The following is a 283522-nucleotide window of genomic DNA, read 5'->3' on the forward strand; positions in this document are numbered from 1 at the left end:
CTCTCTCACACACACACACACACAAACACACTCCACACGCTCATGCATGCACGTCTAGAGAGCGTCTGGAGTTCAGCGTGATCAAGACCCAGCTTCCTGTGCCTCTGCGAAGGGCACTGCCCCCTCCTTTCCTTCCACCCCGCTAGCGGAGACCTGCGGGTTGTCCTTGTCTCTCTTCACCGGCAGTCTGTAACCAAGGTCTTCCCACTTTCACCTCCTATAACTTTCTCTGATCTCTGTCCACTTCTCACCACCATAGATCCGAAACCATTCCTGCCTGCTCCCCGCTGAACTGCTGTGATGGTGTCTTTAAGAGGCCCTTAGGTTTTCTCTCTTGGCAGCTGGGGGAGAGCTTATAGCACAGCACCGCGCACCCTTGACATAACTAACTCCATCTTAGAAAAAGACTTCATTTTATATTTCATAGGGTGCTTTGCCAACAAGGACAAGATGTTTTGTTTAATAAAAAAAAGAAGGTCAGGCTCTGTGGCTCATGCCTGTAATCCCAGCATGTTGGGAGGCTGTGGTGGGCGGATCACGAGGTCAGGAGTTCGAGACCAGCCTGGCCAATATAGTGAAACCCCGTGTCTACTAAAAATACAAAAATTAGCTGGGTGTGGTGGCACGGTGCCTATAATCTCAGCTGCTCGGGAGGCTGAGGCACAAGAATCGCTTGAATCCAGGAGGCATAGGTTGCAGTGAGCCAAAATCACACCACTGCACCCCAGCCTGGGCGACAGAGCAAGACTCCGTCTCAAAAAATAAAAAAATAAAATAAATAAAGACTGCATCCAACCAGATAAGGACACAAAGAAGCACACTGTTCCTCTATCATTTCTCACCAGAGCACTCTGTGACTACAAAACAGCAGCCCAGCAGCCTTAACTGACAACCATCCCGCAGCCATTCATGATAAGAACACTGCATCTGCCTCCCAAGGCTCTGCCCATCAAAGATTCTGCAAGACCCTCAAGCCCAGACCAGGATTCCTTTTGTCTTCCTTCCCCTGGAACTGGTTCCTTAACTCTTTCTCTTATCTCTTTTTCTCTTGATGTTAAATGCTACTTTGTTTGTTGTGGAATGTTTATAACATTTACATGTGGATTAAGTATACTATTATGTATGATTTGCTATATTGACTGACTTGTGGAGTAGCTTGAGCCTGTATGCTCACTACTGAGTGAATGGGAAGTACTAAGGAAAATTGGCTCCTTGGGTCTGGGCGCAGTGGCCCATGCCTATAATTCCAGCATTTTGGGAGGCTGAGGCAGGCAGATAACCTGAGGTCAGGAGTTCGAGACCAGCTTGGCCAACATGGCAAAAACCCATCTCCACTAAAAATACAAAAATTAGCTGGGCGTGGTGGCACAGGCCTGAAACCCCAGCTACTTGGGAGGGTGAGGTATGAGAATCGCTTGAACCCGGAAGGCAGAGGTTGCAGTGAGCCAAGATCACACCACTGCACTCCAGCTGCACTCCAGCCTGGGCAGCAGAATGAGACTCTGTATGAAAGAAAAAAAAAAAAAGAAGAAGAAGAAGCAAATTGGCTCCTTGGGACAGCTAGTGGCTTTTGTTTTTTTTTTTTACCCTTGGGTATAGCGTGAATAAAAATCTGACATTGTGGAAAGACACAAACATCTATGGACCTAGTTATCTCTTTTTTCTTTTTTGAGACAGAGTCTCGCTCTGTCACCCAGGCTGGAGTACAGTGGCATGATCTTGGCTCACTGCAACCTCCACCTCCCAGATTCAAGGGATTCTCATGCCTCAGTCTCCCAAGTAGCTGGGATTACAGGCCTGTGCCACCACACCCAGCTAATTTTTGCATTTTTAGTAGAGACAGGGTTTTGCCATGTTGGCCAGGCTGGTCTTGAAGTCCTGGCCTCCAGCAATCTTCCCGTCTTGGCCTCCCAAAGGTTTGGGATTGCAGGTGTGAGCCACTACACCTGGCCGGACCTGGTTATCTCTTGACCTTGTACCACTCATGACAATCACCAGTCATTGATCACTTCTGATGGCAGCCATGGCTCCAGACAACCTGCTGCTGTCATCACCCAGCCACAGCAGGGAGGCATGGCCTGGGCTGCACACTCCATGGAGCAGGTAGGAGTCCTGCTTTCCCAGGTGCAGCTGCAGCTACCCAAACTGCAGCTGCAGACTGGGGCCTCCTCCATGGGGCAGACAGGAGCCCTGGGACCCCGCTTCCCACAGCTACAGCTGCCCAAACCACAGCTGCAGGCTCAGGCATCCCTGTACTCTTAGGGGCCCAGGAAGGCCCCCGCCTGCCCTCCCAGGCTCAGAAGTGCCTTCTCCTGCTGCCTGGCTTCTTCCTACTGTGGACACCTGCTCTGATCTGGGAGCAAAGTTGGGGCAAGCCTGGGCTTCATGAATAGCAGCAGGAGGCAGATAGATTCCTGGGTGGAAGGAGGTGGGTCCCATTGAGGCCCCACCTTCAGGCCAGGGAGGGCCTGAAGCCTGGGGGCCAGGCTGCCAGTCCGACCGACCAGAGTGGGAACTTGTACTGCCTTTTCTGGCCCACCCATGGCTGCTCATAGATCAACTGGGCTCACACTTCCTCCACTCTGAGGCCCGTAAAAGCCCCAGTCTCAGCCAGAGCTGAGCAGAGGTTGGGAGGACCAGCTACAGAGAGGAGCCACACTCTCCAGGGCCTCCTCTCTGCTGAGAGCTGAACACTCAATGGGATGACCTCCCTACAGAGAAGAGCTACCCACTGTGGGTCTGCTCTGAGCTCTCTAACCCTCAGTAAACCTCCTTGTTGACTTGTTCCCCTCCACTTGTCTGTGTACCTCATTCTTCCTGCATGCAAGACAAGAACGCCGGCAAAGGTGCCACTGGCCACAGAGGTTTCCAACCAGAAAATTAACACCCCAAAGATCCTGTAACACTTCCATCTCCTCCCCACAAAGATAAACACACACACACACACACACACACACACACACACACACACACACACCCTTGGGAGCTTCCCATCCTGCACAGGGTCTTGGTATAGAAGGAAAATATAACTCCTTGCTGTGCTTCCCTCCCCTGCCTCTCCCATGGACCTCTTACAGTTCCTGGAACAAACCATGGTCCCTCCTGCCACAGAGCCATTGTCCATGCTGACCCCTCTACCCAGAATGCTTCTCTACCTTCTTCTGTAATTAACTCCTCCTTATTCTTCAGTGACTATAGTACAGTATTGCTTCCTCAGAGAAGCCTTTCTTGACATTCATTTCTTCATCCAATATCAGTGCCTAGGGTACAGAAGGCCCCAGCTTTTTCTGCTGCTGCTGGTGATGGTGGTGGAATAAACACTAAACATATCCAGAGAATCCTGAATAAGGTGTTCCTGGGAATAGATAACAGATGTCTGGCTGGTTGGGAGGACAGCCAGGAAGGGAGTGTCAAAGAAAGTACTGAGCCAAGGTGTTTGGGGGGAAGGGTGGGGGAAGATGGGGGGATCTGGTCAGAGAAGGGGCAGGGCTAGACTGGGAGGACCAGAACCTGGTGTTTGGATTTTACTGACAGTTCCCTAGGAGGAGGCCAGGTGAGGGTTCTAACAGAGAGAAATCTGGTTCCCATTGGTGTTATTAAAAACATGGCCCTGGGCCAGGCGCAGTGGCTCACGCCTGTAATCCCAGCCCTTTGGGAGGCCGAGGCGGGCTGATCACCTGAGGTCAGGAGTTGGAGACCAGCCTGGCCAACATGGTGAAACCCCGTCTCTACTAAAAACACAAAAAATTAGCCGGGTGTGGTGGTGCACCCTCTGTAGTTCTAGCTACTCAGGAGGCTAAGGCAGGAGAATTGCTTGAACCTGGGAGGCTGAGGTTGCAGTGAGCTGAGATCACGCCACTGCACTCCAGCCTGGGTGACAGAGGGAGACTCTGTCTCAAAAAAACAAACAAACAAACAAACAACAACAACAAAAAACCACACACACACACCCAAAAAGGATGGCTCTGAACTGCAACTCATTCATAAGAAGAAAACAACCCAATTTTTTTAATGGGCCAAAGATTTGAACAGACAATTCACTAAAAGACATATATGAATGTCCAATAAGCATGTAAAAAGATGCTCAACATCATGAGACATCTAGGAATGCAAATTAAAACCACAATGAGATACTACTGCACATCTACTGAAATGGCTTCAAAAGGGGGCACTACCAGCTGCTGGTGAGGATGTGGGGAGCTGGGGCACTTGTGCCTGTGGAGTCCTGGTTCAGTCTTTCTGACTTCGTTTTGTTTCCTAATCTTAAAAAAATCTGTAAAAGACACTTAGTTTTCTCCAGTTAATACTGGAAAAAAGACCACACTGATAGACATGGTTAAATTCCCTCATTTCTTTAGGGATGAACTAAATGGCTAGTATCATCATTTTAAAAAGTGTCTTGTGGGCCAGGCGTGGTGGTTCACACCTAATAGCACAGCACTTTGGGAGGCAGAAATGGGAGGATCACTTGAGCCCAAGAGTTCCAGGTTACAGTGATCTGTGATCTCCTCACTGCACTCCAGCCTGAGCAATAAAGTGAGCGAGTAAGACCTTGTCTCAACAAACAAACCAACAACAAACAAACAAAACCACAGTGAGATCATGTCTCCATGAAAAAAAAAAAAAGAAAGAAAAAGTGTCTTGACCTTGGTGGGGCTTATGTTGAGAAATAAAATTCATTTTTTAAAATTTTTATATTTTAATTCAATTTCCATGAACTTTTGGAGGTCCCCTTGCATTTTTTCTTTCTGTTTTTTGTTTTGTTTTGTTTTTTTGGACAGAGTCTCATTCTGTTGCTGAGGCTGAAGTGCGGTGGCAAGATCTCAGCTCAGTGCAACCTCTGCCTCCTGGGTTCAAGTGATTCTCATGCCTCAGCCTCCCAAGTAGTTGAGATTACAGGTGTGCACCACCAGAGCTGGCTAATTTTTTTTTGTGTGTGTGTGATTTTAGTAGAGGCAGGGTTTTGTCATGTTGCCCAGGCTGGTCTTGAACTCCTGGGCACAAACGATCTACCTGCCTTAGCCTCCCAAAGGGCTGGGATTACAGATGTGAGCCACTGTGTCCAGACTCTTATTTCTTTTCTTAATTTTTAATTTAGAGATGGGGTCTCAATATGTTGCCCTGGCTGGTCTTGAACTGTTGGGCTTAAAGGATCCTTCAGCCTCCCAAAGTGCTGGGATTATAGGTGTGAGTCACCCTGCCTGACCCCCTCATAATTTTTATAGCCTGAACTGGAAACCAAATGGCCATCAACAGGTGAAGGGATAAAGAAACTTCCATCCATACAATGGAATACTACTCAGCAAGAAAAAGGAAAGAACCATTGATAAACAAAGCAATGTGGATGTATTCTGCAGACAGCATGTTGAGGGAAGGAAGCCAGACTCAAAAGGTACATACTCCATGATTTCATTTTTATGAAATTCTAGAACAAGCAAAAGTAAGCTATAGTAACAGAAATCAGATCGGTGGTTGGCTGAGGTGGGGGCAGGAGAAAGCTTCCTGGAGTGCTAAGAAATGTTCTTCATTTTGATCGGGGTGGCGGTTACACAGGGACCTACATTTGTCAAAACACACAAACTGTATACTTACAATGGGTGCATTTTATTTCATGTAATTTATATCTCAATTTACAAAAAGGCTACCGAGAAAAAGCAAAATATGGCACTGAACTAGAGAAGCTGAAAGAGGAGAAGTGGGTGAGTGCCTGTATATAAGATAACTGCTCACTCATGATGTCACCATCCATCCTGCCACAGACTGTGAGCTCCTGAGGGGGTCTGTCATAGCCCAGCCCCAGCCCAGAGCCTGTCACATAGAATGACATCAGGAAATGTCTGCTATGGAATGAAGGCAGGGTGGCTCTATTTCCTCTACATGCCTCCGGTAAGGAAGAATTTTTTCTTCTTCATTTGTTTATTTAATTCTTTTTGTTATAATTAAAAACCATCATACTGGCCGGGCACAGTGGCTCACGCCTGTAATCCTAGCACTTTGAGAGGCTGAGGCAGGTGGATCACAAAGTCAGGAGTTAGAGACAAGCCTGGCCAACATGGTGAAACCCTGTCTCTACTAAAAAATACAAAAAAATTAACTGGGTCTGGTGGCGGGCGCCTATAATCTCAGCTACTCGGGAGGCTGAGGCAGGAGAATCGCTTGAACCCGGGAGGCGGAGGTTGCAGTGAGCCAAGATTGTGCCATTGCACTCCAGCCTGGGCGACAGAGCGAGACTCTGTCTCAAAAACAAACAAACAAACAAACAAAAAAACCCATCATACTTAATTTTGTTAGCTAAGTTGTTTCAATTTGGCCCCTAGGCCCCCTTCGTTAGGGACTTCATTCAGTATGTAAGTGAGATCCTGTGTACTTAACATGCCTCCCATCTCGCCCCGCCCCACTTCCTTATTTTATGACACCGTAAGATGCTCCAGGTTCATTTTGTATTCTCTGTGTCCCAGCTCTAGAATCACCCATTCCTCCAAAAAGTTCTGGTTCTTTTCATTGGAGAATGATATTTAGAAGCCAAGGTCTCTCTGGGCAGTTTGCATTAGAGAATTTGCATTTCTCTGGTTATGAGTAGATCAAGCATTTTTCACACGTGTAAGAGCCATTTGCATCTCCTTTTCTGAGAAGTGACTGTTCGCATCCTTTTTGGCTTTTCTTTTGAATTGTTGTTCTTTAAAAATTGATACATTAAAACACATAAGGCTGGGTGCAGTGGCTCGTGCCTGTAATCCCTGCACTTTGAGATGCTGAGGCAGGAGGATTGCTTGAGCCTGGAAGTTCAAGACCAGCCAGGGCAACATATGGAGACCCTGCCTCTACAAAACATTTTTAACAATTAGCTGGGCATGGTGGTGCACCCCTGTGGTCCCAGCTACTCAAGAGGCTGAAGTGGGAGGATTGCTTGAGTTCAGGAGTTCTAGGCTGCAGTGAGCTATGATTGCACCACTGTACTCCAGCTTGGGCTGAGAGTGTGAGTCCCTGTCTCACTAAAAAAAAAACAAAAACAGCAGACTGAATATTCTCTCTTAGTGGGTACAAAGTTTATCTGTATATCTACGACATACTTTGCTAATTGTGTAATTTAAACCCTCTGCATACTTTTTGTTTTTACTTGATGTATTAACTTATTAAAACAGGTATGTTAAAGCTGCTAACTAAAATTTTAGATTTATCCCTCTGTCCTTACATTTCTTTCTTTTTTGAGGGTGGAAACAGGGTTGCACTCTGTTGCCCAAGCTGGAGTGCAGTGGTGCAATCATGGTTCACTGCAGCCTTGACCTCCCAGGCTCAGGTGATCGTCCCACCTCAGCCTCCAGAATTGCTGGACCACAGGCACACATCACCATGTCCGGCTAATTTTTTTTTTTTTTTGAGATGGAGTTTCACTTTTTTTTGCCCAGGCTGGAGTGCGGTGGTGTGATCTTGGCTCACTGCAACCTCTGCTGCCTAAGTTCAAGCGATTCTCCTGCCTCAGCCTCCTGAGTAGCTGGGATTACAGGTGCCCACTACTGTGCCTGGCTAATTGTATTTTTAGTAGAGACGGGGTTTCACCATGTTGGTCAGGCTGGTCTCAAACTCCTGACCTCAGGCGATCCACCCGCCTCAGCCTCCCAAAGTGCTGGGATTACAGGCGTGAGCCACTGTGCCCAGCCTAATTTTTTGTATTTTTTGGAACAATGGGGTCTCACTAGGTTGCCCAGACTGGCTTCAAAGTCCTGGGCTCAAGCAGTCCACCTGCCTCGACCTCCCAAAGTGCTGGAATTATGGGATGAGCCACTGTGCCCAGGTTGTCCTTGCATTTCTAATAGGTTGCTGTTGTATATTTTTGCAGCTATTTTCCTTCCATTATTGATGTCTAGCTTTATTCTGTTGTAACTAGAGAAGATACTTTGTATAATGTTGATTTTTTTTTTTTTTCGAGATGGAGTTTCACTCTTGTCACCCAGGCTGGAGTGCAATGGCACGATCTTGGCTCACTGCAACCTCTGCCTCCCGGATTCAAGAGATTCTCATGCCTCAGCCTCCCGAGTAGCTGGGATTACAGGCGCCATGCCATCATGCCTGGCTAATTTTTATATTTTTAGTAGAGACGGGGTTTCGCAATGTTGGCCAGGCTGGTCTCGAACTCCTGACCTCAGGCAATCCACCTGCCTTGACCTCCCAAAGTGCTGGGATTACAGGTGTGAGCCCCTATGCCTAGCCCATAATGTTGATATTTTAAAACTTATTGAACTCGTTTTGTGTCCTAACATATGGTCTGTCCTAGAGAATGTTCCATGTGCACTTAAGAAGAATTTGGGGCTGGGCACGGTGGCTCATGCCTCTAATCCCAGCACTTTGAGAGGCTGAGGTGGGTGGATCACAAGGTCAGGAGGTTGAGACCATCCTCGCTAACACGGTGAAACCCCATCTCTACTAAAAATACAAAAAATTAGCCAGGCGTGGTGGCGGGTGCCTGTAGTCCCAGCTATTCGGAAGGTTGAGGCAGGAGAATCGCTTGAACTTGGGAGGTGGAGGTTGCAGTGAGCCAAGATCACGCCACTGCACTCCAGCCTGGGCGACAGAGCAAGCCTCCATCTCAATAAATAAATAAATAAATAAATAAATAAATAAGTAAGTAAAGTAAAAATAAAAAAGAAGAATGTGTATTCTGCTGTTGGGTGGAGTATTCAATGCACACCTCTTGGGTCTAGATGGCTTCTAGTGTTGTTCAGGTCCTCTGTATTCTTCTTCTGCTAGATAGCCTATCCCTTCTCTGCAGTACTGTTTGGATTTGTCGTTTGTGTGCCTGAGCGGCCAGTCTAGGATCTGAGTCCTAGTATACCCTGTAGTTTAGTTCTATGGGACTTTGCTATGCTGTCTAGGGTCAAATCCATGTATACACAGTTTGAGGGTGATCCCGGGGTTCATGGACAACTTGACAGGATCTCTTCTTTCAGCTCTCTCCTGTCCATGGCCTCCCTGACACTTTCAAGTTCCTAGGGGTCCCCTGTTTAGAAAGTGTGGGCTTTAATTTCTCCACTCTGTTTCACACTTCCTGACATTGCTTATGTTTTCAGCAGAGAGCAGTGAGAGGATAGAGAAAAACGCCAAGGGGATTTCCCCCCATACTCTTGGGATTACAGTTCTGCTCAGAGAGAAAGCTTCCCCTGCCTTGGACTTTCAAGTTCCTACTTTTTTTTTTTTTGAGATGAAGTCTCGCTCTGTCGCCCAGGCTGGAGTATAGTGGTGCGATCTTAGCTCACTGCAATCTCCACCTCCCTAGTTCAAGCAATTCTCTTGCCTCAGCCTCCCAAGTAGCTGGGACTACAGGTGCATGTCATCACACCTGGCTAATTTTTTTGTATTTTTAGTAGAGATGGGGTTTCACCATGTTGGCCAGGCTGGTCTCGAACTCCTGACCTCAGGCAATCTGCCTGCCTCAGCCTCCCAAAGTGCTGGGATACAGGTGTGAGCCACCGCGCCCCGCCAAGTTCCTGCTTGTTAAACTGTTGCCATCATTGCCATTGATACTGTCATATTGTCTAGGGGCTGGGGCTGGAGAGAATGATAAAAACAGACTATTTCCACCCACCCTCCCCACTCCCTGATCCGTAAGGGCTCTGCTTCTTGCTCCTTGGACTAGTGTATTTGTTAGCTCAGGCTTCCGTATCAAAATACCACAAACTGTATCACTTAAATGATAGAAAGGAATTGTTTCACAGTTCTGGAGGCTGGATATCCATGATCAAGGTGCTGGCAAATTCAGTTTCTGGTGAGGATCCTCTTCTCAGCTTGTAGTTGGCCTGTACCACTGTCTCCTCACATGGTCTTTCCTCTGTGCCATATTAGGGCTGGGGAGAACACACCCTGGTGTCTTTCCTTATGAGGACACTAATTCTATCAAATCAGGGCCCCATCCTTATTCCCTCACTTAACCTTAACTACTTCCTTAGAGACTCCATCTCCATACTAAAATGAGGGCTTCAGCATATGATTTTTTGGGAGGGGGACACATTCAGTCCATAAAAACTAGGAATAGAAGGTTTCTCTTGGAACTCTTTCTGTCCATACCCAATGTGTAGTTTTGGATTTGGATTACCTATGAGTCCGGGGCAGGAGACACCAAAGGGAAAAAAACCCCAGGAAATTTACTGCTGATTCAGTGGTACTTTACATTCTGGTCTCTTCCCCCAAACTACTTGCTACTATTTGCTTTTCAGAAGCACTAGAGAGCTGCTCCATGCACTCTGTCCAAGGCTTTTTGTTGCATTCATTGCTTTCAGCAGGAAAGATAGAATGTGGTATGCTTCCTCCATCTTCCTCAGAGCTGGCTTTTAAAAATAGTTGCATTTATAACTTTTATGAGTCATTTTGTTATAGGTGTATCTCTTACACAAATTGTGAAGTTAGATTTAGAAAACCTTAACAATCTGATAGTTTCTGTCTTTTATGTTGTTGTTTGTTTGTTTGAGATGGAGTCTCGCTCTGTTGCCAGGACGAAGTGCAGTGGCGGGATCTCAGCTCACTGCAACCTCCGCCTCCTGGGTTCGAGTGATTCTCCTGCCTCAGCCTCCCGAGTAGCTGGGATTATAGGCACGTGCCACCACGCCTGGCTAATTTTTGTATTTTTAGTAGAGATGGGGTTTCACCATGTTGGCCAGGATGGTCTCGATCTCCTGATCTTGTGATCTGCCTGCCTCGGCCTCCCAAAGTGCTGGGGTTACAGGTGTGAGCCACCACACCTAGCCTAAATCAATTTTTCTATTAAAAGACAGAAACTAGGCCACCTAACACTCCACTCGACAACAGAATATACATTCTTCTTAAGTGCATATGGAACATTCTCTGGAACAGACCATATGTTAGGACAAAAAACAAGTGCAGTAAGTTTTAAAATATCAACATTATGGGCTGGGCACAGTGGCTCACACCTGTAATCCCAGCACTTGGGGAGGCTGAGGTGGGTGGATCACTTGAGGTCAGGAAACCCCCTGGCAACAGAGTGAAACCCTGTCTCTTAAAAAGAAAAAGAAAAAGTGATACAGCCATACAATGGAATATTATTCAGCCATAAAAAATGAATGAAGTTATAGAAATGTTTTGGAACTAGATGGAAGTGGTGGTTGCACAACATTGTGAATGTGCTAAAAGCCACTTAAATTTTCTTTTTTTTTTTTGAGATGGAGTTTCGCTGTTGTCACCCAGGCCTGAGTGCAGTGGCACGATCTTGGCTCACTGCAACCTCCGCCTCCTGGATTCAAGCAATTCTCCTGCCTCAGCCTCCCAAGTAGTTGGGATTACAGACATGCGCCACCACGCTCGGCATGTGTATTTTGTAATAGAGACAGGGCTTTACCATATTAACCAGGCTGGTCTCGAACTCCTGACCTCGTGATCCACCCACCTTGGCCTCCCAAAGTGCTGGGATTACAGGCATGAGCCACTGTGCCCAGCCCAGCTCCATTGTTTTCTAATATCTGGAGTGGACTCTGATGTTTGGTTTTTCTCTTTTCAGTGTCATCTTTGTGTTCTCTCTCTCTCAGCTTTTAGGATTTTCTCTTAATCTTTAGAATTCTGATACTTCACCAAGAAATGTGTAGGCAGGTGAGGATGCTTTCCCAGTAAACCTCCTCAACACTTGGTGGGCCCTCTCCCTCCCTTCCCCCCCTCCCCTCCCCTCCCCTCCCCTCCCCTCCCCTCCCCTCCCTTTCCCTTCCCTTCCCTTTTTTCTCCCTTCCTTCCTTCTTCCCTCCCTCCCTCTCTCCCTTCCTCCTTCCTTCTTTCCTTCCTTCCTTCCTTCCTTCCTTCCTTCCTTCCTTCCTTCCTTCCTTCCTTCCTTTTTTCTTTCTCTCTCTTTCTTCTTCTTCTTCTTTTTTTTTTTTGAAACAGGGTCTTGCTTTGTCACCCAGGCTAGAGTGCAGTGGTGCAATCTTGGTTCACTGAAGCCTCGACCTCTCAGCCTTAAGTGATTGATTTTCCCACTTCAACCTCTGGAATAGCTGGGACTACAGGCACACACCAGTATGCCTGGCTATTTTTTTTGTTTTTTTGTAGAGACAGGGTTTCGCCATGTTGGCCAGGCTGATCTCTAACTCCTGAGCTCAAGAGATCCACCTGCCTCGGCTTCCCAAAGTGCTGGGATTACAGGCGTGAGCCACCACACCTGGCCTTGGTGGGTCCTTTCTATAAGATTTTAGTTTTAATTTAACTGAAAATTTTTTTCTGTTTATTTTCTTCTCTTCATTTTCTCACCTCCTGTGACTTCTTTGAGATGGTTGGTGGATAAATCCTCCTAGATTTGTCCTCTATGTCTTTCCTTTTTCCAAAAAAGAAAGTCTGCCTTTTTGTTTGATTTTCTAGATTTCCTTTATTTTTCAAATCATGAATTGGCATCTTAAATTATGTCTATTCTATTATTCAACCCCTCTGTTAAATTTTAAAATCTTGGCTGGATGCAGTGGCTCACGCCTGTAATCCCAGCATCTGGGAGGTTGAGGCGAGTGGATCGCTTGAGGTCAGGAGTTCAAAAACAGCCTGGACAACATGGTGAAACCCCGTTTCTACTAAAAAAAAAAAAAAAAATTAGCCAGGCAAGGTGGCAGGCGCCTGTAATCTCAGGTATTTGGGAGGCTGAGGCAGGACAATCGCCTTTTGAACCGGGGAGGTGGAGGTTGCAGTGAGCCGAGATCGCGCCACTGCATTCCAGCCTGGGCAACAGAATGAGACTCTGTCTCAACAACAACAACAAAAATTCAAAATCTTTGTTGTAGTTTCCCACACTCCTACCCCAAGAACTCTTGTTTGCTGGTTGCCCTTTTTGAGTCTCTTTTGTTTGACGGACACAGTATCCATTTTTATTCTGTGTGTATTAATTAGGCTTTTTGCTGAATCTGCATTTCAACCAGATGTGTAAGTGACATGCCCCACACCCAGGCATTCCCCGCTCCAGACAGGTACTTACCTGTTGTAGTTTTGTTCTGAAGGGGCATCTTCCTACAGCCCATGTCCCTGTCCTGGGGTCCTCTTCTTAGCACGACACCTGAAGTCTCGCTCAGTCCCAGCCCAGCCCCCACTTAATGCTCATTATATCCTGGGATTCGCAGAAACCCTGCCTGCTCACAAGTATCACCCCGGGAGTTGAGAGGAGTGACCAAATTCGTTTAGGAAAGTTCACACTTTTCCACAGGATTCTGAGCATAAGTCATATTTAGCTTCCTTTGTTAGGTAAAATTTATATACAACGAAATGCACAGATCTTAAGTATACTATTATTGAATGTTTTGACAAATGTGTACACCTGTGTGACCAGCTCCTCCAATAAAGAGATGAAATTTCTGGTACCCACAAAAGCTCCCTTATGTCTCTTTGGAGATGTAAAATGAAAATAAAATACTCAGGACCCCGATTCACTGTGCCAAAAGAAAAAAATTAAGCTGAGAGCTGAGTCATGCAAGAAGCCGCCTTTCCTTTTGTTCCTAAGCGGAGAGCTACAGATGAAAAGTGAAATATCCCCACAGGTAGCTGCTCTATGTTCATCTTATGTCAAATGCCAATTTACTGAGTGCCAGAAGACGACATCATTCACTCTTCCCCTACCTGCTCCTTTTCTCTCGCAACTTGTGGATTCAGTAACTTGACTATACCCTTTCTCTTTCCCTTTCAGCCCACTTTTCCCCTTTAAATGTTGAAGCCCTCAAAATCACATTTGCATGATTTGGAGAAAGGCACAGACCTGTTTCTGAGGCATTGTCCTTAACTGTGGCACATTTTTTTTTTTTTTTTGAGACAGAGTCTTGCTCTGTCGCCCAGGCTGGAGTGCAAGTGGCACAGTCTCAGCTCACTGCAACCTCCACCTCCCGGGTTAAAGCGATTCTTCTGCCTCAGCCCCCAGAGTAGCTGGGACTACAGGTGTGTGCCACCACGCCCGGTGAATTTTTGTATTTTTAGTAGAGACGGGGTTTCGCCTTGTTGTACAGTCTGGTCTCAAACTCCTGGGCCCAAGTAATCTGCCCACTTCGGCCTCCCAAAGTGCTGAGATTACAGGCATGAGCCACTGGACCTGGCCAAAATAAACTTCTAAATCATTTGTGGCCTGTGTCTGATACTTTTTGGGTTACATAATCAATCCCCAAGCAACCACTGTTTTCTTTCACTGTGTTTTTGCCTATTCTTGAGCTGCTTAGAAATAGAATCATATGGTATGTTTCTATAATGTGAAATCCTTCCTTGTTGTTGTATTCATAATTTTTTTTTTTTTTTTACTGCTGAGTAGCGCATTCCGTTTTCTGAATGTAGCACATTTACCTCCTTTTGAACATGTGGCTCTTTCTAGTTTTTGGCTGTTATGAACATTCTAGTATACCATTAATCTTGGCTAAATACACAGGAGAAGAATTCTGGGTCATGTGGCAGGATAGTGTGCATTTTCGAGTTTTTCTCTACAAAGCTAGAGGTAGGTGTGCCTCACACTGCCTGGCCTGCAGGGGGTGCTGTGAGGCTACAGAGGGCACAGTGGACTTGAAGGGTAGAGGAGCCTGGGGCCACCCCAAGTTCCAAGTCTTCACCCCTAGAGGCCGCCGGCTGCCCGTCTCCCCACCTGAAGGACCTGCAGGGGCCTCCTTCCTCCGGCACACCTTTGCGGCAGCAGCTAAGCACGTGGCCTTCTCACAGTCTTCAGTGATCCCCTTGGCCCAAGTCATGATCATGTCCCCAAGGCTCAGTGGACCCTCCCAGCTTGTCTCCCAGGCTGGGCTCGGGGCTCCACGCTTCCTCCTACAGACCCCCTTCCAGCTCCTCATGGATCAGTTTGGGGCCTGGCTTTCCTCTCATGGAGACAACCCTTCCCCTGCCAGGATGGCTGGACTGTCCAGTGAGAGTAGGGCCTTCTCTGGTGGAAAGATTTGCAAGGCCTACATGTGGGGACTCCAGGCCTTATGCTCAGGTCATCAGTGGAGGGAGACACTCCAGGTCCCAGAGGGAAACAGCCCCTAGGCTCCTTCTGTGCCCACCCTGCTCAGCCCATATGCCAGCCTGACTCAGGCCCTTGGAGGCCCTGAGCCCTGAGAAGTTGACACCCCCTGCCCTCCTCACTTCGACTGGAGTGAACCTCAGTGAGGATCAATACTAAATTGCAGGCCGGGCATGGTGGCTCACGCCTGTAATCCCGGCACCCTGGGAGGCTGAGGCGGGTGGATCACCTGAGGTCAGGAGTTCAAGACCAGCCTGGCCAACATGGTAAAGCCCCATCTCTACTAGAGATACAGAAAATTAGCCATGGTGGCAGATGCCTGCAATACCAGCTACTCCAGGAGGCTGAGGCAGGAGAATTGCTTGAACCTGGGAGGTGGAAGTTGCAGTGAGTCGAGATCGCGCCATTGCACTCCAGCCTGGGTAACAAGGGCGAAACTCTGTCTCACCAAAAAACAAAAACAAAAGAAAACAAAACAAACAAACAAAAAACTAACCTAAAAACTAAACTGCAAGGAAGGCCAACAAACTTATTTTTCTCATAACAATTGCTTGGATGCTTTTTTAAAAAAGTAAAATTAAAATAATCAGTGTGAACAAAATGATCCTTTTGTTTTCTAGTTTCTTGTCTTCCTCTGCCCCCCGCGCCCTGGCTCCCTGCCCCTGCCAGTTGGTTGGGGTCACTAGCCAGCAACACCTACACTTCTGGTCCCCCAGGCCCTTGGTGCCCAGTAGCCTGGGAGCACTTCAGGAGCCTTGGCTCCCAGGCCCTGCCCTGGCCTTGCCCTCTGCACCCAGTCAGTAACTTTTGCTGAATGAACAAAATAATGCTTACATCAACTTTAGGCTTTTAGAATCCATTAATCCATTCTTTTCCAAGCAAAGGTGGTAATGAAAATGGAAAAGAAAACCATTCTAGAAAGAAGGAAGAGAGTGGAAACGTAGTGCTGTAAAATACACTGCCGTTTCAGACACCAGGAGCCTCCTCCAAGTCATTTCTTTCCCTTTGCTGGCTCTGGTGGCTTGGCAGGTTCTGGTGGTTTGGCAGGTTCTGGTGGCTTGGCGGGTTCTGGTGACTTGGCGGGTTCTGGTCCCTTGCCCTGCTGGGGTCCTTTTTCCTTTCCTGGAGGAGGAACCAGCATATGCTTTTTGACCCTCTTGCCTTTGAAGTGGTTTCTTTGAAGACACACATCGATAAAAGCAAAAACTCCAGCTACACCAATAAGAATCTGGAAAACAAAACGGTCCTCATGACTTTTGCTTTTCATTCCAAAGGTGGTGAGTTTCCCTCCTGGTTTCTCATTCATCAGGGGGTGCTGTTTCACACGTCCCCCATGTCCCCTCAAATGTCAACCATCCCCTAGAGGCTAGGAGCGTGCCTACTCCCTCAGCCTCTGCCTTCTCCACTCCCCCATCCCGCCATCTCATCTCTGTTTCTTTTCTCTCTTGAAACCCAGCCAGAGTGGGACTGTTTGCTCTGGGGTCGGCAGCTACAGGAAGGAACTTGGGCTGGCTCCCCGGACATCATCTTTGTTTAAATGGTGGCTCCATTGGAAACATCTGTCTACTTTACTTTTTTTTTTCCTTTGAGACAAAGTCTCGCTCCGTCGTCTGGGGTGGAGTGCAGTGCTGCAATCTCTGCTCACTGCAAACTCTGCCTCCTGGATTTAAGTGATTCTCCTGCCTCAGCCTCCCAAGTTGCTGGGATTACAGGCATGTGCCACCATGCCAGGCTAATTTTTGTATTTTTAGTAGAAAATACATTTTCTACTAAATTTTGTAAATTTTGTATTTTTGTATTTCACCATGTTGGCCAGGCTGGTCTCAAACTCCTGACCTCAGGTGATCCACCCGCCTCGGCCTCCCAAAGTGCTGGGATTATAGGCATGAGCCACTGCGCCCGGCCTACTTAAATTTTAAACTTTGCTTTGATCCCAAGATTTTTGTGAAAAATAAAGAAGCCCTTTCCTTAAACAGAGGACAACACCCATCCTCCAAAAGAGGTGAATTCAGAGCAAATGCACGGCCCAGCATGGAAAGACTCACCACAGCAAGTAAGTAGTGAAGATTCATGGATCGCCGACTTCTCACAGCAAAGACCACGGCTCCCACAAGGAACCCACAGGCAAACAGGTCATTGAAGAGGTCCTGAAGGTGGAGAGGTGAGTCAGCCTCAGCCAAAGCCAGGGTCCCCATCAACAAACACTGCACCCTGGCTAGCTTCTTCCAAATGAATGATTTGCAAACTTCCACCTGATTTTAAAATGTATGCATAAAGATAAACACACCCCAGGCTAGGTGGACATATCTGTGGCCCTCCAGCTAGGCTTTTTAAATTGAAACCTAAAAAAGTCCAGGATGCTAAAATGCCCTCGTGCTGAAGCCTGTGAAGTCACCAGCCCCCTCTTCTACCATATCTCTGTGAAATCACACATTTGGTTTCTGCCTATGTCTCCTCCCACCAATACTCATTTATTATTTTTATTTTCTACTTTTTGAGACAGGGCCTTACTCTGATTATGCAGGCTGGAGTGTGGTGGCACAATTTCTCACTGCAGCCTCGACCTCCTCAGGCTCAGGTGATTCTCCCACCTCCGCCGCCTGGGCAGCTGCGACTACAGGTGTGTGCCACCAAGCCTGGCTAATTTTTTTTTTTTTTTTGTATTTTTAGTAGAGGCGGTGTTTTATCATGTCATCCAGGCTGGTCTTGAACTCCTGAGCTTAAGCAATCCTCCCCACCTCAGCCTCAGCTGGGACTATAGGCGCCTGCCACTGTGCAATTAAAAAAATTGTTTTTGTAAGCTGGGCGCAGTGGTGCACACCTGTAATTCCAGCACTTTGGGAGGCCAAGGCGGGCGGATCACCTGAGGTTGGGAGTTCAAGACCAGCCTGACCAACAGGGAGAAACCCTGTCTCTACTAAAAATACAAAATTAGCTGGGCGTGGTGTTGCATGCCTGTAATCCCAGCTACTCAGGAGGCTGAGGCAGGAGAATCACTTGAACCCGGGAGGCAGAGGTTGCGGTGAGCCAACATTGTGCCATTGCACTCCAGCCTGGGCAACAAGAGCAAAACTCCATCTGAAAAAAAAAAAAATTGTTTTTGTAGAGGCAGAGCTTCCCTATGTTGCCCAGGCTGGTCTCCAAGTCCTGGACTCCTGGACTCAAGTGATCCTCCTGCCTTGGCCTCCCAAAGTGTCGGGATTATAGGTGTGAGCCACTGTACCTGGCATATGATGTCTTCTGTTGAAGTTTTAATTTTAATGGGATACATAGCCTGTCTCTCTCCCTCCCTTCCTCTGTCCACAAATCCCAGGGACATTTATTGAATATCCTATTCAACTGTTTTATAATGCTACCTCCGTCATATACCAAGTTGCCATATGTTTGTAGATCTATTTCTGAATTCTCTTTTCTATTCCTGTATTAGTCTACTCAGGATGCCATAATAAAATATCCCAGACTGGGTGGCTTAAACAACAGACATTAACTTTCTTGCAGTTTTGGAGGCTGAAGTCCATGAGCAAGGTGCCAGGAAATTCAGTTTCTGGTGAGGGCTCTCTTCCTGGCTTGCAGATGGCTGTCTTCTCACTACGTTTTCACATGGCCTTTCTTTGATGCGTGTGTGTGTATGTGTGTGTGCATGTGTGCATGTGTGTGTGTGTAGAGAGAGCAAGACGGAGAGAGAATTCTCTGCTCTCTTCTTATAAAGATACTGGCTGGGCATGGTGGCTCACACCTGTAATCACAGCACTTTGGGAGGCCAAGGCAGGCAGATCACCTGAGGTCAGGAGTTCAAGACCAGCTAGGCCAACATGGCAAAACGCTGTCTCTAGTAAAAATACAAAATTAGCCGGGCGTAGTGGCCCATGCCTGTAATCCTAGCTACTCAGGAGGCTGAGGCAGGAGAATGCTTGAACCGGGAGGTGGAAGTTGCAGTGAGCTGAGATTGTGCCACTGCACTCTAGCCTGGGTGACAAGAGCAAAACTCTGTCTCAAAACAAACAAACAAAAGACACTTATTTGATCAGGGCCCCAATGTTCTGACCTCATTTAACCTTAATTACCTCCTTAGAGGCCCATCTTCAAGTACAGTACAGTGGGGGTTAGGGCCTCAGCATATGATTTTGCAGAGTGGGAGACACAAACATTCAATCTGTAACAATTTTGTTAGTCTTCTTGTCAATCCCTGAGCTAGTACCGAAGCTTTATGGTAAATCTGATATCTTGTTGGATAAGTCCATCCTTGTTAGTATTTTTTCTTCTTCCGTAAGAATTTTAGAATCACCTTGTAAAGTTCCATGAAAAACCCACGTTAGGTTGAAATTTTATTTAATTTATAGATTAATTCAGAATTGAATTGACATCTCTATGATAATAAGTTTTCATATTTGTGAATGTGGAATGTTTCTCTATTTACATTTTCCTTTGATGTCCATTAATAAAGTCTTATAATCTCTATGTAGCATCTTACATATTTTTCAGTAGGTTTATTCTTAGACACCTTGTAGTTTGTGTTGCTGTTTTAAGTGGTTTCTTTTAAAGAGCATTTTTTTTTTTTTTTTGACACAGTCTCGCTCTGTCACCCAGGCTGGAGTGCAGTGGCTCCATCTTGGCTCATGGCAACCTCTGCCTCCTGGGTTCTAGCGATTTTCATGCCTCAGCCTCTCGAGTAGCTGGGATTACAGGCATGCACCACCACGCCTGGTTAATTTTTGTATTTTTAGTACAGACGGTGTTTCACCATGTTGGCCAGGCTGGTCTGGAACTCCTGGCCTCAAGTGGTCCGCCCACCTCGGCCTCCCAAAGTGCTGGGAGTACAGGTGTGAGCCCCCGTGCCCAGCCAAAAAATCCTATGTTTCTCATTGTTCATTGTTGGTATTCAGGAACACTACTGCTTTTGTGTCTGGTAACCTTGTGGAACTCAATCAGTTCTAGTGATTTGACTGTAGATTCTCTTAGATTTTCTGTGTAGATAATTCTATTAGATTTTTCCTCTTCTCAATCTCTATACCTTTTGTTTTTCTTGTCATATTGAACTAAGGTCTCCATCACAATGTTGAATAGAAGAGAAGCTAGTAAGCATCTCTAAGGAAATGCTCCTGAAATGTCACCTAAAATACAGTTTGTGTAGGTTTGGATAGATGTCTATTTTATTTTATTTTATTTATTTATTTTTTGAGATGGAGTCTCACTCTGTCGCTCAGACTGGAGTGCAGTGGCGCGATCTCGGCTCACTGCAAGCTCTGCCTCCCGGGTTCACGCCATTCTCCTGCCTCAGCCTCCCGAGCAGCTGGGACTACAGGCACACATCACTGTGCCTGGCTTCTTGACACCTCTTTTATTATTTTTTAGACAGGGTCTCACTCTGTCACTCAGATTGGAGTGCAGTGGCACCATCAGAGCTCTCTGTAGCCTTGACCTCCTGGGTTCAAGCCATCCTTCCACCTCAGCCTCCTGAGTAGCTGGAACAACAGGCATGTGCCACCATGCTTGGCTAATTTTTAAATTTTTCTGTAGAGACAGGGTCTCCTTATGTTGCCCAGTCTGGTCTCAAACTCCTGGACCAAAGGGACCCATCCACCTCAGCCTCCCAAAGTGCTGGGATTACAGGTGTGAGCTACCACACCCAGCCTGACCACCCTTGATGGATGTTCTCACTCCATGTTCTGTCTCAATCTCTTTCTTATTTTCTCTCTCTCTGTGTGCTGTGTTCTGGGTAATTTCCCCATACCTTTCAGTTAACAGTTCCCTCTTCAGCTATGTCTGATCTGTTTTTGAATTCATCTATTGACATTTTTATTTCAATAACTATATTTTCTATTCTAGACACTGTACTTTTTAAAAATCTATTTTGTCCTCATAGTGTCTTACTCTTTTCTCAGGACTCTTATGTCTATAATCCCTTAAAATATATTATTATTTTCAGACAGCTCTTCTATTATCTCATATTCTCAGGATTCTAATCCATTTGTTGTGTTTGTTGATTCTTAGTAATGGGGATTTTTTAAAATCAGGTGTTTAGTAGTTTTGAATTATTAGTTCATTTTTGACAAGGTTTTCCCCCCACCCCCACTGTGAGAATCTCTTCATGCCTTGATTGTGATTTTGCATTTCTTTCTATCAGGAGTCCAAGGATATCATCAGGATGCCATCAGACTGGGATCATCCCAGGGATGAAGGTTTCTGGGCTGCATGAAGGTTTCTAGGCTGCAGGTAACAAAAATTCAAACTCCAGTCTGTACAAAGGGCAGGTTTAAGGTTTCTATTTCTCAAGGAAGACTTCCTTTCTGCCCACTCAAAGCTCAGGCAGAGATGAACATGTTTTCTTATTCCTCTGTGTTGGGAATAAGAAGGGTATGTGTCTCTGTCCATCTTTTCCCTAAGGAGGTAGTCTTTTCAGGGTGCTGGCTTTATACAGGGTTTTCAGTTCTAAATTCCCACTTTGCTTAGGATCAAGGCCTTATTTCCTGATTTGAGAGTGCATGAAAATCCATGCTCTAGGTTCCTGAGACAATACCTCATGGACCATTCCCACTCATACTTTGCAGCTTATGTGATCACTGCCCTGTTTTCCACTTCTGGCGCTTATGTATTTTCATTGCTTTTTTGCCAACTCATTCATTCAGTTAAAGCAATACTGGTTACATTTCCCCTGGTATTTTTAGGTAAGCACAGCAGGAAGATGTTCAGGGTTCATTGGTTTTTCATCTTGCTGGAACTAAAAATGTCTTCTCAGGCTCCTTGTTTAGGAGCTTGTCCTCTGCCTGTCCTTTTACCTTGTCCTCTGCTTGTCCCTTTTCTGAGAGTCCTTATTTGGCCCTCCTGTCCTTTCTCTCTGTATTGGAGGTCCTCATCTGCCTCACCAAGACCTCTGGATCCCTGGACCCTAATAGCTTTTAACAAGAAGGCAGGATGAAATGTACTCATAAAGCTAAGTTTGAAGCTTTTTTCTGCTACTTACCAGCTGAGTGACCTGGGGGCAAGTTACTTGGCCATTCTAAGCGAATTTCCTCATGTGTAACGTGAGTGAAACAGTGAACAAGAGGGCTCTGGAGGCAGGCTGTGAATGTGCAATGAACAAAGGGACTTGAGAATTGGGGTCTTCATTGACTGGCAAAGGGTTAGGTGGGTGTGCCCTGTGGTTACACAGGTGATGGGCAGGGATTCAATTCCATGAGTCCTCAGGCATGGTGTCAAGCAATTTACATTTAATCCTCAGGATTGAATGTCAATTCTGCAAGGAATATGACTGTCTCATGTTACAGATGAGGAAACAGGCTGGAAATGGTTTAGTAACTTGCCCAGTTCTGTCTCTTTCCGCTAGACGACTGCTTTGGGCTGAACATCCTTCTGATCTAAACATCCTTTATAGGGATATTCATTGGAGACCTAACGCTGCTTTAGAAGTGATTTTTTTAAAAAATTCCCATTTTGTTTTATTTTATTGACTTATGGGAGAGTAATTTTCTTCTTTGAATTTTGGGAATGGGGTCCTTCTGGGGTGATCTCCTGTCAAGGTGAGCTGGAACAAGAGTTCGGAGGAACAACTGGTTGCTACACCTCCCCTTCCCCTAAAGAGAACAAAGGCTCAGGCCCTCTTTGACCACCAGGTAGGTAAGAGTTCCCCACTCTCACTCCAACACACAAATGGGCTTTTTTGGAGCATTTTCTGCCTAGCTACCCCTCTTGTACCCAGCTGCCTCTGCCTGGGCCCCACTGATGTTCTGAGTCCCTGACCCAGGCACAGATATGGGAGGTGAGGTGTGTCTCTCTGTTTGGTGACTTTCCAGGTGCCAAGACACACCTGATCAGCATTCTGGATGCAGGCACTCCCCATCGCCCCTTACTTACAGAAATGGGCCACAGGATGAAGGGTATGTATCTATGAATGGCAAAGCTGTACAGTAAGATGAAGAAGCTGAAGATGGATATCTCCATGGTGATGATAAGCCTCAAGATGGGGTGCACGGTGAGTGAGGACAACAGTATCATTGCCGCTATTAGGCAGCCCTGCAGTGAGACATAGACACCTGAGCCAGCAGCAAGGGCCTCTCACCATCTCTCTGAGGACCCCTGGAGCCTACTCCTCCTTCCCCCCACCCTCGGCCAAGGCCCCCCACCCAGGGATACCAGTTTAGCTCACCAAACTCAGAATCTTCATCTCAGCGTGCCCCAAGAGCCAGAACTCTTTATTGCTGTCTTTTAATTCCCACCGGTAGCGGCGACACCCCTTCCTCGTGCCCACTTCGTGCTTGGGCTGCACCGCCTTTTGAGGTTTGTCCGATGGCTCCTTATCATCCTTCTTGTCTTCCTCGGGTTTGGCCCCGGGTGGAGGTGGAGCTGGCGCTGGCTCTGGCTTGGCCCCCTTTGCCGCCTTAGGTGCCATGACTGACTTGGTGCCCTTGGCTTCTCACAGCTGGCCTGTTTCTTCTCTCTCCTGCTGTTCTTGGGTAGGCCAGGCCTACTAGAGTGCCTGGTGTCCACCGAGCGGCTCAGAGGGCGCGCTCAGCTAACTGCCAGGACCACCGAATGCCAACTCCCGCCCCCTCTCCACGCGCGCCCGTCTCCTCGCGCAGCTCCCATCCGCCCGGCAGCGGCCGGATCCGCCCACCCTCCACGCGCCGGCCCCCGACGGGCCCCACCTCCGTTCCCAACCCGCCAGTCCCACCTCCGCGCGGAGCTGCCCTCGCGGTCCCATCCCGGCCTCTCCAGGTGGCCCCAGGTCTGTAAGCCGCCGCTCCGCTGCGGGGTCGGGGGGCTGCGAGCACCGGGTCACCGCCCTGAGCTCCGCGGGCGCAGTGCCAAGCGCAGGAAAATACAACGCAACTTTCACACAAGGCAAAGAGAGGAAGCAGGTGTTCTCGATAAAAGCAGCAGCCCTAATTTTATGGTCACATTTAGGCTGGAATGGGTGACAGCATGCGAGCTCGGGGGTGGGCTCGGAGGCAGCGATTCGACAGACACGTTCATCTGATAGGGCGCGGGGCTGGCTTCAGGCGGGCCTCTGCGGGGCGTCGGGGCCGGTTTCGGGGTAGGCGTCTTTGGCGGGGGAAAGCTTGCTTTCAAATTCGACTCCCAGGAATCTTTTCAAGTTAGTCCTCATCTTCTTGGTGACCACAAACGCATCGATGCAACACACGATTACCGCTGTGAGACACAGGGACTGTCAGATACAAGACCATATGCGGGAAGGAAAGACGGGGTTATTTTGCAGCTCGGTAGCAACCCCTCGAACCTACCCCTATCCAGGGTGGGCGCTGCGGGTGGCCTCCTGTCCCCTCTGACCCTTCACTACTTTCTTGGCGCCTGCCCAATTGGCTGCTGCAGGCAGATTCTGCCTTTCCCAGAAAAAGGGATTTTGGAAATGGGGGATTTTGTTGCCAGTAGTAGCCTCGCTTGATGTCTGAGGCACCAGGAAAGGACTAGGGAAGGGCAGTGGCTTCAGGTAGGGGTAGGTCCTGAGAAGGCCTCTCCGTGGAAAGACTTTTGGACTATGTTTGCAAAGGGCAGGAAGGAGTTCCTAAGGGGAGGAGGAGAACCCAGGCACTGAACTAAGGTCTGTAAGGAATCTGGTGTGGCCAGGACCTCCGGAGCCGCTGAGAAGGGGGCAGAGTTGAGGCTGGAGAGGTGCAGGATCTGGGACTCTATCAAGAGGTCAGGTGTGAGACTCAGAAAACCTACTTGCAGTGGCCATGAAGTGAATGGAAAGTGAACCAGGCTGGAGGCAGGAAGACCAGTGAGTGGTGGGGTGGGATGCTGCCATCCAGATAAGAAATGGAGACCTGGGGGTGGGAACCCCTGGCAGTAGAAGGAGTGATTGCGGAGTCAGCCGATGGGGACCAGGGGCTGATGGCACGGATATTCCCCTGTGTACTTCGGGACTCTTGACAACCTTGGATGTTTCTCTTTATGGTCACTTAATTCCTAGCTGCTTAATGAGCTTTTCCTAGGTATGTCTTGCGCCAGCGAATCTGTGAGCTTTCCCAAAGGGGAAGGGGCTCTATCCCCAGCACTGAGCTCATGTCTGGCACAATCAATGGGATTGACAGATATTTATTGATTATAGAATGAATTCAAATAAACTCTTTTTCTGCATTAATTTCTGTTCTCATTGTTTAACTTCTTGAACCAAAGCCCTACCTCCCCTCCCAACCCCCTGAATCTTCCAAGCATTTGATCTGCCATTTCTTTTGAGTCCCAGTTTGTCCCAGTCTTGTGACCCAGAGCAAGGTATTTAACCTCAGTTCCTATATCTGTACAAATGAGAGTTGTAAAGATTAAGTCAGAGTGTGCCCCCCTTGGTGCAGGGCATATACTGGGCACTTCAACATGTGGCAGGTTCCTTCCTTCCTTCCTTCCTTCCTTCCTTCCTTCCTTCCTTCCTGAATAGGCTGGATTACCCACTTTAGACAGTGCACTTTTTCCCCCTTACAATCTCTCTTATTATTTGTCTTTAAAATACAATTCTCTAGTCCAGAAAATCAAAGTCCTATTTATAGACAAAAAGATCTTGCTTAACATTTCAAAAATAGTGTCTACAATTCTCAAAAGGGGTTTAGCAGACTCTTGTTTTTGTACCTATTTGGAGAACACATGTTAGAATTAAGATTTTCATGAGCTCAGAGTTTGTGCAACTTCATATCACCTGAAGAAGTCAGTGCAAGAAGTATGTGGGTGGCAGTGGGGATTTTGCTTGGTTAATGATATAATGGGGTCTGCCAATTTCCCTTTTCAAAGTCTTGGAATACTGATCTTAAATGGAGTCATGAAGGCCTCTACTTACCCCCCCGACATAGAATAAATGCCTTCTTTTCTTTTCTTGCATGGCCAAGATGGCAACTACTGAAAGGAACACAGCTGTAATGATACTGTTGGTAAGATCCTGTAATAAAGAATTGAAAATTATCAAGTTTACACAAAAATATAATTTCACAAATATTTAAACTGGTCAATTACACATCTGAGAATAGATGCCTTTAAAAAACTTTCCATTTGATTAAGATGAGGAGGAAACCTCAGAGGCATAATTCTTACATCATCCAGAGACATGAGTTTATGTGATTTTAAGATCCTAGATATGACTTTGTCTGTAGAAATGGGTTTATTTTCATTAAAGAATACCATTAGAAAAAAAGCTGACAACTTTTTCCATAAAGGGAATAGGAAAGTGAGCATGAAAAAACCTGGTAGTCAAGGGGCCTAGCCCAAACTGGCCCTCCATAAATGAGATTTTTTTGGGAAGTCTTGTATTTTTTTTAATGTAAATTCTGCATTCTATTCCATAACTCATTTGTTTTAATATAAAAATAAAATTTTAGATGAGCACTTTAATTATTGGTTTACTTCTTCTCCCAAATCTGCAGGTAAAGCCAACGCTCTGGAAATTGGGCCACATTTATTCTGTGAGTTCATGTGTCCCAAGAGCATATGAACTCATCTGAGGAGCAGGCCTGATATTCTGGAGTGAATATTTTTTGCTCTTTCCTGAAACATGGCCAGAACTGGGTGTGCCCTGACATCTGCAGGCTCATTGTGCTCCTTCTTCTGGGTTTCAATTGGATTTCAGTCCTGAGTTTTTTTTTTTTTTTTGAGACACAGTTTCGCTCTTGTCGTCCAGGCTAGAGTGCAATGGTGCGATCTTGGCTCATTGCAACCTCCGCCTCCCAGGTTCAAGCAATTTTCCTGCCTCAGCCTCCCGAGTATGTGGGATTACAGGTGCCGGCCACCACGCCCAGCTAATTTTTGTGATTTTTAGTAGAGACGCGGTTTCTCCATGTTGGTCAGGGTGGTCATGAACTCCTGACCTCAAGTGATCCACCCGCCTCAGCCTCCCAAAGTGCTGGGATTATAGGCATGAGCCACCACGCCCGGCCAGTCCTGAGTTCTTTAACTGCTAGCCCAACCTGCTTCTTTGTGTGCTGAAATGAAGAGTGAGGATGAGTGGGTGGCAGTGCCCTCCTGGGTGAGCAGTGGCTGGGTTTCCTTAGCAAAATAATAATGGAAGAACGAGTACACAGTGTGTCAGTGGCAGCAGTGTATGGCTAGGGGCAAAAGCCTGGAGGACATAACCACAATATGGGCCAGACAGCTAATCTGAATAGCTTAAGTCTTTGAGTCTTGATGGTCTGCCTTGGTAAGGCAGCCTTTCTGGCACACTCGTCCAAACACATCAAGGAGCACTGCCATCCAGTGTATGGTATCATGGAATCCCACAATGGCTCCAATGGAACTCTTTGATGTGCCAAGCATTTCCCAGTCCATCATTTAACCTCATTTAACCCTCACAAAGCAGCCTCCAAAGTCAGAATTGCCATCATCCCCAGTTTACAGAGGACATGGTGGAGGCTTGGAGTTTTTCAATTGCCTAGGATTGAATAATGGGTGGAATCAGAACTCAACTCACTATTGCCTCCCATCAGGGACACCCAGATAAGGAGGAAATGAGCTATTCTCCTAGTCTGGAAGTGCAGCATCCAATCCATCTTTGGGATTTTCTGTGGAATGGGTCTGGAGGGTCAAAATGATACAGCACCAGTCAGTTGAGTATTTTTGTCAATGATCTCTTTTGGCCTGCCAATTCCTAGATTGGGCATATTTTATCACCCATCTGCCAACTTGCTAATTTGTAATATGGGGATAATGACTGAGGTTCATTGGGTCTGAGGATTAAATGGCATAATGAATCTGAAAGCATCTGATAACATGCCTGGCATCTAGTAGCTGGTAGGAGTGCATCAAAATGTAGGTTCATATCTGCCCTCAAAATGTTAACAGATAGTAAACTCTCTGCAAACTCCAGATGTTCTTCCTATTGGGGCTGGCGACCGAGGAGCCCTCTTGTGGAATGTGACTTGCCTCTTGAAAAGGCACTAATGCCTACTGTTTTGGTGCCTGGTAGTTAATGCTGGAACAGGGGTATGTAGCAGGGCTGGTGGAGGTTGGAAGTAAGTCCCAGCTGGGTTCTGCAGGCTGAGCGAGAGGTCTGCCCATAGTGGGCAGGCCTGACTGAGGCAGGTACAGTGGTTTGCAGCTTTGCAGGAAGCTTACACCTGAGGATTGTATAAACCAAGGTAGTAAAAGATGTGAACAAGGATTCTTACAACTGAGAAGCAGAGTATAAACTTCAAAAGTCAAATATTCTTTTTTAAAAACTGCTCTCTGTTGGCCAAAATATCTGTATAACCAGAGCTCAGTTTCTCTGACCACTAACCAGCTGTGGTCTTAGATTACAAGAATTTGAACAAAAGCACATCAATAATGATAATAATAAACCAACCACAGAGCAGGCCCAGCTAGTCTTTGACTTCCTGTCATAGTTTTCTCTCCTTGTTGGACTATGGACATTATAGTTTACTGTGGTCCTTACTTACAAAGAAGCGCTCTCCTGAATTGTCCGTTGGAGCTAAGGTTCGCCTTGCATCTAACATTTCTATTGTAGCTAGCTCACATTTATTGAGCACTTGCTGTGCCAATGTGTTAATATGTGATCTCATTTGATTCTCACAACAAACTCTCATTATCCCCAGTTTACAGATTCGTAAGCAACTTGCCCAGGGTTGTTCAGCCAGTAAGTGGCTATGACCTTGGGCAGTCTGATTTGAGTGCCTATGAGCCTTCTTCCTGCTAACCTCCTCCCTTTTGCCTTACACACAGACCCTCTTATTTGCCTCATCTGGGCAGAGAGACAGATATCCCTGATGGCTGTGTTAAAATTGCAGCTGAGCTTGGCCATGTGCGGGAGGACTTCCACTTTCCTCATAAATACCATCCTTACTTGTTATATTTTTCTTTCCCCACTAAATACCTTATTGACTCAAGTAGACTTCTCTGACTAAAATGAGAAATGTGTTTTTTCTTGACAATTTTTCCATAAAGCTTCCAAACTATTCTCTGAGATATTAAAATCATGTAGAATTATAAGTGGGAAAGAGAAAGATGCCTTAATGGTGAGTGCTTATTATTTAAAAAAAAAAAAACACTGAATATTAGGAAAAAAGTCAAACAGGCCAGGCACGGTGGCTCATGCATGTGATCCCAGCACTTTGGGAGGCTGAGGTGGGTGGATCACCTGAGGTCAGGAGTTCGAGCCCAGCCTGGCCAACATGGTGAAACCCTGTCTCTATCCAAAATATAAAAATTAGCCAAGCGTGGTGGCACATGTCTATAATCCCAGCTACTCAGGAGGCTGAGGCAGGAGAATGGCTTGAACCTGGGAGGTGGAGCTTGCAGTGAGCCGAGATCATGCCACTGCACTCCAGCCTGGGCAGCACAGTGAGACTCCATCTCAAAAAAAAAAAAAAAAGAGAAAAACATTAAACATGATTTGTTTCACAAAATGTAGTATTTGTAATAGGAATTTATAAACAATGAATATTATCTGGTATTCAACTAACTGCAACTCTCATTGGTTTCATTTTTTGTTTTGTTTTAGTTTAAAAGTTTTATTCCTTTTAAAAAATTGCTTTCTGTTGGCAAAAACATCTGTTTCACCAGAACTCAGTTTCTCTGACCATGCTGGATTCTATTCCTTATGATGTAGAAGTGTTTAAAATATGAGCTATTGGCCGGGCGCGGTGGCTCACGCCTGTAATCCCAGCACTTTGGGAGGCTGAGGTGGGCGGATCAGGAGGTCAGGAGAGCAAGACCATCCTGGCTAACACAGTGAAACCCCGTCTCTACTAAAAAAATAAATAAATAAAAAAAATTAAAATATGAGCTATTTAGAAGACAATAATTTGAATTCATAATTTCTTAGGATCTTGATACCTGACAGTAGACTAGAGTGGGGAGAGATGGTAAACCTAAAAATGAAGAGAATGTGTGGGGTGAGGAAAATTGTACTTTTCCTAGCTTTGATGCAGACTCATGCTGGTAAAAATGGGTTTAAATTTTAAATTAACTTTATTTACTGATTTAATTCCACTCTCAAGTCTGCAGGTAAAACCAGTGCTGTGGAAGCTGGCACATTTATTCTGTGAGTTCACATTAATCAAGAATGCCAAGAGCCCATCTGAGGAGACCTCATAGGCCCTAACATAGGTTAGGAGTTGAAAGCGGGACCTGTGCCTTCCCCATGGTGTCAGGGTCCCTCGCACACCCTTCACAGCTGCAACTCAGAGACTGAGTATGGGTCCATCCTTTGTCCAGAGGAGGAGGCCTTGACAAAATATGGTCCCAGAGCCCACAGATCTCAGCAGGTCACCTGTATCTGCAGTCAGTTCTCTTTGGGGCTTCCCTGCTGAGTCCAAGCCCTGATGTATCACAGTCTGTCTCCCTGGTGGAGAGTTTTACCCTCATCCCTTTGTCAAACAATAATCGGAATAGGGAAATAAGGAACTCTATCCTTTTATGAGCCTTTAAGTTAGAAATCGCCACTTAAAGTCAGTACTCCTTACCCTAATCTCATACCTCCTGGGACCCAAGCCTTCTTGCCTAGAGGGAAGGGCTGAAAGGAAGTGGTAGCTGCATGCTGGGCACTCTCAGCTGTGGGCAAGCCTCTGAAGCTGTGCAGAGCTCGACTCAAAACAGTTCTAGTATGAAATTGACCGTGTGTTCTGTGGCTTCCTGCACTGACCTTATCATAAGGTCCCAAGTGACTCCTGAAGCTTGATTCTAAGCCTGCATACCTTCTGAAATGCCAAGTCATCACCTCCTAGCACCAATACCCTTACGAAACTAGCACATTTCCTGCTGTGCCAAGGCCTCCCAGTGTAGCTACTTGCCCCTCTGAAAAATTGTGTAGATACACATCCTTCATCTCACAGAATCTGAAAGAGCGGATTTGGAAGGAAGGGACTGGATAGGAGAAGAGAACGCAATTTGGGTCCTGTTTTGATGAGTCTTTTTCAAAAATTTCCAAGTTAATTAAATCACTTACCATCTGACCAACCGTGTGGTTGCTCAGTATGTGTCCTGCTAGTGTGAGCTGAACATCAGAATAACTGGGCAACCATCTTGGTAACACAGAGTTTCCCCACCATGAAGCTCCTGGGAGCTCACAAGGCATATCCTGTGCTGTGCTAGGTCTGGCCCATGCTCTCGAGAATAGTAGCAGGAAAAGACAGGGGCTCCGAATCACCTCTGGGCTCCCACAGTCATCCCCAAAAAAGAGGATACTGTCACCTAAGACAGACACAGCAAGGGGGCCTGGCTTTATTGGAGTTGACCAAAGGCCTGTAACCCTACAAGAGCTGGGCTGAACTTCCTGTGACCACTGTGAGAACAGGTTCTCTCATAGGACACTCACGGTTCATGCTCAGGAGATCCTAGTTCTTACCTCTGTCTGGGATACTTCTTGGGCATTACCACTGGACCCTGCAGCAAAGTATGATGTCTCCTGGCCCTCTCCAGCTTTATGTGTGGACCCAGCCTGCATGAGTCCATTTCTCAGAGGGCTCTGGTCCTCCTGACCACAGCTGATGGTGCTGTGGAGCCATCAGTCACCCACCCCCAAGGGCCTGTGTACACCCACCAGGATAACCAATTCACCTTTGGTGCTGTATTTTAAGAAAATCATGAGGAAACAAGATACAGAGATAAAATTTAGAGAAGCTGAGGAGGACATAAAGACGTAGTTTCACTGAGTTTCTTACCTTAACGGAGAATGGAGATAGAAAACCATCACAAGATAATAGGTTGTAAAGTCTGGAAAGAGTCTGGGCTTTAGAGTCAGATAGACCCGGGTGCATATCTGAGTTTCTGGCACCTACATATGGCCATTGAATTGAATTCAGTTGGCAATTGAATGTCTTTAATCCAATTTTCTCATCTGTTAAATGGGGGGTGAGGGATTACCATAACCTCACTGGGTTGTTGTGAGGATTAAATAAGGTAACATGAAAAAGTATCTGGCACATGGTATATGCTCAAAAATGGTTACTTTACCTTCCCTTCTTGAAAACTTCCATGGACAGAGATTTGAGTTTCCCCTGAGAAACCTCTCCGTAACTAAAAGGGTCTTCCACATGTTCACTTAAAGTCGCTCATATTTGCTTTGTCTGCTTCCTGTACTCGGCATTCTGTGGGACAGAGAGAGCTCAGCAGCCTTTGCAGAAAATCTCTCACAGATTTGAAGACGAAGTTTGAGTTTTAGCTCAAAAGGAACATTCTGACTTTAAGGTTAAAAAAATGTTCTATAAGGAAGTGGGATGTGGAAGAGGCCTAAGCTCTGAATTAGGATTGTTCACAGCGCAAGACAGAATGGCAAACGCCACCCAGCTATCTGATGGGTCTGATGGGTGGCTGTTATTTTTGGACATTAGAATGTTTGCTTTGTGTCACATACTACGTTATTGGCTTTGCACACATTTGAATGTTTCAGGAACCCTATGAGGTAGTTATTATCACACTTTTCCTTCTCTGTACTTCTTAAATGGGAAAACTGAGGCTAAAGCTTACACAGCTAGTAAGGTGGCAGGGCCAGAATCCGGGCCTATGGCTGCCTCTGGACAAAACCGTACTGCCTCTCTAGTCTGACACCTGAGGGGTTAGCTTTAGCAATTGTTCAGTTGGCAAAGAATGTGAAAGGCTGGGAAAAGCTATTAAAGAAGGCTCTGTAATGTCTTTTTCTGGATAGTCTGGCACCTCTTTGTGATATGGACCCCAACACACACACACAGGTTGACTCTACAATCTTTAAGGGTATGCATAGCAATTTTCTACAATGCCATCATATCAACTTTTGCTTTTGGGGAGAATGTTTATAATCAGAGTGCTCTCTGCAAAGTAGATGCATGCACTGTTTTACAAGCAATGGCTGAGAAATGTGCTTACCTACTTTATGTATTAAGTAAATTTTTTTTTTTAGGACAAGCTGAAAAGTACCATGTGTCTAGTGCCATAATGAGGGGTTTTACACTCAGGGCTGGAGCAGGGGTGTGTTGGCTGTCCTGCAGGCACAAGGGTCCAAGGAATCCTTCTGGACCAGGGCAACACCCTAACTGTCACAGCCCAGCTATGTCCTTGTCTAGAGAGATAGCTCCGTTGTTTTCACTTAAGGAGAGCCCTTACTCTGGGGCTGAGGGCAAAGCTTGGATTTGAAGAATTGTAAAAATGAACACTTACAAGTAAGGGCCAATGTAAATAGGTCAGCAAGTGGTGAAGGGTTAGCACATATATTAGAATAAAAAAAACGACGATGCAGATTTCCAGACTTGTGATTGTTATAAATGACTCATTGGCTTGGGCGATGATGAAACAAGCTAATGCTCCTATGATAAGACTCTGCAATAAAAGAAACAGGATTTGTTTTAATGCATGATTTAAAAAAATCTACATTGTCAGAATGTAAATCTGATTATATCGCAGTACAGTGGCCTGTACTGTTTTGCACATACATTTTTAACATTTCTTACATTTTGAAGAAATGAAATACATGAAAATAATAAAAAAAGCACACAGTATAGAAGGATAAAATAATACCAATTTCTTTCTCTTCCCCCAACCCAACCTTAGTCTCTCTCCTTAAAAATAACCACTATTAACAGTTTATATTTCATACTAGAAAGAAGTCTGTATATATACTGGTAAAGTACATATACATTGATTTTGGTAGAAACAGTGAGGAAGAGCCTCAGTTTTCTTTCTTTCCAAACAGCTGCTGATTATCTCAACATCATTTATTGGGAAATGCCAGTATTATCCTCATTGATCTGAAATCTAACCTTTATTGTATACTAAATTCTCAGATGTAGTTTGGTCTCTTGAGACTGTTCTCTTCCGTTGAATTGCTGCTTCCTTCTCTAGTACTCTAAGTTATAGACAATTCACTCTATATTGAGTTATTGTTTGGCCTATTCTTCCTTTTCTTACTCATTCTCAGATGTTTATGTCTCCCATGTTTGTGTTGGTCAAGTTCCCCAGACTAAGCCTGTTGGCATTTTAGTTGGGATTTCTAAATGAAATACTTACTTATAATTTGGAAAAATTACAGAATTTAGTTTTTCTCAAGAACAAAGTATATCTTTCCAGTTATTTTAGTGGTTTTTAAAAACTATCTGTCATGAGAGTTTTAAAGTTTTCTTCGCATATGTGTATCACATTTCACTTATTTTTAGATATTTGATCATTTTGATTACTGTTGTAAAGAGAAATATTTTCTTATATTTTAAGTGGTTGTCTAGGAAAGCTTTTATTTATTAACACAATAATGAGTCACCTAACTAAATTATCTTGGTCTAAATTGTTTCCAGTTGATTTGTTTTTTTTCTAGATATGCAATCACAATAGCTGAAAGAAAGGAGATATATATATATATATATTATATATATATATATTTTTTTTTTTTTTTTTTTTTTTTTTTTTTTTTTTTTTTTTTTTTTTTTTTTTTTTTTTTTTTTTTTTTTTTTTTTTTTGAGACAGTCTTGCTCTGTCGCCCAGGCTGGAGTGCAGTGATGTGATCTCAGCTCACTGCAACCTCTGCTTCCTTGGTTCGAAAGACTCTCCTGCCGCAGCCTCCCAAGTAGCTGGGACTACAGGCGTGCATCATCAAGCCTGGCTAATTTTTGTATTTTTAGTAGAGACGGGGTTTCACTATATTGGCCAGGCTGGTCTTGAACTCCTGACTGAGGTGATCTGCCTACCTTGGCCTCCCAAAGTTCTGGGATTACAGATGTGAGCCACTGCGCCTGGCCACCTCTTTTCAAATATTATTTCCCCTTCCTAATTATGATGACTAGTGGTTTCAGAAAAAATTGACTCATAGTGTAGTAGGCATTGTTTTTCCCCTCATTTAATAAATAATACTTCTGATATTTAATTAAATATGCTGACTCTTAGTTTGAAATGTTTATTTTTACAATGTCAATGGAATATTTATATACTCCTATCTTACTAGTCTCCCTTCTTGGCAATCAGGGACAAATGTTGAATTTTGTCACCTGTTCTGTGACATAATCTCCTAATTTTTTATAATGTGATAGATATAATCTCATTTTCCCTTTTACTTACAATACAGTGAGTTATTTTAATAGAACCTTAATATTGAATCATCCTGTTTCTTTCTTGTGGTATTGTATTTTCAAAAAGTACTGATGAATATTATCTGCTAATATATTGATATTTTGTTCTGATGCAAGTGAGATCTCTACTTCGTTTTCTTTTTCTGAACTTGGTCAAGTTTTCCTATCAGTATTATACTGCTTGTTTAAATATAGTTCAGAAGTATTTCTTCTTTCTCTATTCTTTGACAAAGTTAGAGTAGTGTCAGAATTATATCCGATGAAGGCTTGAAAGAGTTAACTTGTAAAAAGGTCTGGGCCTGATACATTTTTGAAAGATACTCATTTGCTAAAATTCTCATTTTCTTCTATGTTTATATTGCCCTGTTTAGATTCTTCCCTATTCTGGGATCAGTTTTGGTAATTTACATTATTCTAGAAGATCAACCATTTCATCCAATTATTCACGTTTTGCAAGGTACTCCTGTAGATCCTTTCAGTTTTGCTGATGTTTGTGATTATTTTCCCCTTCTGGTTTCTAATTTTAAATATATGTCCTTTCTTCCCCCTTTTTTTCTTGGTTGGCCAATGGTTTATCAATTTAATAGGACTTTCAAATGACAGCTCTTGTATTGATTGATTCTATTATTTTTGTTTCCTAACTTATAAATTCCTATTATCTTCATTGCTTCCCTAATTTCCTTTGTGAGAGGAAACTGAACCAACCCAAATGTCCATCAGTGATAGACTGGATAAAGAAAATGTGGCACATATACACCATGGAATACTATGCAGCCATAAAAAAGGATGAGTTCATGTCTTTCGCAGGGACATGGATGAAGCTGGAAACCATTATTCTCAGCAAACTAATGCAAGAACAGAAAACCAAACACTGCAGGTTCTCACTCGTAAGTGGGAGTTGCACAATGAGAACACATGGACACAGGGAGGGGAACATCACAACCGGGGCCTGCAGGGAGTGGGGGACTAGGGGAGGGATAGCATTAGGAGAAATACCTAATGTAGGTGACGAGTTGATGGATGCAGCAAACCACCATGGCACGTGTATACCTATGTAACAAAACTGCACGTTCTGCACATGTACCCCATAAAGTATAATAAAAAAAAGAAAAAAAGAAAAAAAATAGGGAAAAAAAGAGGCAAGTTAAGTAAGAAAGGTTTAGTGTGTGGGGAGCAAGGGGCGGTGGGGAGGAAAGGTGAGGCAAAACAAATGTGAGTGGCAAAGTGAATTATGGAAGCTTTCTGGAGCTAGCACCCCGTGCGCATTTCCCCGAGGCCACTGCCGGCCACATCCGCTAGGTCTCACCAGCCCTCCGCTCACCATTCTCAGGATCTTCAACATTCCAGTGGGCGAGAAGGAGAAACGCTTGAGGCTGTCCCTGAATTTGTACGGGACTTTGGCTCGGCCCTGCGCACGCTCTTTGATGGCCGTCTCATTTAAGAGTTTGGATTCAGTGTGTGCAGAGGGCGTTGGGGGTGGGAGTGTGGGCTTTGGGGGTGGGCGTCTGGTGGCTTTCCTTGAGGGTGCGGTGCCCTCACTGCCTTGGGGACGTGCGGCGGCTGCGGACTGCGCACTGCGAATTGAGACTGCGGGGTGCTTCCGGGGTGCGGTCTTTGCTGAGATGTTGCGCTGTGCCTTGGGTACAGAACTCACTACGCTGCCGCTACTTGCCAGGGCTGCAGCAGTCTCTGGTTGTTTCAAGTTCCCTGAAGGTGCCTCGGACGACTCAGGTTTGGCGTCTTCAGGATCCATGGTGGTTCCCTAGGGCCTGGCCGTCTGAACCAGTGCCACCGCAGCGGCTGGCTCTCCCCTGGGAACCAGCGTCGCGTCCCAACGGCTGTTGGCTACCTCCCCGGCGCGTGCACCCGGCTTTTGCTGCCCCACCGACAAGCCGAGCCCTTGAGCCACCCTCATTGCCACAGGGAGTGCAATGCCACCGCCTAGCCTAAGAACTCAAAATCTCTGCAACCTCACACCTCTGAGCTGCCGGCCAGCCAGGCAGTAAAGAGATTCAAAGATCCCTGAGGCGGATCCCGGCACATTCTTCCCTGCCACCCAGGCCGGGGTGCCGGGAAAACCGATCCCGCTGCTCCCAGCGCTCCCTTGGAAGTTACAATAGTGCTCTGCGCGGGGCACAGAGTTCGGAAATCTCTTCCTCCAGCTCCTATACTGAGTTAAAATAACTGCAGAAAATATGTGGAAGAATACAGAAATATGTTTAATACTTAGTATCAAACTAAAAAGTAATATAAAATTACAAAACTTCTTTTTTTTCATGCACAGGCTTTTTCTGGTAAGGACCGCTGGGATTGAATAGAAGCTTCCGGTAAATAAGGGCCCCGTCGGCAAGACAGCATACTGCTGTCACAAGTGCAAACACCTGGAAAGAAAGACACGCGTCACTGCCCTAACCATGGTTCCCACTCTGTCATTCACACAAGTTTTAAGTGGTCTGCCCACTAGATTCCTCTCTTGCTAGGGTACTCGGATTGCTCCCTGTGCTTCATCTAATACCAACATGGAGAGACTTCAGAGATCATCTTATTCTCCTCATTGCTAAGTTTTCTAAATACTTGCCTATAGAAAGAGAAAAGATAATTTAAGTGAGCAGAAAAATAATGAAGCAGTGTGGGCTCTGAAATCCATACTTGTTTGCTTTTATCTCTTGACCTGCTCTTGCATGTATTCTTTTAAGCCCTACTGAGGATATTTAGTTATTAATATTTCTAACCCCAGTGTTCAACTCTGACTTCACTACTGACAAACTCTACAGAAGAAAAGGTCAAAGTTAACACCAGCTCAATATTAAATCATGGGGACTGTAGCTCCAGAAAACTGGAGTTAATAAGATGATCCAAAGTGAACTCTCAAAGGCTAGGCTACATCTGCTTAAGGGGTGAGATTCTAAATAGGCCTTAAGAAAGTAAAATTAGATAAAAACAATAAATAAGAACACATGGGGGCCTTCAGACACTCTGATGGCTATCTGAGAGCTTGTGCCGGGGGTGGGAGACGGAGATGTCATTCCTTGCATGGCGTTTGGTCAGCTTCTTCCAGTGGTCAGGAAGTTTGGCTTCCTGGCTCCAGACATGGCTCTCACAGTCTCCTTTTCCACCCAGAGTCTCAAGCCACTGCCTCCTAGGTTCTCACCACACTGAATACCTTCTACCAATCTTTTCATGACTAGTACTCTGTACAATATTGGCTCCTCTACCTGGAACCTTTTCCCTTTTTTCTCCTTTATTCTCAGCAAACAGCAATTCCACTGCCAGAGAGGTAGTTTCCTCTTTTCTGCACCCTGCAGCTCCCTGTCAACAGCTTATATACAGCAGTTTCCACTTGTGTCTCCTGTGTTAGGCTCTAAGCAACTTGAGGACGGGGCTCACACTCTAGTCAGTGCTGTCTGAAAGCAGCATAATGTGAGTCACCAATGTAACATAGCCACATAATTAAAGATTTTTTAACAGCCACATTATAAATGTAAAGAAAAAAATAAATCGGCCGGGCGCGGTGGCTCACACCTGTAATCCCAGCACTTTGGGAGACCGAGGCAGGCGGATCACGACGTTGGAAGATTGAGACCATCCTGGTTAACAAGGTGAAACTCCGTCTCTACTAAAAATACAAAAAATTAGCCAGGTGTGGTGGCGGGTGCCTGTAGTCCCAGCTACTTGGGAGGCTGAGGCAGGGGAATGGCGTGAACCCAGGAGGCGGAGCCTGCAGTGAGCTGAGATCGCACCACTGCATTCCATCCAGCCTGGGCGACAGAGAGAGACTCTGTCTCAGAAAAAAAAAAAAAAAAAAATAAGTCATAGATTTTAATATATTTAGCTCAGTATATCTAAAATATTATCATTTAACATGTAATCAACAAAGTTATTAACAAAATATTTTATATTCCTTGTTGGGGGTAATAAATCTTTGAAATTAAATGTGTATTTTTATACTTACAGCTGATCTTGATTCAGACTAGCCACATTTCCAGTGCTCAGTAGCCCCATGTGGCTAGCAACTATGGTTACTATACTGAATAGCACTCTGTATTTTGTCAGCCCCTGCCAAAGTACACTTAAGAAATGAGTAAATGAATGAATGAGTAAAAAAGTGAATGAAAGTAAATCCTATGCCTGGTCCTTCCTTCTTCATAGTAGAAAGATGAGTATTATCTTCAACAACAACTGGGGGAAATTGATACAGGGCTATCTCATTTCTAGAATAATTCTGACTCCTCATGAAGTTGCTCAGGGCTTAAGGGAGATGAAAATCATGGGTTCTGACATATATGGCTGAGAGTTCTCCTAAGTGACCCATACTATGAAAGAACATGGAAGTAGGAAGATTTATCTAAGAACTTTCTAATCCAATTCTCTAGGTCAGAACCTAGAAAAGCTAAATGATTTTGAACCTTGTATGAGAAATCTTAGAAGAATACAAGATAGAACTATAACTAAATTACTTGAGTCATATTCTGGATTGCTTTCTAGGATGAAGTCTGATGGAATTGATCTGCTTCTCTTCAAGTAGGGTTCAAAATGATCCTTTAGTTGCAAGGTGCCCTGCCAATGTTCTCTTACCGTAAGGACATCATCTATTATATTCTATCTGAAGGATCTGAACAAGAAATAACTGAGCTCAAAACAGTCTGTCTCATCTTAACGAATGGTATGTATCCTTTTCTATAAAAGGGAGAGCTATGAAACTCATCCATCTTTTTGTTTTGTTTTGCTTGACATCAGGTTTCTCAGAGCTAAGTGCTGTAACTGATTCCAGTAGCTTTTGTCAGTCTAGTCTAGCCCTATGTACCTATAAGAAATCTGTAGGAACCTCTTTATTGGGTTAATTCTGCTTCTAGTATAAAATCATACTCCTTTATGTTAATCAGGGCAAGCATTCACAGACAAAAATATTAAGCCACTAGGCACTGTATATTGGCCTAGGAACCTCAAGGATGAATATAGTACAGCTTTCTATTCTTACATCTGTTTTCCAAATAAATTTGCATTCTGATAAAACCTGAAGAAAGAAAGCAGAAAGACTTCCACTTACCCCTCCACCAACTGTCAATGTTGTGGTTTCTGGTATCAGTGCCAACACAGATACGATGAGCATGAATACTGTTGTTACCAGTGAGTTGATAATATCCTAAAAACACACAACAAAGCTGAGCCTTACATGAAGACTACCAAGCAATGCTAAAAAAAAAAAAAAAAAAAAAAAAAAAAAAGGCAGCAGGCGAAATGCACTGGCTCCCGCCTGTAATCCCAGCACTTTGGGAGGCGGACAGATCACCTGAAGCCTGGAGTTTGAGACCAGCCTGGCCGACATGGTGAAACCCTGTCTCTACTAAAAAAACCAAAAATTAGCTAGGCATGGTGGTGCATGCCTGTAATCCCAGCTACTTGGGAGGCTGAGGCACAAAAATTGCTTGAACCTGGGAGGCAGAGGTTGCAGTGAACTGAGATCACACCACTGCACTACAGCCCAGGCAACAGAGTGAGACTGTTTCAACAAAAGGAGTCAGCTTCCTAAATATTTTGAAAGTTTCATTTTATTAAACAAACTTATTTAGCATCTATCTTTCAGGAAACCAAAATGTCACTGTAAAATGATACCTAGATAGTATCTGGTCTATAATGACACCTAGTGGTTTTCTTTTACCTGTAATATGCCAATCATTTACTTAAAAAGCTTTTTATTTCTTTTTTACTTAACATAAATGTAGTTGAAGGGAAAACTCACCTGATTAGGAAATAAAGTAGATTATGCATTATGTAGAAAGTTTAAGGTAGAAGGGGTGCCATGGGAAGTAAAAATGCTCATTTTTAATAACATTAGAAAATGCAGAGTAGTCTACATTGTATATCAAACTTTAAGTTAGTAAATGCAATTAATGCTGGGCGCTGTGGTTCATGTCTGTAATCCCAGCACTTTGGGAGGCTGAGGCGGGTGGATCACCTGAGGTCATGAGTTCAAGACCAGCCTTGCCAACATGGTGAAACTCGGTCTTTATTAAAAATACAAAAATTAGCCAGGCATGGTGGTGAGCGCCTGCAGTCCCAGCTACTTGGGAGGCTGAGGCAGGAGAATTGCTTGAAGCCAGGTGATGGAGATTGCAGTGAGCCAAGATTGCACCACTGCATTCCAGCCTGGGTGACAGAGCGAGACTCCGTCTCAAAAAAAAAAAAAAAAAAAAAGGCAATTAATAAAACTTAAAATAGCACATACTTAAGAGAAAATGGTAATTTCAGGAAACCCCCACAGACATCTCTATGCAATGGATGACCAATTATGTTATTATTGCTGATGATATAGCTCATTCACTTAATACTTTTACAAAGTAAAAATTAGTTTCATTCTTAACTGTGACGTCAAGAAGTGCAATTTTACATTTTTAAAATGGATGTGTAGCATGGGAAAGGTAAACTGTCTAGTTGAGAAAGGTTTATGTATGTTTGCAGATAACCACAGGCAGGAAGGAATAACACAAATAGCAAACTGCAAAACCCTGGTAATTTAGAAAAGCAGTTATTAGAAAGAAAGTAGGAACAGGTTCAATGGGGGTAGGGCAAGATCAGATATACTTAGGAAGAAAAAAGTTCTCATTTGTAGGAGATACTGAGACAGCTATTCTAGGTTAACTCTCTTCTGTGTTGGATATTTGCTCTGCTTCAAAAGGCAACAGACCACACTCCTACTTCAGACAGGCAGCCTGCCTCCTGTGAGCAATCTGGGCAAGTGTTTATAGATGGCTTTGGATCAAAGCGGTGTTCTAGGGAGCGCAGAGAACCACAGGGGGAAAAAAAAGATATGCCTGCCCTGGAACACCAATGATCCTTAAGAGTAATTTAGACCATTTCTTTTATATTAAAAATGAAACATCTATATGCCACAGAGTAGAATGTAAACTTAATTACAAAAATAGGGATTTCAAAGGAATTCTGAGCCTATGCTTAGATACCTCCTCAAAGCCACGGGTTGACTGGTTTTTTGTGTTTTCTGTCATTTGGGGCTCTTGGGGGGAACAACCAGAGAAGGCCTGCTCTACAGACTGTTATCAGGACAACAACTTTGGGACAATTTGAATGGAGATGACCAAGCCCTCTCCTAGTTAGCAAAGGCAGTGGCTAGCAGATGGAAGTACTTATAAGTTACCTTTTCCCCACCTACAGATTAATTGGAACAGTCAGCCATCTCTGTGTCCTACACTTTAGGTAAGATCCCCAGGCAACTTCTCCACCTGTGCTCTGGCTCCAATTCCACTCTGCAGGGACCTCACTCTATTCATTACTTTTATTTGTCCCTGGCCATATTTCCTCAATTCAGAGATGACCCCTCTAGTTGTCTCCTTCCTTGCCTGCTCAGTCCCACAACTTTCCTGTCACTTGACCACTGGAGGCAAACTCCTCTGGAGAAGGTCACCACGGGGCAGAGAGAGAGAGAGAGAGAAAGTGTGTGTGTGTGTGTGTATACTTATCTTTCTGTTTAAATGTGTCCATTCTTCTTGAAATGTATTCCCGTCTTGGCTTTGGTGACACCAGTCACACTTTGGTGCTCTCCTGCCTTTTCTGGCCACTCCTCATCTCATATGTTGGCGTTTCCCAGTTTTACCTTCAACTCTCTCTACACTCTCTCTGAACTATTTTGGCCAGTCCGAGCTCAGTTAACATCACAAGGTGATGATTCCTAAAGCTGCAGCTCTAGCTCCTCTTAAGTTTCACACCATTTCTGAACATCTCCATATGAATATCCCATAAGTAACTAAAATCTAGTATTTATCAAGCTAAACTCATTACATACTGCTCTCCTGCACCCTTCCTTAAACATATTCTTCCTCTCTCAGTATCCTCTCAAGACATGGAGGCTGATCATCTGATCATGCCACTCTCCTATTTAAAAACCTCCAAAAACTCCCAATAGCTTTTGGGTTAAAGTCCAGAGCACACAAACCCTTGTATGCCCTGACCCTGTTGTCACAAACCTCACTCTTGCCCCGGCTGTTGTTCACAACTCAATACCCAACCATTCAGATACACCTGCAGGTCCTGGAGGGTCATGCTCTTTCTCCACCTAGACCCTCACATATGCTGCTGCTTTTCTAGCAGAAAAGCACTTTCCCTTCCCTGTATCAGTCATCTGCTAACTACGTTTCATCCTTTGGCCCTCAGTTTGGGCAGTTTTTCTTCACAGGCTACTGTGATTTGGTCCCTTTCCCTTGCTGGGTTGCATCCACGCCATCCTAGGTGTATATCTATCACAGCACCTATTCTCTGTGTTGCTTCCTGGGTGCATTTAAAGCTTCTGAGGTACAAGGTTTTTGTTTTGTCTTACAAAGAACCAATTACAGAATCTAGGATTAGCAAATACTTAACATTTGCTGAATAAATAATTTCAATAGATCAAGATCAGAAAGGATTCTGGGTTTCGTAACGGAGCAAAAACTTAGTTACCCATATAACACCCCATTTCTAAGAGATACAGTATCAGTAAAGTTTGATCCTTAGAGGTTTGGGGACTATTCCTTTCAGTGTGCTACATATAAGCTACTCTCTCTCAGTGTATTCTGTTACACTCCCGGCTCCAAGTTTATTACTGGGACATGTTAGAAACTCCAAGGAATTATGTTTGGAAAAAAAGAAAGGCTAAAATGTGTTAGTTTTATTAAACTCTAGAGAAGCAGAGTGTGAAGAGCAACTATACAAGAGGATGTGGACCAGTGTTCATTATCTTCTTGAAGAAATCTTTAGAACAATTTAGTTTAACCCTTTCTGCCACTAAATGAGGGCCAACTGAGGAAGACTTTGTAATCTCTTCTCCTAGACCTCCCTCCAACCAAGTCCAGCTCTGAAGTGTACATCAAGTAGTCTTGAGAGGAGAGGGGCTATGAAGATCCTATTTCCCAGCTTTTCCCTTTTAGGACTTTTAAAAAGCTTATGATTTGCCTGGAATGCTTGCCACTGGCCTTGAAGGTGGTTCCAGAAGGTACCATTTAAAGGCATGCTTATGGTTTAAGAATAGCTCTAAAGTCTTTTCTTGTTAATAGGAATTATCAGCTTGGATATTAGCACTGTGGCATCCAAGAGGATGAGACCAGTGCAGCTGAGGAAGACATGGCAGCAATCAGTCCAGCCAAAGAGGAGAAGGGCAGCAGGGGGATTTAGGAGGGAGACCTACGGAGACAGGATGCTGGGAATGAGACTTGCAAGAGGACAGAGGAGAAGTCACTCAGTTTTTCTTAGAATCAGCTTCTAGTCCAGGCTGAGGGGCTGCATACATCTTAAGGAATAACTTCAATCTGCCCAATTTGACAGTTTTCAGAACCATCTGGGCATTCCACTGGGCAGTTATTCCTAATGATATGAGTATGGCAGGTTGCAGTCTATATACTATGAAATATAAGAGGTGCTAACATTATTTAGTAATAACTACAGATATTTTCAAGTGAGATAACATTGTACTTTAGCCTCCCCAATTAGTTTGATTTTCCATTTAGTGACCAAGGATGTGCAAGGATAGACACTTGTGTATCTGTCTCCATCTCTATTCCAATTTTGAGGCCATATTAACATGCATTCAAATAGGTAATAAAGATTAAGAATGCACTATAATTTTATTAACATGGTCCTAAATTTAAATTTCTTTAGAAGATCTATCCAAGTGAATTCTAACAGAAGCGTCAGCCGCATCTACTGATAGATGGTGCACAGAGAACTTATGCTCTGTGGCTGCCCTGCATCCTTGAGACCCTCTCCCAAGGCAATACAGGGCACATTAGCAATGTGCAGAGCTCCTCCTTCCTAAGCCTAACAGAGATTACCTTAAAGGTTTAAGAGAAGCAAAAAACAGAGTTCATTAGAATATCTCACTATGGTAGGAAAAAGTAAAATTTAAGGATGAAACTGAACACTTACAAGCAAAGGCCAAAATAACCACTTCATTAATCGATCAAGTCTGAGTATATATAAAAGTATGAAAAATAAGATAACGGTGACTTCAAATCCAGTGATAACAATATATGGTTCAGGGGCTTGTGCGATGATAAAAAAGGTCATAGATGTCACAGTTAGTGCCTAGAAGAAAAAAACCCATGATTTATTCAGTGACAATTGAATACAAATTTAAACTGTAAAAATGACAATTTCTAAAATAATAGGCTGGGCACAGTGGGTCATGCCTGTAATCCCAGCATTTTGGGAGGCTGAGGTAGGAGGATCGCTTGAGGCTAGGAGTTCAGGACCAGCCTGGGCAACATAATGAGACCTCATCTCCAAATAAACAAAAATAACCAGATACTGGGGTTTCTACATATACACACACACATATAAAACAGCCATGGCTAAAGTGTATGGATATTGATTTCTCTTTGTCTTTTAGAGGACTGGGTATTCCTCTCTGTTTTAAGTCTAATTAATTATTCCTCTTGTGCTTCTGACACCATCACTTCCCACATCAGTGCTCTTGATCTTTTTCCACCAAGTACCTCTGTTCCCTCTTGTACTTTCAAACCGTCCTGTGCTAGCTCCTTTTCTCATCATCCTAGAAACATCTCAGTCGTCTTCTTTTAAATACACACACACATACTCCTTCCTTTTATCCTGCTCCCCACAGAAACCCTTGTTCTGTTTTCTACTGTTGTTACGCTTCTTCAAAAATCTGTATACTGGCTGTCTATAATTTCTTACCATCCATTTATCACTCCTTAATTCTTAACAATCTGGAGTCTACTGTCAGATTTAAACTTAGAATGTTGCCATGAAAAATACTGAGGAGCAAGTTTCATAACAAATTGTCAGGGCGGGCGCGGTGGCTCATGCCTGTAATCCCAGCACTTTGGGAGGCCAAGGCAGGCAGATCGCTTGAGGTCAGGAGTTTGAGACCAGCCTGGCCAACATGGTGAAACCTTGTCTCTACTAAAAATACAAAAATTATCCAGGTGTGGTAGCAGGCGCCTGTAATCCCAGCTACTCGGGTGGCTGAGGCAGGAGACTCGCTTGAACCCAGGATGCGGGGGTTGCAGTGAGCTGAGATTGCGCCACTGCACTCCAGCCTGGGTGACAGAGCCAGACCCTGTTTCAAAAACAAAAACAAAAAAAAATTGTCAAAGAAAAACAATTCTGATGTTTAATAGCTTTATTACCAAAGTACCGTATTTTATACACTTCCACCTAAACAATGCAATCAGAATCTATGCTATTTTAAGTGGAAAAAAAAAAAAACCAAAACTCTGAAATTTCTTCATTTCCAAATGAAGATACAGAACATGGCAATGTTAAGTGAAAAAAATAGCTGGTGGGTCCCAAGGGAGTTCTGTCAATGTTCTTAGGAAATAAAGTTCTCTCCAAAGCTCTGTGTTTTTGGTAAATGGTTTGGTCAAGAGTCTTCCCTGGCTAGACTTTTAAAATATCCTCTCAGCTGGTAACATATACATACTCATTTTAAGTCCATATAGGTTACTTATTCATAATTCTTCCAATTACTTTATTAGCATAAATATGCCCTTCTTTTAAACTTCTAAATTGGTCAGTTTGATTACAAATAACTAGTTACTAAGTAACTTCATTCTTTATAATATAATTACTATTAGCAACACATCATCTCAAACTACTCCGATTACTCTATTGGACCAAGGTCTTCAGCCCACAGATTATGAAATGAAAGGCCACTTTTTCAGTCCCTATCCTCTGTAACCTTTTTGCATCATGGTAATTTGCACTGGTGATTACTCCATTTCCTTAAACCTTTCTATGGTTTCTGTCAAACTGTGTTCTCCTGTGATTTATATTTACAGCTCTTACATCTTTCCTAAGCTCCTGGCCTTTGTTTCCAGTTATCTTTTACATATCTCACCAATAATATCTCAGACATTACCGCTCTATGGATATTGCTTTTGCTAACATCAGTGATTTCAGAAATACTAAATTTAATGAATGATTTTTGCTTTTTTTCCAGTACTTTGAGCTGCTGTTTTATAATGAATATTTTTCATTCCTTATCCTAGTAGACCCCTATGACGTTATTGCCATTGGCTATCTTTCCCCCTACTGTTTTCTTTTGGCTCCCATGTCACTTCTCCGAGATTTTAAACCTCTGCGACTGTTCTCTCTTGGTGGGTTCTTCTCCTTTTATTCTCCCCTGTAAAATGCTGTCATTCTCATTCCACTCAATGAGTCTGGGTCTCTAACCCAGGTCCATTCTCCACATTTCACACCAAGTAGCCATTTAGAATCCCTATCTGGATAACCTACAGGAATCTCAATTCACCATGTCTAAAACCGAAATCCTGCCCCTTCCTCCTGGATTCACAACCTCAACTGGTGGTAGCACAATCTACCTTATCACCCATGTCAGGAACCTAAGATCACTGTTCCTACCCATTCCTCAACTGATCAATAATCGGGTCCTACTGACTTAATGCCTAAACATTTTGGGCACTCCCTCCTCTTCATCCTTACAACTACTGCCTTTCAGCATCTTTTCCATGAACTATCATGACGAAATTTCTTTTTTTTTTTTTTTTTTTTTTTTTGAGACGGAGTCTCGCTCTGTCGCCCAGGCTGGAGTGCAGTGGCGTGATCTCGGCTCACTGCAAGCTCCGCCTCCCGGGTTCATGCCATTCTCCTGTCTCAGCCTCCGGAGTAGCTGGGACTACAGGCGCCCGCCACCGCGCCCGGCTAATTTTTTGTATTTTTAGTAGAGACGGGGTTTCACTGTGGTCTCGATCTCCTGACCTTGTGATCCACCCGCCTCGGCCTCCCAAAGTGCTAGGATTACAGGCGTGAGCCACCGCACCCGGCCCATGACGAAATTTCTAACATGCAAATTTGTTTACGCATTTCTTCATCTATTTACAATTCTTCAATGGCTCTCCAGGGTCTTTAGAGCCTGCTTCTCACCATGTTTGCAAGATCTTCCACAATTTGGCTCCTGTCTACTTCTTGAGAAAAGACTTGCTTCACAATTTATCCACATGAATCAAACTCCTGATCCTTTTTTCACATTTGCTTTATCAATAGGCTGTCTCATCTCAGTGGATGGCGACTCCATCCTTCCAGTTGCTTAGACCAAAAACTTTAGAAGCTGTCTTGGACTCCTCTTTCTTTTTCCCCACATCTGGCTCATTGGCAAATCTTGTTGGTGCTACTTTCAAAATATTATATCCCAAATGTGGCTACTTCTTATTACCTGCTCTGCTACCACCAGCCACCATCATCATCTCTTGCCCAGATTACTGCAATTGGTCTCCTTGGTTTTACCTTTGCCCCTGAAGCAATCCCCTTCTGTCCTTCCCTACCAATCTACTGTTAACATAGCAGCTAGTATATTTTTGTTTGTTTGTTTTTGAGACGGAGTCTCACTTTGTCACCCAGGCTGGAGTGCAGTGGGGTGATTTCGGCTTACCTCAACCCCTGTCTCCCTGGTTCCAGTGATTCTCCTGCCTTAGCCTCCCGAGTAGCTGAGATTACAGGCATGTGCCAACACGCCTGGCTAATTTTTTTTGTATTTTTAGTAGAGATGGGGTTTCACCATGTTGGTCAGGCTGCTGGAACTCCTGACTTCAAATGATCTGCCTGCCTTGGCCTCCTAAAGTGCTGGGATTACAGGGTGAGCCACCCGGCCTGGCCTAGTATACTTTTAAAATGTAAGTTAGATCATATACTTTACTTAAAACCTTCCTCATCTTCACTCACTCACCCCAGTCCAGTTATGCTGGTTTCCTTGCTCTTTCTTGATGCCTTCCCACACATTCCTGCCATAAGGCCACTGCACTGGATTTTCTCTGCTTCAAACACTCTTCTTCCAGGTATTCTCATAGCTAACTCCCTCATCTCACTCAAATCTTTGATCAGATGTCATCTCAACAAAGCCTAGAATTCTATTCATTACTGCAATTTTTCTCTGCAACTCCTTCCCCGCCTTACACTCCCTTACCTGGCTTTTACTTTTCTCTTGTTCCACTGCACATACCACCTTCTAGAATACTAAAATGTATTGTGTTTGCCTCCCCTGCCCTCCCATCCCAATATGTGTACTCCATGCAGGCAGGGATCTTTGTTTTTTTTTTCACTAGTATTTTTCAAGAGCCTGCAACAGTGCCTGGCACATGACAGGCATTACACAGATTATTTGTTGAATAAATGAGGTAACACTCAACTTCTTATATTTCTCTGCATCAATTGTGCTATTTTTTGCCTACATGCCTTTACTCAGGCGGCTCTTAGATCCAACCCTAGATTGCTCTAGGAAGAGTTTTTTTCTGACACCTCTCCTTGGTTAGACGCCTCACTTCTGTGTTCTATCTCCACCTTATCACATCTTAACTATCTGCTCATGTGTCTGTTTCATAATTAAACTGAAGAACTCCATGAGTCAGGGATTTTTGTCCTGGTTCATCTTTGCTGTTCCAGCTCCTAGCCCAGAGTTTGGACCATATTAAGTATTCAAATGGCTTGTTGAGGGAATTAATATGTCAAAAACTAACCATTCTCACAGAACATGGTTCCCCCTTCAGTGTTCAAGATCTTTCCTTTTTCAGTGTTCAAGATCCCAGACCTTCTGGTCACTTTTGCCCTGAGTATTTACTCCCAATCAAAAGTTATCTCTCCTTCCCTCAACTCCAGAGTGGTTTTCTAAACCTCTTATGTATCTCAACTTACATGATATGAAAGCTACTTCTCACAATCACAGACTTTTGGTGTGGGAAGGATCTTATATGCACTTTGTTCAACGCACTCACCTTAAGTTTGAGTCTCCTTTATAACATCCTCACCAAGTGCTCACTTATGCCTGGTACTTTTGTCTGGGAATGTACTGCCTTCCCAAGTGGCCATTTAGTTTTGGCAGCTCTCCCAATATAAGATTCCTCCTCACATTAATTGGAAATGTTTTCCTTGTAACTTTGAACTATCTCCATTTCGCCTCTCCCATGTCAACTCTTTAAAACTTAAAACGATTTATTTTTTTCCTTCCCTGTAAGGTTTCTCTGTGAATTCCTTCAATGATGAGTTTCTAGAATAGACTCCTTCAACTAGGATAGTTTCCACTTCTCTAACTAGCTAGGTCACTTCTCTCCAAATGATCAACTTTCTCCAAACCTGTTCAGAAGCGACTGCCTTGCTCCCGGTAGGAAGTCTGCTCCTAGAAACGAGGAGTTCTCTCCTTGTCCTGGTTCTGGGCTGTATCAGACTTGAACTCAGTCACATCAAACGTCTGTCTTACAGAAGTCCACACAACATTCACCGAAACCCCTGAGGCTTTTTTTTCTTTCAAATCTTGTGGGCTTCTGAGAGGTATAACTGCAGTTGTCTCGCCTGGTAACCTACGTACCCGGTTTGTGGGTCCAAATGTAGACCATTTGGGTAGATCTGATTTTTAATTAAAAAAAAAAGGTTTTTTTTTTTTTTTTTTTTTTTTTTAGAGGCAGGGCCTCTCTGTCGCATAGGCGTGTGTGCAGTGGTGCGATCACCGTTCACTGCAGCCTCAAACTCCTGGGCTCAAGCGATCCTCCCGTCCCAGCCTCCCAAAGTGATGGGACCACAGGTGTGCGCCACGGCGCCCCGCCCTCTCTGGTTTTCATGAATGAGTGTGTCCCTAAACCCTCCTACGGGGAGGACAGTGCCGTATCTCTCTCCTTCTTCCCCCACGAGGCCATGCCTTGCCTTTCAATCTTGATCAAAGCGAGGTTGAAAAGCAACCAGGGCGTTTAGCTTTGCACTTCATACCCACATCTCCCGCCCCCGAGCAGCTTCATCAGCCTCCCTCCCTCCGCGGCCCGGCCTCACCAGCCGCAGCATCTTCACGTGGCCTTTCACACTGAAGCAGAAGGGGCGATGTTTTATTTTCGGCTGCACGTTATCCATCGCGTCTGCAGACCCAGCAGCCGCACTTCCCTTCAACTCTTCTCAGCAGGCTGCCCGAGTAGGTTCTGCGAAGCGACAGCAACCGCCACCGCGGCGGAGCACCGCCCTCCTCGACTTCTCTCCCAGCTCGGCTTCCCGCTCTCTTGCGCGCATGCGCACGGCGCCGCGGTCGCTCTCGCGCATGCGCCCCCACGGGATCTTTCGGCCGTCCGTTCTGGCTTGTCCTCTCTTTCAGTTATCGCGTAGCGCATTAGCGGACCTAGAGCTGGGTACATATTAGCAGACCTAGAGGTGGGCACGCCGGCCAGCGATCTGTTAGCCCGCCGTGTTCTGGCCTGGCGTTAATGACGGCAGCACTCCAGCTCTCCTGAGAAGTCTTCCTGTCGGGAAGTCCTCCCAGAGTTGGGAGCAGAGGAGAGGGAGGGAGGTGTAGAAATGGCGGCCCCATCTCCCAACACCTTGGGCATTGTGAATATCACCTCCTTAAAGGGGATCTCTCTTGGTCATCCCGTCTAGAGCAGCCACCATCACTTCTCAGCGTTTATTGCTAGCTGATATATATAATAAAAATACAAATTCCACAAAAGCAGGGACTGGTCTGCTTCTCTCCCTGCAGGGCCCAGGTTCTGGCACGTAGTTGGTGCAGAATGTGTGCAGCCTCAGGTCCTATCCAAGCCCACAGGGCATCACAGTCTGGACTTGTTCTGCATATTTTTACTTTCGCCTCCCACTGGTACTTGTTCTTCCGTGGAACAGCCTGAGTCCCTTCAGATACTTCGATTCATGTTTTCTCAAGTGCTGCCATGAAGCCAGAGCTCCACCGTCTTGGGGCATTCCTTTTTAGGGATGGGAAGTATATGTCGCTCCTTTTATGTGATTTAAATTCTATCTTGGATAATTTGGCCATCACCCCAGTTCATTCAGATCTGTTTGGATCCTGCCCGTCTCAGCTTCAGTCCATTTCATTCCTTTAAATCTGATCGGCAGTTACCTCCAACAGCTTCATCACAAATCACTCACAAAAATGGCCTTAATCCTGAAGTTTATTTACGGAGAGCACACTTGCTAGGTGTGTGGCAGATATGCAGGAAGCACAAGATGATGCAACAGACCTAGAGGCAAATGACTTCCTTCCCCCTGCCTAGTGGTGACTGCCAGCATCATGCCTTCCCGGGAGAGGTGATAAATCCCTCCACGCAAGCACTGGAACCTTCAGAGTCAAGGTTGGCAACAGCTCCGGTTACTGGCCCTGGGCCTGCTGAATTCTAATACTCTGTGACTCCACATCTGGGCTGAATTTTTGCTGAGTATGATGGAATTTACATGCTTCCTCCCTAGCCCCTACTTGTCTGTACAGTCGGAATATTTGGTTGCATCCTCTGGAGGGATCTAGTACGTTTAGAGTCTAGACGCTGGAACTGTCAAAGTTCAGAGGAAAGAGTTCCAGCTGCAAAGCAAGAGAAATGGGCTGGAATTCTAGCTTCACCCGTTAATGAATGCTTCTGATTTTTTTTTTTTTTTTTTTTTTTTTGAGACATAGTCTCACTCTGTCGCCCAGGCTGGATTGCAGTGGCCATGATCTCAGCTCACTGCAACCTTCGCCTCCCACACTCAAGTGATTCTCGTGCCTCAGCCTCCTGAGTAGCTGGGATTACAGGCGTGTGCTACCACGCCCAGCTAATTTTTGTATTTTTAGTAGAGACAGTGTTTGGCCATGTTGGTCAGGCTGGTCTTGAACTCATGACCTCAAGTGATCTGCCCTCCTCGGCCTCCGAAAGTGCTGGGATTACAGGCCCGAGCCACCGCGCCCAGCCGCTTCTGATCATTAAAAAAAATTTTTTTTTTTTGGGGGGACAAAGTGTCCCTCTGTTGCTTAGGCTGGAGTGCAGTGCAGCGATCTCGGCTCATTGCAATCTCCGCCTCCCAGGTTCAAGCGATTTCCCTGCCTCAGCCTCCTGAGTAGCTGGGATTACAGGTGCCCCCCCACCACACCCAGCTAATTTTTGCATTTTTAGTAGAGATGGGGTTTCGCCACATTGGCCAAGGCTGGTCTCGAACTTCTGGCCTCAGGTGATCCGCCTTCCTCGGCCTCCCAAACTGCTGGGATTACAGGCGTGAGCCATCGTGCCTGGCCAAAAAATTTATGTTTTAAAAAGACTAGTCAAGTGCAGTAGTGAGAAGCGGGGAAAGAGTAGAGCAAGGAGTTGTATCTGTTGCTTCTGACCATTTTGAACAAGTTACCTAATTCTCTGAGGACAAGCTCGGAGAATGGGAGAGACAATATCTATTTCCAGGGTTGTTGGGAGGAATAAGTGACATCATGAGTGTGTGCCAGGTGTCTGATTACAGAAGGTGTTCAATTAAGTAATCTGCAATAATTAATTAACCCATCAGTCGCTGGTATTATTTGCCATCCATCCTCCGAGTGTTGCCAAGTTATGGGTGCGTTCTGCCAGCGTCCTAGCAGTGGGAAGGCTTCTGGCTGCCAGCGGGGAACCTCTCCCTTCGAGTATTTCTCCTCTCGCTGAGAAGATGAAATGCGACCAGGTCTCTTTAAGGGCCAGGAGCCGGGATCCAGGCGGCGCGCAAGGGCTGGACCAGCAGTCGCCCGCGCCGACTCGCACAGGAAGGAAGCTTTGGCCTCTGGATCCGCTCGCCCGGCTATGCTGCTGCGGCCGCTGCGGGGCTGGGCCGCCCGGGCGCTGCGCTGTTTTGGGCCGGGAAGCCCCGGGAGCCCGGCCTCAGGCCCCGGGCCGCGGAGGGTGCAGCGCGGGGCCTGGCCTCCGGGTAACGCGCGTCTTGGTCCCGCCTCCCAGGAGCCCCTATGCGCCCACCTACTCCGGGCCCCTCGGCACCCGGAACCCGCCCGAGCCCGAAGCGCCTCCTCCGAGACGCGGGATTTCCTCCCCGGCTGCGGCGGGGGCGGGGGCGGCCATCGGCCGTTACCCGGGAGCGAGACCGCAGCGAGCGCGGGGGGCGATGGGGTTCTGCGCCCGGCTTTTGTTATGGGATGGGGAGAGGGGCTTTAAAAAGCTGGACGGACACGCTCTGAACATTCCGGCCCAAACTCGGGTCCCCCGACCCATTTCCTGCCCCGATTATTTCGACCTTGGGGGCGACGGGGACTGAGAGCTGCCTTAAGCCGATTCTCCTCACACTGGTGCCAGCGTGGGGGAGGGGGTTACGCCCCCGGCGCTCTCCTGCCCTCCCTGGGAGTGGGGACCCACTCAGAAACGGGTCACTCTTATACCTGGGTTCTGGTGTCCGCCATATGGCTGTTGAGAGACGCCTCAGAACCACCTGTGGGGCGGATGGGCAGCGATGCCCGCCCTGGGCCTAGAGGAACACCTGGGTCCCAGGCCCAAACCCACGCCCGCCGCCCCCTCTTCCCCGTGCACCCCGAGTGGAGGCTGCTCTGCCTTTCCACTTGCTTAACATCCAGTCTGTGAAGATCTAAATAAATAACGTGGAAAATGCAAAGTATAATGTAGTAAGTGAAAGAACTCGAGCACACTGGGGGCCCACGCAGCCGCAGCTGCAGCCCAGGGTGGCATGTAGGCGAGACGGTGGTGCGCGCCTCCAACCTCGGAGGGCGCCCAAAATGGAAAATATTTTTAGGCCGGGAGTGAGCATAAACATTAGTGTTTTTGTGGTCATGTAGCAAATTAGGGCAGAGGAGAGTTATTTAAAAGTGAGTTTAAAAACTGATTTCCTTTCTTTTGTAGATAAAGAACAGGAAAAAGAGCAAAAATCAGTGGTAAGTCCCTCTTTTATGTGTACGCTCTAGGATAATTTTTATTTATTTTTTTGAAGAGGAGAGAGAAAAAAGCAGAGTAAAAAGCAAAAATACATTCCAGAGTAAAAGCAAAAATACAAGAGGATCTCCAGGGTGAAGGAAGTCTGTCACCCTCCCAGGAGGCCACTTCCGTTACCAATTTCTTGTATCTTTCCCCAGAGTCTGCACAGGTAGGAGCACACAAGTATTTGTATCCTTCAGGTAGATTTGGGCTGTTAAAGCTTAAGGGATGATTGTGAAAGGATTTGAAAGACGCTCATTGTGTTGTGGGGAAGGTCAGTTTCATCTTGGTTTGGGCAGCTCAGATGTGAGGGAAGCTCTGTCGACCACCACCCTTTCCCCCTAGTGCTGAGACTGGTGGGTGGGCAGGGGATCAGAGAGAAACCATGAGGGTTCACAGATGTGGGTTCAGTCATCAGGGTGGCTTCGAGATGCTGGCTCTGGACTGGGGCTGTGACTAGTGTGAGCTTGAAGGTCAAAGAAGGGTCAGGTTGGTGTCCATGAGGATGTTGGGTGCTTTAGTTGGCTGGGGTAGGGAGTGATATTTTGGTCACCAACCAAGGCTTAATTCCTTAAAAGAACTGGAAGTCCCTAGCTCCTGTGGCTGGGAAGGGGGTGGCTTGGCATGTGGTGGCAGGAGTACCATGGCTGGGATCTGCAGAGGGTAGACAGTGTGGGCAGGCCACCAGGGTACTCAGGGTGATGGAGGGCTTTTGGGAAGAAGTAGTGAAATCACATAGAGAGGATTGAAATGCTTGAGATTTGTGGAAGTTTGTTGAAATTAGGAGAAAGATATGCCAGCGGGTGCCATAGAAGGGGAGGGAAATGCAAAGTTGAGCTGGATGGTAATTAATGTATTATTGTTTGTTTATATATTTAAGAGACGGGGTCTTGCTGTGTTGCCCAGGCTGGCCTCCAACTCCTGGGCTCAAGTGATCCTCTGGCATCAGCCTCCTGAGTAGCTGTGATGACAAGTGTGAGCCACTGTGCCTGGATATTTATTAATTATTGAGCTAGAATTGATGTGAGCTGGGCCTGTTCTTTGTGCTTTTTGGGTGTGGTTTGGATGTGCCCCCAGACACATAGCTAGTTCATAGAAAGTGGTATGGAGCCTGCATTCAGGCTCAGGACTGTTTGTAACCATTCAAGTCCTGTGAGCTCCTGTGTGGGACGCACTGGGCTAGGACCTGGGCACCTGGCAATCAAACAGCCCTGACATTTGGGAGTCTGCGGTCTGTCTGATGGGGGAGGTCTGTCTGATGGGGGAGACAGCAGTAACTAGGAGAATGGTGGAACTAGAACAGCAGTGAGCATGGGGGCTGTGAGTAGGGGGGCTGATGACTGAGAGGAGCTTTGGGAAGCCTTATTGTCTGCTGGGAGATAGAGGAGAGTTTGAGGCAGGAGTGTTGGAACAGGTGCAAGTCACAGAAGAAAGAGAACCTGCAGGCCTGGGCTTGTGGCCAGTCCTTAGAGAGGCGGCTGGGGAGGGCTGGGGGATAGGTGTAGAGGGACTGCGAATAAGTCCTAAAACCCAGAGTCACTGAAGGGCTTCACTCCCACCCAGCACGATCTGGGTTGCCTCTCAGGGAGCGATGTGGGGGACCATGAGTGGAGGGCCCAGCTGGGCCAGACTGGAAGGGGAGAGACCTTAACTAAACTAGAGATGGCACAGAGCCCGCAGCTGAGTGGGAAAGCAGGGCCCAGTGGAGTTGCTGGTTGGTTGACTGGTGTTGGTGGATGAGGAGAGATGTCCAGAGCGTTAAAAGTGTCTGGGTGGATGGTGCAGCCATCACATGGCACAGTTTACAATATCAAATAATTGAGTATCACAACAAAATTTTTTAATAAAATAACTGGACAGTACTTAACATCCAACAGGGCCGTGCCTAATGGCTCATGCCTATAATCCCAGCATTTTGGGAGGCCAAGGTGGGAGGATTGCTTGAGCTCAGGAGTCTGAGACCAGCCTGGGCAACATGGCAAAATGCTGTTTCTACAAAAAATACAAAAAATTAGCTGGGCATGGTGGTATGCACCAGTAGTCCTAGCTACTTGGGAGGCTGAGGTGGGAGGGTTGGTTGAGCCTCGGAGGTCAAGGCTGCAGTGAGCTGTTACTGCATCGCTGCACTCCATCCTGGGCAACAGAACGAGACCCTGTCTCAAAAAAAAAAAAAAAATCAAATAGTAGGGAGTTCAATAAATTGTGACAGATCTTATATAATGGAATATGTAAAGCCATTAAAAACCATGTTTTTGAAAAATATTTAGTGACCTGGGAAGGCACTCGTTATGTAAAAGATGAAAAAAAAATAACAAAACCAACAAAAGATATGAAGTACGATCCCAAATGAAAAAAAAAACTGTCCTTAGGAAACAAACAGGAAAGAAATATTATTAATGCCGAAATTCTCAGTCTAGTTAAGAGATAGTTGTGGGGTTAACAAGGAGCACATAAGAGAGAGTTTGTGGTGTGTTGGGGTAAAAGTGTTTTCCCTTAGTTATTTGAATGTTAAATTCAGCTGGGTTCCTTTTTAAAACAGCTTTATTGTAATTTGCATACCACAAAATTCACCCATTTTAAATGTAAAATTCAATGATTTTTTAGTAAATTTACAGAGTAAACAGCACTACAGAGTAAACACTGCTACAATCTAATTTTATTTTATTTTATTTTTATTTTTTATTTTTTGAGACAAGGTCTGGCTCTGTTGTCCAGGCTGGAGGGCAGTGGCACAATCACGACTTACCACAGCCTCGACTTCCTGGGCTCGGGTGATCCTCCCATATCAGCCTCCCAAGTAGCTGGGACTACAGGCACATACCACCATGCCTGGCTAATTTTTGTATTTGTTGTAGAGATGGGATTTCTACATGTTGCCCAGGCTGTGCAATCTTATTTTATAACATTTCCATTACTCCAAAAAGAAACCTCGTGCCCATTTGCAGTCTCTTCTGGCCCCAGGTGACCACTAATCTACTTCCTGTCTCTCTAGGGATTTGCGTTTTCTGGACGTTTCATATAAAATGGAACATATAGCATGGGATCTTTTGTATCTGGCTTCTTTCACTTAGCACATTTTTTTTTCTTTTTTGAGATGGAGTCTCGCTCTGTTGCCCAGGCTGGAGTGCAATGGCATGATCTTGGCTCACTGCAACCTCCGCCACCAAGGTTCAAGCCATTTTCCTGCCTCAGCCTCCCAAGTAGCTGGGATTACAGTCATGTGCCACCACGTGCAGCTAATTTTTGTATTTTTAGTAGAGACAGGGTTTCACCACGTTGGCCCGGCTGATCTCGAACTCCTAACCTCAGGTGATCCGCCTGTCTAGGCCTCCCAAAGTGCTGGGATTAGAGGCGTGAGCCACCACTCCCGGTTGCTTAGCATAATGTTTTGACGTGCATCTGCCTTGTAGCAGGTATTAGTATGTCATTTTTTCCTATAGCTGAGTAGTATTCATGGCGTGGCTGTAGTGCTCTTTGTTTATCCACTTGCCAGTTGTTAGAGGTTTGGGCAAGTTTCTTTTGATTGCAGATTTCTCAGGGTCTTTGATAAGACAAGATACTTGGTTTCTTCCTGTGGAGGCTTTGGCACCCAAGCCAGTTTGCCTCTGGAACCCTGGGTTCTAATTAAACATCCAAATGACAATGATTGCTGGGATTTATGAGTGATTTTTATTTTCTTCTTTTAGAGATTGTGTAATATTCAAGGTTTGATCAGAGAAATCCAACTGATAAATACATATATGCATATTCATAAACATATACATATATTCATGCATACATACATTCTTGTGTGTGAGAATGTATTTCTTTTTTTTTTTTTTGGAGACAGGGTCTCACTCTGTCACCCAGACTGGAGTGCAGTGGTGTGATATCGGCTCACCACAACCTCTGCCTCCCAGCTCCCAGGCTCAAGCGACTCTCCTGCTTCAGCCTCCCCAGTAGCTGGGATTACAGGCATCTGCCACCAAGCCTGGCTAGTTTTTGTATTTTTAGTAGAGACGGGGTTTCACCATGTTGGCCAGGCTGGTCTTGATCTCCTGATCTCAAATGATCCCCTGCCTTGGCCTCCCAAAGTGCTAGGATTACAGGCCTGAGCCACTGCGTCTGGCCACTGAGAATGTATTCTTAGCACAAGAATGCTTAATTTCCATTTTTAGGAAAGATTAAATATTGTTACTTATAATAGGGATAGATGGCTCATCACAGTTTCAGTTATAATCATGGAAAATTGGACTCAAGGGCTCATAGCAGAGGAAAATGGAGATAAATTGTAGCGTAGTCACAGAGCGTTGGGCCAGGCTGGCCATGTGCTCCCACAGCGTGGGGACCATCTCCTTTTCACAGTTTCCTGTTGCTTTCCTCCACACACCCATGAGCTCTTTGGCTGTTGCAACGAGGTCCTGAGTACACAGTGCCTGGCACAGCATAGGCCTTCAATAAGCAGTTGAAACGTGCTCAAAGATGAGGACTGTATAGAAAATAATGTTTGGCATGAAATATGCTCACGTCATGGGGTTTATCTCTTAGTATTGGGATTATGGGTGATAGTTTCTCCTTTTTGATTTTCTGTATTTTCTTCAATGGGCATGCACTTCCCTTACAATATTTTTAGACATCACTTTAAAAAGAAATGTAAAGACTCCTTTTGCTTGCTTCCTGTTCCCCCTTCCATTTCAGGGGAACTTCGTGAGATTCTTCCTGCGTTGCCTGCTCTAAACCGGAGGGCAAATTGGCTGAGCTCATTCAGGGCCTAACATTCACCAACTCTTCAGGATTTCATGCTGGGAATAGGAACAAGTTTCTGGGAGAAGAGCTTATCTGAACAACCTGTTAAAATGCTTGCAATGAACAGGAAAGAAAAAAGGCTCTGTAGAATGATGTCTAGGTTGAGCTCTTTCTATATATCTAGGAAGAGGAAAAGTTTTCTTTAAAGAACAATAAAAAAATTAAATCCATTAGTGCCCTAATGGGGTCTTTTCATGCCCTTTTGTTCATTCCCTTGGGTTCATTTTGTAGTTTGGGGCTCTAAAGGAGTGGGCTGGGAGGGACCCAGGATGGGAGAGTGGCCTTGTGTCTCCTGGATACCCGTTAGGATCAAGGCAGGAGGAACCTTCTCCGCCAGCTGACAGAGTTCTAGTTGCTGGGGAGACTTTCGTGGGGTGGGGTGAGACGGCCCACTGTGACCTGGTGTTTATGTGAGGTGTGACTGAGGCTCCATCAGGAGTCGTGAGAAAGGGCCTGGATGTGAATTCTAATTCTGATTCTTCCCTAGCCAAGTCTGGCACTTGGGCAAGTTACCTGTGTTGCCCAGGTTTCTCTGGGTGCTTCCAGCACGAGTGCAAAGGAACAGACCTCTGTGCAGCAGGTCGGGCCCCTCTCTGTGTGTGCCCCTGGAGGATGTCTAACATGTGTTCTCAGGGGACAGTTTGTCTTCTTATGTATTGGAGCTGCCCGTTGCCTGTGGCCATCTGCTGGAGCCAGAGCCACTGGGCCTATGTCATCAGCAGTGCTTGGCTGAGGAGAGCTTGGTCAGAATCACTGGGCCACAGGTTCAAGGGCTCCAGCCTAGAGTCGGATTTAGAGGGTCTGGATGCTACCTGGTGCCACCTCATGTTTAACCAGCTCCTCTGGTGCATCTGAAGCAGGCATCTGTGGACTAGACATGGAGAAGCTCTGCTCCAGCCTCGTGGTGCCCAACCTTGCCTGCACATTGAAATTTCCTGGAGAGCTTTAAAAGTTACTGAGGCTTGGCCGGGCGCGGTGGCTCACACCTGTAATCCCAGCACTTTGGGAGGCTGAGGTGGGTGGATCACCTGAGGTCGGGAGTTTGAGACCAGCCTGGCCAACATAGTGAAACCATGTCTCTACTAAAAATACAAAAAATTAGCCAGGTGTGGTGGTGGGCACCTGTAATCCCAGCTACTCAGGAGGCTGAGGCAGGAGAATGGCTTGAACCCAGGAGGCGGAGGTTGCAGTGAGCTGAGATCACTCCGCTGTGCTCCAGCCTGGGCAACAAGAGTGAAACTTTGTCTCAAAGAAAAAAAACAAAAGTTACTGAAGCTTGAGTCTCACTCTCAGAGATTGTGGTGTAATTGGTCTGGGCTGTGGCATCCCTGTAGAGATTTTTAAAAGGTCCCAGGTGGTCCTAGCATATAGCCAGAGCTGAGAACCGCTGCCTGGAATACCTTCTCTCCCTAAGATGAGTTACTTCTAGGATGCTCCTTGATCTTTGGTATAGGTAGACCCCAGAAGGCTGTTTCTGGCCCCTCCCACTAGTGCCATGACCCCCTTTCCCTCCCAGGTGCAGTCAGTGTGAGCAGAGTCTAGGTTCAAGCTGTCCTTGCTTTATTGTCTTCGACAAGCCTCATTTTTCTTTTCTGTGAAAAATTTTAGGACTTACCCTTCCCAGGTGTCAGTGAGGTTACATGTGATAATGGTGTGTTACCTGTCTCAGGGCTTGGCCTGTGACAAGGTGCTTAACAAAGTCCTTGCTCTTTTTTTCTTCTCCCCTTTCCTAATAGTTTCCAGTCAGTGACCAAGTGCTTTTTTTTCTGTAAAGCAGTGAATTTGATTCTAGATAACATATATGTGTTTCCTAGCCTCAAAGCCATTGATTAAGCTCTCGTTAAGGAGTCAGGACACTTAGGCCTAAAATCTAATAGTCTGTGGGGTTGAACTAAGGAAGGGCAGAGCTGGGCTGGGCAGACAAGCTGTGTATGGTTTAGGAGTTGACGTAAAGGAGGGTCTGGTCTGGGGGAACCATATGAGCCTGCCACTTGGGGAGGATCGGCTTATCTGTTATTACTAACAATGGGACCTTGCCAGTTTCCCAAGGAGGGATTTTGGTTTACATGTGAAAGTCTTGGACTGAACCAATTATGCTGTTCACGTGAGCCTTTTCCCTAGCCATCATTCCCTGATGCCTCAAGTTCCCCTGGGTGCTTGAGTTCTGGCTCTAATGTGCATTTGTCTTTTGCCAGATCTGTGTCGAGGGCAATATTGCAAGTGGGAAGACGACATGCCTGGAATTCTTCTCCAACGCGACAGACGTTGAGGTACGGCCTCCATGCTAGGTTTGAAGGAAGCCGAGAAAGCTTGATGGGATAATTTATAGAGGGTGTGGACTAACCTTGTCCTATAGGACTATAATTTGAGCCACAGGTGCAAGCCACGGTGTAATTTAACATTTCTAATATCCTCATTAAAAAAACAAAAAGGGCTGGTGCAGTGGCTCAAGCCTGTAATCCTAGCACTTTGGGAGGCAGAAGCAGGTGGATTGCTTGAGCCCAGGAGTTCCAGACCAGCCTGGGCCGCATGGCGAGACCCCATCTCTACAAAAATATGCCAGGCATGGTGGTACGTGCCTGTAGCCCCAGCTACTTGGGAGGCTGAAGTGGGAGGATTGCTTAAGCCCAGGAGACGGAGGTTGCAGTGAGCTGAGATCATGCCATTGCACTGCATCCTGAGCAGCAGGAGTGAAACCCTGTCTCAAAAAAAGAAAAAAACCCACAAAAAATAAAAAGGACATTTTATTTCACATAACATATGCCAAATGTGGTCATGTCAACATTTAATCAATATAAAAATCATCAATGAGCTATTTTGCATTCTACCTTGTTATACTAAGTCTTTGGAATATGACACTGGTTGAGCATCCCTTATCTGAAATGCTTGAGACCAGAAGTGTTTTAGATTTCAGAATTTTTCAGATTTTGGAATATTTGCATAAATGTAATGAGATATCTTGGGAATGGGACCCAAGCTAAAACACGAAATTCATTTATGTTTCATGTATACATAGCCTGAAGGTAATTTTATACAATATTTTAAATAATTTTTTGAATGAAACAAGTTTGTGTTAAGTATTTACGTGTGGAATTTTTCATTTGAAGTGTCATATCGGTTTTCAGAAAGTTTCGGAGCATTTAGGATTTTGGATTTTTCAATTAGGGATGCACAAACTGTATTTGTAAAATAAGTGTAACTTATGGCATATCTTAATTTGGACTAGTCATATTTCAGGGTCTTAATAGTTGGCTGTGGCTCATGGCCACTGTATTGCACAGTGCAAGTGTTGACTGCCCCAAAGTCTGGTTAGGAAAAGAGTCTACATAGGTAAGAAGAAAGGACAGGCTATTGAGCAGGGCTAGAAGTGTGACATCTGAGATAGCAATGTCTGAGCAGTGGGTATTACTATGCATAGGCAATTAATTTAATTTCTAGTTCATTTAAAGCCTAGTCACTAAAACTAACCTCAGAGATGTTTAACAATCATCTCTACACTAAGACATTGACCTGTCTTCCTTGTTCTAGATTTTAGTGGTATAATCTTCCCTATTGATGGCTCTCTTTTGTTACTACAGAAGCTACAATTTCTATACTTTTATAGTCATTTTCTTTCCTTCCTCCCTTCCTTTCCTGTTTTTACTTCTGCTAGAAATATATGTATGGCCAGGTGTGGTGGCTCATGCCTGTGATCCCAGCACTTTAGGAGGCTGAAGGGCGAGGATCACCTGAGCCCAGTAGTTTGAGAGTAGCCTGGCCAACATGATGAAACCACATGTCTACAAAAAATACAAAACTTAGCTGGATGTGGTGGCACATGCCTGTAGTCCCAGCTGCTCAGGAGGCTGAGGTGGGAGGATTATTTGAGCCCAGGAGGTTGAGGCTGTGGTGAGCCAGGATTGTGCCATTGAACTCCAGCCTGGATGACAGAGTGAGGCCTTGTCTCAAAAAAAAAAAGAAAGAAAAATATATATAGTTTGATAAAAATAATAATAAACATTATATAGCCCTTGTCCTGCTGTGTTCATGTGCTGCTGTGCAGGAAAGAGTTAACATAGCAGACCTAAGACTGCTGCCCTTTAGAAATACCTGCTTGCAGGTCTTTGGCTGGCATCTGGGAACTTAGATCTTGGGAGTGCCCCCACCATTCCTAACTGATAACAGTGGCTCTCTGCCTAAATTGTTTCTGCAAACAGTATGGTTTATGCTGACACCTGCTTTCTTCCTGGGAGTCCAGAATTTTGGTACCTGTCAGGAAGTGGTTGCCTGCATGGCTGAGCACTGATGAAAACCCTGAACTCCCAGGTTCAGGCCAGCTTGCCTGCTAGACAACATTTCACATGTATTGTCACATCTTGTTGCCTGGGGAATTCAGTGTGTACTGTGCAGCTTCCCTGGGAGAGGACCCTTGGAAGCTTGTGCCTGGTTTCCTCCAGACTTTGCGCCCTGCCCTTTTTCCCTTTGCTGATCCTTTTTTCTTTCTTTGTTTTTTTTTCTGAGATGGAGTCTCGCTCTGTCACCCAGGCTGGAATGCAGTGGCATGATCTCGCCTCACTGCAACCTCTGCCTCCCGGGTTCAAGCAATTCTCCTGCCTCAGCCTCCCAAGTAGCTGGGATTATGGGCGCCCACCACCATGCCCGGCTAATTTTTTTGTATTTTTAGTAGAGATGGGGTTTCACCATGTTGGCCAGGCTGGTTTCGAACTCCTGACCTCAAGTGATCCACCCGCCTCAGCCTCCCAAAGTGCTGGGATTACAGGCGTGAGCCACCGCACCCGGTCCCCTTTCTGATCTTGTTTTTTGTCCTTTCAGTGTAATCCATCTTAGCTGTGAGTATGACTGCGTGCTGTGTCCTGTGAGTTCTCATGAATCATCAAACCTGGGAGGAGGGGGGTCCTGGGGACTCTTGACCCCTGTCCTGAGTGATATGACTCTTAATGGCACTTTAGAAGTGCTTATAATCTCACTGAAGACCTTGGAGCCGATTAACAACAATGATAATTAACATCCAATGAGTATACTGCTATTTGCCCAACACTGTGTTAAGGGTTCATCATAAATAATAAATGATCTCATCCTCACAAGAATAGTCCCTCTGAAGTAGGTGCCATTTTTGCCACAGTTTTAGATGAGGAAACCATGGCTCAGTGAGGTTAAGTGGCTTGTCCAGGGTCACTTGGCCAGTGTGTGATACAGCCAGATCCCAGCCTGGATACAGCCAGATCCCAGCCCAGGCTGTCTGGTTCCAGGGGCCACACCCTTGTTTGGTTCTTCTGTGGTACGAAGAGCTTTGTTGGCTTTAGGAAGACCACTCTCCTTTCAGATCTGAGCTTCGTGTCCCCTGACCTTCCCAGCAAGGTTATGCTTCCTGACGGAGGATCCCCTGGCCGCTCTGTACCTCTCTTTTATACCACTTCTTGGGGTTTGAAAAATGTTGGCTTCTGTGATTACCTGAGTAATGTCTGCTTCCCTTGGTAGGCTTAAGGTTCTGTGAAGGCAGAGGCTGGGCTGGTTTTGCTATTGTTGTATCCTCAGTGCCTAGCATGGATATCTGGCACACAGTGGGCACTCAATAAATGTTTGTTGGGTGACAGTGCTACGGATGGAGCACCCCTGAGCTGGGTTGGGGAGCAAGGCTGCCTGTGGCCCAGACTCTGGTGGGCTTGTGTGGTGCTGTGTATGCTACTTAGGGGCTAGGAAGAAGACCTATAAGAAGGAGAGGGGGTTTGAGAGGGGCCGGGAAGGTCATATTTGAACTGGATTTTGAAGGGTGTATAGGAGTTTTCCATGTGATGAAAGTTGATGTGAAGTGGAATGGGGTGGGAATGCTGGTCAGAAGAAACAATGTAAGCAAAGACACAGAATGTCTTGCTTGAGGGTGGATCACTTGAGGTCAGGAGTGAAGAGTGGGGGGTGATTACTTTTCTTTTCTTTTTAGAGACGGAGTCTTGTTCTGTCACCCAGGCTGGAGTGTAGTAGCGTGATCTTGGCTCACTGCAACCTTTGCCTCCTGGGTTCAAGTGATTCTCCTGCCTCAGCCTCCCGAGTATCTGGGATTACAGGCATGCGCCACTACATCCGGCTAATCTTTGTATTTTTAGTAGAGATGGGGTTTCACCATGTTGGCCAGGCTGGACTTGAAGTCCTGACCTCAAGTGATCTGCCTGCCTCGGCCTCCCAAAGTGCTGGGATTACAGGTGTGAGCCACTGCGCCCAGCCAGGGTGGCTACTTTTCAAGAGTTCCATGCATTGCCTGCCATTGGTCTTTTGTCACCTATGGCTCCTTCTCACATGTACTCTGAAAGTTCCCAGATGGATCCTGGCACTCTGAAGATCTTGGCCCCAAGAACACCATTTAAATCTTTTCTAGCACACACCTGCATACCCAGAAAGGCTCTAGCAGAGTCTGGAGTTGTCCCAGATTTGTGTGTCTAGACCACAGATGGAGTCTCTAGAAATGCCCAGCAGAGATCCTGATATGTGTCTGAAAACACACAGGAAATTGGAGAAGTTGGCAGTCATCCTAAAAGGTACAAACAGGACCAGAGGGAAAGAATGCCTCCAAACCAGTGAGACAGGAAGCGTACTAAAGAAACAGGGACTCTCAGCAGCCAGCACACCCAGTGCAGTGATCAGAGGCAGGAAACGGAGGCAGGTGGCCTGCCAAGGCCTAGCCCTGTCCAGTGTCCCTCCTGGCTTCTCCCACCCACCTGCCAGCTTGATGTGGTAGGCAGGCAGGGCTGGGATAGAATACACAGGAGAGGGATGGACAGAGCCAGCTCTGACCTTGGGGAGGCTACCAGGGCAATAGAGAGGTAGGATGTACCTATGCTTGGCACATTGGGAACAGGGATGGATAGAGTTATTCTCAGGACATTTCTGGAAGTAATGTGAGGAAGCCGTGTCTAGATAGAGTTGTGACCTCATGGGGGTTGTCAGCTATTTTGGCCTAACTTGGGCACTCAAATTTGGATAGTCTTTTTCTCTCTTTTTCCCTTCTCTCCTCGCTTTCCCCTCAACACTTACACACTTTTACAGGGTTCAGCACAGAGAAACAGTAGCTCTGATGTTTTCTTTTCTTCCAGGTGTTAACGGAGCCTGTGTCCAAGTGGAGAAATGTCCGTGGTCACAATCCTCTGGTGAGTGGGTTGTTGGTTGCATGAACCCCTGGCTTCCCCTTAAGCACCTGAGAATGTGGTGCCTCTGCCTGAGGCCGAGCCTGCCCAGGCATCCTCTGCGCTCTTAACTGAGTTGGAGAAGACCAGGGAGGGACAAGCAGAAAATGGTGGCATGTTGGTGTTCTGAGGTCAAGGATCTCTGAGGCCTGAGTGGCTGTGCACAGAGCCTAGGGACTTCCTGTCAACTATCCCATATTATTCCCAGTGGCTGAACCTTAGCCACTAGGGGTGTCCACTTCTTGTTGCTCATTCCAGCCTCCCCTCCCCTAGAAGAAACCTATCAGAACCCGGGACTTCTCAGGCCTAACCCCCCCAGGACCTATCTCTAAGTAACCAGGATCCTTGGTGGATCCCTGACTTGGGTTTACAACTTGGCCCTGTCTGGTAACAGGGGCCACCTCTGGCTTACCTGGAAGCCGCCAGCCTGCTTTCCCAAGGGTGAACCTAGCAACAGGGGCTGTAGTGTGCGGTGTCCCTTCCTTCACCTTCCCCAATTCGAGGTTCTGCTCTGGCTGCTTGAAAGAGATGGATAGAATCTGGGTCCTGCAAGAGAGCTTTAGAAGGGGATGTTAGTTCTGAGCTCCCATCCCGTGAGGTAGGGATGATTAGTCTCATTTTTCAGCTTAGGAAATTGCACTTAAATAAGTTGCCTGAGGTCACACAGCTAGTAAATGGACTTGGAAGCCTGTACTGCCACCTGATTTTTTTTTTTTTTTTTTGAGATGGAGTCTCAGTCTGTCTCTAGGCTGGAGTGCAGTGGCGTGATCTCGGCTCACTGCAACCTCTATCTCCCAGGTTCAAGCGATTCTCCTGCCTCACTCTCCTGACTAGTTGGGACTACAGGTGCGCACGACCATGCCCAGCTAATTTTTGTGTTTTTAGTAGAGACAGGGTTTCACCATGTTGGCCAGGATGGTCTCGATCTCCTGACCCTCGTGAGCCACCCACCTCAGCCTCCTAAAGTGCTGGGATTACGGGCGTGAGCCACTGTGCCCGGCCATGCCCCCTGATTTTTAGCAACACAATTGGCATCTCCTGTGTGGTTCATTAGACGCTGAGTTCTACTAGGAGCAGGGACTGTGTCTACTTTGTTCACTGTTATTTGCTAAAACCAAGGCGCACTGCCTAGCACTTAGTAGGGGCTTGTGCATTCATCCATTAATTCAACCAGTATTTAGTGCATGTCAGCCACGTGGCAGACACTGTTCTAGATGATATGGCAGTGATAAATTTAAAGCCCTTGCTCTCCTGCCCCTAATATTCCAGTGTGGGGAGGCGGAAGACAAACATGTAATCTGGTGGGTGGTGATAGGGCCTAGGAAGAAAACTAAAGCAGGTGAAAGGATGTTTCTTAAATAAGGCAAAACCTCTCAGTCTTTCAATGAAGAATCTTAAAGAGACATGAGAAGAATTTCTTTTCTGTGCATTCAGGAGAAGATGGAATACCAGTCATCTTTGGATAAAACAAAGAAACCTCTGTAACATTCATATTCTCTAGAAGCCAAGGATCAGTTATTAAGTAAGACAGCTAGAGTTGCAGGTGTTAGGGATCATAAGTGACATTTCACAGGACAGAATCACAGCCTCAGATGTCTTAGTGTCCTTGGTACAGATAGCCTTTTCAATGAGAGTTTCCTAATAAAAAATACAATAGAAGTAGCTATTTTTATATAAGTTTCCATTCTAGACCAAAAGAAAGATCGATACTTTTGTGAAAAATCTCAATTCATCACTTTATCTGAATTGGTTTTCTGATGCAGAAAGGTGACTGTTTCTGTGGCCATCAGGCAAGATGGAGTGTTTCTCCTAGCCTTTATGAGATTTTCTCTCAACTGCAGTCAGAGGAGTCTGCAGTTCTCAATGAAGAGCACTGGAGTTTCATTAGTTTGCACCAAGAGAAAAATGAAAAGCAAAAATGAGGAAAAGGCTGGATGTGGTGGCTCATGCCTATAATCCCAGCACTTTGGGAGGCCAAGGTCAGAGGATCGCTTGAAGCCAGGAGTTTGAGACCACCCTGGTCAACATAATGAGACCCCCATCTCTAAAAGAAAGAAAAGTAAATAAAATTAATTTAAAAATGAGGAAAATAGCAGAACAGGTTTCTTAGCAAGTACGCTGGAACATGAAGTGTTTTGCATCTAGAAGGGATGGAGAGTGATTGAGTAGGTGAGTTGGCTTCTGTTTTACATGAGATAACCAGGGAATGTGTCTATGATAAGGTGCTTAAACATGAGTGTGTGAGCACTGCAGATATCTGGATGAAGAGTATTTAGGCAGAAGGCGCTGCAGAGGCGAAGGCCCTGAGATGGGACGATGCTTGGTGTGTTTGAGGAATGCTAAGTAAGCTCACGTGGTTGGAAGACAACCAGGCCAGAGGGAGAGTGGTAGAAGATGAGAGAAGGCCTTGTGGGCCATGATAAGGGTTTGGATTTCATTCCGCATGCAATGGGAAGCCACTGGAAGGTTCTGAGCAGGGGAGTGGCAAGAACTGATTTAGGTTTCACAGACTCACTCTTGTGGCTGGATAGACAACAGACTACAGAGGGCTCAAAGACCATTCACTGAACGACTTGAACGCATGTTCCTTGGTGATATTATTTTATTTTTTGAATTTCCAAAGAAAAGTGATTTACTTTTTACAGTTAGGGCAGCTGAGAAGTCCAAGGTTGAAGGGGTGCATCTGGTGAGGGCTTTCTTGCTAGTGGGGACTCTTCAGAGTCCCCAGGTGGTGCAGGGTGTCACATGGTGAGGGAGTTGAGTGTGCTAGGTCAGGTCTCTCTCCCTTTTCTCGTAAAGCCACCAGTGTAAGATAACCCATTAATCTATTAATCCGTGAATAGATTAATCCATTCAAGAGGTCTCTGTACTCATGATCCAATAATTTCTTTTTTTTTTTTTTTTTGAGACAGAGTCTTACTCTGTCGCCCAGGCTGAGTGGCACGCTCTCAGCTCACTGCAAGCTCTGCCTCCCGGGTTCACGCCATTCTCCTGCCTCAGCCTCCCGAGTAGCTGGGACTACAGGTGCCCACCACCACGCCTGGCTAATTTTTTGTATTTTTTAGTAGAGACAGGATTTCACCCTGTTAGCCAGGTTGGTCTCGATCTCCTGACCTCGTGATCCGCCTACCTCGGCCTCCCAAAGTGCTGGGATTACAGGCGTGAGCCACTGTGCCCAGCCGATCCAGTCATTTCTTAAAGGCACCACCTGCTACATACTGCCACATGGGGGATTAAGTTTCCAACACATGAAATTTGGGGGATTCATTCAAACCAAAGTGTTATTTGTTAAAGATGATCTTAAAGAGCATAACTTTTTTTAAAATTTAAAACTTATTTATTTATTTATTTATTTTGGAGATAGGGTTTTGCTATATCACCCAGGCTGGAGTGCAGTGGCACAATTATAGCTCATTGTAACTTTTAACTCCTGGGCTCAAGTGATCCTCCTGCCTTGGGCTCCCAAAGTGCTGGGATTATAGGCATGAGCCACTGCACCTAGCTCTCTTTTCTTTATGCTAGAAACATTCAAATTATTCTCTTATAGCTTTTTTTTTTTTTTTGAGATGGAGTCTCGCTCTGTCGCCCAGGCTGGAGTACAGTGGCATGATCTGCCTGGCCAGCATGGTGAAACCCCGTCTCTACTAAAAATACAAAAAAATTTAGCTGGGTGTGGTGGTGCACACCTGTAATCCTAGCTACGTGGGAGGCTGAGGCAGGAGAACCGCTTGAACCCAGGAGGTGGAGGTTGCGGTGAGCTGAGATCATGCCACTGCACTTCAGTCTGGGTGACAGAGCAAGACTCTGTTTAAAAAAAAAATGACTTTTATCAAAAAGACAGGCGACAGGTGTGGAGAAAGGGGAACCCTCATACATAGTTGGTGGGAATGTAAATTAGTACAGCTACTATAGAGAACAGTATGAAGTCAGGCAGTGTGATGCCTCCAACTTTGTTTTTTTTGCTCAGGATTGCTTTGGCTATTTGGGGTATTTTGTGGTTTCATATCAATTTTAGGATTTTTTTTCCTATTTTTGCAAAGACTGTCATAGGTATTTTGATAGAGATTACACTGAATCTGTAAATTGCTTTGGGTAGTATTGTCATTTTAACAGTATTAGTTCTTCTGATCCATGAGTGTTGAATATCTCTTTTTTTGTGTGTGTTCTCTTCAATTTCTGTCATCAGTGTTTTATAGTTTTCCTTGTATAGATCTTTCACTTCTTTGGTTAAATAGATTCCTAGGTATTTTACTTTTATTTATTTATTTTTGAGACAGGGTCTCACTCTATCGTCCAACCTGGAGTACAGTGGTGCGATCTCGGCCCACTGCAGCCTCTGCCTCCTGGGTTCAAGCGATTCTCATGTCTCAGCCTCTAGAGTAGCTGGGATCACAGGTGCGTGCCACCACACCCAGCTAATTTTTTGTATTTTTAATAGAGACAGGATTTCGTCATGTTGGCCAGGCTGGTCTTGAACCCTTGGCCTCGAGTGATCTGCCTGCCTCAACCTCCCAAAGTGCTGGGATTACAGGCAAGAGCCACTGTGCCTGGCCGGTATTTTATATTCTTTGTAGCTATCGCAAATGGGATTCCTTTCTTGATTTCTTTCTCAGATTGTTCAGTGTTGGTGTATATATGTGCTACTGATTTTTGTATGTTGATTTGTATCCTGCAGTATTACTGAGTTCGTTCATCAGTTCTAACAGTTGTTTGGTGGAGTCTTTAAGTTTTTTTTTTTTTTTTGGTCATTTCAACTTTTATTTTACTTTTAGGGGGGTACATGTGCAGGTTTGTTACCTGGGTATATTTCGTAATGCTGAGGTTTAGAGTATGATGGATCCCATCACCTAGGTACTGAGCATAGTACCCAATAGGTGCTTTTTCAACCTTTGCCCCCACCCTTCCTCCCCACTCTAGGAGTCCCCACTGTCTATTGTTGCCATCTTTATGTCCATGAGTACCCGTTGTACCCACTTATAAATACCCACTTAAAGTGAGAACATGCAGTATTTGGTTTTCTGTTCCTGCATTAATTAGCTTAGGATAATGGCCTGAGTCTTTAATCTTTTCTAAGTGTAAGATCATGTTGTCTGTGAACAAGGTTAAGATGACTTCTTCCTTTCTAATTTGGATGCCCTTCATTTCTTTGTCTGGCCTAATTGCTCTGGTCCCTTGGAGAATTTCCATAGGCTCCTATTATAGCTGTTACCATACTGTCCTATAATTGTTTCAGTGTCTGCCTTTGTCCACCCTGCTGTCAGAGCCCTGTGATCATGCTGGGTTCATCTCCAGCCCCAGCCCTGCCTGTGTAGGTTTCTTGAGCTGTCTTTCAGTGACTTGTGAGACCAGGGTCCTCCTGCAGATGCCACTTTGATGGAAAGTGCTGTGTTTTCCCTTCTGCAGGGCCTAATGTACCACGATGCCTCTCGCTGGGGACTTACGCTACAGACTTATGTGCAGCTCACCATGCTGGACAGGCATACTCGTCCTCAGGTATGTTTCAGATGCTCAGTTTCAACCTTCTTAAACGTTTTCTTCAGACTTGGGGTATGTGATTGCCAGGAAGGGAAACTTCACAAGGAAGCCAGGCTAGGCCTTCAGTGCTGTGCAGGCCTCTCTGTGTGGGGCCAAGGTCTCTGGCTTCTGCGGTTCTCTTCTGACCAGCTTCTAGTGCCCCCACCCACAAACCTCAGCCAGCCAGATGGTGCCCCTGCCACCATTCTGAGCTCACATCTTTATGACCTGACCACTGCTGGGCTCAATGCCGTTTAACTCAGTTCTTCTCAAAGTGTGGTCCCTGGACCAGCAGCAGAAGCATCACCTGGAAACTTGTTAGAAATGCACATTTTCAGCTGAATGTGGTGAATCTCACCTGTAATCCCAGCACTTTGGGAGGCCGAGGTATGCGGATCACCTGAGGTCAGGAGTTCAAGACCAGCCTGGCCAACATGGTGAAACCCCATCTCTACTAAAAAATACAAAAATTAGTCTGGCGTGGTGGTGTGTGCCTATAATCCCAGCCACTTGGGAGGCTGAGGCAGGAGAATGGCTTGAACCCAGGAGGCGGAGGTTGCAGTGAGCTGAGATCATACCACTGCACTCCAGCCTGGGTGACAGAGTGAGACTCCATCTCAAAAAAAAAAAAAAAAGAAAAAGAAATGCAAATTTTCTAGTCACATCCCAGACCTGCTGAGTTAGAAATTCTAGGGATGAGGCCCAGCAATCTGTGTTTTATCAAGCCCTCCAGGTGACTTGAATGCATGCTTTGTTTGTTTTCACATTTGAGAACCACTAATTGAACCTTCATGGGATCTGGCTCTTAGTTCAAATTCTTGAGAAAAAGAATCTGATTGGTTCAGCTTTGGTCAGGTGTCCAGCCCTGGTTCAATCAGGTGTTGGGGACAGGACACCAAGGCACAAACATGGCTGCTTAGGCCTATTCCATCAGTGAGGATGCATCTAGAGACAGAGTCTCTTAGAAGAAAGGGGGCTGTGGAGGTCCTGATCAGCACCTATGTTTCAAAGCTGTAAGCACAACCTATGATGCCAGCTTTAAGGCTCTGCATGAAGGAGACAGACTATCCCTACAGCCAGTTAACATTGGCACAGCTGCTGGGCTGGACAGTTCAGTCCCAGTCTGGGTACCTGCAACAATAGCTACCGTATTCTTCTGTAAGTCTGTCTTTTAAAATTGAACGATGTGAGCGGGACCTTTTTGGTGAATAAGAATTTCCATCTCCCCAAATATCTGTCTTAATGACACAAATCCACAAATCGAAAGATCTGAGGTTAGTACATTTTGCCTTTGCTAATCGGCTTTTCCTGAGCAGGCACTCAGTTGCAAACCTAAGTTGTATCTAATGATATTTGAATAGGAAGGGATGTAAATGCGCTCCTCTATTTAAGGAAATCTACCTCAGGAGGCAGAGAGAGATGGACAGACCAGGAAGGATGAGCAGAAGGAGACCAGAGGGATGAATGGGAGCTAGGAAGTAAGGAAAGAGAGGATGGAAGAATGGAAAGGAAGATGGATGGGTAGAGGATGGATGGACAGAGGGACAGCAGGGAGAGGGAGGAAGTGCCTGGGTTATGGCTTTGAATCTGCCTTGGATTTGTTGGCCTAGGTCCCATGGGTGCTGTGGGCCATGGCCAAGTGACAGTAGTGTTTGTCTGCCTGGCATCAAGGCTCAGGGCACCTCTTGCTTCCCAGAGGAACACTGGACAAAGGGCAAGATCATCTGCAGAGGGTTTGAGCATCCTGGCAAAGAGGGGCACTGTCAGGCTGTCTTCCTCCCTCTTGGGCATGGTCCTTTCCAGTTTCCATGGGCAGAGCCCCCAGAACGTCACCCCCTTCCCGACACTTGTGGGGCTGTACCTCATGCATGTGGTCCCTCTGCTTAAGCAAAGTCACCCTATTTAGGTCTGTGATAGTCACCGCATGTTGCCTCAAGTGGACAGCTTTGGATAGTTTCTCCAGGGCTTGGCCGTGTTCTAGTTGAGACTCACCTCCCATCAAAGAGGCGGCTGCTGATGAGCCTTCAGCCTCGGCATTGCTGGGCCATGCATGCAGCTTTGGGGTGTGGGGCAGGTCAGGGTGGAAGGGGGACACAGCCTGAGCCTGGTGGCAGATGTGGCTTCTCCTCCTGGCAGGGGAGTGAGGAGGTCCTCCTGCTTCACTCTCTCCGCCACCTTGATTCTCATATTCAGCAAAGTCCCCAGGCAGGGGGAGTAACAGACATTTCTCAAGGCCTCCTGGCTGTCTCCTCTTCCCCTGAGTTAGTAAGTCTCTTTTTGTTTTCCTTTAGGTGTCATCTGTACGGTTGATGGAGAGATCGATTCACAGCGCAAGATACGTTTTTGTAGAAAACCTGTATAGAAGGTACTGTAGTTTGCATAATTGATAATTTATTAAACCACTAATTTTTCAAAATGAAATAGAAACTTGTTTATTCGATTGACAGATATGGAGTACCCGCTGTTGTATCAGTTATCCATTGCCATAGCAACGCGGTGTAGGTGTAACAAACAGCCACGAATCCTCATGGCAGACAGCTATCTGTATTTGTTGCCCAGTCAGCCAGGGTGGTCACCAGGCAGTTCTGCTTACCTTGGCTGGGCTCAATGAGATGTCTGGGGATCAGCCGATGTAGGATAGCCTAAGCAGGGGTGACTGGAGGTGGCTCATCTCTTTTCCTCATGCCTGTCACCCTCCTTCTGGGACCAGCAAACCAGCCCAGGTGTCCACTTCTCACAGTGACAGAGGTTAGAAGCAACAGCAGAGATGCAAGGACATATTTTCAGGCCTCTGCTCCAAGTTTGCTAACATGCCATTGGCCAAAGCAAGTCACATGGTCACATGAGCCCAGGGTGGAAAGGTGGGAGGGTACAGTGAGTTACACAGCATGGTGCAAGGCTAAAGGGAAGGGTGGAGAGTTGGGCGAGTCAGATGCACGGTGTGCGTCGCATTTGTTGTGTTTTTCGCTAAAAGCTTCCCTCATGAGAGCAGACTCTCTGATATATACCTAGTTAGGGGCTTCTGGTGGCCCGTCAGTGCCAAGGGCTCAGGCTTGGAGCCCTCCATCCCTGTGCTCAAAGACTGCTGATTTCTAGGGGTCTTGGGGAAATGGGTTGCAGACCCCACCTGTCCCTGCCGTGAGCTTGGGATACTGCTGTCCTTCCCTTGCAGAGCTGTTCGGATGTCAGCCCTGAAGGCCCTTCCTCCCACTCTCATCTGCAGCTGTCTTCCTAAATGCTGCCTTGTCTCCCAGCCCTCCCCGACCACCCTGTCTAGATAGGGCAAGCTCCTTGTTAGTCTTTGTTTCATTTTTGGTTTTGGTTTTTGTTTTTTGAGGCAGGGTCTGGCTCTATCACCCAAGTTGGAGTACGGTGGCACGATCTCAGCTCACTGCAACCTCTGTCCCCCAGGCTTGAACCGTCCTCCCGCCTCAGCCTCCCGAGTAGCTGGGACTACAGGCACACACCACCACACCTGGCTATTTTTTTTTGTATTTTTAGTAGAGACAGGATTTCGTCATGTTGCCCAGGTTGGTCTTGAACTCCTGGGCTCAAGTGATCCTCCTGCCTTGGCCTCCCAAAATGCTGGGATTACAGGTGTGAGCCACTGTGCCTGGTCCCCTTGTTATTCTTAAGGACTACTTTCTGTTAGTTTTCTTTGTAGTATTTAAGGCAATCATATGAAATCATTTAACCAATTATGACCTACAAAAATGGCAGTTTTGTATGGTTCAACTTAGTATGTGTCTAATTGTTTATTGCCCCCCGCCCCCCCCAGACCATAAGCTCCTAAGGGCAGGCACCAAGTTTGGTGTCCTTGCCTAGTGTGGACCCAGCACAGAGCAGGCTTCTCGTTGATACTTGTTAGCTATTGTTGGATGAGGGGACCTGTGGCTGTGCTTTGGTCTCCAGCCCAACTTGTTCCCCAGGCTCTGGTCCCCCACTGTTTTGCACCTTTCATTTGAGGGGCCACTAAAAAGGCTTCTCCTAGGAGCCCTGAGCTGCCATGGATCATGCCTTTGAGCCTGTGTCACCCCCCAAAATGAGAGCCTCTGCCCCAAATCCACCCAGAGCATCAGAGCAATGCTGTGGGCTCAGGGGCTGGCAGCCAAGGTGAGTCCTGGCTGTGGCTTTGCCCCCTGGCCTCAGACTTTTCTTGTGGGCTGCAGCTTGCCCTCTCAGAAGGTGGTATTTCTGACCTTAGAGCCCCATTTTCACCTGACAACCTGGGTTTCCAGGTGTCCACTGCTAGGTTTATCCAGCCCTCTGCCCTCCTCAGCTCCTGCTCCTTAGCACCTCAGCCAGAGGGAGGACAGGCAGGACAGAGAAGAGCGAGAGCAGACGGGAGCCCCTGTTATGTTTGTGTACTGCTCTGATTAGAACTGTAGCCCAAGGCGGAGGTTGCAATGAGCCGAGATTGTGCCACTGCACTCCAGCCTGGGCAACAGAGCGAGACTCTGTCTCAAAAAAACTGTAGCCTGAGGAACAGATCTTGGCGGTGGGGTGGGATTACCTATGAACCTCACAGAGTGGGGCTGTATCTGTGTTTTAATCACATTCAGCTTGGCTTGCTCTATGTGGGGTCAGTGGCTCTTGTTGCTTTTTTTATTTTTGAGATGGGCTTGTGCTCTGTCACCCAGACTGTAGTGCGGTGCCATGATCATGGCTCACTGCGGCCTCGATGTCCTGGGCTCAAAAGATCCTCCTACCTCAGCCTCCTGAATAGCTGGGCCTACAGCACATGTCACCACTTCTGGCTAATTTATTTCTTATTTTTTGTAGAGACAGTGTCTCCCTGTGTTGCCCAGGCTGGTCTCAAACTCCTGGGCTCAAGCGATCCTCCTGCCTCAGCTTCCCAAAGTACTGGGATTACAGGCATGAGCCTGATTACAGCTGTGCTCGGCCTCATGGCTCTTTTTGAAGCAAGTAATCTGGAATGGAATGACCAGAGGTTAAGGGGAGAGGATAGAGTGTGGCATTTGGTGGGCCTGGGTTCTATCCTGGCTCTGAAGTTTGCTCTGTTTGTGAGCAAGACCAAGTTTCTAAATTTCTCTGAGCCCGTCTCTCATCACTGATTCCTCTTGTCCATCTCTGAAGAGCCTTTGGACCTGCCACCTCCTTCGTGTCTTAGGACCCTTTTGTGGGTCCTTGCCCACCTTGGTCTTTATTAAATTTGTGAGTTCCCCAATCCTGCCCCCAAACCTGTAGGCCACCCAGCGCCAGGTAAATTTCCCCAGGAGCCATTTTTCTTTGTTTGGCCCATGTCACAGTTCCTGCTGATGGCCATGGGCTTTGGTAACTCACGCCCATGGTCCTGAGTCACCACATTTCTGATGCATCAGTTCTGTATCTCCCAATCTCTATGGTTATGGCATTGGTCCAGATGACGTGGGCCTCGCCTGGAGCTGTTTTGTGGGTAGTTTAGGAAGAGAATGTAGCTTTTAATTTTTTTAGCTCTTTTCCTGTCCTGATGACTTTATATTTATGTCTCTCCCTGGCCCTCCCAGAATGCGTGGCCTCTGTGGTTAGGATTTCTGTGGGACAATGAACCACAGAAGAAACTTACAGTGTCCTTCTTTCTGTTCTTGGGATCTAATTGTTTTTAGTTCATATGGCTTTCGGGGGGCTCAGATTCCCCTGAAGACCTTGTTGGGGCCTTGAGACCCATCACTGGGATCTCTTGAAGCCGTAGGCTGTCAGTGGGCATGTGGCCTTGGGCACTCCAGAGGCTGCTGGGAGCACTGTGGCTGCCTGGAGGGCCAGGGTATCCACCATGGTCTCCAGGGAGATGAGGAAAGGTGGTGTTCCTCGGACCCTTTCATCAGAATCCTCTGAAGGCAGAGGAAAGCTCCCCACAGCACTGCTTCCTCATCCTCCCAGCGCCTGTGGTCCAAAGCAGCCACCTGCCAACAACCCGGAAGTTTCTTGGAGTCTCCTGTTTTAACCTAGAATTCATTGGGATTTTGCATTTTCCTCCATAGTATGTTCCTAAGTTTGTATCTAAAAATAATAATTTACATACTTATCATTGAGGACAATGGATGCTCCTGTATTAAACACCATGCTTTGCATATGGCTTGGAATTCCCACTCCCTCAGCCACATACTCCAGAGTGCCTAAGTCCAGGAGGCAGAGAACCAAGGGGTAGGGGCATTCAAAACACCTTCCCAGGGCAAGTGATTCACTTGTGAACTGCACCTGCTTATGTGTTCCCTGGAAACTGGGGCATCTGCTCTCATGGTTAAGGAACAGGGCAGGGACCCATAGACAGGAGCTGCATTTATTGTCTGGTTGTTGACCCTATTGGGCAGATCAGGAACTGAGAAAGGATTACAAAGCCAGTGCTCCTTCCTGATCGGGCAGGAACTAACCACAGGAGGGGAAGGTGTTCTGAACCCTGCTGTGTGGGGGCAAGCAGCAAATGAGGAAGTGGCAGGAGGCACCTAGATTTCTCTTATCAAGGCCAAAGGCTTCAGGGCCCACTGGGGCCCCCAAACCTGAGAATCCTGAGGTACTAGCCCCAGGGGGAGACTCTGCCTCTTTCCAGACAGGGCTTACTCTAAGCTTCTCCCACAACCACCTGTGCATCTTGTTTACGGGCAGATTCCGCTTCAGTAGCACTGAGGTGGGGCCTGAGAGGCCACATTTCTAGCAGGTGCCCAGGTGGGACCATACTCCTACTGGTCAGGGATCACACTTTGAGGAATACGGGCTTCAGAAGAAGGTGGCAGGGCCGGGTGTAGTGGCTTATGCTTGTAATCCCAGCACTTTGGGAGGCAGAAGGGGAAGGATCACTTGAAGCCAGGTGTTCAAGACCAGCCTGGGCAACAAAATAAGACCCCCATCTCTACAAAAAAAATTAAAAAATTAGCTGGGCCTGGTGGTGCACATCTGTAGTCCCAGCTACTTAGGAGGCTGAGGCAGGAGGATTGTTTGAGCCTAGGAGGTCAGGGCTGCAGTGAGCCATGAGCATGCCACTGCACTCCAGCCCAAGTGACACAGTGGGACTTTGTCTCAAAAAATAAAAATAAAAAAAGCTGGTAGTCAGGTGGTCCACAGGGCGCCCTCCATCCCAATGCCGCGACCCTTTTCCCCTAGAGTTCTGACGGTGAGGTGGGCTTCCTTGGGGCTTCACTGGACCTTTGGGGGTCATAAGAGCAAGAGCCTCAGCCTGAGGGTTGCCTTCAGGGCCATGGTGAAAAGTTCTGCATGGTGCAGGATTTCCTGTTTCCTGCACCTGGCCTGTGGTTTCTTAATTTCACATTTGTTGCTTCATATTTGGGTTGCTGGGGGCTGTGCTGTGTTATCTTTGTTTTTAAGGTTTCTGGACTTATTCCTAGGCCAAGAATCAGGCAGTCATAGGGCAAAGTAAAAAGTATTTTTAGCCAGAGCCACAGAAGGGATGAAGGGAAGAAAAAGTAGAGCTTGGCCAATCTCCGGACAACTCCAGCTGCCCTCAATGCAGCGGTCATCCACAACGAAGTATTACTGAGAAAGTAGATGTGGGGTTTTTTGTTTTTTGTTTTCTGTTTTTTTGATTTTGAGACAGAATCTTGCTCTGTTGCTCAGGCTGGAGTGCAGTGGTGCGATCTCAGCTCACCGCAACCTCCGCTTCCCAGATTCAAGCAATTCTCCTGCCTCAGCCTCCCGAGTAGCTGGGATTACAGGCACCCACCACCATGCCCTGCTCATTTTTGTATTTTTAGTAGAGACGGGGTTTTACCATGTTGGCCAGGCTGGTCTCTAACTCCTGACCTCAAGTGATCTGCCCGCCTCAGCCTCCCAAAGTGTTGGGATTACAGGCGTGAGACACCATGCCTGGCCAAAGTAGATGTTTTTAGAGGTTTCTGCTCCTCCAAAATGCAGATTACTGTCATTGTGACTACCTATGCAAAATATAGCATAGAACTGAGTTTGGCTGGGTCCTTTGCCCATACCTAGAATAAAGTGTATTGGTTCCCACCTGCAGGGAGTTCAGCCAGGTACTGGGAACCACACGGTGGCATATGGGGCATCAGCTCCTGCCTGGGAGCTCGTGTTTTCTCATTTCCTGGGATGCTCTAGGAAAAGGCTTCCCAAAATGCCATGATGTGAGCCCTTCACAAGGTGGGAGGGCACATTACCACTGCCCCTTCTGTGCTCAGGTTGATCTTTTTCTCCCTCTCAGAAGCTCTTGCAACCTTGTTTTGGGATCTGTGGGGGCCTGGACAGAAGGGTGTATGGCAGGCTCAGGTCCCCAGAAAAGCCCACATATTGGAATCCTGCATCTCCTCGAAGTAAAATTTCTTGAAGGGCGTTCTTGCTCTTTGGGCTGTGAACAAATGAAGAGCTCGCCAGGGGAGAGACCCGCCTCTTCTGGCACTGTCTACCCCGGCGAGGTTGGGGTGTGCAGAATGTAAGTGCAGTTATGCCACCAGGGATTCGAGAGGGCTGTGTTAATTGCTGGAGAGGAAGATTCCAGTTACACAGTGTCCTTAAAGACAGGAACTTCTTTTTTTTTTTTTTGAGACAGAGTTTTGCTCTTATTGCCCAGGCTGGAGTGCAATGGTGCAATCTCGGCTCACTGCAGCCTCCACCTCCTGGGTTCAAGCGATTCTCCTGCCTCAGCCTCCCGAGTAGCTGGGATTAGTCATGTGCCACAACGCCCAGCTAATTTTGTATTTTTAGTTAGATGGGGTTTCTCCATGTTGGTCAGGCTAGTCTCGAACTCCCGCCTCAGGTGATCTGCCTGCCTCAGCCTGCCAAAGTACTGGGATTACAGGTGTGAGCCATTGCGTCTGGCCAAAGACAGGAACTTGTAAGGGGCAGACAGCTGGCTGGCATGAAAAGCTGAAGGTGGTGAGCAAGATTCATGTAGCTAAAGAGGCCACACAGGTGACTGTGTAGGCCGAGTAATGGGAAGCAAAGGTTTTACAAGATTGCCTAGTTGTCCTTTTCTAAGAACAGAAGTGAGGGCGTGGAGTGGGTCCCAGCTGGGGAAATGGCATGCTGACTCACCTGCGGCTGGTGGTTGGGGACACTGAGTAAGACCTGGTGTTTAGAACCACAGGCTGGGCCTCCTCCCCCGCTGATTGACCCAGGGGCTTAGGTTCTTCCCAGCTCCTGTCTAGACTGAAACCTCCTGGTCCGGGTCATGCGCCTAAGAGCTGTGGCCTTCCTGGAGCTCAGGCTAGAGAGACACTGGACTTGATCCGGGTCAGCTGACAGACTGGGGCGGGTGGGTGGTGCAATGGAGAGCATTTGGGTTTGGGGGTAGGGAGACCCAGGCTTGGACCCCTGCTCAGACAGAGTTGGCCTTCACTTTTCTGATCCTCAGGTTTCTTCTATAAACTGGGACTGAAGCCAGCCTCACAAGGTCTTGTGAAAACAAAAGGAAATAACGTATACAAGAGAGCTCTTCTAATCCATTCTGCACAGACTGGGGGGCTCTCTTGGCCTCAGGGAAGGATGCAAGAAATTGTACTGATGTAACAGCAGGATTCCTGTGGACCAAGACCTTGGTTTTGCCCCCTTGGGGTCAGGGGAGGGGTGAGACCCCCGTGCCCACTGTTGAGTCATGTGCTTGGATTTGCCAAGCTTGGATTTACTTGGTATTGCTCTCTGTGCATTCTGTAGAAATAAAGGCAGTGGCTTGTCTTGTCGGTGGTGTGGGGAGCCCCATGCTTGAGACAGACACAGGTGGAGCTGGGCAGAGTTCCTAGGAGGAAATATGGTTAGAACAGCACCCGCTGTGCCCCATGTCCCTCGGAGTCATGGAGATCAGGCTTCTGTTTCCTCACTCAGCTCAGCCACTGGTCGTTCAGTCCTCCTGGATCCCCCAGCCTCTTCTGGCACACGGTTCTAGTCATGGAAGGGTTTTCAATAGGTCTGGCCTACTGACCCTGCCCACGGGAGGCCACCCGACCAAGGACCCCTTCCAAGAGCATTGGGAAAGGAGAGGCTGCCCCTCAGTCTGCACCAACCCTGTGGGGGAAGCCTTTTGTTTGGCTGTGGTGGGGGTGGGAGTGGCAGGCCCCTGTGACTACCTGGAGCTGATTCCCAGGGGAGCTGTGGCAGGGGCAGAGCCACCAGAGTCTCTCAGTCCCAGAGTCCCCCACAGGTGTGACCCCCCTCCCCATGTCTCCATGTGCAGACCTCCGTGCACTGTGACTGTTTTGCAGTGGTGGTCGGTTTGGTTTTAGTTGACACTGCTTCATGTGTTCTGAGCTGTGGTTCAGTTCCATGGTCATATCTGTGGGCACCCTCCCAGCTCTGGGATTGGACAGAGTCTCCCTCGAGCTGTGCAGACGCATGAGGTACTCCGGTGGCTAGTCCAGCCTTGGACACTTGGGAGACTGTCCCATGGACAGCTCAGCTTCTCCCCAGTTGCTGCTAACTGGCCCCACCCCTTCGGTGCCACCTCTTCTGTGCCCTCAAGCCGTGAGTTTGCTGGAGTAGGGGAGAAGCTAATCAGCAGCTTCCTCATTGCACATCCTCATTTTCTTAGCGTCAGTTTTGTTCTCAGTCTTCTTTTTCCAGAAAAGGAAAATAAGAGAGAGTGGTTTGTTTTCTTGAACATCAAATATTCAGAGCTGAACTAACTGAAACCCAACTCAGGGTAGCCTGAACAATGAGTTGTCATCAACTCCCAACAGATGGCTTAATTTGGTGCCTCCGGCCTGGTTTCTCCACATTTTGCTACTCTGCATCCTGTTCGTGTCCTCAGTGCAGTTCTCTCAGGGTGACAATGTAGTCGTGGCAGCATTGGGCTTCTCACTCGCTGGTTGGAGTAAGGGCAGGTGTCTTGCTAGTGGCTCTTCCCTAAGTGTGCCGAAGTATCTTTTCTGTAAGCCCCTGCAAACCTCCCTCACACCTGCCTAATCCAAATCGGGCCCCTGGCCGGGGGAGGCCCTGCACTGATTGACTTAGCTTGGCTTTCTGAACCCATTGCTGGAACTAGGGGAGACTACTTCCCTTAGACCGATTGTGCCTACCCTAAAGCTTGGAAGCTTGGGGTGGGGTGAGGTTTCCCTGAAGCCCCTGGGTCTGTGGATGGACCCTGAATAAAGAATGGGTTACCAGTAAGGAGGTAAGTGGAGAGGAGGCAGGGAGGCAGCCTGTGGGCACAAAGTCGTCACCTGAACTTGTAGTGCCTGAGTTTTGTTGGCTGGGAGTCCCCTCTGCAATGCTGTGGGATTTCCTTCCCATTCCTCCCGCCTCCCCTCCCCCACGCAGCTTCCCCAGGTTTTCTGGGAGTGCTGGCAGTCGCACAGGTTGGTCTGCCCTGGCCTCTGTGCTGCAGTCTGCTCAGGCCCCGCTGCTGTTCTCTGTCCACTCTCCCGCTCCTCTGTCAAATACTCTTCTCGCTGAGGACGTGGGGGTGGTTTCAGAGACTAGGGGAGAATGTCCCTCTCCAGTTGGTGCCATGCCTTGCTGTTAGGGCCCCAAGACAGGGCTACTTGTGCCCTTGGCCTCTCGGAGTGCCTGCCTCACTTTTCCAGCCTCTTACTTCCTTCCATCCTCATCCCCTCGTGGGACTGGAGTCAGCCCCTCCCCAACCCCTCCCCACTGGGAGCCTCCCATTACACATGGCTCAGGTACGGCCACTCCCCCATGGCCAGTCTTGCCGAACCCAGCTCTGAGCCAGACCCACATGGAGCCACTAGTGGAATGGAGGATGTTAAAGGGAGAATTCCTCTGCTAGGCCTGTGAGGGTCCTCTGCCTGCTGATGGGCTTGTGCCCTCCAGCTGTGGCTGTTCCTGCTCTCTCTTTCCTGTTGATTTCCTCCCAGGGCACAGGAAACCCACAGGAATATCAGGAATAGATGCCAGATTTCTCCTTCACCCTGGCTCGTTCTTCCTTCCCACTTTCTTGCCTTCTTCTCTTTCTTTTAAAGTTAACATTTAAAATGTGTAGTAGGCCGGTGCAGTGGCTCATGCCTGTAATCCGAGCACTTTGGGAGGCTGAGGTGGGTGGATCATTTGAGGTCACGAATTCGAGACCAGCCTGGCCAACATAGTGAAACCCCATGTCTACTAAAAATACAAAAATTAGCCAGGCATGGTGGCGCACGCCTGTAGTCCCAGCTACTCAGAAGGCTGAGGCAGGAGAATTGCTTGAACCTAGGAGGCGGAGGTTGCAGTGAGCTGAGATCACGCCACTGCACTCCAGCCTAGGCAACAGAGTGAGACTCTGTCTTAAAAAAATAAAAAATAGACCATCCTGGCTAACACAATGAAACCCCGTCTCTACTAAAAATACAAAAAATTAGCCAGGCATGGTGGCAGGTACCTGTAGTCCCAGCTACTCAGGAGGCTGAGGCAGGAGAATGGTGTGAACCTGGGAGGCGGAGCTTGCAGTGAGTCAAGATCACGCCACTGCACTCCAGCCTGGGCGACAGAGCGAGACTCCGTCTCAAAAAATAAAAAATAAAAATAAATTAAAAAAATAAAAAATAAAATATGTAGTAATGCTCCCCAACCCCCACTGCTGATTTGAGAAGTAATGTGTTGTTAAAATTTGGAAAGTACAAAAAGGTATAAAGAAAAAAAGAAAAGTCTCATGTAGTCCTGCAGCTTGAGAAAAGCACTTTTTACATTTTGATATTTTTCTTTCCCTCCTTTCCAAGATGCATTGGTGAATACTTTTGGAAATGTAGTTGGGGTATACACAGTTTTAGATCCTGTTGCTTTCACTGAACATTAGATTTGAAATTTTTCCATGCCATTAAATATTATTTTACAATATCATCCTTCAGTTACTGCATGAATTTTCTGTTATATAGATTTGCCAAGATTTAGTTTTTTATTGGTTTAAACAGTGCCACAGTGAGCATCATGATTATTTTCACAAAATACATTTTTTGTTTTGTTTGATTCAGGGGTCTCACTCTGTTGCCCAGGCTGGAGTGCAGTGGCATGATCATGACCCACTACAGCCTTAAACCCCTGGGCTCAAGTGATCCTCCTGCCTTAGTTTCCCGAGTAGCTGGGACCATAGGCATGCGCCACCACCCCTAGCTAATTTTTTTGTAGTTTTTGTAGAGATGGGGTCTTTCCATGTTGCCCAGGCAGGTCTTGAACTTCCGGCCTCAAGCGATCCTCCCACCTCACCCTCCCAGAGTGCTGGGCATGAGCCACCACCCTGGTCCACAAAATAAATTTCTAGAAGTGAAATTGGTTTGCTGATTCACTGCCCAACCTGAGCACTGTCTCTGTTCTCAGGGTACAAGCTTTAATGTTCCTTTCTCTGCTTAGAGTTCCAATCCCAAGTGAATTCTCCCATCACTCCGTGCCATGGCCCTTGCAGCATTGTGCCATAAGCTGCTCCCAGGCAGCAGGAGGTCGGGAATGCTTAGGATCCTTGTTACTGCATGTCCAGTATTGCACAGATCACACTGTGCCCCGGTACCCTTGGTGGCTCCCTTTCAGTGAGAGCCATCTCCAGATCCTTTTGGGGGAATTGCATAGCCTAGAAGTTTTCTCTTAGGTGAATAAGCCCTTACAACTCTTATTGCAGTGGGAAGATGCCAGAAGTGGACTATGTAGTTCTGTCGGAATGGTTTGACTGGATCTTGAGGAACATGGACGTGTCTGTTGATTTGATAGGTGAGATGCACCCCTCCCACCTCCCTCTCTGGTCTCTCTCCTAGGTCCCTTGAGGATGTGCTTGGCTGGGCCCCAACCCTTGGGGGCAGTGGGTGAGGCACTTGCCCTCGGCAATTCCTTCCCCACGGGAATTCACTTTTCTCCCTGAGGGCAGACAGAAGTCGGGACTTCTGGTCTTTCATGGAGAAGAACCCTGGCCTTTGTTCTTTAAACTTCCCTCCCTGGCTCAGCTACTTTCAGACCGAAATCCACTGTGATCTGATGGGTTTTTCTAGTTTGCAAAGGAACAGGAAGGACAGAGCCTGAACATTCACTGAGACCTGCTGGGTGTGAGGCCTGTTTTGAGCTCTGTCTATGGACAGAATCCCATTCAGCCTCAAAACGACCCCACGGGGCCGCCGACATGGAAAGAGAATGAAAGTCAAGGCTGAGGGTCAGTGGTCAAGCCGAGAGCTGGCCCTCCCTGCCTCCTGCTCGAGCTGTGCAGACCTTCCTCCCGCCTTTGCCTGTGTGCCTGCTTTGCTTCCAAGCCATGAGCAGAGTCCTGAGAGCCACGTATTCTTTTAACTTCAGTTTACCTTCGGACCAATCCTGAGACCTGTTACCGGAGGTTAAAGAGGAGATGCAGGGAAGAGGAGAAGGTCATTCCGCTGGTAAGAGGCCTCTTTGACTTGGTTAAAGACAAACTGGGAAACCACCTCTGTCCAAGCCCAGCTTCCTCTCCCAGCCCCACCCCCATAAGATCATTGTGCCCTTGTCTGCAGAGAGAGAAACAGGAACCAAGTGTATCAGAGGGTGAACTCTGACTTCCTGTTTGGCCAGAGACCCACGTGGATGTCCAGATCTGCTTGGCTTCCTGTGGTCGCTGACTCATGGTTTGGCAACCCTCCTGCTTGAAGGCGTTCCCCTCCCCTCCCCACCTACCCCTCCCCATCCTGGCAGCACCAGGGCTTGTCTGTTCTGCCTCCTGAAGATTGCCTGGCCTTGTGCTCTCTGGGTCCTCCCTAGAATGCGAGTTCCAGGAGGGCAGGACCCAGCCCTCTTGTGCACTGCTGCATCCCTAGTGCTTAGCACAGTGCCCGGCACGGAGGTGGTGCTCATGCTTAGTGGTGTTTGCCCACTGGAGAGATGCCATGCCCTTCTGAGTTCTGCTCAGGCCACACTGACTCTCATGGGGACTCTGCCAGTATAGGCCCGGGCTGTGCATCTCGCCCTGGCCCTTCCCTCCTCGCATCTCCCTTCAAAATCTGGCCTCCAGGCTGCTGCACGGCTGAGATTTCCAATACTCATCACCACTTGTGCAGTTTCCCAGCCCAGAACACTTCAGTGCCTTGCTGCTGGCTAGAATGCAGTCCCCACTTTGTAATACGGCTTATGACCCGGCCCCAACGGCTTCTCTGGCGTTATCGTCCTCCATTCCCTACTTTCTATGCTCTGGCTATAAGGAACTAGTTGTGGCCACACACAAACATCCACACACACAGTGGAGGTATGCAAATGTGCCTTTGCACAGTCGTTTCCTTTGTCTTTAAAGTGTTACTCAGATGTCACCTCCTCCAGGAAGCCACCCCTGACCTTCCTTCCATTGTAACCCCCCCAAACCCACCCCCTGGCTTTCTGTGATCACGGGCCTTAGGACAGCATACTGACACTATTTGTTTATACCTTTGTTCCCCATCCCTCACTAATGTGAGCTTTTTAAGATTGGGTCTTATTCCCTCTGTGTCCTCTGCGTGTGCCTTGGGGCCTGGTGCCTAGTAGTTGCTCAGTTAGTATTGAACTGAATGTCCCATGTGAGAAGCTGCCACTGGAGGGAGACAGAGGCTGGGCAAGCATTCAGTGGGGTATCAGGGGCTCTGAGCTCAGGATAGGCTGGACTGGGGTCCTTGGGAAGCCTATCCAACTCCTGAAGCCCTGCTCAACCTTGTTTTTCCCTGGTGCCAGCACGATGCATTCCTGCCACGAAGGCCCAGGCCTCACTCTGGGCAGCTCCTTTGAAATCTTGGAGACAAAAATGCTAGGAAGATGGAATGTGGTGGAATGGGGCCAGGCTGGACCATGCTGTGATGGGCTCAGCAGCTCTGTGCAGTGACCCAGATGCTCCCCAAGCCTGGGGTCCCTCCAAGCCGTGATCCAAGCCATTGTCTTAAGGGTTTGATCAGGTCTATGGGACACATCTGGCTCCTGTTGCCAAAGGAGAGCTGGCAGGAGATGAAAACGCAGCTGCAGAGTTGACACGCGAGCCTCTGGGATGGCGAGTGGAATCCGTGTGAGGAGCCATCCCACTCTGTGCCTGGGAGAGCGCGAGTATCTGCTCTGCCCGGCATGCAGGCCCCATGGCTCGGGAGGGCCTGTGCCTCTTTTCCCTTGGGCTCTGCCGCATCAGGCTTTCTGCAGTTGGTGGTCTTTATAGTCTGGAGGGTCTATAGGTTACCAGTTGTTGAGGGGGTAGAAGGGCAACGGGTGAGGGTCACAGTCTTCTTGGTGGCAAGACAGAGGGGAGGGTTTAGAGGCTGCCCAGGGCTGGGCCCCTGCCTGAAGGAACTGAGGCCCTGCTGCTGCAGAAGTGGCAGTAAATGGGAGAAGCCAGGTATGGGTCCTGCCTTTTGCCTTGGCTTTGATTCAGGCGCCAGGGGAAGGGCCAGTGCTTGTGCCCACGAACCCCCAGTGGAGCAGAGCAGAAGTGTTTGAGCCCAAACAGGTGTTCCTATGGCCACGCACAAAAGCTCCTGCACAGCCCGGCCTCACATCCCATCAAACAATGTTCCTATAGCCATGCGCAAAAGCTTGCGCATGGCTGGCAAGCGGCTGGTGACACTTCTGCTGTTTTGCTCAGCCTGGCCCCCGAGTGTGTGGCTGTGTCTGCCGCTGTCCACCTGAGCCAGGTTTGCTCTTGCAGGGTTCCTTTGTCTGAGTCACTGCCCATGGTCATTGACTACTTTGCCCCCCTCTGCTTGAGACCCTTGGTGGGTGGGGTCTGCTCTGCCCACTCCCGACAGACTGCTTGTGTTTCCCTGGCAGGAATACCTGGAAGCAATTCACCATCTCCATGAGGAGTGGCTCATCAAAGGCAGCCTTTTCCCCGTGGCAGCCCCTGTTCTGGTAAGTAAGACTCCCCTGCAGGGTACGAGACTTCTAGAAAGAGGAGTGACCCGGGGAATGTCAGCCACTTTGCAGACAGGGGAGGGCACAGTCCTCTAGAGTTTGACAACTTGGAAGGAGGAAGGTGGGAAGGCTGGTCCTCTCTCTCCCAGTCCCTGTTTCTGGGCTGAGTCTCAGAGTGAGTTGGCCAGACCCTAGGGAAGGCAGTCTGTGCCAGTGCCATCACACCTGGCAGTTGTCACTGATCCAGCATCTTCAGCGAAGACTCTAGACCTGGGTTTCAGTTTTCACCATTTGGGATGGTAGTTCCTCTGATGTGACCTTCCTTCTTCCGTGGATGACACAGAGCTTCATTTCACCTTTGTTTGGTGACTCAGGTCATCAGAAGGAATGTCAGTGTCTGGTCTGGGCTGTCACACACTGATGCCCTTAGGAAGTGCTGAGGTGTGTGGAACTGTCTGCCCTGCCCACTAATGTCTCTGCGTTCCTGTGTTTACTTTTTACAGTAACCCTCCTTTCTCTTGCTGCCATGTGTCATTTCTGACTGATATTGATGTGTCTGCCCCCATCAGCATTTCCTCACTTCCCCATCTCCTTGTTTTCCAGTTTGCTGTTTCCAGATTTCTTTACTCAGGCAAACGTGCAGTGGCCCAGATGCTCCCAAGAAATGCGGAGTCTGGGGTCCCTCTGAGTCTTGATTGGAGGGAACCTAAGATGGTTACATATACAGCATGAGACTGGCTGTGAGGCAGGGTTGTGTGCAAGCTTTTGCGCATGGCTATAGGAACATTGTTTGATGGGATGTGAGGCCGGGCTGTGCATGAGCTTTTGTGCGTGGCCATAGGAACATCTGTTTGGGCTCAAACACTTCTGCGTATGGCTCTTGCAGGCAGTGAGGTTGCTGGAAAATGAGATATTACTGTAGTAGTTTTTTGTTTGTTTTTGAGACAGAGCCTCGCTCTGTTGCCCAGGCTGGAATGCAGTGACGCAATCTCGGCTCACTGCAACCTCTGCCTCCTGGGTTCAAATGATTCTCTTGCCTCAGCCTCCTGAGTAGCTGGGACTACAGGCGCATGCCATCATGCCTGGCTAATTTTTTATATTTTTCATAGAGATGGGATTTTGCCATGTTGGCCAGGCGGTCTCAAACTCCTGGCCTCAAGTGATCTGCCTGCCTCGGCCTCCCAAAATTCTGGGATTACAGGCGTGATTTGTAGTCGATTTTTAAATAAGTACAGCTTATTTTTCTCCCTCATTATGAAAAAAAAAAGGAGGGTAGAAAGTGATGAGGGAAAAAAACAAATCATTCATGAGCTTACAGGGTCTCACTGTGTTGCCCAGGCTGGTCTCAAACTCCTGGGCTCGTGTAATCTTCAGGTCTCAGCCTCCCAAAGTGCTTGGATAATAGACATGAGCCACCATACCTAGCTCTTGTAGTACATTCTTAAGTGAAAACCTCGTTGGAAATGTAGATTGCCCTAGAGCTGACAGCGATTTGGCTCTAACCTTCCTTTTTGTCTGCCTGCAACCTTCTGTGCCCCTCCCTGCCCCCTGCTGCCTGCTTCCATCTGTCTGTCTCCAGCTGTGAAAGGAGGATGCTGCTGAGGTCAGTGCAGCCCTGTGACTCATGTATCTAATTTCCAGGTGATTGAGGCTGACCACCACATGGAGAGGATGTTAGAACTCTTTGAACAAAATCGGGATCGAATATTAACTCCAGAGAATCGGAAGCATTGCCCATAGGAGGCAAAAGGTCTATGGCTCATGTCTGAAAAATGCCTGCTGCTGCCAAGTTAGCTATTGGGAGCAATCTGGAAAAACTTGCTCCCAGGAGGGCTTTGTGTCTGGCCAGCTTGATTTTCCTAATGGTCTCATCTCCTTTGCTAGTGTCTTTGTCATGCGTCTCTGGCCCTCGTGGGTAAATGACAAACGGGACCAATGGGTTTGCCAAGCCCTTTGCTGTTCACAGCCTCACATTCCCCCGGTGCCTCTCCCAGTGGCTTTGTGCTGCCGAGTCGCTCTCATGAAGCCCTTAGGGAGGGCACCTGTTGTGTGCCTGACAACACGCTGGAGCTGTGTACCAATCTTCTCAGCCTTCATTAGGAGGCCGAGGTAGAAGTCTTATATCCCAGGTGAGGAATTTGAAACTCAGAAAGGTTGAGGGGTTCTCCAGAGGTCACACAGCCCGTATGCAGTGGAGCTGGCACCATTCAGACTTTCAGCCGACTCCACAACTTTCCCTTGCCCTGGGCTGCCTCCTGAGAGCTGTTCCCCACCGCCCTGCCTATTCTGGTTGTAGGCTCTCATGTCTCTTTGGGGAGAGCTGGCAGTGTGCAGAGCCGATAACATTTTCCCAATATTGAGCAGTTCCCAAGGACAGTCAGCATTTCTAGACTTCCACAAAATTATGCTGCATTTGGCTGCAGCCCGGTGTTCAGTGGTTTCCCTGCCCAAGGCTGCTGCAGCCCCATCTACCACGTCTTCATGTGGACGTTGAGATTCACACGCTGGCTCCTGAAGAGTGCTCGGTCTCCTTGGTGATGAAGGTACTGCTTGAACTGCTGCCAACTCCATGTCAGGGAAGTCGCTTTTGGTGCCTGGCTGGTTTGCCCAGAGCCAAGCTGGGGCAAGGGGCAGCCAGCCCTGGCTTCCAAGGCTCCCGTACTGTCTGTGTCCTTGTATAAGGAGCTTTGCTTTTGGAATTACTGAAAGTGTGGCCCAAGAGAGAGACACAAGTGGCCTTAAGTCTTTTTGAAATATTATTTCATCCAGGGAAATGCCTCGAGCCATAGAGCCTGAAATCATCTTTGTTGGTTCAGAAAATTCCTTAGCTTCACTCAGCTGGAACTGCATTGAAGGCGAGGCTGTCCCTTGGATCAAGCAGAAAACAAGAGAAAGAACATTCCCTTTGGAGATAGTCTGGAAAGTTGGGATTTGCAAATAAAGGCTCTGGAAGCATTGCTGATCCTAAAGCTTTGGAGGTGGGCAGAGAGAGCTTCAAGGAGACTAGACACAAACCCTGGAAAGGATTAAGGCTCAACTCTGGAGAAACAGGCCACAGCCTCTCAGAGCAGTCGTTGGCCATAAATAGAGGTAGCAAGGCCACTCCCAGGCCCCTGTGAGTGTGGGCACCTGTACATGCGATGCTCCGACTCTGCAGAGGTGCCAAGTGCCCCTGCTGGGCCAGTCCCAGAGAGTTAGGAAGTCAAGGCCTCCAACTCCTGGTTCTTCGTGTTTGGACCAGTTCTTGTGCCATTGGCAGGATGAGAGGCAGCAGCCAGGCGGGAGCTGTGTCTAGCAGCACCTGTAGCCCACGTGCTGCTAATTAGCTGGAAAACTGGGGAAGGCAGAAACTTTGCTACCAGGAATCTTGACATGTGGGGTCTGTCTTTGAGAATTTGTAAATGAACAGTCCAATATTTCCTCTCGGCTCATTTTGCGCATCCATTTTGGGGGAAATGTGACTTCTCTCTCTCTCTCTCTCTCTCTTTTTTTTTGCCTAAGGCACAATCTCAAGAGGTCCCGAAAACATGTACCCATGATTTTTCTCTTGCTCTGTGATGCCCAATAACTCCTTCACCTAAGCCCTGTTGTTGATTTTGAAGTGCTTCCTAGGCCAATGATTTTAGCTTCTACCAGCTCCTTTTGCCAGTAGAGTAACGTGTTTTTATTTTTCAAACTCCGTGTTTCCTAACGTGGAGTGTATGGGTCTAAGAAGAGCCTGCTGTCCTCCCTGCCTTCTACCTTGGAGAGGAGGCTGGGCACATCAGCAGTGGCCAGGGCAGGTCACAAAAACCTCCCAGCCTAGAGACCACACCTGAAATGGCTGAAGCCAGCTTGCACAAGGGCTGCTGTCCCCCTGCGGCAGGCAGAGCTGGTGGGGACAGGGGTCACAGAGCAGTCATAGACACTGTGGACCAGGGCAGGAGAAGGGCAGATGGCACATGGGCACAACAGGGCCTCGTCCTTAGAGCACTGGGGGGGTCATGGCTGGGAGGGGCACGGCAGGGGCTGGCATAGAGCCAGAGGGGCCACCCAGGGAAGTGACATTCCAGATGTGTTGGGCTCACCTCATCCTTGCTGGGAGACTGGAGTTCCATGGGGACATGAAGTCAGTACACCCCAGAGCTGCTCAGCTGCTCTACTTCTTGCTGACTTTTTTGTTGCACATCATATACATTTTCTTTCAATTAGCATTTATTTCAGCTTTTATTTAAGCTTTTTGACTGTACATGTAAAATATATGATTATAACCATTTAAAAATATCATATGTATCTGTTTTTTTTTGGAAACTAGATAGAAATATATTTATCTTTTACATAAAAGAAGTGTGTAGTGGGGTGGTCCAGGGCTTTGTGGTGGCTTAGTGGCCATCGGGGTCCCAGGCTCTTCCCACCTTTCTCTTTTGGGTCCACCTCTTGGCTCCTGGCTTCCTTCCTCCGGGGCCTGACTGTCTAGGATGGCAGCTGGAGCTCCTGCTCTGGCCACGGTTGGCATCAGAGCCCACTGCTCCCCATCCACTCTTTAATCCAGATGCTGATAATGTCCCTTTCCAAGGCATAACTAAGATAAGCTGGAAGGTTCCTACAAGGCTTTGCTAGAGGCCCTGGGAGGTGGGGGAAAGGCAAGAGGGCAGTGCCCACCCGTAGACTGGGTCACATGACCTGGCATCAGCTCTGTGGGGTCCTTTGGGCTTCACCTCCCTCTCCCCTCTGCCCCCACGTCATCCCACCCTCATCCTCATCCTCACCCTCACCATTCCCATCCCGTACCGTAATGTCCCTTGCGAGGCCTAACTCTGTGAGGAATGAAACCACCTCATCCTTGTTCCGATGACATGAGTGACCGAATTTACAAACGAGTGAATGTGGACTTCTGGAAACATTACCCAGCTTGTTTTTACTTTTCACTTTCTCTTTCTGCCCCTTTCATTTCCATAGGAGCCCTTCACCTAGATGAGAAGTGTCCCCCTGCCTGGGGAATATATCAGTCAGAACAATCTTCCTGCAGACTTGCACCATTAGACCTGAGGGACGGTGGTGCCATTTAAATCTCAGAGCAGGTAAAAGGTGGTCCTGAAACCTGTCTACCCACAGGGTGCTATGAAATCTGAATCACTTCTTTTTTCCTAGAGCCCTGGGGTGGGGAGCGCCCTCAAGTGTTCACATGTGTGTGGAATGAGGAACACCCATCTCCTTGGCCCTCTCCACCCTGAAGAGTTAGTTATTAAAATAATTGACAAGCTCTTGCAAATGTCAGTCATCCATTGTTCAGAATGGAATAGCAATAATACATGCCTGGCTGCTCTGGGCTTGGCCAGGATTACTCACTGAAGGCCTCGGGGTTACTGGCACACACTTTCTTTTCCTAATAATCCCATCTCTTCAGCTTTCCTAAGGCTAGAGTGAATTTCGTGTTCCTGTAGTTTACATAAGATGGTAAACTTGGCAAAAGCTATCATTAAACAGAAGCTAAGAGAAAGCCTATGTCATGGAATCCAGAATGGGTATTGCCATTTACTGCTGTCCACAGAAGCTGTCTTGAATTTCTTTCTGTGTCTCTTCTTTTTTTTCTTTAAGACTGTTGTTTATCAGACTGGGCTCTGTGGAACACAGGTGTCCTGGGAGATGGTTAATCATTACAAAATGTTGGAAACAATCTAAAGATGCATACATAAGAGAGTGGTCAAATAAACCATTTTCCATTCACATGGTGGAGTACTATGCAGCTGTATAGAAGAATGAGGAAGATCTCTCTGAATAGATATGAAGTAATGTCTAGGACATAAAGTTATGTGAAAAAAGCAATGCCCAAACGAGTGTCTATAGTATGCTACCCTTTATATTAGAAAGAAGAGAGGCCAGGTGCAGTAGCTCACGCCTGTAATCCTAGCACTTTGGGAGGTGGGTGGATCACCTGAGGTCAGGAGTTCGAGACCAGCCTGCAACATGGTGGAACTCCATCTCTACCAAAAATACAAAAAAGTTAGCCAGGCGTGGTGGTGGGCACCTGTAATCCCAACTACTTGAGAGGCTGAGGCAAGAGAATCACTTGAACCCAGGAGTTGGAGGCTGCAGTGAGCCAAGAGTGCGCCATTGCACTCCAGTCTGGGCAGCAAGAATGAAACTCCATCTCGAAAAATAAAAAGAAAAGCAATAGAAGAAAATACACAGATGCAAAGGAAATATAGGAAGGACACCCAGAGACAAAATAGGTTGGTGGGAAAAGGCTAGAAAGAAGGGAAGGATGAGACTGGGCTACAGGGATGAGAAAGGAATGACACTTCTCTGAAATATCTTTTTATTTTATTTATTTATTTATTTATTTTTGAGACAGGATCTTGCCCTGCCGCCCAGGCTGGAGTGCAGTGGTGTGATCTTGCTCACTGCAACCTCCACCTCCTGGGCTCAAGTTATTCTTGTGCCTCAGCCTCCTGAGTAGCTGGGATTACAGGTGTGTGCCACTATGCCTAGCTAATTTTTGTACTTTTAGTAGAGACAGGGTTTCCCCAGGTTGGCCTGGCTGTTCTCAAGTGATATGCCCACCTTGGTCTCCCAAAGTACTGGGATTAGTGAACCGCTGCGCCCAGCCTGAAATGTCTTTTTCTATAACTGTGACTGTTACATACTGTGATGTAGCAATGTTTCACATACCCTTCATATATTGCCAAAATAAATAAGAGCAACCAGAATGTAGGTAAAACAGAAAACATAATTACAGATGAACTCCACCATACCACAGGTGAGTAACATAACCATACTGAACGGGGCAGGAAAGAACAGAACTAACAAATAACTGTGGAAAACAGTATCTTTACTGGATATGGTAAGAGTAAAGGCAAAAATTTCTGTACATAAAAGTTGTAGTGTAGTTATTAAAAATGTTTCTCGACCATGCGTGGTGGCTCACACCTGTAATCCCAGCACTTTGGGAGGCCAGGGTGGGTGGATCACCTGAGGTCAGGAGTTAGAGACCACCCTGGCCAACATGGTGAAACACTGTCTCTACTAAAAATACAAAAATTAGCCGGGTGTGGTGGTGCATGCCTTTAATCCCAGGTGTGTCAGAAGGCTGAGAATTGCTTGAACCCAGGAGGCAGAGGTTGCAATGGGCAAAAAGAAGTGTTTCTCACAGGAGTATAGGTTAGTGATTCTGAAACTATGTATACTAAAGTTGAACAAACAAGTAAATAGATTGTAGACTATGAGGGCTGGATTTCTTACTGTTAGTGAAAGAGGTTACAAATAATAGAAGTCTAGAAAAACCCTGTGGTGCTGGGTTAGAATAGGAGGTGTCAGTCTAAGGTCATGATTTTAAAATTTTAGGCACTGTTGGCTCACTCTTGTAATCCCAGCACTTCGGGAGGCCAAGGCAGGTGAATAGCTTGAGCCCAGGAGTTAGAGATCAGCCTGGGCAATGTGGCAAAACCCCATCTCTACAAAAAATACAAAAATTAGCCAGGTGTGATGGTGTGCGCCTGTAGTCCCAACTACTTGGGAGGCTGAGGTGTGAGACTAGATTGAGTCCAGGGGTTCAAGGCTGAAGAGAGCTGTGATTGTACCACTGCACTCCAGCCTGGGTAACAAAGGAAGACCCTGTCTCTAAATAAATAATAAATAAAATTATATATAGATGGATACAGAAATACAGATGTGTGTGTGTGTGTGTGTGTGTATTTATGTGTGCTTAGTATACATACCTATGTTTCCTAGCTCTGTCCTGAGTGGGTCTAGAAGCAATGGCACCCAGTAACAGTGAGCACTTGGCCTCCCAAAGTGCTGGGATTACAAGAGTGAGCCAACAGAGCCTAAACATGGTCTCTAAACATCATTCTCCTGTAAAAGGAACCAGGGCTCCTAGGAGATGTGGTTGATTCAAGGGATGCCACGGGAATGACAAGATGAGCCTGGAATATCTTGTGCTGGAAAGAAAGTGCAGGGGTGTTGGGGGATGATGGAGCCATGTCAAGGGAATTGAGGAGCTTGCCTGAAGTTCCTGATGTCCATAGCTGGAACAGTTTGAGGAACAAAATAAATTATGATAGTATTGGATTCTAACACATAGACTAAAACAAATATCCACGAATCCATGCTGATATAAACAGTTGAAGAAGTAAGTAAATAGGGAAGAAAGGGAGTGCTTTCTTATGATAGATTTCCAGTTAATACACATAAAAGGCAAGAGGGAAACAGAGACTTGCCATTACACAAACACCACAGTTAAAAAATCATAGACGGACCAGGCGCGGTGGCTCACACCTGTAATCCCAGCACTTTGGGAGGCCGAGGCAGGCGGATTACAAAGTCAGGAGAGCGAAACCATCCTGGCTAACACGGTGAAACCCTGTCTCTACTAAAAATACAAAAAATTAGCTGGGCGTGGTGGCAGGTGCCTGTAGTCCCAGCTACTCTGGAGGCTGAGGCAGGAGAATGGCATGAACCCAGGAGGTGGAGCTTGCAGTCAGCCGAGATCGTGCCACTGCACTCCAGCCTGGGTGACAGAGCAAGACTCTGTCTAGGAAAAAAAAAAAAAAAAAAAAAAAAAATATATATATATATATATATATATACACACACATATATATATATATATATATACACACATATATATATATATACGTATATATATATATAAAATCAGACAAGATTTACCTGTTGATTCTAAAATTAGTGGACAGAAGTTTGAGGAGAAACAAGATTTGCATAGTTTCTATTTCCCCCAATATACTTATCAAGTAAAAAGGGAAAGTAACTAATTTGACAGTGGAGATGGAAACCCCATAGACACCAGCTTAATAAGTGATCAAAGTAATAAGACGTAGTGACATCATGAAGCCTTTATGAAGATGTACTGAGGACAGCATCTTTTTTTTTTTTTTTTTTTTTTTGAGATGGGGTCTCACTCTGTCACCCAGGCTGGAATGCAATGGCGCAGTCACAGCTCACTGCAGCCTCGACCTCCTGGGCTCAGGTGATCCTCCTCAGCTTCCTAGGGAGCTGGGACTACAGGTGCGTGCCAACAGGCTGGCTAATTTTTTGTATTTTTTGTAGAGTAGGGCTTTTGTCATGTTGCCCAGGCTGGACTTGAACTCCTGAGCTCAAGCGATCTGCCTGCCTTGGCCTCTGAAAGTGCTGGGATTACAGTGTGAGCCATCGTGCCTGGCAGCATCATTTTTTTTTGGTGTGGGATCCTTGCCAGAAATGCATACTTGACTCCAGTAATAAGAAAGCACCAGACAAACCCAAATGGAGGGACATTCAACAAAATAAGTGATTGTAAAAAACTCTTTAAAAGCATCAAGGTCGTGTTAGACAAGGAAAAAACTGAAGAACTATTACAGACTGGAGGAGACAAAGGAAAACATACAAATGCAATGTGGGATCCTGGATAGGCTCCTGGAATAGAGAAAGGATATTAATAGAACACTAGGAAACTTAAATAATGTTTGTAGTATAGTTAATAACATTGTATCAATATTAATTTCCTGTTCTTGATCATTATATTATGGTTACATAAGATGTCAACTTCAGTGCAATGTGGGATCCTGTATATGCTCCTGGAATAGAGAAAGGATATTAAAGGAACACTGAGGAAACTTAAGGTTTGTAGTATAGTTAATAACATTGTATCAATATTAATTTCCTGTTCTTGATCATTATACTATGGTTACATAAGATGTCAACTTCAGGAGAAGCAGGGCCAGGAGTGGAAAGGAGTTCTTTGTACTATTTTGCAACTTTTCTCTCGGTCTAAAATTAGTTAGAATAATGCCCTTCATGGGAAATAAAGGCAGAGTACTACACTGTAAATATTACAATCCCAAATGTTTAATATATGCCTATATAGAAAAAAGACTGGGAGGAATTGCAGGAATGTGGTGACGTTGGGTATCTCTGAATGATGGAAATTATGGTAAGGTTTGCTTTCATTTTCATATTCATCTGTACTTTCTAAGTTTTCTACTCATTTGATGGTTTAATATGATGGATCCTTGGAAATAATGGTGAATGAGACAAGATGAAGTTTATCTCTCATGGAGCTTATCTTCTAATGGGGGGAAATGGAAAATGAATACATGAATTAAAATTTTTGTGCAGAAAATTAAGCTGATGTGATAGGTGGTTGGTCAGAGGGGGCCTCTCTGAGAAGGTGACATTTAAGGGGAGATGTGAATAACAAGGAAGAGAACATGGCAGGGTGGGGTAGGGAGACAGAGCGGAGGGAACAGTCTGTGCAGAGGCTGGGAATAGGGCCTGGCTCAGCATGTTCCAGAACCTTGAAGAAGCCAGGGTGGCTTTGGCTACAGTGGACAATGGGAAAGGGATCTGAGATGAGTTCAGAGGGAAAGTGAGGGGCTGAGCCTGGGACTTGATATGGCCTCGGGCACCCCTGGAGGGAACTGAACACATGAGAATCATGATCAAATGTAGGTGTTTTTTTTTTTTTTTTTTTAACATTTTTTATTTTATTATTATTTTTTAATATATAGAGACGGGGTCTTTCTATGTCACCCAGGCTGGTCCCAAACCCCTGGACTGAAGCAGTCCTCCCACCTCAGCTTTCCAAAGTGCTGGAATTACAGGCATGAGCCACCATACACAGCCCTAATGTAGGTTTAACAGAATCCTCTGGCATTCGGGTGGAGCACAGGCTGCAGAAGGCTGGCAGCCTCCAGGGACGTGAGTGAGACACGATGGTGAATTTGGTTACTGTGGAAGGAGGTGGGAAGGGGTTGGATTCAGACTCTGTTGTGAAAGAGAGGAGCTAGGAATTGGATAAAGGATGTCAGAGAGAGAGAGAGAGCCGGAGGAGGAGGAGAGAGAGAGGAGAGAGATATATGTTGGTCAAGGGTGATGTCTGCATTGGATTGGAGTGAGTGAGTGGATGGTGGACTCATTTACCCAGATGGGGAATGCGGGGGGGTAGGCTTAGCGGAGAGAGCAAAAGTTATGTTTTGGTTTGGAATAAGCATGCTTATTATGTTAATGGTCAGAAAAGAATGAATAAAAAAATAATAATTAGCTCGCCTTTCCTGCCCCTGGAATCCTTGGCTTAAGTTGCTCTCCCAGGTTCCTTTGCTGCAGGTCAGGTGCCCTGGGGGATATGCCTTGGAGTGGCTGTCGTGGTTCCAAGCTGATGCAGCCTCTTGCCTCATCCTTCTCCTGAGATTGCTGACCTATTCTGCCTCCAGATCAGCCTGTTCTTTTTTTTTCCATTTATTTATTTTAAGAGACAGGGTCTCACTCTGTCAGCCAGGCTGGAGTGCAGTGGTGTAATCACAGCTCAGTGCAGCCTTGAGCTCCTGGGCTTAATCAGTCCTCCCATCTCAGCCTCCTGAGTAGCTGGGACTACATGGCTGGCTAATTTTAATTTTCTTTTTAATTATACTTTAAGTTTTAGGGTACATGTGCACAATGTGCAGGTTAGTTACATATGTGTACATGTGCCATGTTGGTGTCCTGCACCCATTAACTCGTCATTTAACATTAGGTGTATCTCCTAATGCTATCCCTCCCCCCTCCCCCCACCCCACAACAGGCCCTGGTGTGTGATGTTCCCCTTCCTGTGTCCATGTGTTCTCATTGTTCAATTCCCACCTATGAGTGAGAACATGCGGTGTTTGGTTTTTTGTCCTTGCGATAGTTTGCTGAGAATGATGGTTTCCAGCTTCATCCATGTCCCTACAAAGGACATGAACTCATCATTTTTTATGGCTGCATAGTATTCCATGGTGTATATGTGCCACATTTTCTTAATCCAGTCTATCGTTGTTGTACATTTGGCTTGGTTCCAAGTCTTTGCTATTGTGAATAATGCTGCAATAAACATACGTGTGCATGTGTCTTTATAGCAGCATGATTTATAATCCTTTGGGTATATACCCAGTAATGGGATTGCTGGGTCAAATGGTATTTCTAGTTCTAGATCCCTGAGGAATCGCCACACTGACTTCCACAATGGCTGAACTAGTTTACAGTCCCACTAACAGTGTAAAAGTGTTCCTATTTCTCCACATCCTCTCCAGCACCTGTTGTTTCCTGACTTTTTAATGATCACCATTCTAACTGGTGTGAGATGGTATCTCATTGTGGTTTTGATTTGCATTTCTCTGATGGCCAGTTATGATGAGCATTTTTTCATGTATCTTTTGGCTGCATAAATGTCTTCTTTCGAGAAGTGTCTGTTCATGTCCTTTGCCCACTTTTTGATGGTGTTGTTTGTTTTTTTCTTGTAAATTTGTTTGAGTTCATTGTAGATTCTGGATATTAGCCCTTTGTCAGATGAGTAGATTGCAGAAATTTTCTCCCATTCTGTAGGTTGCCTGTTCACTCTGATGGTAGTTTCTTTTGCTGTGCAGAAGCTCTTTAGTTTAATTAGATCCCATTTGTCAATTTTGGCTTTTGTTGCCATTGCTTTTGGTGTTTTAGACATGAAGTCCTTGCCCTTGCCTATGTCCTGAATGGTATTGCCTAGGTTTTCTTCTAGTGTTTTTATGGTTTTAGGTCTAACATTTAAGTCTTTAATCCATCTTGAATTAATTTTTGTATAAGGTGTAAGGAAGGGATCCAGTTTCAGCTTTCTACATATGGCTAGCCAGTTTTCCCAGCACCATTTATTAAATAGGGAATCCTTTCCCCATTGCTTGTTTTTGTCAGGTTTGTCAAAGATCAGATGGTTGTAGATATGCGGCAATATTTCTGAGGGCTCTGTTCTGTTCCATTGGTCTATATCTCTGTTTTGGTACCAGTACCATGCTGTTTTGGTTACTGTAGCCTTGTAGTATAGTTTGAAGTCAGGTAGCATGATGCCTCCAGCTTTGTTCTTTTGGCTTAGGATTGACTTGGCGATGCGGGCTCTTTTTTGGTTCCATATGAACTTTAAAGTAGTTTTTTCCAATTCTGTGAAGAAAGTCATTGGTAGCTTGATGGGGATGGCATTGAATCTATAAATTACCTTGGGCAGTATGGCCATTTTCATGATATTGATTCTTCCTACCCATGAGCATGGAATGTTCTTCCATTTGTTTGTATCCTTTTTTATTTCATTGAGCAGTGGTTTGTAGTTCTCCTTGGAAGAGGTCCTTCACATCCCTTGTAAGTTGGATTCCTAGGTATTTTATTCTCTTTGAAGCAATTGTGAATGGGAGTTCACTCATGATTTGGCTCTCTGTTTGTCTGTTATTGGTGTATAAGAATGCTTGTGATTTTTGCACATTGATTTTGTATCCTGAGACTTTGCTGAAGTTGCTAATCAGCTTAAGGAGATTTTGGGCTGAGACAATGGGGTTTTCTAGATATACAATCATGTCATCTGCAAACAGGGACAATTTGACTTCCTCTTTTCCTAATTGAATACCCTTTATTTCCTTCTCCTGCCTGATTGCCCTGGCCAGAACTTCCAACACTATGTTGAATAGGAGTGGTGAGAGAGGGCATCCCTGTCTTGTGCCAGTTTTCAAAGGGAATGCTTCCAGTTTTTACCCATTCAGTATGATATTGGCTGTGGGTTTGTCATAGACAGCTGTTATTATTTTGAGATACATCCCATCAATACCTAATTTATTGAGAGTTTTTAGCATGAAGGTTGTTGAATTTTGTCAAAGGCCTTTTCTGCATCTATTGAGATAATCATATGGTTTTTGTCATTGGTTCTGTTTATATGCTGGATTACGTTTATTGATTTGCATATGTTGAACCAGCCTTGCATCCCAGGGATGAAGCCCACTTGATCATGGTGGATAAGCTTTTTGATGTGCTGCTGGATTCAGTTTGCCAGTATTTTATTGAGGATTTTTGCCTTGATGTTCATCAGGGATATTGGCCTAAAATTCTCTTTTTTTGTTGTGTCTCTGCCCGACTTTGGTATTGGGATGATGCTGGCCTCATAAAATGAGTTAGGGAGGATTCCCTCTTTTTCTATTGATTGGAATAGTTTCAGAAGGAATGGTACCAACTCCTCCTTGTACCTCTGGTAGAATTCGGCTGTGAATCCATCTGGTCCTGGACTTTTTTTGGTTGGTAAACTATTAATTATTGCCTTAATTTCAGAGCCTGTTATTGGTCTATTCAGAGATTCAACTTCTTCCTGATTTAATCTTGGGAGGGTGTGTGTGTCGAGGAATTTATCCATTTCTTCTAGATTTTCTAGTTTATTTGCGTAGAGGTGTTTATAGTATTCTCTGATGGTAGTTTGTATTTCTGTGGGATCAGTGGTGATGTCTCCTTTATCATTTTTTATTGCATCGATTTGATTCTTCTCTCTTCTTTATTAGTCTTGCTAGCAATCTATCAATTTTGTTGATCTTTTCAAAAAATCAGCTCCTGGATTCATTGATTTTTTGAAGGGTTTTTTGTGTCTCTATTTCCTTCAGTTCTGCTCTGATCTTAGTTATTTCTTGCCGCCTTCTAGCTTTTGAATGTGTTTGCTCTTGCTTCTCTAGTTCTTTTAATTGTGATGTTAGGGTATCAATTTTAGATCTTTCCTGCTTTCTCTTGTGGGCATTTAGTGCTATAAATTTCCCTCTACATACTGCTTTGAATGTGTCCCAGAGATTCTGGTATGTTGTGTCTTTGTTCTCGTTGGTTTCAAAGAACATCTTTATTTCTGCCTTCATTTCGTTATGTACCCAGTAGTCATTCAGGAGCAGGTTGTTCAGTTTCTATGTAGTTGAGCGGTTTCGAGTGAGTTTCTTGATGCTGAGTTCTAGTTTTACTGCACTGTGGTCTGGGAGACAGTTTGTTATAATTTCTGTTCTTTTACATTTGCTGAGGAGTGCTTTACTTCCAACTATGTGGTCAGTTTTGGAATAGGTGTGGTGTGGTGCTGAAAAGAATGTATATTCTGTTCATTTGGGGTGGAGAGTTCTGTAGATGTCTATTAGGTCCACTTGGTGCAGAGCTGAGTTCAATTCCTGGGTATCCTTGTTAACTTTCTGTCTCGTTGATCTGTCTAATGTTGACGGTGGGCTGTTAAAGTCTCCCATTATTATTGTGTGGGAATCTAAGTCTCTTTGTAAGTCTCTAAGGACTTGCTTTATGAATCTGGGTGCTCCTGTATTGGGTGCATATATATTTAGGATAGTTAGCTCTTCTTGTTGAATTGATCCCTTTACCATTATATAATGGCCTTCTTTGTCTTTTTTGATCTTTGTTGGTTTAAAGTCTTTTATCAGAGACTAGGATTGCAACCCCTGCCTTTTTTTGTTTTCCATTTGCTTGGTAGATCTTCCTCCATCCCTTGATTTTGAGCCTATGTGTGTCTCTGCATGTGAGATGGGTTTCCTGAATACAGCACACTGATGGGTCTTGACTCTTTATCCAATTTGCCAGTCTGTGTCTTTTAATTGGAGCATTTAGCCCAATTACATTTAAGGTTAATATTGTTATATGTGAATTTGATCCTTTCATTATGATGTTAGCTGGTTATTTTGCTCGTTAGTTGATGCAGTTTTTTCTTAGCCTCGATGGTCTTTACAATTTGGCATGTTTTTGCGGTGGCTGGTACCGGTTGTTCCTTTCCATGTTTAGTGCTTCCTTCAGGAGCTCTTTTAGGGCAGACCTGGTGGTGACAAAATCTCTCAGCATTTGCTTGCATGTAAAGTATTTTATTTCTCCTTCACTTATGAAGCTTAGTTTGGCTGGTTATGAAATTCTGGGTTGAAAATTCTTTTCTTTAAGAATGTTGAATATCAGCCCCCACTCTCTTCTGGCTTGTAGAGTTTCTGCCGACAAATCAGCTGTTAGTCTGATGGGCTTCCCTTTGTGGGTGACCCGACCTTTCTCTCTGGCTGCCCTTAACATTTTTTCCTTCATTTCAACTTTGGTGAATCTGATAATTATGTGTCTTGGAGTTGCTCTTCTCGAGGAGTATCTTGGTGGCGTTCTCTGTATTTCCTGAATTTGAATGTTGGCCTGCCTTGCTAGGTTGGGGAAGTTCTCCTGGATAATATCCTGCAGAGTGTTTTCCAACTTGGTTCCATTCTCCCCGTCACCTTCAGGTACACCAATCAAATGTAGATTTGGTCTTTTCACATAGTCTCATATTTCTTGGAGGCTTTGTTCGTTTCTTTTTATTCTTTTTTCTTTAAACTTCCCTTCTCGCTTCATTTCATTCATTTGATCTTACATCACTGATACCCTTTCTTCCAGTTGATCGAATCGGCTACTGAGGCTTGTGCATTCATTACGTAGTTCTCGTGCCTTGGTTTTCAGCTCCATCGGGTCCTTTAAGGACTTCTCTGCATTGGTTATTCTGGTTATCCATTCGTCTAATTTTTTTTTTTCAAGGTTTTAACTTCTTTGCCATGGGTTCAGACTTCCTCCTTTAGCTTGGAGTACTTTGATCGTCTGAAGCCTTCCTCTCTCAACTCATCAAAGTCATTCTCCGTCCATCTTTGTTCTGTTGCTGGCGAGGAGCTGCGTTCCTTTGGAAGAGGAGAGGTGCTCTGATTTTTAGAGTTTCCAGTTTTTCTGCTCTGTTTTTTCCCCATCTTTGTGGTTTTATCTACCTTTGGTCTTTGATGATGGTGACGTACAGATGCGGTTTTGGTGTGGATGTCCTTTCTGTTTGTTAGTTTTCCTTCTAACAGTCAGGACCCTCAGATGCAGGTCTGTTGGAGTTTGCCGGAGGTCCACTCCAGACCCTGTTTGCCTGGGTATCAGCAGCGGAGGCTGCAGAACAGCAGATATTGGTGAACAGCAAATGTTGCTGCCTGATCGTTCCTCTGGAAGTTTTGTCTCAGAGGAGTACCCGGCCGTGTGAGGTGTCAGTCTGCCCCTGCTAGGGGGTACCTCCCAGTTAGGCTACTCGGGGGTCAGGGACCCACTTGAGGAGGCAGTCTGTCCGTTCTCAGATCTCCAGCTGGATGCTGGGAGAACCACTACTCTCTTCAAAGCTGTCAGACAGGGACATTTAAGTCTGCAGAGGATTCTGCTGCCTTTTGCTTGGCTGTGCCCTTCCCCCAGAGGTCGAGTCTCCAGAGCTAGGCAGACCTCCTTGAGCTGTGGTGGGCTGTACCCAGTTTGAGCTTCCCAGCTGCTTTGTTTACCTACTCAAGCCTTGGCAATGGCCGGCGCCCCTCCCCAGCCTCGCTGCCACCTTGCAGTTTGACCTCAGACTGCTGTGCTAGCAATGAGCGAGGCTCTGTGGGCGTAGGACCCTCTGAGTCAGGTGCGGGATATAATCTCCTGGTGTGCCGTTTGCTAAGACCGTTGGAAAAGTGCAATATTAGAGTGGGAGTGACCTGATTTTCCAGGTGCCATCTGTCACCCCTTTCTTTGACTAGGAAAGGGAATTCCCTGACCCCTTGCGCTTCCCGGGTGAGGTGATGCCTCGCCCTGCTTTGGCTCATGCTCAGTGCGCTGCACCCACTGTCCTGCACCCACTTTCCGACACTCCCCAGTGAGATGAACCCGGTACCTCAGTTGGAAATGCAGAAATCACCCGTCTTCTGTGTCGCTCATGCTGGGAGCTGTAGACTGGAACTGTTCCTATTCGGCCATCTTGGCTCCACCCCCTAATTTTTTTTTTTATAGAGACAAGGTCTTGCTATGTTGTCCAGGCTGGTCTCAAACTCCTGGGCTCAAGTGATCCTCCCATCATGGCCTCCCAAAGTGCTGGGATTATAGGTATGAGCCACTGCACCTGGCCCCACTTGTTTTTGATTTTCCTGATGGAGGCTTGTGGCTGGGGTGTGTCTCCCTCACTTTCCCAATAATGCTCCACACCCTGATAGCTCTCCAGCTTGGCTGTGGGCTGCCAGTTGCTGTGCTAAGTGATTGGGATGGGTGGATGGATGGATGGATGGATGGATGGATGGATGGATGGATGGCTGAATGGCTGGATGGATAGAAGGATGGATGGAAGGAAGGAAGGTAGGTAGGTAGGTGGGAGGTGGGGATGGATGGATGGATGGAAGAATAGATGGATGGATGGATGGATGGTTGGCTGGAGGGAAGGAAGGAAAGAAGGAAGGAAGGAAGGATCAAGGGCAGGGGGGAGGGTGGGAGGCAGGGATGGATGGATGGTTGGATGGATGAGTGGATGATAACCAGTGTGCCCTGTGCTGCCCAGTGCATACTGCTTCCTGATTTGTGTCTCAAAAACCCTGTGTAGGGGCTGTCTTAGTGGACTGCTGTCTCTAACTTGGATGGAGGTGGAGCCAAAGCTTTTAAAATCCTTCCAGCCTGAGCACCACCCCCCGGTCTTAAGGACTGAAAGTGGTGTGGTTATATGCTCAGTTTTAGGGAGAGCAAAGGCAGGTACCAACAATTATTAAGCACCTGCTTTGCACCCTGAAGGGACCTTCACCTATTTAATTTTTCCCATTTCACAGATGGGAAGCCCGAGAGGCCGTCCCTGGGTTAGTGACACCTGCCACCACATAGAGAAGCCCCTGGTTGGAGGAGGATGCCCTCCGTTGGGATCCCAAAGAGGAATGACTAAGGGCGTGTGTATGGGCATGTGCCATGCCTGAATGTACCTACTTGCATGCACATGTGCATGTATATGTGTACATAAAGGGGCAGGAGATGGCAGGTGGAGGGGGTGCCCCCACTCCTGGATGGGGAGCAGGCATGAGAGTTGACCCTGAGCTCCCAACAAATTAGCCGAAAAAAAAGGGAGGGCAATAGTGGATCCTAGATGGATTAAGGGTATGCTACACATCCAGTTGTCTACACATCTCTGCCCTCTTTATTTGCACTGTGACAGGTGAAATGGGTCTGAAGGTTGCTGAGGGAAGCGGCTACTCAGAGCTGCAGGATGACTTATCCAGGGTCACACAACTGAGCTGGGACATGAAGGGGACAGAAAGCCTAAAGGGAGGGGTCCTTCTCTGGGTCGGTCTCTGATGGGCACTGAGCACACCTCACCTCGCTAACTCTTCCCAACCTCCTGGGAAGGAGGTCTGACCATAGTCACTTTACAGATGAGGAAAACGAGGCTCAGAGAGGTGGGGTGAGTTGCCCAAGGTCACATAAGCCATCGATGGCAGGGCTGGAATTCGAGACCTTTTGGGGTTAGCAGATGGGCTCCTATGCCTCACAAGCAAGCCATAGGTTTGGCCACTCTTCCCCCGTGCCCTGCTTCTCCTCCTGTGCCCTGATCCCAGGTCTAGCACCTCTCCCAGCAGTCACCTCGTGGTGGACATCACAGTGAGAGCGATTTGCTTATTCAGGGTGCCTGCCCTGTACCAGCGAGAGATTACTCCCTCAGCTATTGCTGGGATGGTGTCTTTGGGTGGGGACTGGTGCCACTGGCCCCCACTGGGGGGTCTAGTGGGTGCTGGGGGGCTCTCATCCATTCAGGGGAGCCTGGGTAGACCTCCAGAATGGAATGACTCCACTTTCTGGGCTGCCATCATCACCAGTTGGCTCTGGCCCCACAAGAGGCCCTAGTTGTCCATCTTCCTCCACCTCAGGGCGCGGGATGCCTCTAGGATGGCCTGCAGGAGTTGAGGGGCCAAGAAGGTGAGGGAGCACTCACAGAGCTCATTCCTCTCGGAAGAGGTGCTGGGAGGTGCGGCGTCTATTCTGGGGCTGGCCAGCTCCAGCTATGCTTCTGGCTTCCGGTCTAAGGACTGCCCTGGAGATTGGGGACCTGGTGTTGGGCAGAGCTGGCTGAGAATGGTGACTTCTCTGCTCTCAGGAACTGCACCCGAGACCAGGGGCTGCCCCCTGCTGCACCCTGAGGCAGTGACCACCTCACCCGATGAAGGGCCAGGGGCCAGGGCGGGGCCTGGGAGTTGGTTTCCCTTTAGGCTTCTCAGGAAAATGTCCTTGGGAAACCAGGGCATCCAGTGTAAGACAGGATCACTGAAGCAAGGCAGGACCTCCTCACTGTCCAGGCATGTGCTGCTGTGGCACTGGGGGCCCTAGAGGACTGGGGAGCCACTGGGGAGGCTGTTGGGGGCTGTTGAGACCTCAGATGGGCTCAGAGCCATGGGCAGAGATCTCTGGTCAGCAGTGCCCTCTGCCAGGGCCCTCTCGGACCCCACCCCTTCTGAGGGACCTTGCTGTGGTCCCCCGGAACCTGGGCCTGGCTGGACCCCCTCGAGGCAGCTGCAGGGCTTCACCAGCCTTTTCTCTGAGCTGTGCCTGCTGTGGGTCCCCGCGAGTTTCTCTGTGCCCGGCTCAAGCATCCATGTGCCCGTGGTTCTGACAACAGCTTCACATGAGACCCTCACCAGGAAGATCTCGAACACCATCTGCTTGACGTCCTCTTTGCTGATGGCCTGGACCAGTGAGAACTCAGACTCCAAGGTGGCTGTGTAGCCCAGCCTGCCCAGGATGGTGTCCAGTTTGTGTCTGGAAAGCACAGATTGCATCCAGTAGGTAAAGCTCCCAGTGTACATCTAGAACAGACAGGGAGCTTGTTAGGAGCGGGACAGGCCTCAGCAGAGTGGCTGAGAGGGTCCAGGCCAGGCAGGACTAAGGGCTGGTGCCGAGGGACACCAGGGGCTCCTGAGAAGCATGTGGCATTTGGCCAAAGGAAAGCCTGGCCCATGATCAGGGGTACACTGAGGCTCAAAGACAAAGCAGCATCTGTCCAAAGACACACAGAAAGTGGCTGGGTGTGGTGGCTCACGCCTGTAATCCCAGCACTTTGGGAGGCCAAGGAGGGCGGATCACCTGAGGTCAGGAGTTCGAGACCAGCCTGGCCAACATGGTGAAACCCCTCTCTACTAAAAATACAAAAAAATCAGCCAGGCATGGTGGCAGGCGCCTGTAATCCCAGCTACTTGGGAGGCTGAGGCAGGAGAATTGCTTGAACCCAGGAGGTGGAGGTCGCAGTGAGCACAGATTGCACCACTGCTCTCCAGCCTGGGCCACAGAGTGAGACTCCATCTCAAAAAAAAAAAAAAAAAAAAAAAAAATGCAAAAAGAGAGTGACTGAGCTGGGGTAAGGCTCTAGGTATCCCAGCTCCCAGTCTAGCAGTCAGGGCCTGGAGCAGGAAGAAATTAAAACTCTCTGGTAGGGGCCGAGTGTGATTGCTCACATCTGTTAACCCAGCACTTTGGGAGGGCGAGGCAGGCAGATCACTTCAGGTCAGGAGTTTTTTTTTTTTTTTTGAGACAGAGTCTCGCTCTGTCACCCAGGCTGGAGTTCAGTGGCGCAATCTCGGCTCACTGCAAGCTCCGCCTCCCGGGTTCACGCCATTCTCCTGCCTCAGCCTCTCCGAGTAGCTGGGACTACAGGCGCCCGCCACCACGCCCGGCTAATTTTTTATATTTTTTAGTAGAGACGGGGTTTCACCGTGGTCTCGATCTCCTGACCTCGTGATTCGCCCGCCTCGGCCTCCCAAAGTGCTGGGATTACAAGCGTGAGCCACCGCGCCCGGCCCAGGTCAGGAGTTTGAGACCAGCCTGGCCCACATGGTGAAACCCCATCTCTACTAAAAATAAAAAATTAGCCAGGTGTGGTGGTGGACACCTGTAATCCCAGCTACTCGGGGGGCTGAGGCAGGAGAATCGCTTGATCCTGAGAGGCAGAAGTTGCAGTGAGCCAGGATCGCGCCACTGTACTCCAGCCTGGGCGACAGAGCAAGACTCTGTCTCAAAAACAAAAAACGAAAAACAAAAAAACAAAACCTCTCGGTAGATCTCCAAAGCCCAACTCCTCCCCTTGTTTATTATGAGCTCCTTGGTTCATCTTTCCTCGGAGAGGCAGTACAGTCCAGTGCAGGAGTCCCCAACTCCCAGGCCTTGGACCAGTACTGGTCTATGGTCTGTTAGGAACCTGGCTGCACAGCAGGAGGTGAGTGGCGGGCAAGCAAGCATTACTACTTGAGCTCTGCCTCCTGTCACCATCAGCAGTGGCATTAGATTCTCATAGGAGTGGAACCCTATTGTGGACTGTGCATGAGAGGGATCTAGGTTGCACGCTCCTTATGAAAATCTAATGCCTGATAGTCTGAGGTGGAAGAGTTTCATCCCGAAACCAACCCCTGCCCCCATCCCTCCACCCTGTCTGTGGAAAAGTTGTCTTCTATGAAACTGGACCCTGGTGCCAAAAAGGTTGGGGACCGCTGGTCTCATGGTTAGAAGTAGTTGTACCACTTGCTAGCTGTTGACCATAGATAAGTTGCATCTGTCTCTTTAGCCCTCAATTTCTTAAACTGAAATGGGACTGAAGTCAATGGGTATGATGAGCATGCTGTTTCTCCCAAAGGCAGAGCCTCAACCCCTGGCTGAACCCCCCTTGCTTAGACATGTGGCAGTGCCTACCTTTAGGGACCTGATTTCCTTCCTCCAGGGAAACAGAAGCAGGTTGACAGAGATCAGCTCCAGGAACTCTAGTGCATGCACCAGCTCAGGGCTGACTTTTGGGACAGGGCTGGGATCCCCAGAACAGCAGCCACCCAGAGCAAGGGCCACTTCCTCTGGCAGACAGAGCCATGGAGGGGCCCTGCTGCCCAGGAGCCACCTGGCCCTGTGGGTGAGGGGGGTGAGGGCTGCTTGCCTGCAGACATCGAGCTGGCCCTCCCCTGCCCTCTCCTGGTAGTAGCTGATGATGTTGCCCAGGAGGGTCTCACCCAGAGCAGCTTCCCCTGGGCCTGGGGATTGGGACCTGCTCATGGTGGCTCCAGCGGGGCTGGATATGGAGGAAAGAGTCCTGTCCCAGGCCAGGCTCGGGCTGGGCACTTGGAGGAATGGATGGGTCCTGCCTCTCCTGCTCCAAAGCCCAATCCGGAAGCAAAGGAGGAAGTTATGCTAGCAAGAGATAAAGCTATGTGCAGCCAGGCCCTGCCACTGCTTGTCACTCTGAAAGGCTGAGATGGGAAGGTGACCAGGCCCCTCCCAGTGGAGCAGGGCCTAGGTCAGGATTTGTCCTTTCTTTGTCCCCCTGCACCACAAAAAATGAAGACCAGGCACATCAGCATCTGCATCTTTCCACAGTACCATCCCATCCAGATATTCCCAGTAATGCCTCATGCCTGAGTGCTCCTGGCTGCAGAGGCATACTCTGCTAGTGTGCGGGACAGGCTGGAAGCACCAGGAAGGTGGCCACCCTCAACTAACCAAGGGCCAGCGGGGTGAGAGTTACTGGATAGAAACCCCAGCTTCTTGCCCCTGGGTGGCCAATTCTTAGGTATGTTTTTGTAAACTGAAAAGTGTCGGAGGCAGATCTCAATCAATTTAGAGGTTTATTTTATTTTATTTTATTGAAACAGAGTCTCTCGCTTTGTTGCCCAGCTGGAGTGCAGTGATGTGATCTTGGCCCACTGCAACCTCCACCTTCTGAGTTCAAGCAATTCTCCTGCCTCAGCCTCCCAAGTAGTTGGGACTACATGCATGTGCCACTATGGCTGGCTAATTTTTGTATTTTTATTTTATTTTATTTTTTACTTTTTTAGTAGAGATGGGATTTCACCACATTGGCCAGGCTGATCTCAAACTCCTGACCTGAGGTGATCTGCCCACCTTGTCCTCCCAAAGTGCTGGGATTACAGGCATGAGCCACCGCGTCTGGCTGAGGACCTGGTTCTTGATCGTCATTTGCTTTCTATGAGACTCTGCTGGGCTCCTGCCTCTCCAGTCACCAGGAAGGACAGCCACCTCGGTGCTTGGTCTTGGAGCTGCCTCTGACCTGGGCTCACCACAGCTGGGATCTCTGCTTCCTGCTCCCAACTCCCCTGCCCCCTATAATGTTCTCTGAATGCAGTGACCAGGGCAGTTCATATCCCTTTGATTGAGAAACTGCATCCCAGTTGGAGTTCTACTCGAAAATAGATCCCCCTAGAGTAGCACTGTGATAGTTCAGCAGCACAACCCCTTTCTGTATGTAGCCCCCTCCAGCATGATCCTATAAAACTTCCCTCCAACCCCTGCCTCTGTGCAGACGGCCCTGTCTCTGCTGTGCTGCCCGTTGCAATCTTGCAATGTATTTTCTTTCTTTCCTACCTTCTCTAATAAATCTGCCTTTCTGTATCCACAACTGTCTTGGTAAATTCCTTTACCACCCACACCACTGGCTGCAGATAGTCACTACCCACAACACTGCGGGTGCTACTCATTCACACACATGAGCTCATCTGATCCTGAACATGAGAAATGTTAGGTCCAGGGTCACACCTGGCCACCCCTTGGCTTCCCTGTCTACCTCCCTCTGAAATGAAGACACAGGTAAGGCCCAGGGCAGGTTCATGTGAGAGAATGCTAAGAGTTGGCATGATCACAGCCTGGGGTCAAAGAGGGTTGGAGAGGCCTTTGCCCATCACTTGTCCAAATCTGCCTTCCTCTCATCTTATGAACCAAGAGATTGAGGCAGGGAGAGCAAGAGCTGGGATTGGAACCCAAGTGTATTCGTTTCCTATTGATGCTGCAGTGAATTTCTAGAGTTTAGTGGTTTAAAAGAAGAAGCATTTATTAACTTATACTTTTTTTTGTTTTTTTTTTGAGATGGAGTTTCGCTCTTCTTGCCCAGGCTGAAGTACAACAGCGCGGTCTCGGCTCACTGCTACCTCCACCTCCTGGGTTCAAGTGATTCTTCTGTCTCAGCCTCCCAAGTAGCTGGGATTATAGGTGCCTGCCACCACTCCCCGCTAGTTTTTGTATTTTTAGTAGAGATGGGGTTTCACCATATTGCCCAGGCTGGTCTCGAACTCCTGACCTCAGGCAATCTGCCTGCCTCGGCCTCCCAAAGTGCTGGGATTACAGGTGTGAGCCACCTTGCCTGGCCTATTTTATACTTTTAAAGGTCAGACCGAGGTCCAAAATCAGTCTCACTGGGCTTGTTCCTTTGGGGAGAATTCATTTCCTTGCTTTTTCCGGTTCCTAGAGGCCGCCTACATTCCTTGGCTCAGGGCCCCTTCCTCCATCTTAAAAGCCAGCAGTGTAGTTTTCTGTTTGTTCGCTTTTGTTTTTTGTTTTTTGAGATATGATCTCACTCTGTTGCCCAGGCTAGAGTGCAGTGGCACAATCATAGCTCACTGCAGCCTTGACCTCCTGGGCTCAAAATCCTCCTGCCCCAGCCTCCCCAGTAGCTGGGACTACAGGCACACCCCATAGCATCTGGCTAATTAAAACAATTTTTTTTTTGTAGTGATAAGGTCTCACTATGTTGCCCAGGCTGGTTTCCAACTCCTGGGCTCAAGCTGTCCTCCCACCTCTGCCTCCCAAAGTGCTGGGGTTATAGGTGTGAGCCACTACACCTGGCCTCCCTGAGTTGTGTTGAAGAGTATAGTCACCAGGCCAAGGTTCTCTCTTTTTCTCTCATTCTTGGACCCCAGGCAGTTTTGTTCCCTAGGGAGAGGCCTAGAATGGCCTTTGTTTTTTTCTTGCTAATAGCTAAAATTCCACAAATTGGTACATTCCAAGGCCTGCCTCCCCCCCACCCCCCGCCGCCCCACCACTATGATTCTTCTATTGCTTTTGGTTGCTTACTAACTACATTCATTCTGGACATCTTAATCCTCCGTTCCCCTCATGGGGAACCTGTCGTGCCTGTGAACTGCCAGCCACCCTCATCTTTCCCAGGGTGGCTGAGACAGTGAGGGTGAGAACGCTGGGCATGGTGCCTAAAATCACCCCTTCCCTGCCCTCTCATGCTGGAGTCAGCCTTGCTTCTCCCCATTGGCTCGCCGCAGCCTCCAACAGTTGGATTTGGTGTTAATTGCATTGTTCACATTTTCTGGGTCCTTGGGGGAGTGACTGACTTCGTGAGAACCTGCTCTCTCTGCCCGTCAGTGTGACTGGCTTTGGGAACAGTGCAGGAAGGGAGGGGAGGTGGAGGCATGGGAGATCTGCAGGGGCTGCTTTGGCCTAGGTGGGCTGCTGGGGCATGGGGGTCCTGAGGCCTGGTTCAAGTTCACATGGTGAGCTGATGACAGAAGCAGAGAAGCCAGACCTCTGGGTCTCCATACTCAGCCTTCACTCACAGCAGCTCCCAGGTTCCTTGCAGAGCTTAGGAGCTCAGAGGCCACAGGGTCTCTGGCTGGCTGAGCCTGAGTCATGTGCCCACTCTGCAGAGGGTGAGGAGGAGGAGCTGGATGGGGTGCTGGATGGGGATGCTGGCTGGGCAGAGGGTCTCAGGTCTGGAATTCGGCACTTAACTGTCATCAAGTCTGTGTGTGACTGGCAGGAAGCACCGTTTCTCTCATAATTGAGCTGGGAGTTCCTGCTGATTATCTACCCCATAAACCCTCCTGGGCTCTGTGCTGGGCCTGCCACCTGGACAGGAGTCAGCTTGGGCCACAATTCCAGGCCCCTAGTCTGGGAGGCATGACTCAGGCCCTTGGGGACAGCCCAGGAAGGGAAGGGCTGTAAGGAGGAGGAGAAGAGGCAGGAGCCCATGGTGAGATTGTTCTAGGGTGAAGTCAGTGCCTGGAGTGGAGTCTCAGGCCCAGTTGCATAGATTCATAGCTTGGCCTTTTGCCTGAATTTATGTTCCTCTTCAGGAACAAAACTGTGTAACCATACACTGTGGGTGAGTGTATTCCTTGGGAGAGTCTTGTAAGTCCACAAGTCACAGACTGCCCTCAGTGTGGAGCTCAGCTGGCTCCCTGCAGCTGGCTGGGGCCCCTCCCAGTGGGCAGTGGAGCTGGGCCTCTCTGGTCCAAGTCTCCTCCCTGCTACGGCAACCATGGGAAAGAGCTGGCACAGATTCAAGATGGTGTCCAGTGAGCCTGGAGCCCTTAGGCCTGGCTGGAGGCTGTTGCTCTTTCCTCCTTTCTTTGCCATGGGCCCTGCTTAGCAACCACTCTCTGCCTGACCCTGACCCAGCACCTGCCCTGACTCACTGCCCAGCTTATTGTCTATCTGTGGCTTGGGGTCATCGCTCAGACTGAGATCTGAGGGGTAGGGCTTGGCCCTGTCAAGGGAACATGGCAGAGGCTGTTCATCTGTGTGTCTCCAGTCCTCCCAGCTTCCTCCCTTCTTTTCTTTGCAAAACCCATTCCAGGAGAGATGAATGTGGCTCCTCCTCCTCACCCTCCACAGAGTGGCAGGCAGGGAGGGGAGATGGAGGCATGGGAGATGTGCAGGGGCTGCTTTGGCATGACCCAGGCTGTCAGCCAGAGACCCTAATTCCGGCTGGGCGCGGTGGCTCACACCTGTAATCCCAGCACTTTGGGTGGCCAAGGCTGGCAGATCACCTGAGGTCAGGAGTTCAAGACCAGCCTGGCCAACATGGTGAGACCCCTTCTCTACTAAAAATACAAAAATTTAGCTGGGCACAGTGACATGTGCCTGTAATCCCAGCTACTCAGGAGGCTGAGGCAGGATAATCGCTTGAACCTGGGAGATGGAGGTTGCAGTGAGCCGAGATCATGCCACTGCACTCCAGTGTGGGCGACAGGGTGAGACTTTGACTCAAAAACAAACAAACAAACAACAGAGACCCTAATCCCAGCCACAGCCATTCAGAGAGTCAGGGATGAGAACATGTCTGGGCCAGTTTTCTCTGAGACTTGGTATTTGCTCTCTGGGAGAGAGAGGATCTCTTTGTTTTGGATTATGAACCAACCAAAGTAGACTTGGGGCTTCCATACTTTTGTTCTGATGGGAGAATGAAGGCACTGTGGTGGACAGCAGAGTCCAGAGAGAGATGACATACCTGCCTATATTCCCGGACTTTCTGGATCCAGCCATGCCTGACTTGGACAATTCAGTAAGTATTCTTCCTTGCTTATGAAGATTCAAGTTGGGTTTCTGACTCTTGCAGTTGGATAATGAGGCTCAGAGTGGCAGGGTGTGGAGGGTCCTTTTCAAGGGATGCCCTTCTACTCCACCACACAGTTCAGGTGGTGCCAGCCTTGTGGTGGGCTGTGGACCAGGCAGCCACTGGCAGTGGAAGAGAGACAGGCAGCCCCAGGCCCCCAGGAGTCATGCTGGTGAGATGGTCAATGGTGGCATGGCTGAGGTGGGGACGGCAGGGCCTGAGGACCTGCAACCTTGGATTTCTTGGAGACATGTTGGGCTGGCACAACTGGGCTGCCACCCTGGGGGTAAAGATCTGCCCAGCCTCCAAGCCCAGAGTTACCCGGCCTGATCTAGGCAACCAGTCCTGGGCACCAGAGAGTTCCTCTGGCCCCGAGGAGGTGCAATATGGGGTGAAGCAAAGCAGAGACCAGGACAGAAATTCACTTCCTCAGGCGATGAAGCTTACTGTCTCTCCACCGCTCATGCCGAGAGCCTGTTTGGACATGCAGGTGGGCATGGATAGGAACAGCTGAGTGGGAGTGTCAGTGGCACTGGAGTATGCAATGCCAAGTGTGTATGTGCACAAGCTCTAAGTGAGAAGGGCACTAGTGTGTGTGCACCAAAGCTGTCTGAGCAAATGTCCACGAAACCACAGGAGGTGGAGCCGAGGGATGCTACATGTGAATGTGTGCCAAGGGTGTCTCTAGGAACTTGGTGGGAGGGGCCCCAGTGTGTGTACGTGCATGTGGGCTTGGCCAGTGTGACAATGGATGTTCCTCGTGGTGGCTGTGAACAGCCTTACTCTGTATCGACCCTCCTTCCACCCTCCTCTGGGCTATGCCTGTTGCTTGTGTGTGGCAGCAGCTGCTGGAGCCCTTTGCAGAGACCTGGGACCTCGCCATGCACATACATGGGGACCCAATGATGGCTCTTGTGGACTATCACGATGGCATCATCGCCAGCACGGTGACTCCCCTGCCTGAAGACTTTTTCTGGCCAGAGGAGCCCATTTGGCCTCCACAAGGGGCAGGAATGAACATTCTCCAAAGGGCAGCCTCCAAAAATGTCTGCTGAGCATCAGGGTACAAACAACCCATCTCCCCCAGCTGAGGGCGGGCGTCACTTCAAGGTGCATTCTACTCTGTCTCTCAGAGTCACCAGTGGGACTGCGCTCAGTGGCCTGCAGTGGTGACCTGTTTGGCGGCCCCCTCACTGGCTTCCTTGCCTTCCTTATTTCCTGCCTCACTCCATCTGGTATTCCTGGGATCACCTCCCTAACCAAACCCTCGCACCCACATCCTCATCCCAGGGTCTGGCCCTGGGGCCCCTGTCTCCACCATCCTGTGATGCAGCTTCACCTTCCATCTCCTTGGGCCTCTGATGAGCCCAGGTACCTGGGGTGTTCTCCTTGGCCCCTGGCACAGACAGGAGGCATCTCCTTAGGAATGTGCAAAGGACCTCGAATGTGGTGCCATATGTGACACACCACAGCATAGGGCATGTCGTGGATGGAGGAGCAGGAAAAGCCAAGAGCGTGACAGTCCCAAAGGCCTGTGGGATCCTAAGTCTTTGCGGTAGGAGCTGGGTGTCGGTGTGGGGTGGTTTAGGTTGGGGGTCAGCATGTGGCTGGACACCATCACTGTGGAAGTTTCTGCATTCATTCCCAGGAGGTGGAGTCCCAGAGCACTGCGGTGGCACCAGAGCCATGCTAGTGGTGTTCAGAACAGAGGGGTGATTATTTTGCATACAGAGAAGGGGACATAAATGTCAGGCTCTGTCCAGAGAGAGATGCTGGCGGGGCGGGGGTGAACCCCCAAAATGGAATACTTGAATGGGTTAAACCTCATAGAACATCTCAAGGGTGGAAGAAAAGCCCAGGATTAAAATAACGGGTTTTGTCTGCAATTATGAGTGTCAGTGGGTGGTGTGTTTCAAGGTGAGAGGAGGGGCTTCCTCATTCTTCAGGGCCTGACTTGTTCACTTTGAGCAGTGGCAGCAGCGAGCCGGCAGGTGGCAGTGTGGGCTCAGGGTGGGGGTGATGGGCGCGGCAGAGCCAGCTTTGGCCTGTCCAGCAGGGACGTGGGCTGGAGAACCAGAAGGATGAGCCTATCTCGCGGTCTTTCCCCCCACCGCACCCTCCTTCAGGATTGCACCCCACTTTCAAGGCACTTGGGGGCATCTAGGACTATGTTAGTGGGCTCTATTGGAGTTCTGGTGGGAGGGAAATGTGACAGAGGAAGGGACCCAGGCTCTGTCCGCTAAGAGATCAATAGCCCAAGCCATGGGGTTGTGGAGGGCATGAAAAGGAAGAGGGGAATTCCTGCAGAGGGCGAGACAACAGCTCATTTCAGGTTCGTTGCCATTTTCCTCTCTTTCCTGTAGTACAAACCATCAGGGTGCTACAAGCCAACTCCTGTTAGAGTAAAACGTGGAGTCTCTGAAGTTCCTAGAGTCAGGTCCTGAAGTTGATGGCCCATCCTCGTGACGTTACACCAGCTGTGTCTCAGAGAAATGATGCCAAGTTTCAGTGAGGTTTTTTTTAGAAAAGCAACTCCTGTAAGGCACTGACTATCCAAATATCCACATCAACAGGAAAATGACAAGGCTTCAATGGTGCTTAATCTTGAGAGGTAATGAATGTGTAGGGATTGCTAGCCGGAGGTGTATTTTCATTTTGTTGCTATTTAGTGTTTCCTTTCCTTACAAGTTTCAGAAGGTATAAACCCTACTCGGGAGGCTGAGGCGAGAGGATCGCTTGAGACCAGGAGTTTGAAACTAGCCTGGGCAATATAGTGAGACCCTGTCTTTACAAAAGTTAAAAAATTAGCCGGGTGTGGTGGTGCATGCCTGTAGTCCCAGCTGCTTGGGAGGCTGAGGTGGGAGGATCACTTGAGCCCAGGAGTTCAAGGCTACAGTAAGCTATGTTCATACCATTGCACTCCAGCCTAGGCAACTGAGTGAGACTCTGTCTAAAGAAAAAAAGAAAGAAAAAAAAAAGAACCCTTATGCACTCTCTCAAAGTGTTACTTCTTGCTACATTTTATTGATATGATGTATTTATTTTGAACACAGAAAAGATACATTGTTGCTTATTCATTGCCTAGTCCAGGAACAAGAAAAGCTATTCAGCTCCATCTTTCAAACACTGATGAGTAGGTAGGAATTTTTATCCCTTTTTTTCCCCCAGCATTCTCTGGAGTTGCAGAAGCAGGATGTGTTTCTTAAAAGAGTCTCATTCCTGGAGTGCATTTTAAAGGCTATACAGTACAACAGACAGATATTTTTTGCCTAGAAAACAGTACACCACTAAGGTGGTCAGAACTGCTTGTAAACAAGTCCCTCCCCCAGATGGAGTCTGGGGCTCCAGGAGGCTGCACGCAGGATGCTACAGAACTTCTGGGTGGATTCCTTTCAGCTCCGCACCAGAAGAAATGCTATCTCTACAGAAAATAAAATTCAAGATCGCCATCCTTGCCACTCCTCTGCTTAAGAAAGAGATTACTAAATCGTCTTAGCCCTTCATTGGAGGAACGGAAATGTGGGGAGGCAGGATAGGGTGCTGTTTTTTAACGATGGGGGACAAGAGGTGGGAGGGAGGCAGAGATGGCCGCTGGCGATGCTAGCAGGGACACTCCTCAAAGACGCTTGGCTGCCACCCTCGGTGGGCTGGGTCTTCAGGAATCACCTCCGTTACCTGCGTGGTCTTTGATGGAAATCGCTGGGGTTTCCCGGTCAAGAACTGAGCCAGCCTTTCTGCAGCCAGGCTGAGCCTGCAGATCCCCTTCTGTGGCAGCAAGGCCAAGTAGCCTTCTGGTCCTCTTGTGGTGGCAAGGTGGTGTTTATGGGGAGCATATCCCCTTCATTTTGTCCCTGCAAACACCCATATGGGCAAGGCCAGAACACAGCCACTCACCATCCCCAGCTATGAGCGGCCACCTAGGAGGACAGCACCAGCTCCGGGGTCTGGCTCTGACCCATTCATGTGCAGGCCACAGTGTTCGGCCAGGCAGGGACTGAGGGAGGGGCCACTTCTCTGTCTCAGAGAGGTGCCCAGGCAGCACTGCGGTGAAGCCACCTGGAGAAGGGCAATGGCCTCATCTTCCTTGAAGACGCTTAGTCCTGGGCAGTGGCTGGACTGATGAGGGAACCGCCGCTGCACACCCACGGAGGGCCCTGCCCATCTACCTGGGGCCTGCAGCGTCAGAGATAGCTCTACTAGCACCACCTGACTGAGGGTACTGGGGTCGGGAGGGGGCCTAGTGGGCTGTGAGGGCCTCCAGGTTGCGCCTGAGACCCCAGACCCGGGTCCCCCACCTTGTAAGTGGCAGGGTGGTGATGTTGTGGCTCATCTGCCCTGGAATCGAGAGATAGGCACAGCGCACAACAGAATCTCACTGGGGCCTGTCCCGCCTCCCAGGAGGACAAGCTGGCCCTGGGGTAGGGGTCAGGGCAGGCAGCTGACCTTGGATGGTCCAGCAGTTTCCAGAGGCAGAATAGAATTTGGGCGCAGCTTGCTGGGCGAGGGTAGGGGCAAACGGGTCCGGGAGAGGGAAGAGAAAGTCCCACTTCCTACTTCGCCTCTTTCCCCGCAGCGCTCTCTATAGAGGCACAACCAACAGGCCGGGAGGAGGGACGGGAGGCCAGGAGAGCTCCACGTTCCGTGAAACCTTTGCAGGTGGGTTTTGTGTTTGTGGTTGGCCTGTATGTGCACATGTTCACACACATGCGGAGCACGTCTAGATCTGTGTGTGTACATGGGGTGTGTCAGTGTAGATGTCTGTGTGTATACAAGTTTGGTCTGTGTGTGTGTATGAGTCACGTGTGCATCTCTGTGTGTGTGTGTGTGTGTGTGTGTGTGCATGCCTTTGTGTGCCTAAAGAATGCGGTTCAGCCCGTAGGGACCAGTAGGACCTGGCCGGCTGGTTCCCTCACACAATCCTCTCTGGGCCAGAGGCTGAGGCCCGGGTTGGGGTGGGTGAGCCCTGGGAGCCCCTTGGCCCTGGGCCTGGGCCCGGCAGTGGCAGCAGGCCTGATGGGGGGCCGGCCCCGCACACAGCCTCATAGGGCGGAAGGGTGTCCATGGAGACCGTGTGGAGGCCACCTTGGACCGGGGTCCTCTGCTCCTGCTGGTGTTGGCCAGGGCTGTGGCCGCTGCCTGAGTCGGAGGTGCCGTCCAGCATGGGGCAGGAATCAGTCAGCGAGTAGGGTGGTGGTGCGTCCGTGGGGACATACAGCTGAGTGGCTCCTGGCCCCACACACTCCTCGTAGCTACGAGAGAAGAGGCTCCCTCAGTGCCCCACCTAGGCCTTAGGGCTGGGTCTCTCCCAAAGGCCTGGGGGTCTATCTGTAGTGACAAGTGGACCAGGGTGGCTGTGGACCAGGGTGGGCCTTGTCCATGCTGGCTCCAGTGAAACCCTATTACTTCCCTCCAGCTCCAGAGGGGGACCTCAGAACCCCTGGGACCTGGATTCTGGACCTGACTCGGCCCTCATGTGCAGTGTGAGCTCAACGCGTGAACACTGAGCTGCCTGGGTCTGCGGTGCCTCGCAAGCCTCGCAACAGCAGTGGCCACTGTCTAGGGAGCATTTCCCCGCAGTGCACTGGGTGTGCAGAGGCTGGGTAGGACCAACCTCAGGGTACCAGACACCTTGGTCTCCAGCCACTCCAAAGTTCCCCTTCTCAGTTTAGGAAAGGGTCCCCTGGGCCCCTCTGAACCCACAGATGCAGAGCAAAAGAGCACCCATTGCCCCGGAAAGGACTGGCAGCACCACCCCTGCCTGAGCCCCTGGGGCAGGGGTGAAGGTGGAATGGCAAGGAGGAAGACACGGGCCATTCATCCAGGGCTAGAGGGGTCTCCTAGCAGGGAATGGTGGAGGCCCTGACCCTTTTCCCTCTTCGAGTACTGATGGGTGATCTGCCTGAGGGGGGCTGGCAGGAGAGGAACCAAGGCCCTCCAGAGAAGAGCTCCCCACAGGGAGGGGGCTGCTTGAGGGCCCTGAGGGCAGTTTGGACACAGCCACTCCTGTGGGCATGATCACAGGCACAGGGCCCTCCTGGCCACAAGCTCCACCTGTCCTTTCTCTTCCCACTGCCACTGTCTCTGGGGTCCCCAGGAGCTGAGGGCATAACTCCCTCCTTCCGGCTCCATGACCCCCCACTTCTCTGAGAGGAACCCGTCTTGATCCCTAAGGCCAGTCTCTGCCTCAGTGGCTGCAGGTGAGGCCACAGAGACCCCAGGCTCAGCCAGACCCTTGTTGCCTGGGAGGTCTCGGCAGGTGTGTGCGTGTGTGTGTTCGTGTGTGCCTGTGTGTATGTGTCTGTGTGTGTTTGGAGGGGGAATCACCCGTCTTCCTAGTCGTGCCCCCACCTTCCCCACCCCTCCCCATCCCTCCCCACCCCTGCCTCATGCCTGCCCAACCCTGTCCAGGCACTGGACCCAGCCAGCCTTGGGGATGCCTGACCACAATGCAGGCCTGCAGCTGGGGCGCCCCCTCGTGCCTGAGGCCAACCCAACCCTCTGCTCTGACTCAGGGAGAAGTCGGCTCCCAGGCACCCCCAGGGCATCTGTGCTCCTCCACCTCCATCAGAAGCAGCCCCACCTGTTCCTGTCCTTTAGATGAGCTGCACCGGGCAGAGGCGGCCTCCTTGGGGCCCAGATCCTGGTCTCTGGGGCCCAGCTGGCCCTTCCCCACACAGGCTAGAACCACTGACTCCTGGGGGTGGGGGAGGTGCCTGTGTCCTCAGGCTATGGCCTCAGGAGCCAAGGGCTCAGGTCTAACTCTGAGCGACATCCCCAGATACTCACAGTATCTTCCTTCCCAGGAAAACCCAGGAAGCACGGTTATTCATAAACAAAGAAATGGAGCCCCTGAGAGCCACAGTGACATGCCTGAGAGCATCAACCTGAGAGCATCAACCTGGGCGGCGTCCAGGATGGGCTCAAACCCAGGTGGGTCTGACTGGAAAGCCAGGGCAGGGGAAGGGGAGAGGTGGTCAAACCCCACTGTGCCCTCTGTAGCGTGGCACAGGTGTGCTCGCCTGCCTCTGGGCCTTTGCTCATCTGTGCCCTCTGCTGGTCACACCCTCCTCTGTATCTCTGAAGGTCCCAGTTCCTCCCAACCCAAGCACCACACACCCTTGACAAAGGCCGATTTCCCCGTGTCAGCCCATCCTCCCTGATCCCCTCCCCTCGTCCTCCTCAACATGGATAGTTTATCACCTGTGGCCTCGAAATAGTAACGACACCACTGGTGGGAAGAGCCAGTGCCTTGCTGAGCATTTTACTGGCACTTCTGTGTCATTTTCATGAGTATCCTCTGGGGCAGATATTATTATTTTATTATTATTTTTTTGAGACGAAATCTCGCTCTGTCGCCAAGTCTGGAGTGCAGTGGTGTGATCTCAGCTCACTGCAACCTCCGCCTCCCGGGTTCAAGCGATTCTCCTGCCTCAGCCTCCCAAGTAGCTGGGACTACAGGCGCCCACCACCACGCCCGGTGAATTTTTTGTATTTTTAGTAGAGATGGGGTTTCACGGTGTTAGCCAGGATGGTCTCGATCTCCTAACCTCATGATCCACCCACCTCAGCCTCCCAAAGTGCTGGGATTACAGGCGTGAGTCCCCGCGCCCGGCCGGGGCAGGTATTATTACATGGACATTTCAACAATGGAGAAGCAGGCACAGCGGGATTAAGTAACTTGCTCATGATCATACAAGAAAGAATTTCCAGAGCAAGTGCACCTGGGGCCATCAGATGTCAGCATATGGGCTTGTCCCCTCTTTACCTCCCAGTCCCTGGTGTTATTTATAGAAACACAATGCATTTTTTTTTCCCTAGGGGGAAGTTGATCCCGAGGCCACTGAAATAGCCAAATATTTCTCTGGCCTTCCCTGCCACCTCCAGGGAGACACCTGGAGGAGCAGATCCCCAGGGAATTCAGAACAGCTGCCACGGAACCTCCCCTGAAACTGCAAGCGCATTCCCGGCATGCCTGCTCAGCAACCTGAGGAGCTGGGCTTGTCTCTTCCTTTCCTAGCACTTCCAGGTGACATCTGCTAAGTCACACTGCCTCAGTGGGACCTACTTGGTCAGGAGTGGGGAGGAGGTGGCCATGCCCACTGAGCAGATGTTTTCTGCATTTATACTACGTGGAGAGGTGCCACTCTTTCCCATGATGGAGTTGGGGGGTCTTTGTGTCCAGAGCCCCATCCTCTGATGCCCCCTTCCCCACGAGGCCTCCTTACCCTGGTGGAGAATCTGGGTACAGCTCCCTGAGCACCGTGGCATCCATGTCCCCGTCAGAGCTGATGTCCAAGGGTGGGGGCCAGTCCTCTGAGGAGCTGCAGGCATAGCGCATCCTGTGGCTTGAGCGGCTGTATGTGTGCCCGTCCGACACTGCAGGGAACAGACCACCGGCCTGGGCCTCAGACCAGGATCCAGGGATGGTCCTCATGGGTCTATAGGTCTACCTGGGGCCATGGAGGCTCTGATTCCCCACCTGACCACTCCTCTCCTCACCAAGCGCAGCTGCCTTCAGCCATCAGTGACAGCTCCAGAATGTGGGTGCCATTGTCGTGTTGGGCATGGGGATACAGAGAGGAAGCAGAGCTGGCCTTGTCCTGGCCAGCTCCCAAGGTGGTGGCAGCCTGCCTTGGGGATAACTGGGCACTAGGCAGTATATCATGAGCTTTGGGTCCTACTGGGACTGTGGGAGTAAAGGCAGGCCTGACCAGTCTGGAAGTCAGGGAGGGCTTCCTGGAGGAGGGGCTGCTACAGCTGAGTCTTGTCTAGGATTTAACCAGGGGGAGAGAGGAAGGCCGGGAGGAGGGAACTGAATAGCTTTCCGAGGAGGGAGATAAGAAAGAAGAGTGTAGTGTGAACAGGGAGCTTTGAGCTGTGGAGTTGGGCTGGGCATGGAAAATGGGGAGGAGAGTAGCAAGGAACAAGGGCTGCAGAGAACTCTGGGATCAGCCCTCCCCCACCCCAACCACATTCAATTCCCTTTAGGTATCTTGGGGAAAAAAAGGAGCATCTATGATGAGTCTGGCAACTCCCCACACTGCATTCTCCTCTGCGTTTTTTACCATGCACCAGTACATCAAAGGCTCTGAAAAGTCCTGCAGCTAAGAAACACATTTAACTGTGCCTGTCCAGCATTCGACCTCAGAATCTTCCTTTCTTAGACCTAGTAACACTGCTTAGGAAATGCTGCTGGAGCACAATCCTCTCATTCCACAGCTGAGGTTCCGGGAGGCCCGGTGACTTGCTGGAGGACAACACACAGTGAGTGATTGGGCCGGAGGGCAGCTGGGTGTCTTGGCTCCTCCTTGCTAAGCTCTCTACAGCCCAGTTTCTGATAGGTCTAGTCCTGGATGGGAACAGTGGGAGCTGCAAGGGTGGCTGAGACACGAGGTCTCCCCAGTCCAGGGCTCCCAGGTGCCTCCTCCCCTCTGGGGGCGGGGCTTGGCATCAGGGGCGGAGCTATAACCTTTCTCTGCTGTGAGTGGCGCAGTTGCCATCCCCATTCTATAGACAAGGAAGCTGATGCTCAGGGTCACATACGTGGTGAAGCATGGAGTTGGAATTTATGCAGTCTGTATAACCCCAAAGACTGCTCTTCCCACTCCCCTAAACTCTTTTTCCCACTCTTCATATAATAGTGAGTGGAAAAATCTGGATATGAAACTCTATCCGCAGGTACAATTCCAATTCCAGGGTTATATACCGACACCGAGAAAGCTCTCAGAAGAAAATATTCCAAACACGTTGATGGTGGCCCTGTCCAGATGACAGAGGATCATACTCTTATTTCTTTTTCTTTTCTTTCTTTTTTTTTTTTTTTTGAGATGGAGTCTTTCACTGTTGCCCAGGCTGGAGTGCAGTGGCATGATGTCGGCTCACTGCAAGCTCCGCCTCCCGGGTCCACGCCATTCTCCTGCCTCAGCCTCCCGAGTAGCTGGGACTACAGGCGCCCCCCACCACGCCCGTACGGCTTATTTTTTGTATTTTTAGTAGAGATGGGGTTTCACCGTGTTAGCCAGGATGGTCTCGATCTCCTGACCTCGTGATTCGCCCGCCTCAGCCTCTCAAAGTGTTGGGATTACAGGCGTGAGCCACTGCGCCTGGCCTATTTCTTTCTTTATATTTCTTTTCTTATATGGTCTATATTTTTAAGGTTTTCTATAATGAACACACATTACTTTTCTACTAGGAGAAATGAAGTCAATAACATATGCTGTAAAAAAGGAGCTGACATGCGATTTGTTTCTCCTGTTCAGGGCACCAGCTGAGAGACAGAATTTTTGGAAGAACTTAGGGAAGAAACTAAGAAAAGACAACAGCACACAGCAACAAGGTGAGGCTGGAAGTTGAACCAGGGCTGCCGGGCTCGGGTGCCAGGTACCCCTTCCCCCCACCAGCCAGCATTGCCAGGGAAGGGTTTTTGGGTTCAGGGAGGGTTCCACCTGCAGGGCAGCAGGTGTGCCTGTCACACAGGGATCCCTGGGGAAAGTCAGGGCTGCTTCCTGGACCTGAGAGGAGTGACTGGGTGGGCAGCGCTGAGAGCTGTTAGGGCTGAAGCAAACTGCTATCTACTGTTTCTTCTTGGGCTGCTTTTTCTTGGACTTCCCAGAGTGGAGCATCTTGGGAAAACTGAGGCTGCCCTGAGGTGCTAAGACCCCAAACCTGAGACATCCAGCTGGGCAGAGCTCCTGAGAGACAGCACCCTCCACCCCCATTTGAACTTCTCAGATCCCTTCTTTTCCCTTCTCTCCTGACTTCCCTGTCAGCACAGACCCAAATAGTCCAGGACTCCGGAAGCCCTGCTTCCCACTTCACATAAGGTGAAACCTCCTCTTTACCCCAATACCTTGGTTCATTATTTAACATCACTCCAAGTTCACTGCCCCTTGACAGGCTCTGGGAGAGGGAGGAAGAGGAACTGGCACTCATGAGCACCTGCTGTGCTCAATCTCTATGATCTCATCTACCTCACACCCCACTGTGGGAGGAGAGCAGAGGTTACCCCTTCCACCAGATGAAGAGACCGAGAGTGAAGTCACTTGCTCTAAACCTGCAGAAGTGACAGGAGACAGAGTCAGCCACCAGATTTCTCTTAAAGCTTGAGACAGAACAGAATTACAGAATTTTCTTTTTCTTTCTTTTCTTCTCTCTCTTTTCTTTCTTCTTTCTCTTTCTTTCCTTTTTCTTTTTCCTTTTCCTTTCTCTTTCTCTCTCTCTTCTTTCTTCTCTTTTCTTCTTTATTTCTTTCTCTCTTTCTTCTCTTTTTCTCCTTCCTTCCTTCCTTCCTTCCTTCCTTCCTTCCTTCCTTCCTTCTTTCCTTCCTCCCTCCCTCCCTCCCTCCTTCTTCTTCCTCCTCCACCTCCATCTCATTCTCAAACATTTGTGGTTCCTCTCTGTGTCTGGCTAGACTACAGAAAGGCTCTGTGGGCAGGCAGAGGGCCAACTCTGTCCTGAGGGCGATGGAGAGCCATTGGGAAGTGGTCACAGTCCTGTCACTTTGGTTGCCTTGTGGAGAATGCCTTGGAGGTGCCAGGCTGGCGACTGGGAGGCAGGTACAGCTGACATTAGTGCAGTGGCCTGGGAGCAGGTTTTCTTGGAGAAAGAGATGATGAAAATAGCTCACATTTATTGAGCATGTATTTATCCATTAGCCAGGTGCTGTGCTAATTTAGTCCTCACAATAACTGTTTGAGGTGGATCCTCCTGTACCAGTTTTATAGACAACCCGCTTGAGGCAAAGAGAGTTTTGGCAACTTTCCTGAGGATGCGCACAGGAAGTAGGAAATCAGGCCTCTGTGGACACCTGGAGCCTGAGGTGCCTGTGGGGCTTCACGGGGTGATGTCCAGGGGACTTCCGGGCACGCAGTTCTGGAGCTGACCTGAGGGCTGGAGCCAGGCAAGGGAGGATGATGGATGGTGTATGAGATGGAGCAGGGAGTGGGTGTAGAGAGAGGACCAGGACCAAGGCATGGGATCTGAGGGACCTTGACCTATAAAGGGACAGAGGAGAGGAATCTGCAGCCAGAGGGGTGGGAGAGAGGCCAGGAGGGCTTCAGTCACCACAGCTGGGGGGCTGTGGGTGTGTCTGACAGGTGGAAAGGGCCCAGTGCCAAAGGTTGGGGCTGGCTGGTGCACTGCCCCTTCCTCTTTTTTTTATTTATTTTTTATTTATTTTTTATTTTTTTAGAGACAGGGTCTTGCTCTGTTGCTCAGGCTGGAGTGCAGTGGTGTGATCATAGCTCACTGCAGCCTCAAACTCCTGAGCTCAAGCTATCCTCCCACCTTGGCCTCCCAAAGTGCTGGGATTACAGGTGTGAGGCACCGCGCCTGGCGGTGCTGCTTTCATGTTCTCCCACAGCTGCTCACAGTGCGTTTCCCTCTTACCTGACACCCTCCCAAGGCTCCCAGCAGCCCCTGCGCACCCTCCAGAAGGCAGGGGAAGGTATGGGGCAACAGCACCTCTGGGCTCCCTGCCGAGGCCCCAGGAGGTGCCAAAGCTGGAGCCGAGAGCAGAAGTGGGGCAGGGAGGTGGGAACCCCACAGGGGTCACCACCACCACAGGCTGCAGTGGGGAAGCCAAGGCCTGACCCCGCTTGGCAGAGCTGTGACCTCAGTCATCCCACCCACCCCAGGGACAGAGCCGAGGCCTCATTCATTGGCACCAGTCCCGAGGCCACCACAGGCTACAGAGCGGCTGGCCTGCCCCCACGCCCATCTCTTTCCTCTGCGCCAAGGCTGACCCCTCAGCCCTCTCAGCTTGGGAACTACTGTGGGCCCCTAGTGTGCGCTCCAACATAAGTAATTGAACAAGTTGCTTCTTTGTGCCTCAGTTTCCCAGTCTTAATTTTTTTCTTATTTTTTTAGAGACAGGGTCTCTCTGCTGTCACCCAGGCTGGCATGCAGTGGTGAGATCATAGCTCACTGAAGCCTTGACCTGGGCTCAAGGGACCCTCCCGACTCAGCCTCCTGAGTAGCTGGGACTACAGGCATGTGCCACCACACCTGGATAATTTTTACATTTTTTTTGTAGAGATAGGGTCTTGCTGTGTTGCCCAGGCTGGTCTCAAACTCCTGGTCTGAAGTGATCCTCCCACCTTGGCCTCCCAAAGTGTTGAAATTACGGGTGTGAGCCATAGCACCCAGCCCAGTTTCCTATTCTTTATTTATTTTTTATTTTTTTGAGACAGAGGCTCGCTCTGTCACCCAGGCTGGAGTGCAGTGGCATGATCTCAGCTCACTGTAACCTCTGCCTCCCAGGTTCAAGCGATTCTTGTGCCTCAGCCTCCCGAGTAGCTGGGATTAGAGGCACGTGCCACCATGCCTGGCTAATTTTTGTATTTTTAGTAGAGACAAGGTTTTGCCATGTTGGCCAGGCTGGTCTTGAACTCCTGACCTCAGATGATCTGTCCGCCTCAGCCTCCCAAAGTGCTAGGATTACAGGCATGAGCCACCGCACCTGACTAGTTTCCTAGTCTTTAAAGGGGGCAACTACATCTTTTGCCTTGAGGATAAAATATGGTGGCTCCTACCTTGCCCATGGAGTGCTTCCTCCAGGCCCCAGCCTGTGTGGGGGCGAGTCACGTGTGGGCCCTGCTCTCATGGCTGCAGCACAATCACCCCATGACTGAGACACTGAGGGAGGCATGGGTGCAAATGCCGAGGAGGTACAGAGGAGGGGGACACCCATCCACCTCTGCCTGGTAGGTGCGAGGAGAGGCCAGATAAGCTCCCATAAGGAGGCAGCCTTTGAGCGGGACCTGGAAGGCTTTTTTCGGTTGGAGAAGCCCAGGGAATGGCAGTCAGGGCAGAGGGAAGAGCCCAGGCAAAGGGCAGAGGCTGGAAGGAGCATGGACAGGGGATTGGAGAGGAGTGGGAGGAGCTGGGCAAGGGCCAGGCTGTGCGAGGGGCAGGTGGCAGACTGACCATCCTGGGTCTGCTCGGCACCCTCCAGGGCTTGGGGTCCTGGGTTTCTCTTGCAGGGGACGGGCATGCTCTGGGCAGGAGCCCTGGACTCTCCAGGCTCAGGTTGGTGATGCAGGGGTGGGACAGGCCTGTCCTGGCCTGGGAGTGCTCCTAGCTTGTCTCCTTGGGGAATCCCTGGCTTCTGGGGAGACTTGCGGAGACTGGATGGGCTGAGCTTTCCACATCTGTTTTATTCATGCTGAACTTTCTCTTTGATCCTCATTGTTGGACAGTGAGAACAGTCCACTAGCCTGCTGTGTCTTACCTCAACTGTGGCCACTTGTCCCGACTTATCCTGGGATGTCCCTCTGTGTCTTACATAAATAAGGTCCAGCCTCCTGCTCTTCTGGTTCTCCTAACAGCTTTCCCAGGGGAGCGACATCCAGGACTGAGTGACACCCACTGTGGCCATGTACATGTCTGCCGGACACTGCCTTGAGCCCACGGGGTGGCTCCCGGGGGTGTCTCCCCGGCACCTCCAGCTCCCTTCCTGGGCAGTGCTGTGCAGCGGGCAGCCTGTGGGTGCAAGGTCAGGCTGCCTGGGCTCAAGTCTGGCATCCACCACTTGCTGGCTGGGTGATCCTGCCCAGTTACTTAATCACTTCAGCCTCAACTTTTCGATCTGTCAATTGGAATGATGATAAAAGGTAGGACTTTTATCATCTCATTAGGACTATGGTGAGGATTTTGCAGTGAGATTATGTGCACAAACAGCGCCAGGCACCCAGCAAGCACTCCTTACTCACTGGCCATTACTACCAGGCTCCTATTCACCAACTCCAGCTACCCATCAGTCCCCTCCTTAACCAGTTAACTCTGGAAAAGGACAGGAAATACCCCAAACCTGGCTAATCAGGGTGTGTCTGGGAGGGGGAGGAGGGGCCCCAAAGGCCAGGGCTGATCAGATCCAATTCAATCTATTTTAAAAATATTTCCTATCTTTCTTTTCCCCAAGCTTTTCCTGCCTTGGAGGGGGAAACACCTCAGGTCTGGCCATGGCTCTGGCTCCTAGGAGGTTGGCATCACTTCACCCTGCAGTGTGAAGGGTGCCTACTGCTGTTAAGCACCTCCAAGGTCCTGCTTTTCTTTTCTCTATCTGGTGGCCTTGGACCTAGGCAGAGGCCCCTGAAGGCCTGTGGATGGTGATTTGGGAAGGAAGAGTCTGGCTTTTTCCTGCCATTGAAAATCGTCTGAGAATGGAATGCAATTGAATTGTTTCCTGCTGCCTTAGACAGCTGGCCCCTTCCAGGAGTGACACAGTCAGGTGGCTGCTTTCTGTAAAAAGTTCAGGCATTCTGGCCACATGCACAGATTTGGGACTGGTCACCCAAGAATTAGCCACCAACTCTGTTTAAGGGTGATCCCAACAACTGGGAAGTCCTCAGATCAGTTCTATTTGCACTCTGCTGACTCTCACCAGGGATAGTTTTATTCGCTCATCATTCATTCTGTAAATTCACCCATTCACTTATTCATATATTCACCCCCATCAACCCATCCCGCTGCCCACCTATTTATCTTTCCATTTGTCCACTCAACCCTCCCTTCCATCCCTCCACTCAGGCATAACACTCAATCCACCCATCTATCCATTCCTCCACTTTCTCATTCATCCATCCTTTCATCTACCCATTTATCCATTCATACTGTCCACCCATCCATCTCTCCACCTATCCACTGACTCTTCCACTCAACCTCCATCTATCCATCACCTCACCCCTCACCCAGCCATTTTCCTATGAGTCCTTCTCCCTTCTCACCCATCCATTCCCCTCTTCATTCATCTACTCATCTCTCCATCCATCCATCCATCCATCCATCCATCCATCCAGATGCCAGCTGGACCAGCCCTTGGTGCAGCCTGGACCAACAGTGGCAGGGGAGGTGTGACACACTCTCCCTCTGACCTTCAGCCTCACTCTGAGTTTCTCTCTTAGCAGTCACCCGGGCCTCTCATGTCACCGAGAACATTATGGTGGGCACCTGTGAGCTCTTCCTGACCGCCTGACTTCTGAGATGTTTTCCCGACCACCCTGCTTCACCCAGGGCAGATTTGCCAACTCCTTGATGCCTCCTGTGTTGCAATCACAATCAGATGAGGTCCCAGGGCCCCAGGGTGGGCAGCAGCTCACCGTAGCCGTGCTCGTACTCTCGGTGTCGACGCCGGTGGTGGTGATGGTGGTGGTGGTGGTGGCGGTGGTGGCGGTGGCGGTGCCGCTGAAGCCGGGCCTGCCTGTCCCTGCGGATGCTGCCCACAATGATGGTGATGCAGGAGAGGATGATGACCACACCTATGACGGCACTCGCCACCAGCACGGGGGACACGAGCAGATGGCTGTGCTCCGAGCTCTCTGAGAATGTGGGGTAGAAGTAGCTGGTGCGGTTGTATCGTGCTACTGTGGACAGAGAGAGAGGACACTGAGCTGGAGCCCAGGCCTGCCACACCCCTTCCTTCTCTGCCCCTGCTGCCCGGTAAGCTGTTGCTCCCTGAATAAATGGAGGAGGGTCTGGGCTCAGGCCCATGGACTCTATCCTGGCTGCTTCTGGGAGGGAGAAGGAGAGCAGCACCTCACTCCACTGCCTGCAGGAGCCTCTGGTAGTGAGGGCTGACTGTGCCTCCTCTCCGCTGAAGCCTCTGCGCACAAGCTGAACTACCTCACAGATAGGAAACGGGAAGCTCAGAGAGGGCAGTGGACTTGCCCAAGGTCACCCAGCAAATTAGTGGTAGAGCTGAGGCTTGAATCCAAGACTCTTAGAGCTAGACAAGTTGAAAGGTCAACATGATTTTACCAATGTCTTAGGAAGCGGTGGGGGATGCACAGGGGGACAGAGTATGAGGAACAATTCTGCCGGCTTCAGGCAGGCCTGGGGCTGTGGGCTGAAATTGACCCAGATGCGTCAGGGGGTTAGATCAGATGAGAGAAGGTTTCCCAGAAGAGGTAAGGCCAAGGTGATCTTGGAGGGTGAGGATGAGTTAGCTCAGGGAAGACAGGGAGAGGCATTCCAGGAGGGACAAAGGCACAGAGGGGTGGAGGGGACTTCCAGGGAGGATGTGGTGTGGTGGGAGCAAGGGGAGAGTGCAGGAACCTCCTCCAGGACTAACAGCTGGATCCTTGAGAGTCCTACGGAAAGAAGCTCCTGGGGACGGGTGACTTAGTCCTCCCACCGGAAAAAGATGCTGGGGCCTTGGGAGCTGGGGTCCTGGGGAGGGGTCAGAGTCAGCTAGGGGCAGCCATGGGCACCCACTGCCTCACTTGGACAGTCAGCTCCTCATTAGTGAGTGTCTTGGAGTGTCACTGAATTCCCTCCAACTCAGCCCTGCAACTCAGGATGCAACTTTCTCCTTTCACAGATGGGTGGACTGAGACTCAGCGCTGGTAAGTGACTGGCCCATGGTCGCTCAGTTACTCCACAGCAGAGCTAAGCTAGAACCCAGATCTGGCTTCAAAGTCCAGTGCTTGCTCTCTTGCCCTCAGTGCCTCTCCTGCTCTCACTGCAAACCCTTCCTGAGGCTGCCAGCCAGATCTCTGAACAGCAGTAGGGAACCAGCTTCAGACATTCAATGAACCACAGGGTCACGGGCAAGCACCATGAAGGTCAGATCTTTCCTAGGCTCTGTTCTGAGAGGGGTCACCTTGCACGTTTTCCCAGAGCCCATGTTCAAGCCCCAGCTTTACATTTGTTACATATGATCATGTCTGGTTTCCAGGGCTTGTGTTTGATCACTGTCTGTGTCCTCAAACTCAACAGTGGGGCTGGGCACTCCAAAGTTTCCTAATGCATGTATTGAGTGAGTAGCTCCAGTCTTGAGACCAGATGGGGAAATGGCAGGGAGGCCTTGCGATGCCTCATGAGAGCGAGGCCTCTGTCTTGGGTGGTAATCAAGGAGAGCGTGGGTGGCCACCTGCCTGAGTAGCTGTAGGAGGGCTTTTTTCCCAGGTGAAGGCCTGGCCATTTACCAATCAGAGGCTTGACACTCAGCTGTGATTGTTTCTCCTTCCCATACCTTTCTAGCACTGACCCCAAAAGCCTCAACCACACTCAACCTAGGACAGGAACAGGTGGTAAGGCACAAACTCGGGACCTTAGCTGGGGCTAGAAACATGCCCTTGGGGCAGGTGTGGCCCATGCTGGTGGCTCTTGCAGCCTACTGGCCTTTATCAGGAGGGAGTGAGATGGAGGCCCTAGTGTCTGGGCCAGTATGTCATCTCACTCTTGAGAACCAAGCTTTGCTGAAGTTCACTGTAAGACACTCCCCTAGAGAGGCATGCACTGGAGTGAGGGAGCGCCCTAAGGCTTTGGTTGGACATGCATGCTTCCTGACTCTCCGATGTGAGAATTCGGGGTGTGGAGACAGGAGGGACTCCATCTTGGATGCTGATATAGTTTGGCTCTGTGTGCCCATCCAAATCTCACCTTTAATTGTAATCCCTATAATCCCCACGTGTTAAGGGCAGGACCAGGTGGAGGTAATTGAATTTTGGGGGCAGTTTCTCCCATGCTGTTCTCGTGATAATGAGTGAGTTTCATGAGATCTGATGGTTTTATAAGTGTCTGGCATTTCCCCTGCTTGCACTCATTCTCTCTCCTACTGCCCTGTGAAGAGGTGCCTTCCGCCGTGATTGTGTGTTCCTTGAGGCCTCTCCAACCATGCGGAACTGTGAGTCAATTACACCTCTTTTCTTTATAAATTATCCAGCCTCAGGTATTTCTTCATAGCAATGTGAGAATGGACTAATACAGTTGCTAATCTGCCATGTTGACTTCTGATTAGCCCTGGTCCTGTGAAAACCTCCTGATTCTCACTTTATTTACTGTCTTTAGCATAAGAACATGTCAGCCTTGATGTTATTGCACAAATTATAGGTTATGACGCATGTAGCATTCTTGCCTGTTCTGGAGGGCTGCCTTTAATTGTCTTGCACAGAGCATGTATACCCTTTCCCTATGATATATAAGCCCTGGGTCTGGGGAGCAACAGTGTGGAGATCTACCTGTTTTGCTGCTCTCCAAGACTACACTTCCATCCTTCAGTTCCCCACATAAATCACTCTGTACTGACAAATTGGATTTGTCTGCCTCACTTTGTGGCTTCTTGGCTACTTCTGCATTTGGGGGTGGCTTTGCATATATGGCCTTTTAAAGAACAATGGGGTATAAAAATTCCTGGAATTCTTTGAGGGTCAAACCCAGGCCACTGTTTTCAGAGCTCCTACTATGTGTAGTATAAGTGATAAGAGTTCATTTCATTCTTGGAGCTATTTCATCCAATTCTCCCCATTTTACAGGTGAGGACACTGAAGCTCAAAGAATTTTAAGTGACTCATCTGTGGTCAGACAGCCAGTACATAGCCAAGCCAGACTCTCTCTGGGCCTTGGTCTCCCCAGTAAATCATAAGGAGCTGGATAAGAAGTTCTTTGATATATAAGAAAAATAGCAGAAAAAGGGGGATGAGGGAATACAGTTATATAGGAGTAACTGGAGTAACTTAATTCTCATTGGAATGAAGTTAGTATAAATATTAAGTAGATTCTGATGAGTTCAGATGTATATGGCAAGCCCTAGAGCAACCACTAAGGACATAACTCAAATATAGTGAAAAAATCATTAAAGAAATTAAAATATTACATTATAAAATATTCACTTGAAGCAAAAAGGAGAAAAAGAAACAAAAAAGACATGAGACATATACAAGACAAAAAACAAAATGGCACATGTAAATCCAACTGTATGAAAAGCATTAAATATGATTGATTAAATAATCCCATCAAAAGGAAGAGATTGTCAGAATGGGTAAAAAACAGAATCCAACTATATACTGTCTATAAGAGTCTCATTTGTGAACCAAAGACACAAATAGGTTGAAAGTAAAAGGATGGAAAGAGAAATGCCCATGGAAATTGCAATAATAAGAAAGCTGCAGTGGCCATAATATCAGAAAAAATAGACTTTAAGACAAAAAATGTCACTAGAGATAAAAGGGTCATTTTATAGTGATAAAGAGTTAATCCATCAGGAAGTTATAACAATTATATATGCACCTAACAATAGAGTCCCCAAATTCATGAAGCAAAGTTTAATAAATTGAGGGAAAATACAATAAAACAATAATAGTTGGGGACTCCAATATTCCATTTTTAATAAGGTATAGAGAAACTAGGCAGAGACCAATCAGGAAACATAAGATTAGAACAGCATTACACACAAACTAGACCTAACAGACATCTACAGAATGCTTCACCCAACAACAGCAGAATATGCATTCTTCTCAAGCACATGTGGAACATTTTTAAGCATAGGCCATAATACAAGCCTCAGTAGATTTTAAAATGATTGAAATTGTACAAAGTATGTTTCTGGTTACAATAAAATAAAATCTGAAATTAATAACAAAAAGAAATTTGTGAAATTCACAAATACATGGAAATTAAACAGCACACTAATAAATAGTCAAGTAAAGAGAAAAGCATAAAGGAAATTAGAAAATACTTTGAGATAAGTTAAAATGACATCACACGAAAACTTGTGAGATGCAAGCTGGGTGCAGTGGCTCATGCCTGTAATCCCAGCACTTTGGGAGGGTGAGGTGGGTGGGTCACTTGAGGTCAGGAATTTGAGACCCGCCTGACCAAGATGGTGAAACTCCGTCTCTACTAAAAATACAAAAAAATTTACCCGGGCATGGTGGGTGCTTGTAATCCCAGCTACTTGGGAGGCTGAGGCAGGAGAATCACTTGAACCCGGGAGGTGGAGGTTGCAGTGAGCAAAGATCGTGCCACTGCACTCCAGCCTGGGCAACAAGAGTGAAACTCCATCTCAAAACAAAAACAAAACAAAAAACTTGCAGGATGCAGTTAATGCAGTGTTTAGAGGGAAATTTATGTATGTAAATGTCTACATTAAAAATGAAAAAAGATCTCAAATCAACAACCTAAACTTCTACCTTAAGATACTGGGAAGAGAAGAGCAAACTAAATCTGAAGTGGGCAGAGAGAAGGAAATAATAAAGATTAGAGTGGAAATTAGTGAAATAAAGAATAGAAAAACAATAGAGAAAGCCAATAAAACCAGAAGTTTTTTTTTTTTTTTTTTTTTTTTTTTTTTTGAGACAGAGTCTTGCATTGTCTCCCAGGCTGGAGTGCAGCTGCAACCTCTTCCTCCCAGGTTCAAGTGATTCTCCTGCCTCAGCCTCTTGAGTAATTGGGACCATAAGTGTGAGTCATCACGCCTGGCCCAGAAGTTGGTTTTTTAAAAAGATTAACAAATTTGTCTGGGTTCGGTGGCTCACACCTGTAATCCCAGCACTCTGGGAGGCCGAGGTGGGTGGATCACTTGAGGCCAGGAGTTCAAGTCCAGACTGGCCAATGTGGTGAAACTCTATCTCTACTAAAAATACAAAAAGTTAGCCAGGGGTGGTAGCACACACCTGTGGTCCCAGATGACATAATCTTGTATATAAAAAATCCTAAGGAATTCATTAAAAAACTATTGGAACTAATAAATTCAGCAAGGTTGCAAGATATGAGACTGATATATAAAAATCGATAGTATATTTATATGGTAGCAATGACCAAATCTAAAATGAAATTAAGAATGAAATAGGAGTAAATTTAACAAAAGAAGTACAAAACTTAGGCTGGGTGCGGTGGCTCACACCTGTAATCCTAGCACTTTGGGAGGCTGAGGCGGGTGGATCACCTGAGGTCAGGAGTTTGAAACCAGCCTAGCCAACATGGTGAAATCCGTCTCTACTAAAAATACAAATAAAATTAGCCAGGCGTGGTGCCAGGAGCCTGTAATTCCAGCTACTCAGGAGGCTGCGGCAGGAGAATCGTTTGATGCCAGGAGATGAAGTTTGCAGTGAGCCGAGATCGCACCACTGCACTCCAGCCTGGGTGACAGAGGAAGACTCTGTCTCAAGAAAAAAAAAAGTACAAAACTTATATTCTGAAAACTCTAAAACATTTTCAAAAGAAATTAAAGACCCAAATAAATAGAAAGACATCCCATGTTCATGTTTCAGAAGACTAAATATTGTTAAGATGACAGTGCTCCCCAAATTCATCTGAAGATTCAACACAATGCTGATCAAAGTCCCAGCCTTCCTTGCAGAAACTGAAATGTTCTTAAGCTGATCTTAAAATTCACATGAAAATTCAAGGGACAAAACATAGCTGAAATAACCTCAAAAGAACAAAGTTGGAGGGGACACATTTCCTGATTTCAAAACTTATTACGGAGCTACTATGATCAAGATAGTGCGGTACTAGCATGAAGATAGACATATAAATAAATGGACTAGAATTGAGAGTTGAGAAACAGATCCTCACATTTATGGTCAGTGGATTTTCAGCAAGGGTGCCAAGACAATGAAATGGAATAAAGAATAGTCTTTTTCAACAAATGGTGTTAGGACAACTGAATGCTTACATTCAAAAGAATGAAGTTGGATTCCCTACATAATATACAAAAATTAACTGAAAATGGATTAAAGACCTACATGTATGACCTAAAACTATAAAACTCTTAGATAAAAACATGGGGTAAGTTGTCATGATTTTGGATTTGGCAAATGATTCTTAGATATGACACCGAAAGCACAAGAAGCAAAAGAAAAATAGATAAACATCAAAATTAAAAACTAGTGCATCAAAGGACATCTTCAAGAAAGTGAGAAGACAGTCTGTAGAATGGGAGAAGATATTTGTGTATCACTTATCTCATAAGGGACTTGTACCTAGAATATGGAAAGAGCTATTACAACTCAATAATAAAAAGACAACCCAATTAAAAATTGTCAAAAGATCTGAATAGACATTTCTCCAAAGAAGATACAATTGGCCAGTAAGCACTGAAAAGTTGCCCAACATCATTAGCCATCAGAGAAATGCAAATCAAAGCCATAGTGAGATACCATTTCACACCCAGTAGGATGGCTATAATCAAAAAGACAGATAATGCCAAGTGTTGGTGAGGATGTGGAGAAATGGAAACCCTTATAAACTGCTGGTGGGAGTGTAGAATGGTACAGCTGCTTTGTGAACACAGACTGGCAGTTCTCAAATGGTTAAACATAATTATCACATGATCCAGCACTTGCACTCCTAGGCATATACCCAAGAAAAATGAAAACATAAATCCACACAAAAATTTGTACATGAATATTCATGAGTATTATTCATGGTAGTCCCGCAAAGTACATGGTGCAGAGCTGCCTCTTTCTCATCGTTTAGATCTTTCCTTAGAAGTCAGCTCCTCAGACAGGTTGCTCCTGATTGACCTCCACCCCACTATATATCACGCCATGTGTTTTCTTTGAACAGCAGTCATCAAAATCCCTAAACATCCTGCTTATTTGTTTACTTGTTTATTAAATTGTGATGTCTTTGGATTCCCTGTCCACCTCATTTGATTGTTAGATCTTTGAAGGCAGATATCCCATCTGTCCTGACTTTTTTTTTTTTTTTTTTTTTTGAGACAGTTTTGCTCTTGTTGCCTAGGCTGGAGTGCAATGGCGCAACCTCTGCCTCCCGGGTTCAAGCAATTCTCCTGCCTCAGCCTCCCAAGTAAGCTGGGATTATAGGCATGTGCCACCATGCCTGGCTAATTTTGTATTTTTAGCAGAGACAGGGCTTCACCATGCTGGCCAGGCTGGTCTCGAACTCCTGACCTCAGGTGATCCACCCGCCTCAGCCTCCCAAAGTGCTGGGATTACAGGTGTGAGCCACTGCCCCTGGCCTTGTCCTGACTCTTATTGCATGAATCTGCAGTGCCCAGCCAGGTGCTGGGCACATAATAGGTGCTCATTAAATATTTGTTGGGTGACTGAGTGAACTGCAGAGAACTTAGTTGGCTCTGTGTCTGTCTCTTCATTAGTTTAGAATTCAGTTTCTTCTCTATTTTTTGACTGATTATGACAGCTTGAGTTTTGGATGAAGTGCCAACCTCTAATTTTTATTCCCTTGGCTACTGTAAACTAAAGCTTGTAATTTTTCTTCAAGACTCACAGAGAAAAGGTGGCAAGGTGAGGCTCTCCTCCATCTTTTTCTTGCAGCCAAATGGAGTCAGTTTAATTTGGCTTGTTTGACCTCAACTTAGGAGAAATCTAATCCTTGTCTGGTGAATCTATAGCATACCTGCCACCACTTTCTAAGTCTATGCCAGCGTCAGACATTACTAATTGACCATCGTTTTCTTTCCAGTTCAGTTCAGAAAGCAGACGCGGCATCCTTCTCAACACAGCACTCCATGCTGTGACTACAACTGGCTAGAGCTGGTTATGAAGTGGAGCTTTTGGCTACCACTCATCTAGCATGATCCTCGTCCTCCCTGCTACCACTCCTGAGCCAATGGCCACTCTGATTGCTCTCTGTCATGCATCCTCTCACCTTCAGAGCCCAGGGCAGGACTTGGGAGTGTTAGGGACACCAGCCCTCCTTAGGGAGGATAGTGTGAGGGGTTCACACTGCTGTAGAATAGTGGGCTGGCTCCAAGAATCTTGTCCCCGATGGGGCTCTGGAATGTCTTCTGACCCCAGATGCGGGTTGGGACACACTGGTCACCCCATGATCCCCCATGACCCCTGGCCATGGCAGGGCTGCAGGTGCTTAGATTGCAAACCTAGAGTTGGATGTGCGTGTGTTTGTGTGTGTGTGTGTGTGTGTGTGTGTCTGTGTGTGTGCACGTGCCTGCCTGCCTGCCCTGCACAGCATTCAGAACCTGCCTCTGGGACCAGCCCCATGGGGTCACCTTGAAGATGCCCCTCCCTTCACCTGCCTCAGCAGCAGATGAGAGCCTTGCCCTTGTCTAGCAGCACCAGGCTCATTACCAGCTGGACGGGAGATGGCATCACCCATGCCTGCAAGATGGAGCCAGTTGGTGCAGGCATCCGCCTGCCTGGACGGCTAGGAAATTAATCTCCCAGTCACCACAACTGGCAGAGGTAGGCGCTGCTTTAAATTATGAGGGAAATTCTTCCAATTTCCATACCAAGAGCCTATTTTACCAAAAAGATAAATATGACTGCAGAGAAATAACATGATGACAATCCCCCTTCTCACCCCCGGCCTCCCTGTCCCCCTGTACCAGCTGCAGCAAGGATAGAAGATGAAACAAGCTTTGCCTCCTTCCTGGACTTTCTTCCCAAGCAGTTTCTACAAAGGTGCTCATGATCCAGTGGAAACCTCAAAAAGATAGGCTCTTCTCTGAGATACCACCTCCCCACCATGCCAGCATGAGTAATTACCATCTCCTGAGCACCTACTCTATTGTATGCCTTACACCATACGTGGTACTTGTCACGCACCATATTATCTCATTTAATCCTCATGATGGTCTATAATGGGATTCCCCAGTTTACAGGTAAGGAAACAGCCTCAGAGAGGTTAAGTAACTTTCCCAAGGTCACACAGCCCCACAGATAGAGACCTGGGTCAGTGGGAAACTGAAGCCCTGTGCTCTTAGCCAATATGCTATTCTGTGGCTACCAGGCACTGTGCACTGGGAGTTCCAGTTTCTTAAATCTTGTGAAGAGAAAATGCTCTTCTCCCCAAAATGATGTTTTGCTTCTTCTGAGCCACTTGATATATAGCCAGAGCCAGCCATGACCTGGGGCTATTCAGGATGAAGGTGTATCAGCAGCTGAACATTGCGATAAGATACCAGGATGCCAGAGATGGGAGCCTGTGTGTCTCAGGAAGAGATGGGCCACAGCAGGCAGGTGCTTGGGGAGAAGCAAATCATCCAGGGATGTGCGAGGACCTCCTGTTCTGTATCTGTTCTATCTCTGGGTATGTCCTAGAGATGTTCTAGATTGCAGGTAGGGACCCATGGGTGATTTTACTGAGGAAGAACAATGATAACGATAAGATAGCTCTCACTGACAGCACTTACTGTACATCCATCAGGCTCTAAACTCTTTTCATGCATGCTTCTCTCATTTAATCTTCACAGCAGCCCTGAGCAAGGTGGAGAGTGTCTTTCCTCCATCTTACAGATAGGGAAGCTGAGCACAGAGCTGGTTAAAGTGGTGAGCCTGGAATGCTCTTTGCAATTCCTGAACTGGCACTCTCCAGCGCTCTGGTTCCACAGGGACTGAGAATGCCAGGAGGGTGGGGCCTGTCTCTCTCTCTCTCGTCACCCCATCTGCCTAGGATACTGGGCAGGGCCAGTGCAGAGATGAAGCTCAGGAGCCATTTGAATTGGACCAGGGGCAGTCTGTGACTGGTTAGTTGGTGTGCATGGTGTGCCCGAGTGCATCCCAGGGGAGCTGCTCCCAGTCACCCATTGGGCCATCCTTCCATCCATCACCCACCCAACCCCCAGAGCCCAATCGTGGGATCCACAGACATTTACAAGCAGTGGCAGAGTGTCAGAACAGAGTAGGTGCTTTCAGTCAGAAGAGCAAGTCAGGACTTAAAGATTCCTCGTCTGGAATGGGCTACCCATAAATGATAAATAGGTCTGGCAAATTCCATTATAGGAGAACCTTGGGGCCCTGCTGAGGACTTGATGCATTTGAGGAATCATAAGAGAGGAAGAGCCTGGAGAGAAGCCTGCTGGGGGCTAAGTTTGGAGGGGCTTGCAGGGGCCATACCGTGAGGGGTCTTGAAGGTCACACCAAGAGACTGTCCTTTGGGACAGGTGCAGTGGCTCACACCTGTAATCTCAGCACTTTGGGAGGCCGAGGTGGGTGGACCACCTGAGGTCAGGAGTTTGAGGTCAGCCTGGTCAACATGGTGAAAACCTGTCTCTACTAAAAATACAAAAAATTAGCCTTGCGTGGTGGCAGGTGCTTGTAATCCCAGCTACTCGGGAAGCTGAGGCAGGAGAATCACTTGAACCCAGGAGGCAGAGGTTGCAGTGAGCTGAGATTGTGCCACTGCACTCCAGCCTGGGTGACAGAGTGAAACACCACCTCAAAAGAGAAAAAGAAAAAGAGAGATTGTTCTTTTCCCCAAGGGCAAAGAGGGGCATAGTCAGAGTGTTTTAGGAGAGCCTCTGGTTGCAGATGGAGGACAGAATGGGCAGAGGCAGGATTCGGGACAGGAGATCAGGGAGGAGGCTGCTGCAAGGGTCCCCATGAGCTTGGAACTCGGGCTAGAGGAAGCTGAGCCCACGGCCCCTGCCCTGTACAGAGGTGAGCACCGAGCTGAGCACGGCTTGGATGAGCACACTTGATGCCACAGAATGACACTGCAGGGAGGTCCTTAGCGTCTCCAATTAGTTGTCCTCTGAGCAGGCTTCAGAGACAGCCCTGGTATTATTCGCATTCCACAGATGGGATCCCAAGTCCCCTGACGAGGCAGGAGTGGTGCCTGGGTCCATGGGCCTCTGCTGTGCAAGGCAGAAGCCAGCTCTGGCTCCTCCAGTTTCTAGTCCAGGGCTGGGACTGGGAACTCCATGGAATCAGAAGGTCCTAAATGCAAAAAGGTCCTTTTGCAGACCTGGATGTGGGAGTGAGTCTGGGGCTTGCTTCCTCTCTGTGTGGATGCCATTGTCACTCTCATTTACAGATGAGGACATTTTGTCTTGGTGAGCTAAAGTTATGTGTTCAAGATTGCCCACCTAGTTTTGTGGCAGATCTGGGGTTTGAATTCAGGTTTATCTGATAATTTATCAAATAGTAGCACAGAGCAGAAGAAGAGAGCAGGATTTTGTGGGGCTGAGGGGTTTGGGGTGGGGGCCGGAGAACTGGGCTTTGTTCCTGGATCTGTCACTCATTCACTGTGTGACCTTTGGCATGCCCCTTGCCCTCTCTGAACCTGCTGGCTGTTTGAAGAGGCACTGATTATTCAACTCCCTCCAGGGTGGGAGGGGAGGGTGCCAAAAACTATGAGGGGAGGCAAGAGATCCAGGCCTGTATCAGGTGGCTTAGGTCAGGGCTGGCTCCAGTGTGGGGAACCTGGGGAACATTAAGGGCAGGGAAACTGAGGCAGACCATCACTCCCGAGTCCTTGCTGAGTGTAGCATGGAGGCAGCTCCACAGTCATTCTGTCTGGGTTCAGGGAAATGCTCTTTGCAGCCTGAAGCTACCTGAGCTGCAGTGACAAAGGGAAGGAACAGAGACGCAAAAGTGCTGACTCAGCACCTTCAGGCTGCCAATCCTGCCCACTCTCTCAGAGATGCTGGTTAGAGGGAGAAGGGGGGCCAAGGACTCAGAACTAATGGATGGCTCCTGTCACAAAAATTCCAAAGACATTTGTCACAGGTCAACTTCCCTGGCAAGTCTGGCCTCGTCAGTACACTCTTCCTCCACTGCTGAAATGGACAGGGTGAGGCGTGGAGTCATTGGAGGGAGTGTAGGGAACATGACTCAGGCACCATTTTCCCTCTGTTCACCATTGGCTGGTCCCATCCTCCAAGCAGGGACTTCAAGAAGGGCTGGGGGAGGGGACATGGCAGGGCAGGGTCATTGGTTTGGATACTTCTGAGTCTCCTCTGCTGCTGTTTTTTTTTTTGCGCAACTTTTTAGCTCACTTGCTGATATCTGTCCTCTGGTCACCAGGAGATTGATAGAGGGATGTTGGAGGCCTGGGGACAGGCCAGGGACATCTCAGAGAGGAGGAAACAGAAGGGCTGGGTCTCGAAAGATGAACTAAGCATATCAGGATCAGTAAAGAGAGAGAAGAGCATGGGCAGGAACACAGAGGGGTGAGCCTGTAGGATGTCACCTTGATGGCAGCTGAACATTTGGATCATGGGGTGAGGAAAAGAATACTTGGTGTTCAGACTACTTCTTACAATGGGGATGCATCTCTACAAGAAGTCAACTAATGTCTTCTCATGGTCCATGCTACCTGACATTTGTGGCATTGGGAGCGGGGCAGATTACAGTGGACAGGAGACATGGAAGGCAAAGTCATATACCTATTCATCAGTCCCTATTCAACGATCCTCCATCAATTCACCCAGCCAGCAAATCATCCATCCTTTCAGGCATTTACCTATCTATGCATCTACTCACCATCCACTCAATCATCCACTTATCCATCCATCCATCCATTAATCATCCATCATCCATCATTCATCCATCCATCCACCCATCCCCTCACCAATACTCACCAAATGCTCAATCCATGCCTGGATATATGCTAGACACTGGGAACACAAATATGAATCAGACTAAAATGGACCTCTCAGACGGGGGAAAGCATACAGCTGCCCTGGCACTGTTCCCTGCTCCCACCTCTGCTTCCACCTGTTTAATGTGTCAGAGTGAACAGGAGAGCACTTCACTGCCAAATAGAAGCTTTTCAACCATTGTGTTAAAACATAACTGGAAAAATGCAAGTGACCACCCACAAACCCTTAATGGTTCTATAAATGTAAGATGAAAGCAATTCATTCCACTATTAAGATACATTCTGCCACTTAAGTTTATTTAAATAAACTCACAAAGATTAACGCACATATTCCTCTGCGTATCTAACTTCCTTAAGTTTACCACCTTGTCATCATTCACTAAGGTTTTAACTCCAGCTTAAAGAAGAACTTATTTACTGGCTGAAAAACTCACTGAAACAATTTCACAAATTACTTTTCCCTGTTTCTGCAGAGGAAATGGCAAACTGGTTGACATCACAGAACCAAGCCACAGTAGAATTAAACATTCCACTTGAACCCACACCAAGCTCTCATTTTCTTGCTAGAATAATGACTGGACTCAACCTGCTCATATTCTCTTCTCTCCCATCATCACCTAGAGTTGGCTCTTGGGCCACTTCCCACAAAGAGCCCAGAGGCTTTTATATATATATATAAAAGCCCATATATATATATATATATATATATGTAATGCCAGTGGAGTTACTGTGCATGCCTGATAAGTAAGAGACAGTGGAATTGGGTTGAGAAGCAGATTCTGGGGGGCTGGCTGGGCCCACCTACCAGCTAGGGGATATTTGTTCCCACACCCCAGCTGCATTTTGCTACTTAAAATCATGGCTCAGAAAAATGACCTTTGACTATAATATGGACTTTCCAGGAAGCTAGTGAATAATTGACATGTAAAATGTTAAATTCATGAATGCTGCGAATTTTCATCAGCTATCCTACCCAGGGGAGAGAGAATATTTACAAAGGATTGTGTGAAGGCCATGTCATCCACATGACATCTTTACTGCTCTGTACAGTAAAGATTTTAGTCCTTGGAACAAGTTCATCCAGCCTAGAGCTGTGTTCCTAGGCCACAGTGACTGAGCCTCCTTCCCAAGAATGAGCTTCCTGGAGTTGGGCTTTGCCTTATGCTCAGAGCCTGTATTGAGGGGACTAGCTTAAGAAGTAGCTTTATCATAGCCAGGAGCTGTGGCTCACACCTGTAATCCCAGCACATCGGGAGCCTGAGGTGGGCGGATTGCTTGTGTGCAGGAGCTCAAGACCACCCTGGCAATATGGTGAAATCCTGACTCTTAAAAAAATGCCAAAATTAGTTGGGCATAGTGGTGTGTGCCTGTAGTCCCAGCTACTTGGGAGGCTGAGGTGGGAGGATCACTTGAACTTGGGAGGTCGAGGCTGTGGTGAGCTGTGACTGCACTACTGCACTTCAGCTTGGGCAACAGAATGAGACTCTGTTGCAAAAAAAAAAAAAAAAGTAGCTTTATTATAAGCATGTTGCTGCAGGTATTGTCCACTATACCTCTCAGTATCCCTAGGTAAGGCTCCATGTAAGAAATTTCTCCAAGATATGAGGGCAAGGGAAAGCTTTTCTTTCTCCAAAAGAGCTACTTTCTCCTCATAGACCATGAGAATCATGTAACTGATCCTCTTTGCTGTTTTGCTTTGGCCTCCAGGAAGCTCAGAGACACTCTGTAGCTCAACTTCAAAAGGAAAGGAAACTAGTCCTTCTTTGGCTCTCTGGTGCTAGTTAGCATCATTCATCACAGCCAGTTTACAAATTCCCTCTGTGATTCAGATTTGGGAGAATGAGCCAACTTATGTGCAGGTCACCATTACATTACTTGCTGTTGTAGCTGTGAATAATCATCCTGATTTGGGGGTGTTTCTTGCATTGCTCTAAAAGCTATTGGGAGAGGATGTACCTGGAAGTGGTAAATGCAGTGTTTAAGAGCCTGGCTTAGTGACACCGACCAGGGTATTTAACACCTATGTACCTTAGCTTCCTCATCTCTAAAAGAGTAATGATCACTCGGAGTGTTTCTGTGAGGATTAAGGGAGATAATTTAGCAGTCCATACATGCAACTATAAAGCTGGACAAAACTGTCAAAGCACCATTGCAATTCTCTGGAAATTGATCAAAGGCATACAACGAACTGAGAAGCACTTAGTATGAAAAAGACCGAATGTCAGGTAAGCATAGAACCTGTAATGTTCTTGCCTATGACTGCCTCCATACCCCTCCCCACCAGCTCTGCTCCCCAGTCTGTGAAAACCAGCAGCTTCCCTGCAACTGTTGGAAAGAGCCCATCCAAATGGATCCCACTTTCTTGTTTCTTTGTCTTATAAAGTATGATCCATATTCAGGAAAAATAAAAATAACAAAATAAAAAACCAAAACCAAAGCAAAAATCCCATCAAAAGAAGCTGTGGATGAGTGTCCTCAGGTGTTGGATTTAGCAAAGAGTTTAAAGCAGCTATTATAAATATTTTTCAATAACTAAGCAAAGTCATGTCTAAATAATTAAAGGAGAGTAGGATGACAATGTCTCAGTGAATAGAGAATCTTAATAAAGAGAAATTACAATAAATAACCACATGGAAATTCTGATTTGAAAAATATAACTCAAATAAAAAATCATTGGAGGCATTCATTGGCAGATTTGAGATGGCAGAAGAAAGAACAGATGAACTTGAAAATGAATCGATTAAAAAGTAATCCAACCTGAAGAAGAGGGAGAAAAATGGATTGAAGAAAAAAATGAACAGAGACTCAAAAACTTCTGGAACAACATCAAGCATAGCAAAATATGTGTAATGGGAGTCCTGGAAGGAAAGGAGAGAAAGGTGCTGAAAAAATATTTGAAGAAATAATGGTGACAATTCCCCAAGTTTGACAAAAAAAAACTACATATCCATGAAATTTAACAAATCCCATGTAGAATAAACACAAAGAGATCCACACCTACACACATCTCAGTCAAACTACTGAAAGCCAAAGACAAAAGACAAAGAGAAATCATGAAAGCACCAAGAGAAAAACAGCTCATCACAAACAGGAGGAACAACAATATGATAAATGGTTAATGTCTAATCAGAAACAGTGGAAGGCAGAAGGCAGTGGAATGACATGTTCAAAGTGCTAGGAAAGGCTGGACATGGTGGCTCACGCCTGTAATCCCAGCACTTTGGGAGGCCGAGGCGGGTGGGTCACTTGAGGCCAGGAGTTCAAAAGCAGCCTGGCCAACATGGTGAAACCCCATCTTTACTAAAAAATACAAAAGATTAGCTGGGCATAGTGGCACACACCTATAATCTCAGCTATTCAGGAGGCTGAGGCACAAGAATCACTTGAACCCAGGAAGTGGAGGTTTTACAGTGAGCTGAGATCACACCACTCCATAAAACAAAATAATCCCAAAGTGCTAGGGAAAAAAAAAAGAAAAGAAAAAAGAAACAAGAACAAAAACCAAAACTAAACAAAGAAGAGTTCTTTCTTTTTTCTTTTCTTTCTTTTCTCTCTTTTTTTTGAAACGGGGTCTTACCGCATTGCCCAGTGGTGCAATCTCGACTCACTGCAACCTCTGCCTCCCGGGCTCAAGTGATCCTCCTGCCTCAGCCTCCTGAGTAGGTCCCCTCCTGGGACCACAGGTGCACCCCACCAAGCCTGGCTAATTTTATGTATTTTTGGTAGACATGGGTTTTGTCATGTTGCTTAGGCTGGTCTTGAACTCCTGAGCTCAAGTGATTTGCCCACCTCAGCCTCCCAAAGTGCTGGGATTACAGGTGTGAAACACTATGCTCAGCTCAAAGAAGAGTTCTATATTAGTGAAACTATCCTTCAAAATTGAAGGTAAAACAAAGACATTTCCAGAAAAAAATAAAACGAGAGATTTTGTTGCTAGCGGATATGCCTTATGATAATTACTAAAGGTAGTCTTTCAGGCTGAAAGGAAATGATTGATGCTAGATGCTAACTTAAATCTGCAGGAAGAAATGAAAAGTTCTGGATATGGTAAATATATAGGTAAATATCAAAGGTTCTCTCTACATCTCTTTCTCATTTATTCTCATAACTTCTTTAAAAGACAGAAGATTATATAAACAATAATTATAATACCATTTTGTTGGATTTATATATATATAGGTATAATACATATTACAATAAAAGCACAAAATTGGGGAGAGAAAAATGAAATATATTGGCAAGCTTTCTATATCTTATTGGATTTGAGTTAATATTACACCAAAGTAGATTGTGATAAAGTAAGATGCATATGTAATCCCTATATAACCATTAATTAAATAATTAAACAGGAAAGGCTGGGCACAGTGGCTCATGCCTGTAACCCCATCTCTACTAAAAAATACAAAAAAAAAAAAAAATTAGCCAGGCGTGATGGCGTGCGGCTGTAGTCCCAGCTACTCGGGAGGCTGAGGCAGGAGAACGGCGTGAACCCGGGAGGTGGAGCTTGCAGTGAGCCGAGTTCGCACCACTGCACTCCAGCCTGGGCAACAGAGCAAGACTCTATTTCAAAAAAAAATAAAAATAATAATAATTAAACAGGGAAAAAACCCCAAAAGAATCAAAATAGTACATTAAACATGTTTAACACAAAAGAAGGAAGTAAAGGAAGAGTAAATAAAAAAGACATGAAACAAAAAGAAAACAAATAGCAAAATGGCTGATGTAACATCTAACCATATCGACGTTTATATTTTATTAAATTAACTTGTGTTTTAAAAAAGATATGAATGGTGGCTGGGCACGGTTGCTCATGCCTGTAATCCCAGCACTTTGGGAGGCTGAGGTGGGCAGATCACTTGAGGTAAGGAGTTCAAGACAAGCCTGGCCAACATGGTGAAACCCTATCTGTACTAAAAATACAAAAATTAGCTGGGCGTGGTGACAAATGTCTGTAATCCCAGCTACTCGGGAGGCTGAGGCAGGAGAATCGCTTAAATCCGGGAGGCAGAGGTTGCAGTGAGCCAAGATTGTGCCACTTGCACTTCAGCCTGGGTGACAGAGTAAGACTCCATCTCAAAATAAAAAAACCAAAAAAAACCCCCAAAACACAAAGATATGAATGCAGCCTAGGCAACACAGCAAGACCCCTATCTCTATAAAAAGTAGAAAAAATTAGCTGGGCTTGGTGGTGTGTGCCTATGAGGATTGCTTGAGCCTGGGAAGTCTATATAGAGCCATTGAACTCCAGCCTGGGTGACAGAGTGAGATCTCGCCTCACCAAAAAAAAAAAAAAAAGAAAGAAAAGGAAGATATATGAATGGATTAATAACTCCACTTAAAGGGCAGAGATTGTCAGAGTAAATAAAAAGACAAGACCTACCTGTATGCTGACTGCAAGAAACACACCTGATTCAAAGACACAAATAGTTTGTATGCTATATCTCCTTCCATCCTTTTATTTTCAAACAGCTTGAGTGGTTATGCTGATATCAGACAAAATAGACTTTAAGGCAAGATATATATTTCTAGAGACAAAGACATTTCATAATGACAAAAAAGTCAACATATTAGGAAGATATAAAAACTATATATGTATTATATATGCACTTAACAAGCCCCCAAAAACATGAAGTAAAAACTGCAAATTGAAAGAAGATATAGATAATTCAACAATAATAGTGGAGACTTTAATGTCCCAATCTCAATAACTGACAAAGCAATTAGAAACTCAGCCAGGATACAGAAGACTTGAATGACGCTATCAACCAGTGTGACATTCATAGAAGCCTTCACCAACTGAAGATTACGCATTCTTTTCAAGTGCACATGAGACATTCTCCAGGATAGACCATATATGGGCCACAAAACAAGTCTCAATAGATTTAAAAAGATTTAAATCATACAAAATATGTTCTCTGGCCACAATGGAATTAGAGATCCAAAATAGAAAACTATCTGGGAAAACCCCAACTACTTAGAGATTAGGCCGGGCGTGGTGGGCTCACGCCTGGAATCCCAGCACTTTGGGAGGCTGAGGCAGGAGGATCATTTGAGGTCAGGAGTTTGAGACCACCCTGGCCAACATGGCAAAATCCCGTCTCTACTAAAAATACAAAAATTAGCCAGGTGTGGTGGCATGTGCCTGTAATCCCAGCTACTTGGGAGGCTGAGGCAGGAGAATCATTTGAACTTGGGAGACGGAGGTTGCAGTGAGCTGAGATCATGCCACTGCACTCCAGCCTGGGCAACAGAGCAAGACTCTGTCCCCCCGACACACACAAAAAAGAAATTAAACTACATGCTTCTAAATAATCTATAGGTCAAAGAAGAAATCACAATAAAAATAAAAATATATTTTAGGCCAGGCGCTGTGGCTCACGCCTGTAATCCCAACACTTTGGGAGGCCAAGGTGGGAGGATTGCCTTAGCCCAGGAGTTTGAAACCAGCTTGGGCAACATAGTGAGATCCTGTATATACAAAAAGACAATAAAAAGTTAGCTGGGCATGGTTGTGTGTGCCTATAGTTGCAGCTACTTGGGAGGGTTAAGTGGGAGGATCGGTTGAGCCCAGGAGTTTGAGATCAGCCTGGGCAACATAATGAGACCCTATATCTACAAAAATAATAAAAATTAGCTGGGTATGGTGGTGCATGCCTATAGTCCCAGCTACTTGGGAGGCTGAAGTGGGAGGACTGCTTGAGCCCAGGAGTTCAAGGTTACAGTGAGCTATGATTGCACCACTGCACTCCAGCCTTTTGAAGCCTTTGTCTTCAAAAAACAAAACAATGTGTGTGTGTGTGTGTGTGTGTGTCTGTGTGTGTACAGAGAGAGAGAACAGAATAAAAAAAACACAACATAGTATCAAAATTTATGGAATTCAGCTAAAGCAATGCTTAGTGGGAAATTCATAGCTTTAAATACTTATATTAGAAAAGAAGAAAGGAAAAGAAGAAAGGCCTCAACTTGAAAACCTAAGCTTTCATGTTAAGAAACTAGAAAAACAGTAAACAAAACCCAAAGCAAGTAGAGGAATGAAATAATAAAGATGAGAGCAGAAATCAATGAACTAGAAAACAGAAAAGCAACAGAGAATATCAATGAAACCAAAAGTTGTTTTTTTTGAAAAGATAAAATTTACAAATCTTTGCAGCCTTATGAAGTAGGTGCTAGTAATCTGATTTAATAGATGAGGGTACTGAGGCTCAGGAAGGTGAAGTGACTTGCCCAAGATCGCAAAGACAATTTTTAGTTGGGGGGAGGGAGACAGGATTTGAACCTGGTTCTAACTGACTCCATAGCCCAGGGAATAATATGATATCCTCTCTCCATCCTGGGGAGCTGTGTGTCCCTTCCTTACTCTGGGGCTGTACAGTTGGGCATTGGGGTAAGTGAGTCTGCCATGTGAGGTGCCGTGAGGATTGGGAAACCAAGCTATGAAGCCAACCATCTCTAAACCCCATCCTCCTTTTCTCTACACTCTGGAATGTCTGTCCTGCAAAAAGCATCTAGAAATTTCCCCAATAAACACTCACCTGACAACCCACTCAGATTCCTGGTCTCCCCACAGACCCCTTCGCTAAACACCCATGAGGGATTCTGGTGCCACCTGACCTCTATAAATGTCACATTGGATGGGCACGCTTTTGCCAACTCCTTTAGGCCTTTCTGGTGGGACAGCAATTATGGCTCCTTCACTGTTCACCACGCTGCCCAGGCCCAAAGCCAGAGGCCTACAAAAGGCATGGCCCTGTGGTTTTCAATTCTGGAGCACATTCAAGGTGACAGGATTTTGTCCTCTGATCCTCAGAGGTTCCTTCATTTCCCAGAATTTACAAGGGCATCTGGAAAACCAGCATCAGGGTAGCAGCGTATTAAAATTAGTATACTAGGGCTTATTCCAGAAATGCAAGGATGATTTAAGATCAGGAAATCTATTAGCATAGTATGTTACTTCAGTAGGCAGGACGAGAGAAACCAGTAGAATAGGAAAAGACAGTTACCTCTTTGCCATGATAGATCCTGATGATCTCAACTGACTGCCAACATCACACTAAACCATGGAGCTTTGGAGTAGTTTCCCAGCATGAGGTTCATGGAATGTGGATTCCAAAAAACATTATGGGGCATTTGGGGAGAAGTTCTTTATCCCCCACTCCCCATCAGATTGCTTTGCAGGCCTGAGCTATTTTGAGAATCAAACCAGTCCCAGTCCCAGGCCTTGTGTTCACCAACATTCAGTATCCTGAGAAGGTGAGCAGCTCTAGGGTCTCTGGAAAAGGATCACACATCAGCCACCTTCCTTGGGCAGCCAAAGCCCCGAGTTCCTTTGCTGGAGCTGACCTGCTTCTTGGACTAGGACAGCACTCTGGTTAAATAAGACACAGACAATCCTGGGTTCAAGTCCTGGCACTGCCTCTTGCAGGCAGTGTCCACTGAGCAAGTCAGATCTCTAAGCCTCTATTGCCTTATCTGTAAAATGGGAGCAGCAATTTCGGCTATGAGCTAATCAAAGCAAACTGCCTAGCAGGATGCCTGGCTCATAATAGGTGCCCAATACATGACAATCAAATATTCAAAATTTAAAGGCATTCCCTAGACACAGAACTAAATGTGAAAGGCAAAAGAGTAAAGCTTGAAGTGGAAAACATCAGAGAACATCTTCATGACCTTGCATTTCTTAAACAGGACACAGAAGATACTAACCATTTAAAAATGGATACATTGGACTATATTAAAACAAAAAACTTTGGCTGGAGTTTGGGTTGCAAAGTGGTGGAGGACCGAGGGCCTGCAAAGGGACTGAGGCGTCCAGGGTCAAGGTCAAGGTCATGGCTGGAACAAGTGAAAGATTTTGAAAGAAGATTCTCTAAATATATTCATCATTTGCAACCTGCCCCAGGACGCTGGAGAATGTTTCTCGTGGAGGGATCTGTCTGTACCGGTGCCTGGAAGTGGTTAATAGATCCCAAGACACAAAGAGTTCCTTCTTCACGTCTTTATGGAATCATCCATTTTTTCATGATTAGCTTTTCACTCTAATAGGTTTGTTCTTTGCTGGATGCACAAGAGAGTAGTTGCACCATCAATTACAGCAGTTCAGTGTCAAACAGTATTAACAGAGTATAATATGTCTGGTGATGATACTGGAAAACTAATTTTGAAACCTAGGCCTTGTGTTCAATGAGGGGGCTTAAACAGCCTTTCTTCAAATAAGTGATAAGTGAAAAGCCCCCACAGGATTCCTTTTCAGTTCAAAATATGCAAGCTGCAGCAGCTGCTGAATGGAAATGTGTGGTATTTACCTAGATTGTCTTTTAATGATGACTCATATTATCAGTGCTTTTGATACCTCTGCTCACCTATGCTTCAGTGTAGGTGTCCCTTGAATACTTCTCATCCTGCAAAGATATTTTCTTTTTCTTTTCTTTCTTTCTTTTTTTTTTTTTTTTTTTTTTTTGAGACAGGGTCTTCTTGCTCTGTAACCTAGGCTGGAGGCTGGAGTGCAGTGGCACAATCATAGCTCACTGCCGCCTCGAACTCCTATGCTCAAGCGATCCTCCTGCCTTTGCCTTCCAAGTAGCTGGGACTACAGGTGTGTACCACCACACCTGGCTAATCTTAAAATTTTGTTTGTATATACAGGGTCTTGCTATGTTGCCCAGGCTGGTCTCAAACTCCTGGCCTCAAGCAATCCTCCCGTTTCAGCCTCCCAAAGTGCTGGGATTACAGGTATGAGCCACCCCATCCAGCAAAGATTTTTGCAGTTGAAGTATAGGTCTTGGTTATTGCAGTACACTTAGAAACAGACCCTCATTCAGCTTTTGTATGTTTTTTCATTCTATTCTGAATCAAAGCCAATCAAAGCCAATGTCAGACAAAGGGAAAGTGCTGTGAGCATCTATGTTCTCCTGCATGTGTTTCATCAGCTCGCCATCCCCACGGCTCTCATAATAAGATAATTGTGTAGGGCTGGGGTTTTCATTCTTGTGCACTGAAAAATAAGCCCCACTGCAGGAGAAACCCTGGATGTGCTAAGATTGAGTTAAAATTGATATTGAAATGATACGTAAACATTTGTTAAGTCAGATACTGAACTTCGGCCACTCTTGTGGTTACACTATTTAGTTCAGTGTTTTTATTTAATGCTTAGGATAATTTCTAGTTTGAAGGAATTTAAAGAGCACTCCCCAGGTTTCTGAATATACAAATTCAGTTATAAATCACATAACGTCTGGGAATTTGATCATCATATTATTTTAGATAATTGTATCTTACACTTGGTAGACACGCCAGCACACTAGTATTGCAGGTGTAATTGATCATCCTACTCCCTCGCAAGAATAATATGGGAGCCATGCCACAGTGCTCTATTCTCACTGTTTAGAGTGTGTTGGTGACATATGGTGTCTGTATAATAGCCACATGTACTCATAATAGTCCTTGAACTATTGGGATCACTGCTGATATTTTAAAGCATTGGAGGTACCTTTTTATCTTGAAAAAATATAATCTTTTTGAAAAACTTTAAATTGTTTCATTAGTGATTTTTTTTTTTTTTTTTGAGACGGAGTCTCACTCTGTCACCCAGACTGGAGTGCAGTGGTGCGATACCGGCTCACTGCAACATCTGCCTCCTGGGTTCAAGCAATTCTCCTGCCTCAGCCTCCCGAGTAGCTGGGATTACAGGCATGCACCACCACGCCCACCTAATTTTGTATATTTAGTAGAGACGGGGTTTCCTCCATGTTAGCCAGGCTGATCTCGAACTCCCGATCTCAGGTGATCTGCCCGCATTGGTCTCCCAAAGTGCTGGGATTACAGGCGTGAGCCACTGCACCCGGCCCATGAGTGATCGTTTAAATTTTAGTTAACTTAAAATCTGAAATTTTTTTTTTGAGACAAGGTCTTGCTCTGTTGCCCAGGCTGGAGCACGGTGGTGCACTTACATGGGTGAATCTCACAACACATAATATTGAGCAAAAGTAGCCAGACCTGAAAGAAAACATACAACTCCATATATATAAAATTCAAAAATAAGCAAAACTAATTTACGGTGACAAAAGTCAAGCTAATGGTTACCCTTGACATGGGGTAGTGACCGGGAGGACACTTCAGGGGAGTTCTAAGATGCAAGTAAGGATGTATTTATCTTCTTCTTTTTTGAGACAGGGTCTCACTCGGTTACTCAGGCTGGAGTACAGTGGCAAGATCGTAGCTCACTGAAGCCTTGAACTCCTGGACACTGGCAATCCTCCTGCCTTAGCCTCCCAAAGTGTTGGGATTACAGGCAGTGAGCCACTGTGCGTGGCCAAGGATGTGTTTCTTTTCTTTCTTTTTCTTTTCTTTTTTTTTTTTGAGACAGAGTCTCATTCTGTTGCCCAAGTGCAGTGGTGTGATATCGGCTCACTGCAACCCCCGCCTCCTGGGTTCAAGAGATTCTCCTGCCTCAGCCTCCCAAGTAGCTGGGACTACAGGCACCTGCCACCACACCCAGCTAATTTTTGTATTTTTTAGTAGAGAGGGGTTTTGCCATGTTGGCCAGGCTGGTCTCGAACTCCTGACCTCAGGTGATCTGCCTGCCTCGGCCTCCCAAAGTGCTGGGATTACAGGCATGAGCCACCGCGCCCAGCCGTGTTTTTTGATATGAGTGTGTTCAGTTTGTGAACATTCCTTGAGCTTGCACTGATGGTTGGTGCACCTTTCTGTATGTATGCTATATTTAGTGGTATGCTGGCAAACCAGCTTTCAGGAAAAAAAGAAAAAGAAAGGAAGAAAGAAAAAAAAAATCCCTGATTTGTACCATTTGTCATTTTCCACAGTGTAAACACTCACTGTGGTGAATTTCCAGTTACCAGTGGCTTAGCAACTGGCTCATGAAACTCCTGCTTATTTAGCTATTGGCTCTTGTGAGCTGGTATTTCTACTAACAACAACAACAAAAAACGAACAAACAAACAAACCCTAGAGCATCTCTCTAGGAAAGCAATTCTCAGTTCTTGCTGTAGATGTTCAGAGATTCTCCTGGTGTCTTGGGGCCTACAGGGGAGGGATTGCAACAGGCAGGAGGGGAAAGTTTTGCTGGTCTGACTGTCCACTGCCTCCTAAGTGGCAGGTGGGGACCGGGTTGTGACATTTGTCTTTTTAAAGATGTGCCTTGGGTCACACTTTTACTTTCCAAAGAGGGCTTCTCCTCTGCATCTTCACTGAGAACAGAGCAGCAGGCTCCCTCCTGGGGCATTTTCCACATTTATGTAGAAAGAGCACCTTACGTGGACTCAGGATGGGAGGTTGAAGTTTCAGCCACTAACATACTGTGTGACCTGGTCCCATTCCTTTCTGGACTAAGTTTCCACCTCTGTAGGGTGAGACAGTTAGGGTAGAGCCCCAGGGTAAGACTCACAGGCTTGGCAGATGACCTCTTGCAACCAACCTATGAGGTAGGGAGAATCTATCTGCCTGAGTTACCCCATCAGGTGCTCGTGATGGGGTCAGGCACAAGGCTGGCACCTGGCTGGCCCCTGCTGGAACTTGGCAAATGCAGGTGGGCCGCCTTGCCAAGCTGCCTGTCAACACCAACCTGGGGCTGGTAGGGAAGGGAGAGAGAAGATGTGTTCTCTCCCTGGGCAGTCTGGGGAGAATCTTGCAGGGAAGACTGAGTTAGTTCTGCAACAGTCACTGTAGGATAAACACTCTGAAAAAGAAAGAAAAGAACACATGCTCACTGAGCACCCCTGTGTTCACCAAACCCTCATAGTCACATTGGAAACTAGGTCTAATGATCCCATTTTACAGGTGAAATAACAAAGGCTCAAAAGATTCAAATACGTTTGCTCCAGCGGTTTTCAAACCTGGGTCTCTTAGCTCTTGCTGTTGTTACTGCATGAGGCCACATTCACCTCCAATCCTCTTCCTTAGGCCCATTCCTAGGGGACACAAGTGCCACCCAGGTATGAAGGCACCCTCGAACTCCTGGGCTCAAGTCATCCTCCTACCTCAGCCTCCTGGGTAGCTGGGTCTACAGGCATGTGCCACCATGCTCAGCTAATCTTTAAATTTTTTGTAGAGACAGGGTCTTGGTATGCTGCCCAGGCTGATCTCAAACTCTTGAGCTCAAGTGATCCTCCTGCCTTGGCCTCCCAAAGTGCTGAGACTACAGGTGTGAGCCACCGCACCTGGCTGGGTTCCTCTCTCTTGTCTTGGAAGCATACAGGCTGCATGCTTCTGCAGTGATGCCTGCAGAGGACAACCAGGCTTTCGCAATCACCTGGGCACAGGTCCAGATGCAGAGCTGAGCATCAGGGTGGCTAATTTAGGGTAGCCCTTGGCAGAGAAAGAGAAATGTCCTTACTCATTCGTGTTAGTAGGAAAATCCCTCCCCCAGTGTACTTGGCTTTGGGGTGCCATGGGTGACGACCCCAGGGGATCATGCTTTCCTTGGCAAGACTTCTAGATAGAGAAATCATTTTGCCCTTCACTGGCCCAAGGCTCAGTCTTTTGACCCTTCCCTTCCCCACATTCCCACACTTGCTCTCTGGGTGATCTCATCCCACTTCACAGCACTGAGCGGCATTCACACACTGACAGTCGTCAAATTTACATCCCCAGCTCCAGACTCTTCTCTGAACTCCACATTCATGTACCCAACTGTCTGCCCTGTATCTCCACTCCAATGCCTGCAAAGTATCTCAGACAAAACATGTCAAAACTCTGCATCTTGACTCACAGTCCCCCACCAAACCTGCCCATAATTTTCCCCATCTCAGCAAACGGCAGCTCAGTCCTTCGCGTTTCAAGCCCCAAAAACTGTCCTTTTTGACCCCTTCCTTCTCACCCACCCCAAATCCAATGAATTTGCAAATCCTAACAGTTTCCCCTTCAAATCTGATCCCATATTGACACTTCCACTATGAACCTCCTGGTCCAAGGTACCATTGTCATCACCTAGACCACTGCTGTCCCTTTTTTTTTTTTTTTTTAGACAGAGTCTCACTCTAAGAGTCTCGCTCTGTCACCCAGGCTGGAGAGATCAGTGGCATGATCTTGGCTCACTGCAGCCTCTGCCTCCTGGGTTCAAGCGATTCTCCTGCCTCAGCCTCCCCTGAATAGCTGGGATTACAGGCATGCCCTACCACACCTGGCTAATTTTTGTATTTTTAGTAGAGACAGGGTTTCACTATGTTGGTCAGGCTGGTCTTGAACTGGTTTCACTATGTTGGCCAGGCTGGTCTTGAACTCCTGACCTCAGGTGATCCATCCTCCTCGGCCTCCCAAAGTGCTAGGATTACAGGCATGAGCCACCCAGCCTGGACCACTGTCTTAACCTCCTAACTGGTCTACTTGCTTCCAACTGGATCCTCCTCTAGCCTCTTCTATAACCAGGATGATCAGGTCCCTTCTCAGCTCAAACCCCTCCAATGACTACTTGATTAGATGCCAAAGTCCTCCCATGGCTTCCAAGGCCCTATATCATCTGGTCCCTACTGCCTCTGGTACCTTTCCTCTCCTCCTCTTCAGGCACCCTGGCCTTCGTGCTGTTGATGGATCAAGCCAAACCTGCTCCTGATTCAGAATCCTCTGCCTGGACCCTCTTCCTCTGGACACCTGTATGGCTCCCTCTCTTCCTTCTAGCAACTTCAGTTCTGGTGTTACCTTCTTGGCGAGCCTATGCCCTGACCCATCACCTCTTTTTTTTTTTTTTTTTTTGAGACGGAGTCTCACTCTGTTGCCCAGGCTGGAGTGCAGTGGCGTGATCTCGGCTTATTGCAAGCTCCGCCTCCTGGGTTCACGCCATTCTCTTGCCTCAGCCTCCTGAGTAGCTGGGACTACAGGCACCTGCCACAGCGCCGGCCAATTTTTTGTATTTTTAATAGAGACAGGGTTTCATCATGTTAGCCAGGATGGTCTCGATCTCCTGACCTTGTGATCTGCCCGCCTCGGCCTCCAAAAGTGCTGGGATTACAGGCATGAGCCACCGTGCCCGGCCACCTCACTCTGCTTTTTTTGTCTTTGTAGCTCCTCCCCCAGTTTGACATATTAGATGTTCATTTGTCTGTTTGTGTCTGTCTCTTCTGGCTATGTCAGCACCATAAGAGCTGGGACTTTGCTTTGTTCAAGGCTGTAACCCTGGCACCCAGAAAGGTTTCAGCATGTAGCACTCAATAAATATTTGTTGAACGAATGAATAAATGAATGGAAGAGGATGCCTGATATCAGGGATGACTGTCCACAGTTTACAACAGGAACCGTGATGGAGCGGTGCTGCAGATAACCAAGCCTCAGGCTTTGTGGAACCCATGGCCAGCTTGAACTGGAGGGCGGCAATGCTCCCGCCACAGTGCCGGGCATTTGGCACATATTAGCTCAAGCCCCCACCTCCCGCTCATGGCAGGTAATCCTCATGGTAACTCTCACAGCACCAGGATACCCCCATTTTACACCTGGGGGAACTGAGGCTCAGGGAGGTCGGGTAGTACACAAATGATGTAAGCAAGATTCAAACTCAGGTCTGTGTGCTCCAAAACACAGCTCCAGTCACCCTCTTCTGGGCTGTTGGCGAGAAAGACACAGATCAAGTCAGTGTCCTCAAGCCCCAGTTCCCAGAAAGATCTGCCAACAATTGCAAATTTCACAGATGGGTTAGGTCTTTGCCACCCACTCTCTCTGTCTTCCTCCCCTCCATTCTCCCCCTGCACTGTGACCAGCAGGGACCACCGAGGGGACCTGCCTCCAGCCACCTGTGATTGGCTGGCTCCACCTGCAGCCTCAAAGCCCCTCTACAAGCCATGGAGGCTGATGTTCCTCTGGCCTGCAGCCCTCACTTGCCCTTTGTCCTGGAGGGAGGTCAGGAAGGAGGGGCTTGAGACCTCTCTACGAGGAAAGGGAAGGATCAGATTGGGGAAAATCTAAGTTCAGAGAACAAAGGGAGCTCTGGGGAAGGGCTCAGGAAGCCCTTCCTCGGGGCATGGTGGACACAGGGGAAGAGCCACCCAGCCGCTATCAGGCAGGGCTGCCACCAGGGACAGTGAGCTCACCACCAGGGGACAGTGAAATGCCAGCACTTTGCCAGCATAGAGCGCTCTGCAACAGTTGGGGCTATTAAGACTGCACTTAGTGCTCCAGCCAGGTTGAATGCCCTCTTGCCAGAGACCTGAATATGATATGATTGTGCATTGAAAATTAAGATAAGCAGGCTGGGTGTGGTGGCTCATGCCTGTAATCCCAGCGCTTTGGGAGGCCGAGGCAGGTGGATCACTTGAGGCCAGGAATTCAAGACCAGCCTGGTCAACATGGTGAAACCCCATCTCTACTAAAAATACAAAAAATTAGCCGGGGGTAGTGATGGGCACCTGTAATCCCAACTGCTTGGGAGGCTGAGGCAGGAGAATCACTTGAACTGGGGAGGCAGAGGTTGCAGTGAGCTGAGATTGTGCCACTGCACTCCAGCCTGGGTGACAGAGCAAGAGTTTGTATTAAAAAAAAATTAAGATGAGCTAGCAATAAAATTAAGATGAGCTATCAAATGCCGAGTACTCACTAGGGTCAGACTCTGTGCTAGACCAGAGAACTGTGAGGAGGGGCAGCTAGGATGTTCAGGGGCCACTAAGTCCTGTGGCAGAGTGGATTCCTCACCCCTGTTGTGGCAATGAAGGAGTAGATTTGGCTCCACCCTTGTCCTTTTTCCAGCTGTGGTTTGGCTAAGATTGAGCCCTGGACAAACTCACTTGGGGTGTAGCCCTGACCCCACCATTTTCTAGCTGTGCCATCTAGACTAATTTCTTCATCTCCTTGAGCCTCAGCTTCCTCATGTGTGGAATGGGCACACTCACCCCTCCCTTGCAGGACTTCTTCAAGGAAGCAAGGAGGCCACATAAAGAAATGATCATAAGGCCTTGTAAATCCTTCACCTGTGATATCTTATTTGATCCTCACAGTAACCCTCAGAGACAGAGCACTGGCTGAAGTCACTCCCTCCATCCCCTTGCTCACTCCAAAGTCGCACTTCAGCAAAGGATGGATAATGGTTTCATTTCACAGGCTAGAGATCATTGGGCAGTGTCTGCATGTGTTCTGGCTCAGTGGGAAAGAGTGCTACAATTGATTAGTGATGTCTGCTCTGGGCACAGAAGTGGTAAATTTTGCGGTGTGTGCCATCGTTTGCTCTCCTTGCCCTCAAGTCCTTTCTTCTATTGGTAGATAGGTCTCTGCAGAGATAACTGTCACAATGAACAGAGCAAAAAACAGCAACATCTGGTCTGAACCCCAAATTCATCTCCAAGAGTCCCTATCTCTCTCTATTTCCCCCTCTCCCTCAATACAGACCTGTGTAGGGAGAAGGTAGCCAAAAGGAGAAGACTTTCAAATTTCTTGAGCATCTTCTTAGTGCCAGGCACCAAGCTAGACTCTCCATGTAGCATGTCAATTTCGAGCACCAAACCAAAAGGGTGCTATTGTTATTCCCATTTTATAGATGAGCAAATTGAGGTTTTTAGAAATTAGGCTGTTTGCTCCAGCTGATAAGAAGCAGGGCCAGGTTGCACTGGAACCCACACACTGTATATCATACCATCTCTGAGGGAGACCCATGCCCACCCAGAGGCCCTGCCCGGCTGTGATTCCTGCCAGCCTGCAGGCAGCCACCATGAGCCCAGCAGAGACAAGCCCCACTTGACTTCTCTGTGGATGATCAGATGCTACCTTCCACCCTTCTTCTTCCTGCTTTGCTACAGACTCAGTCTCTTCTGGGGCCCCCAAACCCTTCCTTCCTTAGATCTGTTCCCAAAGGCCAGAGGAAGGCGGGCTGCCCCATCTTTCAGGGAGCTCCACCGAGCTGCCATCAGCTGGTGGCAGAAAGAGGTTGTGAAGTATCTGTTCTTGGAGCCTGCATCCTGGGGGAGTCCTGGGCCACCTTTCCCAGCTGGGGCCTGATAGAGAACGCTCCTCCACCTCCAGCCTTCCTGAAGAGCCAGGCTGGTTCTCCTACTCACTCAATGTTTGAGGCAGGTCCTCTGAAGGCTGGGAAATGGCTCACAGGCCTGGTATTTGCAGGCAGAGAAACTGATCTCCCTCTTGCAACCACTTGGCCAAAATCCCTCTGGGCTGCCCTGGGTCAGGGTTTGACTGCCTCCCCCTTTCTTGTTTTTGCCTCCTCTCTCTGCCTTGGTCTTCTCATCTGCCGAATTGAAAGGAGGAAGTTAATAAGAGCCGCCGGTGCTATCTCCGTGAGGGGCAGGGATGAGCTGAAATGCCTGAAAGTAAGATGGCATTGAGGGGTGGGGAAATTGGGGTGTGAGCAGTGCCTAGGAGGGGTCAGCCCAGCCTGGCCGATTAATGCCTGCTGGACTCCTGAGGGGCTGATGGACAAGCCTGCTCCCCCAGGGCCTGCAGCCATAGAAGCTGGCAGACCTGGGTTACAGGTGGGCTGGTGCCACTCACCTTGCCACCCTGCACTTGGTGGGCATAGCTATTCACTCTCTCCAGACCTCATGTGCGCTGACTCCTAGGGGCAGGGTCTTGTTTGGGAAACGTTTGGGCTTGTTTTACCTTCTGCAGACTTTTCTGGCTACTCTTCTAAGCTGGCAGGGAGTAGGGGTGGAAATCCCCAAATGGGAACGGGCTGGGGCTCCTACTCTAACTTTCCCATTTTGTGGGGGCTTCAGTATCTTCGTATGTACCTGGCAAGCTCATTTTGGGGGCTAAGGAAGTTAAAGCAATTCTGTATGTTTCTAAATGCACAACAGCTCCAGACCTGGAATGAGGAATTAAAAACAGGGGTGTGTGTCCATGTGAGTGCCCTCCTGGGATTTCTGGGTTTCCTTCCTGAGTGATCCTATGTCTCTTTTGGGGGGTCTGGAGCGCTCGGGGTCCAGCATCCCTCTCAGAACCTGTGTAAGGGCCTCTGGTCTGTGAGCCATGGAGGCTGTCCACAAAGCATCTGCTTCATCTCGACTCATTTGCTTGTTCAGTTGCTCAATAAACACTGAGCACCTCCTATGTGCCAGGCACTGAGCACGGTGCTGCGGGTGAACCGGGAACCCAGCAGGCATGGCCCCTGCTTCCTGGACGTTCACCGTCCACCGGCGGCATGAACAAGTGAACAAGCAGAAGAGACTTAATGAATGAGCAATTTCTAGATTGGATCTGAAGAGGGGGCCGAGATGGGAGCCAGGTCAGAATGATGATCTGTTGAGCCAATTCAGAACCCCAAGGGCCTCCTTGGGCAGCTGGCAGTGATGGATGTATGATAGGAGGGGAACTGAGGTTCATTTCCAGATTTTTGGCTTGAGCGCCCCAAACCAATACAGCAAAATCAAGCAAAGCTGGCCTAGAGGGGAAGACAAAGAGTTCAGTTTGGGTCAGGTTGAATCTCAGATTGGGGTAGGGGCTGCCCAAGGCAGACAGACAGCAGGAGAAAGAAGGAATAGAAAGCCCAGGAAGAAACTAGGGTGGGAGAGACTGTTGGAAGCTACCGGCCTAGAGGCTGCAGCTGATAGCAGTGAGGGTGAGAAGGTCTGGGGCATGCACAGTGAGAAGGGCGGGGGCTGCACTGGAGCCCTGGGGGCCCAGCATCCCAGGGCAGGGGCAGGGAGAATCCCTGCTCCTCCACCACTGCCAAAGGAGACCATGAATGGAAGGTCAGATGGTCTGAGAGGCTGGCTGGAGGACACAGGGAGGACTCTGAGTCAGGGAACCCAAAGCAGGAGAAGTCATCACAAACAGAAGCACCCAACAGGAGCCAGGCACTGTGGCTCACGCCTGTAATCGCAGCTCTTTAGGAGGCCAACGCAGGCAGATCACCTGAAGTCAGGAGTTCGAGACGAGCCTGGTCAAATGATGAAACCCTATCTCTATTAAAAACACAAAAAACTTAGCCAGGTGTGGTGGTGGGTGCCTGTAGTCCCAGATACTCGGAAGGCTGAGTCAGGAGAATTGCTTGAACCTGGGAGGCAGAGCCTGCAGTGAGGTGAGATCATGCCACTGCACTCCAGCCTGGGTGGCAGAGTGAAACTCTGTCTCAAAAAAAAAAGTAGTACCCAACAGGGTGAGACGCAGCTGAGAAATGGAAGAGGGTGAGATGCAGCTGAGCAATGGAAACCATGGAATGGATTTAACTACACAGAAGTCGATGGGATGTTAGGGTGCAGGTGCACAAGCCAGACTGGAGCCAGACTGAAGCTGACTGCGGGTGCTGGAAGGGGACAGCAGGTGCTTCTTGGACAAGTTCAGACTGGACAATGTGAGAAGAATTTGGCAGAGACGATGACAGAGCCTCCATGGAGCCTCACAGCAGTCCTGAGCTCCTGGAATCCACTGGGCTTGGTGGACCCCTTAGTCTCAGAGATGTGTCTGGGTCAAAGTCATGGAGGGATCTGGTGGCAGGGTCAGGGCCTTCAGCTTCTCCCTGACCTGTGGCTTCTAGCTCCTCCTCCAGGGTGTATAATTATGTGTTTATTCACTCAACAAACATTGAGTGCTTACTGCATGCCAGGTATTGGGTCTTTGGGGAAGGGGCAAATTCAGAGATGTGCAGGAGCCGCTTCTAAATGGCCTCAAATGTCAGTGACCACACCCTGGAGTCCTCAGGAGGTGGATATGCAGAGGGCTGCCCTGCAGGGATGGCCTCTGTTAGTGAGATGGACCCAGCTTCCGACGGCCTGGGGTTCACCCCAAAAGGTTCTGGAAAGCCCTCTGCACTCAGCGTCCCCAGCCTTGACTTTTCCCAGGCTTCTCCATGCCGGGCTGCTCCTGCCTGGTCAGAAGACAGGGCCAAGAATGTGACCATCCCAGCGCTCTGCAGGGCAGGTATCCCTGGGCTCTGGGGTGCCCTGAATAGCAGCCTCCTCTCCTGGCCTGGGACTCGGGCTTTCCTTTCCTGATCATACCACAGCAACAGTGACAACAGCAACAACAATTTGTTGAGCCTGTACTATCCATCACTACCCCTCCTCGGGTACCCAGAGCAGCCAGGCCGAGCTCCGCCACCCTCTGGACACCACTCTTTGAACAGTGAACCCCACAGCCAGCTCATCCCCCTGGCGTGTCTGGTGATGATCTCACCCAGGTGGGACATGCCAGTGTCCCCTACCTCCCACTGCAGCTGTCCCTTGATATCCAAATGATTTAACAATCAGGGCTTCGACTTTTTGGAAGAGAGGCCCCCACCCCATGATCCACGTAAACAATGGCACAGATTGGAACAGACAATGGCGAGTGGGGGAGGCATTACCAAGAGTGAGCAGGGGAGAGGGGAAAGGGTCCCCCTCTGAGGTTAGGGTCCCTGATTTCACAGACTCACAGTCCTGACTTATCAAGGAGAAGGGACGGGGCAGTTCTGCATGTCTCCCCAAATTATAGCAAGTGGTGGTGGTTTGGGGGGGGCTCAGGGGACATCATGGAAGACAGCAGGTGGCTGCTATGGGAGAAGTGAAAGGGGCCCTGGGGCAAGGGTGGTGGCATGAGTCCAGCGGGTGGAGACTAGGGGAGAAGTCGAGGGGGCATCAGGGGTACCCCTGGCTGAGTCCATCATTTGGACTCAGGGGCCTCAGGGAGCCTTGAGAAGACTGTTGAGGGGCAAGATCATCTACCGGCTTCCGCGAATGAGGAACTTCATGGTGGGGATGCTCGGGATGGGTTTCCTTAGGAGAGTAAACCCCAAGAAGTGTGTTCTGGGGAACACCAATCCCAGGAAACATTCCTTGCGGTTAATGTTTGAGAGGAGCAGTGGGTTTTCTCCTACCTACGGGAGCCTCACAACACACATCACCAAATTATTATTATTTTTTTTCTGAGAGAGAGTTTCGTTCTGTCGCCAAGGCTGGAGTGCAATGGTGTGATCTCAGCTCACTGCAACCTCCGCCTCCCGGGTTCAAGCGATTCTCCTGCCTCAGCTTACTGAGTAGCTGGGATTACAGGCGCCCACCACCATGCCCAGCTAATTTTTGTATTTTTAGTAGAGACGGGGTTTCACCATGTTGGCCAGGCTGGTCTCGAATTCCTGACCTCAGGTGATCCATCTGCCTCGGCTTCCCAAACGGCTGGGATTACAGGCGTGAGCCACAACGTTGGCCACACATCACAATATTAAAAGCTCAGGAAAGTCCTGCAGGAGCAAAATTTTCTTAACGTGACTCCCCCAGCATTTTTCCCACTTACTTGGCCATGGAGTCTTTTATTTGTGTGTGGGTGTGTGTCATCCCATTAACATCCCTCAGAGGAACTCCGATCCACACTTTGGGAAGGGCTGATACAGAAGAATGGGCCAAAGTGCGATTTTCAGTTCTCAGGGAGCATCTTGCAGACGTCAGGGGTCTTCCGTGTTGCCCTGTCCCCACCCAGCATGCCACATTAGCCTCTGGTTGGACCCCCGCAGTTCTTTGGCAAACACCTCAAGCAGGTCTCTGCAGTTCGACTCCAAGCTCTGCCCTTGCCTGGCCCCAGCGGCGGAAGGATGCAGGGGGAAACTTACAGGGGCAGGGACGTTTGAAGGACATGTAATCCTTGGAGCAGAACAGCGGAGCCAGCCTGCCCACGGGCACAGCTCTGACTTCTCGCAGGGAAGGCCCCTCCACTCACCTGCGGAGACACAAACAGGCAGGTGTTGGGGGGCCCATGCTGCACCCACAGCCCCTGTAGGCTGGGTGCTCATATCTCCTGAGCTGTCAACCTCTGCGGGAGAGGATGGTGACTTCTTTGAGAGCATGTGCCCAGTCTGGGCAAGGGGCTGGGGGACCTCTGGGCTGTAGAATGGGGAGAGGGACACAGGGGTAGGGCAAGTGTGTGTTGGGGTCCCAGTGGTGGGGGGTGGTGGGGAGGAGATATCTCTCTTGGGTGGATCTTTGAGTGGCAATTAGGATCCCAGAGTTCTTCTGTCTCATGATGAAAATGTGAGATCCTACTGCCTCGGACAACTTCAACAGACCATGGCATCATGAGCCACTTGGAACTATCAGGGCTGGGAACACTGAGACCTGGAGAGGTGAGGGGCTAGTTCAAGCTCTCACAGCTGGGTTTTGAAGGGTGTTCATTGACACCTAGCCCAAACCATATTATTATTATTATTACCCCAACATAAATAAGAGGAGGGTGTTCTTTTCATCCTCATTTTATAAACCAGGAAGTTGAGGCTCAGAGTGGTTATGCAGCTTGCCCAAGGCCACACAGCTTCTAACTACTGGCTGAGACTTCAGTCCAGATCAGTTTGCCTCCAGAGCCCACACTGTCAGCCAGCACAATTCTTTAGAAGGCATCTGTATATTAAATTACCGATTCAGAAACAAAGGCCTACAGAATGAAAATGCTTCTCTCCCTCTCTCCCTGCCCCCCAGTATGAACTTGATGAACAAGTGGATGTCTAGAGCAGTGAGGGAGGGCCAGGTCACTTTGACTCCAATTTGCAATGGAGAAAACATTTAAAAAAGGTGACTCATGGCTGGGTGCGACGGCTCACACCTGTAATCCCAGCATTTTGGGAGGCTGTGGTGGGAGGATCGCTTGTGTCCAGGAGGTCAAGGCTGCAGTGGGCCATGTTCACACCACTGCACTCCAGCTTGGGTGACAGAGTGAGACCCTCTCTTTAAAAAAAAAAAAAAGGGGCCGGGTGCAGTGGCTTATGCCTAATCCCAGCACTTTGGGAGGCCGAGGCGAGCGGATCATGAGGTCAGGAGATCGAGACCATCCTGGCTAACACGGTGAAACCCCGTCTCTACTAAAAAAAAAAAAAAAAAAAATACAAAAAATTAGCCGGGCATGGTGGCAGGCGCCTGTAGTCCCAGCTACTCAGGAGGCTGAGGCAGGAGAATGGCGTCAACTTGGAAGGTGGAGATTGCAGTGAGCCGAGATTGTGCCACTGCACTCCAGCCTGGGTGACAGAGCGAGACTCCGTCTCAAAAAAAAAAAAAAAAAAAAAGTAGCCCATTCTCCCATGTTGCTGAAGATCTGAATTGGTTCATGTCCCCCAAGGGACATGAGGCTGTAGGAACAGGAGAGAGATAAGGTTCTTATTTCTAGGGAGTGTGGTCACTTGCCTTGCAGAAGCGAAACTGCATCTGTGGGCATTGGTGAGCAGAGATCATGAGTGCCAAGCCCTGTGGGCTTTTGCAGGGCAAAGCTGGCAGCCCTAAAGCCAATGGGAAAAGACTTTGCCCCTGCAGGGGTCATGAGGGGGTACATATCCCTCATCCCTAAAGCAAATTGAGGCTTGTCATCCCTGCTTGGGAGGGGCTAAGAAGAATGTGAGGACACCAAGGCTCAGAGAGGCAAAACACTGCCAAGAAGTGGCAGAGCTGGTATTAGCACTGAAGGATTAGACTTTTGAGCACAGACTCTCCAAAGACAGTTCTCTGATTCATGTTAAATAGAAAAACTAGTTATTTTGGCCAGGCGTGGTGGCTCATGCTTGTAATCCCAGCACTTTGGGAGGCCGAGGCGGGCGGATCATGAGGTCAGGAGATCGAGACCATCCTGGCTAACACAGTGAAACCCCGTCTCTACTAAAAATACAAAAAATTAGCCAGGTGTGGTGGCATGTGTCTGTAATCCCAGCTACTCAGGAGGCCGAGGCAGGAGAATTGCTTGAATCCGGGAGGTGGAGGTTGCAGTGAACTGAGATGGGGCCACTGCACTCCAGCCTGGGTGACAGAGTGAGACTTTATCTCAAAAAACAAAAACAAAAACAAACCAGTTATCTCCCAGTGCGCTTTGGCTGCATTTCCCTACGAGGAAGGCTTCCGGGCACTGGGGCCTCCAGCTGTGGCTCACATTCACCAAATACCTGCATGTGCCTAATGTCCCCAATGGCATTGCAACAGACCTTTGAGGTGGGGGACATCATTTCCATTGTGCAGATGAGAGAACAGGCTCAGGGAAATCACCCATCTAAGGTCACAGAGAAGAGATGGAGGAAGAGCTGTGTGCAGAGGGACTCTGTCACCCCCAGTGCCTCTCACTTACTGCCAGGGACACCCCCAGAGACCAGCTGCCCTGATGCTCTGGCTGGCCTGCTTCCTAGACACACTGGGCTGATCATCCTTCTGGGCTGTTCCCTCTCCCTAGCATGCCTTTCCTTCCACTTGGCAAACTCCTATGTAGCTGTCAATACCCAGATCAAGACACCTTTTCAGTGAGGTCCTCCTTAACTGCTGGAGACAGAATGATCACTCTGGCTGTGTTTCTGTCACACCTGGATGCCCTTCCAGGACAACTCTGGATCTAAATTATTCTAGACCAGTAGCTCCTCCAGGGCATGGAGGGTCAGCGTGGCCTCTGCAAACTAGCTCAGGGCTGGGAACTGAGGGGAAGTTCAAAAGTGCATGGAAACACTAGAGCAAGCCAACCTCAGCCTGATGCAAGTGCACGACTGAGGGGTGGAGGTTGCCTTTCAAAGATGCTTGGCTTGCTGAAGAGGAGGAGCTCTATGCAAAAAGTTGAGATGCTTCCCAGGCATCTTGTCACGGTTGGTGACCATGATGCCAACAGTAACCCGGGCTGCCACTCCCTGCCTCCTGCAATGCCATCAGCACTTTAAACACAGGCTCCTGCTGCAACCTCCTAGCACCCCAGGCTTGCATCCATTGATTCATTTCCCAAGCACCTACGCAGTGTCCCACAAAACCCTTGGAAAACACATGGAGGGGCTTTGGGGGGTCCTAAAATAGGAGCTGGATTTTCAACCTGGCTGCCTGTTTCCTTCTCCCTTCCCCCACTCCAGGATTTCTGCCTGAGGACCCAGAAGAAAACCACTCCCTGGTGGCATCAGACCCTCTGCTAGGGTAGAGCTTTGTCGGGGTCATCAAGACAAAGGAGCTGGGTGTGGCGGCTCCAGGTAAGCAAGTGCCCATCCTGGTGTCCCACACGCATGTGACTGAAGTTGCTGTGAGGAGACAGCCATGAGGGGCACAGATGGGCTGGGACTGTGGTTCCTTTGCCAGGGGTCGGGGTCAGGGGCAGCCTACCCCAGCTGCTAGGCCAAGCGTGGTCACCTCTCCCCCTGCCCGCCTCTCTTTGAGCCCAGCATGCCAGGCTCACTCCTGCTGGTGACTCATCTCTGACTGGATTGTCTGGCTGAGAACTCGAGGGCGGGCGGGTGGCACTCCAGGCTTTGAAGTGGCTGAATGGTGTGTGGCAAGTCCACGTCATTCCCACTACCCTTCACATCCCTGCTCCTGGAATATCTCCACTCTGGGCTCTGCTGTGACACTCAGAATTGGGCAGGGGAGTGTGTGGCTAAGGGGAGAGAGCCTGGGTCTGCTGACATGCCAGTGTCAGGGGATCCTCGTGGCAGAGGCTTACAGAGCCAGAAGGCCCCAGGAGCGGCCAGCCTCGCACCATGGGCGGCAGACAGAGATGGGCTGTGGGGGTGGCCTGGCCTTGTGAAAGAGGCCACAGGATGGCCACCTGTTTACACAGCCTCTGCTCAGTTGCTGCCACATGCAGTCAGTTTACTGGATCCTCAGAACAAATCCCCAATTCACAGATGACAACACTGAGACTCAGAAGAATAAGGGGCCTGATGAGGTGGTGAGCCCCTGCCCCAAGAGGGTTCCTAGGAGGATTTGAAGCAGGATATTGGCTTGCTCAGCTATTCTCTCTTTAGGAAGGTGGAGAGGGCGCCAGGTGAGGGAAACAGGAGGCAGGGAGCATGGGAGGCTGTGGTCAGAGGTGATGGGGCCTAAACAAAGGCAATAGTGACTGCAGAGGAGGGGCAGAGGCTGCCATCACTGGTTCAAGTGTTTATTGAAAGTCTCGGCTGAGTGCAGTGGCTCACGCCTGTAATCCCAGCATTTTGAGAGGCCAAAGAGGGCGGATTACTTGGAGTTAGGAGTTTGAGACCAGCCTGGCCAACATGGTGAAATCCTATCTCTACCAAAAATACAAAAAAATTAGCTGAGTGTGGTGGTGTGTGCCTGTAGTCCCAGCTACTCAGGAAGCTGAGGCAGGAGAATCACTTGAACCCGGGTGGTGGAGGTTGCAGTGAGCCGAGATTGCACTACTGCACTCCAGCCTGGGCAACAGAAAAGAAAGAAAGAAAGAAAAAGGAAAGAAAGAGAGAGACAAAGAAAGAAAAGAAAGAAAGAAAGAAAGAAAGAAAGAAAGAAAGAAAGAAAGAAAGAAAGAAAGAAAGAAAGAAAGAAAGAAAGTCAGTCCCTGGTGCAGCAGGTTTTAGGTGCTGGGGACAGACTGGTGAGCCACACTTTGACCGTCCCTTTCTGACTAGGACTGGAGATGCAATGGTAATGGTGGAGTCTGCAAGCTAACAGTACAGGAAAAACAGAGGCAGTGTGTGCAGGTGGGAATTGCACTGTTAGATGGTTAGATACAGTGGCTGCAGAAAGCCTTGATGAGAGGGTGCAGGTAAGCAAAGACTGGAGGAAGCAAGCTAGGTGGGCAGATACCTGGGGAGAGAGGATTCTGGGTAGAGGTAGCAGAGAGGGCAAAAGACCCTGGGCGGGAACACCCTTGGTGGGTTTTAGGGACAGATGGATCTGATAGAGAGGGTGAGGAAGAAGGAGGAGTATAAGGTGATTCCCTGTCTGCCTGGGTGACCGGCAGATGGTGGAGATGGGAGAGATGGTGACTCCAGGTCTTGACAGCTCAGACAATCACTGTGTCCCTGGCACTCAGCAAGGTGCCTGGTGCATAGGAAGTGCCCCGTGACTGCTGAGTGAATGCATGATGCCATCCCACAGGGGTTTCATGGATCTGTGGGTGTGCATGTGATTGTCTAGAGCCAGAAGGAAGTCAGAAATCCCAGGGACTTCGGTCAGTTGCACTGATCTTGAAAGGACTGCATCTGCCTCACCAAGGCAGGGGCTCACTTGTGAAGCTGCAGTTGGGGGTCCTCAGGCAGCAGGCAACACCTTTCTCCTGTCCCAGGAAGGTCTTCATGTGAGGTGAAACCCAGCTAGTAACTTCCCTAATAGATAACATACCTTGGCCAGTGTGGATACACTCATGTTTGTCATATGATTGAATAAAGGAATCAATGAATTTAGGAGTGGGGGAGAAAAGTAATGAGAAGCCAGTGGCAAAGAGGTGGGCAGGAGGCACTGAGGTTTGCAAACAGGTAACTTGGTCTTGATACTAGAAAAGGGATCCAGGTGTTTGACAGCCTTCAAACTAAGGAGGCCTTCTTTGTTTGTTTGTTTTTTCAGAAAAAGGCTCACTCTGTCGCCCAGGCTGGAGTGCAGTGGTGTGACAACGATGAAAACTTGTCTTTACAAAACATACAAAAATTAGCTGGGCATGGTGGTGCAAGCCTGTAATCCCAGCTACTCAGGAGACTGAGGCAGGAGAATCACTTAAACCCAGGAGGTGGAGGTTGCAGTGAGCCGAGATCATGTCACTGCACTCCAGCCTGGGACAGAGTGAAGCTCTGTCTCAAACAAACAAACAAAAAATTTAATAACATAAAGACTTTCAGTCCAGTCTAAAGATGACTTTCTGGGGAAAAAGAGAAAAAAAAGGTAAAAAAGACTTTCAGTATAATGTTAAGAGGGGGAAAACCCTGTTATTTTTTAAAACACACACACACACAACAGGTTGTAGAATTGTGCATATACCATGATCCTTATTTTGTAAGAGAAAAAAAAAACTAGGGAATATATTAATACATAGCAAAAGATTAGAAAGGACAGAACACAGATAGAACACTAATGTGTTCACAGTCATTGTGCTCTCTGGGTGATGGTAGGATTAAGGAGGATTTTTATGCTTTTTACATTTTTAATGATTTTACAATTTATTTCTTACAATGAACATGTATAACTTTAATAACAATCTGAAAAACATTTTGTGCTAACAAAATGAAAAGCAATTAAGTGAATAAGTCAGTGATCGTTAATTCATTAGAAGTTGTGGGGTTTTTGTTTGTTTGTTGTCAAGAGCCAGGGTTGCCTAGGCTGGTCTTGAACTCCTGGGCTCAAGAGATCCTGCCTCAGCCTCTGGAGCAGCTGAGACTACAGGCATGTGCCACCATGCCGGGGTGTTCTCAACGAAACATTTTAAGGCTAATCTAATTGCCTTTGAACATGTCATTTGTTATTGAAAAAAAATTTTTAAATTTACTTGTCATTGAACTCACTGATAAGCTTTATTATAATATTAGAAAAATAATATCCATTGTTTTTAACCTTTATCAAATTATCCTTGGCACTTGAGCAAGTCCTATTTGCCAAATATTTGAGGGAATGCTTTCTGCTATTAACATTTTATTTTCAATCAATCTATGCACTTGGCAAAGATAATAACGATAATAGACCATATTTTTGTAAAACACTTTATAATTTTGGAAGGCACAATAAGTGCTGGGTACTAGTCTAGGCTCTGAGAATATAGTGAACAAAACAGTCAAAAGTCCTTGTTCTTGCAGGGCTCACATTACACTGGTGCGGGCATACAATAGACAAATGAATAAGATATACAGATGTTGGGGATAATAAGTGCTCTAGAGAAAAATGGAGAGAAGGATAGGTAATGAACAGGGAACTGTTCTTTTAAATCAGTTTGATTACTGTTCAAACAGGAAAACAAAATACGAAGGTGCCTAAAAATTCTATAGCCTGTGGACAATTAACATATTCTTTTTCAGTTCTCAGACATAAAATGATTGAAGATGTACAAGAAAGAATCATTCTAATAACTGATTACATGTCATCTAAATTACAATGTGGTAATTATCAGTTTTACAAACTCATACAATTAGGATGAGTCACAGTGATGTTTTAATTATTCTATACCTGACAGAATTAGATAGTCCTTAAACTTTTTAAGCCTCAGTGTTCTCATCAATAAAATGGGGACAGGTATAGTTCCTAAATCAGAGAGCTGGTTATCAGAATTCAAAGAGAAAATGCATACGTTTAGGAAACGGCGTGTGCGCAATGCATGTGCACAATGTCGACACCGCAGGCCACTGGCAGAGGTCCACTGGACATGGCTGTGTGCTATCTGTATATGATTTCTTCATCCTCACACTATTCTGGGAGGTGTGTAACGTTTATTCCCATTTTCAAGAGGGAACTGAGGCTTTGATAGATAAGTCACCTGCCCAGAACCACATGCTATAAACCCAGGCGGTCCAGCTCCAAAAAACTGCTCTCAGCTGTGACTCTTGTTTGTGCCTGCTTGCTAATGGACTGCAGAAGCCCTCCTGGCCTCAGTTTCTCCCTTTAGGAGGCTGACAGCAGATGCCTCTCACCCTATCCTCTGAGTACTTCCAGGGCAAGGGCTTCAGACAATGGTCCTCTGAAGGTATCTGGCTTATTATTCCTAAAGCCTGACAGTAATGCCTGCATCCCCGTCACGTTCCCCGCTGGCTGTGTTCCAAATCCTGAGCGAAGCAGGAGACTCAAGCCTAATTAGTTCCTGATTAACTCCTTTGGGAAGATGAGGAGTGAGGATTTTGGAAGACACAGCGATGTGACTCCTAGTGGGTGAATGGGGAAGGGGAGGGGGAAGATACAGAGGAAGAAGAGGAGAGAGGGAGATTCCGTGTAGGAGTCCCCAGGTGGCAGCTCATCCTGTCTGTCTCACCAGGTGTACCCTGGCACCATGTGGACATGTTTCCTCATCTGAGATTCCTCCCCCATCCCTGTTCTGGGCAGCTGGGCCACAGGTGGCCAGGGACCAACATGGGTGTGAACTGGATACTGCTTTCTTCCCATCACTCCTGCCCGCCTACCCGCTCCTTGCCACCTCCAGGATCCCAGCATCCTCCCCTATCCCCGGGGCCTATGCCCTGCTCTGCTCTGGGTCTGAGGTCCCAGCCACACAGACTGGAGCAAATCCCTTCCTGGGGACACGCTGCTCTGAAGTTTGAACCTCTCAGTCAATCACTGGCTCCATTTCCTCCCCGACATCCTTCATTTCTGGTGCCTCGTGGCCCAGTCGCCTGGACGAATACATCACAGTCTGCGAGGAATCAAGCCTCAGACCTCTAGGCTGTCTCCCTGGTGCTTCTTGTTGCCTGTCTGAACTGTCACCATCCGTGTGTCCAAGCCACCTGACAGCCTGATGGCTCCTCAGGGAAAGCAATCCTACACCCGGGAGTGGAGGGAGGTGTTCAGTTCCCTTGTACAGAGCTGGAGCAATGGGCGGGTGCCCCTCTCTGGGGCAGCAGACACCAGCCAAGGGCAAGGAGGAAAAGGGTGCACCTTACAGTCAGATGCAGCCTTTTCACCCTGGAGAGAGATGGGAGGTAGCAGGGGAGAACTGGGCTGGGCGGTAGAGAGCCTTGGAGAAGGGAGTGTCTGAGAAAGGGTGGGCCCTAACGAGAAAGTTTTGCTTTGCAATTAAATGTCAACAGCTTGGGGAATTCAAAGGCCTCCTTAGAGGGGGCTGGGAGCACCACTTCAGATTCAGAGGCACTCAATCTCAGCATCTACTGGTGCTGGACACCTCATGACACCTGCAGCCCACCACAATTGACCACTGGCTGCGTGCCAGGCACCAGGCTACATACCCCCACAGCATCATCTCATTTAATCCTCCCAATTCACCTTCCCCATATTCCAGATGGGGAAACTGAGGCTCAGAGAGATTCGTGTCTTGCTTAAGGTTGTACAGCCAGGAAGTCAGCCAAGCCCACCTTTTGGTTCCAAAGCCCTTAAACATCCCGCTCACAACAGACTCCTGCTTACTTTCAGATGAGGAAACTGAGGCACAGGGTGGTGAAGTCTCTCGTTCTGGCAGAGCAGTTATGATGTTTGAGGAGTGAGTCCAGAGCGGCATGCTCTCGGCAGGTGCCCATCGGAAATCGTGGCTCAAGACTAAGGATCCCTGAACCCCTGCCTCTCACACCAGTTACTTGTGCCCTCCCTTTCCCAGCCTGCGCCCGGCCACCCACGCCGGCACCCGCCCGAGATGGAGAGGGCAGCCCCTGGTCCTCACCGCTCTCCAGCCTCCAGACAGCGGAGCCCGATAGGGAGAGAGGAAGGGCAGCGAGAGTCAGCCGGGGCTGGGGTGGGGTGGGCCCTGCCCCCGGGTGGGGGGTGGCGGAGCCACTCAGCGCTGTGCAGCCAGCCTGAGCTGCCGCCTCGCTTCGTACTCAGCCTCGTGTCCCTCTGACAGCGCAAGGGAAAGTCTGCCCCAAACGGGGAGAAGGTTCGGAGGGCGCGCTCTCTCTCCCACGCTCAGTGCTGAGACAGAGGCACGGAGACAGGGGCATACCCCAGGCGACCTGCTCGTCGAAGGGTCAAACTTCCTAGCTCAAAGGGGTGGGGGTAGGTTCAAACTCCAAACTCCGCGAAGCCCCAGCCCCTTTCCTCTCCCACCCCGGCCGAGAGTGCGCCCTAGTTTTCCCTTCTTGGTTGAGTTGTTCAGGGGTCCCCAAAACCGAGGGCGAGGAGCTGGGGAGGCTGTCTTGGGTTCCCCAAACGGGGTGGATGCTCGTCGGGGACTCGAGTCAGGCAGAAACCCTGGATACCTCCCCTTCCCCGAGGTCCGAGGGCGCGATCAGGGTCAGCCTCGGCTCGCGCAGATCCCGGTGGCCAGCCCAGGGTCGAGGGTCCGGGGGAGACCTGGGATCCCACTCCGTTCCGAGTGCGCTGCGGTTCCGTTCCAGACCGCGCATCCGCCCGCCCCGCGCACCGAGGCTCCGCGCGGCGCGCCCCCGGGTGTGTCGTTCGCCGGTACCGCCGCAGAGCGCGGGGGAAGGGGGCCGGGACCCCCCGCCCGCCCCTCCCCCGCGCCGCCCGGCCCCACGCCTCTTACTCGGCTTTGCTGCAGCGCTCCGCTCCGTGCGCTGCAGTGCCGGCTCCAGCTTCGGCTCCAGCTCGGGTTCCCGCTCCGGCTCCGGCTCCGGCTCCCAGTCCGGTTCCCGCTCGGAGGCCACTGCGCTCGGGCTCGGGCTCGGGCGTCTCGGGGGGCGCGCCGCTACGCTTCGGCCTGCTGGGCGCGCAGGGGCGGGGCCGGGCGAGCCGGGCGAGCCGGGCCGACCCGCCGTCCGCGATCCCGGGCCGAGGCAGCAGCAGCAGCGGCGGCGGCTTCCCAGGCCCCGGCCCCGGCCCCGGCCCTGGCCCTGCCCTGCTGCAGCCCCGCCCGGCCGCCCGTCGTCCCCGCGCCGCCGCCCACGCCACCGTCACCGGCTCCGGCCCCCCTCGGCGGCGGCGCGGCTCCCGGGCCTCAGCACCGCGGCGCCGCGGCCCGGGTCACTCCGATATGGGGGGCGCGGGTGCGGGGGAGGGCCGAGCCGCGCCCCTTTGCGCACAGCCAGCCCGACACCCACACAGCAGCAGGCGGGGCAGGGCGGCGAGGAGGCCGGGAAATGCGGGAGGCCGACGCTCTGGTCAGACGTGTGAAGAGGACACACAGGCGTGTGTAGGGAATGACACACGGACGGCAGCGAGGAGCCACTGACACGTGCAGAGAAGGGTAGATAAACGAGGTGTCAGGGAAGGACAGCCAGACAGGTTGGACCGAGGCTAGGCTGGGCATTTGAGCAGGGGACCCCTGTCGCGGGCAAAGAGCAAAGGGGCGGGATGGAGAGGGGGACCCAGCGTGGCTGGGCCGCTGGAAGGGGCAGGCGAGCCTGGCAGGGCTTCCCGCTCGCGGTTGCTGGCAGGTGAGTTTTGTGATTCCAGCTAGGCCTGGCCCAAACCTTCCTTTGGAGCCACCAGCAGGCCTGTTTCCTTCACCCCGTCACCCTCCCTGTGCCCCCGTTCCCCGCTGCCCAAACCTCAGGGCGTAGAGCTCAGCCCTGGCAGGTGGAAGCCGGCCCCGAGGGGATGCCTGGCTCAGGCCGGGGTTCCAGGCTTCCAGGACCTGCTCTGTCCCCACCCTGCTTTGGGGCCTTGGACGAATCCCAGCCCATCTCTCAGGCCTCCCTGTTCTCATTAGGATATTGCTCCCAATGATTGCACTCCCAATGATTGTCACCCCTACTGTGTTGGGGTGCTCGCCAGCGTGGAGGAGTTATTTAACCTCCGCCACTCGCCTGGGAGCGCCAAGAGGGCAGCGTCTGGGTAGGGCTGCAGGGGTCTGCACAGAGTGGGCACTCAGTGAATTTGCTGCAGGAATTGATGAAATGTGTTGTTGCTAACGCTCTCTGAACCACTGCTGTTGATGAGGAAACTGGGGCTTGGGAGGCAAGGGGAGTCAAAAGCTGGGTTTGTTTCAAAACCCAGAGGCTTGTCCCTGGCCGGAAAGTGGTTCTCAAAAATAAAGCATGGTGACAAAGGGCTGAACATGTTGATGCTAAACCTTGGGGAAGCAGTGAAGCCATGGGGATGGTGTGGAAGGGAAAGTTGGCCAGGGACTGGCCTTGCAGGGAGGATGGGGCAGAGCAGGCTCCAGTAGAGAAAACAAACCTCACTCCACCCCAGTCCTGCCAGTCATCACGTCTTGGGCTTCCCTGGGGCCAGGCAGGGGAAGCTGCGTGGTCTAGGGCTTGGGTGCCTAAGGACATCTCCCAGCCTCCTCTGGTAACTGTTCATTCTGGGCTCTGCTCCCTGCACTGCTTACCCCCCGCCCCCCCACTCCCCGCCCTCCTGCAGACTGGGGCTGTCATGGGGGCATCAGCTCTGAGTAAGGGATGAGGCTAGAATAAAGGGAAACAATTCTCAGAGAACTGAGGAAGGGGACCTGAGAGACCCTTTGTCCAACCTCATGCATTTATTTTATGAATGAACAAATGAAGGATCAGAGAAAGGAGGGGATAGGCTAGGGTCAAAGAGGTAGGATTGGAGACTCTACAACTCCCAAGCTAGGGCTGTGCCCACGGTATAACCTTGATCTCTCTGAGGACACCTGCTGACCCTTCCAGGATGGATATTCTAGTTGTTGAGTGATTTTGCCTGTAAGCTGCCCCCTTTGGCAAGACTCTGTGTGTGTGTGTGTGTTGTGGGGGTGGGGGGCTGGGGGTAGGTGTGTGTGGCACACTTTGAGTGAGTCCTTGTGGAAGGTCCTAGCCCTAAAGAGTTAATTCCCTTCCACTCCCCTATTTGTGCGTCACTGGCCTGGCAAATCTGGCTTGTTCCTCAGACTGGAACCAGGACTGTTTTCCAGTGGTGTTGGGTGTAGCTTCAGGGAGCTGGCTTATGACGGCGTGCCTACCAATCTCTGTGTGTCTATGTATCCATCCACAAATATATATTAGTGTGGCGCACTTGGAAAACACCAAAAGGAGAAAGAAGAAAAGAAAAAGCAGTCATTGTGAATATTGAGGTTTCCTGTTTTCCTTTCTTTTTACTTGTGTAACTCTACAAGTGTCCTTAACTGGAGTGAGCTTGCTGACTGATATCTCCTCTCCTATGTCACACTTTTAGTGGCTACCTAGCATGGGATCAGATGGTTGTATTGCACATATTTTTTTAACTGATCCCCTATTTCTGAGCATTTAGTTTGTTTCCATTTTTCATACTTCTAAACAACACTGCAACGGGCATCTTCATGGGGAGGCTTGTGCATGCCCATGACTATCCTTTATGTCTCTAGGGATGTCATAGCTTTGAGGCTTTCTTCCATGTAGGGTCAGATTTGCAGAAGGGGCATCTATTGGGTACTAGGGAGGCACAGTGGTGTTAAGTGTTTGCTTGGCCGAGGGATAGGTAGGGATGCTGGAGGGAGGAGTCTGAGGGAAATCAGGAAGTGAGATCTCAGGACAGTGAGATGCCCAGAGAATCCCCAAGTGCTGGGCTTTGGGGCTTGCCCTAGAGTGTGCTTCATGTTACCCCAGCCGCTCACAGGGAATCCCAAAAAACGTCTTTTCTGTTTGCAAAGAACAGGATCCATGATGTCATTCATCCCAAACAGAGCCCATGGCATGGAGATGTTGGAAGGGTCTCTTGGGCCTGATCAGCTCGTACCTCCCTACCATCTTTCCTTCTTTGAAATGTCTTTGCTTTACCCCCTTACATATTACCCAGTCTCATATATTCCTTTATAGCAATGTAAGAACGGCTTAACACAGCCAGGCTGCCCCTTCTGTCTTCCCTTAGGAGGGAAGCCTCTCTTTTAGGACCCTGGGCTAGGTCTCCAGGAGCTGAAGTATAAAAGACAGCCTCTCCTCTCCTACCTCCAGGGGCCTTTCTGGGGAAACTTATTTCTGGGGCTTCTTGAAGATCTATATTCAGGTTAGAGCTTATTTCAGGGTAAGTGGCTGAGCGCTGAGCAGGGACTGGGTATAGAACTTTCTGCTCCTGCCCTCAGCCTAGTCCTGACATCTCCTTAGAGAGGCCTGACAATGTGTTATGCTACATGCAGCATTTAATTCCATCCTCCCAACATCCTGACAAGGTGGGTAATATTTTCTTTATATTTCTTTTTTTTCTTTTTTTTTTTTTTTTGAGATGGAGTCTCGTTGTGTCACCCAGGCTGGAGTGCTGGAGTGCAGTGGCGCGATCTCAGCTCACTGCAAGCTCCGTCTCCCGGGTTCACGCCATTCTCCTGCCTTAACCTCTCCGAGTAGCTGGGATTACAGGCGCCCACCACCACGCCCGGCTAATTTTTTTATATTTTTAGTAGAGATGGGGTTTCACCGTGGTCTCCATCTCCTGACCTCGTGATCCGCCCGCCTCAGCCTCCCAAAGTGCTGGGATTACAAGCGTGAGCCACCGCGCCCAGCCTATTTTCTTTATATTTCACATGCAGCAGTGAGGTTTATGGCACTCAAGTAACTTGTTCAAGGACACATAGCTAATTAGAAGCAGAACCCAGATTTCCACCTAAACCTGCCCCAAACAAGTTAGGCCAACCTGGTGCAGCCAGGTGGGTGGTGTTGCCAGTCACCAAGGAACAGAACGCTAGAAGGGAATCAAATGTGAGAAAGGAGAATATGAGTTTGATTATACACATGTTCAATTTCAGGAGTCATCGGCAGGCAGCAGAACTCTGAGAGAAGTCCAGGTCACAAAGACAATCTAAGGACTGAACCCTAAGCCTAGGCAGGACTGATCCATCCATCCACCCACCTATCCATCCACTCATCTATTCTCCTATGGGTCCACTTATCTTTCTCCATCCTCTTATGATCTATCCATTTATCCACCCATTCACCCATCTGTCCTCCCACTTATCCACCTAGGCCTCTTCCCATCTTTCAATCCTTCCTTCCTTCCTTCCTTCCTTCCTTCCTTCCTTCCTTCCTCCCTTCCTCTCATCTAACCACCTCCCCATCCTCCTACACATGCATTTATTCTTCCTCCCATTCACCCACTCCTCATCTATCCATTCAAACTCCCATCACCCATCCACTTACCCCATCTGCATCTATCCACCCATATGTCCCATGTATACTTACTGATGCTCACTACAGGCCAAGAACTCTGCTATGAACTGGTGAAAAAAAAAAGGATATGGAAAACAAGGTCCCTGCCCTCTAGGAGCTGACAATGTATTAAAAGAAGCAGATGTATAAACAAATGATCCCAGAACAATATATTTTCTGTGCCAGATGTGTGCTCAAAGAAAGAACATTTAACCCAATCTGTGGAGGTCAGAAAAGGCCTCTTTGAGGGTGTGCTTCTTGAGTTGAGCTTAAAGTTCAGTCAAGATTTCATCAGATGAATGGGATGCAGTGAGTGAGATGTTCCAGGAGAGGGAATAGCTTATGTGTACAATGATGGAATAGGTGTCGAGAGACCAAGGTGATTCCAGGGACACAGGTAACTCAGAACATTGGGAGCAAAGTTGAGTGTGAATGAATGGTGTGTTATGAGGAAAGACAGGAAAGGTGGGTCATAAAGGCCTTGAATGATAGGGCAAAGGCCTTGGGAGCCATATAAGGGCTTTAAGAGGGGTGGCATGGTCAGGTTGTTGTTTTAGAAAGATCTCTCTGCTGCATAGAAGATGAGTTGGGGTATGTGGGTGCAGGGGGGATCAAATGGTCCAGCCTCTGCAGAGTGAGGACTTAGGATTCTCTGGGCCCAGCCTCTTGGGTCAGCCCAGGCCCCCACATTGTTTTCATGTGCATTCATCGTTCTCAGAGAAGGTGGAACTCATGAGCCTGGCAAAAACCCTGAAGGTGTTCCCTATGTCCTCACAGGTAAGGTTAAACAGGATAACTGATGTAAACATTTGGCACAGTGCCTTGTATATACTAAGGGCTCAATAAATGGTAGCTGCTGTTATTCATTCATTGCTCTATTTAATAAGCATTTATTGAGTGCCTGGTTATACTGGATCCTACAGTAAGTCCTGAGGATGAGAAAGACGGGATGACACAGACAGAGCTTGAAAAATGAGAGTAATTCAAGTAAAGCTATTTCAGAGGCTTGTTGTCAGGATCGAATGTAATAATACATGCAAAGTGTTTGGTACAGTTCCTGACACACAATAACGTCTCAATAAATGTTGCCCACACATGTTGAATGTCTATTTGTACAAGAGCAAAGAAAAAACATTTCTTATGCCTTTTCTATTTGTTTGTTGCTCCCCTGGCCACAGGACTAAGACATCTTTGGTTACAAAAATAGATTTCAGTGTTCAGAATAATGTCAGCTGCCAGACTGACAGTTTTTGGATGTTGCATTTGAGTCTAATTTAAAAGTTTAGAAAAATAGTGTTGGCATCTCCTGAACTCAAGCACTTACATGAATTATTAACAAGAGTTAATGCAGATAAAAATACCCACGTGCAACCTGTGATCATCTTTATTTTCCTGACCAAGAATGAATGAACCCGAACATCCACTGGAGGGTAAATTGTGGTACAGTCACAGGATGAGAACATTCCACAGCAATGAAAGTGAACACATTGACAACTACAAGCAAACATATGAATAACTTACAAACACAGGGTTGAGCTAAAGAAGCCAAATGCTGTATGATTCCATTTATATAAAGTTCCAGAGCAGGAAAAGCAGATCCATGGTACTGGAGCTCAAGCAGTATTTACCTTTGGGGCAAGGTAGTGACTAGAAGTGGGGGACTTGCTGGTAATGCTGTTTCTTGATCTGGGTGCTGGGTACGCAGGTGTATTTTATTTGTGAAAATTGACAGAACAGTACACTTCTGTGCATTGTAATGTATGTATGTTATACTTTTCTAAAAAGAGTGTCTTATCTTTATGGATTTGCCCAGCCAAGGCAAGCGTGAAGCTTGAAGATGGAGGAGGAATTTGGGGTTCCAGGCAGAAGGGGCAAAGGGAAAGGAACTAATATTTATTCAGTCTATGGGAGAACTTTCTTTCCAGGCTTAGTAACAAAAATAGTTTCATTTCTTCCAAAAACAGTTTTTATTCTTTTTGTTTATTTTAAACTATTGCTTGAATCACTCCCTGATTAAAAAAAAAATGGAGACGAATGTATGTCTCCTTTGCCTCTGTTTACTCACTTGTTAAATAAAACATTATACTATGTATGCATTTTTGGAAGAAAATGGTGTATAAATAAACAAAAATGGTGCAAAAAGCATTTGTAGAAAACCTATGTGTGTGAGAGACATTTCCACAGTTCATTTCAGAGGACAAAGGGGAAAAGGCCATGGTTCAGGAGGGGTAGTGACTGGCCTGGCCCCTAGTAGATACCCAATACTCTTGTGAAGCACTGGGCAGCAGGGGGATAGGGAGGGAACGCAGGGGGCCATGTGAGGCCTCTGCCTCCTTTAAGTTCCAGAAAGCATGGAGATGTTCTGGACCGGCTTGGGCTCTGGGTCTAGAGGATTTGAAGACCTGAGTTCAAATCCCCCTTCTGCCATTTACTTGCTGTGTGTTCTGGAACAAATCATTTGTCCTTCCAGAATGTCATTCCAGCAGATGAGGTCACCCTCATGCATTTCCTGGGACCTGGGTCTTCTTGACAGCATCTCCAGCCTGCGGTCCCTGCTGCTAAAGTGGCCAGTGCAGTGTAACTGGGGACTTTCAACCATGCCTGCCTCCCACCCTCCCTCCCTCACCTTCCCTCCCCTCCCTTTCTTCCTCCCTCCCTCTTCCCTTCCTTCCTCCCTCCCTCCCTTCCCCTCATCTTCCCTCCCCTCCCCTCCATACTCCCCTCACCTTCCCTCCCCTCCCCTCCTCCTTCCCTTCCCTTCCCCTCCCCTCCTCCTCCCCTTCCCTCCCCTCCCTCCTCCTTCCCCTTCCCTTCCCTCCCCTCCTCCTCCCCCTTCCCTTCCCTCCCCTCCTCCTCCCCCTTCCCTTCCCTCCCCTCCTCCTTCCCCTTCCCTCCCCTCCCCTCCTCCTTCCCCTTCCCTCCCCTCCTCCTTCCCCTTCCCTCCCCTCCCCTCCTCCTTCCCCTTCCCTTCCCTCCCCTCCTCCTTCCCCTTCCCTTCCCTCTCTTTTCCAGACAGAGTCTTGCTCTGTCGGCTATGCTGGAATCCTGGAGTGCAGTGGTGCGATCTGGGCTCACTGCAACTCCACCTCCCGCATTCAAGCCATTCTCCTGCCTCAGCCTCCTGGGTAGCTGGGATTACAGGAGCACAGCACTATACCTGGCTAATTTTTGTATTTTTAGTATTTCACTATGTTGGCCAGGGTGCTCTCAAATTCCTGGCCTTAAGTGATCCACCCACCTCAGTCTCCCAAAGTGCTGGGATTACAGGCGTGAGCCACCTGCCCAGCTCCTGCCTCTCTTTTCTGTCCTGGTGCTCTCTCCCAGAGTTCCTGGTGACTCTTGGGAACTCAAGAATGTCTCCACGTCACCTGCACACATCCACAACACTCAGAGGAACAGGGAATCCCTGAACCCAATGTGATGGCTGCGGGGAGGGGGCTCCACTTCCCCTGTGTCTGCTTCTGTTAGGCAGGCACCAGGAGCCTGAGTCTCTCTGCTATTCATTTTGAGCTGGCCATGATGGACCTGAAATGCTATGGGGAAGTCATTCCAAGGAGAACATTAATCGTGTCACCTTAAGGCGGTCTAGCACGTGAACAAGCAACCCTCCTGGCCTGGAGCAGATGAGCTTTTGCACATGGGGAAAGGCAGGGTGGCCTGATGGGCAGTGGAGACTCATGAATTAGGTTCTGTGGGGAAGAAGTTGTTTTCTCAGCCTCTCTGCTTGGATTATTGCTGTGTTCATTTTCACTGTTACACAATGTACATTCTGCACCCGAAAGCAGGGCACAGGCTGGCCTCACTATAACCTCTCTTCAATTCAGACTCTTGAAAAAAAGACACCTCTCCACACTGCAGCCTCCGAGCTTCCTTAAATCAAGCCACACCCTTGCTAGAACGCTTTAGGGACTTTCCATTGCTGCAGAATCAAGTCCACGTGGCCTTGTAGCAAGATAGTCAAGGTCCTTTCTGATCTAGTTCCTGCCCAGCCTCTAGGTTCTATTCTAGCCACTCTCCACCTCAACTCCTGGGCTCTAGCACCTCTAATGCCCATAACCCCTTCTCTGGAGGTTTTTCTGACCTTGACTCCCTGCAGGTTGAATGAGTAGCTTCCTCATCTGAGGTCCCATAGCACACCTCACATTTCAAAATGATGGAAATCACATACGATTTTCTTTTGTGTTTGTGCATACTTGCCTCCCTGTTTGTGAGCCTTTGGAGGGCAGAAACTGAGTCCTGCCCTCCAAAGGACTGTGGACTTCAATACTGTGTCCCTAGCTTGATGTGTGGTTCAGGGCTCTAGAAACATTTGCTGCAAAAATGGAGCTGGATCATAAAGATACCAGTGATTGCGCTGGAACGGGAGGCTGCCTCTAGAGGTCCTTCAGGTGTGTAGGCCTGTCTACCCTTGTGCTAAATGGCTCCAACCTGCTTGCATTAATCCTTTCTCTCCTCCTGTCACTTCCAGCTCTCCTCCTCCTTCCGTTTGAGATATCCAAGCTTCACAGAAGAACTGAAGTTTTCTAGAGAGAACAATATCCATGATTGCTAAATAAATAAGCCACATTCATGGCCAATTCAGCAAAACCAGGTTTGGTGGGAATGACTTCATTCTTACCAGGATGTTGCTGGCTGCCTGGAAGTCCTTTAAAAGACAAAATAAAACACCCTTTTAAGATAATTTTAGACTTACAGAAAAATTATAAAAATAATTTAGAAAGTTCATGCATACCCTTCACCCAGCTTCCCCTAATGTTCACAACTTATGGAACCACAGCACAATGGTCAAAACCAGGAAATTAACACTAGTACATGCTATTATTGTACCTTATGCAAATTTCACCAGTTTCTCTCTAGTGTTCTTTTTCTGTTTCAGGATCTGATTCAGGATCCCACATTGCTCGTAGCTGTTGTGTTTCCTCAGATTCTTCCAATTTGTGGCAGTTCCTGATTCTTTCCTTGCTCTCACAGCCTCTGATGAGTCGTGATCAGTTCCTCAGAAGCTTTCTGTTTCTAGCTCCTGGTTGGCTTCTGGGTGATTGAAGTTCCTGGAGGCCTTCCTGTAGGATGGGCTTGGAATGAGTGCTTCTTTTTCTTTCCTCCTCTCATTCTCCTTTCTTCCCTTGGGATTTTCCAGAGCAAGAGTCAGTTAGAGAGGAATGCATGGTGAGGAGGTGATTAGTGTGTCTTGACCTTGGGTGTTCATCTCACTGTCAGAGTTCTGGCTCCCATCTGCAGTTGATTATGCAATTAGCCATGCATGTTGACCTCAGGATAGCTGCAGACTCCTTCTTGCTCCTCCTTCACTGCCTACCTTTCTCCATTCCTCCCTCTCCCAGTCATCTCCTTTGGTTGCAGGTTAGAGGAGGCGCCAAGCCAGTTAGGCCTGGTGTACACAATTCCTTGGAGTCATGTGCTCTGAGACATCTCTGGCCGGCCTGCTGGGGGACATGGGAAGTGGATTTGGGAAGGGGGTCTGTTTGCTGAGTCTTACAGCCCTGTTGCATGCACTTATGGGGTCATGTGGCCCATGAGGTTAGAGACAAGTGCAAGGGACTGGGAGAGAAGTCAGCTGTGGTAAAAAAAGGTCCATCAGCTGAGTCCCATCACATTCAGAAAGTCATCCTCCAATAAGCCTGGGCCTTTCTGAGGGACAATGGAAGAAGAGGTGAGAACCAATTCAAATTAATTCATTAATTCATTCAAATATTAATTCATCATTAATTTGACTGCAACAAGCCCTAGTTGGTTGTTATTTATTATTATTGTTTTTGTTTTTGCTATCATGATTTTGTAGTTGTTAGGTATGCGGACATAGGATGAATCAGGTGCAATCCGTGCCCTCAGGGTGCTCAGAGAGAGACAGACCACAGAGGATCTCAACCACGTGACAAGGGCTCTGTTGGAGGGGTATGTTAAGTTTGTGGTAACAGGGAGAAGGAGTGACTTAGTTGTGACAAGGATGGGCAGTGGATGGGGCAGGTGGTGCTAAAGGATTTAGAAGGGTTAGGCAGGCAAGTAGGGAGGGGACTGGTGCTCCAGGAAGAGGGAAGAGCATTTGCAAAGGCCTGGAGAGGAGAGGGCCTATGGCTTCTTGGAAAGGCTGCAAACTCCCCACTGTCTCACTCCTTCATTCATTCATCCGTCCACTTGCTCTGGGCCAGGCACTGTGCTGGGCATAGGAGCCATTAAGGTGAGGCCAACCTAGCTCTGCCTTAGGGTCTCAAAGTCAGAGCAGGGAGACAGACAATTATTACAAGAGCAGAACTATACATGGATGCCTTGCAGAGGAGGGAGGATGGTACTATGGTCTAAATGTCTCCCCAAATTCATTTGTTGGAACTTAATCCCCATTGTTGTGGCATTAAGAGGTAGGTCTTTTGGAAAGTGATTAACTCAAAAGAGCTCCGCCCTCATGAATGAATTAGTGCTTTATTAAAGGACTGGAAGGAACCAGCTTAGGCCCTTTTTGCATTTTTGTTTTCTGCCATGTGAGGATGCAGCAAGGAGGCCCTCACCAGACGCTGAATGCCGTGCCTTGGTCTTGGACTTCTCAGCCTCCAGAACTATGAGGAATACATTTCTGTTGTTTATAAGTTACCCAGTCTATGTTTTGTTATAGCAGCACAAAAGGCCTAAGACAGATGGTCAGGGAAGTCTTCTTAGAGGAGATCTTTGAGGTTTGACTTGAGGAAGAGTCGGGCAAGTGAAGAAGCAGGGATGGCCACTCTTTACAGGGAGAATAGCATGTGCAAAGGCCCAGATCACTTGTTCAGTCATTGGTTACTTGTTTATTCACTCATTCATTGTATTCATTTATTTAACAAGTATGTAGTGAATGCCAGTTATGCATTTAAGTGTCTATACTATGCACAGAGACTACAAAGTGAATAATTGGGGTGCTTTCAACCTAAGAGTGTTTCAGTCAGCTTAGGCCAAGTTATGTTGTGGTGACAAACAAACCCCAAATATTGGTAGCTTATGACAATGCAGGTTTATTTTTAGCTCATGTTATATGCTCATTGCTGGTGGCAGAGAGAAGAGACATAGTAGAACCATACATTGGTTCTTAAAGTTTCTGCTCTGGGGTGGTATGAGTCTCTTCCACTTACATTTTATTTGACAGGATGAGTCACATGACCAAGCTTGACGTCAGTGCATCAGGGATACAAATCCTCCCACAGAGAAGGGCAGCAAATATTTTGACCAATAACACACTCTACCGTATGTCTGAGTAAAGGCTAATAACTCAGTCTAACTAGAATGTATGGCATGAGGGTGGCTACAACAATAAAGAGATTAAGAAGTCAAGGAGAAGCTATATCATGTAGGGCCTTGGGTACCAGGCTAAAGAGTTTGGGTTCCGTCGATTGTCAGTGGAGAGCCACTGAAGATATGAAAAGTTCTGTTGAGTTTTAAGCAAGGGAGAGTAAGATCTTATTTATGCTTTAGAAAAATCCTTTCAGTAGCTTCAGGAAAATGCCTGGGGGTAGGGGGATTGAGGCTAGAAATAAGAAAACCAATTGAAAAGTTGTGGGAATACCAGAGTAGAGCGAATGCTCAAACTAAGGTTGGAATCGTAGAGAAGGAGAGGGCTTCTAGAGCTGTTAAGAACAGAATCAAGGGAATTTCATTAGTACATTGTTCAACAGGTATTTTAGAAACAAATAATGAACGAGACCAGGTGTGGTGGCTCAGGCCTGTAATCCCAGCACTTTGGGAGACCAAGGCGGGTAGATCACTTGAGGACAGGAGTTCGAGACTAGCCTGGCCAAACACGGTGAAACCCCGTCTTTACTAAAAATATAAAAATTATCCAGGCATGGTGGTGCATGCCTGTAATTCCAGCTACTCAGAAGGCTGAGGCACGAGAATCCCTTGAACCTGGGAGGTGGAGGCTGCAATGAGCCAAGATCACGCTACTGCACTCCAGCCTGGGTGATGGAGTGAGACTCTGTCTCAAAATAAAAAAAAAAAAAAGAGAATAAAAAGAATAAATGAATAAGTAACAGAGTGCACTTGATCCTTGTACATCAATAAAGTGACCAATAAATTGATCCCTTATACAATGAGACAGACCCTGATCAAATTTTTTTATTATTTTCAAATTTTATTGATGACTTTCAAAAGTTTACTTTTAATTTACATATGGTAACATTCTTTTTTTTGGAGTACAGATTTATGATTTTGACAAATGCATGGACTTGTGTAACCACTACCACAATTAAGATATTCAGCAGTTCCATCACTCTAAAAGTCTCTCTAATGCAGCTTCTCTTTGTTAGTCCAATCCTCCCTTCTCCCCAACTGTTGGAAACCTTGATATGTTCTCTGTTGCTACAGTTTTGCCTTTGCAGAATATTGTATAAATGGGATCACACAGTATGTAGTCTTTTGAGTTTAACTTCTTTCAAATGGCATAATGCCTTTGAGATTCACCCAAGTTGTTGCATGTATCAGTGTTTCTTTCCTTTTTACTGCTTGATAATGTTTCATTGTATGGCTGTGCCAGAGCTGGTTTATCCAATTTTCTTAGTCCATTTGGGCTATATAACAAAATGCCATAAACTGTGTGGCTTATAAACAACAGAAATGTATTTATCTCAGTTCCAGGGGCTGGCAAATCTAAGATAAAGGCATCAGCATATTTGGTAGATTGAGTGTCTGGTGAGGGTCCACTTATTGGTTCAAAGACAGCACCTTCTAGCTATATCTGACATGGTGGATGGGGATCTTCTGGGGCCTCTTTTGTCAGGACACTGTGTTAGTCCATTCTTTTTTTTTTTGTTTGAGACGGAGTCTCACTCTGTCACCCAGGCTAGAGTGCAGTGGTGTGATCTCGGCTCACTGCAACCTCTGCTTCCCGGGTTCAAGCAATTCTCCTACCTCGGCCTACTGAGTAGCTGGGGTTACAGGCGTGCAGCACCATGCCTGGCTTATTTTTCTATTTTTAGTAGAGATATGGTCTTACCATGTTGGCCAGGCTGGTCTTGAACTCCTGGCCTCAAGTGATCCACCCACCTCCCAACACCATGTTGGCCAGGCTGGTCTCGAACTCCTGGCCTCAAGTGATCCACCCACCTCCCAAACTGCTGGGATTACAGGCATGAGCCACTGCGCTCGGCCTTTGTCCATTGTTGCATTGCTATAAAGAAATACCTGAGATTGAGTGATTTATAAAGAAAAGAGGTTTTATTGGCTCATAATTCTGCAGACTGTAGAGGAAGCATAGTGCTGGCATCTGCTCAACTTCTGGGAAGGCCTCAGGAAGCTTTTACTCATGGTGGAAGATAAAGCAGGAGAAGGCACATCACATGGAAAAAGTGTGTGTGGGGGAATGCCACATACTTTTAAACAACCAGATCTCACATGAACTCAGAGTGAGAGCTCACTTATCACCAAGGGGATGTGCCAAGCCATTAATGAGGGATCCACCTCCACCATCCAAATACCTCACACCAGGCCCCACTTCCAACACCGGAGACTGTATTTCAACATGAGATTTGGAAGGGTCACATATTCAAACCATATCAGGCACTGACCCCATTCATGAGCGGTCTGCCTTCATAATTTAATCCCACCCCAAAGTCCCCACTTCCAAATACCCATGCACCGGGGATTAGGTTTCAACATATAAATTTTGGAAGGATAGAAACATTCAGACCATAGCACCCCTCACCAGTTGAGGGACATTTTGTTGTTTCTGGTTTTGGTGTTATAACTTTATAAGAAACTGCCAAACTGTTTTGTAAAGTGGTTTTACCATTTTGCATTCCCATTAGCAATGAATGAGTGCTCCAGTGGCTCTGCACTTGGTATTGTCAGTTTTTTCCCCATTCTAGTAGGTATGTAGTGGCATGTCATTGTGGTTTCAATGCGCATTTCCCTAATGAGTAATGATGCTGAGAATCTTATGCTTATTTGCCATCCATATATCTTCTTTATTTATGCTTATTTGACATCCATATATCTTCTTTAGTGAAGTGTCTGTTCAAGTATTTTGCCCATTTTTAACTTGGGTTGCTTATTTTCTTACTGTTGAGTTTGAGAGTACTTGCTATAATCTGTATATCCTTTGTCAGGTATATGACAGTCCATAGCTTTTCTTTTTATTCTTATAATTTTAATTTTGCTCTTTTTAGAGCAAAAGTTTCTAGTTTTAATGAAATCTGACTTATAAATTGTTTCTTTTCATGAATTAAATTCTTGATGTCATCTGCAAGAACTCTGCCTAACTGTAGGTCATGAAGATTTTACCTATATTTTATTTTAAAAGTTTTAAAGTTTTTATATTTTATATTTAGGTCTATGATTCTTTTTGAATTAACTTTTTGTATAAAATTAACATACAGGTCAAACATTTTTTTTCCTGCATATGGATGTCTAATTGTTTCAGCATTGTTTATTGAAAATTCTGTCTTTTCTCCATTGAATTATTTTTTCATCTTTGTCAAAATTCAATTGATCTTATTTGTGGATCTATTTCTGAACTCTTTATTATATTCCACATAGATATATAGACAGATAGATACATAGAATGTGTCTCTCCTTTTGTCAGTACCATACTGACTCGATGACTGTAGCTTTATAAGAAGTCTTGGAATCAGATAATGTGAATCCTTTAACTTTTTTCTCCTTTTCTCAAAGCTCTTCTACATTCTTTGGATTTTTATATGAATGTTGGAATCAGCTTGTCAATTTATATAGCCAGTTAGGATTTTGATTGTGATTGGGATGGATCTATAGATTAATTTGGATAGAATTTACATTTTAATAATTCTGAGACTTCCAATTCATGAACATGGTATACCTCTCCGTTTATTTACACCTTCTTTGATTCCTTCATTAGTGTTTTGTAGTTTTCAGCATACAGGTCCTGTACTTATTTTGTTAGATTGTAACTAAGAATTTCATTTTTAAAAGTTGCATCTCTCAATTTTTAACACTTTGTCTCTCTTGATCCATCACTCATATATTTGCTAGTGAGTCTTCACTTACTGTAGAATGCTTATTATAAAGGGAATTTTTAAATCTTGCAAAAGACAAAGGATTTCATAAAGTTGACAGGAGCATTATTGGAGAAATACTCAAATTTACAGAGCCAGTGACAAAGGAAGATCCAGATGAGTTGGGCAAATTAACAAAAAGAGTATTGACAAGGTAGATAAAAAATGACTTGAAAGAGGGAATGATTTAAATATCAAAGGATTATGAGAAGCCTTTGGGAAAACTAATGAGCCTGGAATATTTGTATAAAAATTCTCTTTGTGTAAATCAAAGATAAAATACAAGTAAGCTATATTATGTTCCTGTATATTTATGTTGGGAAAATATCAACACTTGAATTATCCTTTATTTTAAGAGTTAGAAAATCGTTGCAGTAAAAATCAAAACTTTATTATATAAAATATGAAAAATTTAGAATAATTTTTGGTTTTATTTTAAAGTCTCAATCAACCCTTACCTTCCAGTAACTATTAGAAAAATCAGGTCACTATTTTAAGTAGATTCATTTCAATTAGCCTTATAGTTCTTACTCCTCCAGCCAGTAGACAGACCCTGGGTTTATTAGCTAATCCAAATGGACACTCAAAAATATGCCAGGCCTTCAGCTTCAGGAATAGCCAGATGCGGAATCCCAGATTTGGTGAGCTGAGAATTCCTGTGTGATGGAAGAGCTCCAAGATGATACCGAATTATCCCCATCTCTGGTACTCCAGCCCTGTGTAATCCCCTCCACTTGAGTGTGGCAGGACTTGGGACTCATTTATAATGAATAGAATAGAAAAGGTGACCAAGGTGACAGGATGTCACTTCAGTGATTGCATTAGATAAGACTGCAATGTCCTCTTGCTAGTGGACTCTCTCTCTCGCAGACTTTGATGAAGCAGGTGAGCATGTTGGGGAGGCCCTCAGTTCAACGGGCTGCAAGGACTGAATTCATTCAATTATGTGATCTTGGAAGTGGGTCCTTCTCTAGTCAGGGCTTGAGATAAGATTTTGTGGATGACACTTTGATTGTAGCTTTCAGAGGGGATCCTGAAGCAGAGAACCCAGCAACATCATTCCTGGACGCCCAGCCCACAGAAACTATGAGGTGATAAATGCATGTTTTTCTAAGCTGTGAAATTTGTTACATAGCAGTGGATAAGGAATACACCCTGCTGCATTTAGCCATTTAGCCTTTCTTACATAAAGCCACCGTACATATGATTCATTTAGTTCTGGTATAAACTTCTCACTAAAGACCCTGTATTAGTCCGTTCTCACACTGCTATAAATAACTACTTGATACTGGGTAATTTCTGAAGAAAAGAGGTTTAATTGACTCACAGTTCCTCAGGCTGTGCAGGAAGCATGGCTGGGGAGGCCTCAGGAAGCTTACAATCATGGCGGAAGGGCGAAGTGGAAGCAAGCACCTTCTTCACATGGCAGAGCGGGAGAGCAAGAGTGAAGGGGGAAGTGCTACACACATTTAAACAACCAGATCTCCTGAGAACTCCCTCACTATCATGAGAATAGCAAGGGGGAAATCCACCTCCATGACCCAATTGCCTCCTACCAGGTCCCTCCCCCAACACTGGGAATTACAATTCAATATGAGATTTGGGTGGGGACACAGAGCCAAACCATATCCAAACCCTATCAGACCCACACTTCTTTCCCTCCGTCCTTCCCTCCCTCCCTCCCTCTCTCCCTTCCTTCTTTCTTTTCTTCTGTTAGGAAAGATTATGAAAGACTTTCAAATAGGCAAAAATATATATATATATATATTACTGGGTTTTTTTGTCCGGTACACTTTTCTAGGTTATTGCCTTTCATCGTCTTTGAGCTATTTTACAACTCTGTAAGTTGAAGAAAACTTAGATTAATGCAAATTATTCTTGCCCATGGGAGTAAAAATGATTATGTCCAATGGAATGCAGTCTATCTTTACCCTGTGGATAGACCAGTTTTATTTCTGTATGTAAGTTGATTTCAGCATTCCTTACTGGCTTTATTGTGGGATTCTCTGAATACTCCTTTCAGTGGGTTGTAACATTGGACAGGTTCTATCATAAACTAACGAGTTAAATAAAATCTTTGATACATATTCATTTTATATGAGTAAAGAGTTATGATTTTTACCTTAAAAAACGATCTTTTAACATTTTCTTCCTCCTTCCCTTCCTTCCTTCCTGTTAACATTGAATAATTACTATGTGCCAAATTTGGTTCTATTACCTTTTCAAGATTTATTTCTTTTGACTTTCACAAAAACTTAGAGTAGGCAGTATATTACCCTATTTTATTTACAAATGAGAAGATTGTGACTCAGGGAGGTTAAGAAACATAACTCTGCTTGTAGGAGAGCACTGACTCATCCAGGACTGCTGACTCTGAACCACCTGGCCTGGGACTGATGAGTTTCCAGGACACAGGACTTTTAATACTAAAACGACGAGAGTCCTGGGCAAGCTAGGATGAGCCTATCACCCTGCATAGCTCCAGAAAGCCCAGGAAATGGACTCACCATGTTTAGCTTCAGATGTCCTGTCTTATCTCCCAAGCCCTGCCCAGTACATGCTGGTGTTTTGCTTCAGGGCTGTGTCTGCAAATGCCCTGGATGACTTTCACTCTTCCCTATGCTTTGCAAAATATTGGCTGCTTTATGTAGTGCTCTAGGGAGGGCTGTTCTAGCTCCTGCTCAACGCCCTGTGTCTACAGGCCTTTCCCTGCTCAGCCAGCAAAAGCCAAAGGCAGAGTTTTGTTGATTCCTTCCCTGTGAAGATTCACTTCCTGCCCAGAGTCTGATCTGAAAACAAAAGACTCTTGTTCAGCACAGCTTCCTGCGTAACAATATTAAACATCCCCTTGGCAACTGTTATACAGGAATATTATAAGATAACTGTGCTTTCTATGCCCTAGGCTACAAGACCACATTGCAAAGTTTTGTGAAGTCTCCCTAAGTGTTGGGGCATACACAGATTTCCTAAATATCCCAAATAACCTCTGGATGGGCTGAGCGAAATAGGCCCCAGCTGTTTCTCTTATCTTTGAGGAAGAGGAATGTTGGATATTTCTATGCACTGCAGAATCCTATGGAAGTCACTTGGCTGGAAAACCGGGTTTCTCTCATCTCATAGACTGTAACTGCTCTGATCCAGAAAGTGGCTGGAAATTGACTGTTAAAGAACTCTAAAGGTTAACAGGATTAGACTCCCACCAACCAAGTTCAAAGAAATGCTTTCAGAAGTAAGTAAACAAACAAAATTAATCAACTTTTAACAACAGATTTTCTGGATTCAAGGGTGATGACTTCAAAAGCAATTCAGTTAATTCTTTTTTTATTTTTTATTTTTTTCCTTTTTGACAGAGTCTCACTCTGTTGCCCAGGCTGGAGAGCAGTGGTGTGATCTTGGCTCACTGCAACCTCTGCCTCTGAGGTTCAAGCCATTTTCCTGCCTCAGCCTCCTGAGTAGCTGGGATTATAGGCAGCTGCCACCATGCCCGGCTAATTTTTGTATTTTTTGGTAGAGACAGGGCTTCGCTATGTTGGTCAGGCTGGTAATTCTTAAAAGTCTCTGTTGCATTAATAGTGAACTCAACTTTTTTAAAAAACAGAAACTTTTAGTGTTAAAAAATGATATTGGGGATAAATTTTGCTTATCAATTCACTGTTTTCCAGTGACAAACAAGTGCTTAGAAATCAACATTAAGATAACATTTTTTTCTGATGATAAATATAATATATACTGCTTATAGGAAATTTGGAAAACACAGAATAGAGAAAAAAATAAAATTTTTTCATAATTTCATAACCTGAAGATGGATATCTACTAGAAAAAATTGAGATCTGACTGTAAATAATTCATTGGGTTTTGCTTTTTAGCCTTGACCTTGAATTTAGCTCAAGATCACCACGTCCCAACATGACTTTTACTGGTTGCCCGGTAGTGTTTTGTGGATTTGCCATAATTTACTTAACCAATCTCTTATTGTTGGACATTTACATTGTTTCGAATCTTTTGTTTGTAAATAACACTGAACTTACTGAGGCAGATACACCCAGTGGTCCCTAGGAGGTCCTTAGCAATCCCTAGAAGGGGGATTGCTGGGTGGTCTGAGGTTTTGATTGTGAACATCAGAGACTCTACTAGTCACCTTGAAGACAGTAGAATTTATTCGAAGGATTGTTGTCCTGGGAGGCGCCTGGAACCAGGGCGCTCAGGGACTGCAGCTCCGTTCCTGGCCCAGAGTCAACCTTTCAGGACTGGCTTGGCGAAAGCAGGGCGGGGCCGAGCAGAAGGACGAGGCGTGGACACTGCGGCAGGGCCACCCGGTGCAGGGAGCGATGGTGTGGTGCACTGTGAACCTCACAAATCCAAAGATCCGGCGGCCAAGGTCAGCCCCTCTCGGAGAACTGAGATTCTTGGTGCTGGCTGGGCTGCTGGAGACAGGGGGTACCCCGTTCCTTCGGGAAGGTGGGGGACTAGGTCCCTGGCTCTCTCTACCCCATCAGAGCCTGGTGCGACGGGGAAGCGTAGCGAGATCCCAGGCAGGTTGTGGGGCCAGACCAGGTTCTCTGTCAAGGTCCAGGACCCCCAGAACCTGATTGCCAGGATGCCCGGCCACGGAGCTCGCAGACACCGGCCCTGGCAGAGCATTTATTGACACAGCGCGCCCCCTAGTGGTCATTTCCCATGACCAACCCAACAGCCGCGGACGATGCTCCTTGTTTCAGCCTCTAGCCCCTCAGGTCTGGGAAGTCTGTAGATTCGCATTCTCCTGGGACCCAGGAGGCAACGGTTGAGGGTGGGCTAGGGGAATGGGAGAGTGTCTAGGCCCAACTCTGTCCCTAACTTGCCTGTGTGGCTCTGGCCACATCTCATCCCCGTCTGGGTCTCACCTTGGCCATCTGTGAAATGAGGAAGGTCATGCCGGCTTCACAGGTTTGGCCTGGGGGAGGGGAAGGGCTCTGAGCCTCTGCTCCCCTTGCCCACTTTCGGTAGGCTTGGGACCCAGGGTTGGCTGGAGCAGGCATGTGCAGTGTGGTCAGAAGATTCCAGGGCCACTGGGTTTGAGGTACGATAAAATGTACAAATTCAGAGGCAGGCCCTCCTCCACTATGAAGATCACTCTTCCTACCTTAGGGTAAACAGGTTCCAAGCAGAGGAGGTGACCAGAGTGGACAAGAGCTCAGAGCCAGGCCCCCTTGAAGGTTGGAGCGACAGAGATTGTCTCATCTGGAGGTGTCTTGGGGATGGGGAGGCTTCTTGGAGAAGGAAGTAGTGAACAGATCTCAGGGGCTCCAGGGATTGGACAACCGTGAGTTCAGGGAGCAGGTACTTCAGACAGGTGGGAAAACAGCTTAAAAACCAGCTGGAAGGGGTGGCATTGGCAGGAATGGCTGAGTAAGGAGCACTTCTCCCCGAGAAAAGCAATGAGAATACTGGCCAAAATTGTCAAAACCAACTTTTTCAGAACTCTGAAAACTAATTAAAAACTTGCAACAATCCAGGGTGTACCTATTTTTTTTTAAAAAACAGCTAAATATTGGTAAGAATAGTGAGCTTGATGGCACTGTCTTTTTTTTTTTTTTTTTTAATAGAGACTGGGTCACACTATGTTGCCCAGACTGGTCTCAAACTCCTATACTCAAGCAATCCTCCCTCCTCAGCCTCCTAAAGTGTTGGGATTACAGGCATGAGCCACCACACCTGGCAGAGCTTGATGGCATTTTAACTTGACCTAGTCCCATCCCCTTCTCCTAAGACCTGTGGTAGCCTTGAAACCCAGTGGATTCATAATCATGGTGAAAACCAGCAGCCTAGAGACAAACAGAAGGATCAGAACAGGGTTGGAGCTTCTGCAAAGTCCAGTTCCCAGATAACTGTCATTATTCAACTTGTCCGGTAGTTCCCTGGAAGAAACTCCACTTGCAAGGCTATGTTCTTTCGACCTGACTTGGTACTCATTCAATACACATAGCCTTTTCTCTGAGGTTATTCGTTGAAAGTAATCAGTGGCAATTGTTTAACGTTGCAGCTGCCTGAGGCAGTGATAGTGGCTGGGGCAAATAAGAAGCTAACAAAAATTTAAAAATGAAAAGTTAAGGAATGAGCTGTCCACACAAGGCTTTGAAAAGCTTTGGCATATTCCCAGGAATCTATAAATGTCTCCTCTTCTGTAGGTTCCTCTGATGATGGTGGTGGTGGTATGTGTGTGCATGTGTGTGTGTATGTGTATTTGTGTGTGCATGTGCATGCTTGTATGGATGTTTATATGTTTGTGCATGTGTGTTTCACAAGTGCTCTCTCAGCTCTAGAAATGGAAGAATCTCAAAGGTTTTCTTTCTCTTTTTTTGAGACAAGATCTCACTCTGTTACCCAGGCTGGAGTGTAGTGGTGCGTTCAGAGCTCACTGAAGCCTTGATCTCCCAGGCTGAAGTGATCCTCCTATCTCAGCCTCCCAAGTAGCTGGGAACGCAGGTGCCTGCCACCATGCCTGGCTAATTAATTTTTTTTTTGGTAGAGATAGGGTCTCCCTATGTTGCCCAGGCTAAAGATTTTTCTTTATTTAGGTATAAAAAAATACAGTACTTGTCATGCACCAGTGTGGCCAATATATAGTCATTATCTGTAGAGCAATTACTACAATTACAGAAAATAAAAGGTTACAGGAATTGTTTTTCCAACTAAAAAACCTGAATTAATATTGTTAACCTAAATAACAACCTGCTTATTATGCAAAAACCCTTATTCTATATGTCTGTGAGAGCTAGAAACTTGTAAGTATCATTAGTAAAAAAATCATTATAAGAAACTAGTTATTGGTTAAAACAAAAAAGTCTGTGTTATCTACGATCCCTTGCAGTGTGAGGGGCTTTGCCCAGAGTGGGAACCTCGGTCCATGACGAAGGGTGAGCTGGGTGTCTCCTTCCCTGCCCCTCTCTGTTGACTGATGTCACTTCTCCAAGGTGTGTTTGCAGTGAAACATTCCAGTGGAAGATGCACGGGTGACCACAGAGGTTGGGCAGGGCAGGGCCTTGCCTTCTGCAAAGTGTGCCTGAGGGTCAGTTCCCTGAGATGTGACAACAGCGAGGTGTAAAGGCACATGGCTTGGCTCTGTCATGCAGTCATGAGTGGGTTTGGACATTGGCCAGTCTTGCTAAAGGCCACATCTTGGGTTCCTCTAAACCAAGGGATAAGGAGTAGACAGAGAAAAGAAAGAGAGCATGGACTGGCGACCAGGTGAGGCAGAGAAGGGGAGAGGTCTTCTGCTCTGGGAACATTGCCCCTTCTCAGGCAAAACTGGAGGGGTGCTGAGGAGTCTCAAAGCAAGGTCTCAGCTCTTCCAGGTCTTCTCCAGAGGGGGTGGGTGTGGAGGTGGCCCTCACCCTGTGATCAGTCACTCCTGATCTCCACCGCCCCTCCAGAATGAATTCACAGTTGCTTCAAAGTTTAATAAGCCATTTCCCTGAATGTGGTTCAATGCTCAGTACAGCACAGTTACTGGCATGGCAGGCCAGTGAGGTCACTTCAGGACCCAAGGTCAGGAGCTGCCATGGGGCCCCTTCCTCCCTCTTGACAGGCCTGGAGAGGGGTTGGGGAGTGGTGGGGCACTTGGAGTGGAGTATGAAGGAGTTGGAGCAGGGCTAGGGCTCCCGAAAGAGGGCATGATGGTCACAGTCTCCCTTGGGAATGGGCTGCAGAGAATCCTGCCCCACAAGTCAAGCTGTCCAGGCCTTTGCCTCCAGGCAGGTAAGCACCAGGACCTCACCAGCCTCACCAGGGCGTTCAGGGACCCTAGAAAAAGACCCTGCAGCAGTTAAACACAGTCTGTTTTGCGTTGCAGCCTTGAGGAGCCAGAGGAAGTCTTGAGTTAGATGGCAGTCTGTGGGTGACAGGGTTATGTGGATGTCTGAGCCCAGACAGAACACCAGCCTGGATTTGCCAGCATTTGAGAATAGTCATCACTGACATATGTTCCTGGATATTTCAGGAACCTGGAGTTTGCTATCCCAAGGCTGATAAGGTCTCTGGGACCCACGAAGAAGGGGTGCTGGGCTGGGGAGTCAGTGCCATTTTTGGAGGCTGTGGTGCCTGGCGTCTGACTGGCCTGGGCTGCAGGGGGTTTGGGCCCCCAGGCCCAGAGTGACCTCGGCCACCTAATACAGCAGCTCCTCCCGGGGGTCTGAGCCGTACAGCTCAGCCAGCATCTTAAACCTGGGTCCCCAGTCGTTAAGGAAGTCGTAATCCACGTCAGAGTCGGATGAGTCGGTGCCCAGGGAGCTGAGGGACTCGGCTATGGACTCGGAGCCCTCGTATCCGTAGATGTGCAGCGTGTCGTAGGGGGGGCCGTCGCCGTCATGGTCCGCCTCGTCCTTCTTCACCTCGATCATGGCTGCCATCTCTCCGGGCCCTCCGTGTGCCCCAGGCGCGTGCCGCGGTGGCTTCTGCACCTGCGCGTAGAGGGACGGCCGGGCGTCCAGCGCGGGTCGCAGGGGCTTCGCCCCGCCGTGGCGCACCGAGTTGAGCACCGACACATCGTAGCTGGTGGTGTCCATCTCGCCGCCGCCCTCCTCGTCGTAGGTGACCAGCTGCTCGTGGATCTCCGGCACGCTCTTGCCGTGCGCGTGGGCCTGCTTCCGGAGCCGCCGCCGCAGGAAGATGAGCAGGGTGATCACTGAGGCCAGGGAGCCGAGCAGCAGAGTCAGACAAGGCTGGCGGCCCGGGCGGCCCCCCACACACCCATCCCCACCGCCCCCCGCAACCCCACCCCCACGCACCCGCCCCCAGCATTCCCATCTCTTTGGCCCCCTTCCCCTGCAACCCCATCCCCGCCGTCCCCCCACACCCCGCCGCCGCCGCTCCCCTGCACCCTCATCCCCACCTCGCCCGACACTCCCATCCCTGCCGTTCCCCCACACCCATGGGCAGGTGCGGATGTCTAGCCTGTGGGAATCTCTGAGGGGTGTGGCTGTGTGAGGGTCTTGGATCCCTGAGGACGGGTGGACCTTGAAGTGCAGAGAGCTTCTAAAATTAGGCTCAGGCCTTCTAGCTTTGAGTTACTGAACAAACTACTATATACATAATTAAAGCTGGGATGCCCTGGAAGGCAGCCCTGCCCCCCAGCCTCAGTTTCCCTGTCCGTAAAATGGAAATGATGACCTCCCTGCTCTGTTCATATTTGGGAAGATGGTTGTGAGGTTAAATGCAATTCTATTTGTGGTGGGGATGCCATCATCATCATTAATTATCAATAAAGGAGAAATCTCTAATGGAGAAGTCCCAGAAGGAGGGCATACCGAGGGTGCTGTCGGGGGGCTACAGGCAGGCGAGGCCTGGAGTCTGTATTGCAGGTGCCCCGTGGCTGTATCCAGGCCTTGCCATGAGTGCCAGGATGATCTCTAATCACCTGAGGGCTTCCTCTGGAGGATCAGCCCCTGCTGCGTCTCATGGCAAGTGAAATGCAGGATACAGTACATCACTCTGCTCCCCCGGTGGGACGATGCTGGGGGGTGGCCCCATGCTGCCTCCGGGCAACCCTGTGGGAGGAGGCTCCAGTTCCTCACGATGGGAACATTCCACCTTCGCTGGCCTCCTCCCTTCCCAGCCTCACTCCCCCTCTGCCTTAGGAGGTATCCAGGGAAATAAACCACCTCCTAAATAAACCACTTCCACCCCAATCCTCATCCCAGGGCTGCTCCCTGGGAAATCCAAACTAAGGCCTACATGCTCCTAAAATTTCCGAGGCCCAAACAAGAAAAAAATATGTATCAAGGCCGGAGGAATTCTATAAAAAGAAAGAAAGCACGTGGAGACAATCTAAACTAGAAGTTTTTAAACTTTCCATTTTAGAACTGGATCCTTTTTCCTTTTTCAAAAATAGGTTTTATGTAAATACATGCCCAGAACAATGCCTGACACGCAGTAAATGCTGAAAATCTCTAAGTGGAAGGAGTGACTGTTATGTCTAAGTTATTTTAAAGTGATACTGGCCTGATGCGTGAGGGAGGAGTCCTGAGTCCCGCTCCCTCCTCCTCCCTGGCTCATCCCCCACCGTGAGCACCCAGGTGGATGGAGCTCACATCCTGTATCTTGCACATGAACTGGCCAAGGGCTGCATCGCAGATTGGAGGCAGGGTTGGGCCTGAACCTCTGGCCTCTACTTCTCCTGTGAAGCTTCCCCACCTCCCAACACCTTCCGTCCCCTTCCACCCACTGTGTCTTCTCCCCACTCTGCCCAGCACTGACCTGTGATGGTGAGGATGCACAGTAAGATGGCTACCACTGCCTGGATGCTCACGCCCACCTGGGCGGCCATATCCTCGCAGAAGGTGAACTCGCCCTGTTCGTTGCACTTGCACACGGCCACGGTCAGCGTGCTGGTGCCCGTGCGGCTTGGCATCCCATTGTCTGAGATGACGACGGGTAGGAAGTGGACCTTGGTATGCTCCCGGTCAAACTGCCCATACTTGACTGTGATGTTGGCTGTGTTATCTGGAAACACCAAGGCCTTGGAGTCAGGCTTTGCCATCTGCACAGATGGGGAAACCTGGCTTCTCCAGGAAGCCCTCCCTGACTGCATCAGCCCGCGTGCTGCCTGGGCTGCTTTTCTGCCCTTTGCACCCAGCACCTCTTGTTTCAGCCACCTGAGTGCAGGCCTGTTCTTCCACAGAGGGGATATTTTGGGGCAGCAGCTTTGACCCAATCTCCAAGAATGCCTTGGTGAAAGAAGGTAAAATCCTTTGCTTTCTGTATTTGTGGGCGACTGATGCCTGTCCCCTTCCTCTTCCCTAACCCCACTGCAGTAACAGGAGGTTTTCTCTTTCAGCTCAATTAATTAATGCACTGTTTCAAGCTTTGACAAGCAATGGGGAAAAATAAAGTTCTAAAAAGTCTTTTAGCATTAGGCTAACTTCTAAGGCAGCTTCTGCTGTCTCTGAAAATCCATTGTTACATTGTTGAAAACAGTAAAAACAATGGGTGTGTCCCTTGGGGCGCAGAGAAAATGATTACATATAGAATTGCGGGTTTCCCAGGCAGCTTGGAACTGGGAAATTCTTTTGTCTAAATATTAGCCCTGCCCACCTTCCCAGATCCAATCAGTGGTTTCCTGTACCCAAGAATCCCCCAGGGAGCTTTTAAAACATGCTGATTTTCAGACCCCTATGCTCACACACACTTATTATTCAGTGGTTCTGGGCAGAGGCCAGATAATCTGCCTTTTGCAGGGTCCTAGGAGGTTGTAATGTTAATGATCAGAGAAGGATCCAGGGACTCCCTACTCCAGGATTTACTTAGCTACACAGGCTCCACACACTGGATTGAAAAACCCAGGAATCCGTCTTTTCGATTTTGAATGAAAGCCAATTATATTTCATTATTCATAATTACATTTCAGCATTAAGTCTATTATATTTCAAAATAAACTATATGTCATTGATACTTACGGGAGACACTAGAGATTTTGACACACAGGATGTTCATGATATAAGTGAATTTGACACGAACAGGCTTGCCTCCTATTGTATATGGGTGTCTTTGGGGTGGCACTGAATCTTTCTACTGTATTGCAGATCCCCACTCTGAGATGGGACTGAGGTGGACATTGGGGAGGGGGTGACATTTTTGCCACATTATTTACTTCTAATGACAACTGGGCGTTGAATGGTCTGTCATTGACTGTCAATACATCAGGGCCACCTTCTCCATCCCACAGGAGTCTCCTTAAGGACTGGTCTGTGGTTGATCCCTCAAGTCTGCCTCCAACTCTCAGGGACGCCACTCCCCAGTCTTCCTCAAATGTAGCAATGGGCTGCTGCAATACAGCCATCCTCATCCGCCATAGTTTTGCCCTTTAGGGACAGGCAGGAATTCCATCCTGTGCTGGGTGAAGGATCACTCTATTTAACCCCAAGGGAAATTTTCTCTATTTTTCTGAGGAAATTTCAGAGGCCATGGAAGCTTGCCTACTTGTGGCTGGAATGAAGTCAACTCGGCATCATCACTCAAGTCAGCACCTACTCCCCAGAAGCTCTGATTGGCTGCTAATGACATCACACGGGCCACCCTGCTAATCGTGAGTAGTCATTGTAGCTGAATTAAAACAAAGCTCACTGTATCCTTGGGATTTAGGATTTCACATTTCCAGTTTTGACTCTTTGGGAATGACCTCAAAGTTCCATGTTTAATTTGCAGTTTTGCTGACCCATAGAGCCTCCAGTGTGGGAGGGGACTCCTTGGCTAGTTCTTGAACTGAGCTGACTGCCTGCATCCTCACATCTGTTCTGTACTCCTCGCTGGCTCCTTGCAGGCGATGTGGACTTGGGAGTTTGGATGGAGTGTCTCTGACCATTGCACAGACCAATTGTACAATGTATGCGGCAGAAATTGTACAAAATATCTAATGATTTGAAAATCCCAGTGGGAGCCTGCCCGCAATTTGTTGGCCTGGTCTTTGACCTTGGTGCCTCAAGACTCAAATAACCTCACCCCGACCCTGTTAGAGCCAACTGACTACATTTGTTCTTTTTTTGGAGAGAGGGTCTCGCTCTGTCGCCTGGGCTGGGGTGCAGTGATGTGATCATAGCTCACTGCAGCCTCAAACTCCTGGGCTCAAGCGATCTTCCTGCCTCAGCCTCCTGAGTAGCTGAGACTACAGGCGTGGGCTATCATGCCCGGCTGAACTGATTACTTTGATGCCTACCGTGATTATCCGTGAGGGTAAAGTTGTTCTCAGTATTCAAGGTGAATTTGAACTTCACGTTTCGTGGTGTTATGTCCTTGTCTATTGCGGAGATCTGCAGGACCAGCTGGAGTGTGGAAGACAGGAGATAGTCATTGATGGTGGTGGGGTGGTCTGAGGTTTAGCGATGGAGCCTTTGGGTTTAGACCTGACCGTGGCTGTTTCCCACCTGCAACACTCACCTATTTAGTTCTTCATAAAGCCACTCTTTCTACTTCCCTGCCCTGCCAATCTACTCCCCATATATTCTCTCTGAGCCTCAGTTTCTCCATCTGTAAAATGGGCATAATGTTATTTTCCTCAAGGCTATTGTACAGGGGAACTCCGCTGACTCTGTTGAGCAGTTCTGCCCCCCAGCCTGCCCCAGGGTGGTGCTGCCTTCCCCTCCCACCTGAACCAGACTCACCTGGCCATGGGCAGCGTTCTCACACACTTTGGGCTGGTAGGGCTGGGCAAACTCCGGGGCATTGTCATTCTCATCCAAAACTTCAATGTGGACTTGCACAATGGATTCTTTTCCTGTGGGGGTTCCTGCAGGGGAGAAGACTGTCACCATTATGGGCTCAGCTGATGCTGGCCCTTGGGGTGGAAGATGTGTGGAAGGAGGGCTGCCCTATGGAGGCCACTTTTTGCAGGAGGAGGCTGTGGAACAGAGGCTCGCGGTTGGTATTCTGGATGCAAGGAGTTTGGTGGGGGGGAGGTGTTAAATCTTCATCCGTAAAGTTTACTGAGGTATTACTCTGATCATGAGAATCAAAAAGGTAAACCACTTAAGTGCATTAAAAAATATTGTAATTAAATTCCTAAAATTAAAAATTTAATTATTTGATTAAATACATAAAACATAATAAATTAATCATAAAAGAATTGAAAAGGTAAATAAGCTAAGTGAGATTGGGTCAGTAAACTAGGCCACTGGAAAAGAATGAAATGGATGGCCACTGACAATGCCTATGTAAATTACACCTTAAAAATATAATTAAAAATAGTTTTAAGGCCGGGTGCCGTGGCTCACCCTGTAATTTCATACTTTGAGAGGCCCAGAAGGGAGGACTGCTTGAGGCCCAGAGTTGGAGACAAGCCTGGGAAACATGGTGAGACCCCATCTCTACAAAAAAATTAAGACATTTGCTGGGTGAGGTGGTGCACATCGGTAGTCCCAGCTACTCAGGAGGCTGAGGTGGAAGGATCATTTGAACTCAGGAATTAGAGGCTGCAATGAGCTGTGATTGTGCCACTGCACTTCATCCTGGGCAACAGAGTGAGACCCTATCTCTCTATTAAAAAAAAAAATTAGTACCATGAGAAAGTGGTTCTGGAATAAGGTTAAGTAAAAATGTGGAATATAATATCTTACACAGACATTACAATCTCGTGTAAGTATAAAAATATGTATAAAAAAACATAAAAATACATGAATGTGCTAATAGTAACTGTCTCTGCATGGTGGCATTGGTGGGAGGAATATTTTCTTCTCCTTTTCTGTATTTTCCATATTTTAAACCATTTAAATGTAAAGAGTCTATGAATGGGATTATGTGGAGGAGAAAGAAGCAAAGACTGATATGGCCAAACATGCAGGAGTCCATTACAGTTTGGGGCAGCAGCTGTGTTGGCAGAAGTGAGTCTGGGTGGTCCTGGCAGGCACCAGGGATCCTTGGCCTAGTGGGCTCCTGGGTAAAGTGGGAGTATTAATAGTTCTCCTGGAGGGTGATTGTGATTTTCTAATACAGATAAAGGATGCAAAACTCCAACTCTTGCCCCTCCCTCTGGCAAAAATTACACCATTTCTGGAGAAACTCACAATCTCAAAGTTGGAAGCTGCTTCACATTTTGAATGCTACCTATTAACTGGTACATAGACAGCCTCTGAAGGAACATTTCCCAAACAGCCATGATACTAAGAATCATGGGACCCTTGTTAAATGCACATCTCTGGCTCACTGGACCAGAACCTGCAGGGTGGAGTAGAGCTTTATGCTTAATAGGTGCCTTGGGTGATTCTTGTCACAGAGACATCTGCACAGCCTGTTTCATGACAGTGCTTTTCAAACTGTGACATGCATGAGATTCTGATTCCGTGTGGGGGTGAGGCCCGAGATGCACTTCCAACAAGGTTTCAGGGGATGTTGATACTGCTGGTTCAAGGACCACACTTGGGCATGGAAGCTCTAAGCATCCCAACCAGCGGGTGCTTCAGCAGGCACTTCTAATACGTCTAGAGACCCCAAAGTATTGATTATGCCAGTTTTGGAAGAATGAGGGAAAAGGAAAAGAATCCAGGTGCCCTGGCAGATGTGGCCACTCACCAGTGGAATCCAGTTCTTTGGCCTCCACAGTCAGGTTATACCAGGGGTAGACTTCTCTGTCCAGTTCTTTCTCATTGTAAATGTCCCCCTTTTTTGTGACTCGGAAGAATTGGCCCTTGTCACTGGTCCTGCGGATGGAGTATCTGCCCAGGGGAGAGAGTTTCATGGCTTTTCATTGTTCTTTGCTGAGTCTACACTCCTCAGCATAATGGACAAGGCCCTTCTGCACCTGTCCCCTGCATCCCACTCCATGCCCCTCTCTCACTGCTCAGTGCACTCTGCCACTCAGACAGGAGCGGACCTACACAGAGGGATTCAGGATAGCAAGATAATGTCTTTGATCTTAGTTACATTGCCATCACTGGACTGAAGGTGGTACCTGAGACCATCAGATGCACTTTCAGAGCTGAACAGGTGACATCACACCATAGCTGGGACTTGTTTTAGTGATTAATGAAAAGATCATTGGGCAAGAGCCAGGAAGGAATACAAAAAGAGCTGGAAGAGATATGAAGTAATTACAAAGAAATTAACTTTGTGAAATAAAAAATTTAAAAAGTTCTTTCAGAAATCAGGAAAAATCTATGGAAAGATAAATATATATGTTTTGTGTGTATAGGAATAATAGTTGCTATTAATGAGGAAAATCCCAGAACAAACAGAACAGAAGAAATACAAAAAAAAAAAAAAAAAAAAAAAAAAAAAAAAAAAAAAAAGAAAACTTTTCTGATCTGAAGAAAGGCTTGAGTCTACAGATTATAAGATGTCATTGACATCAGGCATCATTGAAAAAATCCCAATATTTAGGCATATCCTGATGACACTTACGAATTTCAAGGCTGTGTGAAGAAACTGAAAAGAGTCCAGACAGAAAGAAATAATTTCCTTATGAAGAAAGAAAAATCAGATTTGCCTCAGATGCCCCCACAAAGTTAAATACTAGAATACATTGATAGTATTTTTGAAGGGAAGTGTTTATAATCTGAGGATTATATGAATATATCTAGGTGTTATTAGAAGACAAGATTGGGCACGGTGGCTCACACCTGTAATTTGAGTGCTTTGGGAGGCGCTGAAGCTGGAGGTTTGCTTGAGGCCGGGAGTTCAAGACCAGCCCAGGTGACAGAGTGAGACCCTGTCTCACCAAAAAAAAAAAAATTAGCCTGGTTTGGTGGTGTGTGCCTGTAGTCCCAGATACTCAGAGGCTGAGGTGGGAGGGTTGCTTTAGCCTAGATGTTCAAGGCTGTAGTGAGCTATGGTTGTGCCACTGCACTCTAGGCCTGGGTGACAGAGGAAGAACCTGTCCCCCCCACCCCCAAAAAAGGCAAAGAACTAAGATATTTGTGTCCTGAATTTTTTTTTTGAAAACTTACTGTATCTAACTAAACATCTCAATATAAAGTAAAAGCCTGGTATGGGAAGAATTAAAACAAAACTATTGATTTGTTTATCATACATAGAAAAGCAACGGGTGTGTGTATGTGTATAATAGTTTTAACTAGAAAATATAGGTCCAAGAAAACATTTTAAATTTTGCAGATAGAAGTAAATCTCACTGGTAGAAATAAAAATGGATGCACCTCATCCAAGTATCTAGGAGAAAAAAAAAATAAAGAAACATAGACTGTATAGCAAAGATGAAGAAATGAAAAAAGCCATGAAGTTTGATAAACGAGAAATGTAAAACAAGATAAAAGAAGTAACATCAAACATATCAATTATGATGAAAAATGTAAATAGGTTAAACACAAAGCATTTCAGTTTAGATTAAAAAGCAAAGCCAAATGCATTCTTGTTTTCAAGAGACAACTTAATGCCAAATGACCTGGTAAAGTTAAAAGTAAAGGTTGGAAAATTTGCATTAGGCGAATATGAACAACATGAAAACAGGACTAACAAATGTAACATCAGGAAACAGAATTAAAGGCAAAATATTTAAGCAGAACAAATTGGCTAATTACATTCGGATGAAAGTTACAAACCATAATGAAGGTAAAATAGTTGCAAACCTTTGTTAACTGAATAGAAAAATTTAAATACATAAAGTCAAAACTTAGATATTCTAGGAAGAAGTGGGCACAAATACAATTGTATCACATCACAGAACAAGCTAAAGCAAAACAAAAAAAATCCCCTCTGACTTATAAATGAAAATAATGAAATCAAGTCAATCTCTTAAATAAACCCTTGGATCAAAGGAGAAACAAAAATTATAATTACAGGCTATTTAGAATAGAATGGCAATGAAAAGAGTAGTCCCAAAACTTAGGATATGAGGCCAAAATGGAAGAACATATTTTGTCCTTAATAAGAAGACTTAATACCCTTGAAACATTAGCTATACCAAAATTAATATATAAACACTAGTGTTTATAATATACAAACACTAGAATTCGAATGTTTAAAAAAACCTGGATATGAAATTTTAAATTTCACAAAAGAAAAAATGAGAGTTGACAAAAAATTTTATCAAATGAAAAAGCAACATGGGAAGGACTTTTACGTGTATCTAAGATCTAGTGTAAAGCTATATGGTTTGGATCTGTGTCCCCACCGAATCTCATGTCGAAATGTAATCCCCAGTGTTGGAGGTGGGCCCTGGTGGGAGGTGGATAGACAATGGGACAGAGTTCTCATGAATGGGTTAGCACCATCCCCTAGGTTCTGCTCTCAAGATAGTGAGTTATCATGAGATCAGGTTGTTGAAAAGCGTGTAACAACTCCCTTCCCACTCCTGTTCTGGCCGTGTAACATGTGCCTGCATCCCCAGGATTGTAAGTTTCCTGAGGCGTCCCCAGAAGGGGAAGCCACTATACTTCCTGTATAGCTTGTGGAAATGTGAACCAATTAAACCTCTTTTCTTTATAAATTACCCAGTCTTAACTATTTCTTTATAGAAGAATGGACTTATACAAGCTAGTAGAATAAAACAGAATGGCTTTTCTATAGAACAGTAGATAGGACAGAGAATTAGAAGTACATACAGGTATATACAGAGAACTTAGTATATAACAAAGGTGGGAAAACGATGACTTATTATTATAATATTTAGTAAATGGTGCTGGCAAAATCAGCTATGCATCTGCAATAAAATAAGATTGAATTGAATTTATACTTACTATTGCATATTATATGGCTCTAAAAAATATCTGTTGGAACTATATCTTTTTTTCTAAAGATTGTAAAAGAGAAATTTAGTTAAGATAGAAGAGCAAATATCGATGAAATGAGCATGGCATGATCCAAAAAAATTTTAAAACAATCAAACATCAAAAGCAAACAGACAACAACAAACCCACCACAAATGCATCCACATGTTTGTGTGGTCACGAAAAGAAAGGAGCAATTAGGACCAGGTTAGGCCACGAATATGAGTTATCTGAGAGTGGGGGTTATCAGTGTTTTCTTGGTAGATCTTTGTGTTGTTTCACTGTACAAAATGAACACTTCTTACTTTTGTGGTTTGGGGGAGATAGATTCAAGAATACAGTTTTAGTGAAGGCGCCTCTGGTGTGTCGTCTGATTGGTTGCTTTGTTGACTGTCAGATCTTACCACATAGGACTGGTGAGAGCTGTGGTGCAGAGAATAAGCCTTCAAGGCTGGACAGAGGACAAGTAGCTCTGCATGCCCAGGACCATGCTAGGTCGGGGAGCCCGGGCAGGTCGAGATGCCAGGCTGCCAAGTGCAAGAGCTTGGGCTTCTGGTCTTGCCTCTGTCACTTTCCCTGTCAGTGCCAGGAGAAGCCAGTTTCCCTCTCTGAGTCCTGGCCTCAGACCAGCAGGCATAGGAACATCCAGGCCGGATTGTCCTTATCATCCTCATCGACACGCGCCCCCTTACCCAATGCTATGCCTAGCCGCGTCGGGGTCCATGGCCAGCACTGTGCCGATCAGAGGCTTCTTCTGGTTTTCCTTCAGCTGGAAGTGGTAGAAAGGCTGCTGGAAAATGGGGGGCTCGTCCACATCTGTGATGTTGATAATGACCTGGGCTCTGTTTCCCGCGGGAGGGCTCATGTATCGGAGGTCGATGGTGGGGTCTGTGGCCTCGACGATGAAGCTGTATTGCTGGATGTATTCATAATCCAGAGGCTGCATAAGAAAAAAGGATGGTGAGTGCCTGCTCTGGGCCAAGCATGTGTGTGGCACATGATATGCATAGCAACCGTGCAAGGTAGTACCAGGATGACACCCATTTTATAGATGAGGGGCCCATGGCCTTGACAAGTGATATTTCTGAGGTCATCAAGACAGCGGCTGGGCCAGGTGTCTGTCTTCAGCTGCTCCCCATTTCATCTCAGCAGCCTCATGTCCACACCCACAACCCTGGCTCTGTGCCTGGCCCTGTTTCCAGCGTTTGGGACATGCAGTGGATCAACTATGGTCCTGCTCTTAAGGGCATCACTAGTGGTTCTACCCACAGGTCCTTAAGGACAGGCTTTTTCTTTGTTTTTGAGACAGAATAGTGCTCTTGGTGCCCAGATTGAAGTGCAATGGCGCGATCTCGGCTCACTGAAACTTCCACCTCCCAGGTTCAAGCGATTCTCCTGCCTCAGCCTTCCAAGTAGCTGGGATTACAGGCACCTGCCACCACACCTGGCTAATTTTGGTATTTTTAGTAGAGACGGGGTTTCACCATATTGGCCAGGCTGGTCTCAAACTCCTGACCTCAGGTGATCCACCTGCCTCGGCCTCCCAAAGTGCTGGGATTACAGGCATGAACCACCAGGCCCGGCCGGACATGCTTTTTCTTTATGCCTTTGCTCAAGATCCTTCTCCTGCCCTTGCCTGCCTAGAAAACTCCTACTCATCCCTTAGGAAGCCAAGCAGAAGGTAATCAGATGCTCTCTCAGAAACCCCTCCCAGCAGAGGTAATTGCTCCCTGTTCAGAGCTGCTGTGTATCTCTTACACCTGGCTGTACTTTTTTTGTTCATGCGTATGTCTTCCCCGTTCGCTGAGACCTTTGCTGACACTGGAGGCTGTGTCTGCCTCTCCTTGGTGTTTCCAAGCCCCAGCATGGGGCTGGGTCAGAGAAGGACTCAGGCCCAGGACTTGCAGTCCTCTGTATGGCCATTCCAGAGGCATTTTTTATGCCCCTCACAGGACCTCTCCCTCCTCTTCCAGATTCAGTTGATCTGGCTTCTCTGGCTGTCAGCAGCATCCAGTGTCAGTGGCCATCCATGTCACCACAATTACTCACTGTTTTCTTCATGCTGATGGATTTCTACTGGTCAGGACACATGGCAGGCCAGAAAGTGCCAGAGAGGTAATAACTCCAGGGGCAGCCCTCAGTCAACATCACAGAGAGTGGATGTATAAATACCCCAACTCCCTGACCCTCAGCTGCTCCAACACTGAGATGTGTTCCACACTGATCCCACAATGGGTCATTGCTCCTGGGGCTTCCTGGGATCACCTCCCAGATAAACAATTTATACCCAGTCATGGCCTTAAGATCTGCTTCCCGAGTAACTTGGCCTAAGACACTGGATCACAGTCTCCATGAACACGTGACCAGCTTGGAGCTTTGATGGTCCTTTGATGGTCCTTTGATGGTCTCTGGCCCAGGAGTAATCCCCAAGCAGGACCTGTGGGTGCCAAGAGCCCCAAGCCTCACATTTGACATTGTTGCCATTGGCCTACAAACCTTTGCGGGCTTGATGATGCCCTCGTTGTGGGTGGGGTTTGTCTCAATGGTGAAAGCGTCCTGGTAGTCGCCCCGCAAGATGCTGTACTTGGTCATCCGGTTCTGGGGCTCATCTGGGTCCTCAACAAACAGAGAGCCCACAGAGGTGCCCACACGGGTGTCTTCAGGCACGACAAATGTGTACTTGGCTGATGCAAACAGAGCACCCCAAAGGGCCTTGGGTTAATGAGATAGAATAGGCGATTGTCTCTTTCAGCTATTCTAACATATTTTGATACAAGAAATGGGCATAATAAAATAATCATAAATAATAATACCCCTGGGATTCTCAAGGTAAAGAGGGTCTTCCCTATCTGTATGTCCGTCTATCCATCCCTCCATCCAATAAATAGCTATTGAGCACCTATTGTATGCCAAGCACTTTGCTAGGGGACCTATCAATGGACAAGAGAGACAAGTCCTGCCTTCAGGGAGCTTATGCCATGTACGAGGAAGCCACTTCAGGACAGCTGGCCTGTCTCTAGGGCGGCTGAACAACTGAATGACAGCATCAGCACTGGGAGTTGCAAGTGGAGAGCCATCTGCCCCAGCGCATGGGAAAAGCTCTCATTAGACATTCTTTGTGGGGTGGATCAGTGTGTAGGTGGGGTCAGGGCCCAACCCTGGCTCTGGATATAGAACTTTGCTGTCCCCATGTTCACTGGCTTGTGGGAATTTCTAGATGGGACATGGGTCTCAGGGCTTTGATTTTCTCAAGCCTGTGGGATCTAGGTGAAACTGCTTGTGTCTCATGGTGGGACACGGTACAGTGGTGGCACCCAGCAGGGAGTGGGATTTCCCTCTGGCCTATGAGGGGACTGTGGCAGGGGGCAGCAGGATGGCCTTGGGAATGTGGTATTGGGATGGAAGCAGGGCCCCTCCCTTCACCCAAAGGACTCTTTTGGGCATCAGGCCTACCCTGGGATAGAGGAAGAAGTAAAGGGATGTGTAACTCTTCTCCCAGAGCCCAAGTCACTGAGTCTGGGGTATCCCAGCCCCCCTTCCCAGGGCCCTTGAGGAGGGGCTCACTCTGGGTGAAGAAGGGGAAGTTGTCATTGATGTCTTGCAGAGTGACCAGCACGGTGGCCGTGCCCGAGTCCCCCCGGAGGCCCTGGGCATCTCGCGCTTCCACCACGATCTCATACCTGGCCTGCTTCTCTCGGTCCAAGCTTTTGGTTATTGTGACAATACGTCCTGCAAAAAGAGTCCCAGCAGGAGCCATGTTACCAGCTTCTAGAAAATACTGATGCCTAGGGCCTGCCCAGAGAGAACCTGACTTAAGAGCTTCCCAGGTGATTCCACTGTGCAACTGGGGCTGAGAACTGTGAGTCTACAACCCGCTACCTCCATAGCCTATACTGTGAGGCCAAAGCTGGGTTCAGTATTGGTCCTCGCCACCTGAAATATTGTGTTGACAAAGACCATGAGGCTATATCTAGGCTCAGAGGGAAAGAGTGCTGTGATAGATTAGTGATGTCTGCCTTGGTGCACTGTAGCATAGTAGTGGCATCTGTGCTATGTATTTGCTATCTCTCTGAAAGACAGTTCCCCTGGACTTCTTTCTTTTTTTTTTTTTTTTTTACTTTCAGACTGAACTATTTCCCTGGACTTCTTTCTTGCTCCCAAGAGTCAGTCCTTATATTTTTTGTTAAGTCACCACATGAGACTTGCTGCCTTTATACATGATCTAACTCAAACTTTACAACTACCATACAATATAAATATAAGCATTCCTACTTCCTAGATGAGGGAACTAAGGCTTGCAGAAGTTAGTTGATTTGTCCAAGGTCTCTAGAGGGGTGAGTGGCAGAGCTGGCTTTGGAAACCAGGTCTATCTGAACCTGCACCCAGAGGAGCTAGCCAGCATCCTCTGCTGCCCCTTGGACACTTCTTGGGTAACAAGATCCTGATTTTGTTCCCTGGACTTGAGTCCACGTCTTGGGCATCTGCCTGCTTCCTTCTCCCTTGACCAGCCGCCTTGTCTTTACATATGATGCTGACTACTTCCATGGTACAGTGTGGTTCAGTAGCTAGTGAAACCTGTCAGACTGGACTTCCCTTAGCACATGCACCTGGAGTATCCACCTCCCCTTGTCCCTCCAAGTCATTGACTGTCCAGGAGTGTTAGTCACACAGACCAGAATTATCGATGGCAAAATACTCTTTCCCCTTCAGGATTTGGTACATGACAGAGGCGTGGTCTCCCACAGTGGGGTCGTCTGCATCCACTGCTGTCACAGAGATGACCGAGGTCCCTGCAGAGAGAGAACCCTGGGGTTGCTGACTTGTGACTGAAAGGCCCCTTACCCCATTCCTGGAACAGAGCAGATGGGGATCAGGCTGTGCTCTGTCCCTACCTCCCCCAGGTCCTGGGAATAAAAGGCTGTTTTGTTTTCTGAGGAGCCTGCATGGGGGCAAAGTGCTAGTGGCAGTGGGAGCCCAGCCAGGTCAAACTTGAAGGGGTCAAAGAGATCAGGTGGTTTGTGTACTTCCTGGGGAAATGAGGGAGGGGTGGAGGGTTGGGGCCAGGGAGAGAAACCGAGGACAGCAATAAGCTGCTTCTCCCTCTCCTGGAAAGGTGCCCCCAAAGGGGTGGTGTCACTTCTCGCATCCCCTTGAACTCCAGGATCTCACACTCAACCCGAAGGTCTGGTCCCAGGGTCCTGGCTGGAGACTCTGGACTGAGGAGGGAAGCTCTTTTCTGGCACCCTCTGGAGTCTGAGGGGTACTGAAGAGGTGGAGTAGTAACCTCCTGAGCCCAGAGCCCAGGCTGGTGACATACCTTGTGGCTAGTGCTCTGTCCCCCACACCACACCAGCATGGCCCCTAGACATGAATCCATTTGCCTTAGTGGCAGGCCATGACAGTCTTCACGTGTAAAGGCTACACTCTTGGTGTGCTAGTCCTGACAGTCAGAGGCAGTGGGTGGAGTTTGTTCCAAAGAGTAGTGAGATATGCCTCTGATGGCCAGGGCTGAGTTCATGATCAAAATCAGAGCACAGTCTATGACTAGGGGCAGGACTCAGTCCGTGATCAGAATCAGGGCTCGGTCTTAGAATAGGGTCAGGGCTCATTCAATGATCAGGATCAGGACTTGGTCTATGACTAGGGTCAGGGCTCAGTCCATGATCAGAATCAGGGCTCAGTCTATGACTGGGGGCAGGGCTCAGTCCATGATCAGGATCAGGGCTAAGTTTATGACTAGGGTCAAGGCTCAGTCCACGATCAGGATCAGGGCTTGGTCTGTGACTAGTGTCAGGGTTCAACCCATGATCAGGATCAGGGCTCTGTACAGGATCAGGATCAGGGTCAAGTTTATGACTGCAGTCAGGGCTCAGTCCATGATTAGGTTCAGGGCTTAGTCTATGACTAGGGTCAGAGCTCAGCCTGTGGCCAGATCAGAGCTTGTTAGGAACTAGAGTTTCTTTCAAATCGTATAATGTGGCAACACAGGCATTACAATCACTGCCCTGAACTCACTGGATTCCTACCCCAGGCAGTGAAGTGGCTGATGTGAGAGGTGCCCTCAGGTTGGGGATGAGGGAGGGAGAAGGGAGACGGAGGAGGACAGAGTGGGCATGCAACGTACCCACAGCCGATGACTCAGGCACAGATGCATTGAACAACCGATGCGTGAACACAGGCCAGTTGTCGTTCACGTCGTGTACTTTGATGGTGAAGCTAGAAGGCGTCTCCAGGTTTTCCCCGGTGTCCTTGTCCACAATCACAGCAGTGAGGTGGTACTCTGAGATGTTCTCCCGGTCCAGCCTCTCAATGGCGAACACGTCTCCTGTCTCTGCGTCGACCCGGAAGACCTTGTCCACAAATTCTCCTTTGAGCAGGTACTTGGCATTCTTGCGACTCACACTCGACTTGATCTAGAAAGAAGAGGTGACGTGAGCTGGGAATGGGTGGCAGCAGCTGCGTGTGAGAGTATGTGAGAGTGTGTGTACACAAGTGTGCATGTGCATGTGTGTATGTGGTGTGTGGTGCTGGCCAGGGTCCCTAAATATGACACTGAGATTTTTTCTCAAGAACCTCTGGCAGCCATAAAAAAGAACAAAATCATGTCCTTTGCAGCAACATGGATAGAGCTGCAGGCCATAATCCTAAATGAACCTAAGTGAACTAACCCAGAAGCAATAAATCCAATACCACATATTCTCACTTATAAGTAGGAGCTAAACAATTGATACATATGGCCATAAAAATGGAAATAATAGACACTGGGAACTCCAAAACAGGGGAGGTTGGGATGAGGGCGAGGGTTGACAAATAACCTATCGGCCATAATGTTCACTATTTGGGTAATGGGTACACTGGAAGCCCAATCCCCACCAATATGCAATATACATGTAACAAACATGGACATGTACCCCTGAAAATAAAATTTTTAAAAAGCCAAAAAAAAAAAAAAGAACCTCTGACTAGTCACCAATGAGTTGTTCTCATGGTGTGAGTTGCCTGGCAGAGCCCCAGTATGCCTAGAATGGTGCCTGAACAGATTAGGTGCTTAGAAAACATTTTTTGAGTGGAAAAATATACTTGGTGCCATTGGAAGGCAAAGGATATTTTTGCCCTGTAGAAGTCACTTAACCTCTCTGAGTTTTAGTTACCTCATTTGTAAAATGGAAATGATATTGCTTCCAATGTTGCTTTGCTCTAAGGAGTAGAACAGCACTTTTGAAGACAAGTTCTGGGGAACAGTGAACTCTTTTGCTGTTCCACACAAAGGTGGGGTCCTAGCCAGTGGTGTGCTGGCGCTGAATTGTATCAGCCTGGCTTTTGAGAACCAGCTTAAATTTTCAGGAATATTTGTGAGCTGATTGTTAAATACAGCCATTATTATAAATTAAATTATGTAAACTTACAATTAAATAAATCATATGAAAAACAACAAATTCTCAGAATTCATCGCTTCCTAATTATTTCGCTACCTTTGACTATGTTTTGAGGTTATCTGTGTTTATGGGATCTGTATGATGGAAATGCTACATAATGATGTGCTCATGAGTATCTTCTCCCATCTTGTCTTGGCCTTCGATGACATCACATTGATAGCTTGAAATGAGACATGGTGAGAGTATTTACACCACGGAAATTGGCAAGTGCTACAAATCAGAACCTTTTCCCCTGGACGGCCAGTTGTCAAACATTTATCAGCACACCCCTGGGCCCAGTACAGAAAATGGTACATAAAATATTCTCTTCTTGGAGATTTACAATGTACAGCTCTGCAGAAAAGAACTCCAGTGAGCTTTGTGTAACTCAGGATTTTCCATACTTCTTAGACCACAGAGCCATTTTTCTGTGTAACATGTCCTGTTCATGTCCCAAGGAATAAGATTTGGAAAATAATATATGTAAAGCATCTTACACCAAACAGGACTCTATAAATGATACTTAATAATTATTAATAATAGAGCCACAGGTTAGAGGATCTTAGAAGGCTAGAATTGCTAAACATTCCATTTAAAGAATCATAGAAAATATTGGGAGCAGTATAGTTCCTATAGAATAGTATTCTATGCATATACAATGATACTCTCATAGAAGGTTAGTATGTCCCCAAAATAGAATTCTATTCAATTAAAAAATATAACTTGGTGCCTGGGAGGTGCCAGGCCCCCACTAGGAGTACAGAGGGCACAGATCCCATTGTGGCTCTCAGGATCTAGGTTTGCAGCCGCAGAGGCTGGCACGCTGAGGAAGTGCAACATTGCTTTTTTTTTTTTTGAAATGGAGTTTAGCTCTGTTGCCTAGGCTGGAGTGCAGTGGCACGATCTTGGCTCACTGCAACCTCCGCCTCCTGGGTTCAAGCGATTATTCTGCCTCAGCCTCCTGACTAGCTGGGATTACAGGAGCGTGCCACTGCACCTGGCTAATTTTTCTATTTTTAGTAGAGACGGGGTTTCACCATGTTGGCCAGGCTGGTCTCAAACTCCTGACCTCAAGTGATCTGCCCGCCTTGGCCTCCCAAAGTGCTGTGATTACAGATGTCAGCTACCACGCTCAGCCTCTTTTTTTTTTTTTTTTTTTTTGAGACGGGGGTTGCTCTGTAGCCCAGGTTGGAGTACAGTGGCTGAGTGTTGGCTCACTACAACTTCCCCATCCTGAGCTCAATCGATCCTTCTGCCTCAGCCTCCAGAGTAGCTGGGACTACAAGTGTGCAACACCAAGCTTGGCTAATGTTTGTATTTTTTTGTAGAGATGGGGTCTCACTATGTTGTCCAGGCTGTTCTCAAACTCCTGGGCTCAAGCAATTTTCCTGCCTCGGCCTCTCAGAATGCTGGGATTCCAGGCATGAGCTACTGAGTCTGCCTCACATCATTTAAGGTCAAATAGAGCAAGGGCTTTTGTGTGAAGGCATCTGTTGAGGACTCTTTAGAGAGGCTGAACTCGGGCAGGCATGGTGGCTCATGCCTGTGATCCCAGCATTTTGAGAGTCCAAGGTGGGTGGATCACTTGAGGTCAGGAGTTTGAGACCAGCCTACATGGTGAAACCCCATCTTTATTAAAAATACAAAAAAAAAAAATTAGCTGGGTGTGGCGGCACACGCCTATAGTCTCAGCTACTTGGGAGGCTGAGGGAGGAGGATCATTTGAGCCTGGGAGGCAGAGGTTGCAGTGAGCCAAGATCACGCCACTGCACTCCAGCCTGGGTGACACAGCGAGACTCTGACTCAAAAAAAAAAAAAAAAAAAAAAGGCTGGACTCCTCCAGAGAACTCAGAACTCAGAGAGGCTGGGGTCTCACGAAAGAAGAGGGAGATTCCAGAAGGGTATGGCCACATCCCATGAGGTCTGGAAAGTGTCCCCAGGGTTTAGCAGCAGTGCAGTCATTGGAGCCCTCAGTGAGGGCAGTGACAGGGGTTGATAGGCTGGGAAGTTAGATGATGCAGCCTAGGGAAGAGTCTAGAAGGGGAGGAAGTGGAGACAGGGAGTGAGGATTGCCCCCTTGGTTGGGCAGGGTGGGAGAGAGGTGGGCAGCAACAAGCATCTTGGAGAAAGGCTGTGGCGCACAGGGGGCAGGTGGGTTCATGAGGAGGTACTAAGGCCCAGTAGCCAGGATGCATGATGGACAGCTGGACTAGAGGCAAGAAGCTGTGCCTCAGCTCTGTAACCTGTGACCTGCGTGGACAGTGGAGACTCAAAGAGAAGGGGACAGTTTGGGGCCCTGTGTGAGTTGCTCAAGGTGAGGATAAGATGGTGGCCTTCCAACTGGGTTCTGGGTGGGTGTGTTAGGACCCACCAGGGCAGGGAGGATGGAGGGAGGAAATCAGCTTGGATCTGTGTGATTGGAGTTCTGCATACCATTTCATGTGAATATCCAGTTTCTGTTTTCCTTCCCTTCAATTTTTCTTCTCTAGACTTTATTTTTTAGAACAGTTCCAGATTTACAGAAAAATTGAGAAACTAGGGCAGAGTTTCCAGATGCCTGCTCCTCTTTTTCCCGGAGTATGAACGTCTTAGATGAGTGTGGTGCATTTGTTATAATTAATGGACCAATACAGATGCATTATTATTTACCAGAGGGCATAGTTTATGCAGAATTCCTTAGTTTTTTTTTTTTACCTAATGTCTTTTTTCTATTCCAGGATCCCAAGCTGGATACCACATTCCACTGAGTTGTCATGTTTCTTTAAGTGCCTCATGGCTATGATAGTTTCTTAGACTTTCATTGGTTTCTGATGACCTTGACAGTTTTGAGGAGTACGAGTCAGGTATTTTGCAGGATGCCCCTCTGTTGGAATTTGTCTGATGTTTTTCTCATGGTTAGATGAGGGTTATGGATTTCTGGGAGCCTCCATTCCCCCTACCCCTGTTTTCTAAGATCACTGTATTTAAACATAACATCTTAATGCCAAAAACCCGTATTTGTGGGTTCAGAAGGCGGCTCAGGACTCGCTCCCATTGTCCAGCCAGGTCTATAAACAAAGGCTCCAGGCTCTGACCTTGATAAACAGGGACTTCCTTCCCTCGGATTACATCCTCAGGAGCCGGAGGTGATCCTTGGAGCCCCGTCCTTGCCTTTTCCAGGCACCCTTGTTTCTTCCCAGCATGACGACCCCTTGTGGTTCCTCGGAGACCCAGCCCCATGCCAGGGGCCAAGTGAACGCTGTTGGCAAATGACAGCAGGCCTGGCGTTCTTCCTGCTGCTAGAGACCCTTGGGCGAGCCCTTGAAAGGTTGCCCCCACTTTCTACGGACTTTCCCTGACTCACTCCATAGATTTTCCTTGAGGTCAGACATTCTTTTTAGAGGCTGATTCAAGGCACAATTATCCCACCGGGAAGGATGCAGGTGGATTGACGACATTTTCCTGTATGACACAGAGCTCGCATTTGTGTTGAGAGTCAGGAATGCCGGTTTTCCTAGGGCTGCATTCTCCTGGGGCTCTGTCCTGGTCTCCTAGTGTGACCCTGGGCAAGTGTCTTCCCCTATGAGTGGCCATGCTGGAGAACTTCAAGATCCCAGTTATTGTTGGGAGCCATGGGCACAGCCAGGTGGGGCTCCGAGTGGAGATTCCCCAGCTGGCCCCATTCCGGTCCAATTTTGTCAAATGCTGCACAGATCTTTCCTAATTTCCCAAATGGGAAAATTTCATGGCAGCCATGGTTGGCCCTGCCCTAAACCCTGAACCCTGAGGCCATGCTGGCCTTCTCAGTCTGAGCATGGGATGGCTCTATAGCCAGTCCACAGACCAAGATCTGCTGGGGCATTTCTGGTGCCATGGCCAGACTGGGCCTTCCCATCAAAAGTTCCTCTCCAGCTTGTTTCTCTATAGCCAGAGAGCACCCCCACACCATTTGTGGGGTTCTTTGTCTGACGTATGCTGCCCCTCTAGACCAGGATGGGTAAACTGTTTCTGTAAAGGGCAGGGAGCAAATATTTGCAGCCTTATGGGTCATTTGGTCTTTGTCACCACCACTCAACTTTGCCATTGTAGCATGAAAGCAGCTGTGGGCAATCTGTAAATGAATGAGTGTGGCTGTGTTCCAATAAAACTTTATTTTCAAGTCCAGGCAGTGGGTTGGATTGGGCCTGCAGGGGGTAGTTTGCTGATCCCTGCTCTAGACCACCCTCTCCATGAGAGTGGGGACCATGTCTGTCTTAGCCCACTGTTGTTATCTTTCCGGCACCCAGTCCAGTGCTTGGAATGGTCCTTCCTTTCTCTAGTACATTGACATGTTCTTTTTTGCACCTATCATTTAGATTCCAAGAAGCTGACAAAGTGAGATTTTAACGCACTCAAAATAACTTTCTTCCTCATTGAAAACTCTGAAAGCACACAGTCCATCTACCCGTCATTGTGTGTGAAATTCCACTACTAGGGCCATTCCTTTCAATTAGACTGGATGGCTTTGACATCAATGACAATTTGACCTGGTAGGGCAATTCAGCAGTCACTCAGATATGCTCTGAGCTCTAGGAGGATGGGCTTGGGATAGACATGTTTTAAAGGAGGACAAAGTGAGGGTCAGAGTCTGAGGTCCTGCCTCTGAGGGCAGGCTTGGGTCAGGTACGTCATTATGGGTGTTGTGGAATATGGGGAGCTGTGTAGGGTCACAGGGAACAGGGATAGCCTGAGAGAAGGGGTTTTTGAGGAGGTTCAAAGGCCTAGACTGGAGTTGGCAAAAATATGGCCTGGATGATTAACTTCATCTTCAGCACAATTTTGTGGAAGGCTGCACAGTTCTTTTCTGATCTTTCAAATGGGAAAATTTCATGGCAGGGTTGGCTGGTCCTGTCCTAAACCTTGAACCCCCAGGCCAGGCGAGCCTCCTCAGCTTGGGCACTGGATGGCCCTTCTGTTAGTGATATCTAGTTTACAGACCAAGGTCTGGGAGAAATTGAACCATAGAGTTCACCACCACCTCCACCACCATCATCATCACCTCCATTATCACCACTATCAACACTTATCTTTCATTACTACCATCATCACCACCACCATCTCCATCAACACTTATCCTTCACCACTACCACCACCATTACCACCACCATCATCACCACCATCACAACCACCACCTTCCCCTTTACCATCACTACCACCACCACCATCACCACCATCACAACCACCACCTTCCCCTTTACCATCACTACCACCACCACTACGACCACTTTGTCCTTCCCCATCCTCACCACCATCACCATCACTATCATCATCACTTCCATCATCACCACCATCAGCATTTATCTTTCATCACTGCCATCATCACCATTACAACCACCTACCCCTTTATCATCACTACCATCACCATGATCACCACCATCACAGCCACCACCTACCCCTTTATCATCACCACCATCACCATGATCACCACCATCACAGCCACCACCTACCCCTTTATCATCACCACCACTACCACCATTATCACAACCACCATCTACCCCTTTATCATCGCCACCATCACCATGATCACCACCATCACAACTACTACCCATCCCTTTATCATCACCATCACCATCATCACAACCACCACCTACCCTTTATCAGCACCACCATCATCAGCATCATCAGACCACCACCTACCCCTTTATCATCACTACCATCACCATTATCACAACCACCACCTACCCCTTTATCATCGCCACCACCACCGTTCCCACCACTCCCACCACCACCTTGCCCTTTCCCATCCTTACCACCATCACTATCACTACCACCACCATTGCTATCATTACCACCACTACTTCCACTACCACGACTTCTACCACTATTGCTACCACCTTCACCCTTATCATCTCCACTCCTACAACCACCACAATATCTATTACCACCTTTGCCACCATCGCCATCACCACCACCACTGTCACTATGGGCCAGCTGCTGATGGCTTCTCCTGTCCTGGGGCTTGAGCCTTACCTTGCCTACATGATGGGGCAGTGAAGTGTTTTTCTCTTCATCAATGTGCATCTGGTTCCAAATCCAGTCTCTCTTTTGGCGCCGGTGTGTGGGCAGCAGGCTGTGGGTGTCCCGTTGGGCAGGGTTAGCACCTGCTACTGCCACTGTTGCCACTGCCAGCAGGCCCAGGCAGGCGCCTGATGTGGTGAGGAGCATCATGAGCCTCTGCATCTTCCCAGCAGGAACAGATCTGGGGAAAGAGGAGACACCTTCAGACTCTGGCCAGTGACGATGAAAGGAGTACTTAGACACAGGTATTTTGCATAAGAGCAGCTAGATATAATGCCAAAAGCCTGGGGCAAACACAATCTGCGGGTAATTAACATTACTGTTCCCCCTTTCAGGGAGCAGTCATGCACTCGGATGAAAGGTCGGTTTTAGGACAACATGAGTAAACAAGCCCATTTAAGAAAAATTTCCCTACACTTCCTTGTACCTACTCCTCACCCTCTGCCTCAGGGTGGAACAGCTGCCTTCTGCTTATTCTTCCCTGAAGCTATGCAAAACCTTCTGACCTTTCAAGAAGGTTTGCATCCTTTCCCTAAAATTTCTTCCACCACTCTGACTGATCTCCCATATATGGTGGCCACTGCCTAAGGGTGTGAGCAGCTTCCATGGGGAACCAAACTCCCTTTATCTGTTCACTCCATCCGTCACTGCCTGCTGACACCAGCAGAACCAGACCCCCTTCATGCCTTGATGAACTCCGAATCGGGGAGGGTGAAAACAGATGTGGAAACCATTCTACTTGCGATTCACATGTGCTAGGACAGAAGCAAGTGCAGGGGATATGGGAGCCCAGAGAAGGGCCTGTGGGGAAGGTCTCCAGAAAGAGGGTGTGAGGCTGCTGCCAATGGCAGCTCCTAAGTCCCCAGGCATTGGGTGCTCAGGTTATCCTCATTGTTCAAATGAGGAAACTGAGCACACAGATGTTAAGTTCACATTGGAGTAAGTGGTGGGACTCAGACAGGAATCCAGGTGTCTGATAGCTAATCTTTATCAAGCACTTATTTTTTGCCTGGCATTGTTTCAAGCACTTTATATATCTTATCTATTTAATCTTCCCATCATCCTCCAGGTTGGTGTAATTACAACCCTCATTTTGCAGAAGAGGAAGAGAGGTTTCAGAACACTCCTGAAATCACCTAAACTATAAGGAGGACAGCCAGGATTTGAACCAAGGTTGTCTGGCCTGGAAGTTCAAATCGTTTCCTCCTGCCTTCCCTTGTCCCAGCAGCTGCTATGGGGTAGGATTTAAAGCCTTCTCTCAGCAAACATCCTCCTGCCTGAAAGCCCCTTTGACAACTTTGCATTGTCTTCAGAAGGCTCTTAGGAAAATCCAACTGTCTTAACCCTGAGGGCCAGCCCTTCACTCCAGATCTTACAGTGAGTGGTCAGCTTTGCTGTCAGAAGAGCAGGGGTGGGTGTGGTGGTGAGTTGAGGGTCTGGGTTCATAGGAATGGCTTCATAATTTGTGCGGCCCAGTGCAAAAGAATTTTAAGAAGGCGACAGAACATTAAACCAAGCATGAAGCCCTTTGAAGTGCAAGCCCTGTACAGTTGCACAGGTCGCATACTCTCGAAGGCAGGTCTGTGGGGTAGGGATGTGGATCACCCAGAGATCAAGGCCTGGCTTCATTCGGAATTCCAGGAACAGGGGTTTTCTCTACAGCCCCACGAGGAGTGCAGGCTGTGACCTTGGCCATTAGCATGTTCTCTTAGCCCTGACTCTATCTCTCCACCCTCTGGGGCCCCTGTGTTACTGACCTGCAACTCCTGGGATGATGTAGAGGAAGAACAGGTGGGTGGGAGAGGGAACCAGGGTTCACATATGGAGACAGACGAGGATCTACAAGGTGCTGGATGGGATGGCCTCCTCCCTTGACTGTTCCCTGCCTGGCCAGATAGAGAGGCTGGACTCTGTACATCACAAGAGGTTTGTAAACTCTAGTAACATTTCCCCTGATTTGCTGGCGCCAGGCTGACCTCAGTGAGGGCTGAGGGTGTCTGTGCTGGGCCAGCTGACCTCTGGGCCCACTGATTTTAGTATCGACGGCCCCTGCCTTCTGGTTCCTGCCTCTGGCCCTGGAGGAAGTGGACTCCCAGGGTGGGGATAGGCCCCAGAATGCAAGTGCCATATGCCTGGGGGAGGCCCTGACCCCTCTGGGCCTCAGTTTCCTCAGCCATAAATGAGGGGGTCAACCTGGAAGAGACTTGAGGCCCTTGAAGGATGCTCTAGGCAGGAGGAAGGTGGTGAGCAAAGGCTTGGAGAAGAAAGGGGGCAGGTTGGGAGTCCTGGCCAGGAAGCTGGTCCCTGACTCAGGGGAGGCGGCAGGCACGACCCCTGCCCCAGCCTCACTGGGCCCAGACCCTGTGGCTCATTTCCTTCTTTGTCCAGAAAGGAAGTGCAAGTCTTGATTCTTTCTTCCTCCCTCAAGTGAGAAGTGACTCAAAGATGACAAAGTAAAATGGACAGAAGTGAAAACGAGAAACAGGGAGAGGGAGAGTTCTCAGGGCTCTGGGCAGGACAGGGTGAGCGCCCAGGCTCTGAGCTGATAGGAGCTGGGTGCCTACTGCATGATGAGCTCCATGCTAGGCAATGAGGGTGCCGCAGTAAGTAAGACAGATGGAGCCTGCCCTTGGGGAGTGTGCAGTAATGGGAACAACAGGAAAATAAATAAATCAATGAGGAAACATATCAGCTGGCGATCAGAGATGTTCAGGGAATTACAATGGGAGGTGTCACAGAGAGTGAGGGGGCAGCTGGCTGAGCCTGTGAGGCCAGGAAGGCCTCTGGGAGAGCTGATGTTTCAGCCCACATCTGAGTGCCAGCCACAGGACTGCCAGGAGAGGGAAGGGAATTCCAGGCAGAAGCGCCGTTGCTGGTCTCTGGGTACCTCAACATCCGAGCCCACCTCTGTGCAGGCAGTGGTTGGTTTCCTTAAGGAAGCCCACCTCTCTGTAGCAGTCCCTTCATAAAATCTCTTCAATTGGCCTCCCAGGGTTCTCTCTGTTTCCTGCTGGGAACCCTATCTCTAATACAGTGAACGGGAATGTGGTTTTCTCTTTCCTGGGGCCTATTGGGATGGGTTAGTGATCCCTAAGGCTGACTGCAGCCAGCGGTCGAGTGGATAAATACAGTCATGTGCTGCAAAATGACTTTTTGGTCAACAATGGACTGCACATACGACTGTGGTCCCCTAAGGTTTTAATGGAGCTAAAAATTCCTCTGCCCTAGTGACACTGCAGCCATTGTGACATCATAGCACAAGTCATTACTTGTGTGTTTGGGTGATGCTAGTGTAGACCAACTTTATAAAAAATGTTATATTAGGTTGGTGCAAAAGTAATTGTGTGCCTTATTATTTATTTATTTATTTATTTATTATTTTTTCTTTTGAGACAGAGTTTCGTTCTGGAGTGCAGTGGTGTGATTTCAGCTCACTGCAACCTCTGCCTCCCAGGTTCAAGTCATTCTCCTGGCTCAGCCTCCCAAGTAGCTGGGATTACAGGTGCGTGACACCACGCCCGGCCAATTTTTTTTTGTTATTTTTAATAGAGATGGGGTTTCACCATGTTGGACAGGTTGGTCTCAAACTCCTGACCTCAGGCGATCCGCCTGCGTCAGCCTCCCAAAGTGCTGGGATTACATGCATGAGCCACCGTAGCCGGTGGCTTTTTTTTTTTAAATGGCAAAAACAGCAATTACTTTTGCACTACCCTAATAGTAAACTGAAGTTAATTTCTTACTGATGAAAGAAAAATATTTTTAAGTAAATTTAGTGAAGCTAAGTGTACAGTGTTTATTAAGTCTGCAGTGGGGTACAGTGACGTCCTAGGCCACTCACCACTCACTCCCTGACTCACCCAGACCAATTTCTAGTCCTGGAAGCTCCACTCATGGTAAGTACCATGGAGAGGTGTACCATTTATTATTTTTTTATTTTTATTTTTATTTTTTATTTATTTATTTTTTTGAGATTGAGTCTCCCTCTGCCGCCCAGGCTGGAGTGTGGTGTGAATGTGGCTCACTGCATCCTCAAACTCCTGGGCTCAAGCAATCCACCCACCTCAGCCCCATGAGGAGGTATGTGCCAGCACATCTGGCTAATTTTTAAATTTTTTTGTAGAGATGGTTGGGGTGGAGGGGTTTGACTATGTCACCCAAGCTGGTCTTGGACTCCTGCCTCAAGTGATCCTTCTGCGTTGGCCTCCCAAAGTGCTGGGATTACAGGCTCCTTTTTTATCTTTTACATGGGAATTTTACTGTACCTTGTCTGTATTTAGATATGTTTAGATACATGAATACTTGCTGTCGTGTTAAAATTGGCTACAGCATTTAGTACAGTACCATGCTGCACAGGTATGGAGCCTAAGAGCAATAGACTGTACCATACAGCCTAGGTGTGCAGCAGGCTATACGATCCAGATTTGTTTGTGTAAGCACACTCTCTGATGCTTGCGCAACAGCGAAATCACCTGAACTCGTTTTTCAGAATGTATGCCAGTCATTAAGATGCACATCACACACTGGGGCCTGTCGTGGGGTGGGGAGAGGGGGGAGGGATAGCATTAGGAGATATACCTAATGTAAATGACGAGTTCACGGGTGCTGCACACCAACATGGCACATGTGTACATATGTAACAAACCTGCACGTTGTGCACATGTACCCTAGAACTTAAAGCATAATAATAAAAAAATAAATACAATTAAAAAAAGAGAAAATTTCAGGGTGAAGAGGGTCAAAACTAACACATTCAGAATAAAATGAGGTTTATTCCTTGATTTGAAAAAAAAAAAAAAAAAAAAAGATGCACGGCTATACCTACGCCAGACTTCAGCAAAGCAGAGTCCACCAATCACAGGCTCGGACCACGTGGCTCATGGGGGGACATTAACTCCTCAGTGGGCTTTGCCTGGCCCCACATAACAAAGTGTTCTCTGACGGTGCAGAAAAGCCCCTTGGATTCTGTTCTGTGTCCAGCAGGGGCCCTGCTGCTAGCTCTGGAGAGAAGTCCCTTGGAGCACATGGGCCACCCTCAAGCTCCTGCCCTCCAACAGGGCTGGGACTGGCTCTCGCAGAGTCGCCCCACAGCACCTGTGTGTCATTTGCCAGGGCAGAGGGAGGTCTGGGTGCTCAGCTCTCATGAGTCAGCTGTTGGTGAGGGGCAGGACCTTGGGTTGGGGGCATTTGGGAGCTGGGGATCACATAATCCCATTTGCACCCCCATGCCAGAGCCTTGAGCACCCTCCCAAGACAGCTCTTTCTCGCCTGGGACGGTGGAGGAGGGCTGACATCCCTGAGCACTCCCCCGAGGCATATGTTGTTTTATTTAAACCTTGCAACAACCCTTTAGGTAGTTGTCTGTGTTCCCATTTTGCAGGTAAAGACATAGGGGCTCAGAGAGGTAGAGTAAGTCATCTCAGGTCACATAGCCAGAGGAAGTGGAGCCAGGATTCGAACTTAGGCTGTCTTTCCCCCAAAACAGTGCTTTTTGCATCATGCCACCCTCTCTCTATCTCTGTGGTGACATTCACATGTAATAATAATGAACTATTCTCAGTGCTTGGTCTTCATCCATGCCAGCGCATTTAATTTTCACACTATCCCCAGGATGTAAGACTTATCATTCCCATCTCACAGATGAGGAAACTGAGGCTCAGAGACAACTCATGAGTGGTAGATCTGGAACCCTCACCAGATCGATCTTTTTCTAAATCCTAGGCTCCTTCTGTACTCAATCTCAGAGACACCTGTGTGACCTTCCCATCTGAAAAGCCACATTCATTTGTGTCTTTTGCCCTTTGGGTTAGAAATTTGGCCAACTAACTTTGGGAAGCTGTGGCGGGTGGATCACTTGAGGTCAGGAGTTCGAGACCAGCCTGGGAAACCCTGTCTCTATTAAAAAATACAAAAATTAGCCTGGCATGGTGGCGTATGCCTATAGTCCCAGCTACTCGGGAGGCTGAGGCACGAGAATCGCTTGAACCTGGGAGGCGGGGGTTGCAGTGAGTTGAGATCCTGCCACTGCACTCCAGCCTGGGCAACAGGCGACAGAGCAAGACTTCATCTCAAAAAAAAAAAAAAAAAAAAATTTGGCTAACCAAAATGGGGGCTGCAGGGAGGGATCTTGCTGGACAGTTGTTCCTGCCCATCATGATGCAGAGGAAACCGGGCCGGTCAGATCTGCTGCAGCCACAGCTGAAAACTGAATTTCTCTTGGCTGCAGCCTCTGGAGAGGTAGTCATAGCCCTTTTTTCATTTTAGCCTGTTTCCTTTCGGCAGGTAAGAGTCACATCTCTCGGTCGTTCTCAGCAGTTTCCAGAGAGACTCAAGCTGTTGCCAGGTAGATTTGGGGCATCCCAGACATTCAGAGGGTCTGAGGAATTTGGAAGTGATTTCCATGTTCAGACATTCCCAGCTGAGCAGCCCAGCAACTGCCTGATCACAGTGGTGAGCAGGAAGGGGCTACGCTTGGCAACTCAGGTGTAGGTTCTGAGCACGCCAAGGCCAGGTACCTGCCTTGTCCCAGGCATCCAGGATGCTTGTCGATGCTGCTGTCCCCAGAGCCATGTGAGAGGGTTTGGGGGCAGTTCCAAATGGAGGAGGATGGGCCCTCTGTACCCTCCCTCAGTCTGGGGAGGTCTGGAGGACCCAAAATGAGAGGACAGAGTCAGTGGCCTGAATCCCCTGGTGAGTAGGCGTGGAGCCCAGGATAAACAGCAGGGGAGCCTTGGAAAATAGGGGGGATGACTGGGCTCCACCATGCTCCCATGGGAGGTTGGGACTGCAGAGGCCTCTGGGGTCCAGGTCTGTATCTACCGTGGGTGGGGCCACTGGGATCAGAACCCAGACACCTAGGCCAAGCCTGGTGACCGAGGGGTCCTCTGAAGGCTGAGTCACCTGGGCAGCCTGAGAAAAGGATGGGGCTCCTGCGGCTCTTTCTGCTCCTCTCCAGCTGCCTGTCTGGGTCTGCAGGTGCCTGGTGAGCCTCCAGGCAGAGCTCCGGACCACAGGATGTTAACTCTCTGGGAAGCTCCCCACCCCACCAGGCTTGGTCGCATCCTTCCTGCCCGTGCACTTGCTGTCCTCTCTCCTCTGCCTGGATTTAGGACACATGTCACCACTTCTCTGAAGCTCTCTCTAGAGTCCTGGGGTTATACAGTCATGCAGCAAGCATTTATTGAGCATCTACTATGTGCCAGGCACTTAATTCCATGCAGGAATAAACACAGGCTCCACTTCCATGGGAAAGAGGGATGCCGGTCATGTGGTGAAAAATGCAGTTTGAAATTGTGACATGCGCTTTGATGGACAAATCGAGGAGGCTGTGGGAGCATACAGACTGGGAGGGCCCTGATGGGTCTGAGGACCACAGTCCCAGGAGTGAGTCCTGCCTCTCACTGACCCACTGTGGGACATCACACAAAGCTCCCTTTGGTCCCTTTCCCTTTGTGGGCGTCCATCTGTCTGGGGTTCTGCCTCCAGGGGCCTGTGAGATCGGCTCAGCTCTGTGCTGAGTTACAGTGTCGAAAAGAGAGGCTAGGGATACAAGAGAAGAGGAAGGGAAGGGAGGGGAGGGGCGGGGCTAGAGCTGCTCTTCTTGGGACTCCTTGGGACCCCTGGCTTTGTAGCTAAATAGGACATAGGAAGTCTGGACCCAGCTGGGAGCCCCTCAGTGGGCTGGTCCAGCCCCTCAGCCCCTGGGCTAGTCCTGCCCCTGAGCACCAGGAAGACCCCCTGCCCCTCGACCTGACCAGAGCCCCACTCAAGCCTTAGATTCCAGGGGCCAAGTCTGGGCTTTGCAGCGTGGGGGGTTTTCAATAGGCTGAAGGACCTCAGGGGTGGGGCAGAGGAAGGCTCCAGGTCCAGGACACACACATGACATCTGCAGGCCTCATGGACCTGTGACACCCTCAAACATGCCTTCACAAGTGCACACCCCTGACCACAGGCACCTGCCCAGGCCAACTCCTGCAAGGCTCCTCTTTGCAGCCCTGGCTGCTCTCCTCCCTGACCCCCAGCACACCTGCTTTCAGCTAGGATCCCAGCCCAGCCTCCTGCAGGCTCTGGACTCCAGCCCAGAGGCCTGGGGTCAGGCACGAGGGGCAGGGTGCTGGGAGGAGCTGGCCTAGAACATGCAGGAGGTGTGCCTGCTGGAGTGGAGGCACTGAAGACCCAGCTCCATGTGTGGCCCTGGGCAGCTCTCCCCACCGCCTTCCCATTCTACAGCTCAAATCTCAGTCCAGGACAGGGCTGGGACCCAGTGACCCCCAAACTCTCTGGGGACTCTCAAATGGTCTACTGGAGCTCAGGCATTTAAAGCTGCGTCTTGGCAGCCACAGACTTTGGGAGGATGAAGGGTGAGGCCCTGGGAGGCTCGGGAATGGGGTTTGGCCAGGCAGCTATGACCTGGCCCCTTCTGCTTCCTCCTGGTTTGTGGCTCAGTTTGGCCCTGGGATAGGCTCCTGTGGGTCCCAGACCTGTTCCTCTCCCTTCAGGTTCTGCCAACAGCCTCCCCACTCCCTGCAGGAGGAAGTCTAGCTCCTCAGCCAGCCCTTAAGGCCTAGCATGGTTGTCCCCTGCCCACCTGCCAGCTCTCCTCTCCTCCTCTTCCCTGCCCCTTCCAGCCTCGAGGAGAGCTAGAAGTTTCTGAAATGCACAATGCCCTTCCTCTCAGCAGCAGGCTTTTTGCCCAGGCTGTTCCTTCTGCCTGGAATGCCCTTCTTTGCTCTGTTTCCTGGGTTAACACACTTTACTTCTTCTCAAGCCCCAGGCTGCCTACCCCATGAGGTCTTCTGATTGCCACCTGCCACCAGCACAGCCTCTGCCTCCTGGCCTATCTCTGCCCAGGCAGGTTCTGGGCCTAAGAGTCCACTTCATGCCATACCTGGGTGCATGAACTCAAGGCCCTAGACCTGGACGTGCTGCCTGTCAGCCTGGTGCCAGCTCCAGTTCTGGTCTTGCCAACCACTCCTTCCCCACTTACGGGATTTAGAAACAAATCTGTATGTTTTCAGACAACACGTGGGGTGGTCAGAGTAGGTAAAATTGTTGCTATAACTTAAAGAAGCTCCTCCTTATTCCTAAATAGCTCCTCTGATGGCTCATGGGATGGGCTGCCATGGGACTGCCCAAAAGACCACTGATAGGATTTTGATCCTTTACAGACAACAAAATTATCCTTCTTAAGAGTCCCTGGCCAGGTGTGGTGGTTCACACCTGTAAATCCCAACACTTTGGGAGGCTGAGGCCAGTGGATCACCGGAGGTCAGGAGTTCGAAACCAGCCTGGCCAACATGGTGAAACCCCGTCTCTACTAAAAATACAAAATTAGCTAGGCATGGTAGCACATGCCTGTAATCCTAGCTACTTGGGAGATTGAGGCGGGAGAATCGCTTGAATCTGGGAGGTGGAGATTGCAGTGAGCTGAGATCGCGCCATTGCACTCCAGCCTGGACAACAAGAGCAAAACTCTGTCTCAAAAAAAACAAAAAAGTCTCCAATGAATATGCAAACACCCCTGAGCAGGGCACCTCTTAAGACAGGGCTGGCAAAACAGAACTCAGCTTGCCACATGCCCCTTTCCACACCTATGGCAGACATCATGAATCAGTCACTCAGACTGTATTGGGGATTCAGGGGCTGAGTTCAAGTTCATTCCCACTGAATGAAGGTAGAGGGTACCAATTGGCCAGACCTATTTTGTGATGTGAAACAAATTTGTGCTGGAACCTCTGGGCTCCGGGTCATCTAGTCTATTCCCTTGCCTTCTAAAGGGACAGCTCTAAACTTCAAGGAGAGAACACCCATGCTAAGGAGGCTTCCAGCCTCCTTTGGGCTTCCTGACTTTGTCTGGGACTGTGAGTTCAGTGCGGGGAACAGAATGAGGCCCTTGCACCTGCCTGTTTGAACCTGCCCAGCTGCTCGGGACTGTGTGACCTTGGGTTCATCTCTTGCTTGCTGAGCCTCAGCTTCCTTATCTGTAATGGAGGCAACAATAGCCGCCTCCCTGGGCAGGAGGATTAAATGAGATCATGGGTGCAAAGCCTGGCACACAGTAGGTGCTCAGTAAGGGTGCGGGTGTCTTGACTCCTATCTACCCGCCCTCTCCAGCCTGGTGGGTGTGGCTTTGACTGGCCGACTTACACTTGACCTCATTTCCTGGCTCTACTCTGGGCCCACCTCCTACTCTTTCTGTTCCTCTGCAGAAGGAAATCTCATTCACCACCAGCCCAGACTGCCCCTGGGTCCCACTTCCTACTCCTTCCAGTATCTGGACCTGCCAGGATCTGACTGTTTTTCTATGGTCCAAGGCAGACAACCTGGAAGTCCCAGAGTTAGTTTAGGGACGATCCTCTACTCTCAAGAGATGGGAAGACTGAGGTGCAGGCTGCAGAGGGGCTGCCCAAGGCCTCCTAGCATCTGGGATTCCCACTCTTCCTCCAGCAAGCCCTCCATGATTTACCCACTTAACACCAGCTTGAACCTGGATCAGGACAGACTTTTTAGTACCTCCTCAGCCAGAGGTGAAGCTCCTGAGGCAGGCCCTGCCTCCTAGAACATTCCTTCCCCTGGTATCACTGGGCACCTGGCTTGTCCCTGTGCCTACCTCTGTGGCCTGGACTGCTCTGCTTTCCCCCTCTCTGAGCTTCACTGTGGAGTGTGGCATGGACTGTGGGTCAGAAGGGACCGCACTCACACCCTGCTTCTACCTTGTGTTTGTTGTGTGACCTTGGACTGGCTACAGCTTCCCTCAGCCTTGATGGTCCCATCTGTCAAATGGGAATTCTCATAGTTGCTTCAGTGTGACTGAGGGGGTGCAGAGAGAGGATGCAGGGAACAGTCATGGATCCATGTGGGCAAATGGGCCCAAGATTCTTCCTGGGACGGTGTCCCCTCTGTCCCCTGGGTGTCCCGGAGTCAGCAGTGAAGCATCCAACTTTGCAGAAAATGTGTGGCCCCCTCTGGCTTCCTGCCCTCACTTCCGGCCCTTGTTTAGCAACACAATAGCTCAGGCTGAGGCTGCAGGCGGGCAGCTTAACCCCTTCCAGGCCAGTATACACCTCCCCTACCCCTCACCACCATAAGCTGAAATTGTTAGGGCTGCTCAGGGGCTCAGCAGCTCTTGGGCCGCTTGGTGGATACCTGCTGCTCTCTAGGGCAGGCAGAGGAGAGTCCCAGGCTTCCCACCACCTGAGGATGGACCAGGGCTTCTGGTCCTGGCTCCAGTGGCCTGTGGCAAAACAGCCTTCCCGGTACACCCTCAAAGCTGCCTCCCTGGGAACGCCCTTCCGCTTTTGTCAGAATCCTATCTGCCCGTCACACATGAGAAACGTCCACGCTGGGGAGGGAGCCTGGCATGGAGCAGGTGCCCAGAGGTGCTCGCAATGTCCTCTCACTTGCACCCCCTTCCTCGTACCTGCTGGGCACCTGAGGACCCCTCCATGATGGGGTTTGACCATACCTCAAGGGTCAAAACCTTTATGACATTCATAGCCAGGATTGGCTCTGGGCTAGCTGGTAAATCCAGCCACTATTCCTTAAAGATCTCATGTTATGTGCCATTCCCAGCACCAGGGAGGTAGCTCACCTCACTCAATTGACTGAGGAAACACTGTTTCCCCATTTCACAGATGAGACACTTGAGACCTGGGGAAAGAGCTGGGACTTTGGAATACGAGATCCTGGTTCAAATCCCCACACCAGCTCATATGTTTCCAAAGCTCAGTTGCTTTCACTGAGATATAAAGAAAGAATATATCTACCTTGTGGAGTTGTTAATGGTAAAATAATGAGCCCCACATCATCCCTTGTTCCCCACTGTGGTTTGGAAACTCTGGGTAACTTTCCCAAGATCACCCCAGAGCAAATGGGAGAGCTGGAATTTGTACCCAGGGCAGCTGTCTCCAGGCCAGGCTCTTGGCCCAGACCTCCTGCTTCCGGGGGACTTCCTGGGCTGTGAGGGCCTTGGGGGCTCTTGCGCCCTAGCCTTTGAAGGGGTGCTGGGGGGAGGAATGGTGGGCCACTGTCCAGACTACATCTCCCTTGACACATAGTGGGCCCCGATGGTGTTCAGGCAGGGAAAGGCCCAGAGGGAAAGGCAGGACCTCAAGGGCCCAGAGCCGAGCCTCAGCTTGTCTATCTTGAAATGGGGGCACTGGCTGACGGAGAGAGGCCAAGGCTCGGAGCTCCCCTTTCAGGGCCCCTCCCCAGATCCCAGCATAGAGCTTTAGTGGCATATGGGTAGGGGGCTGAGGAGGCTGGTGTCAGGCCTTGGTAAATCCTCTCCAGTAAGGGTAAGGGCATGGAGGGGAGGCCAAGGCCTAGGTGCCACTCCTCTGCCCCGGCATGTTGGGCAACTGGGGCAGAGTCCTGCCTTCTCTGAGCCTGGCACTGATGAAGGCCAGTGGGCCTTTTTGAGTTGGAGAGTACACTTGTGGGAGAGCCAAGCTCTTGCCCTGCCCCCCTCAGCCCCGAGATGCCCATTTGTGCCCTTGGCACACCTCTGGGTGCACTTTCCCCGACCCTGCTCTGAGCCACGAGGAGGCCCAGCATGCCCTCGAGGAGCCTGTCTGTCCTGGGAGTGGGACGATGCCCATTCTACAGACGGGGAAGCTGAGGACCCTCCCATCTTGGGCACAGGGTTGTGGGTTTGGGGTGGAGGGGAGTGTGGGAGCCCCCACTCACCGTGCCTGTGGGCTGAGGGATGTTTCTGTTCCGTTGGACTGCCTGTCCGTCCAGGGCTGAGAGTGAGTGGAGCTCTGTGGAGCCTGTCAGCCGACCGTCTCTGGAGGGGAGCCACACCCCGCTGGCGAGGGAGGCCTGGCTGCCTCCCCTTCAGGTTTTCCAGCTGGCCCTGGCCCACTTCCCCCCGGGATGGTTTCCTGTTATTGTTCCTTTGTGAGGGCTGGGCTGGCTGCAGATAGGCAGGCCCCGCCGTGGGCGGCCGCCTCGGCCTCGGATGGCTGTCTCCACAGAGGGCTGGCCCTGGACCCCACCTGGGGCACCCCACTTGAACTCCAACTCCTGGCCTCAGCTCTGGGACTCTGAACCCAGCACCTGCAAACAGCCTGGCTGTGGGGACCCTTGGCTGCAGCATCACATTTAACCCTCCTTGGAATGATACAGGCAGGTGTCATCACCCCCATTTTATAGCCCGGGAAGCTGAGACTCAGTGAGTTTAAGGTGCTTGTCCACCAGCTGGGGTACAACAGAGCCAAAAATCTAGCTGGGGTCAGCCTAGCCCCAGAGCTTGATTTTCTATGGTGATCCCATGATGTCTTTGTGGGAATGGACTTTAAAGGTGCTAGGGAAGCTTCAGGAGATGGGAAAGGGACAGCAGCTCTTGGCTCTAGAGGACCAAGTTGGCTTCTCCCGGTCAGAGCAGGCATGGACTCCAGCTCTAAGGCGCCAGCCTCAGTCTGTAGGGGATATTTGCATTTAGGGATATTGGGTGGAGTCAAGTGACTTAGCTCTGCTTCTGATGTGACCTCCGGCCAGTTGCGTCATCCTGGAGCCACAGTTTCCTCATCTGTAAAATGGAGATAATCACAGCCTCATCCTCACAAGGCGTTCGACATAAACGAGAATCAAAGAGGGGCGTGGAAGACAGTGACGCTGAGGCTGGATCAGAGCCCAGCAGAACCAAGAGGCTGGGGGAAGGGAGGGGCCAAGATTCCGCTGACCAGGAGAGACATAGGAGGAGCTTTGAAAAACTACAGAGGACTGGGCTCACCCCAGATCAACTGATTTGGAATCTCCCAGGGCAGACCCTGGGAATCTGTCCTTTGAAGAGTTGCTTCTGTTTTTCCATGGGTGAATGGTTGGGAAGTCCCAAACTTGTTTTATTATATAGCTGGGCAAGCAGAGACCCTGAGAAAGAGAGGGCCCAGGGCCGTTTAGTAAATCAGAGCATGAGATGGGGAGTGAGATGGAAAGATATTTTTGGAGGAGGAGGGGATAGTGATTCCTCTGCCTCAGGCAGGTTGAGTTTGAGATGCTCATTAGATACCCGGGTGGAGGTGTCAGGCTGGTGGCGAGATGGGTGAGTCCAGCCTGGAGTTGAGGTTTGGAGCCCATGAGCTTATGGCTAGCATCTGAGGCCATGGGCATGGATGAGCTTGGAGGGAGGGAGGCCTCGGACCCTCTGACATTTGGGGATCCATTCGAAGAGGGTCCCACAATGAAGGAGGAATGCCAGGAGAGGGCAGAGGAGGAGGGCAGGGGAGTGGTCAGTGGGTCAGCCTGGGGAGCATGAGGGCTGAGACTTGGCTTTGGATTTGGAAGATGAGGTCGTCAATGACTGTGACCAGAACAGGTTAAACAGGAAAAGGTAGACAAGACAGATTGGAGGGGCTACAGAAAGGGGGACAGGGACGTGGAGTCATGTGTGACTGTAGCTCCTTCCCCAAGTCTTACAGTGAATGGGAGCAGAGAAGTGGGAGGGTTTTTTTTTTTTTTTTTAACTATGGCAGCACGCTCATGTCCCCAGGGAGCATCCAGCAGACTGGAAGACAGATGAGGCTGGAGACTGAGGAGCGACCTGCTGGAAGGAGAACAGTCCTTGGGGCGGGATTCTGAGTGGGATCCAACACATTCAATGGCCGATTGTGGAATGAACAAACAACAGCTCAGTGCTTCCTTCTCCAACGGGATTAACTCTGCTTTCTCCTGCCCAGAGGGTGGGTTGGCTGCAGAGGAGCCAGGACAGTGCTCTGTCCCCTGTGTTCCAGTCCACATCCCCCTCACCCCCACCTGTGCTGACCGCCTGTCCTCGTGTTCTACGTGCACATGGGGACACACTGGCCTGTGCATTGCTTCCTGCTGGGTCTCAGACTCGGGGCTGGTGGCAGATGGGGAAAGGGCCTGTCCTGGCACCATCTGCCAATTCCCTTTGTACTCCCAGTCCATGAGGAAGTTGACTCTGCCCTGAAAACTACTGTTCCTGTGCTCCATAAACAAAGGAATGGTGAGCCAGGCATGAGCTGTGGGCCCCAGGGGTGGGGCTGGGGGTCACCATAGCAGAGGTAGCTGAGACTGCAGGAGGGAGGCTGGTGCCTCCTTGGTCCCCCTGAGGATTTCATGCCTGATTTCTGGCACTGCCCAGCCTCTGCTCCAACCTCTCTGGAGGCAAAGGAGGTGACAGGAGGGCACAAGGCCAGGAAGTGCCATTGGGAGCAAGGAAGGCGGCCGGTGGGCTAGCAGGAAATAGGATGGTCTGTGAGACCAGATTAACAGCAGAGGAGGAAGCAACAGTGGAGGCAGTGGGGGTGGGATGGCGGGTGGGATGACAAGACCTGGGGACACCCACCTGGCCTCTGCCAGGATGAAGCCTGACCCGACAGGGAGTGCTGCTCAGGGAGGTACAGGTGTGGGGGTTGCAGACCCAGGTTTGGATCCTAGCATGACCCGTTGCTGCCTGCATGACCTGGGCAGCCGACTTGCCTCTCTGGGCTTCTTTCCTCACCTGTGAAATGAATTATCTGTTCAGACTTTGCAGGCCGTTTGGAAGATGAAATGAGACAATGAAAATAAATGGCAGGACCAGCAAGCCTTATCGAGTGGCTATTTCTCAAAGTGTGGTCTTCAAGCCATCTATCCTGGGAGAAGGGGAGTGAATATGCAAATTTATTGGGCCCCACTCCAGGCTGATGGGGCCAGAATGGCTGGTGATAGAATCCCAGGACTTATGTGTTTGTAGCTCCCCAGGAAACATGTTTGTGTTGTTACATTTGAGGACCACAGCCTTTGTGTGTGCTGCTAATGCACTCAGCGCTCCTTGGGACTCCTCATTCAAACCTCAGGACAACCCTGCGGGGGTGGTACTACTGTTAGGCCCATTATACCCATGGGAAAACAGAGGCTGGGAGTGGAAGCCTTTCTGAGATCAGAGTTTGTCAGTGGTGGGGCAGAATTCCGAGCCACGCTTCTGTTTCCAGAGCCCAGCTCCTTACCCAGGGAGTTTTCCTGCCCTGCTGTAGTTGAACAGCAGGGGTTCCCCAAATGAGACTTCCTTTTCCTTCCTCCCCACAGCGTGAGACACCCAAGGATGGGGCAGGAAAACGATGCCATCAGCTTGGCAGGGGCGGTCGTGGTGAAGCCCTGCAGCCTCACGCCTCAGGACTTTGCCCATGCTGTTCCACCTTGTGTGTTTCCTTCTCTCTCCTTCCTCGCCAGCGCACACAGCCCCGGCAGAGCCACCTAGATCTCATTGTCTCTATGCTCCACTCCCTCTTCTGAGCTCCCAGGGCACTTTATACAGACCTCATTCACAGCCCTCCTCTCCTTTCCCACCGGGATTGTGTCCTATTTGGGTGCTTATCCCCAGCACCTGGTAATAGGTGAGTGCTCCCCAAATGTGAACTTGAAACTGTGCACTCGTTAGAACCGGCAGTCAGCCCACTGCTCCCTGGGTCGGAGAGACTGCGGGGAGAGTTGAGTGTTTTGTGTTCCAAGGCAGGTGATTGTCTGATGGCAGAGGGCTTGATGAGCCCATCTGCTCAGTTACGGGCAAAGGAAAAATGCTTTTGCCCAGCTGGCTGTGCTGTGCTGAGGGGCGGACACACCTCCAGGGAGCATAAAATAGGGCTCACCTGAGGTAGTCTCAGAAGGGGCTCAGAAGGAGGAAGAGCAGGAAGGAGGAGCAGGGAGGGGTCTTATCCTCAGCTGTGATTCTACAAGGAACAGAAAGCTTGTGATGAGAGCTGCAGGCCCAGCTGAGAACTCCTCCGAGCAGGAACTGGGCTAGGCTCACTTTGGGGTGCCTGGATCTGAGCTCAAGGTGGCCATCAGGCAGGGATGAAGAGCCCACTTTTTGAATGAATGAATGAATGAATGCGTGAATAGTGAATGAATGAGCGGATGAAACACTGGTATGTTGAGGCAGACACGAGGTGCGGGGCTGGGTGTGTGCCTGTGTTCTGTCGTATGTTCTGATGGACAGTGGGTCCTTTTTCCTAAGGCTTCAAGGAGTCACCAAATCGGTCAATCAGTCAATCAATCAATCAACCAGTCTCTCAGTCCTGGTTGGTGCCCAGTTCTGTGCCAGGCTGGGAATGGGGATCCAGGGAATTAAAAGAGACAGTCCTGCTACAAGCTCTGAGGCTGGGCTGGAGTTAAAGTCACCAGCACTACCTAAGCCCCTCCTATGTGTCATCCCTGTCTCAGGCTCGGTCTCTTATTTCTAAAACTTCATGGGGTCCTTGAGAGAGGGTTGAGGATCTGCCCATTTTACAGAATTCAGTAACGAGCCCAGTGTAGCACTGGCCGGTTCACACCAGGCTTGTGTGTGTCTGCTGAACCTTGCTGAATACTCGAGATCCAATCTGAGGCTTCCCTCCTTTGAGCCTTGCCCATGCTGTCCTCCCCCATGCTTTCCTTCCTCCTTCTGCAACCCAAATCTCCCAGCCCATCAGTGCTCAGATCAAACGCGCCGGCCCCCATGCAGCTTCCAGGCTCCTATTCTGAAAAGCATCTTATCCCCGCGAAGCTTTTGTCACACTCTGTCTGTCTATGCATTCCATCTCCATTTTCTCATGTAATGATGCTTTGCAATAGCCCTGAAAGATGTAAGTGCTATTTGTATTCCCATGTCCCTGATGAAAGAGCTGAGGCTCAGAGAGGCTGAGTAACTTGCTCAAGGTCACGCAGTGTCTGAGTAGCAGAGCCAGGATTTCAACCCTTATATTCCTGTTTATATCCCAGTTTAATGCTCACTCTATAGCACCACCCTTCTTCTGATAACTTGCCATTGTTCACCGATGTTTTATGTTCATTTGTTATTTAAAAAATACATTTGGTGCTCAGGCTTTGCCTAGCCCTGTGCTAGGCATGGAGATGTGGAGGTGACTTGGGCTGGGTCCTTGTCTTTGATGTGCCCCAGTCTGGGGGGAGAGACAGACACCAAGACATACATGAACCACACTGGGTGGGGCTGGGTTCGTGACAGAGGTGTGCACCCTGAGATGAGGGTGCCCGGAAGAAGAGGTGGCCTGGGAGCTGCCGGAGGACTGGGTCCCCAAGCTGATCCGAAAGAATGAGCAGGAGGTCACCAAAGGCGGAGCGCGCAAAGGGCTCTGCCGACAGCAGAATGGCAGGGTCAAAGGCAAGGAGGCCTCTTAGGGAAGGAGAAGACATTCCAAGGGGTAGGGGAGCACTGAGGTGCTGAGAGGGGAAGAGGGACTGGCTGGGGAGGTGGCCAGGTGGTGGAGGGCCTGTCACACCACACTCAGGAGCTCAGGCAGGGCACCGCTGGGGGCCTCATGCAGGCCAGGGACCCAAGGATCCCTGGATTTTAGGAGACACGCCCCCCATCCAGTGTACCGTGTCCCCATGCAGCTGCCTGCTGGCGAGGCCACCTCCTGTGGGCTGTGGTCAGGGCAGGGAGAGGCCACCGGCTGGGGAACCGCAAGTGATGGTGGCTCAGGATGCAGCCGCTGGAGCCAGGTGAGGAAAGGGCTAAGTGCAGCCTCTCTTTGGCCAGGAAAGGCCGATGGAACAGGGTTTGAATTCCCGACAGTGAGAACAATACCTTGCCGCAGTCGCTGGGAGGGAGGAGGCTGCCCAGAGCACTTCCCCAGATGTTTCTCACTTTTCTCTCACAACATCCTGAAAAAGCTGTTAGGGAAGTGGTGCTCCCAGGGGTGGAGAGAAAGTGGTGCCCTGTGGTTACATGCTGGGGCACATCTGCTACTTATGGTCTGGCTGATCCTGGACCAGCCACATGGCCTTTGGTGCCTCAGTTTTCCCTTCTGTAAAATGGGAATGATGGCTTGCCTTCCTCCCAGGGTTGCTGAAAGGACTGATTGAGAAGATGCATGTAAAGTGCATAGAATAGTCTCTGGTATACAGTAGGTGCTCAATACACGTTTGTCATGACAGTGATGCCACAGACAGGTTAATGGTGGGGGCACCTGTGAGTGTGTGAGGACGACCGTGTATACATGTGAGTGTGTTAGCATGGGCATGGCATGTGCACGCTGTTTGGCAACCATGTGGCTACACATGAATATGTAAGAACACGCATGGAGTGTGTAAGGCGTCCACATGGATGTGACCACATGTGCTGTGTTCCTGGTGCATGAGTGGGCTGAGACGTGCAGTCAGGTCGAGGCCTTGGGCAGCATCCTCCTCCTCTGTTGTCTGGAGTCATTGGTCACCCCACTGCCCAAGCCTTCTGTGTATCCATCACCTGCAGAGGCCCAGAGAGGGCAAGGCCTTCCTTGGGGTGGCCCAGTGAGCCAGGCAGGGCAGGGTGGGACCAAGGGCCCTGCCTCATTGTCTGGAGGGCAGGCCTGAGTCTGGAGGAAACCTTGTCCAGCGGAAGCCAGGGCTTCCTGTTTCTAGACCCTACATTCCTTGTGCCCTCCATCGAAGCGTCCTGGAAAACAATAGGTTGGTGGCTGCACCATCTGTGGGGCAGGAAGGTGGATCAATCCCTCCCACCTCTTGATGGGGCAAGCAGACATGGCTCTGGCACCAGCCCTCAGCTGGGCAGTGTGGCAGCAGGCCCAGAACCAGGCAAGCCCAGGCCATCTGCCTCCTGCCTGTCTGGGTCTCTTCTCCAGGCCATCTCCACACCGCTCAGTGCACACTGCACTCTGTGGCCTGAGACAAGTCCCCTGGGCAAAATCCAGCTGGGGAGGAGGCGTCTGAGCTGGTCCCGGGGAAGGAAGCTGCTAGGAAAAACTCAAGTCCAATTGGATGGGACTGACTGCACAGGCTGGTGGAGACCTCGAGGATCCTCCAGCTTCACCCACCTGCCATGCCACGGAGAACCAAGAGCGAAAAAAGAGAGGCTCTGACCAGCCAAAAGAAGGAATCCTCCCAGCCTCTGTGCTAAAGCTCAGAGACACGCCTGTTAACTCTTGGTTTATGTAGAGTCCTAACAAGTCAGGTTCTCCAGGGCAGAGGGGCACAGTGGTAAGGGCAGTGGGCTTGGAACCGGAAGCCCCAGTTTTCTGATCCCATGCTCTGCCGCTGACTGCTCATCAGTGCTTTTTGTCTCAGTTTTCTCCTTTGTGAAAAGGTTGTACCTTGCCATGTTCTGCTGAACTCACAGGCAGCCGGAGTGGGCCACATGAGTAACAATTCTCCAAGTGCTTTGTAAACTTGGATGCCTCCTCCATTCTCAGAGAGGGCACAGAAACTCTGGGCTCCACCCCTGCGTCTTGCCCCATGCAGTGCTTCCATTCGGCTGTTCCTAAGTTGTATTCTTTGTAATAAATGAGTGATCAAAAGTCAAGCCCTTTTCTGGGTTCTGTGAGTCATTCTAACAAGTTATCGAATCCGAAGGAAGGCTGTGGGCAACCCCCGAACTTGTAGTTGGGCAGGCAGAAGCATGGCTCACTTGGGGACCTTGCTTGTGGCTAGTGTCTAAGCCTTTATTAACCTGTGAAGTCTGCACTAACTCTGGGTAGTTAGGGTCAGAAATGGCTTGAATTGTTGGAAACCCAAGTGGTGTTGGAGAACTGGACAATTGGTTGTTGTTAGGAAAAAACCCACAAGCTTCCTTTGGGTCAGACATGGAGCCTAGTGTTTTTTTTTTTTTGGGCTGGGCAGTTGTTGAGGGTGATAGGGTCTTGCTCTGTTGCCCAGGCTGGAGTGCAGTGGCACAATCATGGCTCACTGCAGCCTCAACCTCCTGGGCTCAAGTGAGCCTCCTGCCTCAGCCCCCTGAGTAGCTGGGACTACAGGCACGTACCAACAAGCCCGGATAATTAAAAAAATTTTTTTCTGTAGAGACGGGGCCTCACTGTGTTGCCCAGGCTGGTCTTGAACTCCTGGACTCAAGCAACCTAGTGTTCTATATGCACCACCTTACCCACTCTCTCTCTTTCTTTGCAAGACAGTGGTTCTCAAAGTGTGGCCTCAACCAGCAGCATCCGCAAATCCTGGGGTGCCACCCTAGACCTGCCAAATCAGAAGATCTGGGGGTGGGACCCAGCAATCTGTGTTACTAAGAGAGTCCAGTGATTCTGATGCATGCCCAAGCTTGAGAACCGCTGATCTGGAACAGAGATCCTCACTTCAGGCTGTGCCCTGGAACTGCCTGGCCAGCTCCCCTCCCCACATCCAAGTAGTATCTGGGGAAGGCACATGTAGAGATTCTGATTTAATTGGCCTGGTGGGGGCTGGACTTCACTATTTTATTTTTTTTTGAGACAGAGTCTTGCTCTGTCGCTCAGGCTGGAGTGCAGTAGCACGATCTCGGCTCACTGCAACCTCTGCCTCCCAGGTTCAAGCGATTCTCTTGCCTCAGCCTCCCGAGTAGCTGGGCTTACAGGTGCACACCACCACACCCTGCTAATTTTTTGTATTTTTAGTAGAGACGGGGTCTCACTATATTGGCCAGGCTGGTCTCAAACTCCTGACCTCAAGTGATCCCACCTGCCTTGGCCTCCCAAAGTCTGGGATTACAGGGGTGAGCCACCATGCCCGGCTGACTTCACTATTTTTTAAAGCTCCCCAGGAGGTTAATATGCTCCCAGGTCTTTCAGCATTACCTTAGGAGGTAGCTACCTCTCTTAGCTCCATTTTGCAGGTGCATAGGTTCTGGGAGATTAAAGGGCGTGCCCAAGTTATATAGCCATGTAAAGGGATGGGGAATTCTAAATCTCTGCCTTTCCACTTCCCCTCCTTCCTCCCATTCATTGCTTTTTGCTTTATTTAGAACTGTGTGATTTCCCAAGCAACGTTCTTTGGAAAATTAAACAATTCCTGATGTCGCCATCTAGTGGCTAGCGATGAGAACAGATGAGCCTCTTCTGGACTTGGCAAGACGCGGCTCCCGGAGTTCACACGTGGGAAGAGGAAAGGCCATCATTCATAGTTGCTCAGGCAGATGCTTTTGGGACATTTGAGTTCATTTTCCCAAAAGGTGTCCTTTCAGAAGGACAGTAGAATGAAGACGGGTTTCGTGTTTAAGAGCTATTGGGAGTTCACTCATGAACCCCAGGAGAGGCATGATGTGTGGTCCCCAGGCAGGGGAGGCACAGAGGGATCTGGGATGAGGGGGATTCACCTGGGCAGGAGAGCTTGACCTTCCTGCAGGGGCTGGCTGACCTTTGCTTGGGCACTGATTCATTCCACCATCAGCCACTGTAGGCCAGGCCCGAGGCGGCACTGGCCTCCAGACATCAGGGGAGAAGCACAGAATATTCCAGGTGCTCAGTCCTTCATGATCCAAGCTGGTCTGTTCTTGGCCATGGGCAGAAGCTCCTGTGGAGGCTGATGGGGCGAGGAGAGGGTCGTGCTTCCAATCGGGGGACCTGAGGTGGCTGTGGGGGAAGGGGACAGCTTCTTGGAGCCTGCGCCCAGGGTCTGAATAGGAGCCCACAGGTGTGACTCAAATCCAGTGGCTGCTCCCCACCCCACTGGCTCTTGTGGGGCCAGACAAGAGGCGCCAGAGGATGTCTCAGGACCGATGTGCTTGGGGTTCTCGCCATGGCAGGGCGTGGAGAGAAGTAAAGCTGTCTGAGAAAGGAGGGAGTGACTGACTACGCTCAGGGCACTCACAGGGTGGAATTCTTTTATAAAAATAAATCTCAGTGGACAAAAGAGATTTAAGGGCTTGTACTATTGGAAGGTAAAGCCTGTAGCCTGGAAGCTTACCAATAGATGTCGTGTCTTTGCTTCTTCATGTAAACGCTGTTTTAGCATCTGTTGTGTATCAATCTCATCTGATTGCAACCTCTTTTATTCCCAAACACATATTCACATCTCATGGGAGGCAAAAATTTCCAAGGAATACAGTTTGGGACACACTGGCCCCAAGGGAGGTCTCCAGTGGTATGCCACAAGATTCTATTCCAGGCCTATCTAGACCAGCATTCTTTAAAAAATGAATGAATGAATGAATTATTGAGACAGTCTTGCAATGTCACTCAGGCTGGAGTAGAGTGGTGTGATCATGGCTCACTGCAGTCTCAACCTCCTGGGCTTATGGCAGCCTTGACCTCTCAGGATCAAGCTGTTGTCCCACTTCAGCCTCCTGAGTAGCTGGTACGAGAGGTGTGCACCACCATGCTCAGCTAACTCTTAAATTTTTTGTAGAGGTAGGGTCCCTCTATGCCCAGGCTAGTCTCAAACTCCTGACCTCAGGTGATTCTCCCACCCCAGCTTCCTAGTGTTGGGATAACAGGTGTAAGCCATTGTGCCTGGTCTGGACCAGCATTCTTTATCATCAACTTAGAGGAAGACGATTGTCTACTGATCCAATCAATGGGCTCTTTAAACCCTGATGGGATGGAGGATGGGCTGGACAACAAAGTCAGGATCCAGAGGTCTTGTCAGGATGAGGAAATGGTTCAAAATATCAATAGGAAACATTACAAGGATGAGTTGAGGGCCTTGTATTTGGGATTGAAAAGAAAAAGTCAAAAGCAGCTGCCCAAATATGGGAGACAAACATGAGAGAAACTGAGGACCACTTGGTCAATGGTTGGGATAATAAGAGTATTAATAAAATAATGATAGCTGACATGGACGACCTTATTTGGCCTTCACAACAATGCATGAAATAGGTATTATTATTGATCCCTATTTGACAGACGGGAAAATTGAGGCTCCTAGAGGTTAGATAACTCAGAGCCTCCCTCAGGGCCTGCTGGTACCGTGTGCATTCCTTTCAGGGCAAGCAGAGAATGTACAGGAAACAACTATGGGAAAGTTTAACCTAAAATAGAATAGAGTTGGGCGCGGTGGCTTATGCCTGTCATCCCAGCACTTTGGGAGGCCGAGGTGGGCGGATCACCTGATGTCAGGAGTCCGAGACCAGCCTGGCCAACATGGTGAAACCCCATCTCTACTAAAAATACAAAAATGAACCAGGTGTGGTGGCAGGCACCTGTAATCCCAGCCACTCGGGAGGCTGAGGCAGGAGATTCGCTTGAACCTGGGAGATGGAGGTTGCAGTGAGCCGAGATTGCACCACTGCACTCCAGCCTGGGTGACTGAGCGAGACTCTGTCTCAAAAAATAAATAAATAAATAAATAAATAAATAAAAAATAAAAAGAAGTACAATAGGAAGCCATGGAGGTAGTGAGCTCCCCATCCTTAGGGGATGTTCAAGTGTAGGCTGGAAAACACTAGCAGTGCTGTTGGGGTAAGGATCTCAGCAACAGATCAGGTCTAGAAAAAAATAATATTTAAGGTCCCTCTTTCCTCTGCAATTCTATAATTCTGCTCTAGCAACTTATTTCTTTAAAGTCAAGCTTATGATACGGGAGGACTATATTTTTTAAACGTAGAATGTATGCATTATTTATAATACTTTGGGGTTTCTTCTATGACAAATATGCTCACTATATTTCCGAGTTCTAGGACTTGTGACAAATTTTACATGACCATTTAGGGTTTATATTTTCAGCTGATTATTAAGACATTTATAGTTTTTGCACGTTTATATTTATGACATTGGGTTGGTCATATTTATGATGTACTGGACCCCTATTCATTGGTCAGGAAGCCCGGCTGAATATCTTAACGTTGTTTCTGCGGGAAAACGTGTCTTGCTTTATGGTAATTCATTTTATGATGTGGATTCAGAAACTCAGCGAATTTACTCTGGGAGAAAAAACTCTACAGCTACGCAATTTGGGGAAATCTCATAGATTTAGAGGCAGACAACCTCGAGTTAGCTATGTGGCTTGGGTGAGTTTCTCAACACTTCTGTGCCTCAGTTTCTGTATTTAGTAATCTGAGCTAGGGAGTGGGAGGGAGGACACACATACCCTCCCCAACATTGCTGAGGTGGTGGTTTCTGTTTTGCTCTTACTTGGCACGTGGGAGGGACTCAGCCCTGAACCTTCCCTCTCTCTTGTCCTCCCTGGATTTGCTGGTGGTACCTTGGGAACCAAGTGCCTTGAAGGCTGCTTTCCCAGAGGGGCTCCAGCATTTGAGAGGCTTCCTAGGAATCCTTCCCAGGCAGCATCTTTTCAGCACGTTAGAATTTTGCTCTGGGCCCCAAACTAAACTTATTTCACCTTAAATAAAAGAAATCAATCCCCACAGCTGAGCTGTGCTACGACATTGATTTAGCATACATTTCGACATAGCCTGGCTAATAAATAAGCGGAAAGGCAATAAACGTTAGGGAGAATTATCTGTTAGGGAACTGGGGTGGGCAGCTGGGGAATGGGGTGGTGGTGGTGAATTCCCCCCTGCCCCCCGCCTCCTTCTCCGCTTTCATCTGAGACCCTCATCAATTGTGGGGTGAGCAGCAGCAGTAACAGCAGCAGCAGCAGAGATTCCAGTGGCGCTGCCTTGGCAGGTGGTGGATTTGGGGAAGTGGAGAGGGTCTGGGGGCCTCCCTCAGTGGGACTCTTGGTTGCTCAGACCTGGCTGGCAGAGCAAGGAGACCTGCCTCTCTCTGGCCTTTGGTGCCCACCTGTGAATCCCAGCCCCTGAGCTGTGTGATCATGGGTATGCGAATTCACCTCTCTGCGCCTTGGTTTTCTCACCTGGAAAACTGGGAACACTTTCGGCAGGCACTGAGCGAGATGCAGGGACAATGTCATGCATAGTCAGCGTGCTAATACATGTCAGCCAAGGCTATCCCACCATGGAGGTTGATGAAGAAGCTGTCTGCCAGATGTCCAGCACCCAGTAGGCACACTGTAAGCAGCCAGTGTTACTATTCTGGGAGGTGGACTAATCAGCTTTTGGGGGCCCTGCCCTCAAGTCTTGGGTCCTTCCCCTTCCTCACCATGCTTGTGTCCTGCTGTGGCCCTGGGGACATCTATTGTCACTTTCCCAATTCCCAGGCTCAGAGTTCAGTTGACTTCTACTGGATGTACTCCCTCCCTGGCGCCCCCCGCCACTGTTGGCCTCTCTGGGCTCTGTGGGCACACTGGGGTCTCCAGCTTCTCTTCTTCTTGTGTAATTGCATTTGATTTTCATAGTGTGTTAGTGACTTAGTTACCGGTTAACAGGAACCTCAAATAAATAACTCTCTGCCCCATCTGCTTGCTGGTAGGTGATGAGGAAGAAACAAATGTGAATTTGAAAAGTGATACATTTCCTGCAACATGATTTCTGTCTCTGGTCATAAATGTCAGATAAATGAATCTGTTTTGTGAAGAATCAGCATATTGGTTCAGGGAAGCATCTGCTGGGCTGTGAATCACGGTGCGTTGGAACACTCCCTGGCTCTGGCTCTCCCCTGCTTGCTGCGCGGTGCCTGCAGGCGCTGCCTCTCTGCTTGAGTACTGGGAGCCTTGGCAGAAGGGAATGGGGCAACCTCTGCCATCCAACACTTCCCCTCTCCACCAAACCCAGGCCCTCCCAGGTGCTGTGCCTGCTGGTGCAGATGACTTTGGTCCCCCAGTGTGACCTTCCCCAGAACGCTGACCACAGCCACCCACCCCACCCCTGGCTTCAGAACAAGGCAAGGTGAAGCTGGCATTTTAGCTCCATGGTTCCTGGCTGTGTGACATTGGGTGAATTGCTTCCACTCTCTGAGCCTCAGTTTTCTCAGCTATAAAGGGGCCAGGACCAATGTATCCATTTTAGGCACAGGAGACACAGTGCCTAGGACCCAAGATACTTTTAAAGGATGCGGTTGGCAGAATAATGCCCCCTGAAGAGGTCCGCATCTCAGTCTCTGGAAACTGACAATGTTATGCCACATGGCAAATGAGAATGAAGGCTGTATGTGGAATTAAGGTTGCTGATTAGATGAGCTTAAATAGAGAGATTTTCCTGGGATGCCCAATGTGATTACAAGGGTCTTAGAATGTGGAAGAGGGAGACGGAGACTGAATATCAAAGTAATGTAAGAATGGAATGTAATGTAAGTAATGTGTGAGAAGAGGAGGTAAGAATGTGTGTAATGTAAAGAGGGAGGTAAGAATGTGTGTAATGTAAAGAGGGAGGTAAGAATGTGTGTAATGTAAAGAGGGAGGTAAGAATGTGTGTAATGTAAGTAATGGGTAGGAAGAGGGAGGAAGGGTCCACAAGACAAGGAATGTGGCAGGAAAAGGCAAGGAAGTGGATTCTCCCATAGAGCATCCTGAAAGGTGTGCAGCCCTGCCAACACCTTGGTTTTAGCCTAGGGACACCCATTGCGGACTTCTCACCTCCAGAATTATGAAGTCATACATCTGCATTGTTTTAAGCCACCAAATTTATGGTAGCTTGTCATAGCAGCAAGAAGAAACTAATACAGGCCGGGTGCAGTGGCAAACAGCAGGACCTTGGGAGCCTGAGGCAGTAGGATCACTTGAGGCCAGGTCCAGCATGGGCAACATAGTGAGACCCCATCTCTAAAAAAGCTTTAGACAATTAGCCCAACAGGATGGCATGTGCCTGTAGTCCCAGCTGCTAGATAGGCTGAGGCAGGAGGATCACTTGAGCCCAGGAGTTCGAGGTTACAGTGAGCTATGATTGTGTCACTGAACTCCAGCCTGGGCAACATTGTGAGACTCTGTCTCTAAAAAACAAAAATATAAATAAAAACTGGAAAAAAAAAAAGAAAGTGAATACAGGGTACAGGGACATACACAAATATTCTAATTTATTTTAAAATCAGAAGAAAAAAATAAATATAAGCCAGGCTGGGTTGTATGTGTGTTTATACCAAAAAGCATAAAGTATAATCTTTATTTTTTAATTTAATTTAATATTTTTGAGATGGAGTCTCTCTCTGTCTCCCAGGCTGGAGTGTAGTTGTGCGGTCTCAGCTCGCTGCAACCACCGCCCCCCAGGTTCAAGTGAGTCTCCTGCCTCAGCCTCCCCAGTAGCTGGGATTATAGGTGCACGCCATCATGCCAAGCTAAGTTTTGTCTTTTTAGTAGGGACGGGGTTTCACCATGTTAGCCAGGCTAGTGTTGAACTCCTGACCTCAAGTGATCCACCTGCCTGGGCTTCCCAAAGTGCTGGGATTACTGGTGTGAGCTGCTGCGCTCAGCAGATAAAGTATAATCTTTGTTTTATGGAGGAAGGGGCCCATGAAGGTAAAAGTGCCGAGGGCTCATGGTCCATGCAGCCATGATGCATCTTGCCTTGCAACCTGCAATGGGCTTGAAGGAGAGGGTGTTAGCAAGGCACCTGCTAGGATGCGTGGATCACACACCAGGAGTCAGAAATGGGGGCAGCTGTTGTTTTGTGTTGTGGTCAGTTTCCCTTCCAAGTACTAAGGCTCCCCATTGGGGGAATGCCTTGACCTGAAGCTTTGCACCCCACTGCTGGGACCCGTCACCTCCTGGCAGGACCTCACTGACCCAAAGATCTGGTGGGGGACCAACCCTGGCTTGCTGTGTGCCTACGGGGTGGGGGGGGCCTTCCTCCTGGTCCCCCGTGCCTGCATCCATTGCTGAGTCTCCCACAATAACACAATTGGCCGAGCACCTACTCTACTCTTGGACTGGAGGGTGGGAGCCTGAAATCTCATCCAGTGCTCCCTCTGGAATGGTAGCATCTTTGATTTTTTAAAGCCACCCAGTGAGGCAGATAATGATCCACCATCCCACCAGAGTCTGTGTGACTCCATCCCACTCAGCAGGGCTCCCCTGTCTCCTGATGGTGAGAGTCACCTGGGAACTTGTAAAAAAACACAGTGCTGCAGCCCCAGCCAGCCCCGATGAACCTGAACCTTCTGGGAGGGGCTGCGATGCTGCCATGTGGTTACCAGGGCTCCAGGTGAGTTCCATCCTCAGTAGGGAAGACCCTACTGCCCCCTACTGCACAGGGTGCATGCTCATTTGCAACAAGGGAAGGGGGCAAACAGAGGGCATGAACATGTGAACTTGGTATGTTCTATGTGCCAGGTGTGGAGCTGGGGAGGGCTACCTTGTGTTGTCACGGCCAACTTTCCAGGTGAAAACAATCCCATTTTAGAGATGGGAAGACTGAGGCTCAGGGAGGCAGCATGAAAACGCTGAGCCATGGAGGTTGAGGCAGGGTTAGGTGGAGTGCAGAGTCCTGGGGTTGCTGGAGCTGAACCAGGGTGTGTGGCCACTCTGCAGGAGTGGTGGCTCGAGCCAGGGGACAGGAGGCTCGGTTTCTCTTCCTGACCCTGACACTGATGCTTGGTGTAACTTTGAGTCCATCCTTTCTTCTCTGGACCACATTCCCTTGTATTACGAAGCCATCTGGCTTGGTGGTAAGATTTCCCACCTCCGGAACCTTGTACGTGGTGTTCCCTTTGCCCGCAATGTTCTTCTCCCCACTTCTTTTTAAAATGACTTTTGACTGACAAATCATAATTATATACATTTATGGAGTGCAGTGTGATGTTTTGATACATGTATACAATGTGAAATAATTAAATCAAGCGAATTAACGTACCCCTCACTTCATTTGCCTTTTTTTTTTTGTGGTGAGGTGTTTGAAACTTACTCTCTTAATTATTGAAATACAGTCACAAGTCACCTAACGACAGGGTGACATTCTGAGAAGTGCATTGTTAGGTAATTTCATTGTTGTGTGAACATCGTGGAGTGAACTCACACAAACCTAGATGATACAGCCTACTACACACTTAGGCTATATGGTAGAGCCTATTGCTCCTAGACTACGAACCTGTACAACATGCTTCTGTAGTGAATGGTAAGTATTTGTAAATCTAAACATATCTAAACATAGGAAAGGCACAGTAAAAATACGGTATAAAAGATAAAAAATAGTACACCTATATACAGCAGCTCCATTACAATCTTTTGGGACCCCCATCATATAAGTGGTCCACCGCTGACCAAAATGTTGTTATTCACATGACTGTATATGACATATACGATTGATAAGAGCCACCCTGTTGTGCAGTAGATCTCAAAACTTATTCCTCCTCTGTATTCGACACTTCGTATTTTTGATTTTTTTTTGAGACGGAGTTTCCCTCTTGTTGCCCAGGCTGGAGTGCAATGGTGAGATCTTGGCTCACTGCAACCTCCGCCTCCCAGGTTCAAGCAATTCTCCTGCCTCAACCTCCTGAGTAGCTGGGATTACAGGCGTGCACCACCACACTCAGCTGATTTTTGGATTTTTAGTAGAGACGGGGTTTTGCCATGTTGGCCAGGCTGGTCTTGAACTCCTGACATCAGGAGATGCACCTACCTTAGCCTCCCAAAGTTCTGGGATTACAGGCGTGAGCCACCAAACCCGGCTGACACTTTGTAACTTTTAATCAATAGCTCCACATTCCCTCCTCCAACTCTCCCCACTAGCCCCTGGTAACCACTATTCTATTCTCTACTTCTGTGAATTCAACTTTTTTTAGATTCCACAGGTAGGTGAGATCATGTGGAATTTGTCTTTCAGAGCTTGGCTTATTTCACTTAGCATAATGTCCTCCAGGTTCATCTACGTTGCTGGAAATGACAGGATTTTCTGCCTTTTAAAGGCTGAATAGTGTTCCATTTGTGTATATATGTCACATTTTCTTTCTTCATTCATCCGTTGATGGGCACTTAGGTTGGTTCTGTATATTGGCTGTTGTAAGAATGCTGTAATGAATACAGGACTGCAGGTGTCCCTTTGACATTGATTTCAGTTCCTCTGGGTATATATGGAGAAGCGAGATTGTTGGATCATATGGTAGTTCTCATTTTAGTTTTTCGAGGGACCCCCATACTGTTTTCTATGATGGCTGTGCCAATTTACATTCCCACCAACAGTGCACAAGGCTTCCCCTTTCTCCACATCCTCGCTTGTCTTTTATTTTCGTGTTAATGGCCATTCTAACAGGTGAGGGGTGGCATCTCATTGTGGTTTTAATTTGCGTTTCCCTAATGATTAGTGACGCTGAGCATTTTTCATGAAGCTGCTGGCATTTGTACGTCTTCTTCTGAGAAATGTCTGTTCAGCTTCCCCACTTCTTGCGTGGCCAGCTCCTTCTCACTCTGCAGTTTCTGCTCCAGTGTGCTTTCCTCTTCTGCCTTCCCAACCAGACCTTACCCTGCCCCGCTCAGCCCCCTTCTCAGCCTCTGGTTTGGTCTTCGGAGCGCTTACCACCATTTGTAGTTCTGTTTGTGTCTGCCTCTGTGTTTCCTGCCTGTCTCCCATCTGGGCTGTGAGCCCCACAAGGTCAGGAGCCCTGCATCTGCTTTACTATCTTTGGTGTCCAGTGCCCAGCCTTGCCTCAGGCCCACCGTGGGTTGAATAAATGAGTAAATGAATGAATGAATGAGTCAATAAGTGTTGTCTGTGCCAGCTGGCGAGACGCTTGGGCCAGCCCCACTTGGGGAGACTTGATCTGGGCTACCCAGGGTTCCTTGCTCCTTCGTTGGACATGGCTCCTGGAAGCAGCACAGCCCTCTGGGGCAGGACACCCCAGCCGAAAGCAGGTGAGGGAAAATGGGGGGATGTGGTAGGAGACAATGGGTCTCCTGGGCAGCTCAATGGAAGGGTTAGAGCGACAAGAGTGGGTGGGAGAGTAACATCTCCTTGAGGCCCCATGTATTGGGCATCCTTCTGAGGTCTTGCCCATGCATAAGCTCATGCTCCCTGCTTTCTCTCTTGTCCTTCTTATCCATTCAGCAATAGTTCCTGAGAAGTTTTGCTTCTAAATATCTCTTGAGCCCATGCCTCCCTCTTCATTCACTGACTCCACTCTCCTAGCTACAGCCTCTCTGTATGGAATGAGCCACTGCAGGGGACAAGCTTAGCTGCCCTCCAACTCCCCACCTCCAGTCCAGACTCTAGCCTGGTTGTTATGGTGATCTGTCCCCTATGTAAATCTGGGGACATCACTTCTTCTTTTCCTTCCTTCCTTCCTTCCTTCCTTCCTTCCTTCCTTCCCTCCCTCCCTCCCTCCCACCTTCCTTCCTTCCTTCCTTCCTTCCTTCCTTCCTTCCTTCCTTCCTCCCTTCCTTTCTTTCTTCCTTTCTTTCTTCTTTTGGAGTCCACCTCTCTCGCCCAGGCTGGAAGGCAGTGGTGCAATTTCTGCTCACTGCAGCCTCTGCCTCCCAGGTCCAAGTGATTCTCCTGCCTCAGCCTCCCAAGTAGCGGGGACTACAGGTGTGTGCCATCATGCCTGGCTAATATTTGTATTCTTAGTAGAGGGGTTTCACCATGTTGGCCAGGCTGGTCTCAAACTCCTGACCTCAGGTGACCCGCCTGCCTTGGTCTCCCAAAGTGCTAGGATTACAGGTGTGAGCCAGTGCACCCAGCCTGGGCACATCACTTCCAACACCCTTCCACGAGTGGAAGCCTTTCTCCACTGCCTTCAGGACCAACGAGTACCCACCTCCTTGTGAGCCTAGTACCCAGCAGATGGTGGATTAGTACTTGTTGGATGAATGAGTGTGGAGATCTCAATGGGCCTTGCCTGCAGCCTCCATTTGCATCGCCCCCCAGAAAGAACAAACTGAGTAAATTCTGGAAATCTGTGTCCCTCTCCCACTTCATGTATCAGAGAATGGCATGATGATGAGGCAGAAAGGAACCTGAGAGGTTGTCAAGACCAAGAGACTGATTTTACAAATGGGTCAACCGAGGCTCGGAGGTGGGTGTGACTGTCCCGAGTCAGGAGCAGATCTGGGAGGGAACACTGGGTTGGGTCTCAAGAGACTGGGTTCTAGTTCTGGCTTTCACACTGACTGGCTGTGCAACTCTGGGAGGAAAATCACTGCCCATTCTGGGGTCAGCCTTCACATCTGCAAAATGGAGCAACTGAGCTTCACGGTGCCCTCCCTTCAGCTCTGACAGTTTGAGATGTGGGGACTGCACAGAATATCCTTACCTCCTGTGTGTTTTCTGGGTGCTGAGAATGTCCCGGGTATTCTCAGAGTCTAACCACGGGACTGGATATTCTTCCAGAGAACCTAGGTATTTTCGGCTTTCTTCCCCCACATGAGGAGTGGTCAGGAAGGATCAGAGGGAGGACCCTGCCCCACCTGTCTCTCCTCACTGCGGGTTTCTACTCAGGCCCCACAGCACAGCCCCATCAGGGCTCTCTGGAGGGGCTGGGGGAGTGGAGCACCTTTTTGACTGCTGTTGTCTAGGAGGTTTGAACTGAGACTGGGTGTGCTGGGGAGGACTTGTGTTTCACCTGGGGAGGCCAGGAGGTGGCTCTGGTATCTGCTTTGTCTGTCCAGGGCTCTGGACAGAGGGATGTGTTTGTTTCCTGGGATCCTGTCATTGCTGTCCTCCACCCAGACTGTCCCTTGTGGGCCACCTTTTAGCACCTGTGTCTTGTTTCCTCACCATTCTGCTGGCACATGTGTTCACTGGCTTTCAGCCAATTTGTGAGGCTGCTTGTGTGCCTCTGAACAGCCTTCATGGGTGCTTGTCTTTGGAGCTTGGAGATTTATTAGAGCTAAAACTGGAAGGCCACGACTTCAGAGAAACCTCTTTTGATTAATTAAGTTGGGGGACACTCCTGGCTGTCTTCATGAAAGGCTTTGGTTGTGGGCATTGTTCATCTGTATTAACAAACCTGTGTGTCTTTGCTTTTAAAAAAATTCTTCTTTTCTTTTTAGAGACAGAGTGTCACCATGTTGGCCAGTCTGGTCTCAAACTCCTGGCCTCAAGTGATCCTCCTGCCTAGGTTTCTGCCAGGTGCTGGGATTATAGGTATAAGCCATCGCACCCGGCGCCTGTGTGTCCTTGAGTGTGTTTATCTGTGTATATGTGTGAGTGTGTGCCAGCCAGATGTGTGCCCCTGAGCGTAAACATGTGTTTACATGTTTGTTGCATCAAGAAATTTCTTCCAAGCTATGTTTTTTTTTTCTTTTGTTGTTGTTGTTGTTTTCAAAGGATCCCTCCTGCTCCCTTCTCTGTCCATTCTGGGCTCTTGGCTAACAAGAACTAGCGGCCCATGGAAATGCTTCTCCTGTGGATGGAAAAGAAGAGCGCACAGGCCACGCCTTGGATCCTTATTCTGCCTTTGACCTTGGTATGGTTGTGGGCAGAAGGGCATCTCAGCACTTGCCGTGTGACAAGCCATCGGGGCAGGGGCCTGAAGAGGGGTCGAGCTATGCTTGGGAGGAGTAGGACAAGGGGTCTTTCCTCATGCTGTGGAGTGATGAAGAACTCGAAAGTGATGGCGAATGCTTATGGACCAGACATGGGTTCACATCTGTTTCAGCATGTATTAGCTTTGTTGATTTTGGGAAAATCATTCTCTGTGCCTCGGGCTGGATCATCTGGGTAATGGCTAGGAGTATAATGCGTCATCCTAAGTACTTCCCATCCTAAATGGGAAGCTGCTGCAGTGGAACTGTCCCCAACTTTTTTGGCACCAGGGACTGGTTTCATGGAAGGCAATTTTCCCATGGACAGTGGAGGGGTGTTTTCGGGATGAAACTGTTCCACCTCAGATCATCAGGCATTAGATTCTCATAAGGAACGCACAACCTAGATCTGTCGAATGCGCAGTTCACAATAGGGTTCGCGCTCCTATGAGAATCTAATGCTGCCACTGATCTGACGGGAGGCGGAGCTCAGGTGGCAATACTCACTTGCCCGCTGCTCACCTCCTGCTATGTAGCTGGGTTCCTAACAGGCTACAGATCCATACCTCGTCCATAGCCCAAGGGTTGGGGACCTCCGCCATAGATGCTTCTGTGATGATGTACGTGTTCTGTATCTGTAATGGTCAATATGGTAGCCTCTACTGGCATGTGGCTACTGAGGACTTGGAGTGTGCTAGTGTGACTGAAGAACTGAAATTTCAGGTTTATTTAATTGTAATTACTTTAAATTTAAATTCAAATGGCTACATAATGCCTAATGGCTACTATATTGGATCCACCACTAGATGGCAGCACTGGAGAATGTCAAGCAATGAAAGTGGCACAATCCAATTTAGTGTGAGATAAGGTGTGACCAACTCTTTTCCCCCAAATGTATTCTTTTCTTTTGGTCCATGAACTTCAAGCCTTGGAGTGACTGACCTTTTTTACAGGAACACTAGAAGGCAGCCATGGCCAATCTCTTAATGCCCAATGCACAGTGTTTCTTAAATCCCCTGGCGATGTTTTGCTTGGCTGATGCCTAGCAAGGCTAGGGGGAATGGCTGGGAAACTGGCTTTGCTGAGCTCTGTCCTCTGCCAGAGCTGGAGGAAGGTGGGGTTATGGATGCTCTTCAAGCAAAGCCAAGTAAGCTCGTCACTTGCCCTCTGGCTCTGGGCTGCTCAATCTGCTTCCTGCTGAAACCAAGTTCAGTAGAAATAGAGGGAGGACAAAAGATAGCCTTCAAGCTAGAGTCAAGAGACCTGAATCTGAAGCCCATCTTGGCTGCCTGCCTGCTATGGGATCTCGGGCAAGTTGCTTGGCATCTGTTGGCCTCACTTTCCTCACCTGTGACTCGCCATCGCTGTGATGATGACAATGATGCCATCTCCACTGACCCGGCACGAGGAGCTGCATCCATGCTGCCTCATCATCTCCTTTCGGCTATTTGATGGGGTCTGGATGACCAAACCTCCAATTTGTAGTTAAGGCTACTTAGTCCCTGCCAGCTGAGGTGATGAGAAGATTTACCTGGATCAAAAAGCTGGTGAGTAGCAGAGTCAGGACTCAAACCCACGTCTAACTCCAAAGTCTGTGCTCTTTCCACCTTATCAAGCCAGCTGGCGTGGATGCGCTCTCCCTCAGACTGTGGGGATGGAGGGGATGATGACCGTGAGGAAGTGGAAGAGGAGGAGGGGAGCAGGGGTACATGACTTGAGTTTCTTCCAGTCACAAATAACTGCTGGACAGCCCTGCCCAGGGACCTGAACCTGAGGGCCTCAAAGTCCTCAACTGAAAAGTGGGCACAATTCCACAGTCGGCTTCCAAAGCTTGCTCTAAAGATGAAATGGGATTTTGATTGTGAAAGTGCCTTGCACAGTGGGCCATTGATCAATATTTATAAAGCAATATGTATTCAGACAAAGGAGGCTTATGGGGTCAGTGAAGTGGCCTGGAGAAGCTGGTCCCACAGCCTGGGAAGGCCAGAGAGGAAGGGAGGGGAACTTGGGCTGGGAAATGGGGTGAGAAAAGACTCGGGGTCAGGGGAATTCACGGTCTCTGGTAGAGAAGACACTCCTGGCAGAAGCCAGGAGGCAGTGTTGGAAGCGCTCAGTGTGTATTTTGCTTTGTGTGTTCTGAGGCTCTAGCCCCTTATTGGGGGAGGGGAGGGCCCAGCACACAAATCGCAGGTGGCGAACATAGTTTTTTTCCGCTCCAGTTTTAGGGGACCCATCAATGATTCACACATACCGATTCACACACACCACTGGGGGAGACCGCTCTGGTCCCTTCGGCATCTCCTAGGCTCTGTTCCGGGATGTGGGGTCTTTGTCCACTTCTGAGGGTGGCAGATGTTTCTGGCCCTCTCTCCTATGGCTCAGTCTTCTTACCGACTCACCCACTGTTTCTGGGTTCCCACTCTCCTGCATTGAGCCCCTGCTGGGGGTTTTCCATTGTTCTCCTTCTGGAAGGTGGTGGGGAAGCTTTGAAGGAGGAGGAGGAGGGGGAGAAGGAGCTTCCTGGCACAATATCTGAAAATCCATCCGTGTAACCCTCACACCACAGAGGTGAACTTCCTGACAGCGTGGGACACAGGCCTCATTGTGCCCCCCTTCCCCTTGAGTTATAGTAAAAAATGTCCCTCTCTTTGTGATGTTAACCTTTGGGGTGGGGACAGGAGTGGGCAATGCCAGGCTGCAGGAAGGGGAATGGGGGGGAAACTCCTTCCACCGGAAAGGAATTTGTCAAGGACATACTGGAGGATGGGGAGAAGACCTTGACCAACTGCCCTGGGAAGTGGGGGCCCCTCCAGGCCTCGAAGGAGCCCGTGTTCCCCCAGGAAAGGCAGCTCCAGCTCTCCTCGGCTTTAGATTTTGGTGCTCGCTGAGGCTTCCTGGTGTCCGCCTTGCCTGACACATGTCCCACAGAGGTGAGTTCACACACTCAGCATCAACGGGAGCTTAGGGACAATCCCATTTCTTCCTTCCTTGTAGGGAAACTGCAGCCCAGAGGGTCAGGGACCACCCTCCCCGCTGCCCCCTGCTGGCAGCTGCACAGCTGAGTTGTTCCCCTTGCCGTCCTTGTGTTCCCACTCCTGTCCCACCCATCCATGTGTCTGTGGGGTCTTCTGCTGGGGACTCTTAGGTGCTGCCCCCTGTGCTAAAGGAACTTCCCTGGGGGACCAGGGTGAGTCCAGAGAGGGTGTGTAGACTTGCCCAGGGTCACACAGCCTGAAAGTCATCAGCTGTGGGCTTGGTGCTGGGGTCGGGGACTTGCTTTGCTCCATCCTTGGCCCACTCCTAGGTGGAATCAGTGAGCCAGTCCCTTGCTCTCTGATATGGTTTGGCTCTGTGACCCTACCCAAGTCTCATCTTGAATTGTAATCCCCAAGCGTCGAGGGGACCTGGTGGGAGGTGATTGGATCATGGAGGCAGTTTGCCCCAGCTGTTCTTGTGATAGTGAGTTCTCAGGAGCTCTGATGGTTTTATAAGGGGCTCTTCCCTCTTCACTCTCACTCGCTCTCCTGCTGCCTTGTGGAAAAGGTGCCTGCTGCCCTTTCTGCCATGACTGTAAGTTTCTGAGGCCTCCCCAGCCATGTGGAACTGTGAGTCAATTAAACCTCTTTTGTTTATAAATTACCCAGTCTGGGGTAGTATCTTTATAGCAGTGTGAAAACGGACTAATACACTCTCCGTAAGGCTCCACAGCACCCATTCCCCAGCTGATGGAGTTTCCATTTGCCTCGCTTCTCTTTGCGTAGAAAGTAAACAAAATTGTTTGGGGAACATGGATTCTGGGCTTTATGCCTTCAATTCCTCCCTCTGAAAAACATATTCTTGCCTAATAATTTGAAGAAGAAAAACAGCCACTGAGAAGTGTTTCTTTCCAAGAAATGATATTTTTCTTCATGCTTTTTTTTTTTTTTTTTTAATGTAGGAGGGTGAGAGCTGGGAATTAATCTGTACTCAGAAAAGATGAGAAACAAGCTCTGCTGTCTCCTGGACCACACTCAGGTATGACCTTGGACCAGGGAACAGAGCGCCAGAGGTTTCTTTAGCACCTGCCATTGACTGATTGGGATTGATTGATTCATTCAAGTATTTATTGAGTGTCACCCATGCGTCTGCCAGGTTGCATGGCAGATGCAATGAGGAGCCTAATACAGTCACCATCTCTGCTAGGACATCTTCTATGGAAAAGTCAGAGTTGTCTTTTTCCAATCCATTTCACACTGTTGCCATTTCGCACTTTGTAGAACACAAATCTAATTACATCATTCTGTTGCTTAAAACCCTCCAGTGCCTCCCCAGTGACTTAGGTCATGAGAGCTACAAACTCCTCCCCAGAGCCTGTAACCTACCTTCCTCTCCCCTCTCCATCTCATCTCCCCCTCTACCTCCAACTTCCCTATCCAGAATGTTCTACTTTGTTCAACCCAGGACTATCTATGCTGGAGAATTCGCGATTTCTACACCAGCTCTTTTCTATAGAAATATAATGCATGCTGCCTGTTTAACATTTTCTAGTAGGTGAAAAGAAACAGGTGAAATCAATGTTGATAATATTTATTTAACTCAATCTATCAAAAATACAAAATCAGGCTGGGCACGGTAGCTCACGCCTGTAATCCCAGCACTTTGGGAGGCCCAGGCGGGAGGACTGCTTGAGTCTAGGAGTTCCAGACCAGCCTGGCCAACATGGTGAAACCCCGTCTCTACTAAAAATACAAAAACTAGCCAGGCATGGTGGCACACACCTGCAGTCCCAGCTACTCGGGAGGTTGAGGCAGGAGAATCACTTAAATGGGGGAGTTGGAGGTTGTAGTGAGCTGAGATCGCATTACTGTACTCCAGCCTGGGTGACAGAGTAAGACTGTCAAAAAAAAAAAAATATATATATATATATATTTGAGACTGTCTCAAAAAATTAATATAAAAATTATCAGTGAGTTTTTTTTACCCTATGACATTGAAATGTGGTATATATTTTATACTTACAGGACATCTCAATTCAGATGTTAATATTTTGCTGGAAATACCTAGTTAGCATTTAGATTTCATAAAGTATGAATTGAATTACAATAAAAACAAAACATTTAATTCCTTAGTTTCACTAGCCACTTAGCAAGTGCCTAATTGTCATACGTGACTGGTGGCTACCATTTTTATCCAGCATGGTCTACGTCAGGGTTTTCAACAGTGATGCTATTGACCTTTTGGATGGATAATTCTTTACTGGAGGTGGGGGTGGCTGTCCTGTGTATAGGATATGTAGTTAGTAACATCCTCAGCCTTCACCCACTAGAGGCCAGTGCATCCACCCAGCTGTGACAATAAAAAAGATTCCATAGGCCGGGTGCGGTGGCTCACGCCTGTAATCCCAGCACTTTGAGAGGCCAAGGTGGGTGGGTCACCTGAAGTCAGGGGGGTCACCTGAAGTCAGGAGTTCGAGACTAGCCTGGCCAACATGGTGAAACCCTGTCTTTACTAAAAATACAAAAATTAGCCGGGTGTGGTGGTGGGTACCTGTAATCCCAGCTACTGGTGAGGCTGAGGCAGGAGAATCACTTGAACCAGGGAGGCAGAGGTTGCAGTGAGCCGAGATGGCACCACTGCACTCCAGCCTGGGCAACAGAGTGAGACTCCCTCTCAAAAACAACAGTAACAACAAACAAACAAACAAACAAACAAACAAAAAACCGCTCCATATATTGACAAATGTCTCTAAGGGGAGACAACATACATGGTTCAATTTAGAATGCTACAGGTTGGCTAATTGAGTATGAGCTAAAGTTCGCAAGCTAGGACTACTCATGCTGTCAAATCCAGGATAGTTCAACCTGTCTAGTTTGGGTTTGTCCATTTTGGTCAACCCACAGCCTACACTGTTCTATATAGGACTCCTCACACTGCCTGGTCTGGGGTGATCTACACCAGAATTCATGAATTGGTGCCCCAAGAACAGAACCAGGCCTACAGATTGGTTTTGTGTGGCTTACGTGATGTTAAGAATATTTGAGTTAATCATCGGCATTTTAAAATCAGATGTTGCACACCAATCTGGATTTCGAGTTTATCTGGAAAGCTCTGGTCTTACTGAGACCCCATTCCCATTTAGTAAGTATCAGAACTGTGTTCTGATTCACACGGTGAACACAGCATGGAGAGAGCACATCTGATGAGAACTCATGCACTACTGTGTGGATGGTGCCAAGCCATGAGGCATCTATCCCATGACCCAGATACCCCCCACCAGGCCCCACCTCCAACACTGGGAATCTTATCTCAACATGAGGTTTGGAGGGGACAACTGGGGAAGCATCTGTCCCCACCCAACTCACTCATACTAGTGACACCCACCTGAGCCCCCTGGCATTAGTCCTTGATCCCAGGTCTGCCCCGACCTGCACGCCTGTGCACTGGTGGATCCAGGCTAGCCTTGGAGCAGGATCTCAAGGAGGCCTGCACATTAGAATCACCTGTTCAGCTTTAGAAACATACAGATACCCAGGCCCATCTCAGACTTTCTGAAGCAGAAATAGGGGAGCATGTGTATTTTAAAAAGTTTCACAGTCGAGTCTGTCACTCAGTAAGGTGGCACTGTTACAAAAATCACTTGTCTAGTTGGGCCACCCCATACAGATTGTGCATAGCAGAGTCAGCTCTCTGGAGTAACCTTGGGTCTCCAGTGGGGCTTTCTGGCTGCTCTTAGGCTACTGGCATCATTGTCCAGCAAGGTGGCCCTTGAGCTCGGATGTGACTTTGCTGATGCAAAGGACTACAGAGGCCACCGTAGGTGGAATTGGGTCCTCTCTTCTGAATGTGGCATGTCTCTGAATCCCGCTCTGGCTGCACAGTCTGTATCTTTTGGGGGTTCATGGGTCAGGAGGCAGATTTGGATCTTGGCTGATACACTTTCGATGTCCCCTCCAAATCTCATGTTGAGATGTAATCCCTAGTGTTGGAGGTGGGATCTGGGGGGAGGTGTTTGGGTCATGGCTTGGCACTGTCCTCACAGTAGTGGGTGAGTTCTTATGATATCTGGTTGTTTAAAGTATGTGGCACCTCCCCCACTCTCCCTCTTGCTCCTGCTGTGGCCATGTGATGTGCCTGCTCCCACTTTGCCTTCTCCCATGAGTAAAAGCTTCCTGAGGCCTCCCCAGATGCTGAGCAGATGCCAGCACCATGCCTCCTGTACAGCCTGCAGAATCATGTGCCACTTAAACCTCTTCTCTTTGTTAATTACCCAGTCTCAGTTGTTTATTTATAGCAATGCAAGGACAGCCTAACATACCAGCTGTGGTGGATATTGGGGAGCTCTGCCCAATTCCCCTCTTCAGGGCTCATGCACCCATCCCTCAGCTGCTAAGGATATCAGTTCACAATGGCATTGCTTCTGGACATTGCACTCAGCTGTGCGAGCTTCCTTGCTCCTCCTAGATGACAGCCTGTGGCTAAGGAATGGCCAACACAGGTGATATCAAGGCTAGCCTCCTTGCTTCCATTCGGAGGCTTCCTAGCTCCTGTAGGAATGGCCGAGACCTCAGCTGCTGCTGCATTGTGGGTCAGCTCCTCCCTCCACCCAGCTGTGCCTCCCTCACTTCCTCACAGGTATGTCTCCCAGGAACACTCCCTGATTAACCTCCTGAGTGCGATTATCCCTCCCAGGGCCACTTTCCAAGGAGCCCACTCAAAGTTAACCATCTTCTTGCAGTTCTTCGCTAAGATCCGGCATCTTTTCAGCACCAAGAAAATTATCTTAGAACATCTGGGCCCTTTTATGGCTGAAAATTCCATAGAAAAACGGGCTCTCCAGCTGTGATTTGTGGCTGAGCGTCTGCTGTTTGCTGAGCAAGTCCCTGGATAATTTGGATACTGCTGTGGCCACCTCAGATGTTGATATAAAACAAGGAGAGGCAGTGAGAAGTACACTCTGTTTAAGTAATCAAACCAAATCCAAACGCATGTACACCACAGCTGCTTCGGAGGAAACTGCTCCAGCTCCCTAGTCTCCTCCAACTGGGGGGCCTTCTGTCTTTTCCAAATGGGTGTTTGTCTTCCAGCTTTCATCTGGAAGTGCAAAACTCAGGTTGCTTTCTCCTATTTGATGAGCCCACACCAGAAAGTCCTGCCTTATGGCCAGGTGAGCCCTTTACTTTCTCCTCCATACCCATCACCCAAATAATGTTACCACAGCACTGGCTGGCTCGGTCACTCCTCTGCTTGAGGGCTCCTGTGGGTTCCCCATCACCTTCTGAATCACATTCAAGTTCTTTGGTCTGGGATCTGGGGCTGGCCATGGTTCCTTTGTGATTCTCCAGCTTCCACTCAAGCCAGTTCTTAAGCCCTCCAAGCTCCAGCCACACCGAACCCCCTACATTTTTCTTGAACATCCTCTGCTTGTTTGTGTCTAGGTGTCAATAGATGTGCTGTTTCTTCTGTCTAGAAATCCCTCCGCTCTTTGTGTGACTGGAGAACTTCTACCCGTCTGTCAAGGCCCTCCTTGACCGTCACCTCCTCTGGGAAGCCTATCCTCACTGCTCCAGACAGACTCAGTCTCCACCCCCTCTGGGCTTCCACTGCATCCAAAGCCCCTTCTTAGCATGACACTAGTCTCATGATTTTGATGTCTGCTTTTTGATGGGGGATGAGGGGAATATGTCCAAGCTGACCAGTGGTGAGAGTCAGGGGCACATGGTCAGTCCTTTACTCCTTAACTGGGAGTGGGCCCATATCACAATGGAGAGAGACACTTCCTTTAAAAGCTTGGCATTTGAAGTTTTGAATGAGAAACTTACACTCCATCCCAGGCACCTTTGACTAAGAGCTGGCCCCAGTGTCTCTTCCACTCTGGTCTAAATTCCACTCTTCTGTTTGTCCCAGGTGTTCTTGCTCTGAAACAGTCTAGTGTTGAGCTCTTAACAGTAGAGATCATCCCGAGATCCCATATTTAAAAACAATTGAAAAATTCTGGAAGAAAATTCCACATTTCCTACTTTTCCTCCAGTCTCTACTAGAGAGCTTCAGGGCAGCGAGGTGCAGAGAAGCCCCCAAATCTTTCCTTGCTTCTCTACTTGGAGGCAGGCAGTCCAGTGATGTTCCCTTCATCTCATTCTATAAGCTTCCCAAAGTTTCTACCTCTGAGACAAATTTGGACCCAGACATCATTGCTTCCAACGCATAGAGGACATCCTGTGGTTTCTAACTTCAATTTTACCTGCTAAGTTTCTATTTAACAGATGCTTAAATAATGCTTTTCTGAATACTTTATATGTTGTCACTTACTGTTCTTGCTGGGGAAGCTGACTCTGAATCAAGCATTAGAGTACAGGATGTTTATGAAGGAGGGGAGGTGTCTGTGGATCAAGACTTGGAGAAGGAGGAGTAGGAAGCAGGATGGGGCAGAGGGAGAAGTTGAGCTGTGATGCAGTCCCAATGAAGAGCTCGGCCAGCCCCATGGGAAGCTCTGGAGCTGGGATGTCCCGAGTTGGGACAAGGGGGCCAGGCCTTTACATCCCTATGTTGATCAGTCATTGATGCAAGCCACCCTAGCAGGAGGTACAATTTTGGGCAGGGCAGTCTGCAGCTGAGACAGCCCCCACAGAGAGCGGACAGCTGAAGGCTGTCTTTGGCAGCATGCCCAGCAGCTGGGAGAAGAAAGCTTTGTTTCTGAAGTGGGAGTCACATTACAGCGTCCACCACCCACATATGATCTCATTCAATTCTCAGAACGATCTAACAAAATTCTTATTATTATCATCTCCATTTTACAAATGAGGAAACTGAGGCTCAGAGAAATTAACATACTTTGCTCAAGTACTTGCTGCTAGTGCATGGCAGAGCTAGAATTCCAACCCGGGCAGGCTGGCCTCAAAATTTTTGCCCCCAACCCATCTTTATCTTACCTGAGTTGCCCTAAAAGCCGCCCCTCTCCCTGCCCAAACAAGGTCATGACTTCTACAAAAGGGGCCCTGGGAGTGTTTTCTAGTAGCTATGTAGAGTTAAAAATTATAAACCCTAAACACTTTTAAATCAGACTTGATTAAAATTAAGTGGAGACCAGAGGCTTTCAGCTTTGGTAGCAGGTACCTTCAGAGGGCACAAGCACTTTTGAGAATGCAAAACCCTGGATTAGCCATTAGCCTCTATTTAGATAGATGAGAGAAGTGCAGCAAATATTTACATACCCGTTACCATGAAATTCAAGTTAAATCTGTATTTATGCTGTGTCTTGTCATTGTAAAGTTGCTTTTCTGTCCCAGCATATTTCCTAAGGGGACAGGGAACTTTCATGAAATATTGAAAGATTTATTTTTAATAGTTCCAAGGACTGTAGACTTTTACATTTGAGATTGTGAATATTTGTTATAGGAAACTAAATTTGTTAGAATGTTTGTAGAAAACCCTGTTTATTTACTTAAAGTTGTAAACTACGATTTTCATAAGAGGTTGGCTTTACTTAGTAACTGTGAAAATGAGCCCATTGTAGACCTCAGGGACTCGTTTCTAATGAGCCCAGCCAACACAAAAGACTGTGCTCATTCTCAGTTAGGAATACAAATAAAGGCATTTATCCCTGTAGAATGATTATTTTGCAAGAAAAATAAATAAGTGACTCAAATAAACAAAAAACCTTAAAACACTACACAGAGCCTTGATTTTTTTGGAAAATCTGTTAGAGGTGGTCAGGATGGTGCTAAGTCGACCCTCTGTAATTGGGGTCTGTCTTTCTTTTTTTTTTTTTTGAGACGGAGTTTCATTCTTGTTGCCCAGGCTGCAACAAGATTGCAATGGTGTAATCTTGGCTCACTGCAACCTCCGCCTCCCAGGTTCAAGAGATTCTCCTGCCTCAGCCTCCTGAGTAGCTGGGATTACAGGTGCCTGCCACCACGCCCAGCTAATTTTTGTATTTTTAGTAGAGATGGGGTTTTACTATGTTGGCCAGGCTGGTGTTGAACTCCTGACCTCAGGTGATCCACCTGCCTCAGCCTCCCAAAGTGCTGGGATAACAGGCGTGAACCACCGAGCTCAGCCGGGGTCTGTCTTTGTGATTCCTGCTGAGTCGCGAACCGCAAGTGCTAAACTCAACCCCAGGGGCTTTGTCAGTTCTGTTATTAAGGTGATCTGGTCTGGAGGTGTTTTGCACTAAATTATGAGGCAATCCCCAACACGCCCAAAAAGATAGTTTGGAGTCCTAACCCACAGCACCCAGAATATGATTTTATTTGGAGATTGAGTTTTTGCAGAGGTAATCAATTTAAAATGAGATAATTAGGGTGGGCCCTAATCCAATCCAACTGGTGTCCTTATAAAAAGGGGCAATTTGGACACAGAGACAGACAGGTGTAGTGGGAGATGATGTGAGGAGACACAGGGAGTAGATGTCCATCTAGAAGGCAAGGAGAGAGGCTCAGAACAGTTCCTTCCCTCCCAGCCCTGAGAAGGGGTTTCACCGTTTTGGCCAGGTTGGTTTCGAACTCCTGACCTCAAGTATCTGCCTGCCTCAGCCTCCCAAAGTGCTGGGATTACAGGCATGAGCCACCATGCCTGGCCCTGATTCCTTCATTTTAATGCTCTGGGTTTGCCAGGTTACCTCGTTCTTCTCCCTGTCACAAAGGGGCAGAAGCAACTTCCTGATGAGGGTTGAAGCTGCCGCAATAACTTTCTGGAAAACCATCAAACTCTCCCTCCCCACCCTGCTCTCTCGCAGTTCAGAGGTGGTACCAGCCCTGGGCTGATCACAGTCAGTGACCTGTGCTTGTTCATGTGCTTGAGCTGTCGCCGCTCTCTTGTCGCTCACTTCTGCTCCTATCATCTGCCTGCTTGCCGGTCCCAGTGTCTGTCTGTTCTAGGCTGCAAACTCCTCATCCCTCATGCCTTTCACTTCCACTGACCATTGGCCTCAGCACCAGCCCCACATGCCTATCCAAATATTCCCCATCACCTTGCATCCTTGCCACAAAGACAGGTGGTTACAGCGTCAGCTACACGGTAGGGAAGCTCTGGCTCCCGTCTATCTGTCGGAGCTGAGATTCATTTTTCCTTTCTAGGTTCTTAGTCTTTCCTGGGTATCATTTTTTAAGTGGAAATTGGCACCAGGTTGATGATAGCAAATCTGGAAAATGGAAAAGAAATTTATTTTCCACTGGTGAGCCAGGGAAATGCTTTAAATACAAGCCGTGGGTGCAATTGCAAAGTTGGACATTGTGAGGGAGTGCTCTCTGCATGTGTGGAACCCTGTAAATAAATTCCAGTCCATAGCTCTCATCGTGTTGTTATGGATTGGTGCGTGTATGTGCCGGTATCGATCTATCTGTGGAAAGGTGTGTGTGTGTGCCCAGGTGTGGGTTTGTGTGTGTGAGGATGTGCATGCTGTGTATATAGAGTAGGTATGACTTATACATGAGTGCGCATGAGTGTTTGTGAGTGTGCATGTGTGTGAGGGTGCTGGGTTTGCAGCACGCAAGAGAAGGAGCCAGAGAGAGACTAAATTGGATGCGAGACCCTGGAGGAGGCAGCCTGAGGGACAAACATCCAGCATCTTCCACCAAACGATGCCCAAGTCAGTTGGATGCCAGGTCTGTGTTTAGGGCAGATGTGCTCACATCCCCAGCTCCCTTGGTGAGTGTCTGTCCTGCTGGCCTGGGCTCAGGCACGCTGTCTCCGCTGAGAGCTTAGCAGCACAAATGGTGTCCCTCTGCCAGCAGCCTGGCTGCAAAGTTCCCCTCCACTTGGCACACTCCATTCTAAGAGGTCAAGGGCACTCAGCCAGGCACACCAGCCAGCTCCTGCTAGAGGCCCAGACTACAAGTACCTGGCACCTAAGCCTGTTCTGGACATGGCCCAAGAATGGCCCTTACCTCTATCACCACTGGGTGACTCTGATAACTGGCCATAAGTTTAATTTAGCAAAGCAATATACTGGGCACCCCTCTTGGGCCCCCTCTCTCTGGCCCTTTGGTTTAGAGAGGGAAGGCATGTGATCTGCTGCTTTGCTTGTAGTAAGTGCTTGGGAAAGGTTGCTGATGCTGCTGATGGGGTGATGGGGATGGGTGAGGAGACCCTGCTTTCCTTTCTGGCTTTCAGATCTTCATTTTGTGCTCCTGGCTCTGCTCTCTCCCTGGCTTCAGTGTTACTCTCTTGCCAGATGAGAAACTCCAACCCCCAACGCTGCAGCAACCCACCAGCTAAGTCAGTCTTTACCCCCACCCAGGAGAGGATGTGTCTTAGTCCATTCAGGCTGTTATAACAGAATACCATAGAGTGGAGGCTCAGACACAACAGAAACTTATTTCTCACAGTTTCGGAGGCTGGAAGCTCAAGATCAAAGTGCAGGCAGATTCAGCATCGGGTGAGAGTCTGCTTCCTGGTTTGCAGACAGCTGTCTTTGCTCTGTGTTCTCACATGGCAGAAGAGGTGAGGCAACTCTCTGAGGTCTCTTTTATAAGGGCACTAATCCCATTCATGCAGGGTCCCCTCCCATGATCTGATCACCTCCCAAAGTTCCCATCTCCAAATACCATCACACTGGAGGTTAGGATTCAACTTAAGAATTTTGGGGGGATGCAAACATTCAGTCTGTGTTAGTCCATTCTCACACTGCTAATAAAGACATACCTGAGACTGGGTAATTTATAAAGGAAAAGAGGTTTAATGGAATCACAGTTCCACAAGGCTGGGGAGGCCTCATGATCATGGCAGAAGGCAAAGGAGGAGCAAAGGCATGTCTTACATGGCAGCAGGCAAGAGAGTGTGTGCAGGGGAACTGTCCTTTATAAAACCAACAGATCTTGTGAGACTTATTCACTATCATGAGAACAGCATGGGAAAAACCCACCCCCGTGATTTAATCACCTCCCACCAGGTTCCTCCATGACACATGGGGATTATGGGAGCTACAATTCAAGATGAAATTTGGGTGGAGACACAGCCAAACCATATCACAGTCTGTGGCAGGGAGGCCTAGACAGGCTTTGGTAAATTGCACTGTGTGTTGAGTCTTGCCTCACTTAGAAGTATCAGCCCTCCAGGCTAGGGAGTCAGCCTGTCTCCCTTGCTTCCTGCCAGTCCCTTTCCTGAAAGGGACCCAAAGGGGAGACCTAGGCAGATGACAACCTAGGAGGTGGCTCAGTGACTCTGCTCAGTAGATTCAAGGACCAAGTGGGACTGAGGGGTTTGGGTGCATTTTCCAGGAGACGGAGTGGAGTGAGAAAGGCAGGAGACCAAGGAGCAGGGCTCAGGGATGCTCCATCAAGGGCAGAGCTGAGGGGCCTGGGGTGCTAGTGACCCCACAGAAATGCTTTCCCAACTATGTGCTCAGGTTCCCCGGACCTGTGACTGCTTGGCCCTGGGCAGGTGCAGCACCCAGAGTACCCTTCTTATTCCACATATCCTCCTGACCTTCGAGAGCTGGCAGCCGCCTGCCCCTGTCATCGGACCCCTTCCTCTTTGTCTTTCCTGCAGTGCCCAGCCCAAATCTAGGCATAAGTTGGGACTGAACGTCTGTCCTCCCCCTGCTTCTATCTTGCCCTCATCTTTTGTCATTTTCAAGTGCCTTTTGGACACTAACCCTTGTTCATAAATAGTTGATTCCCCCTTCCCCATTATTTCTCCCTCTTTTAAAATAGTTTACTTTCTAGAGGGCAAACCCAAGGGCCAGGCTGTGGAAACTTGGGGAATTCCATGTGAGTTGTGCATAGGATTGCCAGATTAAATACAGGACATCCCAATTGCCTCTGAATTTCAAATAAATAACAGATACTTTTTAAGTTACAAGTATGTGCCATGTAATATTTGGGACATATTTTTGTGGATCGAATTGTGTCTTCCTCAGAAGATATATTCAAGCCCTAACCCTTGAACTGCTTTTTTGTTTTGAGACAGTCTCACTCTGTTGCCCAGGCTGGAGTAAAGTGGTATGATTTCTCCTGCCTCAGCCTCCCGAGTAGCTGGGATTACAGGCATGTACCATCATGCCCAGCTAATTTTTGTCTTTTTAGTAGAGAACGGGTTTCACCATGTTGGCCAGGCTTGTCTCAAACTCCTGACCTCAGGTGATCTGCCTGCCTCAGCCTCCCAAAGTGCTGGGATTACAGGCATGAGCCACCGCACCCAGCCTACTCCAGGGGTCTTTATCAACCCCTCCTCCCTGACCTGCCTATGACTCCTGCCAAAGCCTCTGTTTCTAGGGCGAGATGAACTTCCATTTAAAACCCTGATTTGAAGCCGATTCCACCAGAAATAGACACAACCTGCAGGCCTTGCCCGTCTGTGACTGGAAGGTTTCAAGCAACCCCAGAGGGCCTGTTCTGCTTCCAGAGCCGGCTTTATGCCCCACCCTGGTCCTGCCACAGGTCTCCTCTGTCCTTCAGAAGAGAGCTGAAGGGCAGGGCACAGCCCTGTGGCAGGCAGAGGCAGAGAGGCCATTGCTCCTGATGAGGTCTTGGAATGACCAGTGGGTGGCCATCTGGCAGGAGATCTGGATGAGGGCCACATCTGCCTGGCTGGTGGCTGCCTTTGATGATGGGATGGCCGCCAGTGAGGTCTGTGGATAGAGACGAGGTTTCAGCAAGAGGGGTGGCTCGGTGCGTGGCCGGGTTGGGGCAATGGTTATTCACGTGGAATCTGAGCCAGTGTAAATGGGGCAAGTTTCTGGTGGTTAGTTTAATAAAGGACTATGTCTGCGTACGAATGAGATGAAAACCGTTCTCTGCCAAAATCTTAAACACAAAACGCCTAAATGAGTGCTGTAACGACATCAGCTGCGCTGTGTGGTGGGAAGAGCCCTGAGCTGGGACACCAGAAGGGACTCAGGCTTCTCATCCTGGGTGTGCCCCAAGTGCTGTGTGACTTAAGCAAGTGTCAGCCCCACTGACCTCAGTTTTCCTGGTGAAGTGGTGAAGCTAACAACCACCCCTTCAGGGTCACCGTGGCCTCTAGGGATCTCAGTGAGGGTAAAGCCCCCAGCCAATGCCTGCCACCCAGTGGGTGCCCTCTCTGCCTTCATTCAGCATAGACTCAGCTGGGCCTGGGCCTGGGACCCAGGAGGGAAACACTCCCTCCTGTCCTCTGGAAGCTCACGGCCTAAACAGGAATCCAGCCTGGTGCTAAGACCAGTATGGTCGGGGATGGAGGAGGAGGCACTCCTGGGGGTCTTGGGCATGTCAGAGGTCTTGGGTGGGTTGCAGGGGTGAGGGTGGAGTCAGGGCTGGGTCCTGGACATCCACCAGTGACTAAAGCTGAGCCTGCAAAGGGGGCTGTCTAAGGAGGGCCTCAGGCTGGGGCATTGAAACTTCTGATGGTTTCCTCTGAAGCAGGGGCATTTCCCTCAAAGCTTTTCTGGGCAGAGTAGAGAACAAAGGCGTCTGCTGTTTACCTGGAGTGGAGATCGGTGGGGGGGGGAAGGGTGACACCCTCCCCGGCTATGGGGCTACAGACTTGCCTATTGACACTTCCCAGTCAGGCCCCATTCCTCTCCCTCCCCGCAGAGTGGTTCAGCGGGCACAGGGCTGACCAGCCCACCCCGTCCCCATCAGCGTCACCCCACCTCGCTCTCTTGACAGCTGCCTCCTCTGCTCTGCGTGGCCTCTGCCCAGGCCCAAGATGTGTGGAGATTGGATGTGAAGTTCCCCGGGCCGAGCAGATTACATGCACGGGAGGAGCCCGGTGCTATCGGGGACAGCAGTGCATGAGGTCACATCCCTCGCTGTCCCCCCACCCCCCACAGGCAATGGAATGATTGGGCTTGACGTGTTCATTTGCTGCCTGGTAAAAGTCCATTTGCTGGGCCCGAGCTGGCGCTGGCGGGGTGGGTTTGAAGCAGCTGCAGCAGCTGCTTAGCATGCAGTGTAAATATTAGTCTCTCCCAGAAAGAGGCTTGATGCAATTGTCTTTGGCCAGTGGATGTGACCGGGCTGTTTGCCCGCATTCCATCCTGGCCCGCCTGGCTCAGCAGACCCTTCCAGAACCCTGGAGGGCTGAGTGTGGGCCAGCCTGGGTCCAACTTGGGATCCGGCCCCCAGGATACTGGTGGGGAAGTATTCCACTCCTGGGCAGAGGAGGGAGAGGTGTGAGGGGCACACCTGATGTTCATGTGTGGGGGGGCCCTGGATCTGTCACTTCATTCTTTTATCAGCTTCCTCACCTGCAAACCAGGAGCTGTGACCCTCCCGGCTCTGCTTCTAACCCGGCTCCTCTGTCTGTCTGCTCATTCTAGCCTGGTTCACAGTCGCAGCCTGGCTGTGCGCACCCTGTCCCTTTCCGCCCATTCCTTGCCCTGGAGTCCCCAGACCCAGGTGTGAGCCCCGACCTCATCCTTTCCACCCTTCAGTGCACATTACCCTTTGCCCAGCTTCATGCTGGTGCTGGTGCTGTGCTGACAGGCAGAATGGTCAAGGTGATGATGTGTAGGAAGAACTAAACAAAATGATTTTAGTTTCAGGTGCTGTGACAGGGAGGGACTGGGGGGCTCCGGTAACTCCTGTGCTCATGTCCCTGAGAGGAGGGGACCCTTCTGAGCTGAGACCTGGGACTCTGTGACCCTCAGTTTCCTAATCTGTAACGTGGTGATGGGGACCCCTGACCCCCCTGTTGTAATGCATAAATGAGACCGTGTGTGCAAAGGAGCTGGCACACGGTGGAGCTGGGCCCCAGGGCATCTGAACAATCCCCACCTTCCTGCAGTCTGAATGTTCACACTGGTGACCACGTGGCCTCTACTGTCCTCAGATCAGGGCTTCCCAGACTTCTATGTGAATGAAAATTGTCTGGGGGCCTTGTTAAAATACAGATTCCCAGGCCTGCCTCCACTCCCAGTGATTCAGCAGGGCTCGGGCGGGACCCTGAAATCCGCATTTTCATAGGCACCAAGGGTGGCATGGGTGGCACATGAAACACAGTTTGAGGATCCTGGTTTAGACATCCCTGCAGAGATCCAGTATCCCTCCCTTAGCCCCTCAAGACTTCACTCAATCAACTAGTGGGGTGATAGCCTTGGGGAACAATTTCCCCAGCCCCAGCAGATCTGAGAAAGCAGCTCTGGCCCCGAGGACCTGTCTGGTCTCAGTCCTGGGCAGGGCTTTTGCCTGCTGGACCATGTGAAGTGCTGTTTTGAAATAACCAGCTGCTCAGAATCCCTAAGTGTCCTGAATTGATTAATACGCAGAACGTCTTCCGAGAGTCTGACGGGGAATGTGAAGTATCGCTGCTGGCCGTGGAGTCATGCTGTGGGGGGGAAGTAGATGCTGGGTCCAACCAGCCAAAGGGCTTGCTTCATCAACAGGGGAGGAAACTCGGTCCCACCGAGGTGTTGGGGTGGGGAGGGGGGCTGTGGGCTGTGACACTCACCAGGACCCTTTGAGGTGAGCATTGTTAGTGTCTCCATTATGTAAATGAGGACAGGGGGTGGGGCAAATCTAGGATGTGTTTTGTCCACTCTGAGAGGTCCAGAGGCTCGGCCAGGGGTCCTTCTCCCTGACCCCCCACCATTTCCCTTGGCCTTCCTGGTCTGAAGCTCTCTCATAGCCAAGGTGGGGTGTAAGTCACCCAAGTTCTTTCCATGTGAATGGCATCTAATCAGCATGTATCAGGCATGTTAATGTAATAAGAGCTGCTAATTATATATCCCACTATGACTCCGCTGCCAGTTGTGGGAATTGAAGCCAGATGATCTGGGACCAGGAGAACTACCCCCTTTTCCCCCCCATATGTTATTTTATTCACGGGGCTGCTATTTTTTTTTTATTGCAGAATTTGGTCCTATCTGAAATTTGTTCTTCCTGCATAAGCCTGGGCCAGCCCCACCCAGCCAGCTGCCAAATCTGCTACAGCCTGGCCCTGGGAAAAAGACAGGAGCCCACCATGTTCCTTGTTTGGGGGGCTACCAGCCAGTGCCAAGGAGGGGTTCACTCACCGGCAGGCAGGGCCACCTGCCTGGGCTCCCTCCTCCCTGGCTGTGGCTGGTGGCTGGAGCCTATTTTCTCCACCATCGCCACCCACTGGTGATTCGCTGTGAATGGCCCAAGGCTGCAGCCCGCATCCTCAATCCCAGCCAGGATCTGCTGAGACAGCAGCATGGTGAAGGCAGAGTTCCCCTGCCCCCAGCAGCCAGGCGAATTACCCAGTCTGGGCAGTCCCTGGCTCTTCCTCTACTCCCACCTCCACCTCTTCCTAAGGCCTCTAGGCCTCAGTTTCCCCATTTACAGAATGGAGACACTAACAACACTTACCTCAAAGGGCCCTGATGAGGTTCTCAAGCCTGGGTGCACATTGAGAATCATCAGGGTGATTAAGGCAGGTGCTGAGCTTGGGTCTATCCCGAGTCCCTCCTGGATCAATTTCATCAGAATTTCTGGCGTGAGAGATCTGGATATCAGCACTTAAAAAAAAAAAAAAAGCAGCCGGGCATGGTGGCTCATAGGTGGGCGGATCACCTGAGGTTGGGAGTTTGAGACCAGCCTGGCCAACATGAAGAAACCCTGTCTCTACTAAAAATACAAAATTAGCAGGGCATGGTGCTGGGTGCCTGTAATCCCAGCTACTGGGGAGGCTGAGGCAGGAGAATCACTTGAACCTGGGAGATGGAGGTTGCGGTGAGCTGAGAGTGCGCCATTGCACTCCAGCTTGGGCAACGAGGGTGAAACTCTGTCTCCAAAAAAAAAAAAAGCTCCAGGCGAGTCCAGTGTGCAGCTGGGAATGAGAACTGCTCCTGTGCGGAAGCTTCTGTGACAGGGTCTGCTCATGGCAGAATTCAACAAATGAGAGCTCTTGCTTCCTTATTGTTTATTGTGTTACAAGTATTAGTATTAGTAAAAGCATTAGATTTTAAGCCACTCATTTGAAACCAGTGGACTAGGAGTTTTATTAATTTAAAAAAATCCTGCTGGGCGCGATGGCTCACGCCTGTAATCCCAGCACTTTGGGAGGCCGAGGCAGGTGGATCATGAGGTCAGGAGATCGAGACCATCCTGGCTAACATGGTGAAACCCCGTCTCTACTAAAAATACAAAAAATTAGCCGGGCGTGGTGGTAGGTGCCTGTAGTCCCAGCTACTTGGGAGGCTGAGGCAGGAGAATTGCTTGAACCCGGGAGGCAGAGGTTGCAGTGAGCCAAGATCGCGCCATTGCACTCCATCTTGGTGACAGAGCAAGACTCGGTCTCAAAAAAAAAAAAAAAAAAAAATCCTTAAATAAATAAATCAATAAATACGCCTGCGTAGAGGCATGTGAGTAAGGAAAGGCAGGTCAGCTTTGCCATGTCCAGGAAAGAGGAGCAGGGGAGGGAGAGAAGAATGCTCTGGAAGGGTAGAGGCGAGAGGGCGGACATAGCCCATGGGAGGAAATTCCCAGGACTGGAAAGGGCATAGGGTTTTGGGTGCCCTGCTCATTGGGTTTTGGGGGAGGGGGAGCAGGACCTAAGAGGTACTGGCTTTGTGGGGCCCCTTAGGAAGCTAATGGTCCTGGGCAAAGGGGATCCCTGACCCAACCCCACTGGGAATAAGGGGCTTGAACAGCAGGCAATGAACTCAAGGTAAACAGAGCAACCTGAGAACTGGAGGCGCTACCACCCAGATTGCACCTAAGGGTGCATCCCACCCCATCCCAAGAAGTCGAGATGAAATTTCTCACCACTTTGAGATGCAGGGCCTAGAGATGAGATTAACTGGCTATTAAACAAGCAACATGGCATTTCTGGCACGGCAATGAGGTGGCGTGAAGTTCATACCCGTAACTCCTACAAGACAAAGCAGAACAGAGTTAACCACAAACTGTGGCCAATGAGCCATGGTGGCACCCAGCAAAGTGGCCTGGGGCCCCTGTCTGGAGGCTGTTGAGCTGGAAGGGGGCAGGACACTCAGGGTCTCATCCCTAAAGCAGGACTTTTAGAAAGAGGCCGTGGGGGCTGTAGTCAGAAAGCCCTGCAGGGGTACCGGAAGTGGCCCCAGAGGGAGAGAGAAGGTGGGTCCCTGTACCTAAAGGGCAGGATGGGGTGTGCTTCCCAAACTGAGATGGGCGTTTAGGATGACCTGGGGAGACTTGTTGAAAATACAGATTCCTAGGCACCACCAAAATTTGGATACAGCTGGTCTGGGGCCTGGGAATCTGCATTGTCAGCAAGCTGCCTGAAGAGTAGAATGCTCACCCAGGCTTAAGCATCATGAGGGTTGGGGAGAGGCAGGAGCCAGGGCTGCCCTGAGTAAATGTGGAGACTTCCAGCCTCCCCTGCTACTCCTACCACCCGCTCCCCTCCCCATCATTCCCTCCACGTGGGTCACAAGAGTGTTCCTGTTCCCGCTGGGAGTGCTTGGCAAACACCCTTCCTGCTCTCTGAGCCTCCTGTGGCTCTCCTATGGGTGTTCCCTTACCAGGGTGAGGCCAGTTTACCCAGGGGGAGGACCAGGCTCTGCAAAGGGTATATGTGTGTGCTGAAGCCACATTTGCTTGAAATTAGCTTTTCTTTTTGAGTCCATTTCATTCTCCTAATGCTCAAATAGGACACACCGCTGTGCCATTCTGTTTGCAGATTATTTTTCTCTCTGATGAGCAAATACCAAGTAAATGAATAGAGGGGAAAGAAAGTGATACATTTACAGAAATGAGGAAGTGAAGATTTCAGGCAGGAACAGTGGCTCACACCTGTAATCCCAGCTACTTGGGAGGCTGAGGCAGGAGGATTTCTTTAGCCTAGGAGGTTGAGGCTTCAGTGAAATATGATTGTGCTGCTGCACTCCAGCCAGGGCAAGATAGTGAGACCCCGTCTCTTTAAAAAAAGGCCAAAAAAAAAAAAAAAAAAGGAAAGAAACGAAAATTTCAAACCTGGTGCAGGCTCGGGGCAGTGCTCACGCCGCCCATCCCACTGCCTTGAGGGTAGGGCCACTCTCTCTAGTCCGGTCTAGTCTTGTCTACTGGTCTAGTCTGGTTGCAGGAGAAGTGGCTGCTCAGGGTGGGTGGGATGCAGGGCTTTTTCTGATGCTCAGCATCATCCTAACCAAACCAGTCCTCTCCACCATCAGCTTCTCGAACCACTTGTCTTGTTCTTGTATGTGACATCCGCACCTTCACCATCACCTGCTCTACATCCTTCCATAGCTCCCCATTTCCCCATTGCCCTGGGACCAGATGCCATATGGCGTGACCTTCAGGAACTCTGCATCCACTCTCCCTTCACAAGTCCTTCGCTCTCCAAGTGCTCGATGTAGAATTTGTTGAGTGTGTGAATGAATCACCTCCACGTGTCTTGGATGGATCCATTTTCCCGGCCCCTATGCTCTTGCAGTTTCCTCTGCCCTGAGCACCTCTGCCTTCATGTGCACAGCGCACCTGCTTTCCCAGCTGAAATGCTTCGCCTGCACCTAGACTTCTCCCAAGCTGGAAGCAACCCCTTCTCCTTGTGAGCTCCCACTGCAGTTTGTCTTGAATCCCGAGCACCTTTCACAGCCTTCTCTCTTTTACCTTTGCCCATTTCCATATCTGTTTTCTTCCTGGCTATTCACCTCCCTGTGTCTAGCATGGTGCCTGGTACATTGTAGGTGACCTCTGCACAGAAGGTGTTCTGCTCTCAGCTGCAGAGGCCGTGATGGAGAACATACATACCTTTTGAGACCTTAGGGGGAACCTGGCATCTTCCTGCAGGACAGCAGCCTCATGACCTTAGGTAGTAAAATAAAAAATGTGGCCTCTCTTTTAAATGGTGCCCAACCCAAGTTTCTGTCCCTAAGAAGTGGGATCTTGCTGGGTCACCACTGGAGCCCAGCTAGGCATTGATCTGTACAATAAAGTTTCCAGGCTGTGTTCCTGGAAATTGGGGTTGAGGGATTAGATGCAACATCATTTAGTTGGGGGGAGACAGAAGTCCCCGTAAAGGGTGCAAGAAACTCCTTAGGAGGGGTACTGCATTGTAAGAACATGGGCTTCACTGTAGTAAGCCATCCCTTGGTTCATAGCTTAGGTCTGCTGTTAACTGGCTGTGTGACTTCAGACAAATACCTTAACCTCTCTGAACCTTAGTTTCCTGGTTTGGGAAATTATGTTAATGGTGTCTTTAGAGTATTTGGGAATATTGGGGATAATATCTGTAAAGTACCTGGCACCTCATTTGGAGCTTGATAAATAATGGCTTGTATGATAATCATTATCATCATTAGCAGCCTTGATTTTTCTTTTTTTTTCTTTTTTTTTTGGTAGTCATTGTTGTTCCCTCCAGCTGTTGGTGCCTGTGCTGGGATCACCCAAGGTTGTGAGTCAGCCTGGAAGAGCTATTTTGTAATTAGGTTGACAGATGCAGGGTGCAGTGGAACCCCTGCCGGAGATCACAAATTAATTAGTGTCATTTGTGGAGAAGGGGCCCCGCAACAGGCTTGGTGGGGACCAGCCAGGCCCATGGGTGTCTGACCGTGGTCCTTGTGGCTCTGCAGAGGGGTGATCCCTGCTAACATTGGCAGAGGTGGATGCCTCTAGGGTCTGTAAGGAACCCAGAGCCACGGAGGGTGCCCCTGCGTGTATGGCAGGTGGGGTGGGGCTCGGTCACACCCCCTGGGCTTTGTTCCAGGGAGGCTGTGGAGCGACAGCTTCCTCACCTGCACGCTGATGTGTGGCCTATGCCCATGCCTCAGTTTCCCCACACAGCCCTCCATCTACTTTCCAAGTCTGTCTGTCCCCTGGCTTAGTTGGAGCTGGGCTGCCTGCTCTACCTGCCAAGCACTCCCACAGCAAATCACTGGGCAGCTCCTGTCCATCTCCTTCTCGCAGCCCCCAGCAGCCCAGAAATCATGACTTGTTCATAAATGACAGTGTCAACCCCTGTTTATGTCTGGAGCCACGGAGGCACACAGGGCTCCCAGCACCAGTTTTTCCCAAGGATTCTGGCCTCACTTCACCCTCAGGGCAGTGAGCAGGCTGGAGACACAGCTTCCTGGCTCAGCCCTGCCCTCCTGCCTGCACCTGTGTGCGCCACACCCTTGGGGTCATCCTCGCCTATACTTCACTCCACTTGCTCCACGGCAGGACCACGGGGAAGCTAACTTTACTCAGCCAGCATTTATTGCATGCTTTGCCAAGTCTCAGGCTGCTGAGCCGCTCTTAACACACATTAACTATCTCACTTAATAGCTGTGGTGCAGCCAGATAAGAACCATTAGTATTCCCATTTTATAGACAAGGATAGAGTCTCAGAGATGATCCGAGTCACAAAACTGGTAAGAGGTAGCTAGGATTTGAACCCAGATGGTCTGACTGTACGATCTTTTAAAAAACTTTTATTGAGGGATAATTAGAATATAGCAAGATACACAGATCTTAGGTGTTCAGTTCAATGACTGTTGACAAATGCATCCCCCGAAGTAACCAGCCCTCCGAGCAAGATA

At 48.4% G+C, this 283522-nt stretch overlaps 6 protein-coding genes, 1 long non-coding RNA gene and 3 pseudogenes across 14 annotated transcripts; 4 read left to right on the forward strand and 6 right to left on the reverse strand.

Moving 5' to 3' along the window:
- Positions 1-15895: 15895 nt before the first annotated feature.
- Positions 15896-23645, reverse strand: CMTM2 (CKLF like MARVEL transmembrane domain containing 2). Of its 2 annotated transcripts, XM_003263140.3 has the most exons (4): positions 23100-23645; positions 22808-22966; positions 17002-17103; positions 15896-16184 (listed from the first exon to the last, which is right to left on the reverse strand). In XM_003263140.3, the coding sequence occupies exons 1-4, from the start codon at positions 23340-23342 to the stop codon at positions 15948-15950; spliced, it is 741 nt and encodes a 246-aa protein (XP_003263188.1). In that variant the 5' UTR covers positions 23343-23645; the 3' UTR covers positions 15896-15947. The 2 variants fall into 2 exon arrangements, with proteins under 2 accessions (XP_003263188.1, XP_003263189.1); XM_003263141.3 differs by lacking the exon at positions 22808-22966.
- Positions 23646-23812: 167 nt separating this feature from the next.
- Positions 23813-37012, reverse strand: CMTM1 (CKLF like MARVEL transmembrane domain containing 1). Of its 2 annotated transcripts, none has more exons than XM_030795839.1 (4): positions 36236-37012; positions 33020-33178; positions 25740-25838; positions 23813-24119 (listed from the first exon to the last, which is right to left on the reverse strand). In XM_030795839.1, exons 1-4 carry the CDS (start codon positions 36665-36667, stop codon positions 23949-23951), a joined length of 861 nt encoding a protein of 286 aa, XP_030651699.1. In that variant the 5' UTR covers positions 36668-37012; the 3' UTR covers positions 23813-23948. The 2 variants fall into 2 exon arrangements, with proteins under 2 accessions (XP_030651699.1, XP_030651701.1); XM_030795841.1 differs by having other exon boundaries at positions 23815-24103.
- Positions 37013-37108: 96 nt separating this feature from the next.
- CKLF (chemokine like factor) lies at positions 37109-51460 on the reverse strand. 3 transcript variants are annotated; one of them, XM_003263139.4, is made up of 4 exons: positions 50692-51460; positions 44824-44982; positions 39962-40057; positions 37109-37295 (listed from the first exon to the last, which is right to left on the reverse strand). In XM_003263139.4, the coding sequence occupies exons 1-4, from the start codon at positions 50767-50769 to the stop codon at positions 37170-37172; spliced, it is 459 nt and encodes a 152-aa protein (XP_003263187.2). In that variant the 5' UTR covers positions 50770-51460; the 3' UTR covers positions 37109-37169. The 3 variants fall into 3 exon arrangements, with proteins under 3 accessions (XP_003263187.2, XP_030651733.1, XP_030651727.1); XM_030795873.1 differs by lacking the exon at positions 44824-44982 and having other exon boundaries at positions 37111-37295; XM_030795867.1 differs by lacking the exon at positions 39962-40057 and having other exon boundaries at positions 37111-37295.
- TK2 (thymidine kinase 2) lies at positions 38478-93058 on the forward strand. 2 transcript variants are annotated; one of them, XM_030795835.1, is made up of 11 exons: positions 38478-38513; positions 39400-39577; positions 54495-54526; positions 61547-61621; positions 66437-66490; positions 71930-72019; positions 74332-74405; positions 85539-85627; positions 86201-86280; positions 88649-88729; positions 90374-93058. In XM_030795835.1, the coding sequence occupies exons 2-11, from the start codon at positions 39478-39480 to the stop codon at positions 90470-90472; spliced, it is 774 nt and encodes a 257-aa protein (XP_030651695.1). In that variant the 5' UTR covers positions 38478-38513; positions 39400-39477; the 3' UTR covers positions 90473-93058. The 2 variants fall into 2 exon arrangements, with proteins under 2 accessions (XP_030651695.1, XP_030651687.1); XM_030795827.1 differs by lacking the exons at positions 38478-38513; positions 39400-39577 and adding an exon at positions 53075-53556 and having other exon boundaries at positions 90374-92995.
- Positions 93059-106749: 13691 nt separating this feature from the next.
- Positions 106750-178280, reverse strand: BEAN1 (brain expressed associated with NEDD4 1). 2 transcript variants are annotated; one of them, XM_030795894.1, is made up of 6 exons: positions 178143-178280; positions 167902-168008; positions 132488-132751; positions 124616-124766; positions 119303-119336; positions 106750-109083 (listed from the first exon to the last, which is right to left on the reverse strand). In XM_030795894.1, the coding sequence occupies exons 2-6, from the start codon at positions 167924-167926 to the stop codon at positions 108604-108606; spliced, it is 954 nt and encodes a 317-aa protein (XP_030651754.1). In that variant the 5' UTR covers positions 167927-168008; positions 178143-178280; the 3' UTR covers positions 106750-108603. The 2 variants fall into 2 exon arrangements, with proteins under 2 accessions (XP_030651754.1, XP_003263179.1); XM_003263131.4 differs by lacking the exons at positions 106750-109083; positions 119303-119336 and adding an exon at positions 119378-121639.
- Positions 117066-117752, forward strand: LOC100596298 (annotated as a pseudogene).
- LOC105739354 lies at positions 124252-132483 on the forward strand. The gene is made up of 4 exons (XR_004026373.1): positions 124252-124416; positions 125379-125654; positions 126650-126726; positions 132293-132483. It is a non-coding gene; the product is annotated as an uncharacterized LOC105739354 (long non-coding RNA).
- On the forward strand, positions 141979-154623 carry LOC105739281 (annotated as a pseudogene).
- Positions 178281-200166: 21886 nt separating the features above from the next.
- LOC105739374 lies at positions 200167-201625 on the reverse strand (annotated as a pseudogene). Its single transcript, XR_001115295.2, has one exon. The product of XR_001115295.2 is annotated as an uncharacterized LOC105739374 (transcript).
- Positions 200167-238168, reverse strand: CDH5 (cadherin 5). The gene is made up of 12 exons (XM_030795927.1): positions 237961-238168; positions 225229-225457; positions 217950-218238; positions 216499-216615; positions 215390-215554; positions 214322-214509; positions 212518-212765; positions 208677-208819; positions 206774-206898; positions 206329-206434; positions 203874-204119; positions 200167-202302 (listed from the first exon to the last, which is right to left on the reverse strand). The coding sequence occupies exons 2-12, from the start codon at positions 225436-225438 to the stop codon at positions 201785-201787; spliced, it is 2355 nt and encodes a 784-aa protein (XP_030651787.1). The 5' UTR covers positions 225439-225457; positions 237961-238168; the 3' UTR covers positions 200167-201784.
- Between the last annotated feature and the right edge of the window lie 45354 nt (positions 238169-283522).

The sequence above is a fragment of the Nomascus leucogenys genome, chromosome 2 (assembly GCF_006542625.1).
Source record: "Nomascus leucogenys isolate Asia chromosome 2, Asia_NLE_v1, whole genome shotgun sequence".
Taxonomy (NCBI): Eukaryota; Metazoa; Chordata; class Mammalia; order Primates; family Hylobatidae; genus Nomascus; species Nomascus leucogenys.

Excerpts from the sequence above, each read along its gene's own strand:
- CMTM2 (XM_003263140.3), bottom strand. The coding sequence starts at position 23,342 with ATGGCACCTAAGGCGGCAAAGGGGGCCAAGCCAGAGCCAGCGCCAGCT. Across the intron at positions 22,967-23,099 it reads AGATGAAGATTCTGAGTTTG|GGCTGCCTAATAGCGGCAAT; the intron begins GTGAGCTAAACT and ends GTCTCACTGCAG. Across the intron at positions 16,185-17,001 it reads TTCACTACTTACTTGCTGTG|ATTCTTATTGGTGTAGCTGG; the intron begins GTGAGTCTTTCC and ends TTTGTTTTCCAG.
- CMTM1 (XM_030795839.1), bottom strand. The coding sequence starts at position 36,667 with ATGGATCCTGAAGACGCCAAACCTGAGTCGTCCGAGGCACCTTCAGGG. Across the intron at positions 33,179-36,235 it reads TGTTGAAGATCCTGAGAATG|AGTCTTATCATAGGAGCATT; the intron begins GTGAGCGGAGGG and ends CTTTTATTGCAG. Across the intron at positions 25,839-33,019 it reads ATTTACATTGGCCCTTACTT|GATCTTACCAACAGTATCAT; the intron begins GTAAGTGTTCAT and ends TCTTTATTACAG.
- CKLF (XM_003263139.4), bottom strand. The coding sequence starts at position 50,769 with ATGGATAACGTGCAGCCGAAAATAAAACATCGCCCCTTCTGCTTCAGT. Across the intron at positions 40,058-44,823 it reads GGTTATTTTGGCCTTTGCTT|GATATTATCAACTCACTGGT; the intron begins GTAAGTGTTCAG and ends GTGTGTTTTTAG. Across the intron at positions 37,296-39,961 it reads CATTGACAGTTGGTGGAGGG|GTGTTTGCACTTGTGACAGC; the intron begins GTAAGTGGAAGT and ends CTTTCTTTCCAG.
- TK2 (XM_030795827.1), top strand. The coding sequence starts at position 53,307 with ATGCGACCAGGTCTCTTTAAGGGCCAGGAGCCGGGATCCAGGCGGCGC. Across the intron at positions 61,622-66,436 it reads CCAACGCGACAGACGTTGAG|GTGTTAACGGAGCCTGTGTC; the intron begins GTACGGCCTCCA and ends CTTTTCTTCCAG. Across the intron at positions 74,406-85,538 it reads GTAGAAAACCTGTATAGAAG|TGGGAAGATGCCAGAAGTGG; the intron begins GTACTGTAGTTT and ends CTCTTATTGCAG.
- BEAN1 (XM_030795894.1), bottom strand. The coding sequence starts at position 167,926 with ATGTCCTTCAAACGTCCCTGCCCCT. Across the intron at positions 132,752-167,901 it reads CTTCAAACGTCCCTGCCCCT|TAGCACGATACAACCGCACC; the intron begins GTAAGTTTCCCC and ends CTCTGTCCACAG. Across the intron at positions 109,084-119,302 it reads GCCTAGGCTGGAGTGCAATG|ATGTACACTGGGAGCTTTAC; the intron begins GTATGAACATAG and ends TGTCTGTTCTAG.
- CDH5 (XM_030795927.1), bottom strand. The coding sequence starts at position 225,438 with ATGCAGAGGCTCATGATGCTCCTCACCACATCAGGCGCCTGCCTGGGC. Across the intron at positions 204,120-206,328 it reads TACCCTCACGGATAATCACG|ATAACACAGCCAACATCACA; the intron begins GTAGGCATCAAA and ends TGGTGTTTCCAG. Across the intron at positions 202,303-203,873 it reads GTGCATCCTCACCATCACAG|TGATCACCCTGCTCATCTTC; the intron begins GTCAGTGCTGGG and ends CCCTGGCCTCAG.